General features: G+C 45.7%; 3 protein-coding genes across 7 annotated transcripts; all 3 read right to left on the bottom strand.

Annotated features, from left to right (window-relative positions):
- Nucleotides 1–62,722: 62,722 nt before the first annotated feature.
- SNAPC1 (small nuclear RNA activating complex polypeptide 1) lies at nucleotides 62,723–73,985 on the bottom strand. Of its 4 annotated transcripts, none has more exons than XM_075712768.1 (10): nucleotides 73,858–73,985; nucleotides 72,990–73,149; nucleotides 71,786–71,926; nucleotides 71,209–71,313; nucleotides 70,028–70,186; nucleotides 68,990–69,064; nucleotides 68,256–68,318; nucleotides 67,127–67,268; nucleotides 64,667–64,750; nucleotides 62,723–62,826 (listed from the first exon to the last, which is right to left on the bottom strand). In XM_075712768.1, exons 1-10 carry the CDS (start codon nucleotides 73,983–73,985, stop codon nucleotides 62,792–62,794), a joined length of 1,092 nt encoding a protein of 363 aa, XP_075568883.1. In that variant the 3' UTR covers nucleotides 62,723–62,791. The 4 variants fall into 4 exon arrangements, with proteins under 4 accessions (XP_075568883.1, XP_075568884.1, XP_075568885.1 ...); XM_075712769.1 differs by having other exon boundaries at nucleotides 62,723–62,823; XM_075712770.1 differs by lacking the exon at nucleotides 64,667–64,750.
- Nucleotides 73,986–79,976: 5,991 nt separating this feature from the next.
- HIF1A (hypoxia inducible factor 1 subunit alpha) lies at nucleotides 79,977–108,774 on the bottom strand. Of its 2 annotated transcripts, XM_075712525.1 has the most exons (15): nucleotides 108,674–108,774; nucleotides 98,795–98,985; nucleotides 97,680–97,825; nucleotides 97,494–97,578; nucleotides 93,898–94,010; nucleotides 92,579–92,781; nucleotides 90,809–90,915; nucleotides 90,478–90,625; nucleotides 89,315–89,535; nucleotides 88,848–89,128; nucleotides 87,723–87,845; nucleotides 87,094–87,488; nucleotides 86,136–86,244; nucleotides 83,223–83,349; nucleotides 79,977–83,059 (listed from the first exon to the last, which is right to left on the bottom strand). In XM_075712525.1, the coding sequence occupies exons 1-15, from the start codon at nucleotides 108,772–108,774 to the stop codon at nucleotides 82,908–82,910; spliced, it is 2,502 nt and encodes an 833-aa protein (XP_075568640.1). In that variant the 3' UTR covers nucleotides 79,977–82,907. The 2 variants fall into 2 exon arrangements, with proteins under 2 accessions (XP_075568640.1, XP_075568641.1); XM_075712526.1 differs by lacking the exon at nucleotides 108,674–108,774 and having other exon boundaries at nucleotides 98,795–98,964.
- A 51,683-nt stretch (nucleotides 108,775–160,457) lies between these two features.
- Nucleotides 160,458–279,752, bottom strand: PRKCH (protein kinase C eta). The gene is made up of 14 exons (XM_075711817.1): nucleotides 279,393–279,752; nucleotides 251,690–251,753; nucleotides 229,835–229,985; nucleotides 228,976–229,010; nucleotides 227,332–227,420; nucleotides 225,527–225,656; nucleotides 224,473–224,600; nucleotides 222,199–222,342; nucleotides 221,290–221,463; nucleotides 206,937–207,091; nucleotides 180,517–180,655; nucleotides 179,368–179,556; nucleotides 162,078–162,221; nucleotides 160,458–160,604 (listed from the first exon to the last, which is right to left on the bottom strand). The coding sequence occupies exons 1-14, from the start codon at nucleotides 279,750–279,752 to the stop codon at nucleotides 160,458–160,460; spliced, it is 2,049 nt and encodes a 682-aa protein (XP_075567932.1).
- Nucleotides 279,753–288,358: the final 8,606 nt, after the last annotated feature.

Raw genomic sequence — 288,358 nt, 5'->3', positions numbered from 1 at the left:
GTTATCAACCTTATTCTCAAACTAAATCCAAAACACAGCACTATGCCAGCTACTAGAAAGAAAATTAACTCCATCCCAGCCGAAACCAGGACAGTGGGTTACATGTTAAAGAACAGCAGAGTCTTTAGAATTAGAATCTCCTTGTAACGAACGCAGCTCACCAGAAGAATTTGAGAAGAGGAAAAATGAATGCTAACCAGTAAGTTACACATTACAAACGCTCCCATCTTGCTGCTTTTTGCCCAGCAAAGTCAGACCCCGAATTTGAAACAAACTCTTGCTTGTCAATACTCCTCCTGGGAGAGCTCCCTCACCAGGCAACTGCCATGCTAGAAACAGCCTTTCCTGGCTTCCCACCCAAGCTCAAGCTGCAGGTTTCTACATTCACCATATGACATGCTATGTTAGCCCAGGGTTTAATCTATTCTCTCATGCTGCTGTCCTTTAAAAGCATTAACATTTCCTACACGCTTATTCCATATTGGCCTTACAAGTATCAAAACGCTATGGTGAAATTTAAACTAAATATAGAGACAATATTTTTAAATAGCTCTTAGCTCCAATTTGCCGAGCTGATTTTGTTTGAACGGAAAGAGCAGGCTTTAAGCTTCCATTGTAATTAATGATTACAGCACATTCCTCTGCCGTATCAGATTTAGCACCTCATTAATGTGTGTGGTATTTTGCTTGTACGGCACAGCTGTAGTTAAAGTTGAATTAGTGTTTCCATTATAAACCCATGTTTTCAAAGGTTTATTACTCAGACACATAAGATTTAGTCTGAAATGAAAATTGCCATCGAGTGTGTCAGCTGGGAAGCAATTTTTTGTCCTTCAAAATTTGGAAGGAACAAAACACCAAAAAAAAAGCAAGCCTCCCTGTTTATTAATAATTCACATTTTATAAAGCATTGCAAATACATGTTTACATGATAGCCTGTGACAGCTCCACAGAATGTCAACGCCCACACACTCCTGGGAGATGTGTCATCTTAAAAACTGAAATAAACCCCACATCTTTACACCACTTGATGGGAGGCAAAGAAAAGGGAAGACAGACTTAAAAATAATATCAACAAACAAAACTTATTTAAAAAAACTCATAGTCTTTGTTTAGAAACATTAAAGTTAGGACTTTCAATGGAGAGGGGGATGGGTGGGAATAATTTCAAGTACCATTTGTACTTTCACCTTTTTAGTGCCTGTCCCTGGCTGACTAATGCATTTAGCAAGAAGCAGTCAGTCCCACTGACTCCCTGTCGCATGTGGCATCCAAGCCTTCAACTGTCCATAAATCCTGGACTCTTAAGGTACGACCAGATCACGCCCTTTGCAACAGGACTCAGTGCACAAGGCAAATCGTACAACAAAAAAACCTCCAGGTGCTCCATGCTTTGCGGTTGTGCCCTTCTACAATTACCTTTAAGACTGAACCACTGAGAAGCAGACCTTTTAATTGGGAGGCTTCTGAGGCCTCTTCTTGGCTGATTATTTCAATAATTATACACTTACGACATGCAAATTTACAAACAAATATATGATGAAATTACCAAATTCTCAGTTACTACCATTACCAGAATGGATGCATTTTTGATGGCCAAGAAACATTAAAATGTTATTTTCATAACACAGTAAAATTCCCAGTTATTTTGTCTTCAGGACTCATGGGTTTACCCAAGACATAATGTTTCCAGACAAGAACAAACACATGAAAGAGCGTGTAATAGCTACTACAAGAAAACCAGGACAGGCATATCCTTCATGAGCAGAAAGGCAGTATTGTTACTCGGAATTGCTCACATTTTGTTCTTCACTGGATTAACACTCCCACAACAGACAGAGAGTGGGGAGTGTCCTTTTTCCCCAGTGTTGCCCTCCATTTTTCAAGAGATTACTCAAGACAACAAAGATAATGGGAGCATGGTAGCAATTGCATATCCATTTGATCAAGTTTTGGAGGTTACTATAGTCTATCCAAAACCCTGCTGTTTTCCACACAAATAACCCAAGACACAGCGAATGGGTCTATCTCTGTCCTCCCAGCAATCAAAGCCTCAAGAAGATTCTGTACATCAAAGGCGGTGTAATACTGTGATACTTACTAAGGCCCTCGAGAACTCTGGACTTGACTTTGTAGTGTTTTCTTCTCCCTTGTTGTTCCAGGCATGGGAGCCCACCCTTTTCAAAGCAGAGCTTCTTGTTGATGAAGTGGAAGAGGACTGCAGGGAGGATAGTGAAGACTCCAACTGCAGGCGAAAACTCAACAGCCTCAGAAGGAACTAGGAACAGAAAGTCAGAAAAAAACAAAACAAAACATGAGTGCAAGTGGGAAAAACTGCCCAGAGAAAGATGTGGTTTAACCACACCTGTATCCATGGCTCTGCTTCCCCATCCCCTCCCCAGAAGAAACAGCAGTGAAATTCAGCAGAACTTGGACTTGCATTAAATGGATACCACATCCCTGATGGGCCAGCCTACTGAGGGCATTGACAACAGGGTACATTACACACCAAACTTGGTTCCAATTAAGGTCTTAATTTCTGTCACATGATGAACTCCAACACATGAAAGACTCTAACCAATTTTAATCAACTTTGGTATCTATGCAGAATTCCACTGGCTTCAAGAGAGACACTCTCAATCTATACTGCAACAAGGATCCAGCCAAGAAAGGGCAGTTGGTCATAAACCATTTCTGCACAGCTCACGGTAAATTCTTAGGGGAGGCTGCAGGGAGGATTAGCTTGGGGGGTGAAAGGCCCCACACCTCCTTTGCAATTTGTGTATTGTCTCTAAAACCATCAGATTACATCATAATGGCACTCACTAACTTCATTACATTTACTAAGAACCACATTAATGTACAGCCTATGATCCTCGTTCAACTGTTACTTTACCCTTAAGTAAGAAGTATATTACTATACTACATAATTACCATTCTTTGCTGCAAAAGACCAGCCTCCAGCTCAGGTAATTCAGTTTAGTTCCCTTGGTGTCAGGTTTGGCCACATGTAATGAGCACAGTGGTTTTGCACCAGCTGATGACCTAGTCCTATAGGTCAACATCCCTGTCAAACTGTAGGGAAACAGTCGTCTTTCAATTTATCATGTTCTGCCTGTACCACTGGGTCTGCAACAAACCACAGGCGCCAGCAAAAAGCTTTTAAAGCCATTTCACCTCTCTCACACATATCAAAATGCCAAAACAAAGGACAAACACTACATACATCATCCAATGCGGATGGCAAGGGCACACACGTCAAAAACTGTAAGTGCCATCTAAAAAAAAAAAAAAAAAAAAGTTGGCTTGTTATTCTGGTAATTACTTCACCAGTAAGGGGTGAAATTCAGTCATTCAATTCAAGTCAAAGACCCCATAAAAATGAAACATCAGCAGCATCAGCGGCACACCAGGGATGCCTGTGATTGCAAAGCTGCAGCTCACAGACAAGATGAGCAGGAGGAAAGGATGTAAACAGAGCCAGCCCTGCCTGTGAAACATCCCACTGGGAGTTTACAAGACTTGACTCGGCAAAAGACTTAGGCTAGAAGAGCTACACTGTCTCCAGTTACAGCCTTGATAATGCACAGTAGGACTATGATCTACAGGATTAAAAAACCCCTAAATTAGTACAAGCCAACATGCCACAGTTGGAAACAAAAAAAACCCAATGCATAGCAGCAGCCCACATACAAAACAGACAAGTGTTTGGGACTGAACCCAGAGGAATATGGATTACCCAAACGTCAGAGGTGGCTCTAACCTTGCTCACTCCAGCCTAAGGAAGGAACAGAAATATGCACTGAATTACGGCAGCTTAAATGACAACAAGATCAAGTCTACATTTCCATTGCTCCCCTTCTGCATGGGCACAGTCACTTCTCTGGCAATTACTTGTGTGTCCCCCTTGTGCCACACCAGCACTAAATAGGGTCCACGAAGACAGTGAGCCTCCCTGCCAGCACTGAAATTTGGTGCCACACCTTCCCTGGATAGTTTGGCAGGCACAAACCAGCCCTGTCTTCCCCTCACACCTCAAACCAGGGAGCAGGGCTGGGAATGTGAGAGTGGCTGAGTGATACATCTACTGTGGCTATTTTCAGCTGCTGAAGTCACCATTAAGTGGCTGCTGGAGCCAAGTATAAATCAAAGTAGCCATAACCCCAGAATATACATGACAGCCTGGCTGGGTCCCATCACCAACTACTTTTCTTGAGCACAGGATAGGCAGAAAGAAGGATTATGCTCTACCTTACATCCAAAACACTTGGGATCACCACATCTCAGCACACAAGTGCGTGTGTGTGTGCGCGCATATGCACAAGCTCACATGCATGCATGTGCGCATCTGTGAAGTTGGAGCAGGTATGTAGCAAACTGACAATCATGTTTTGAAGGCTCTATGTGAGTGATTTCATTGCACAGGGTGTGATGTAGAGGGGTGGCAAGGACACCACTGTTACTATTTATTAAGCCCTTTTATAAAATCTTATTTCTGACCCCAGGGAGATGCCAGGGTTTCCCCTTTTCAGACAGGGCACAAGCAAACCACCAATATTTTTAAACACAAATTGTCCAACACATGCTCCAATATGCTACATGACCCCCAGCTACAGAAATCCTCAAAGTGCCCCTTTCTCCAACAGACCTGCACAGGACCTTGCAAAATCCCAGAGGAAAAAGCAGACCCTTGACTAGACCAGGCACCCTGAAAGAAAGTTTGGAGACAAATTATCAGCTGCTATCCACTTGCTCTAAAGGATCTCAGACTGGCACAACAGCATTATTTCCCATATGTTCTTGTTTCCCAGTCAGCTACACAGGAACAAGAAAATAGTAGTGCAATGGCACAGGACTTGGGACAATGCTTCACGCTTCCCTGGCTCCTTGCAGCAGAGATATAAAAGGCAACTCCTGTCAGAGCTCACAAAAGGTTCAGCACCAACTTCTAGGAGGAAGCCTTCAAAGCCAAACACTAACAACCATGTCCACACAGAGGCAGAGGTTTGGGGAGCACAGGTAAGAAGGGATTGCACAGACCTCTCCCCATACATCCTGAACAGCAAAGACTATCAGCCAGCTACCAACGGGGGCTGAGATCCCTGCACCACCCCTCCCTTCACTGTAGGCACCAAGCAGAGAGGAAAGGTGCCCCAGAAGGACCACCACAGCTCTGGCAGGAACCGACACCTCCTGCACAGATGGCTCCCGCAGCAAACCACAGAGTCCCTCTCCTAAAGAGGGTCTGCCTGACTGCAAGGAGATGGCTGGGACTTCTGCAGCACAAGGCAAAGGAGCTCTTGCATCCTGTCCCATGGCTTTAAGTAGAAGTTTCCTCTTCTCTCCCCCATGTTATCCATGCTAGATACTAGAGGTTTGTGCCACAGAATCTCTGAGGGAGGCCTGTGATTTTGCACCTGAGCACTGTCTCACATACGTGGGTAGAAACATTACAGTCTGTGCACCTGGCTCAGCTGGAAGCTCATACCCCTCTGCGATGGGAGGCATATTGGCTCTCTGCTCTTCCATCATCAAGAGGAAAACATGCTGCACCTGCATACAGTCCTGACCATGTGGCTCAGCTCTCCTCTCAACCCTCAGCTGAAGGGCTTTCTCTGCAGACTTGAGACTCTAGGCTAAGACTACTCCTGGCAAATTATTGTAAAACTGATTTGGAGTAGAGCTCTGTTCTGGCTTGTGGTGGGATGTCTGGGTCTGGGAGGGTGTTGAGGAGGAAGAGCAGCAGAAACGTACACACATAGCTTGTGTTACAGTATTGCTGGATTGTGTCAGTTTCTCACACAAGTAAAATGTCCAGCCTTACAGCAACAGATGACAGACTGTGCCTGAGGGCAAGAAAAGGAGATGTTGAGGCATTCAACTGTTGGTTCAAACCCTGGGCACCCAAGTCCAGGGGAGGAGCTGGCCACCACGTGCTTTGGGACATGAACCATCCATTCAGCCAGGAGTCTCTCCCACTCACTTACCTGTTTTTAAGCTAAGAAATTAATGCCATAGGTGCCTTTGTGCAATGCCACAGTGGGTCCGCACATTCTGCTGCCCCAGGTGAGAGCGCAAGCCAAGAAACGGTGTTTGCGCCCCTGGCAAGTTGAGGGCATGCATAACTGCACACCCTCCTTTGCATACACTGCTTAAGAGCAAACAAGGTGCAGCGTGAAGGGCCCCAAGCTAGGAAAGAGGAGATCAGAGGTGGAAGTGAGATCAACAGAAGACACCTGACAGAGGACACAGGCAGCACAAGACATTACAATGCTGTTCCTGCCCCAACCTCTCCCTCAAAGCTACCTCCATACTACAAGATGACTTCAGGGGAGAGTCTGTCTGGAAGAGCAGGAGCGGGGTATTGGCCACACCATTAAATGCATTGAATCCAGCTGGGTATTTGCCTTGTAGCAGGTTTCACAGCAATTCTGCTAGCAGGTGTGGCCCCTCCAGACCAGGACCAGGAGAATGAATAGAAGAAGTGCCAAAATAGATTTACTCAGAGAGTCTGCAATTAACAACACCTTAATCCATTCAGCTTTGCAAGGGTTAAATTTTGCATAAAATCCTATTCCAGACAATAGCTCTTTAATTCCATTTGATACCAAGCTTCCTGCAAAAGAAATGTTTACTGGTACTTTTTAATTACGAAAAAACCCATAAATTGTCTGTTTTACTGTCTGTGCTAATTACATTTCATTATATATTTGGAGTAAGCTATGATTTTCCTGCTGGTTCCCATGACATTTTTCATTATCAACCACTAATTGTCTAGCATGCACACTGCATTGTGAACCCAAGTAGGCTGATGCGTGGGCAGAAGTTCTAGCAAAAGCTGCAAGGCAGTAAAAATGCACATTATTATTATTACTATTATGATATATTAGAAAGTTTCCACCTACTTGCATACCTACATATTCTCATCCCTATCAGCAGTGTCACAGTGCAGCAAAGCACAGGAGTCCGTCTGTAACAAGCCTCGTGCTCAGCAAGGCTCAGCAACTACTGAAGGGAAGTTATGTGGGGTGAAACAATGACAGCAGCCCCACTGCAACAGCAAGTTCCCTGCTGGGTGCAGCGGAAACACCAAGAAGATTTCTCAGTCATTTCCTCTACTCGGTGCCCAAAGCACATGGGTATCAGGATCCTGTCACTTTGCCCACTCACAAGCTGAGGCCAAGGTGATAAAGGAAAATAGTGTCACATGTGGATTCCTAAAGGAATAGGATAACTAATGGGATCTTTCTGAGAGAGCAAGACAGAAAAAAGGTAAAGGGTTTTCATGAGCCACAGCTAACACTGTTTCCATTATATCAAAACCTCTAACAAATCCATATCTATGCAAGCTCAGAAAGTGCCACAAAGGGTAAAGCTACTCTTTGCAGGCAGCATTTCATAAATTCAGACCAAGGGAAGCTGCAGGCACTGATTCTTCATACAGCAAACTGCTAGAATAAGGAGCGCATGACCACTGCTCTCCAGATCACCGTTATCAGCCTCGGACAGGTGGCAATTCTATTCATGTGCACCACACACACAATACACAAACACTTCAGAAATAAATGTGTGTTTTCACAGGATTGCAGCTCTCTCCTGATATCTATTTCAAAGGAGACAAAGCCCGACCCTTCCTAACAGCACTGTGAGGGAACAGTTGTATAACTCCTCCTCTTCTCCTCAAGGTGATCCACAAATACATTATCAGAAACGCAATCAGACCACATTCAGCACTGTAGCAGAAGGGTGAAATTCCCACCCAAGGCAGGAGGACTTGCCCTGCATCGAGGCTCAGTTTCACATGCTTTATTTTTATGTGCTGATTTACAGATAGCAAGAATGAGGAAGCTTTTCCAGTCCTTTTATATAAGGAATATGAAGGACTGAAAGACAATTTTGACCTGACTATACTTCTATTAGCTTTGACTGCAAAATTTTACTCATCAAAGGGTGGAAGCGTGGGTCCATTCATAGCTGTTGCTGATGTGTTTGCCTTTAAAGATTTAAGGTGCCCTAATAGCATATGACATAGGCATGTAATCTCAAAGGTCTCGGAGACAGCACAGCAATTTCATCTCCCTTTCTTCTACAACCCACATAATGCCAGTACCCGAATACCTTTCAGGTTTCAATGTGGTTGTCCCCCCAGCAACTCTGTGAAGCAGGGAAACACTTAGACAACTGCTCCACAGGAGGGGAGCCACAGCACAGACACAACCCAAAACAGTGGAAGTTAGGCCCAAAAGAACAATCCAGAAAAATCCCATCCATCTATACAGGGACTTCAGTGTCTAGAAATACCTCATTCTTCACCCCAAGGCTGAGGGTCCCAAACAGAACATTTACAAAGCCTTCCTACAGATGACACCACAGCAACAGCCATGGGTCTCCAGGCATATCCTCAGTCACCTCAATTCACCTGAAAGCCACAGGACTGGCATTTCTTCCCCCAAAGCTTGATTCTTCTTAAGGACGCAATCCAGTAGAGGTGCCCAACACCTCCTGGCAACACTGAGTTCAAGGGAAGGCACATCAGGCACAACAGGAGACACGGAGGCAGAGGCAGCAAGTGAGGGAACCCACCTAAGAAATGGAAGGCCTGAAGTTAATGCTCCCTTACACCCACATTTTCCTTTTCCCAGTACCATGTCCCTCCCATAGAGGAGGGCACCCTCTACACTTTAGGCTGAGCTTGGCTCACTGTGCAGCCCGTTTTGGGACCAGCACTGGTACACCTGATTTTTCCAGTCTGCTCACTAAGGTTCAAAAAGGGCAGACCCAGACTCGAGTTCTCAGGATGCTGTCTGGACTTCACTGAGTATGTGCTGTAGATAAATGACCAAGATGTAAACACTGGGAGGGCAAATCTGAGAGCATCCAGCAGCTCACCTGAGAAAGCCATAAGCCAGCAACGAGGAGACCCAAGTTCAAGGCTTTCCTCGAGACTAGATCTTCCACCTTACAAAGGCTGCTATGTATCTTGCTATATACAACCCTATGGCAGCACTGTTTTAGCAGCAGCAGAAATCTCACTCTGGCCTTGAGCAATGCTCCTGATGATGTTTGCAACCAAGCAGATACAGTTCTGTGAAACAATCTGCCTTCAACAAAAGGCATTTTCCAATTAGGAAAGATGAAGTATTAGTTTTGCTGGATGCGTTTCAAATGACTCTGGAGCACTAGTTCAAGTCAACAGCAAGTACAAGTACACAGTGTTTGCAAATGGCGATGCCTGATGTTCTGCATCCCAAAGAGTCCTGCCTCTCACCTCGTTCCTCCGTCTGTAAGCACACACACCACAAATATGGATGAAACAAGGGAACAGAGGAGTGTCCTAACAGACAAGGGAGCGTTCACGCTGTCTAACGGAGGTGATGCAAGTAACAACCTAGGCCTCTAAAGGGTAATTTAGAGACTAATTGTCAATCTTAGGAATAATCTTAGAAAAGGCTCCAATTCAGCACAGTATTTAAAATTCATTGAAGTTAATGGGGCCAGGGAGACTGAGAATTTGAGCAGCACAGCACTTGAATTGCCATTCACGAACTGAAAGCTGGTCCCCTCCACGTCAGCACCGAATATGTTTAATGGGGACAGCATGAGGAACCTTGTGGTACCCATCCATGCCTTGGCCCCCCTGTACCACCACCAGTCCCTGCCAGGATAGTTCTCAGAGGTGGACCAACAGCTGAGATAATCAAGGTGAAAACCACAGCCTTCACAACTGTTTGTCTCCATCCTTCTCCAGACCAGTGAAGAAAATTTAGAACCGGGCAGAATATTACTTTCCTAGTCCACAATCTATGAGAAACCCTTACACTCAAGTCTTTGCTCTGTCATTTCTTCTCTGTCTCAACACTCATCCTAATCTCTGAGCTATGCTCAAATTCTCAGTTTTACATGCTGGAACCCTATTTTCTATTGTAAAAACAGCCATCACATAAAACAATGAGAGGACTAACGTGGTGGTCAAAGCTTTCACCTAAGATGTAGGAAGGCAAGAAAAAGGCTGTAGTGATAACTATCTATACAATCTGGATTAGATCAAATGAGAGAAAGAAGCTAGTCTGTAAAAGCCAATCTCCTGCTGTTTAGGCTCTCATGTTAGAGATGAGACCTGTACTCAAATACAAGTCGGAATCAAGCAGGACAGACTTGAACTTGCCCCTTCCACGTGTCCTTTGACTGTCTGACCTCCAGAACACCTACTGCAATGGCAAGGGACAGCTGGTTTCTCTCACCATCACCATGCTCTGCTCAGAGAGGAATTCCATCCTGAATAAGGACACAACTTGCTAGAAAAGTTTTTTCAAGATGATGTATTTCTTAGAAAAAGTTATAGTTTAAACAGAATTTAATTGTCCGACAAAAGCACGTTTTCTCAGAAGATTCTCAGCCCGCTCTTACTGTAGTAGGTTTGTCTTTGATCATGTCCCAGGCTTGTTTTCAGTCACAGTACAACACAGAGTTCATAATCGGATACATTTTGTCATAGCTGGTAGAAAGGGAAGACTAGGGCTGTCAGTCTGCCACCTTTCTTGAACGCTGAAGTCACGCTTTTTTTTGTTTTTTCCTTTTCCTTAAAGACAACTTCTTTGTTGCCATGGTATCACTAATGCAGTATTTTGAGACAGGGAAAGAAGATAACCATGCATCATCACAGTGACACATCTATCAACTGCCATCCTCTCAAAAAGGGTAAATAAGTAAGGATGCCAATGTAGACTTTTAAAGGCTCTTCCACCCTTTTTAATTTCTCCCTCTCACGTACAAATTGCTGTCTACAAAGGCCATGCCTTGCTTTTATGACAGAGAAGGTCGGCACTTGTCTCTCAGCAAGCAGTGTCTAGGTTTATTTTTTAATTCCTTCTGTTCTCCCCATACTACATGACACCAGCTGAGGTACACACTCGCAAGAGACCAGGAGCACCTGCATGTTCAGGAAATGCCAGTCTGGCTCCCCATGTTAAACCATGCAGTGACTGCTTCATAATTCTTGTTTGTGAAATGATTTCTTCCTGAGCTAATAAGGTATCTACTGCTGAGCACAATCCACGTTTATCTCAACAGTAGGAGAAACCAAAAAGGGCACTCTGATGGTGTCTCCCATATACCACCTTCAGCTCACCAGGTATGGTCTTGTTAGCCTTGTAGCATGTCTTTCGCCACTAGAATTACTTTAGCGAGACCTTTACTAGCTTAGCAAATCAAGGCCTTGCACTCAGCGCAACGGCATTTCCCTCCCTGACAGTGCAAATGAGACCACTGCATCAGGTCCCTTCCAAAATTTCAGAGAAAGCTCTGTACACGGCTGGCATAACCTTGTTATCTCAGTAAAACCGGGGAACAGTCACAGTGAGAGACGCCCATGTCCCACCACACTCCCTGACTTTGAGTCCAGATCAATGAACAGGCAATGACAGATGCGATGACTTTCAGCACACCACCACTGCCACCATGGCGTTCGCAGTGGTGACATGATGAGCTTTTCATCTCTCAGGTAGTGCAAAAGAAGGAATAATATAATGAAATGAAAACTTATATAAACTGTATTTATCAAGGCTTCTGCAACAGAGGAGGGAGCAGAGAGCAACAAGCGAAGCAGTGGCAGAAGGTCAAATCGGAAGGATCTCTGGTACGGGTCAAGAATTCAACAGTGAACACAGAGTCCTCCACCAAACAAAAATAAGTATTTTACATTCGGGAGAGAGAGGAAAGGGGAGGAAAGGGGAGGAGAGGGAGGAGAAAGGAGGATCTCGGTTGCTGCTTCTCTCTTATTTGGGGCGATAACAAAGAATAAGTTGTCTCTACTCAGAACTGAAGTGCTCTCACCTCTTCAAAGAGGAATCTAATTGGGATCTTTATGCTCTCATGTACTTATTTTTCTCATCCACAAAACCTTGTTCTTAGTTCCACTGATTTGACCCAAGGCAGAATGACTCACCGCAGCAAAAGGCCGGACAGCAGCTTTTTTTTTTCAAAGGACCTAAATAAACCCTACTCCATCAATTGACCAAGGACGATGCAGCAGTAAACCTCTTGCTGAAGGCTGTGCGTTGCCTTGGCAACCTGTCTGATCTCCATTGCTCCAGGGACTGGAAATGTGCTGCCAATAGGAGATTTCAGCTAATCAAACCAAATCTCTTAATACATAGACGATTTCCCATCTGCGGAGAGCAGGCCACACGCCCGCAGAAAGCAGGGCACCCTCTGAACACAACCCTGGCTGCTCTTTGACCCGTTATTTGTTGGCTCCTTGTAGGGCACAAACATCTCCTGACAGCTACTAAAGATGATGAGGGGGCAGCAAGAGGCCACAACGTGCTTGCTATCTGCACAGCAGCTCCACGCCTGCGCTCAGCACATGCCTGGCAGGCTGCAGGGAGGACAGGCAGCGAGGAGACCGGTTGCCTGCTGAGAGCTGCCTGCGGGCAGCAGGACCTTCACAGGGTCCATGCTTCAACCCCTGACCTTTGAAAGAAAAATAAATTTTCCAATACTGGTAACATACACTCCCAACAGGCCTAGTGCTACATGTTTTGAGCCTTCAATCCACTCTGTCCCTTTTTCAGCTCCCATTAACGTAATAGCAGTGGCAAACTGCTGACCAAAAAGAAGAAGTGGGACAACCATCTCTTGACCTTCCTAGACTGGGGACTGCTGTCAAACTGCAGCACAGAACACCTGCTTTATTCTAAAACTTCTAATTGGCAATGCTAAAAGGGCAGCTTTGGTGGCCAATTTTGCCTTGAAAGCACAACCAGTAATTGATTTTTTTCTTTTTTTTTTAAAGCAGAAACAAGACCAACCTTTTTACAGCTTCACTAAAGGTTTCCGGCCCCTGCATTTAAGCCCAACCACAAAGACAGACGATCAGTCTGGCATTTAGCACAGCCAAGGGACCACAAAAAAAGGCATGAAGAGCAGACTGGAGAGGAATTTCCTACAGTCATGCTGCTGCTGAGACAAGAAATTCTGTTTGGTGGTGATGAGATTCATGCCTGTGAAAAGCCACCAATTACCATCTAACAACCCTCAGAACTACATCACCTAAGACGGCCCTGACTATGACCTTTCCACGCAATTGCCAAAGGGAATTGGGGCGTTTGAACAGCAGAGTCAACCCTGGCATTCAGGCTCTCCTTCCCCTCCTGGGTCATTCTTTACTGCATCTCAGAGGACACTAGCCCACCACTCTCTGAACATAAGAGCCACAGGCCCTACATTGAGTTTTATTCCACACACAGTTGTTTGCTGCCAGATTAACTCATGGTATTGCCGCCAATTGGTGCGGGGAACCCTTAGCTGCTTTTTGTCCTCGTGTGGAGGACATCTGCACAGGAGATGCTGCCCCACCACGCAGCTCCCTGGGACCTGGGCTAGCTACCAATCTCAGGCTCCAGCTCTTGAGGAACAGGATGGAGGAATTGTTGGTATTTAAAAGGGAGCCCTGAAGCAGAAGAAGGCTGTTCATAAAGCAGGGTGTGGTTTCAAAGAAAGAGCATACTGTGGAAGATTTCTAGGCCTCTGGTATCGACCAAGTGACCTACGCCCTGGGAAAATATGTTCTAACAATAACAAAAGCCATTAAAAGAAATGCTTGGGGAAAAAAATGCCAGTGGTTTCTAGAGTCATGTATTTAATAGAGTGAAGTGCTTAGCAAGTACAGCCACCTTCTCCCATGTCACCGTGAACATTTCTCTATCCACGTTAGTATAACAAACCAGTCGACTTGTCACTAGGGCTGCATGGAGAAGGGCGTGAACTGAAGTCATTGCTCAGCTAACCAAGGACTCTGTGATAAGGGAAAGGCAACGAAGTCCCACAGGCATAAGGAAGAGGGAACCAGAGCTGGTTTTAATGGCCAGGAGAACAGCTGGCTCCCTATGTGTGCTTTCCCACCTCCCTCTTTCCTCCATTATGCCTTCCTTCCATTCCAGGCACTCCTCAGCCTTGCTTAATCTCAGTTCAGCCAAACTGAATCAAAGATGGACCCTGGGACTTATGCCCAAAATATCTGTCTCTACAGGGCATGGAAAATCAAAAGCATGGAAATCAAAAGCAGAGTTGTCACCAATCTAATGAGGAGCAGGAATGATCTCAGAGAAAACAAGTGTTGATGATGCAAGACACCCTCCATAATTCCTTTGAAAAAGCAGCGTGCAAGGCAGGATGCCAGCACTACAAAACCTATGAGAAGGGCCCCCTCCAGATGAAAGCAACCACAATGCTGCCTTGGAGGATTCATTTGCGTTAACAAGTTTCAAAGCATCCGCCCAGAGTTTCTTTCAAGCAGAAGCTGTGATGTCAGACTGGTCTCAGGGATAAATGGAGAGCCATGCCACTTCAGAGCCAGAAGAGTGAGAAGGGGGGAGGCAGATAGAGGCGACTGTTAGCCAAAACAGATGCAATGGAAACAGACTAAAATAGATTCCATGTATTTCAAGGGTTTCTGCAGTTCTGATGCTCCAGTCCAGCCCACGTGAGCAAACATCCCCACACACATTCTGCAAAACACTTGACATAAAGGACCACAAGAATAAAGTGCAGCATGTTCCTTGGATGTTTTCAGACACACTGAGCGAAGCTATGGAGTCTACTCACTACTTTATTTGGCTCTCTTCAGCTATTTTCTCCCACAGCCATCATGCTACATTTAGGTCCTTTTTTTAACCTACCTCAGTCACAAATATATCCATGGCTTCCCTTGCACAGTGATCAGATGTGCCCTCTGCTTAACAGGAATGCAAATACTCTGCACTTGTGTTACTCATTATGGATCTAGAATTATGGTCTTACTACTGGTTTACAGTAAAATTGGAAATGACAGCAGGAAACAGCACAATGTCAAAGCAGCAAACAGAAGAAAAGGCTTAGTCCTATTTCACTACTTGCAATTTCCAAGACCTTTGTACTTCAAGAAAACCAAAGTAACAAGTCTTGGTAACACAGGATTTGCTTTTCAAACTGTAATTGTCAAAGTAACAAACTAGGAAAGCTATCCTCCCACCAAGAAATAGCCACAAATCATTCAAAACATTAAACTTACCTAATCGCACTTACATAAAGTAGCAAAACAAGCCAACCCAGTAATGAAATTTCCCAAGAACACTTTTCTCACAAATAACACGTTTCAAAGCTGTCTTCCTGCAACAGGTTGCTAAATCCTCGAGACCTACAGTGTTCGCACAAGCTGGGCAAAGCTGAAAAGAAGCACAGTCCGGAGTTTCAAAAACAGGAGTGGTGCTCGTGCTCTTTTCTCTGCATGTGCTTGTTGATTTAATATCCCAAGGAAGAAAGAAGGCTGCAGGTTGGTAAACATGTGACAGCCACCAAAGGAATGCTAGCCAGAGAAACAAGAGATAAAGCAGCCTATGCCGCTTCTGACGGGGTTTGTTTAAAAACTACTGCCTCACCTGTACCTTTCCTACTCTCTCACCTTATGAGTGCTAGTTCTTTATTCAAACAATTACCTTGCTGACAAATTTGCCTAAAAAAAAAAAAATTGCCATTCATTTATTGTGAAATTGTAAGGGATTTTTCTCTCCTGTACAGAGATGTAATTTATTAGTCAGCTTAAATTCACACTCTAGTTGTAAGTATTTTGGATCCACTTTAGAAACGTACCCTTTCCACACTGGAATCCCACAGATTTGCAGTGAAAAAATAAAGTAAGGATCACAGAAGGCATTCAGTCAAAACCAAAGTGTCTCATCTCCAGGGAGTAGCCCACCCCTTGCATTTGCCAGGCCTCAGCCAGTCATTACTTCCCTGAATGGCTCTGCCCACCCTCCAACCAGGACCTGCTCTCCACCGCTGTGGGCTCCTAGGCTGGAAGAGCAAAGCTGCATCAGCAGCTCTGTACTTGCTGATGGGGTTTGTATACACAGAGGTAAAAACTGTTCTTAGAGCAAAAGGTGTAAGCACAGCACTGATCCTAATGCATACCAGGTCATATACCTACTACACTACACACCCATGAACAGCTGGAGATTTCATCTCAGAGGCTCTTACAAAGTCCCACTTCATTGCCAAAAAAAAAAAAAAAAGGTAGAGAATGGACTTCAAATGCTGGGTTTAATTTTTTTAACCTTAATGTATATTTTAAGGAAGGCTCTGTGATACTTACTGTGAGATCACATCCTGTTTTCACTATCCACATAACTGCTGCTTTGAATGTGCATTTTGGATGTAGATTTGATTCCCAGTAGAAGGAGGGTTATTTTTCCCTAGCATTCAGGGCAAATCCATCCCTGCTGTCTCTGCCTGAAAAAGGTCTCTCCACAGTGAAACTGGAGCTCTTCCCAGCAATTTATTAATTAGTGCAAAATTTTGTTTCCGGCTCCTAGAATATCTGGTGCTCCTCCAAAACAGTATGGAAAGGCTGTAAAATAAAATCATGCATCTCAACCGAGCTACTCACAACACTCAAAACATGAGAGAGCATGGGGAAGGTGGGCAGAAAATGGGGGGAAGGAGGGGAGTACACTCCCCGCTCAGCAGGAGCTTGCAGACCTGGCTACTCACAACCAAAAGGGCTTCTAGCCCCATTGCCTGCAGCAATTTGTAAGTTGGGTCTAATCAGCTATCAGCAGTATCTTGCCTCTCTAAGGTAAACTGCTCCCTGAGGCAATTTTCTGCAGGTGTTCCTAATGCAACTCTTTTTTACCCCCCAAAAAGGCATTCTGATGGTCTTGTTTATAAAAGTTGCTTCCTGGCAGATCCCTGAAGAGTAATCCAGACTGGCATCTTCAGAATAAAAGCTACTTAGAAAGAGCTCAAGAGGGGGAGGAAAGTTCTTATTGAGCAGTCATCAAGCCCCTTGACTTACATGAGCCTTGCCACACCAGATTCCCCATGGACCGGGCAACTGAAGAGGGTGTCTGGTTCCCTGGGCTGCGTGATGGCTGCAGGCAAAAGGCACAGGATGGGCAGAGCCCTGGTGAAAGGCCACTGCTGGGGACACGTGCCTTTCAGCAGGGCTCTTTCCAGACTCACAGTCTCTCCCCTGTCTCCGTGATGCCAACATCAGGTGTGGCTGAGCGATCATGCTGATCAGCTGTACGAGGTCCCAGAGCAGGAGGCGGTGGCTGTGGCACTGTCCTAAAAATATGCAAGGGTGCAGCAGAGCAACAAGGGAAACACAAAGTCTAGTTATGTCAGACTAGTTACTGAAGCCAACTGATTGAGCAAGTTTCACCCGTTGCCCAGGAGACTTGCCTCATCTGCTAAGCCAGTGGGAAATTTCCCTGCTAGTTCAGAAGTGCGCACCAATCCCTTGAAGATTTGCAGAGACAGGCTACCAGGAAGGGGCCAGGGCAGTTCAGCACACAGGTCTGTGGGTGCATCATTCCCTGTATATACATTTAGTCCCAATGCTGCATGATTAAAAATAAATGTCCGAGTAGCAGCTCCAGAAGGGAAGTAGTGACATGAGCTGCAAAAGAGACAGGAAGGTCTCAGGTTCAACACAGCTTACTCAGCACCCAGAAAAACCACCCTCCATCCATGCCACTGCCACTGAATTAGTGTTCCCCCAGAGAAGTCGCTTACTCCAAACTCCTTCCCATTGATTATTCTGCTATTCCCTTACTTCTGAACTCCTCATTTCATAACTTTCACTGTAGCCCCTAACATCTTTTCTGTGGTAATATGATGTTTATTGACTTTTATTCAAATTTCTCCAGAATTCATCAGGACTCTCTTATTTATGAAGGAAATTGGGAAACCATTGGAGTCTTCCACTCTGACTCCCATGCACTCGGCTGCTTTCCTTGCTCTCCCACATTAAGTTCTTACTCTAAACTTTACTCTTGAATCCATCATTTATAAAGTTGTGATGGAAAAAGTAATCCAGAAATAATGCCACAATAATGTTAGGAGAATAAACTCTCATCCTTGTCAGCTCAACAGTGCCCTTTTTCAGGTTTTTTTTTTTTAGAACCATTGTGCTAAAAGAGCTAGAGCACAACTGGCAGAAATTCAAATATGTTTTCAGATGTAGCCAGTTTTTGTTATTATATTATTTGTCAACCACCAGATAAACTGTAGAAATACTCCCTTTATGTCCCACTAAATGTCAAGCCGGTATTTTTAAAACCTAGACAATGTATTTCACATAAACCTTTACACCATTATTTTAAAGATCAAACATCCTTTCACCGGAGAGCCACAGCACAGCCGGTTCCCCCAGCAATGTGACGTGCTTCCAGCTCGGCCGAGCAGCAAGAAAGATCCCTTTCAGGTGTCAGCTGCCAAACCGGCGCCCTGCCGGCCATGCTCTCCTTCAAAGCTCTACCGAAAGCCCTTTGCCAAGGCACCTCTGATAGAACCCCTCATAAACTGATTTCTAATTCTTCTTTTCCAAGGTGCACCAGGCTTACATCTCTCAGAGAGGGAGGGGAAAGGGTATTTCATGCGAGCTTTTTCATTGATGTGAATTTGCCTTTTTAATTTAAAGCCACACAAAGTCCTCGCCACCTTTGCGTGCCACGCTCTTCCTCCCCGGACAGGCAGCTGCTTGCCGCGCTGAGCCGAAACGAGACAAGCGTCGTTCAGAACCCCCTGCCCTGATGTGGATAATCCGGTTCGTTACGGGGTGACGTGCCTTGAGTAAGAACTAAGCCAGGACATGCCCAGGAGTCACCTCCCAGCCAGGGAATGTCATCTCTCCCTTTAATGAATTAATTTGGCTCACTATGGGCAAAGCCACCCCCCAGGGTGACACCTGCACTGACCCAGACTGGTTATCAAGTGGTGAGGGAAGGGGAGAGAGAAGGCTTTGCAAATTCTGGGAGGAGGAGGGAGCCAGGGGGTAGCCCAGGACTCCAGAGGTTTCCCGAGAGCCCGGCTCCTGCCGCTGGCTGCCCCCGCTGCCCTCACAGCCCCTCGCCCATCCCCAGGCCCTGCATCCCCACGTGCCTTGCTGGAGAGCAAAGGATGCAGGGGGACCCCGACAGTGTGAGTGCCCCGGGCCCGGGCGAGAGATCAACCCCGGCACGGCCCACTTAAGCCAAGAAAAAGAGTCTTCACATTGGTGTGGCTGATTTCATTCCTCCACAGAACAGCAGCCAGCAGATACCTGCCACGACACTCCACCACTATTTAACACGCACCACTATCATTTCAGTTCCTTTGCAAAACAATTATCACTGCACACAGCATCTGCTAGAGGTAAACTTGGCTGAACAAAGCCATTAATGTGCTGGAAAAGCAGGATAGCAATAAAACTGCACGCAAGCAGCAACTACTCATGCTTTCACTTTGTTCACTACATTAAGCCTTCCTCAACGTTGTCTAGACTTGCAAAAACAAATACATCTCCCACTTCTTGGGCTCAAAGTAAAATTACTCTTCCCCCTCTGCCCGAAGCCTTATTCAAAAGAAATATAAGACAAAACAGAGAGCTGCATACAACAGAGTCAGGCTTCTGAGTCAAAAGCCCCAAAACTGGAAAACCTTACGAAACAGGCTTCAGGTCAGTGCACTTCTCACTCCTCTTACCAAGGTATGAATATACCAGAGGAACAGCCCTGGCACGTCTCGCTGAACTCGCCCAGCATCTGCCTAGCACGCCACTCCTCTGGGCTAACAGAGTACAGCAGCAGACTGTATTGGAAGGAAGATGCCTGTGCTAGATAGGCACAAAGTCAGGAATATTTACACAACACATTTCTGCCTAAGTCATATTCACCTGCTGTTCGCTACAGGTATAGATGACAAGGTCCTGAACTCAAGAGGAGGAAACTGCCTCAGCAGAAGCAGTGTTTCAACTAACACGTGTCCGGACTCCACAGCATTTCCTCACAAAAATTTCTATGAAGTAGCACAGACCAAATGCACAGCCTTGTTCACCTGAAACCACACTTTAACTGAAATGAGACTGTAAGCCGTTACGTGCAAACAAAAAGGTTAACTTCACCTATAGTCCAAAATACCAACAAAATCCATGTGCCCGCTAAGCCTGTAGTAGAGAAATCTGACCTGGTTTACCAAAGTATGCAAAGAGAGAAATTGCGTCTGTTTAGATTATTAAGTCAGCAGTAATTTGATCAGTTTCCCTGTGGCTATTCTCCAGTATGCGCTGCTTGATGGCCGGGCTTGCTACAATCCTGTGTACCTGCACGCTTCACAGGTGGGTTTTCGGATCCAATCCTGACTTCGACCCCAAACCTGGGGCTTGCTCACTCCAGTGAAGAAGTTTCCCACTAATTTAATAGTATCTGAAGTGGATCTGAGAGGTCCGGTTCACAGAAATTTGCAGAAGTTTCAAGGGAACCCCAGGGTGTCTGGTGCCTGTTGCAACCCAAATTTCTTCTGCTGTGACAGTGACAGTGGGAGGAAAGAAAGCCTGGAGCAGCACTCAGGCTAGTGGGATGCCCAGCAAAGACAAGCTGGCAGGCAAATCAACCCTTAGAAACAAAGAAAGCAGACAGGCCAACTCAAACTCCACAAGAGGTGGTTTTCCAAAGAAAAAGTCTATGTACACAAGGGTGGTTCAAGTCTATTTAGAGACCCGAAAATCAATGGCAAGGATTTTCTCTTTCTAATTAAAGGTGGGTGGTTTTTTTTTTTTTTAAATAATATTCCAGCATTGAAAGAGAGTGTTGCCAGAAATACAACCAGAACCATTACAATTGCAGATGAGATGAAGGGAGGCTGGAATTCCCCAGAAAAGCGGCAGGTTTTGATCAGAAATCAAGAAACAGATGATCAGCGTTCTTCATCTTGCAACTGAGTCCACAGAGTACTTTGGAAGCATCAAACTAAATAGAGAGCTTGTGGGTTACACGAGTCCAGCTTGCAAGCAAGAGTATGGAGAAGAGCAGATCTAAATCTCCAAAAATGCAAGCAGAGAGCCGCAGGCAATGGCTCTGTCCGGGGAAGGGACCCAAACAAGAACGCAAATACCAAGTCAGCACATAGACTAAAGCAATGTAGCTGGACAGACAAGGCAAACAGACCTGGAATACAGGCAAAAGCAACCACTCCACCATGGAAAGTGATATGAGAGGCAGAGAGGAAAATACCCACCCTAGCAACTACCTTGACAGAGATGAGGGAGACAGATCCAAACACCCCAGGAAGAAAAAAAAAAAAACCAAACCAGCAAACAGCAACACGTGCACTGATTGAGAACACTGCCAAATAAGAGGAAGATGCCTCCAGAGCAGCTTTAGCTAATTCAAACACTTGCCATGTACAAACACTACAATCTAATCCCAGCTACACTGATAAGCAGCAGTATCAGACTGAAGGAAGGGGACCAGCTGCTCATGATACACAGTAAAACCATTTGGAGATGCATGAGTAAATGCAGGCAGCCAATAAGGAGCCCATAACACCAAGAATGTTATCACAAAACCTTCACAGTACTTGACACGCACAAGCACTGTCATCTGTCCATGCTCAGCGCAGGTGAATGACAGCCAGGGATCTGCCTGGAGCGCTCCACCACAAGCAGGGGAAAGGAGGACGCCAGGGCCATGCTGCCAGCCCAGCCCAGCTCCAGCCGTGCTCTGAAACAAAGATTTGTCTGAATGTAGATAGGAAGGGGGAAAAAAATGAATACTTTAACAACAGATATCAAAACAGTGGTCCTCAAAAACATTCAGTTACTTCGAAGAGAAACTCAAATGCATTGGGGAATGCCCGTGCCCCAGAACACGCAGGGAATCCACAGTTTAAACAGATCAACTATGCTTCCAGAGTCTGTGCAACTGCACTTGAATGCAATACAGTTACCTACCAGCAATGAAAAGAAAATCAAACAGTGAAAAGATAGCCATGAGACTAACAGTGCAGGCAAAATGTACAGGGGGGATTTGCCATCAGTAAAGACACAGTTGCAAGGATAGTCCAGCCCGGGATTTGACTGGAGGGCAAAAGAAGATTGTGCTTTCAGTGATAGCAACATGCTTTAGGTCACAGAAGTGACAAAAAGGACACCAAAGTCATTAAGAGAAAGCCAAGTGAAGCAGGCAGCTCCTACAATACAGGCACCAAGGACAAAAAACAACATAGAGATGAGTGTGTCTGGGCTGCACTTGTCAATCAGTTGTGGGAAGCAATGGAAAAAGTCAGTGGAGGACCTCCAGGGTTCAGGGTGGTGAGAACATGAACCAAAAGAAAGTTGTGGTGTGTTGAGAGACAGCCTGCATAATTGCCCATGACAATTTAGTTTATTTAATTAAGTGTATTAACACTGGTAAATCAGAGATTTGAACGTGTTACCAGAAAGGGAATAGATGTGATTCTCTGGAGCATCATAGCAAAACTCAGTATTAACAAAACAAGCAAAGTACAGTCTGCTTACCCCCTTCCTGCAGAAAAATGAAGTTAGAAGGGGGCTCAGAGGACCACCCAGGAGCTCGTACATAGGCCTGGCGGGGGGGGCGGGCACGGAGGGGGATGGAAAATGACACAAAAAAATCGTCCCTCATGTCATTCTAGATGAGGATGTCGGCAGTGGCTTGCTCCCCTTAGGACAGTGCCACAGGCTCCAACCAGATCCCTTTGCTGCCCTTTGCTTCAGCCCTGGCACAGACAGCACTAACATAAATGAGTTTGGCTGTGTGGGAAGACTACGTGTTATTCTGCTTTGTTTAATTTTATCTTATTTCACAGCGCATCTTCAATTTAAAACTCCTAATAGATGGCAGTTAACATCACTGAGTGATTATTAACTACTGCAGCTTAGTAAATGAGAACCTTAGCTCAAAAGTCAAGTTCTAGATTTCAGCAGTGTCAAACTTTAACTTAGGAAGCGATTTAGATAAAAACTAAGGCCTTTGACAAAAACTACTTTTAAACCCTAAAGAATAAGTTTAGACTGTATTGCTCAGCCAGCCAGTTTTCAAGGTATTTAATTTCAGGGAGAGATGACAGATTTCAGCTAAATTTTAATAGTGTGGTAAAACCACTGAGTGTAATTAGTTAAAGCATCTACAGAACTTAGTTTTTAAATTCCCACTTAAGGTAGCTAAGTAAAGTAACTTTTATTCCATTTCAGAGCTTATAATAATTAAAAGTTTACAGTAAATCCACAGAATTCAATAGAATTAACTGGTTATAAATCTCAGAGCATAAAACTGGTTTGCGGAGGTAGCACGTAAGTGATTCCCAGCCTTTCTGCAAGGTGCCAGCCATTGAGAGAGCTGATTAGTCAGTCTTTGATTAATTGCCTGCTGTGTAAGAGCCAGGGTCAATCTACTCAATTAGGTGAAGGTCTGGTGGTGATCAGAGATGTAAATCAAAACCTACAGCAAAAGCTTCGGCACAAGATGAGAACGTACCAGCGGTCTTTCTCCCCTGCAAGGACCCTGCTCTCCCAGGCAGCCTGCTTCTCCAACCACAGCCGTAAGTGGATGCCAAGGAAAGAGCAAGAGCAGGACACCCACATGTAGCCTTCCCAGCTCCAACCATGTCCATTTCTAAGGATTTTTTGAGCCTGGTATGGCTTCTTTTCTTCCAGGTACTTAACCAGCCTCACACTGAACCCAGGTGAACTTTTTGCACCCAACACACCCTTCAGAAGAGATCTCTGCAGATCTACCATGCACTGCATGAAGGTCCAACTCCTTCTGTTCCTCCTGAAGCCACCTCCCTTTCATACCCCTCAGGCCTTGCGAGGCAGTGAACAAGCACTCCCTGCCCACCTCTCCATCACTACTCACATAAGTCTGTATATCATATGATCCCCCAAAGTTAATCTCTTTTCCTGGTTTATGAGCCTTTGTCAATCAGTCATTCCCAGTACCAGAAACGTCCACACTGTTGACCTAGCTGCCTATGCAGGACTTCTTCCAGTTCTGCTACATCCTTTTGGAGATGAGGGGGCCAAAACCAAGCACAGTACTCAAGATAAACACTAAGTTTACACAGCGGCGCAGTGGCATTTCCTACAATAAAGGACAGATTGTTTACAAGATCAGGCGATTCCCCATCTTCAGAGACAAAACGTGCTGTGCCGAGGAGTGCAGAGACACGGGCTGCATCCACCACGGTCCCCAGGTGGTCACACCTCTCAGTGGGCAAGTCCCATGCTGCTGCAGGAGAGGAGGGATTCACACAAGGGGGTCAGAGCCAGATAAGGCTCAAGGGAAGACAAAACCCAGTGGGAAGCTGTAACTCCCCAAATACGAGAAGCAGGAAAACATCAGAGCGAGTGAGGCCAGTGGGGAAACAGTGCAACGCGTTAAAAAAAGCACGGATTAAGATTAGTTTAAAACCAACCAGATTATGACACTGTCCACAGAGCTACAGAAGACTGGGTACGTAGACAGAAAACAGGAATGATCTGAAACTACAGTTACCCCGCATAGACTGGGAAACTATCTTGACAGTGTAATAAAAACACTGTATCTTTAGACATTATAAGTAATTAGTTAAAAAGCTGTAATAGAAAAGCAGCTAGTCCCCAGGGACACACGAGAACGGCTATTCTTCAACACCCTATAGAAGAAAAAAAGCCCACAGAAATCTAAGCAATAAACTTGGATTTGAAAAAGGAGAACTACATAGAAATCAGCATAGCAGTAAAAGAAATAGCCGGAAAGATGGACATACTTCCAGGAGACTATGTATAGGTACTATAGGAAAGCATCAGGATACTTGTATCATCAATTCAAAATACTTTAAAAGGACAAAAAAAATCGATTTGTCGTTTGGGGTTGAACAGCAGATTAAGGCAATTACTGGCAGTAAAGACAAAAAGGGGAAAAAGAATATCATTCAGAATGTGCACATCATGTTGAGAGGAGAAAAAGAAAAAAAGATCGTGAACTTCTGGGAAGTTAAATGTGGAATCATAGGAGGGCAGACCAAAAAACAACTGTGGTAAGCAACTTCCTAACGGCATAAAAATTTAATTACAACTCTTTTTCAAGTGTTGCAGAAATAGGACGCCTTCCTGAGAGCTGGTGGGGTCAGAGATGATGAAGGTGTACAAGGAACACTCATGATGAGAGGTCTAGAGTAGGAAAGCCAAATTTTGCACCAGTGTTACCTGCAGAGAAGCTGAAGGATGTCTTTCAGCTATTTTCACTCAGAAGGATCTCGGTGACTGTCCAAATAGTTCTTTGAAAATAGCTCAGTGTTCAGTAACAAGGCAAATAAAGAAATATTACGAAAACTAGTGAGACCACAAAAACAGTATTACCACTACAAATCCATACTGCACCCCCTTTCTTCACTACAGTGCAGAAGTCTTGAAAAGGTTATAATAGAGCCACACTGAGACAGGCAACTTGCATAATGAGGGGTGTGAGATGGTTTATACTCAAGGAAAAAACTTGACTTTTTCAGATAGAGAAAGAGGTAATCAAGGGATCAGGGCAGGGATGGAGGGGTAATAAAATGGTAAGTAGTATGAAAGAGGCAAATAAGGAATGAATTGTAACTACTCCTTTCTAGAAAACAACTAGAGGACACAGAACAAAATGAGTAGGTATCAGGTACAAAACATAATACACAGAAATAATGTTTAATGCGACACAAGACTATGGAACTCACTGCTGCAGGACGTTGCAGGGGCTGGAAGCATAAATGGGTTCAAAAGGCAAACAGATAAATGGAGTACGGGTTCATCACGGGCAATCGAACATAAAAGCCATACTGAAACCAGTTTACTGTTAGAAAGCCCCCAAACCGCTGATTGCCAGAAGCTGGGAACAGATTCATTCAGGTTCATGCCAAACTCTGTTCATAAACATTCTCCCCAGGTACTTGCTACCAGCCAGCATCAGGGATCTTTGCTTTGACACAGCACAACCATTCTTCTGACAGTGCACCACAGATTGCTTTTTTTGTTTAACTTTTTAAATTATTTTTAAATTGCAAAATAACCTGAACCCATAAGATTGCAAGCTGTTAACAAAAAATGAAAAATTAACTGCTTGGTTTGCAGCTTTCACTCAGTAGATCAAACAAATAACCTGCTTCAGTAGCTTTACCTGTCAAATAAACTTTTCCGATCATTTGCTTTAAGCTCAGGGGCAGCAGTCCCAGCAGAAATGGTATCTGAAAACCAGTCACACTGCTAATCACCCAGCAACTAACAGCGCACCACAGCAGCCCAACTGGTGTACTATGTACACACCAGTCAATGGCAGTCCCCTGGTCCTGCAACTCAACTGTACAAAAGTATCGCAGATATTGCATAATCCAAGCTCTCCCCTAAAAAAGGGCTAGGCATTAATCTGGAGCCTTATCTTTATTCACGCTTGTTTTACTAAGGTGCTCTTGGTTCATGCCAAGCAGCAGAGGGAAAGGTCACCGCTCTGGTAACGCATCCTCTACCAGGCCATGATCTCCTCCAGCCTGGAGTCTCCTCTGCCACGAGGATAAACACTTACAAGCAGTAGTTCTCTTGGCCAGGTAACATCATCCCAGCAATGGCAAAACAGCATCCTTCTTTCAGCCTCAGCCATGTGCCTATAATCAGTGGGGTACTCACGAAACACTGATAGTTTCACGGACGGGCTTTGCTGCCTGATGGAGAGGTCTGGGAACCATTGCACAGAGCACCAGCCCAGCTCTGCCCTGATGGGCAAAGAAACCAGAGAAGCCTTAGCCCATCTGAGGCAGAAACCAGTCCAAGAATAACCATTACTTTGCAGGGGGAAGGGATACATCCAATTATTTTTTGAATGAAAAGCACTCCACTTGGAGAGGAAATCTTCGCATCAGCCTAGACTCCCTTGACCTTTCTGGCAGTTTTTACACAGCCAAGTAAGGAAAAAAAAGAGATGGGGAGGGAGAACGGAGATGGAAGGAAGAAGGGAGAGAAGGTAAAGTAGAAAAGGAAAAAGCAATACAAAAGGTCCCCCCCAACTGAGTGACAAAACAGTTCGGCTTCCAACTTTGAAAATGAGAATTTCTCCCAGAAACATGACAGTGTCTTTTTATTTACCTTTTCCTTTGATGCTGCCAAGCTCAGCTGCCAGGAAAATAAGATTTGAATAAAATGTTTTGACCAGCTTTGCCTGAAACACTCAACTAGTGGTGAAGGGCAGAGGAGGAATGGGGGGGAAAAAAGAAGATGCCAGCAGCTGGGCAGCAAACAAAGCCAGCCTGATGGAGAGAAGCTGGCAGCACCCAGGCCACCAAGCACCTGACAGATCTGTGTTCAAGCTAACACATCCAGTCCCTTTATCTCAAGCAAGGCTCATCCTTTGAAGGATGCCCTGTACCATCTTCTCCAGAGAACCCCACCAGGCCACCTGGGTCCCTCAGACCCTGCCAGCCAGCTCCCCCAGCAAGGTCTGCAGGGCCTCTCAGGTGCAACAGGAATGCCTGGCACTGAAAATAAGTCAGGAGGCTCGTTAGGAACCAGCCACCACAATGACAGTCACCAAGCTGGGTTAATATGACTCCAACCACACTTCATGCACTCCAGTAACTGCTCAAATATAGCTCACAGGCCAGTCTCAGTGCTCAGATTCACGCTCTTCCTTTCCATTTCCATTCTCTCTTTTATTAATATAGTACATCTCTCTGGCATCTCTATCTTAACACTCTACTTGTTGGCTGGCTGACAGGTCTCAAAAAAGCACATCTTTCCACTGCCAGCTCAATTCTGTTTAATCTTGTATGGAGAAGGTATATCACTTAAGTAACTTTTTCTCCCCCTCCTTTTCTGCAGGAAAAAGGAAAGAAGTTTGAAAAAAGAATGACAGCAATGTTTTAACCTAAACAGGAGCAATTTGTATGCAAATCAGATTTTTCAGCTGCTACAGAAGATGTGGGGCCCTATCAATGTGGAGGGAAGAAATAAAAAGAAGGGTGAATTTGACACAAACACTGTCAAGCGATGAAACCACAACTTTTAGTTTCTTCCCTAGGGCAAAGTGTCCTGGAGAGAGAGTCTCTTCTGTACTACCTACAGGTTTATTTTCATTCTCACTGACACGACCATTATAAGGCAAAGAACCTGTTTCTTCTTTCATTTATATACCTTCTGAAAGCCCCTTGCATGCAAGTCCTACAAATGCAGTCAATATGTGAGTAGGTGCAGCTGGATGTAAACCCAAGTGGGAAGTGCTTTCCTCACCGAACTGGATGAGAAAATGAGTTACACAATCAATAAAGTAGCACCAGACTGTAGAGGAAGAGAGAATCATATGATGTACTAAACAGCACCCAGATATTATCACCAATAAATCATGGTACTATCGGAGTTAGCAGAGGCACAACAGGGGTGCTAAAGCTGCTGAGAACAGAGGAGCTGCGAGCACCCCAGGGAAGACAGCAGTCTGCCACCAGCACTTCAGCTCAACCAGTTCCTCCTAACAGTATTTCTCCCAACAGTTAGCATTTGGGGAAAATGGGGAAAAAATCTTTACTGTCCAGAGCTGGCACTCCTTGTTGTAAGTAGGGTTATTTGCACCTCCCAGAGAAAGACCTTTCAGACAATGATTCCCACAGACATTTATGTTCTTCCAGCAGCACCGAAGTAATCTTTTTGGGAACCTGAGCACACCGAGCCCTGCAGCAGGGTATGCCACAGCATTCCACACTTAGGACCACTGCACCACACCACAGAGCAGCAATGTAGCCATGCAAACCAGATCCATAGCACTGCCACACACAGGCAGACAACATTTTGACAAGAGCCTCAACATCAAATTGTCCAGTTTTATCTTATACTTGAAAACTCAGAGAGAGAGCAACCAGAGGAAAACACCCTGCCTTTGTCTTCCAGGGGATTCTGCACAACAGGCCTGCCATACCAAAAGACAGTCTCCAGCAACCAGGTCAGCAAACAGGCTACAGCTGCCATTTACTAACACAAATGCACACCTGGTCTTGGAAAACCTGTACCAAGCACAAGTTTTGCAAGTATTCGCTTTTCTACTTTCTAGTTTAACATTCCCGATATACTAGTATAATTTACCACCACTGTTCTTGCAAAAGTGTTACACTCTTTCTAAAACAGGGCTATGTGACAGATCTAAAACAGCTAAATGCATCAGAGCAATTAGCGGTTCTGCTGCTTTTATGGCTCTGATTGGAATTCTGATCTCAAGCGAAAAACAGTTCTCCAGTGAGGAAATACAGTGGCTCTGCATACGGGCTCCATCTGCCGACACACCGCTCTCCCGGCTCTGCTCAGTATATAGTAAACTGAAACAAAACCTACACAGCCATCAATTACATTTTTCTTCTTGCAGCCTATGAATTTCAATAAATACACCATCTGTTCATCTTCTGTGTGGGAGTTCAGTCATCTTCTTGGCAGCAATATTATTCTAGAGCAATTACCTGTGTCTTTATCACCTATCATTGTGCTTCATCATCTTTTCATCATGTGTAAAAGCCAACCACTTTATTACTACAGTTTCTGTAGGCAGCCTGGTCCTGTTAGTTACCATGGAGATGATCTGTCAAAAGAAGTCTACATTTAAAGAAGTAAAAGCTGAGAAAAGGAGGAGGAGAGAAACACAAAGAGCCTGAAATGAACTTGTTTTTCCAAGTCAGAGTTTAAACACAAAAGGCGCATCTCGGGCAGCAACACTGAGATGCCACTAACAACCTAGTTAGGAATCCATCAACCTGCCAATACAGAGGATGAGTCAATGACTCACAAGCATTACAATACACTCAGAGGTCAGAGACTCAGCTTTAATCCCTCAGCCGAGTCCCATGACCTGCTCTTAGGAAGGCCAATTTCTTATTACTATAAATCAAAAGACAAAATAGGGGGAGGGAGGACAGGCTGGAACGGCAGTCTGGCGGCAACTGCAATTTTCCCCTATCTGGCGGTCACTAGCAAGACAGTGAATTTTACATCAGCTGCAGTGTAATTGACACCCATTCCTGAAAATCGCTTTGAATTAATCTCTTTCTCCCCCAACTTCACTCTGGTTTTGCTCCACTTTCTCTCACCCCTTCCATGGATTCTTGCCTAGCTCTGCTCTTTTGCTCCCTCCCTCACAAGCTGCACATTGCTCTCCTCTTTCCATAAAACATACACACACTTGCAGCTGTTCTACCTCTCTCTTTCCAAATTCCTATATATTTCAAAAGCAGCTATCAGTGCCAACTATTTACAGATGCTTGCTCCCTCACCCACCCACATACACCCCCTGCCTTCACTTCATGAAATCCTGTTTTCCTCTCTGAATTTTTTCATCTCCTCCAGCCTTCCAGCTCCCATCCTTCCAAGCTGTAATTGGTCTCATGTTACTGCAGGAAAAATATTAGCAAACTACAAAGGACTTGCTGATGCTCTGTGTTTCTAGGATGCGTCATTAGCAGCCTTGAGCTGAAACACGCCAGGCTGCAAACTGCTTTGGTTCAATTCATCCTTGTATCTCTGGAAGAAATAAGCAATTTCAGAGCTATCCAATTTGTTTAACATCAAGTACACATGCACTGAGTTTTAATGATGTGGATTGTCATTCTGAATTGCAAGAGTACAAAAACTGGCTACCTATTCACTATGTCCACAGCTACCTTCCATAGTAGAATTACCCCAATCTTGCAAATCATAAAAAGACAGCTAGGGAGGGAGGAAACATTTTCCAAAAGTTCTCCAGACTTAAAAGCACTTTCATTTCTGTCTGTCCACCTTGAGACACAAGGTACTCAATTTTCATAAGTGCTAAGTGCCCATATTTTCCATGGGTTTGTGCCCGCAGAAAACTTTCTATGTTAGGAAGTGGAGTGTAAAGAGCATCAAATCTAGGTACTGCAAATGAGACGGATGTCTAGAAATCTGGGACTAAGCAACTGCCAGGGTATTAAAAAAAGTCACTGTAGCAGAAATAATGCTTGGGTTCAGCAGTGACAAATTCCAGTGCTTAACTTCTGAGAAAAGAAGGAGAGGACATAAAATAGGAGGTGGGGATTAAAATAAAACAATCGGCAGGTGTGCTGGTTTAGGCTGGGATAGAGTTAATTTTCTTCACAGGAGCTAGCATGAGGCTACATTTTGGATTTGTGCTAAAAAAAGCATTGATAACACAGGGATGTTTTAGTCACTGCTGAGCAGTGCTTACACAGGGTCAAGGCCTTTTCTGCTCCTCACAAGAAGCACAAGAAGCTGGGAGGGGACCCAGCCAGGACAGCTGACCCCCCCTGACCCAAGGGATATCCCATGCCATATGATGTCATGCTCAGCACATAAAGTTGGGGGAAGAAGAAGGAAGGGGGGGACATTCGGAGTGATGGCGTTTGTCTTCCCAAGTCACGGTTATGTGTGCTGGAGCCCTGCTTTCCTGGAGATGGCTGAACACCTGCCTGCCCATGGGAAGTAGGGAATGAATTCCTTGTTTTGCTTTGCTTGTGTGCGCGGCTTTTGCTTTACCTATTAAACTGTCTTTATCTCAACCCACGAGTTTTCTCACTTTTACTCTCCTGATTCTCCTCCCCATCCCACTGGGGGGGAGTGAGCGAGCAGCTCTACGGGGCTTAGTTGCCAGCTAGGGTTAAACCACGACAGCAGGAAAGAAGAGAGAGTGATGAAAATTAAAAAATAAAAAACGCAAGGATATATCAGGAATGCACTGACATCAGTGTTCAAAGAAGAAATCTCATGGACAAAACCAAAAACATCAAATCTGAAAAAATCATCATTTGCTGAGAAAATATGAACTGAACAAGAAAAATCATAATCTCATCTCCCCTGAAAGTTTATTATGGAGCAAAAGTTCTTCCCAACTGTCCCCTTAGCAGAAGTACTATTGAAGAGAGACTGAAACCACAGATAGACCAGGCACTGCAACAGCTTCAGTTGCTGAGGAAATGGCACCCACGCACCCTTCTTTAAAGGTGCGGGCCCTGTGTTTCCTCTCTCTCTTTAGATACCTTTTGCAGTCAGGTTGAGCCATCAGGTTCCATATGGTGCTTTACCTTCTACAAGACAGGCCCAGGAAGAGTCACATCCTTGCTCTTTAGCATGGCTGGTTGCTGCACAGATTGGATGTAGATGGAGATGTGCCCAGGCTAAAAAGCAATTTCCAGCATCCTGGGCCAACTTGAGCCGCCACTTGGTAGGCATGCTGTAGAAACTTCTGCTAACCTCACTTCCTCCAGCCAAGCCTTCCAGACAGGCTCAGTGGATGCTGACTGCCTGCACAGGATCTCTGTGCCCTTCCAAGGCAGATGCCCATGACCAGCAGCATCTGTGCTGCCTCTGCCCTTGGCAGGCAGCCGGGGCAGATACTGGTTCTGCTTGCCTCCTCCCCTTTCCTGCCCTGCCTGCTGCTCCTGGGGCTGCGACACCCGGCAGTAGGACACCCCAGTGCATGCCACCACACACAGTCCACCACTAGGACTTGGATGTCAAGGTCCTCATCTGTCACTCCCATTCTCCCAAACCCTCAGCGGCTTTGCAAAAATTACTACTTCTGCTTATTCTTTGGCTTGAACAGATGTTCCCAGTCACTGCTGCGTGCTCGCACAGTGATTCTCCCTCTCTAGGGCTCTTTGCAAGGGCATCCAGGAGATGGAGAAGGGAAAGGACTACAGGGCTTGTGGTTTGTCCCAGCCTGGCGACCCAAAGCTTGCAAAAGACAGGAGGAGTGAGCAGCAGGTGATGACAGCCAGGCAAGAATAAAAATGGAGTACAGGATAAAGAAGGATTTCTTCTTCTCTTCAGAGTAAATCAAATACACACAAGGCAACCCAATGCACACACTGCTCCATAAAACGGCCAAAGCATCCACCAGGAACAGGCCTTCCAGCTCCCCTGGGGGGCAGAGGAGGGGGAACCAGTTTGTCCCCTCTCGCTCCCCTCCAGAAGGCCAAAAGCACATTTCCCCACTGGCACCCAGGAGCTGCTGCAGGGCGACACGCCAGATTACTGGTCAGATCAGGCATGAATTGTTCCCCAGGCCAGGGTGGCACAGCACAGGCAGGTTTTCCAAGGGGGAACAGTGGCACATACAGCAACTCCACTAACGTCAGCAGGCTCTGCACAAGGGTCAGCAGGCCTGCACCTTGCCAGAGCAGCCTATCACAGCCGGGAGCACTGCACAGCCCACACCACTCCTCCTGCTGAGGATATGTGCCTGGACGGGGGGCGGAAGGTATCTGCTCACCCCTTGGCAGCATCACACATCTACAGCTTTCCTAACAGTCAATATGACCTTCCAGCTGTGTGCGCAGCCATCACCTTCCCAGTCTTGAACTGGCTGGGACAGGAGTAGGGAGAACGTGGGGTTTGGCTGCTTTCAGATGACACCTGCAACCCATCTCCTCCATGGTCTTGTATGATCATCCCTTGGTATGATAAAATTAACATGCGGACTCAGCACAGATATTCATGAGCTGGGCTGGCATTCGGCAATCCAAGTGTAAAACAAGCAATGGTTAGACAGAGCAGGCTGGGATAGCACGTGGCATGCCAGATGCTCATCCAGCACAATGTCACCATTGTCTGATTTTACTTCAGCAGTGGCAACCACATGGTCAGACCACTTAAACTGTGCTTCGAACTGTCATAAATTTATTCCACCCAGTGACCCAGCATCACTTTTCCTCAAACCACAAGGTAGGGAGAGCAATGGGAAAGGCACAGGAAGAGAAGCAGCACTAAGGAGGGAGAAAAATAGATTTAATCACTTAACAAAAGGCATGATCAACTCTTTGTTCAGAATTGCTTTTTGTCAAAGAACCAAATAGAAGGCAACCTTGCATCTTTCATGGTTTTGCAGGTATAAACAAGTCAACACAGCTAATCCAGTCATCCTGTCTGCAGGAGTAATCCAGAAACCAGAGCTCCCACAACAGTACAGGCAGCACTTGGTGAGAAACAGGTAGCCAAAAAGCCAGGGTCCCTTGCAGACACAGAGGAGGCAGCCTGCCTTCTCACAGCCAGACTCGCTTCATTTAACTGGAGTTCTGTGACAAATTAATGCAAATACTTTAATAAACCAAATTTTGACAAAATGGTTACTTGCACTGCATTAGCACTTTCAAGATGTCAACCAAGACTGAGACTCCGCATACATATGGGAAGGTGCCCATATAGCACCCTCCTCTGCCTGTGTGCAGGAGAGCTTGTAGGCACGATGGGGAAGGGGTAAAACACAGACCACACACCAACATTGGTGGCAGGGACAGAAACCAGGACCTAATGCCCAAAATGCCAACCTGAAGGTTTAGGTTAATGACAAGGTATTATTAACACCTTTCACTCTTTCCTGTAACTCTGTAATACTTACATAGCCATACACAAAGCAATCCATATTTCTGTGATCAAAACAGTGTTAATTATTTCAGCTCACAGCATGTTTCTATCCTCCGTTCAGCGGTAGCCTTGACTTGTTCCTTAAAAACTTAACACTAAAAGTATTCCTGGCCTCACCCTAGGGCAGCAGTTTACTGGCAGCGCTAGATAAAGTGTACAGTCAGCACCACCCACACCAGTCTGCCTGGCAGAGGAGCTGGGCTGGACTGGATTCAAAGGCTGCTCATGGCTGGGGAGATGGTGAGGCACAAATCATCAATTCTGACAACAGCCAGGTGGAAAAACTGGAGCTCCCTCAGAGCTTTTGGGGAAAAAAGGTCAGAAGATCTCAGAAGATCACATCCCCTGTTGTCTCATGTCACTTCGGGAACACACACGCTTTTTTATTTTTCTGTATATATTACTGATTTATTGGTTGCTCCACAGGCTTTTTACAGCTTTTTCATTAAACAGCAATTAAAGCAGGCAGCCAAAGTCAAACTAGACCTGTGCGGTGAAGAGGCACAAAGTCCTGAGCAAACAGTTTTTCCTTCCCCAGTATAAGTTTGAGGAAGACAGAAAGAGACACTAGATCTAGGTGACATTTTACCTTGTGTCTGCAGGTAGCTGCATGCAATCATAGTGCAAATTCTTGAAAACATCGTTGATAATTCCCTTCAGATTATTTGCTGCCCTTGTTACTTACAGCTATTTCAAGAACAGAGTAAAGCTTTATGCTGCCTTTTACTAATATTGATGCACAATGCCAGTACAGTACTTCAGGGACATCCTGCTTTGTACCCCTCACACAACATCTGACTTCCAGCTAAACAGACCAGCAATCCACTTGCATACTTCATCACATGGGCTCCTGCACCAGTCAAATCCAGGATCTTTCAACCCTAAGTTGTCAATTTTTCTTCTACTTTAAAGCCCAAACTCAACTTGAGATTCTCAGGCAAGGGGTCACAAGTCCTCAGGAAGCTCAGAGCATTTATCCTCTCCATGGAACAGCTCATCACACAAGTTGCTGCAAGCAATGAAAGGCAGTTAGGATTTTCCCAAATAATATAAAAACCATTACAATTGTGTCACATTCTCCAGCCCTAGAGGAATCAATCTCTCTCATATGAAAAGAAGGTGGAAGTCAAAGGATCACCAAAAAAACCCAGATGAGCCCCAAGATGATCATACTTGCAAAAAGTGTGGGAAATTCTTGTGTAAAGTGAACACATTAGTCTTGGGGCAGTACTGGGAATCAAACACTCTACTCAGCAAAAGCCTTCAGCTGTGGCAGAGCTGTAGCAAGGCACCCCTGGCCTGACATGGAACGATCTCTGCAAAAGAGGATCAAGAGATTGGCTTGCTGTCTGTCTGCTTCGTACATGGCATTGCATTAAATGATGCAGCAGAGATTTCAGCTGGCTTCAAGCTAGTTTGCACAAGTAGTGGAGACAGTCTAGCCCTGGCCGAAATGCACAGCTAATTAAGCTTACCAAGGATTAGCTTGCAGGATAGACACAGAAAAGCCTGGAAGCTTCTCTGGGATCTAGCCCTTTCATCTGTAGAGAGTCCCCTACAACCACGGTGCACTTACAGCCAAGAGACACCAGTGCCATGTCCAGCTGACACCACTGGGCTCCACATTCTTGCTCTTCCACTGAGGTGAAATTTTACATAGGAGCATCCCATATGGTTGATTGCCTTTGCCTTTGGCAGTATGGAGCTTTGACCATCCCTGCATGAGGCACAAGAAGCAGTTCTTCCTCTTTTCTCAGTACTGCTGCATACTGAATCTAGTGTCTGGTAGCATACTGGGGGTAAAGAAAAGGACAATTTAAATGCTCGTTAAAAAAATATGAAAAAGAAATGTTGTGGAAAACATGACACACAAGGAGATATAAAGAAAGGGGGACCATTTAGGTTGAAAAGAGGAGGGGGGGCAATAAAAAAATCACTATGGATAGAAGGGGGGTTATCTGAATTCTGTATCTATTAGATACAATGCTTAAATTGCAGCAGGAAAACCTGTTAGGAGTGAGTTAGATACAGTTCATCTGGATGTGCAAGGGAATGGACCTGTGGTCCTTTCCAGCTTTGTTTTCAATGATTATCTGCGCTCCTCAGCACTCATGGGTCAAGACACCCTCCTGCTGATTAGTGTACAAAGCCAGCCAAAATAGGATTTGGTTCCGATTTTGTTCAAGGTAGGCTTTCCTCACGAAACAATAATGTCTCCATTTAGCCTCCGGTCCTAAACATCCAAACAAAAAAAGAGTAAAAAATAACCACAACTAAACAACGAAAAAGAGAGTAATTCTACAAAAAGAAAGTCAGTATTAAAATCCATTAGGCAGAGAAACACAGACTCTATTAAATTTATTGCTTGGTTTCAGGACTTGGGAAGAGTCTCTTCATTTCCTGTACCTCTTCAGTATTTACTATGTCCCCCATGAGCCAAGTCTTCCAGAGTCATTTTAATGTCATGTTCTAAGCACTTCTGCATTGTAAATCATCGATTTTTATCTCCTTCTCCCAATCAATGCAAAGATATTTATGCTGAACACATAAAAGCTCTTGACACTATAGAAAAACCAATTACACCCTGCAAGACGTTTGCTTTTGGTCATTGACATCATGGAATTATCCATTACACTTTGCACATGCCTGCCATTTACAGGAAAGCAGTGTGACCTTGCCTGCCTGAAGTTTGCATCTCTGCAACCTGGTGAAGCAACGCGGCAGGAGCCTGCAGCAGAAATAGCCATCCCTGGCTCAGGGAGTACCTGAACTGCAAATTGTGAAAGCTGGGAGAAATCATGAAAGTAGAAGCAGCTCTCGTGTCAGTCCCGCTCCTGTGCTCCTACCAGACATTGCCTGCTGTCAGAGATAAGATGCTGGCTAGACAGATCTTTCTTCTAACCACTGTAGTCATGCTTCCCTCCACAGCCCCAGGGGCAGAATGGAAAACTTCATTATCTCTCCGCATTTGACAGTGCTTCAAGGATGGGCCCTGCATCCACCCTCTGCCAGTGTGCCAGGCTGGTCCTTCTGTCTTTTCCCTCTCCTACACACTGGACTAGCAACAACTGTATTTAAACTCCAGGGCAGACACACACTGAAGCAAGCTCCTGTTATAGTAATTGCGTAGAGCACACCGTGATCCCTTTTCGCTTGGCCACTCTAGTTTCCTTCTCTTGAATAATGCTGCATCCTTCCTGGATGCAATCAAGACACTGGGAACAAAAATACAGAGCACGCTTGGATGGCTCCCCGACTCCACACTACTGGCAAGACAGGTTCACGGGATGAGCCAGGAACCAGCCCTTTTATCTTAGCAAAACTGCAACAGACTTGTGAAGCCTCCGAGTGGTTTATGTTCATGACGCCCACCAGTCCCTGTCTTGCACTTTCTTCTTCTAGCAGCAGCAATTCACAACTTCCTAGCAAAGCACCAATGAGTCTGTGCTCCCTGGAAAGGACCCACCATCCCAGGACCTCCCAGGAGGTGCAGTCTCCCCAGCCTCGGCATCACACTCTCTCTCTCCCATGTCACCCGCTCAGCAATGAAAAGGAGGTTTCCTGCCATGCTATGACTGACAAACGGATGTGCCGCACCGTCACACAACTTGATGCTTGCTGTCTCACATATTAGACAGGAAAGTGTTTCACTCAGCACTAAAACAGGCACCGGTATTTGAGGAACAAGTGTGTTGAACAAGACCATGCAGGAGAGTGCTGCACCTTCCCTAGCACTGCTGTCAACTTAGCCTTGCCATTTCAGGTGTTTGTTCAGATTTTATCTGAAGCTGACACACACCTGTAGCCCCAGCAGGTGAGGAACAGCCTTCGCAACTAGCTCAAGAGAACTGCATTTCATTTTAAAACCTTGGTAAGATCTTCCAGTGTAGAAGACTATTCCAGTGAAGTCAGGGAGCTGTGATGATTACATCAGATCCAGCCTGTAAGCCATGAGCACATCTTTAATAAGAGTATATAAAGAGAGAGAATATTAAACACCCAATGGTCATCATTCTCTCTGTTGGTTGCAGAGCAAGAATTGCTAGCAAGAACTGCGAGCAAGAATTACAAAAGCAGTGACACCGGCAGAAGCTTTAGGGCCCAGAGTCATCATGCTTAATTCTCGATCCTGACTGACCCAGCTGAGTGAGGCAGAAGTATCTCTCATTAGTAGAACAATTAACTTTTTGTATGTCCAGTAGATACAAGCTCCAGGCACTGCATGGGAGATTTATTCATTCATAGCCAAACTGCTCATACTGAATCTATTTTAAGTTTTTGAACTTTTCCTTAGAGGGAGTTGGGGTTTTTATCTCTTGTTGTCAAAACAGGCAGAACTCAGCCAAGTTCACTGCAGATCGCCCTCATTAACAGGAAACCAAATCACTTGGGTAAAAAGGGCAATAAAAAGCTCCACTGTGTTTAAAAACTGACAATCACACTTTGGCCCTCAAATTTTAGGAAAAAAATTATCCCCCCCTGCCCCGTTATTCATCCACTTCTGAACACCTGGAGCATCAGGCAGTCAAAGGCACAGTGTGAGAATGCCAAGCAGATACTGAGGGTAGAAGCAGGAATAGAGAAGAGGTCCCGTATTTTAAAGTGGTTGACAGAGACATGCACACAAAAGAAATGCTAAAGACAAGAACTTGCAGCATATCAGTTCAATGGCATTAAGCCCTTTGGCTATCTCTCTTCTTCAAAAATCAAAGCAGTCATATATAATAACAGCATAAAATTAAGCTGATTTCATGCTCTTTAATCTAAATCAAGTAAGACAGCACACATGGCTCAGTTTTAAACCATAGAGGAAATAACAACCTTCATTCAGAAGGAGACTGTAGACAGGGATTTGGCATCATTCTGTTAATCCACTTTACAGTCACACCTTAGTTAATTAGAAAAAACATAGGGAAATTAATTCGTACAAACATAAATTAACAGTGATCTCTATGTAATACCTATGCAACATTCATCAGGCAGTAGTCAATCAGATTCAGAAAGACTCCTACCAACAGGTCTCCTACCTGACAACGCTACATTTCAGTGTCTGAAAAACAGGGTGGTCTGACAAGCAGTTTGTTGAATTCACCTGGCCAGCTGAACAAACCAACACCACCACCAGCCAAAAAATGCTGTGCACTTTCTAGGGGGGGAAATCAATCAGACTGATGCATACCTGCTCTGTTGCAGTACTGCCCCTGACATCAGACTCAGGCAGACCTGGAATTTAAAGGAAGGAAACCCAGCGGGGAAAGTCCGCTGGGCTCAGAGACTGCCAAGGACAACATTTGAGGGGAAGAAAATGAAAGAAGGCCGTGCATTTGCAGTGGTCTGGTAGAAACCATATCAAACAAAAATGTAACCGTATTGCATGTACACTGACAAAGCAGAGGTACCTTCATTGCGCTCGCTGCAGCACAGCACATCCTTGGGGTCTCTGTGCTGTTCAGCCATCAGTCTGCAGTCATCCTTCCCAACCACAGCATCTTCCCTACAGGAGGCAGGGCAGGACACTCCTGCACTTCACAGCCAGGAGCTGACAGCCTGAACCACATCATACAGTGGCTGGAGCCGCTCGCTGCTGACGCTGCATGGCCCTATGGAGGGCAGAGGAGCAGGAAAGTCCCCTTAAATAGTCCATGATCCCTCCACCGTAACAGCCGCCTTTTGCAACAGGATGTTGTCTCCAACCTTAGGCCACTACTAGCTTCCAAAGACTGGAGAGAGGGTGGATAGGTATTGCTGCAACAAGAAATAAGACATGGCAGAAGTGTGGCATTTACAGGTCTCATATACCTTTTCTTTAAAGGCAGAACTGAAGAAAATTAAGTAAGCAGATAGGATTGAGAGGGAAAACACTACTTTTTTTAAATTACTATTCTGGAAGCATGTATAAGCAATTTTCCGTCACTCAGGTTGAAATGAGAGCATGTTGCACCTTATTTTTCAGCTCAGTCATGTAAAGTCCTGTCTCTGTTATCCACAGCTCTCCTTTTCCTATCATCATCTGTAATTTGCACAGATGAACAAGGTGCACTCTACTTAGAAAATAAACAAACAAATACGTATTTCAAAAGTATCAAAGACAGTTAAAAACATTTCGCACAGGGATGTGCGCTATGTGATTACCATAACATATATAAGGTAGCAACTGTATTTCATTACATTATTGGAAGAAAGAGTCCCTAAATGGCAATGATGTATGGCAAAGGAGAGTCAGTTGTTAAATGCTGAGTCCACACACAGATTTTTGCATGCACCCAGTGCAACTATTTAGGATAATCTTCTCTTTCCTGCTGTGAAAGACAGTCAATTTTAATTTGGAAGAAACATTGCTACTGTGAAAGTTAACAGAAATCTATCATCCACTGACTTACAGAGAGATGTTGGTAGCACGATCCTTGCTCAAGCACCTGTCTGTTGGATTTCAGCACTGACTCCTCAATGCCCAGCGCTGAAGGTACCTGCAACGTGAACGACACCCTGACTCTCTGCACATCCTCAATACATGCACTGGCATGAGCAGCGTGCAGGTGCCTATGGCACCTCCAGAAGGACCGTGAAGACAAAGCAACAACCCTTGCTGATGGCTATAAAACAGCAGATGTTACTGTATGTGCCTATTATTTGCTTCAGAGTTATCAGGGAAGAAGGTCATGTAAGCCAAGCATGCCCTCCAAAACATCCTCTGAGATAAGCACATGCACACATGTGCATGCATGTGCACCTTTCCAAAGAGAAGTGGAGGCATCTGAGTGTGATTCCCCAATTTAACTCGCAGCAAGCACATGCTCAGAGGAGGGCAGGCTTTGCAAATCTCGTGTGCTGCAAGATCTGCATTTCAGTTCACTTTGCAGAGACATATAAGGTCACAGGCTGGAGATGTGAACTGTCTCATAAAGCAAAAATCCACACCAAATGCTCATTAGATAATCAGCCAGCTGCACACAAACTGTTTATTGGCTAGCAAGGAGCTACGAACCCCTTCTGACAGCATAAGCAGCCTCTAGGTTGTGGCTCAACATCCTTAAGAGCAGCTTGACATACTAAATCAACACCCTGTCATTTTGAATGCAGCCTTGTAATATTATCTGTAGACGTGTGTATGGCACATCTGAGCTCCCACCTAAAATTAATCCAAAACCTTCCAGCACAGGGGAAATTTCGCTTCAAGCTGTGCTCTGCTGACACAATGATTTATTGATTTATCTCTCTACAAGGAAAACAGAGAGCATCTCTGTTCAAAGGATATGTTACATTATGAGACTGTCCTAGAGGAGCGGGAAAGCAGTGGGAAAACAAATAGTTCTTTTGTGGACTCTGCTAGATGCACAGGAAGGATGAGTTTTAGGTTGTTTGTTTCCTTAAATCATACACAAATATCCTACAAGCTTTTTCAAGTGATTAAAACCTTTTCAACATGAGTACAGCAAGTCTAATGCTCAAAGTTCCTCTAAAAAGAGGGTCAAGTCTTGTTGGTACAAAAATTTTCATTAATCAAAACTTTCTGTGAAATAATAAGAGCAAAAAATTTTACTTAATTCTGTATTATTTTTAACTATTTTAAGCAATCATCCTGCAGAATAAGAGTGCTATGAAAAAAAACCTGGAGGTACTCATATCACAGGGATGCTGCACTGCCCTCTAGAGCCTGTCACTTTCTCATTCCAGCATCTAGATGCAGATTCTTACAAAATTGGCTGTAAAGACATCACAGAGGGGAGTGCAGTCTACCAGATATGAAGCACGGCCAATAATTAAGACAAGAGTTCAGATTCAGACTCTCCAAGTGGTTCTCAGTGTTATTTTGCACAATGTCTCCCACGCCACCGCTATTTAGAAAGGCATATCTATAAAATAAGGCATTGCATTTTAGGAAGGACTTTCAGTATCAGTATCTCTATATCCTACAGAAATAAAGACACTAACAAAGGTAAAAACAAATATTGTATTTTTTCTTACTTGCTCCCTTCCCAAAAGCCACAACTGTTCCTGTAACTCAGATCACAGGACGAAGAATCTACCTGGCTCCTTCCAAGACGGAAAATTGCTGCACTCAGACCTGCTGCATTCAAACTCTGTGCAGTGCTACAGAAAGATGGATATTGCTCCTATGAGTGCTTTGTTTTGATTTTAAATTAGTTTCAGTTCCTTTCTCTCAAATTCATAATGGAAGATTCCCCGACACAGCTCACTACTATACATACATATCCATCTGCATGCAGCTAACCACCATCAATTTTTCTCCATTCATAAGCTGGCAAGGAGAGGACAAAACATACCTTAACCCTAGCATATCAAAACTACATCAAGTATGTTCCACTGATACCACGTCCTAACAACCACATGCACACATTTGCATCGCCCTTGTAGCAGGAGGTGGTCTAGATACATTTTGTCCTTCTGCACTGGGATTGGTAGAGCATCTTCTACACATCATTTCACACCTCTTGCTTCACCCCTACTAGTTATGCATCTGAGCAGCCTATATACTGTCCCAACAGGTGACATCTGCCTTTCTGTTTTGAAATACAAAAATATATTCTTCATACTTGAGCAGTGCTTAAAGGCTGTAGCTGATTTCCGGATTCCCTGATAAGCTCCCAGTAAGAGATGGCTTACACCATGAAAAGTACTTGGAGCCTAAAGAAGGAACAAAAAGAGGATGAAATAAGGACAGAACCCATTTTGTTTGATTTGTCACTGTCCACATCAAAGTGCAGAAATGCTGTGGGAGATGATTCCTTTCAATTATGCAACAGATACATGCCTGAAGGTAAACACACACAAAGTACCCCTGAGAGAACACAGAGACATGGCTGAGCCAGCCTCCTGCTGTCCATTATCAGCTGACCTGCTGACCTCAGCATCACAGCAGTAATAGTGAGTTCAGCTCTGGAGAAGAAGGTCTCAGCCTCATGAACCAGATGGGAGCAAGGGAGCAGTAGTAAGGAGCTCTGGGAAAAAAAGGAAAAAAAAAGAAAAGAAAAAAGAAAGACTGCCCAATTGCTAAAAGACATGCTGTGAATTACAAAACCAGGACTGTCAGGACCCCTCTCAAATTGCTTGGAGTTTATCTTAAGTCTTATGCAGCCATGGGAAATGAAGCATCGCTAGAAGATGGTCCTGGACACTGCCCAGACCAGCTGCTGGATGGCAGTGGGAACATCAAGGACTGCATTTTGTGTGTGCCATTTCTAGGCACAGAGGATAGGGGCACAGAACACAGCTCTTAGAGTTTTTCTGGCTACATGCCAGCATCTGGAAGAAGACTGAAGTCTCCAGGAGACATCACGATCCCTTAGTCTCCAGCAAACATCACAAAAGAGTCAGGAGGTTGGCCTTTGAAGGTTGTTCCACGAAGTTTGCCTGTTTTCCCAAGCTCCGTATCACCTCTGTCCTCTGAGGCTTGAGCTTTCATGGAAATTACAGCATATTAAACTCACTCCGTGGCCTAACTAAAGTAACTTGCATGACAACTGGGGCTGCCCAGGGGATCTTCTATCAACTTTTCTATTAAAGTCAGAAAAGATGACTCATCTGCTACAAGGCACACTATCCTGGATATCACAAACACAACCTTGAAGTCTTTAGCTTAGCAAGGCTTAGTGTAACCAAATTCCTGCTCCATCTCATGACACAGGGACTTCCCAAAGGCCAACTTACTCTAAAATTTACTCTCTCTGCCTCCCTCCTCCAGACTGGGTCCCCATGACTGCCTTTATCTGTCTCTTGGTTTGGGTTTGAACTCAGCTCGTTCTTCTGAAGCCTCTCAGATGGAAACGGGAAGGAGTTTGCTGTTTAGTAATGACGGCAAGGACCTCACTGTCAGGAACAAGATGTGAATGGACAAACGTGTCCTGGGGTTTTAAATGCTTCCCAATCCTTCTGAAAGCATTACGTTCTTTTGGCTTACCCATCTTCATCTGCCCCCTCTTTCCTGCCCCTCTGTCCTCAGGGATATCTGGACACGCTGAATTTTTCTTTCAGCAGCAGCTCCTTGGAGCTACAGGCACACAGCTACCATGTGGACGTTACAGCAAGGTGAGCCTCAGTTCAAAACGAAGACACCAAAACCCAGTCTCCTGTTGGTAGGTGCGCAGTGGGCATCCCAGCTTCCATCGCAGTCAGTGGATCGCCACTCAGTACAGCCCGGGGAGCTCAGAGGGCCACTCAGCCAAGCACTCACTGTGAGTCTACTTCAGAGTGAGCTGAATCACTCTCCAGTTTCATGGACTGTCCCGACTAGATCTCCATTAACTGTAATGGGAGCTCAGATGCCTACCACACACCTTCACGTGGCTTTTATCTCACACACTGAATCTCACCTCTGTTCTCAGACCCATCACAATGACACACAGGTGTGTGCTCTTTGGGAAGCCACACACCTCGCTTAACATGTTGTGTATGCAACATTACCATAATTAAAGCAGTGCAAGTTTTATGTCTGGACATGACTTAAGTATACATTCCCTGTTTGCATCGTTCTAGAAAAATGGAGGGGGGTGTTTTGTGGTTTTGCTTTGGGTTTTGTTTTTGTTTTTTTTTAACAAAAGATTATATTCTCTCCACTAATTCAGTAGCGTCCCCTCAATGTTTTGTTAGCCTTAGGCAATGTTTTTGGAAACTACTGAGCAAACTGCAAACACCGAGATACTGTTATCTCTGTCCAAGACAAAGTTGGAAAGCTTTTAAGTTGGCCAAATGTACATTGTATTGAATCACACTCAATTAACCTAATCAAGTATTTCTCTAATGAAAACATACGTTTCTGGGCTGGCAGTTTCTGACTCAGCCACAATTCATTCAATGTTAAGGAAAAAACATTAGAAAAACCATCTGTTCGCTTTAAATAGAGAAGCTATTTTTACCTTCGTGATGAGCCCAAGTAATTATAAAACAAGTAGAATAGGTTTCAGAAAGAAAAAGAAAAAGACAGGGCAAGACAGCTGCTCTCTTGTGATTATCACAGTACAAACATGTTGCTAACCGCGTGCAGTTTAGGCCTTACACTCCTCACCCTGCTATGTATCATGTAACCTATTGTCATCCCATTAGCCGAAGCTACACAGTATATGCTACAGGGAGGCATAGGGGTTAGAGTGCAAAAGAGTGAGATTTGGTGAATGAGTATTTACATACTAGAATTGAATGCCAACATAATCCCAAAGTTAAAGTTCTCAGAAAAGGGTTGATTCTCGAAAGAAATCAGTGACAAAGTCCCACACAAATGCTATTTTTAGGTGCCAGATTCAAAACTGCAGTTCTCAAAATCATCAGTCAGTTGACACCTAATCCCAGGGGATCTGACATTTTTTGCATTACAATTCCCCAGGCACCCACCTGCTCACAGAAACCGTGACAGCATTAACCAAATCAGCAGAACTCCTTCATACCTAATCCTTCCCATAACCCATAACACAGAAACTTCTACCTAGGTCTCCCAGTGAGCTTATCTATTATCAAAGAGATGAAGCACTGTATAAGATCAAATGGGCAGCACCTTCCCTTCAGCAGTTGCATGGCTATGGCTACAAGACAGGACAGTCCTGAGTGTAAGTCCTGGGTTTGCCTAGAAAGACCTGAACCCCAGCACCCACACTGCCCTAGCCCACTGAGTCCTCCTGGAGCACAGTAACTCTCAGTACACCCTGCTGCAGCCACTCCATTTAAATGCTCAATGGACCAGAGAGAAACACGAAAGGAGCACAACTCCATCGTGCAGCAGTGAGAGAGTTACCTGTCAGAAGGCAATCCTCGCTTCTTGCTTGTGCTCCAGTGATTGCTGATGCTAACTGCTGAGAACACGGACAACAGTTCAGGAGTCTAAGGCTCCTCTTTCTGAGCCTTAGCCTCCTCTTTCTAGTCTCAGAAAGGGGCACATCTCCACATGCTGCTCTGCATTTCGTACTGACTGACTTAAAGCGATTCACACTCAGGCTGCTGGTTGTGGGATTTCCCATGAAGACACCTGACTGACCACTGGATCTGTGTGACTATTCTGTTTATGGTCTGACGAGAGCTCATCATGGATCTCGCTGCAGCATCTAAGAAGGAAACATTCCTCCAGTGTCTCCAACTCATGAGCAAGTACACCAAGCACAACTCCTCATTTTCCACTGCCTCAGCTCTGGAACCACCTAGTCATGGATTTAATGCTCCAAATGAACGAGAGGTCCCAGACTGCGTATGACTGATCTACTGGTTTCAGCAAAGGACACTCACAAATGGTGCTCGGTGACTCCCAGCAGGCAAGGGCTGCTGAGCAACACCGCATGAGCAAGTGCTCCTTCTCCTTCCCAAGGGGCCAGCTCTACACAGCTCTCCTTCCCCTGGTCTCAAGGGAGAACAAAACATAAACCAAGGCAACAGCAGAAGCTCCCTCTGCCAGGCAGGAAACAGGGAAAGTTCGGGAGAGTAAAGAACTGAACCAGGAAGAAGCAAGAAAGTAACGGGAAAGCAAATAGGGCGAAGAAGACTGGCTCTGGATGTCTGTCCTTGTGCCTTCAGCAGGGCAAATGCATGACTATGTGTCCTGCACAGCTCTTGCTGAGGAAACACTGAAAACAAATGTGCTCACAAATCCACTCCTTTTCCCCGAAAAGAGGGACCTGCAGCTCTGTTGCCAGAGTTGCCATTAGATTTAAGTTATTTGGTGTTTTTCTTAACTCTGTAACACTTGGAACCATGTTATCACAAAAGAGAAACTCAGCTTTGTTTTACATTTGTGTTTCTAGCTCACATGTTTGCAGAAGAAATATCTGAAAACCAGAGGTAGGCAGACTAAAGGTCAAAGAGTCAGTCAAGACGTGTGCTCTTTTTGAGACTTGAAACTACTGATTTTTCAACATTAGCTTACAGGCTTAGGAGGCCTCGGTCATGGGTTTGGAGCATGAGGCAATACTGTCACCTTGGCCTCCTCACAGAGCCTGAAGGATATTGTTCAGACACACCTAAACCAATTTTCAGAGTGGCAGGGAACAGCACACCTCCTGACTCCTCTGCCCCTCCTAACCATTGCAGCTCACAGCACAGCATGCCCCAGTGATACAGAGGAAATCCATGACAAGCACCAAACCAGGACACGTTGAGTTTTATCAGCATAGCCGGTACAACCATCAGTTTGAGGACTCCTCCTTCAGGGTAGCACCTTCTGTTTGTCTTTACTAAATTACAACTCTTTGGTCATTTTGGAGCATCTTGTCATTTTGTACAGACCAGATCATGCAGCCAGCCATAAGGTTCCTGGGTAATCAAAAAGGTGGGAGCTTACCAGTATTTGGTAACCAGATCATCAGATACAAACAGTCAACACTCTGTAACCGAGCAGTGGGATCACTGTATTTTCCCACCCATGAAACATCCCTTATTATGGCTCACCACGACATTAGGTGCACATCATATGTTCTCAGTTGCATGAAAACGTTGACATGTGGCTCTTGGAGCCAGGCAGGTTGACCAGCCTTGATACACAGCACCATGAACAGCCTGCAGGCTGTCAGATCCCTCATCATGGACTGCCTTAAAAAATGTGGGAGAACTTCCCAACATAAATTAGAGCAAAAGGAATACACCTTACTTTGTTCACAGGCTGTCTTCTGACTTCAGCATCATGAAATGCGCCCTGCTTCCAGTGAAAAAGCCTATGATAGACCATATACAACCATATCAAATTCAAGTTAAGGGAGGGAATGCTTATTAATTTTATGCTGAAATTCAGGTAACAAATCAAGCAATTCAAACTGCAGAACAAAAACCAAAGCACTGCTGCAAAATGCTGTGAGGATTTGTACATCTCATCTATTACAGCTTCAGTAAAACCTTAACAAGCATTTACTTTGAAGTACAGCAACAGAACTGCCTGGACTCATTTCTCAGCAGGGCTCCCGGCACAGCTGTATCACCCACACGAGGACTGATGAATATAATTGCAGGGTCAAAGGTACAGAACTTCTCTAAAGTAATTTTTGCAACTGGAAAATAAAATAACTTGTAACTATACCCACGCTTCATGGAGCATGCACGTTTCTTTAAAGGACCGTTTATATGCAACTATCACAACTTCACTGACTAAACTCTAAGCCTTCATCAAACAATAATAGGTATTTTACCTAAATGTGTGGATCCTGAAGCAAATGATGAGCTGAGAATCTCAGCTGATAACAAATAACTTTCTAGTCCTTGTGGCAATGAAAACAAAAGCGTTCTTTCCTTTCATCTGCTGCTCTGTAAAGAAACTCAGAGGATTTCAACTGCTGCAAAACAAGAAAGAGGACAAAAACCTCCCACACATCAAACATTTTGTGCATGATTTTTACAGTGATTGCGTTGTTCTTCAGGGTTGACTCAAAGTTTTTAAGCACAAAGCGTAACCATAACATGTTATGCAAAACAGGCTTCAAGCAGCAAAGCTTCTTAAGTATTTTTAAGTATTTGCAACAAAAGTTATTGATAGAAAATGTTGGTTCCAAAGAGTCACTAGGAAACAAGAGAGAAGAAATACCCACTCTAGAACAGGCAGTGTTTCATTCCCCTTCTGCCATTGTCTGATAAAAAGTTTTAGGCTCATTTTGTCCAGTACAAAAGGGTACCAAAAAAAAAACCCCAACCAAAACCAAACCAAAACAAACAAACCCAGCCTCAATATAGGAAAACCACTACATCTTCTCAGAAATTTACTGGAAGCTCCTGGCATCGAGATACTCTACCCACAGTTCTGGTAAGTGCCAAAAATACTCCAACTAGCACTTGTCATCAAAAGACAAGCTTCCTTCAAACAGAAGTCCTGCACTAACATCTCCCAAATCAACTCGAGCAGTGCCTTTCCTACTGTGTGGGTATTTTTAAACTTTCCTGGGATGCTTCATGATGCCAGAGAATCCCACTCTTCAATTTTAAGGTTTGCCCCATCCTTGGGGAAAGTGTCATGACCAAGTCCTGAAATAATTCTCAGAAATGGAGCCAAGTGAGTTGTGCCATTTATTTACTACAACTCAAACATTAAACAACAGTTACTTGGTTTGGAGACACATGTGAAAATATAATGGAAAACCACATTTATAACCACACGTATTTTACTCCAGCCTATAGGCAGGACCCTCACCCTAATGCTTATCTTCTGACCAAATTCACAATACCAGCAGGAATCACCAGTGTGCAGATGCCCTCTATCTGCAGAAGCCCCCCACCTGAAGAGCTAATGCTTAGGAAAAGAGAAAGTACCACACCAAGGAACAACAAATTACTTTCAAAAGCTCTTTTCTTTCAATCACAGTGAGATACCACAAAGGGCTGAGTAGATCTGTGCAAAAATCACCAAGTTTTGGTTCAGTCACCAAACATTTTTGTTTCAACTGGGCAAGCACTTGGTTCTCAGGAGGATGTGATGGGAGATGTTTGGGTTTTTTTTTTTTTTTGGAACTTGTATACATTATCTAAACGTGCTCTCTAGACACTTCTGAGATGTAAACCATGTTCTGATTTTCCACATTCTCATAAGAAGCGCTTAAGTGTTTCAAAACTCTCTTTGTTGACCAAAGTAAGTAGTCTGGTATCTGCAAAACTCTATTTTTTAAAATAACAACCATCTGAAAACATGTCTGCCAGCTGGAGGAATAAGCACTTGCAAGTTCCCAGATGCTTTCAAACCCTATCAAAGCCAATGAAGGCTAATTAAGGCTGACCCCAACTCCTTGGAGGCACCCACTATCTTGTACATTTGAGTCACAAAAGCTCAATAATAATAATAATATACGTAATAATAATACCTAGCTTATATATAACACACTTCATTACAGAGCACTACAGAAACAGAAAAGGGAAATGGGTGCAGGGAGGGGAAGCAAAATGCCACGGTCTCTGAAGAGGTCAGCAGCAGAGCAAGGACTGATGCCCAACACAAGTCCCAGCCATGTCTCCTGCATGAAGCCAAGTGAGACATGAAAGGTACTTGCGAAACGGAGGGCTCAGAACGGTGAGAGGTACCCTAAGAAAGAAAATGAACCAGCTCCATTCCATCTTCGCCCTTCCCCAGTGCCACTCGGACCCCCTGCACTAGGAGCTTTCACCAGGGAGCATTGTACAATTTATTGCAAGCCAGAAATCAGGACTGTGTTAATGAAAGGATGCCATCCCAATGTTCCACGCGTGCACACAATGCAGCTGTGATGCCACAAGCACAGGAAGGAATAAGTGCGAGTTTGTGTTTGTATATGGAGAGTGATACCCTTCCTTGGCCAACACTCTGTGTACATCCTCCTCAACCTGTCAGTTGCTTCTGATGCAACCACACACTTTGTTCTTGAAATCATATCCTCTCTTGGCTTATGCAACCCTCCTTTCACACCTCCAACTGTCCCTTGCATGATCTTCCCATCCTCCTCTACGCCCTCCCCATCTCCCCGAGCTTCCCAGGAGATCTGTTCTTTCTTTTTCTCTTTTCCACCTTACTTCCAGTCTCGGCCTCTGTTGTTTGTTCATGACCCACAGCTCTGCCTCCACTCCAGGCTTACCTTTCCATCCACACCAGATCTTGGCACGCCTTTCCAGTGCTCTTGCTGTACATCTTGTGAATCAGCTGAAACTTCAACATGGCTAAAAGCACAGCTCCTAATGTTTTTTGGCCTAAAATCAGGACATCTTCTTGTCTCAGAACTTGCTCTGGGGTTTCACACAGAGGAAGCATCCTAGGTTTTGTACAATGTGTGTATGGTTATGCACTTTGCAAATTACCCATGCTCTTTCAACTCCCTTCCTAGTCTTTTCCATTTTGATTCCTGTGAGCTGCTCTTCTCGGGACTTCACAAATGGCATCTTGTCTTCCTCGTGCCCACTGAGAAGGCCTCAACAAAAGTGACTTTTCATTGCTTTAACTGAGTCCTGCAGCTGGCCACACTGCTGATGGATAACATTGCTGTTGGCAATTTTAACTGACTGTTTACCCACTCATTTAACCCTTCAACACAAAACCAGTCTATCTTACACATAAAAAGGAAGGTATCCAAGAATTCCCTTCTGGATAGCACAGCTAACATAGTATACATGACTGACTAAAACATGCCCAATTGGATTTGTTTACAGCACTGTAATAGGCCGAGTACATACATATCAGATAAATGGTTGATAACTATATCCTACTCTGAGTGGGAATTCTTCTCCCAAAACTACATGAAGAACAGTGAATGCAAAGTCTGAGTGCCTAAATAGCAACTAACAGCACCAGTATGTAGAGTTAGTGTCTTCCCAGCCCTGAGGCAGATTAGACTCAACCCCTTGCTGAATAATTGATCAAACTTTCTCAGTGCACAATCAGAGTAATCAGCAATAGATCACACAAATGGAAAGTGAACACAAGGTCTCCTTAATGACTACTTAACCCCACCAGTCATGACGTCAACCTATCTAAGGCACATAAGAGGCTGCTTTTCAAAATAAAGCCACCTGATGTTTTTAGATAACCTCCCCTGATAATTATGACTACTCCCATTTACATAAGAGTCATCTCTACAGCTGAGCAGCACCATGGAAGGACTTAACCAGGCCAGATGGTACACACTTGCTTTCCACGTGCACGGGAGCCAGAAGAACACTTCAAGAAAGTAGCGCGCAATAAACATTACTGCAGATGGGTCCCTCAGGAAGTGCTGGCATCATTACTTAGAGCAAAGACAAGCCACAGCGCTTCATTTTACCAACCCTGACACAGCTCACAGTGCTCACGCTGCCGCAGTGCTTCCAGCACGCGGCCCCAGCACATCCACAGACGCACCACCACACTCACAAGACTTCCTCTTTAATTGCCTGTCTGCACTGAACACAACCCATTTCACAGTGACCTAAGCATACTAAATCAGTGCTACAGCCATTATCAGCAAGGCTCTGGGGCCAGATTTGATTTAAGATGTCCTACATGCTCAAAAATGTTTGGTTTGGTACCTCATTTGCGTCTTCAAGCCTCTAAAAATATTTTTAGAAAGCCTGGCTCTAGGGTCCACAAGCACAGCGGCTCTTTATCTTTTATTTTGTCAAAGAAGGAACGCTGCCTACACCCCTGCAACTGCATCCCAGTTCTTCAGCTGAAGCACTCCCCGTCGTCTCCTAGAGCATATAAAGTTGCCTATCTTTGCGAATAATAATGCCCAAAACAAACTCTCCTCAGAGGCAGCGTCCCTGGAGAATACCCCCCACTTGAATCAAAACAGGAAGGAACCAGATTTAAAATGTTCTCCCATTTATTTTGCAAGCCATTTTGAAGTCTGACTATGTATTTGAATGTTTTCTCACAGGGACAGGTGCATAAACACAAATACAAGCTCTTTGTAAAAGTAACTGTGTTTCACATATTTAGAAAAGAACATACAATTGCAATCAATATTTTCCACAAAGCAGGCATTTTTCAAGACTTGCTTTCAACAGAGCCAGATGAGATGCAGGTCTATTATTAGCAAGAATTTAAGCAATGCTATGTCAAAATGAAACAAGAGAGGTAACACCAAAAAAAAAAAAAAAAAAAAAAAAAAAGAACTCTAACAGCTCTGATTATTTTCCAGTTGCAGGTTTTTCATACGCACTCACGTGGCAGTACTCAAGAAAGCCTTCCACAGTTATATACAATTCTACACTCAGGCATCAAGCATACAGGCGCAGGAGGCAATTTCCCAGGGCAACCGGCTCACAAGGGCAGCTGAGTCACGGCGTGAGGCGAGAGACCCTGACCACCACGGCTTATTGTCAGCACAACTCCTCCAGGCCCCTTCCTCCCTGAGCAACTCAGGACCACACATCACAGGAGACAGAGCTCACTCTGCTACAATGCCCTGAGAAAATGCAGTACTGAGGGATCATCCTTGCCACAAAATGGAGTTTCACCTGAGTTGCATTTACTTGCAGTTGCACCTGAGAGACGCTGAGCTGCAATAGGTACATGTCTTCCCAGACTGCACGTCAGGCATGCTAACTCCTTACCACCAGCATAAAAATTCAAGACCCACATCTTCATGCCATCCAGAAAGACATGGAAAGCTAATCTACAAGAGTCTGGATTGCTGTTGGCAATTTATTCACTTTTTTTTTTAAAGAATCATAGAACATTTAGGTCGGAAAAGACCTTTAAGATCATCCAGTCCAACCATTAACCTAACACTACCAAGTCCACCACTAAACCAATTAAGGGTAGAGTAGCAATTTCATGTTTCCTGGCTTGGTGGCTAGATTATTTTTTAATGAAAGTAAAAACTAGGAATCATTAAGGTTGGAAAGGATCTCTAAGATCATCAGTCCAACCATCAACCCAACACCACCATGCCCACTAAACCATGTCCCAAAGTGCCACATCTGCATGTTTTTTGAACAATTCCAGAGATGGAAGAAGCATCTACCAGTCTTCCCTGTATTTTCATATCAACAAGGATCTTAAGAGCCAAGAGAACAAGAGTATCCTCCTCTGGATTGCTATACCAGACCCGCATCCTCTTCCTAGCATCTTCTTTAAGGGGAATAATCCAATCAAGATTCAGTTACTGTGCCTGGGGTCTTATTACTGCACTAGTAAGTACTAGTGCCACATTACGTCACCGTGATACCCATGTACATGAAGTGATACAAATACATAGGTATAGATTGTTTAATTAAGAGCTTGTTAAAACGACCAACAGACCTTTAGCCAAGTGAAGTTGCCTTTGGGTGCAATACAGCCAACACACTCATCCAGACACAGGGTTGCTGATGCGAAATGTGGTTAAGCCCCGATGCCACAGGCCTGTGGTAGAGAACATGGGCATCCCCGTAACACTGCCGGTTTCTCTACACGTCCTAAACCAGGAAAAACAAAACCCAGATACAATGACATGAACTTTCAAATGAAAGCCAATATATTTCCAGTACTTAAAAACTCCTCTGAACAGTCACATGTATATCCACTCTTTTAAATATATTCTCTTGGGAGGTTTTTAATTTAAAAATATACAGAACATACTTAATACTGTGAGGATACCACATTTAATACCATTAGAAGTGTATTCAAATGATCCACAGTATTTTGTTCTCTTTAGCGCTGACCTGAACTGTGTCCAAGCTGTAGTCATTTCAAATTGGGTTGAAGCCAAAGTTACTGGAGACCAAACTTCCCTCACTTCTGGTCCTTCAGCCAGCAGGAACAATGAATTATTTAACAATAAAAATCAGAGCGGACTGCTGTAACATGTATCTCTGATCGGCTCAAGTCACCACCACCACCACCTCTTCTGGCAGCCCAGAATCACAGAAGAGAGACCCTCTGGCTGTTGTTCCCTTCTCTGAGGAACAGCTCAGATGGAAGGACAGAAGCTGACACTACCTGAGCTACCAGGATGCTCCTGCTCTTCCCAAAGCTCCATGATCAACAAGAACCCCCAGTTCTGCCGATGGTGCCACTGCTCCGTGCAAGTACAGGCAGGGTTGGCATCTGCTGAGGTGTCTGTTGGATATAAAGCTAAACGGAACAATCCAGATTTGCCCACTTCAATAAAAACCAGAGTTTATATCTGAGTGCAATCTAATACAAGTACACCAAGTCCAAGGAATGCCAGCTTATTCATTTTAATATTAGGCTTCCCTCAGGCCTTTTTTACTTCAGGTTGTTATTTCTCAATCAAAACATTTAATAATTTTCAAACAGATGAGGAATTAACTGTTAGATGCGCTTACCAAGATTAGATACCGCAAGCCACCAAGTCACTTAATGAACACAAAGCGCCCGGGTAGCCTTGAAAGCAGTACACCCCAGAGCAAGTATCTTGGCTGTAAAGGACAAGACGACTGAGGCTGAGATACAGTGCAGGGAGGAAAAAAAGACGTTGCCAGATCTGCACTGGCACACAAAACCACGGGCAGTGTGAGGTACTCCAGTGGCTCTGGACCAAGTCAGATGAGTTTAACAGGGTTTATTAGCTTGGGTCTCACTGCGGCACCGGCAAGAGGTGGTGGCAGCCCCAGGACAGCAACACATGGAAGGAACCCCAAGGAACAGCAACCAACGAAGCACAAACATTTCCAACTTTCTTAAGCAAAGCTCAGCTAAAAGCAGGTTGGGAAATGATGATCCACACCAAAGCTTCAGCAGCTGAACCATAAGACGATGTGTGTGTCTCCAGGCTGCCTTCTTACACTTAAAATCACTGTATCAACACTTCGCCATTGGCGTGATCAATGCACTGATCACACCGATCATGGCAAATCCCATCCCTCGTATTTGTTAGGCTTACAAGGAGTTAACTTACAGCATCGTAGGTAACTGCTTAATGTTCTGTTTGCTGCTCTCTTAGTTCCATCTCCTCATACCTTAACCAGTCGCTCACCAACTACCTCAGCCCAAAGACTGAGCCTACTACCAGAAGAGGAGGAACATTAAACAAATGATACCTCTTGTAAGTATTTGGAGGAGATGGTTGTTCTTGCTCAAGGAACAAAGCAGCAGCTCTGCTGGCTTTTGGGTCGGAAGGATATCTAATTTATTATTATATAATTATCCATTTCATATTTGTGCAGCAGGAACAGACATGAGAAGCCAACCCACAATGTTTTTATTAATTTGTAAAATGCTATAAAATATAAACTAATAATAATTCAATTACGTACTGAGCACTATCAGTGCCTTTGGATCTCCGCTTTGAAGATCTAACTAGTGAAGGGACAGATTCTGCTAGGTAAAGGCGTACCGTAACTCTGAGCAAACCAGGTCAGTTCCTAGTTCTCCTAAGGCCACCTTAAAGCACTGAATGACTCCGTGCCAGGTCAGCGTGGGCCTTGCCTGCGATGACCCTTCCGTAGGGACAGAGCCTCAAAAGAAAGCGCGGAACAGCAAACACAAACGAACATCACCAAATGACAAAAGGAAGAGAGAAATCAGATTCCCCATTAAGCCAAATCTTTTTGAAAAGTTCAAGCCTAGGATTTTGCACCTGAGAGCCTATAAACTGCCATGTGCCATCCAGACTTCTTTTAAAGGCTCATGCGATTATTTTTGCCCATCCTGGCAAAAGATACAGCAAAATCAACTCAGCGATCTTCGGTAAGTGTCAGTGTTGGTGCGTCTACAGTAAATCAGGAGGAGACCGCCAGAATTGTGGCTAACAGCAGGAACTCAGGTTTTAACTGAGTGATGCTGTGACTTAAACATTAAGAGAAATACCTGCCCTCCGTGCAGCAGCACCGCTACCGCAGCCAAGACCTGAGCCAGGGCGGTACATGCCATCGGGCAGGAACCTAATCAATCAAAGAACAGGCGGCAATCATCCCTAAAATCACCGGCATTATAGCGTGGTCAGAAAACCCAACAGCTCCGAGTCTCTCAGACACAGAGGAGTCTCCCATCGTTACAGGAACACCTGTTCTTCATTAGCATCTTAAAAGCAGGCTTTCCCACTCCTTTATTCTCCCTGAAATTCGTGTCCGTGTGCACCCACCTGCCCGTCTCTTCCCGTGTGGAGGGCGCAGGCGACACCCCCAGCCCCACCATCACCACACGAAGACCCCTGTGAACCCCGGCGGCGGGAGGAGGGGGCAGCGCCCGCAGCCGGCCCGCGAGGCCTCCTTGAGGAGGAGGAGGAGGAGGAGACCCCGCACCCCCCTTTTCCCGCCCAGCCGCCGCCCCGGCCCCCGCTGCGGAGGGTCCCCGCCGGTCCCGGGGGCAGCGCCGCCGGAGCGGGGCCCGGTTTCACGCCCCGGCCCTCAGCGCCCCGCTCCCCTCAGCCCGTCCGGCGGCGGGAGAGCCGCCCGCCCTCAGCCCCCGCCGGCGGCAGGTGCCGGAGCCCCGGCCCCGGGGAGGCCGCCCCCGCCCCGGGCGCCGCCCGCACTCACCCTCCGTCGCCATGGCCGCGGCGGCGGCCCGGCCTCCGCGCTCGCTGCCCGATGGCGGCGGCGGAGCCCCGCGGCGAGGCGGGGAGGCGGCCCGGGCCGCCGCCGCCAGCGGGGAGGGAGCGCGCTGACCCGCACGGCGCCTCCCCGCCGCGGCGCCGGGTGGCGGTGGGGGGGAGCCGGGCGGGCGGCGGGGCCCCCCGGGGCTGCGGGAAGGAGCGGCGCTGGCCTCGCCCCGCGGCGGGGCCGCCCCCGGGGCAGCAGCGGGTGCGGGGAGCGCTGGCCGGGGCGGGCCGGGGGGCGCGGGGAAAGGCGGCCCACGGCGGCGGCACCGCATCGCCCCCCGGCCCGTCAGCGCGGGTCGGGCACAGCGCAGGCGGGACGCCGCGAAATTTCGCGGAAAAATCCAGCTGGGGGGGGGGCGGGGGGGGTAAGCGGCTTCAGCCCGTCTCCCAAAATGTTGTGCCGTCTCTTTTCACGAGCCCTCGGGGCTCCCTTGACCTGCTAGTAGCGTGCATAAAATAGGACAGCCGCCTCCACCCCACTCAGGTGGGCTCTGTCAACACGCAGCCCTGTGTCAAAAACTGGAGATCAGTTTTCATAGAATCATAGAATCATCTAGGTTGGAAAAGACCTTTAAGATCATCCAGTCCAACCATTAACCTACACTACCAAGCCCACTCTAGACTAATCAAGGGTAGACCAGACTAAACCATATCCCGAAGTGCCACATCTACCCGTTTTTTAAACGCCTCCAGGGATGGGGACTCCACCACCTCTCTGGGCAGCCTGTTCCAATGCCTGACCACCCTTTCCGTAAAGAAATTTTTCCTAATTTCCAGTCTAAACCTCCCCTGGCGCAGCTTAAGCCCATTTCCTCTTGTCCTATCGCTAGCTACTTGGGAGAAGAGACCAATACCCACCTCACTACAACCTCCTTTCAGGTAGTTGTAGAGAGCGATAAGGTCTCCCCTCAGCCTCCTCTTCTCCAGGCTAAACAACCCCAGTTCCCTCAGCCGCTCCTCATAAGACTTGTTCTCCAGACCCTTCACCAGCTTCGTTGCCCGCCTCTGAACACGCTCCAGCACCTCAATGTCTTTCTTGTAGTGAGGTGCCCAAAACTGGACACAGTATTCCAGGTGCGGCCTCACCAGCGCCGAGTACAGTTTTTTACTTAATAAGATATTTTTGCAGTTAAGTAAACGGTTTGGCCTTATAATAAACAGCAGAATCACTTTTACTGTAGGAGTTCAAAACAGTGTTGGAAAAACGTTAGTCATGGTTGTCTAAGGTGGACCTAATCCTGCTTTGGAGGCGGACTAGAGGATACCTTGAGGTTTATTCTACTATTACATCTTTTACATAACAGGACCCCAACACATTTGCAGGTTGCACTGAGCCTGTCTCGAAGATTTAAATGCTACCTCACTTTTCATCACGCGTACAGAACTCTCTTCCAAAGAAACAAGTTACTCCCCATCTCTGGTAACCTTTAGTAGCTGATGGCTGGCCCTTATGCCCTTTATTTTCCATACCCTGGTTTACATTTCTAGACTAAAAAGGAAACAATCTGGTGTCTGTTGCAGAAAGTTCAAGTTGTTGCAAGATAATTTTGCTTTGCACATGTTTCTGTTGCAGCCAAACTACAGCGCAGCATGGAGAAGACTGACCCAAGCCCTAAAGTGCTAAGAGCAAGACAGAGTTTTAGCATGTTTCTCAACCCATTGGAGCTCATGAAGTTCTTGCAGTCCCATTTCCAAGTGTTGGGCTGTATACAGATGGCTAAGGGAAGTATTCGGTTACCAGGCTTAATCTGGTGCTCAGATTTGAGGACAAAGATGAAAATGCGGTAAGGAAGACAGGTCCACGCAGCCAGCTTTGTAAAATGTGAATGGACGACTCCAGAAGTAGAATGAACTTCAAACTGAAACATTCCAGAAAAGAAGGGATAAAACATTTGTGTTATTTGAAGAACTTGCTATGCATGCATGATGAGAGAATATAAACTCCCCACCTGGTGTTTGTAAAACATCTAATACTAGAATAAACCTCAAGGTATCCTCTAGTCCATCTCCCATCTCCAAAGCAGGATTAGGTCCACCTCAGATAACCATGACTAACGTTTTTCCAACACTGTTTTGAACTCCTACAGTAAAAGTGATTCTGCTGTTTGTTATAAGGCCAAACTGTTTACTTAACTGCAAAAATCTCTTATTAAGTAAATTCATGTTGCTGCAAATTGTATAGCTCTACTTCAATGAACATGGAGAACAATTAATCACCATTTGCATAAACACATATTACAAAGCTGTAAAGACTGTTACCAGGAAGACTGTTAGATTCACTCTCAAACCCTTTGTTTTCCAGACTAAACTCTCCTGCAGTCTGTTTGGTTTTGTTGCCCCTTTTTTTTTTTAGGATTCTTTAAGTATTCTAGAGGTGATGTCTACATACCCCCCAAATGTACACAACACAGATCACCACAGCCGCCCATGGCATTTGGAATTTTTCATATCACCCCCCTATTGCTGATCCACCTTCTGTTTGAGGGCTGCAAAAACCTCCAGATTGAGAACAGCTGCTTACACAAGCATTCCCGAGCTGCTATTTGCATTTAATCTGTCCTTCCAAGTGCAGCCTTTTACATCTACCTTCACTTAATTAGACCTTCTTGATTCCTCCCATTAACAAGAATAAAAATTATATTGGAAAATGTCTTCCACTTAAACAGTTTCTAAACTGATGTCATCTGTAAGTGTTCTAAGTTTATTCTGCTTTTCATCACACACATTATACCTGTAAATATTGCATAGCACTGGTTCAAACCTCCACTTTGAGGATCCTTTAGCCTTGCCAAAGAAACGGTGATTACTATTGTATGAATGTAGTTCTTCAGTCAGTTGTGTATCCGTCTTAGAGAAGTTTCAGCCAAACCATATTGCTCTAATTTATTTACAAAAACTGTAACAACATCCAGATACACACTGTCATGTTGCCTCACTCCTACCCACCAGGTCAGCTGGAAGTTAGACTGGTGTTACAGAGATGAAGTTTCCTTGCAGCCTTTGCCTACTGTATTAGCTGAGGCTATAACCAGGAGAGAAGTTAGATACTAGGACACAATATTCTTGCGATTTACCATTGTTGGCGGGTGGGGGGAAGTTGTTTTTTGTTTAATGACAGCTGCTCACTTCAATGAAGCATTTTAGGAAGTCCCTCTCCTGTTTTTAAAGCCTGTAATTGCCCATCAGACTGCAGCATGGGTTGGTTTTTTTTTTTTTTTTTAAAAGAGATTACACCAGCATTACAACTTCACTTACAGCTGCCTCTAAATTCTCAGGATTACTGCTTTAAAATATTACCACTGGATATAGTCAGCAGTTCTAAGTTCATCGGCAAGCATAACTTTCATTTTACATCTACATAATTTTATAAACAAATTAAAGAACACTTGTTTTCATAATTAAAATATTAGAATAACTGGTAGTTGAATGCACTCATCTTTGTGCCTAGTCAAGCCTTTACATGCTTCTGATGTTGATTTGCAAATCATTTTCAGATGCATGTGCAGGAAGACTCATGTCACTGAATATTGAAAAGTCTGAAAGATTCTCTTACTCAGCTTTTGGGATGGTTCAAAGACACAAGGAGAGGCAAACGAGATGGACATGTTATGAAAAAGTGCCACTGCAGGGAGTAGTATTACATATTCCTTAAATATGTTAAAATAAACATATTCCATATATACAGAATCATAATAATTTAGCTGAAAACAGCCTGTCAAGAAAGTAAAAAACAAGCTTTTGTAGCTGTTTAATCTTTAGCTTCCTAGAAAAAATAACTGCAGGCCAGAGGGAAACAGAAAAAGAGAAATCTCTTTCAAGTTTCTGTTCAAGAGAGGAACCCAATACCATGTAGCTGGAAGACCTAGCTTAACCTCGGTGCCTAGAAACAGCAGCAGAGGATCAGTGCTGTGAAGTTCATCCTTAAGCAACTTCTTAAGTGAAGAAACTCATAAGAAATGATGAATTTGAGGCTGTTTTCCCACTAACTGCTAGAAAGAACTCTCCTTCTTCATCTGTATCTTTCTTAGCCGTCCAGGGGTTTCCCAAGAACAGATTCAAGTGCTCCCACTGTACCTCATCTACAAATTGCCACCCTATCACACCTATACAATCCCCTGCAATGTGAAGATACCAGAAAGCTTCTCCATCAGCCTGCATACCCACACCCAAAGCAGCAGCCAGAATTGACAAAACTGACAAACGCAGTATTACCAACAGGATCCTAACTGCATTAAGATGAGCAGACAATTTTGACCAAAACACTCTGGTTACATTTTCCTTAGAGGTCTCTTTGTCTCTTGTATCTGCTCATCAAAAATAGGGAGCAGAAATGCAGAGGCAGAATGAGTTTACGCTGGTAACGGAATATACAATTGTTCGGTTTACTACACAGTAAGGTTTTGGCTTTATTGTAGCATTTCTTTTTTTCCCCCCCATTAACAAGGTTTTGAGCACAACACTGGTGCTTATTAAACCTGTTTGTCATTTAGGCCCATTCCTTTTTACCAACTAATGCATTTAATACAGGCCCATTTTATATTCAAATTATTTATATCTCCACTTAGTGTTTCTTCTTCTAGATAAGGGCACTTCAATTGCCTTGGCCTTAGAGAGTCATACTACCAAACTAATTCACTCAGTTTATGCCCCTTTTATATTCAAAATCTTTCAAATTTCTATTTTGTATTTCTTCTTGTAGGAGAAGACATCTCAACTCCTTTGGCCTTTCTTGACAGTACAGCTATAATCAGCTGGAGAAAATACCAAGGAGAATAACTATCCACATCATTCTTGAATTGTCGTGGTCAGAAGGGGGTATTTAAGGCTATAGCCTTACAGGGCTGAATGATGACACCAATTCTAGTGCTTGTTGTTTACAGAAAATACTCCAGCTTAGGATTCTCAGTCTGTTTGCTTTTTCTGCAGTACCGTTGCCTAGCAATCACTTCCCCATTCTGTACCTGTTCTCAGTACTGAACTTCACGTTTATTTCCACACCCACTTCTTCCACATCACCTCTCCACTTCATAACGATCATTTTGAATTCTAGTCCTGTCCTTGTACAGCTTAGGGTCATCTGCAGAATTAATAAATGCACATTATAATTCTTCATTTGAATATCCAATGATACCAGATCTGCTGGAGACAGAGTACAATAAAAGGCTTATCACCAAGTTCATTTCCCACATCTGTGGGATCAAACCATGATAACCATTGCTGAAATTGCACACTAGAAAATGGAGCAAGCAAACTGTGAAAAATAATTTATTGTACTAATTTTAAACGGTCAGTAACCTTAATTTTGTGTTCAGAGATAAACAATTCCAAACATGTCTCATACAGGCAAATATTTTGTGAGCTGTTTTTTTAACAGCCTCAGCTAAAAACATCGTTGCAGATCAACATGAGTGCCAAGTGATAACTCACATTGTACAAACTAAATACAACAAGCAACCATCTTCTCTTTCCATCTCAAACTTTGTCTCCCACAAGAAGCATTCACCAGGTAAAGGCAGGCACCAGGTGCTGTACCATGAGACAGCTAAGGTATACCAGTCACTACCAGTATTCCAGTGTCACCTGTAGTTCCGGTCCCAGACACTTCTTGACGTTCAAAGGCATCCAAAACATTGATTTTACGTCTGACATTTACATTTTGTCATTAAAATTAACATTAGTGCTTCTCCAACTGGATCCTCTAGCATCTTCTTTTTCTCTTGGGGAGAGATACTTCTGAAAGGAAATAAAGAGATTTTTCTGACAAGCTTTTCAATCTACCTTCCCTCATGGGAATAATTAAAGTAGAATTAATTCTGCCCAGGAAAGGAAATTAATTAGATGAGCTCTTGAGATCCCCTCCCAATCTCTCTCCCCATGGCTTTAAATATGAAAAAAAATCTTTCTAGATTTTACAGCACACTATCATTCCAAATATCAACTAAAATTCCATTGATGAACAAAATACTGTCCTTCAAAACTTATTCAATCTTGAGAGCTTCCTGCTCCTCATGAACACCTTTAAGATTTCATTGCAAATTTGACAAATTGGATACTCACAAAATTAAGCACAAAATACCTGAAGAGATTGCTTATAGTTATTTTTAATGCTTCAGAATTTGCTGGCAAATTCTGAGAAATGGAGAATATTCCTGATATAGAATGAAACTTTTTGTCCACAACAATTTGAAGGACAAGTAAGTAAATTAAGTACAATATTAAAACACAGCATTGTGCCTTCAATCTGATCATTTAATTCACATTGTCTACAACTAAGGTGATCAGAGAATGTAATCTCATTTCAGTACTACAAGATGCTCTTTTGCTTTTAAAAAGAGCAAATATAAATGTGCTACCTCACTACAAATGTATTTTAATAGTTATTATGCTCCCTTGTATGAAATATCCTTCCATTACATACAATTTTGGATAGTAAATTAACTTCAAAAGATACACTCCTCACACTCATCTATGTCCTTTAAAGCCTTCCAGAAGCTGCACTTAACCCTTTGCTCCCCCTTTAAGCAACCTAATTAAATCCTATTCTTTCAGGTTAAGAACCAGTACCTCTGGTCTATCAAGTCTGCCTTCTACTACATAAGCAAGACCCATCAGTCTTAGACTAGCTAAAACTGCCAGTGGAAATCACACCTGGCCAGCTCCTCTCCCAGGAACACCACTCGTGTTCGAGCCATGGCAGCAAAGCAGTACCCTCAAGATAAAGACAACGCAATTTGCTTTGTACAGTGTCTGTTCCATGGTGCTTATATTCTCTTCAAGAAATACTGAGAACAGACCCTGGAGTTTCTGAGTTGCAGACCAGTTCAAGATCATCTAACATCTCAATTTGTACTACATGCATTTGATGCTTCCGTAGAGCAACTCCACCACCAGCTTTAAGAAACCTGCTTTAGCGTTGCTTCCAAATAAAAATTACATTATTTCCAGTAACATGAGTGATAGCAAAGTCATCCACTCTGGTGCTGTGGTTCCCAGAATCCTACCCCACCTATGTCAGACAACTTCTAATATAGCAAAGGACACTATTACTGTACACGTATACCGGAACTCAGTCCTTGAAGCACTGCCTAGCTGAAAGTAAGGCTATAGGGGAAACCGCTATGTCCCCTCACTTCCACAAAGGTGAAGGCACCAAGGGCAATTCTGACCTCCAGCACAGGTTACGTAAGTTCCCAGAACTACGAGAACAGGTATCTTCTGTAAGTTGGGAAATGACTGAAAAATCACTTTTCCCTATACACTGGAGCTCTTCAAGCCAGATTTGCATTAGAGAAGAGCAAGTCTCCTTTAAACTGAACCAATTTTAACTCTGAACACACTATAATGAAATCTACCTAGAAAAAAACATGACTTGCAGGACTTTGCCACAAGGTATGTGCTTGAAACTTCATTACAGAGCAAAGCCTCAATTTTCTTGCAACTATTTACAGGCTAAAAACTAACCTAGCTTTTGCAAGGCAGCAACACATGGTCCAAAATATGAGCTTTAGTTTCAGAAAAATACAGTGTAGTAGAAAAACAAGTCACTGGTTTGTTAGAATCTCAATCATTGTACCTTGTTCATCCGAGTTATCTTCCTCTGTGATTATAGGCATCCCAATATGCCGAGTAACAGTTTCCTTTGCCACTTGCATTTCACCTGCAGATAGATATTTTAGGAAAAACTGTCAGCTTTTTTTTTTGCTTCTACATCTCAGGTCCAGCAGTTAAAAGATTGTTCACTTGCTAGTCAAAGGCTGTGGAGAAACACCTCCATTTCACACTACCTTCATATGGCTCACTAAAGAAACCTGCAATAACAAGTAATTAACACTACACATTTAAAGCATACTAATCACCAACTCAGCCCAGAGACAATTCAAAATGCCCTTATTCCTCTCCAACACTTCATCTACTGTTTGAAAGTGAAGCAGAGGCAACATCACCTAATGCCCCCCTCTGAAGAGGGTTGAATTTTCTCAGTAACTTCTTTTCTAGCAGCAGCCAAGTAAGTCAGAAAACAGAGTTTGGAACTTTGAAATGAAATCCCTGTCTTTCAACTAAAGTTCATTCAAAACTATTTTGTTGTTCAATTTAATTTAACCTTTAATAAGTAAATTAAAACTTAAACTTTTAAACTTGTATCAGTTTAAAAGTTGGATATCAGAAAGACGATTTCCTTCAGAGAAGTAATTTCCCATGTTTTCAGAACAGGGAGACAAAGACATCTAAAGAAAGTCCTGGAAGACAAAAAAAAAGATGGATAAGCAGGGATGTGCAAATACCTAGAAAGTAGAACTGCACCAATCCAGATGACATAAATGCCATGATAGTAAAATAACTAAATCAATCACTGGTCAGTTCAGATATACCAAAGATCAGCAACACCAGATAGGATCTCTCCAACAGAGACCTGAAATAGATAGCTGATCTCCCTCTCCTTCCTCACCTTCTCTTTTGATCTAACGAAGACCCTCACACCAGGTCTTATACTTCTCTCACATCAAAATGAGTCAGTCCTCAAGTTCTGAGACTTGATCTCTTTCAGAATATATTAACATAAAGGATGACACCATGCAACAAGAACCCACATAAGTGGCTAATCCTTCAAGTTCTTGGCCTCAGCATCATACTTTCAACAAACTTCACAAATAACAGAAATGAAAAAGATATTAATTTAGCAGCTTTGGATCAGGTAAGTAAATTTTTTTGAAAAAGTTCTGGCCTGAGGCAGAAAGGAGTTCCCAGTCCAATTTTCTTACTTTTAAAAAGATTCTCCATATCCTTGCTTACTCCATTACATTCTGTTTGTATTTATTCTCTCTATAGGCATTTTCACTCTGTAGGCAGCCATTCTTGTCACCCACAAAATTCTATCCTCTCCACAGCATTCAAGGGGAGATTTAATATTCCATAGTATTTCTTGTTAAAAGTCTGAATCTTTTTCTGACTACATTAAGCAAGGGCCTTCACTGAGCACATACAGGGACATCCCAATGCTTCTTATATCAGCATAGATAAACCAGAACGATATCAAGTACGAGCAGTTAAAAGTATTTCCTCCCAGGGTGTGTTTCAAAATAAGAAAAAAGGTCCCAAAGATTGAACGTAAGTACTCTGTACCTGTTTTAAAAAAGTTTGCTCCTTAAAATCAGTTTTATTCCTAGCTAAAATTATAATGGTCAGGAGAAAGAAAATAGAATTACAGAACAGAACCACAAAAACCGAGTCACAGGTGTATAAAAAAAACCTCTATAAACTAAACAAATCTAGGACTGTTATAATGTACTAATTGCAATACTGAGATTAAGGAAACAATTTGATAAGAGTTTTGAAACTACGTCAGTTGTTGACAAAAGATTTGAATTCACATGGAAGTACTAAAAATTTCAGTAACAAAAGATAAAATAAATAACAAGTTATCAGATGGAAGGAAAATGACTGAAGTGATAGTGCAGGTACTAGTCTTACAAAGCAATCATCGTCATTAAGATATCAGCATCATTTTCTCTTCGGAAATATTAGAGGATATTCCCTCAAGAGCTCAGGAACAGAATAGAAACAAGCAAGGTTTATTTTGGATTTCATGAAGATAGTATGAACTATTAGAATTATGATAGGCTGATTTTCATCAAAAAGATAGCTTCAAAAGTAGAAGCCATCTGTCAGAAGAAGAAACAGTTAGACACATATCTTAATCTCCAGGATGTTTGTTATATGGCAATAGGAGAAATTAAGACACTGCTACACAGGGCATGCTTTTCCAAGATCATGCCTTTCCAGAGAAAAATTAGCAGGACTATGTATGAGACTTCAGATTAACAATAAACTGCATGAATTCACGTTGTCTTGCTACCTGACGAGAGTGTGGAAAACAGACAGAAAGGTTCAGTTACAATAGGGGTATCACAAAACATTTCTTTAACCTTCTATCTCCACTGATCAACAGTGAAATTTAACCCAGCTGCCTCAGCTAGCAAAGCAACGGATAAACTTCTGCAGTCTCTCCAGGTTCACAAATGCAATAGAGAAGTACCTTTGATTTCCAAAGAATCTCTCCTCCTTGCTGGCTGTGGTCTCCTACTGTTTTTTTTACTTCGGTTTGGAGATTTCCCATAATTCAATCCTGATTCAGAAGATTCTAATTTTACTTGACGATGCCTTCTGGATTTGGAAGCCTAGAACCCAAACATACATATGAACAATACAAAAAAGCTAAACTTCTACAGCCAGATATTACTGTATGTCACGCAGTACTTTACAAGTCAGCAAGGACCAAAGCACCAAGTTCCATGTCAGGGTGGAGAAGGGATGGAAGGAGCGGGAGGGATGGAAGCGGAGGATTCCCACTAGTTACTGTTCTTCAGTTTTAACAGGACAATGCCCTTCTATGATTTAATGGGTGTTATCACTTAAAATTCAGGTAATGAAACATTCATTTATTTTCAAACCATTCTCTCTTGGCATCAACCTACACCATGTTGCACACTGCTGTGTGCAAGCAAAAGCAACGCTTCCAGAAACTGCTGCACCATAAAGCCTCCTTACTGTCATATTTTGCTTAGGGGCCTAGAAAACAGTATTACTGCATATTCACAAGTCTGAACTATTGTACATTCCAGAGCTCTGTTTCATTTAATAATGCATTTTTCAATAAGAGATTTTAATAAACAAGGAAAGTTGTGATGTTTCTCATAGGCCTGCTATAAAAAAGACAAATCAAAAATATTTTTAAAGTAGCAGTTATTGACACAATGTTTCCCAGAACTTCCAACTGACTTTAAACCCCCAAGTTCCATTTTCGCAAGCATCTTCAGAGACTGCAATATCTAAGCTTCAAGGAATTTGAGCAATTAAACTCACGAGTATTTTTATTCCACCTATTTAAAATTCCATCTACTTAAACAGAGCGTAGACACTGAAAGATACCTTGTAAATTAAAATCCCCCAAGCATAGAGTATATCTGCAATGTTTCCATAAATCTAACAGGAATAATAAGAGCTTCAGGTTTCCCCAATGTGTTAGGAAAACTAGAACATTCAACGGCTGAATTACACAGTGCAATTTTGACTCATTCCTTTCTGACTCAGCATTTACGTTAAACTGGTACTTAAAACTGTTCTTTAAAAATAAATACATCCCTATCATCAAATTTTGTACCTACCTCGACAACTGCAGAGTAAGACCTGTATTTGATTCTAGCCAATGCATTTGCTCTTTCAGAACCCTGCAAAGAAACAAAGAGATCAGTCAGAAAAAGTTTTCATGTTCTATTATAGCAGTATTGAAATGAAGTATCACATCAGACAATCACTTGAGTAATATCTCACTACAGCTGTAATTCTATAATTATAATTAGTTCTATATAATTAGAATGCCGCCAAACTGTTGCTTAAAGAAAAAAAAAGTTCGAATTTCGTTAAAAAGGCAGACTATAATTCTGGTTGCCTTCACTGTTACAAAGCCCAGGAGGAGAAAATCAAATTTGAAACTTCACATCTTACTCAAATTCAAAGTTGAAATAAGCAGGTAAGTACAATATGAGATAATTTTGTAGCATAAAAAATGGATATTGCATTTAGTTGAAACTCCAGGAGGAACCATAAAGGAGTCTGGCCAAGAAAATATAGCTCTTTCCCCTCCTTACCTGAAAGAGACTTTTTATTATGAGCATCCAAAAGCTATCACCCCAGTGAATGCTCACAGCTTAAGAGAAAACAATGAAATTTAAAACCAAACCAAAACAAAAAAACCCAACCCAACCAGCCCCACCAGCTATTCCTGTAACTTACTTTGACACTATCAAGCCTTGACACACACTGCTTAGCCTGTGATCCAAAGTCAAAAAACTACTGGATTTGGCCTGCACAACATAGCAAACTAGTTCATTTTTCTTACCTCTGATTCTAGCAAAGTCCCTTCTTCCTTTTTGTTTGATATTTCATCAGTTTCTTTAGCATTTAGGAATAATTTCTGAAAAAAACAAACCCACGCACAAAATAATTTTCTAAAATGTCTGTCATATACAAGTCAGCTCAAATCCAAGAACTGTGAAAAACAAAACAAGAATTTACATATATGCCCATTTTCTTCATCGATTTTACACTATGGCCTTTCCTTGATCCAAGAATAAGTGTCACTGAGGTGCTGGAGCGTGTTCAGAGAAGGGCAACAAGGCTGGTGAAGGGTCTGGAGCACAGGTCTTATGAGGAGCGGCTGAGGGAACTGGGGTTGTTTAGCCTGGAGAAGAGGAGGCTGAGGGGAGACCTTACTGCTCTCTACAACTACCTGAAAGGAGGTTGTAGTGAGGTGGGTGTTGGTCTCTTCTCCTATGTGGTTAGTGATAAGACAAGAGGAAATGGGCTCAAGCTGCGCCAGGGGAGGTTTAGGTTGGAAATTAGGAAAAATTTCTTTACAGAAAGGGTGGTAAATAATTGGAACAGGCTGCCCAGAGAGGTGGTAGAGTCACCATCCCTGGAAGTGTTCAAAAAACGGGTAGATGTGGCACTTTGGGACATGATTTAGTCCAGTCTACCCTTGATTGGCTTAGAGTAGACTTGGTAGTGTAGGTTAATGGTTGGACTGGATGATCTTAAAGGTCTTTTCCAACCTAAACGATTCTATGATTCTATGATTCTATAAGACAAGAATAAGTATTTCATATGGTCATTCTAATACTGCCCCTAAGTCGCATCTTCCAGGGCCTACCTCTCAGCAATCACTTATGTTATCATAGAGGCGGTACCAGATACAAGTCTATGTCCTTCTCCCCATACCATAACTCCACCTAGGGTTTTACTCATTCCATGTCTTCAGTGTTACAGTTCCCTCTACTTAAGTCTGAGGTTTATGAAGTATGCACAGAGGTAATTACACCGAGACAGTTCTTACATGTTCACACAATCTGTTAAGTTGCCACAGCACAGTATTACCTACCATTCTGTTCTGCTGCCATTTCTGATGTTCCAAGGTTATGTCTTTAAGAGTAACTACAAATTCATCTTTTATCAAGCTCAGGGCCTTGTCTGGCTGGGATTTGTCAGCTGAAATGACACACTTCATTTTCTGATAGTGGTCATGAATATTCATCAGTTCCTAAAATAAAAAACAGAGAAGACTCTCAGGAAAAAAAGATCCCAGCAGTAAAGCAGTATTAGTCCTCGGTGAACAAAACCAGGGTTATACAAACCATTCTAAGGAGACCACTGAACTAGCAGGAGTGTTAGGAACAGATGCTGTTTGTATCAGTTCAGTTCTAGGGAGTCTAGCAATACTGCTACCTAGCACTGTCTCATCAGTCCATCAAATAAGCAAAAAAAGAAAGAGTATCTTTCATTTTTTAAACTAAGAAAGAAGCCTCAGTGATATTCAGGATCAGTGTTCACAGAGGTTTCATTCTGATATGGTGGTCTATTTCCATCTCTTTGGAGGAAGCATTTTAATTCCTCCTTTTGAGGAAGGTCTTCTCACCCTGTCATTTCACGGATTACTGATTTTTGTATCACTGTAGTGAACGTTACTGATGATACATATTTGCTAGCATCCACTGGAAAAACCTGTAAACAAAGATCTATTACTGAGAGACAATGAGCAATATAAGAACATACACTTGGCTTGAACTACTCCATTTTTTAAAAAATGTATCACATATTAAACAAAACCAAGTTTTAAAAGGAGAAATAAAGGTTAGAGAAGGCTATAAACTTGCAGATGAGTAAATTTATATCACTGCAAGTATCAAGCCTCCAGCTGCAACCTGCAGACGTATCAAAACAACCATGCTTCCCCCCACCCGCTGTTTTCCATTTTTCTCTGCCTAAGTGAGAGCTGACCATTTATACCCTTCCCCTTTTACATCTTACTGAGGCAAAACCATAAAACATTAGAGCATATTTCAGTATTGAAAAAGGTACCACAATCCTTCCAAAATAAATGCTGTGTTTCTAAGTGTTCAGTAAAATTGCTGGCACAGACTATTACCCTAGTCTGCATTCCATAAGAAGACTTACAAAGGACAAGACCATGCTAATTGGAGAAGTTATAGCTCTTGGACAACAGAAGAAGACAAAACAAAGAAAACCCTCAGTGATTAAGCTGTAGTTTAAAAGCTCCTGTACCTCCAATACGTCATTAGTGATGAGGCTGTTTACTCTGTTACTTGGGTCCTTAAATTCCTCTTTAAATTCGTTTTCCTGAATCTTCTTCTTAGTTCTGTAGTTTAACTAAAGGAAGAGACAATGCTTTGTAACTTAAACAGCAAACTTAAAATGGCACCTCCTCTTGAAAATTCCTACTGCATATCCAACCATCAAGAGATGCTGAAAGGCACAAAACCATCTCATCAGCAATAGCACGCAGCTTTACTGTCAAGTGCTCAGTCAGCATTTTTCAAAAATTATTCCCTAGTCAGGAATTGAGTCCAGCACCCAGACTCAGGAATTTGACACTTCCACAACTTATAAGACATTTCAAATCTAATAAGAACATCAGATACTGAAAAAAATATTTTCAGGTGAGAAGCATGCTACGTTCAAACGTCCTCTAAGCTTTATGTCACATACTTAGCTACATAAAGCAAGACATATTACATCACAGCATCAAAGCTAAACTAAACACGAGTGCCGCTGAACTGTCAGCCATCGAAAGCTGAAGATATTTTATTAAAAATGGTAATTCATTAATGTAATAACTCACTAGCTTTGGCATTGCTGTGAAATGGAACGCTCTGGCAAGTCGCAGTGTCCTAAAGATGTAGGCTGCATCGTAATGCTGGGAGTCTATCAGATCCTGTTGAAATCTCTGGATTTCAGGCCAATCCTTGAGTGCAATTCTGATCTGCAACAAAACAGTTGTATACTGTCATACCTACCTGCAGATTTCAACAAATAAAAGTCATGTTAAATATTCTCACTGCAGCTGCTTGCTTTGACAGTGACATGGACCACAAGTCCTCTTCGACATTTGAAAAAGTTAACTCTTCACATTCCAAGATGCCTGAAACAATACACACCCTGGAGACTCTCACTCACTAGATGATTAGGAAATACTACTTGTGCCATGATTTGCTGCCAGTGAAATGCTCATAAAAGTATCCCTATCTTCTTGCTTGCCTTCCTCTCCTGTGTACTCTGCCCACTTCATTTTCCCTCTACCTAAGTTAGGTTCTTTGATAATTCCTGGACTTTCTAACAGTTGCTATATAGCAGTGGTTTTTAAATTCCCTGAATTCATCTCCATAAAAGGTATTGAGTTCTTTGAAGTTAAGATATGAGATGTAATGGCACCATTGTAGAATACTCAAACTTCAGTTTCTTATTTAAAGATTTTGGACTCAATTGTGCATATGCACACAACATACATCACACAGTTTCCAAGTAAACCACTTCTCCTTGCACTGAGTTTCCAGCTCCTTCATATACCGGTCTCCTGTCGCAGAAGCAGCAAGGAGACATGTCATTCAGGCATTCACCCTTTCAACCCATTTACAAATCCCACTTCTGGTTAACAGGAACTGGAAATAATTCAGTCAGTCTTCACTCTGTTGAAATTCTAAGGAATAATAGACTTCTCCACAGAGCTGATGAGCACATTCTCTGTTCCCATTTTGAAAGCTCATCTTCCTCATTTTTGAACAGAGATTTTCCTATCTGGCAAACAAGATTTCTGAGATCACAGCTACAATTTAGGAGGTATATGCAGTATTTTAGTCACCACCATGTAAGTCCTCAAACCCAAAGGTGTCTGAAAGGCTACCTTTTCCAAAGGCACCATCTGGTTCTAAATATTTTAAGAAAGTGAGAGAAAATGGCCTATCCATTTATGATGGCAAAGTAGACAGAGTTCTAGCATATATCTTACTTCTAGTATCTCCTGAGAATAAAACCTCAAGAACAATTACCGTCTGTTTTGGCTGGCAAAGCTGTGTATTGTAGAGCCCATACAAAAGGTACAGAGCACCAACTCGAATCTGGAAAGCATACGGGGGCAAGAAGTACTGCTGTGCCAGTTCTAAAGTCTTCTTTGTGAGCTTATTCCTCTCCAAAGCTCTTATTCTACCACTAAAGTAAAGAAAAAGGAAGCATGTTAAAGCAAGTAACTGTGAAAGGGCAGGCTTTAGAAAATCCATAACGCAGAAACAAGTTTTTTTAGGTTTTTTAAAACATATTACCATATGGCTCATGTTCTGGGAAGTCTTCAAAGATGGCCAGACCTTAAGCTCTCACACAACACTGCATGAAATTCCTTGTATCAAATTAGGTGTAAAGTGAAAAATGAAATACCCTCCAACTGTATTTTTTAATCTCACGTTATGAGCATTGCATCGAACTCCCTGAAGCATCAGCGTTCAAGTCACATGCGTTACTAATGTACAAAATAAACTGAACTAATAACTGCTTTTCAGCATTACACAGGGATCGATGCTTTATTGCCATTTACCTACGCACCAGCCGGGCAAACCTTTTCCAAAAACTATGCCTGCAGGGAAACACGGCTCGTCAACACCCTCCCTTAAGGCCCCCCCGCACTACCAAGGGGCAAGCTCAGCAGCGGGGAGCCCCCGCTGTGGGTTTTGGGAGGGGGAGGACAGACTCCGGGGCAAGGCTCAGCCGCCCGGCACCGCGCAGAGAGACGCGAGAGGGCGGCCGGACCCGGTATCTTTCGAGCCGGCGCCGCGCAGGGCGGCTCGCAGCGGCCAGGCCGCTGAGGCGGCCCGGAGGGCAGCGCGGGCCCGGCGGCGGGCGGGCCGGCCGGGGCCCCTCACTCACTGGAAGATGGTGTGGAAGCGGCGCTCCCGCCACAGCTCGGCGAAGCGCTCGAACCGGACGGTGTCGGCCTCCTGGAAGGCGCCGAGCAGCTCCTCGCAGTCCGCCTGCAGCCCCGGCACCGCGCTCATGGCCCCGGCGCCGCGCTCGCCCCGCCGCCGGCCCGCACCCCCCCCCCCACCCGGGCGCCTGCGCAGCCTCCCCGCGCATGCGCGCTGCCCGCGGCCGGGCGGTGCCGCTGCGGGCCCCCGGGTGCGGGGGAGCGGCCCCCTCAGCGGGCCGGGCCCCGGGGGCGGCTGTGCCCGCTGCCCCGCGCACCCCTCGGCCGGCCCCGGGGCGCCGTCGGGAGGAGGGGGCTTGGGCGGGAAGGAGCGGCCGGCGGGTTCGGCCAGGCAGCCGCCGCCGCACGGCAGCCCCGGGGAGCCTGGGCGTGCCGGTAGGGGCTTCGCCGCTCCCCGCACCTGTCCCCGCAGCAGCCCGCCGGCCGGCAGCCCCGGGCGCGGCGGGGTCTTCTGAGGGAGAGCGGGGCCCGGCCGTGCCGCGCCGCGCCGCCACGCTGCGGGCCGGAGGCGCCCCGCGAAGGGCTCCTGCCGGGCCCCTGCGCTGCCGGGGGCCGGTTCGGCGGCCGAGCCCCCCCCGCCCAGCGCTGCTCGCCGGCGGCGGGGAGCAGGCCCGGCCGGCGGGGCACGGCGGCCGCGGGCAGCCCCGTTTCCGCCTGAGCGAGCGCGGCGGGCGGGGGATCAGCCGGCGGCCGCCCCCTTCGAGCCGAGGGGCGGCGTGCCGCCCGCGCCCCGCATGCACGGCCACACGTAGGCGGCCGGGGCGAGCGGGGCGGGCGGGGAGGGGGCCGTGGCTGCCGAGCCGCACGTAGGGTGGGTGGGCGCGGCCTCGCCGGCGCGGAGCCGGGCGGCGGGGGCTCTTCTGCCCAGCGCCCGTCGGGGCGAGCGGCTCCCGCGGCGGCTGGGGAGAGGAGCGCAGGCAGCGGAGAGCCCCGCGCCCCGGGTGAGTACGGACCCGCGGCGGCGGGGGGAGGCGGGCGAGCGGCGGCTCGGGGCGCTCGCCAGGTGTTTTTTGGGGGAGTGGGTTCTGGCGCCGTCTTCTCCGGGGAGCCCCGCGGCGCTTCCCGGGAGGGTTTAAGGACGGGGCTCCCCGGCTGCAGGGCGCCCTTGCCGCGATCGGCGCCCGCGGGCGGAGTCGCCGCCGGGGCTTGGCCGGAGGCGGTCTGCGGGCAGCCTGCGGGAGCGGGGCCCCGGCCCCGGCCTCGGCGGGGAGCGCGGCCCCGGCCTCGGCGGGGAGCGCCCGGGTGCTGCCGCAGCCGCGGGCCGAGCGCTGGGCGGGGGGGGGGGGTTTGCCCCCGCGCTCGGGAAAGCGTCGCGGGTGGGGAAGGGCGCGTAGGAAAAGCAGCGAAGCCGCACGGGAGGGTGCGGAGACCTGCGGGAGTTTCGCACCGTGACCGGGCTAAGGATTGACGTTTCGCTTTCTCAAATAATCATGCGCTGCAAAACGAATTCTAAAACTGCTGGGGCTGTGATGTTCTCCAGTTCACCGTTAGCATCAACCAATTGATCTAAAGGTCGCTCCTTCAAGCTATCAGCTCCCACAATGACAGCAGCTTCCACAACGCTTCAGGCGCGAAAGCATCCTGCCGTATCTATTACATTTCCCAAAGGGTTCCTTTTAGTTGCCTGTACGGATGAGCAGGAAATGAATGGCCATCAGCTAAACAGCTGATGTCCTTAAGCACCGCTCGTTGCCACTTTCACGGATTGTAGGAACAGCAGCATTAGCAGAGCATATACATATGAACTGGGCAGGTTTTAGCAGCCGCAGGGGGAAAGCCGCACCTGCTGGGTTTTGGTTTGGCTTTTTTTTCTTCTTCTTCTTTTCTGAAAAGACATTTTCATCTATCATTTGGATTCGTGTTTAGGGACATAGGGCAGTGACCCCGCTCATCCCGTATGTGACCCTGTCTTCAACAGATTGTAGCGATTTTGAAACAGAACGCCAGCACTGTTGGGAAAACAGTTATAATGTAATCTCCCCAATGTACTCAAGGATTCAAAGTACAAGCAAGTTAATAATTGACACATCATGGAGCCAGTTCATCGTTACTTACAGGTCAAGCCAAGCCCTACTTAGTTACAGGAGTTATCCCTTCATTTAAAAGGAGCGGAAGAACTTGGCTCTGGAGTGATGCAGCATTTGTAAAGCTTGAGTGTGTTTTCTGGTTTTTGTATTTTGAGCGTGCAGCGAGTGTTGTAATTTCTCAGAGATGGTCTTTCAAGAAACGCTAGATGGAATTTTTTTTTTCCCCCTAAGGCAGATGGGGCTGCATATCATGATGCTTTCATTGTGCAAGATGATGTAAGATGTAGTGAGGATGAGACTGTTGTGCCCATATGTTAACGTGTGCTAAGTCTTTCCTTGCAGAAAGTTTGGCTAGAGTGTAAAGAATGAAAATGCAGAGGAATAAAAAAAAGCAAGTGTATCTTTGTAGAATTCTCCTTCTGTGGTGTATACAATGAAATACAGTGTCAATTTTTAGGCTAATTCCTACTCCAATCTTCTTGGCAAATTGTGTGTTTTCATCTAGTGCTCCTTCAGATTTTTCATTAGTACATTTTAATTCTTAATAGACTGCCTTCCAAACTAAAAAAAAGAAAAAAAAATTAAAAAATTAGGTGATGTAAGGAAGAGTGTGCTGGTTACTCCGTCTTCTTCATATTCTTGTTTAACTCCTAAACAAAAGGATGAAGTCCTGTTTGCCCTATTAATTCCTAGCTTGTAAGTTACAAGTTAAAAAGCCATTTATCCTGCATAGAAATAAATAACAGGGGGTTCTCCAGTTGCACATGGCACAAGACAACTTTTTTTTTTTAAATACCTTGTACGATTGTAGCAGAATGTGTTTTCAATTTGAAAACGTGAACATCAATCATGTTTTCATGGATTTTTATGAAAATAAATGATGGATATATTTTATTAGTGTATTCAAACTTCCATATGTACAAATATATCACTAATACCAAATAACAAGATCATATTCTACTGTGACAGCACTTGTACAAGCCTTCTGCTTTCAGACTTCCCAAGAAAGCAAAACATTGCAAAATATTTTTAATTTGTGCAACAGGAAGTGGTATTGATTTAACAAGACAGCAAGAGTCACAAGATCCTGTCAAGTTATTTGCATGTACTGAGAGCAACTGAAATCACCTGGAGCGGTCACCTGGGATTCAAGCTAGTTTCTGTTTTGTTACTAAGGGCATTCTTGATGTGATTACTCGAAGAGGTTTCATGAATGTTCTCTGTCCCTCTGGCTCCACAGCTGTTGCTGTCCTCTCTTTAGCTTCCTACAGGAAAACCTACATAGTCCCTAATGTCTGACTTGTTAAGTTGTATGTGCTTAACCTCTTTTGTTCATGCATGAGGTCTACTTAATCCATGTGGGATAACCACTGTGTCTGAGGTGAACAGGATTCAGCTGTAAGGGCAAGACAGAATTTATAAACACTTTTGGAAAATAGACCACATGTATGCTTAGTGTCAAAGTTTGACTTCAGTAGTAGTTAAGTCAGACCTCAAACATGCAAGGAGTTTTAGTTATGCTGCACAGTGATTATTTAGTTCACTTTAAAAAGTGGTTTTGCCACCTCCATCTTTTAGAATGGGGATGTTGTGGTTTAGCTCCTGTTGGCAACCGAGCCCCACAGAGCCGCTCGCTCACCCTCCTCCCCCAGTGGGATGGGGGAGAGAATCAGAAGGGCAGAAGTAAGAAAACTTGTGGGTTGAGATAAGAACAGTTTAATAATGGAAATAATAGTAATAAAAATTGTGATGAAAAGGAGAATGAGAGAGAGAAACAAAACCCGGGGAGGGGGGGAAGTGATGCAACCGCTCACCACCCACCGACCGATGCCCAGCCAGGCCCTGAGCAGCGATTGCTGCCCCGCAGTTTCTATACTGCCCATGACACCGTATGGTAGGGAACAGCCCTTCGGGCAGTTTGGGTCAGCTGTCCTGGCTGTGTCCCCTCCCAGCTTCTTGTGCACTTGGCAGAGCATGGGAAGCTGAAAAGTCCTTGACTGGCATAAGCACTACCTAGCAACAACTAAACCATCAGTGTGTTATCATTATTATTCTCATACTAAATCTAAAACACAGCACTATGCCAGCTACAAGGGAGAAAATTAACTCTGTCCTCCCCTGTCCTGGTTTCGGCTGGAACGGGTGAAGAGAAAGATCACAAATGTCACAAATTAGAAACAAACCCTCTCTTTTATTGAATTTTATACTGTTACACAATCAAAAAGAAATACAGTCACAAGTATGTCAAAATGTTTCAAGAGAAATATCAATTGCAATACGTTTTACTTGGTTCCAAAAAAGAATTCCATTAAAATATACCACTTCTTCGTGAGAGAATACTGCTATTATTCACAAAATCTACCATACTGTATAAATCCAGTAGCAAACTCTCAAACTTTTTGGTAACTTGGCAAGCCTTGTTCAAGGTAAACAGGGAAGCAGAAGGAAAATGACAACTCATTTCTAGAATTTGGATCAAAAAAATCACAGTTCTCCAGAATGGAGCTTTCCAGGGATTCAAGTGCCTAATTGCTAATGGTGTTGTTAATGAAAGCTGGATACCCAACTGACATGAAGTTCTATGAAAATGGTCTTCCTGGGAAGTACTCCTGGCCTGTGGAATGTTTGTTTTCATGCTGGACAAGTGCAGTTTGAATCATGTGCGTAAGTGCAGTGACATTTGAGTGAGATGTGTGTTCTGTTCGTTAGCAGCTAATCAGCAGGGATGGGAACAGATGCTTGACCTCGGGCACGTCCAGCTATAGCCTGGTTCACAGTGCTTGGGAACTCCCCACTTCCACAGCGCTCTTCAAAGGAAACAGTTCATTCAGCAGTGTAACAGTGGAGAAAGCTTGCCAACAGATACTGTTGAAACAGCCCACATTTCTGCCTTTAGCTACCATTGTTTAGCTGTTTAATTAAACAGCTTTTTAAATAATGAAAAATTACTATTAAATGTGCAGTAGTTTAACCTGATTCCTATGTTGTATTTCATTGCAAGCAGAGCCGACCAATTAATCCAAAATAAGCTTTGAAGTCTTTAAATTGTCACTAGGGTTACATGTAAAGTTTTAATTGTCCTTTCTGGCCTTAATCTGTGATTCTTTTATTCAGTAATTACTTAGGGAGAGTTTAATGTGTGTACACAGACACACAGGAAAGGAAACTGAGTAGCAAGTTGTTTCCATTTCACCCAAAGGTTTTCAAAGATCAACATACAGACCAAACCTGTCTCACTACATGGGAGGAAGGTATGTTAGAAAGGTGTACTTTGGACTCCAGGCTGCCTTAATTTACTCAGTATATTACACCTGAGATCAAGTTACTGGATTGCAGACTTAAGTGACTTCTTGGGAGCTACAGCTATAATCATAACTACTTTCAGGTAAAGGAAGGAATGATGTTGTCATAAATACTACTTTAAAAATTCCTTTCCCTTTTAACAAAACCATCACTGTTGTTGATAAAAACATCAATTAGAATCCATACGTAAAAATAATAATTGTGCTACACCATGAAGAAGGCATAGTTTGGCTACTGCTGTAGTCACAATAACCTTCTGGAAGCTAACTTTGTTATTCTCCTCAGTTTATCTTTCCACATAATCTAGCATGTTTCATATGCAGAAGGAAACCCTATATCTACCTACAGTTTCTTCTTTACTACTGGTGAAGAATAAATGCTCTAATGTAGTGCTTCAACATTTTAAAAGGCAGAAAGTCAAAGAAATTATTCAAAATCACTAAGAAAAGCTTCTAGAATACATTAATTTCTAAATGTTGTCCTCCAAAGTAGGTTTAGAATCATGCTGTGTATTCCTAGAGTCTAAGAAAAAAAAAAAAAAAAAACCCAAACCAACCAACCAAACAAAAAAAGCAGGTAAAAGGTGTACTTCTAGATATTGCAAACTCACATCTGCATTAGGCAAAGCTCTAACAAGGCCAGAGCAATTGTACTGTTATTTTTCCATGCTTTCTTCAATGTCTCTAGGTGGTTTGGTTTTTGTTTGGTTTTTTGTTGGTTTTTTTTGTTTGTTTTTCCTAAACCAATACAGCTACTGCAGTTCATTCCATTAATTGCTTGAGTCACTTTTACCAGGACAGTAAGCAAAATGCTATGCCTTGTTATTATGCATAATAAAAATGTGATAGTTGGGAAGATTCTTAAATGAAACATGGCTCATTTAAATCCACAGCTGCTGTCATTAAGACCGGAGATGATTCCAGCAGGCTCATAATCATAAATCATGTGGGTCACTTAAGTTTTCCTCCTCTTCTTAACATGGATTTTTCTCTATGAAAATTTACTGACCTCTTAAACTACACTGAAGAGGAACTGACAGATCCAAACAGGTCAGGCTCCTCCAAAATAAGGTCAAGAGAGTAGCAGAACAACATCAAGCAGGAAGGTATGAAGTTTCTCTTGGGAGATGAAAAGGGATAACCCACCAGGCCAGCTCAAAGCTTGCCAGGGCAGTAAGAAAAGCAGAACCCACTTGTACCTTTCACATGTCTACAAGACTCTCCTCACTGTCTCACAGAAGCATCACATCAGTCCATGCAGAGCTAAGCATAAGGGATGACCCTACCAGCTGGTGCTTTACCCGGGCCTTTAGCAACTTCACTATTAAACCTTTTAACTGCTGACAGAGATGCCATGGAAAGAATGCCATCCAAGAAACTCTCACGCAGAAGGTACACAGTAGCTCTGCTGCTTTTATCCAGAGAACTTTAAGCTTTGTACACTTAAAGGCTGCATTAAAAATCTTTCGTATTCAAAATGTTCTCTGCACAAAGCTTCAACTCTAGCTTAGTGGACCTATGTTTCCTCCTCTCTTTGTGCAACTTCTGCTCAAACTGTACGAAGTATGCAACCATCTTCTGCTACCAGTGCCTTATCTTTTTTCAGTTGGTAGCTAATAGTCTCCATTAAGTTTAATTAACACAGTTGTGTCACTTTGAAAAGTGCTCATTTCAGTGAAACAGTTAACAGTAATTTTAGAGAACAGGTTAAGCTTATGTACCATTACACTGATTTCAGAATAGTCCAATGAAACCAAAGTTTCCAAAATAAACCCAAAATAATTATTGTGACACTCCACATCTGATTTCTTACACTGAGATAAGGGTTTTTTTAAAATAGTTTGAAGAATGCACACAATATCTTGACCATATTTACATATTACAAGGTTGTATCAGTAGCATCATGTTTTATGACAGCGAATGAGAAAAGTCACCTAGTCAAAGTTACTGAGTCAACAGCACAAGAATGTAGAACAAGCTTTATGATTAAGTACCAGCTTAATTTTTTAATCATGCAGTTTTGTGATAAAAATCCATCTTTAATCGACAACTCCTGTGAATTTTACTTTTTCCTGCTTTCCAGCGTTACCTTGATAAAGCTTCCAGAGACAAGCCTTTAAGCTGTTCATAAGGAAGAATCTTTTCCACTCTAAAGTAACATAAATACACTGTCTCCTCACTTTTGAGTTTGCTAACTGGTGTGATAACAGATTTAGAAGTTTAACATCTTTGGCGAGCGGTAGTACAACACTGTCTAGGAGACCTCAGTACTGAATAGGCTCAAATAGTTAACATGGAGATGTTACAATCAAAATAAGGAAGCAGTGATTTCCAATCAACTCTAAGTTAAAAAGGGAACACGGATGAACAATAACCACTAACAAAAATATAAATTATCTCATTTCTCTCAGATAACACACTCCCCAAGGGGGCCTGGTCCACATATAGTTTATTGATGTAAGAAAACAATACAGTTAGTGTTAGATCCAACCACAAAGAGCAAAAGAATGAGTGATGAAGGTTTTGTACAGTACATATAGGAAAATAAGATGTTTGTGACAGCTATATTTCTAAATAAAAAGGCTTCTAAATATATTCAAGTTACTGAAATCTACATGAAAACATATGGTTGTTAATAGCAACAAGGTGCATAAAACCCAAAACATCAAAATATTGAGCAACTCAATGAAGTACTAGATAAAACTTTGCTAACAATGCAAGATGTTTTACAATCTACTTGAAATATCACCTATACCACACAGGGTAAGCTGAACATTTAGATTTAAGATCATACACAATATTAGCATTAACTTCAACAACTACAGGCAGGGAATTTTTTTTTTTTTTTTAAGCTGGCAAAGTGACTACTTTAAGAACATCAAACTCTCTAAATTGAGAACGTATCCAAATAAAATGCTGCTAGCCCTTTCCAGATAAAGCCTTTCCTTTGACTAACCACACTTATTTAAGTCAAAAGCATAAGACAGCATTTAAGAACAATTTATATTACAACGTGACTAAAATAATGACATAATCCAGGTTTAAACACTATTTCATAGGCAAACAAAAGAAGATTCTTCTTAAAAACTATTTTTTATAAATGCAGAATATATTGCATGAGGAACTGCTGGTATTTTTTTAAGAAAATATATTGTGCGATTGTGGCTACAATGCACTGCTGCAAAGCATTGTTGCTTCTTATAAAAACTATTAAAATAAAAAACTTATTTCAACATAAAGAGTAAGAGAGCATGAGTCTTCCAACTACATATGAAGAGCAGGATGGAAGTATTGCCAGTTTTTCCTGTGTTGACATTTAACTAATGATAAGTTTTGGTGACCAACTCCCCAGCCAAAAAATAAATATTTTTTTAAAATCAGGTGCATATTTCAAAGCTGCTGTTGCAAGTGTGTTTTAAATGTAATGGACTTAAAAGTGTATGTACCAAAGAATTATAAAAATGCACTATAGTTTGAGTTATTGTTACATAAAGAACATATTAAAAAGACTGTCAAAATAAGTAGAAAGGGGATCAAAACTGAACTAACTGAATTAGTGCAGTACTGTAGCCAGGCTTCTAAAATCAGATATAGAAAATATAAATAGACTGCTTTAGGTGATGATTCACCAGTGTCCAAAAAAGGAGCAAGTATTGTGAAAGCTCAGTTAACTTGATCCAGAGCTCTGAGCAGTTCTTCACCCTGTAGCAGGTTTCTGTTGCCTTGTATGGGAGCATTTACTTCGCAATCGTAACTTGTGAGTTGGGGTAGTCCACTTTCATCCATCGACTGCCCTAGAAGTTTACTTGCTATGTCTAAATAGGGAGGGGAAGGAGAAAAAGTGCACTTTATTCGCCATGCTTAACCTTTCCTCCAAAATTGTTCATAAAGGAGGTAAAATTGGATATGTTTTTGTCACTCAGTTCTTTCACACAGCCCCCCTCCAGCCCCCTCTATATACTGAAAGAAGCTACTAACCAGTTGATAGTAGAATGATTGTCTTTTGCTCCACTCCATTATGGCCATTTGTTTTGCATCCCTTTACACGTTTCCAAGCAAGTGATGCATTTCCTCCACGGTCACCTGTCTGCTGGAATAAAGACCCCTAGAAAGAAATAAAATAAATCTTCTTTATTGAATACTATATCTTTCTAGCCTTCCACGTCCCTCTTCCAAACTAACAGTTCCTGACACTAATTACTAGTGTAGGCATTGTTTTAAAGTGGACTTCATTCAGAACTTGGGGAGAAATACATTTCCAAGTACACTGGCCTTGAAAATTATTTAAAAGAAAACTGAATCAGATTTCAAGACCTTACTTCCCTTAGAGAAAACAATTACTAAATCCTGGTTATCATCAGTTACCATGCTCAAGATTAGCATGTACATGTACATATACACACCCATTTAATTACCACTGCTCTTGTGTGAGTAAGCATCAGGTTTTCACTGAAGTCTCTAATGGTTTTCTGCATGGGAATTAATAGCATAGACAGGAGATTCAGGAACCTCGGTAGGTCGATTCTATCTAAATTTAAGATGTAAATTCTGCTTGCACTCCAGTTACTGCCACCAAGCCATCTGACCCAAGTCTTGTGGGGAATGCAGTCCTAAGCCATTCTATTGCAGACATGGCTCCTTAGCATATTGTTTTGACAGCAGCATAGAAGATATGGAGATTAGAAAGCTTTTAAGGGCTCCATATAATTAGGATAAGTAAGAAGAAGCTGCCACTGAAACAGATGGGATGGGAGGAAAAAATGCCATCTTAGTATCAAGTTTGCTAGCGAAAGTAGTTGGATCTGCACAGTGTTGTCTTGTTAGTAGTACTGACTGGTGCAAAAAGAGGAAAAGGTATTTCAGAATGCTGCCATTATCCTGAACACTTAAAATAGTAAAGAACATAGGTTTTCAGGCTATAAAACATCCATGCAAAGTCAAAAGGACAGTTGTATAATAGAAGTTATAGTTAAACAACTCGGACTTAAAAGCTGCATTTCGTAGTAAGGTCAGTCACCTACATTGTTGCTGGTTTGTTTTTTTTACTGTGAATGCAATACAGCCCTTCATATTAAGACAGACACAGCTTGTATCTTTTTCAATGTAATGATTTAGATCATTATTTCATAATCTTACTAGAATACAACTTGCCCGTGTCTAATTCTCCTGTTTTCTAGAAAACTAAGGTAGTATTTTACTTTGGTCTTCACTTATTTTCACTCTTTGCAAAGTAAGTCCCACTTCCTTACAGCTAAGAAGTTGTGGCAAGTTTTTGCACAATCCCAGAATACCATGTATCATAAGCCTGGACTTAACATCATTTTTCTTCTGTGCGTGTGCAAGGCCTAGTTCATCCTCTCAGAAATCCATTGTGGAGAAAGAAGCCAAACAACAAAAGCACTTGCTTGAAATAACGTCAGTAAGACCCAGCTACATGGGAAGTTCAGCTTCTGACTGTGCAGAAACCATCAAAATATTTGTAACACTTTTGTCAGATACAGAAAAAAGAAAAAGGTTTAGCAAAGGATGACGTTTGAACCTGTAAGCATTAAAAAGGCAATAAGCATAGAAGCCTGAACACTATTACAGCAGTTAATACAGAACTGCTTGTGTTCTGTGTATTTAATGACAACCCATGCTACTTTGAATATTTTGTCAGCAATACTATATGACAGCCGTAGCACCGTCACATGAGAAAAAGGCAATGGAAGGCAATAAAATTTCTTGCAGAGCTGTGAATTCTTACAGGGCTACTGGAAGCAACAGAACAACATGCATGAAAGTGCAAAGCATTTAGCAAATGAAAACAATGGCATAAGTATGATTATTTGTTTTTTAAATAAAGTCTGCTTGTCTCATAGAAAAAAATGGACATATTAAAGCTCTCTCAGCTCTTCTAGAGGAGAGCAATGATAAAGAGAGTATACAGTGATTTGTCTCATGTCCAAACCAGAATGCTAATACAGGAACAAATTCATAGTTCAGAAGAAAAATAATCCTGCACTGTAAGACATGATGGATGGCTACACCTAGGAGATGGACCACGAGGGAAACAAAGAAACTCAGAGGCTACATTGCAGTAGAGGATCTAAGAATTAACTGTGCAAAACTTAAGTGGGAATTGGCAATGAAGGCAAGAAGAGAGATAACAGTATATAATGGCAAAGCTCAAGATTTCAAAATACAAAGAACTGACAGTAAGAGCCAAAGATTATGGAGACAAAATACCCTTGCAGAAAATAACAAGGTGGATAGCCCCAATTAAGTGACACAAATCTAAGCATACCTAAAAAGTTTCTTTTGAATAGCTAGGACAGATGCTGATGAGCTACTCACAGTCGCACACACTAATACCAGAAAGAGTGTGCATGAAATTAAAATGGTAGTAATATACATTTGCTAGGTTATATGAATTTTATTCCCTTATGGTTCAGATGGTCTTGTGATTTGATCAAATAAAGGAATCTCAGACTCGATGGGAAAATGAAAGCACAGAAAGAAACATAAGAACACTACCTCCGGTACTGACAAATATGGAAATTGAGTTTGAATTCAAAAGTGAAATAAATATGGCAATTATAAATTTAAATGTGATGTCTTCCATTTATGCATATTCTACTGAAGAATATGTAATGTTCACAAAAGAGGATCTTCTACCTAATCAAGAAGTGTGCTTGGGTATAGAGGGCACTTTTGAAACAGCTGACAGTAAAAGAGAACTAAAATCAGAGCATCTGCATATGTATGGGAATTTCACTATCGAACAATTACATCTGATCCCAAGATTCCACTGCATACCAACAGCTAAACTCAGGAGTCTGCACTGATGCCTCATTTCAGAAATTGCAAGGTTAAAAGTGAATATTTTAAAATGGTAAAAACAAAACTCACAATTCCAACTGCCTGAAAAAGTGAACCATCATGTTCCATTTTTCGTTTTCTCTGAGCATTATGCAAAGCTAGCATCTTTGGATTTAGTTCTTCATCCATTGCAGTAGATCTAAGAAAAATTGATTCAGGCTGTTAAGACGTTTCTACTATCCTCAAGCCATTCTTCTGTTGTGGACACTTATATACAATATCACAGAACTGAATTTATGAACTATACTACTTTTCTTTCATAATTGAGTCATTTCAACAATCATTGTCAATGAGCATAGCAAATGTTAGCTTTTAATCTTGCTGTGAAGCTCGGAATGAGTTATAACAAAAATTTTAAAGTCTTTGCAGAAAAAAAAAACCAAAGCATAAAAGTTCAGCAATTCACTTCCAACAGAAAGAAGGGAGGGAAGGGTGAGGAAAAGTCTATTCTGAATATTTCTATGTACAGATAAAGCTTCTATGTATCAAAGGTCTGATGATTGACTTTGTAGGATTTTCTATCATGACAAATATCTGCTACAAATGCCACAGTCCATCAATCCGAAATACGACTCACTTTAAAAGCAATACATGTAGCACACAGACTGCAGTCACCTCTTACCTCATAACGAAGCAGACAAGGAAAGCACCAGAAATATTGTGTGGGTATAACTACTTGTAAATAGCCTACTGCCTTCTTTTAAAAAGGCTGCATGTCAGATACAAGAGCAGAACAGAATTATGAACACGGTTTGCATATAGCAGCTGCCTATTACATAAGACATTTATGTAAAAGCTACTGTGAAATTAACTTAAGGGAAGCTTACTACATCAAAAAGATTTGTTTGAAATGTCCAAATTTAAACATATGAATTTCTACTTTAAGTAGAATGCTGAAGACAACATACAACAGTTAGCAGTATTTAAAAGCATATTATATCTAATTTCTTTGACAGATAATAGGCCTTAAGCTTCACTTCTAAAATACCTTTTATTCAGAGTGACTGTTAGCAAACTGGGCACTCCTGGACAAGATTTTTCCGTCTGATCCAATGTTCCTTTTCCTGCTCTGATCGGAGATGCAGTTCGACTCCTGTTCCCACCGTAAGGCGACGCTGGAGCACTACTCGTTTCACTGATTATGTGGACAGGAGATGAAGGAACAATTAGCGTCTTCACATCATCCACACGTTCTGCCACCGGTTTTATTTCATCAGCAGTACTTGATGGTGTCTGAGTCTGCTGAAATATAGTAATGGTGGCTGCATTTTGAGAGCCGGAAGAACTGCTTTCCAGCGGAGATAGCTGATCAAAGGATCGCAACTGGAAGTCATCATCCATTGGGATGTAAGGAGCCAACATCTCCAAATCTAAATCAGTTTCCTGGAAAACACAAGAGGTAAAAATTATAAATATGTCAGAACATGTCAGCTATGACTTCATGGCTTCATTAAGGCTCTTCCTTTTACCAAATCCTTACGAGACTTTTTGTAATATTTTTATTAAAATAAATTGCATAAAAGAGGAAGGAGGTTCCTGAAGACATTCTAAGAGACAGAGAAGCACATTGAGGATACATATTAAGATGACAGAGAATTTTAGATTAATGGACATTACCTGAGTAGAGAATGGATTTTTCGCTTCTGTATCTATCGCAAAGAGTTTCTCCACTAATTCCAGTTTGAATTCATTAGCCATATCATTATCCACATCAAAGCAGTAGTCGTTGGGACTACTGGGCTGTGAAAACAGTTTGAGTGCAGTTTTAAGTTTCTGTCATTACATCATTTTGCATTGCATCTACAGATTCTCTGAAAAACGTTCTAATGTAAAAACTAATTCCAAGCTATAGTTGCACAAAATTAAAGTGGGAAAGGAAAACACTTGAATGCACACCGATAAATGTAAATTTACCCCACTTGGGAAGCACACGATTAGTTGCAACCTGGTGTGAGGGTCAAAACAGCTGAACGTTTGTCTCAAAGCTTGCCCACATGAAGCGAACAGAATCTTGCAGGAAATGGTGCAAGATGTCACCTGCTCACACAACCACCAGGACGGCAGCAAGGCCATAGTAACATCACCCACCACCAAAGACCCCAGAAGCACGGACCCCCGGGACGCCGCGGATCCATGGTGGTGACTATTTGCACTCTTCTATCCTGAACGCTTGCTTAATTTTCCATCTTGCCTTCCTTTCTTTTCTATCGCTCTTTCTCTTTCCTCTGAGTGGTTAATAAACGGGTGGACTTAGGACATCTGACCTCGTTTGTGTCTGAATCTCGCTTGAAGGGATCAAACCTGAAATGAGAGGTTGGTCTAGCCGCCCCTAGCCTCCCAGATTCGTCTGAGGTCGGTTAGAATGCAAGGGGGCCTTCCTCTCATCCAGATCGGATCCTAACACCTGGAAGTAGCCTCTACAGTAATTTATTGCAACTAATTTGCTGTTTACAGAAGTTGTCTCTGAACCATTCTTTTCTAGAAGGACCAATCCCAAGCTGCTCTTATTTGTATCGGATGTTATTGCATGCATTTGCAAGACTTACTTTCATGAAAAGGTAGTTCTCAGTATGAAAATTTTTTGAAAATCTTTTTCCACAGATCATGGTGCAAGCTTAACTAAGTCACAACTTAAAAATAGTTTTAAATTCCTGTCTTGGCTACATCCTTAACCAGATTTGCTCCACAAGTCCCAACAGCACATACATGTTAATGACAGTGTATCCAAATTACGTAACTAACCTCAGGTGAACTTTGGCTGGTACTTGCATCAGAAGGGCTGGTTGGTTGCTCTTGCACCTGAGGCATGGTAAAAGAAAGTTCGAGTGGCTCTGTGTTTGGCTCCAGCTTTGATACAACTTCTCTATTGAGTGCAGGATCAGCATTGCTACGAAGTGGCTTTGTGGTTTCAGAGGCAGGTAGTGGGGACATTGCCATATTTATATTCTGCAATTTCTCACTGGATGAGGGGAGCATTACATCGTTATACAAAGGAACTTCATCACATTGTTGTTCATCAGACTCTATAAAAATTAAAAGAAACCATCAACCTAAGTAACAATACTGAGTGTGTCTACGGACCTCATTAAATTTAAACAGTGGCTGAAATACCACGAGGCAAGTGATATTGGGAGGTTATTTTTTCAAAATATACTGTAAAATACTAACTTTACTAATTAGCATACTCTCCAATTTAAACACACACCCACCATTATTGCTGAAATCTAGAGAGATAATTGTGTCTCCAGCAGCTGGGGCCAGCACAGTTAAAGCATCTGGTTCCTGTTTAAGTTTTTCAAAAAGGCTGTTGGTATCATCCAGGTCATCTTTGCTGAATATTTTGGTCATTTTCATATCAGGAGACTCCACTGGTTTCAGCATACACTCAGTTTGTCCAAGGGAAAATATCAAGTCCTTCTGAACAATTCCACTGTCAGACAGAGAGGAAGATAACTGTTAGAGAATAGCTAAAAGGAATTAATTTGGGCTTAACAGTTTTGTAAGTTACAAAGTGATTTAAAAAAAAAAAAAAAAACAACCCAAAAAAACCCCAACACAACACACCAGAAAACCACCACACACCACAACACAAAATTACCACAATGGGAGCTTTAAGAATTCTTTTTTTCCTTACTCATTCTTTCCTCAAATGTAATAGACAAAGTAAGCACTAATTGTGGTGCCACCAAAAAAAGTAATAAAAATAAATATGCTTTTCTGAACACATAGAGAAAGAAAGAAAAAATGTATTTCCTAAAACACTTCTCTTTGTTTTAAATGAATGTACAGTATGTTGATAGACTGATACTGGTACATTCACTAAAGTTTTGAAAAACTAATTTAGGACTGTTACACAGTTGCAGAAAAAAAGTCAACAAGTCTGCCTTCAGTTGAAGCTTGCAATTAAAAGAGGAATTCTAAGGAAGAAAAAGATAAATGGGATTAACAAAGACACCCTTACTGCTCCTCTGACTCCATGACTAAAAGTCATCAGTGAAATTAACTGCTCCAGACTGCAGACAAAGATTAGAGAGCTGTCTAGAATGCACACAGATTCTGAAATGCTTCCACCACAACAGTCCAGAAGAGGCTGGCCCTAGACTCATTTGCCTGCAAGAGATCTTCCCACTGACATCACTAGATCAAAAAAGTGTTTTGTTTTCAAATACAATTCCTAATCCTAGGATCGGCAGTATTCTAAGCAAAAAATTCACTGGTAGGAAAAATAGTAACATCATAACATATTCAACAGGGGACCAGATTCTCATTTGGGGGAAAAAAAAAAAAAAAAAAAAGACATCATGCCATCAGTATCTGACTTCATCTTCAATAAAAAATGATGACAAAGAACAGCAACATCCACTCAACTTACCTCAACACATAGTTTACGCACACTATACACTGTGGCTGAGAATTCTTAGTGTTGTATATAACAGTTGCTTGAGTTTCAACCCAGACATAGCCACCTTGTTTAGCAAGCATTCTGTACTGTCCTGTTGTCACCTGCCCTTTTGTGAACACTAAAAGCAGAAAGGACACCAGCTTTAATTACAGGCAGAAAAAAAGGAAACCGTTTAAGATAAGTATTCACTGCAGATTCATATCTGCAATTAAAAGAAAGCCCTCGTTCTGCTGCTGCTTTCCCCTGGTGCTGTATCTCATCTCTTATAGTTGGAGGGCTTTAAATACATCTTTTCACTTACTATCATGGTGTGTTTTGGTCAGATGATCAGAATCCAGCGCATGATAGTACTCATAGATTGAGCGACCCAGGAGTTCCTCTGGCTCATACCCCATCAACTCTGTAATTCTTTAAAACACGGGAAAAAAATTGCTAAGTAAAAGCAGACATGGAGTAGCACAAATACTAGAGCATTTAGGATTTTTTTGATGTACAAGCATCCAAGAGTCACTTCCATACACGTTAGCAGCAATTTTGGTTTACTGGGAGTTTTCATCTTGAAAGAAATTGCTATTTTTTATGCTTCTTTAAAAGAGAAATTTCAGCAGGCATAGGATTTTACTTCTCATTGAATATTTATAAATCATGTTCTGTGGTGGACAGGATTAAGTAAATCTCTGCTTTCTAGACTTTTTTTTTTTTTTTTTTTTTTTTGCTTAAAGGTAGACCAGCTACTTATGGACTAGCATATCCAGCTTACAGAAATATGATAATTTAATAAAAGACATGTTCAACTGTTTTAAACCGGCAACTAAGAGAAATTAGGAAGCAGATTTATTCTTCCCACTGTCAACCACTGCCAGATTTAAAAAAAAACCAACCAAAAAAACACCACAACAAAACAGTATTTTTTTCAACCCCCAGAGGGCAGTGCTAACCAGGGGAATGCATTTCTTTTGCCCTATTCTACATGCAGAATGTGACCAAGTAAGTACCCTTTATGGGACACCATCAATCCTAGAAAGCTAAAGTTACTGCAGAGGACAGAAAATAACCTGCACTAACATCTCTCTGCATCTAAACTGCAGCAACTAATTAGAAGTTCATTTTTGTTATAAAGAAAAGGAAACAGGCAGTAATAAGTAATACCCAATTAAAAACACAAAAAAAAGCCAAACCAACCAACCAAAAAATACCAAACAACAAAAAAAATCCTCAGGCCAATGATTTCCTTCACGTTTTTCACATTTGTCAAGCTCAGTTTCCAGAGGATAGTAAGAGCAGTCTTATCACAGAATGGTTTGGGCTGGAAGGGACCTTAAGGATCATGTAGGTCCAACCCCCCTGCCATGGGCAGGGACACCTTCCACCAGACCAGGTTGCTCAAAGCCCCATCCAACCTGGCCTTGGACACTTCCAGGGATCGGGCATCCACGACTTCTCTGGGCAACCTGTTCCAGTGCTGCACCACCCTCATAGGAAAGAATTTCTTCCTTATATCTAATCTTATGTATTTGACTGCATCCATGATTTGTACCAGAACACAAAATCTCATTTTCGACAGATGTATTGTATTAAAAGTACAGCTGAACTTTTGGGGGGGGTTTTGGACTAGCGAAAGCAGACACTGACCTCCTGAGGAAGGGAGAGGGGGGAAGCAGTAGCAATAAAATGTACCTGACAAATATTACACACACACACACTCTTTTCAGTCACCAAAATGCACCACCATCTTTGACAAGCCTAAAATTCTTCCTGTTTTTTCAGTGTCCAGAGGTATCTTCATTTCAATTTAATTGCTGTCACTACACTAAGACCAGTTGAAAAAGGCAGTTAACTGCAGGCAATGGATTTATTCCAAAGTAATAACCCTGCACCCTCCTTAGATTTAAAAATCTGGCTTTTAAATAAGACATCCTCATCAGTTAGTAAAAGCCAAAGCATCCCAGCGATGATTCCATTGCACAGATGAATCAAGTTAACAAGACTACCTAGATGTATAAGGCCAACATGTACCAACCCTGCAAATCCTTCAAATGAATTAATTTGTTAAGTACGAAATATCTATTACCTTTCATCACAATAGGAAAATTTCATATCGAGACTGTGACGACTGAGGAACGTTTTACTGTCCAAGGGGACCTCAATGTTTGATGGATGAGGAATAGGTTCACAGATCAACACCAGACACGTCATGGGAGGCTTTTTGTAGCCACAGTGAGTTTGATTACCACATGTGTCATATACACGAATGTGTCCAGTGCAGTGCAGTACCTATGGGAAAGTTGAAAGTTAAAAAGAGACCAGGTTCTTGTCTGTCAGACAACATAACCATATTTCCACTAGCACACCCGGAGTGAAGTCCTTCCCCTCCCCACCCCTCGATGCGATAGCAACAACAGGAAGGCAGCAGTGCTTTCAAATGGATGGCTAAAGGAGAGCGGCAGTTCTCACACTACGAAGACTGCGATGAGCACACAGGCTGCCAACTCTTTCCTCTCAGGCACTGGCTGAAGCAACGCTAGACATGTCTGCATTTCTGTGAACTGTTCTTCTTTGAAAGCTACATTAATGATGACACTGATGAGTAATTGCCCCAGCAAAAGGTGTCTTACTATTTAAATTTGAAAGTTACAGTAATAGTAGCAACTTCCATTTTAGATCTGCAGAACTGATGTTAGAGAACAAATATATACTTCAAGAGACAAGAAGTTTTGCATTTTGGGTTTGGTTTGGGTTTTGTTTTTTTTTTTAACCATTCTGAAGTAGAAACTGTTCACAGACAGCAGCAAAGAAGAAATAAGTTGTTTCATCCAGAATAACTAAATTTAAGTAATAGGAGAGAATTGTGAGCCTAATACCACTCGATACAGTAAAAGGTTACTTTTTGCCCAGAGGAGAAAATGCATTCACTGCAGAAAGTTATCAGGCTGGGCTCTTTTTGTTCCAACTGTTACAAAAGGGATAGCCAGCAGCTTCAGCAAGAGTGGTATTGAAGTCCTTCAGAGAGACCTCAACTGTCACGTTTACAGTGTCAAATCAAAAGAAATCAGGTATCAGCATAAGTGGTATCAAGTATTTTTTTCTCAGAGGAGAAGGCTTTATGCAAACATATTTAGTAATTATAATTTCTAGTAAGCAAATTACCTCTAATTTAAAATGGAGAATTCATTAAAAGAGTTTTGAAAAACTAATTTTAAAACATTGTTTCAGTTACCTCCATGATGTATTCAGCATTAAAATTCAGCATATTGAAGCACAATCATTAAATTATTTGAGTACTTAGTGAAACTCAAGCTTGTTACATGAAGCAGAAATGTTTCAACATACTGTTATGACATCTGAAGAGGAAGCTGCCAAACTACGTAAATATTCCTTTGCATTAGTTACCTTCCATGTAGCAGACTTTATATTCACTGTTCTTCCCCTGCTAGTCAGCGTACACTTCATTCTGAGAAAAAAGCTGCGCTCCGTGTTTTGCTCTTTGCCCTTTTTCACAGGACCTAGCAAAAGCAAACAGTAAACCAATTCTTAAGCTCTTGGATCATCTTCCAAAGGCATAAAAAAATCCCCACATGTTGTAGAACTGTAAGACTAGGAGAAGATCCAAAAAAGGAATTAGAAATATTGATAAACCTAACAACACTTTTCAGAATGAGTCTTACTGTGAGGTAGGCAAAAAACTGAAGTTTCAATGTTTTAAGATCAGTATCGTATTTGTAGCCAACTCCACACTCCCAGATTTCATGAAAAAGGGTGGGGAGAAAGAGAGACTGTTTGAAAATTTAATGTATTTTAAAATTGTGACAGAGGACAGGAAAAGCACATGCAGAATGAGAAGTACTGTTGAGTTGGTTTCCACTGAAATGCATCAGTCACTCACTGCAGGAAGGATCAAATCAAACACGTTGTGGGCCCATAGCTCTGCAGGACTGCAGCATTTTAAGTTTATCAGTTCAGAATTAACAACTCTGCTGTTTACATGCATCTGAATATTTCCACAGTGACTTACACTCTTAGAGTAAACAGGGACCAAGTTTTTAAACATATTATTAGCATTCTTGGGGGGGGGGAGTCAATAAATCCTAATACCAATTAATATTAGCAGCACTAATTTTTTAGCCTTACTTGCTAACAGCAGGTTATCAGTTAAGTTTTTGCCTTTAAAGGGGAGAACCTTTCAGAGTCTGTTACTAGCTAGGCTATTCGGGGAGGGGCAGGCAAGTTGATCCTATCAAGAGAGCTGCAAGCAGCTGGCTGTGTGTGGAAGAAGGAAATAAAGCACCTAGGATAAGGAGCAGTGGAAGAGCGAGTTTGCCGAGGCGTGCAAAGGAGTGAGGACCAAATCATGGCAGAGGGTGGAAGTTTGGAACATGTGAGCCTACTTCTGATACAAGTGAATACAATGAAATAATTTGCTCTCATCCTCCACAGACTATGAAATTCTTCATGGTGGCTTGCACTGCAGCTATTAGTTTGACAAAATTCATTAGAAAAATGTTAAAGCCCTTACGCTACATCGTCCATTGCTTCTAGCACAAGCAAAGACCAACAGGGACAAGCCTCTTTTATGCCACATCAAAATATCCTTATATATAAATGGGGGGGAACAGAGTTCAGAGAAGCAGCCAAAACTTATTTAATTCAGTATGTTTTTAAAAGTTAAACCAGTCTAGAAATTCATAGTTGAAGATCACACAACATTACTGTTACCAAGTCCTGATGCTTAAGGCTCTGCTTTAAGCAGCAACTGTAAAAGATGGAGCAACTTCCTCAAGTCTGATTCAGCACTGGACATTATTTTTAAAATCGCCAGCTTTTAAAGTTTAAAAAGCAACTTCATAAAATCAGAACACAGTTCATTTTCTGCCAATCACATATTTATTCATTTGCACCTGTACAATCCCAAAGGGGAGTATTTAATAATCAATTCAAAACCAAAATAATTCCACTGATGTAAGAGGTGCAGTAGAATGCAACCTGGGAATACTAATAAATATAAAAACGTACTATTATTACCGTAATTTAGACTTTTGTCTGCCAACTGCATTTGCAAAACAGATTTTGTAATAATGCTTTCCAGACATCTTATTGCAGTCTGGTCAATTTAGACATGCATGAGGCTCAGTAATGTGACATTTTTAAGAATAAGCTTTTGCGACAAGACCAGTTTTTACACTGCCTTAGTGAAGTTGTGTGTCCCGACCCCCCCCCCCCCCCCCCCAAATAAAGATCGGGGCTTTTAACATGGCGATCACCGGCTTTTTGCGCCTCACTGTCCCGCTCTTCTGCGCCGGCACGTGCGCACCTTGGCCAGTGCCGCGCCGCCCCTCGGCCAACAGACAGGGCCCGCAGCCGGCCAGGCACCTTGGCTCCGAGAAGCTTCTGGATGATGACCAATTACGACCACAGCTCGGAGCCGACCCAAGGTATAAATGGGGCGGTGCTGGAGACCCCCTTTGAGCGGTCTGCTCAGAGCAGCGGGTCTGTGTTCGGAACCTCTCCCCTTGCGTTGGGACACCGCCCAAGGAAACTTCCCAGGGCTCAGTGCCCTCACCTCCTTTTGGTGGGGGGCTTCTGGACATATCCTTGAGTGAGCCCTTGCCCCTTCCCCCCAGGTGAGCGATTACATCTTCCGGGTACCCACGAGAGAGTTTCCCCTCGTGAGCGAGCGTGTGCATGCATTTTGGATCATCGCTCCTTCCTCTGTGTGCTGACATGTAGTAACAATATCCCGACTGACACCTCGAACCCATTACGTGTTAAATGTTATCAGGGTGTTGATTGATTTCAGTTTACCCCTGTTTCTCACTGGTTTCTGTCATGTGGTTTTGGCTGTTTTGTGGAATAAAGTTGTTTGAGCTGGTCCTTCGTTTGGGTTAGTTTTAGTGTACCTCTGGGACACCCCCCCAGATGCGTTACTGTATTTCACAGCAGGGGGAGGGGGGAGAACTCTAATCTAGCCTTAGAAACATACTTCAATACGAAGGGCAGACAAGTTTAGAAAATGCTTCCAAAAATCAAAGTCGACGCCCTTAACGCCATGATATCTTATCAGGTCTCTTCCACTGAATTAAATAGAATGACAACATAAAAGACTTCTGATTTACAGTGCTACATAAAAACAGAGGTCAGGCTTGGTAATTATCACTATCTAGATTCAGAGTCCATATAACCCTTGTTTGATGAAACAGGAATTAGGTCAGATTTTAGGCTTCGAACAACTGAGTAAAGCAGATTTGTTTAGAGGCACGCAGGCTGCCAAGCCTTTATAGTCATTAACAAACTTTTAGAAGACATAAAAGCAGTAATTCACGGGCATTTGTTAAATTCAAAAGCATACAGAGTATGTGAACATGATGTTCTCCCTCAGATGGAGAAAAGAAGAGCCAGAAGTCTGTGAAAAGGTACCAGTTTCATGTACCAATTAAAAGGTGCAGAGGAGCATCAATCCCAAAGCCCTTTTGGGGGCCATCCAAGTATTCCCTGATTAGTTTTTCGGGGTCCTAAATATAGTATCTTTTTTGTGCCTTACGTATACCACCACAGATTTCTGGGAGAAAGCATTTGCTTTTAAGTTGTCCTGTAAGGGCAAGCCCAGACCAAGACAAATGCACCAATTTAACTTCTCCATATCCTTCTATAGCAATTGCTTAAGATCATTCTCATTCAGCCTACCTCTAATTTTATTCCTGTAGGCATGCTAATTCTTTCCACCCTCAATAACTCAGTTTTAGTAATTAATTTTGTTACAGATTAAAGAGTGCTAATGAAGTCTCATCTCTCCTACAATTAGGCTATTGCCAAAACATTCTGGTTATTTCTGTTGTTAGTATCTCTGAACAAGGTTTATTTTGAGATTGAAGCAGCAAAACATACTAGTTTGTTCTCTCAACACCTTTTTCTGGCAGATATCCAACTGTACTAATGCCAAGAGGAACTATCTACAAGTAAATTAAATTGATTTTGTTTTTCTTTCTTCTCACCATTTCTGTGTGTAAGCATTTCTCTCAGCTCTTCGTGGTCACACGGATGAGTGAAATCAAATACACTGTGCCCCGTCAACTCAAACTGCAAAAAATAAGACGTATACAGGTGTCTAACTTTACATATAGAAAAATGTAACAACTTTTCCTAAGAATGTTTCAAATCTGTAAATGTCAGTATTTCACCTGAGTGAGTCCCATACACTTGTTCACGTTTTCAGACATGTAAATCATGTCCCCATCTTCGGACAGAACCATGACAAATCCATCAAGGGCTTTCAAGTAGAAACAGTTCAGTTCCTTCTCCATTTTGGCTTCTGTCTCCAGCTCACCTACAAGCAGCCACACATTTTCGTTTGAGTAAACATCAGCCATTCTTCACTTACCATCAGGAATGACTTCTGGCACCCGTCTGCAAGGAGTTAATCTTGCAGGACTGTTCAAAACCAGTATAATTCACTTAGATAAATGATCAATTCTTCAAGCTCTAGCAATGGCATCACAAATCACAGAAAAAGCAGAGTGAGGTTAAACCTCTGTGTTTTTATGCATAAACTGATAAAACTTCCACCTTAAGGAACAAGTCTAGGTGGCAAAAATACTACCATTTATCTCAAAAAGGCATTACAAACATTTCTCAGGGCCTTCCTAGGAGGCATTTCAGAATACGGCTACCAAAGTTACTCCTCCATACAGTATAGGTAGGCATGCATGAGTACAAATAACCAGTACAGCATCCACGGCATGCTATACAGACACTGGTTCATAAGCTAGCTCAGATACTCCTGTAGTTGCACTGGAAGGTGTACTGCAGAGACAGACATGTCCTCAGCTAAATTCACCTTCAGTGGAGTACAAATTACCAAAAAATTCCTCACAGTTTGTATTGAAGGAGAAACACCTACAGGTAGCTAAGCCAGCCTTGCACCAACCACCTATTGTTTAGTAAAGCACAGTTGTAGCAAACAACTCTAGGGGGGGAAAAAGAGGGTTAAATGAAAGAAATTAACTATGGGAGAAGGGTCAAATAGCTGAGCCTGAAAATGGCACTATGGCTGTGATGACCCAGCTGGGATCACCAGAACAGAGAGGGGAAAAACAAAGTCCATTGAACAGTGGCCATGTTTTTAACTGTGCCATCACCAGTAGCCTATTTCTACTGTAAGGTCTTCTGCTTTTCCATAGAAAGGATGCAACTATTAATGTATTTATTTATTTAACTGCTGATAGGCTTGAGAAACAGCTTCTTCCTCAGTACACCTCCAGCCCCTTTTCCAGATTCTGTTACATTACTCGCTTACCAGCATCTAGCAGCTTTCTCATGCGCAAGTAGCTGATGGTCAGTCTCATAATGGATGCCTTGTCCAGGTGTGCGCTCACAGTGTGGGGCAGGGGCAGCTGATGAGCAAGCTCGTAGAATACTTCCGACTCCTTGCTCCTTCGGCACCGGGCTGCGTCTCTTGACTTCTCTTTCCTGCGTTCCGAGCTAATCCTATATAAACAAAGTTTGGGGTTAATATAGAGTTCTATGTGCAAGTTAAATTTGAAACTAAGCTGCCCAGTAGCCAATTAACCAGTTATCAAAGTTGAACAATTTAAAACCTCAGTTTAAAAGTGTATATGTAATTCTGTGTATAGAGTTCTGCTGCTCTGCCAGAACTAAATTGAAACCCGCAGAGTCTTCCATCAAGATCAGTTCTTCAAACAGATGTGTACGTACTCAGAAACATTCCTGAAGTGCGTATCTTGTACCTTGATTGCTGCCTCACTAGCCTCCAAATCCTGTTTCCTTCCTAACTCCTTAAGTCCATTCAAAATACTACAGCATAAGTTACTTCCAGTTCAATGCTCGAGTAGTATCGTATATACTTTCCAAGTTCTTCCCTTTTTACCATCCTTACAAAGCCCACCTAACAGGTCAGATAATCCAGGATATTGATTTAGCATGAGGTCTCCTGCTTTTCAAGTGATCCAAAAAGTCCCTTTCCCAGCTCTCTTTCTCCAGTACAGCTCCTTCCATAGTCTCCCTTACACTGGAAAACTCCAGCTGTTCAGAAGTTGCCTCATTCTCCTTCCATTGCCCCTGTTAGACTCACCTCCCCCAGGATGTGTGAAGTAAAGGACAGCTCACTAAGAGCAAGCACCAAAACAACTAAGACTCTCCACCAGTTGGTAACATGGATAATTCTCCCTTTTCCCAGTACCCACACTGGTTCACGTTTGTCTCATGCATGTCACATGAGTTTTGAACTAAGCATTTTGAGACAAGAACTCCAAATCTTTTTTCTTACATTTGACCAAGAACTCAATGCTGCTGTGGTCCCCGAGGAAATTATGCCACTGCAGTTAAATGTGCCTTTATTTTTAAATGGATGATACAAAAGCATACGGTATTGTCCATTTTTCTTTTTATACATTTATGTCTTCTGAAGGTACCCTATCTTCATTTTGCATATACCTGAGATACAAAAGGCAGTTGCACTAATCTGTAGGATCCCCTTTTTTCCATTGACTTAGATGAAAGCAGTAAGATTAAACACATGCTTATAAACACTGCATTTATAATTCAAAGTTGCATGCCATTTAATGTTATCATAAAGAGATTAACTGTCACTAGTTGAAAAAGACAGAAAAATAAACCACTGCATTATTTACTGCCAACAGTTCAGGAATTACTTTTTTCAAATTTCGCTACACTTAAAAGTCACATACTACCACTGCCAAATTCGTGTTGCTAAGTCTGCAGATCTGTGCAAACACGCTTTTTAATAGCACACATCTTGTGAGAGGTACCACAAATGATAGAGGAAAGCTATTCACAGGCTGATATTGCCTGGGAAGTAATGACCCAGTTTCAAAGTAAGCAGTCGAATACATACCCAAAGAAACACATTTTCAGTCATTTACCTGATGTGCTACCCACAATAGCCAAAAACCTGCTTAGTTTGTGCAGAAACACGCAAGTGACAATACTATTAAGACTGACATTGAAAGCCTGAATGCCTTGAAACACAAAATAAGTTTACTAAGCCCTGAAAAAGACAAAGTAAGCCATCAGAATTTCTGTGATTACCTTAATTTTTTTCCAACTTCATAACACTGTACAGCATCCCTCATCCACCCCACTCCCACCATCCTCTCCCTGACCCCGTGCCACTACCAGCAGAAGAATATGCTAGAAGCTTGATTTTCAGAGTCGTAATTATCAGAACTAAGAATAGGAGCATGTTTTCTCCTTTGGTTGCAAAATAAGGCTACTAGATCATAGAAATACTATTTCTATGTAATGAGAAACATTAATAAATCACCATAATATTAATGGAGATCTTTGGAAAACTAACTTACAGCTATTACAGTAGTAAAAATTCTGGACATAAAATAGTTCTATCTGTTTCTGTGAATATAAGTTTGTGTTCCTCAGAAGGGCAGCCTAAAATATCTGATAGTATTTCCCATCTTGCAGATTTTTTCACATTCAATTTCCCCGTGACAACAGATGTTCCTGCTCTAGTCATGGATTCCTTGGTCTGAGAAGCTTGAGGCTCCCGACATACAGGTATATCTGGAAACAGCCATTATGAGAAGTCTGACCTTTAACAATACTGAAAGAATTATTTTAACTATATAACCTGATTGATTAAACATGTCTTACTGAAGACAGGCCTCAAGTATCTTTTCTCTTGGTGGAAAACTAAGAGTGGAGGTGAAAAACCAGCTGGATTCTCTTTGCCCTCTTTCTTGGACCACAGATTTCACTGACAAAGGTAAAACAAGTAATTATGCTATCTTAGACAGATTCACCTTTATACCTCTGATTTTTCTTTGTTAGCCACTCATTCAAGATCCCTTCACCTGCAGAAATTTCCTCCTACAATAGAAACTCAAGGGAGAATTACTAGAAGTAATTGGTTTCCATCTGCCTAGATGCCTGCAGTTTTGTCACGGCTTCCTTTTCAACGGCAGACGCTCTTAAGTTAAAAACCCAACCTTTGGCAATAATGCTGTGCTCTTCAAGAGATGAAAATAGACACTAACCTCACAAGGTGCGATGTCAGCCCTTTCCTTTGTATTTTCATTCTGAAAGCTTAATGTTCATGAAAATATTTCAGCTAGTTTCTAGATTTTTGCCAGGTTTTAGCGTGCTTAGCAGCAGACTCCAACATAAACAGCCAAAACTTCTCACAACCGTTGAATTATTAATTACCGACTGAAACGCTGCTCAAATCAAGCTCATAGCGCTTCCGTTAAAAATTATTCCTGGAGTAAAAGAATCAAGTGCTGCCTGCTGGAGCGCTGCCTGACTGTGGGATGGACAAAACTCAAGAAGTGCAATGTTGGTACCAGCCGGTGCTGTGCGAGTGGCAGTCTCCTCTCCCTCTTACTAGGTATTTCCTTTCTAGAAAGGCTACTACTGTAGATAGATAGTGAAACTGTACAGCACAACAGTTCGCTATTTTTAGCTGCTGTTTAAAACTAAGCTGTAACCAATCTAAGCAAAACCCAGCAATTTAAATAGGAAGATTAACTACCAGCTCCAAAGAGTGTTTCTTTAATGGATCAAATTAATAGGGAAAAGGTCTTTCGCAAATGAGGTTTAATTACCAAGTGAAGTCAGAGTTGCCTCAACATGGGATGCCACCAAACAATAATAATAAAAAAAAGCCAAAAAAATTAAAATCCTTTACTGTTGCAACTACTTTAAGCTTTGTTACTTACAGTTGCATAAAGTAAATTAAAAAACACACAATCAGCATGTGTAGCTGCCCACAAATTTCTGTGTAGTCAATTAAAGGATGTTGAATTCCTGTAAAGAAAGTAGACTTCCTAAGTGAGCTCGCTCTCAACTGGGGGCAGGGGGGAGCTCAAGGAAGAGGACTTTAAACAGCAAGATGCAAACTGCCACAAAGTCAGCTTAAACATATCACATCATTTAAGAGATATTTTCAGAACTGCCCATGTGTAAGACTCATGGTCTTCACAACAGAAATACCATTATGTAGAGACAACAGGAACCCGAGCTCCATTTAAAACAAACCACAAACTTAAGAGCTGTATTGCAACCTGCTGCTATCAGTCTTGCACGAAAGAAAAACACCTAAAGACTCAGAAGAAAATCTCAGCCGAAGAGTGGATTATATGTGCCGGTGCTAGACAGGAAATTGCATGCTTTTTCAGGTATGATGTTTCCTGCACAATTTCAGTGCCAGACATTAATTTCCATTTTGTATTTCTGCCACCAGAATACAGAAGCAGAGAGCAATCCAAAGCAGGTTATGCATCATAGCTCACAGAAAGCAGTGTTTCACTGACAGTTTTAAACCCAATACTAGGCACTTTTTATACGTAAGAGATGTTTATATGCAATAGCTGAATAAACATCTGAGTTCCAAAAGATACTCAAGTTAGAGACCCAGAGCAAAAAGGTATTTCACCACCAGGATTCACCGCAGCTGAACTGAGAGCTCGGCTGAAGGGTATTACCCAGACTCCCACTCACTGCCTCAAATCAAAAAGGCTTTAAAATGCAGCAAGGTGAATATAAACAAAGTTTTAGAGCAAGCAAGAATTGGCCCAACAGCCTTCAGAACAAAGCACACCAGCAGCAATCCCATGCACACCAGTGACAGATGTTAACACGGCCTCTCTACTCAAATGTGCAACTCCTGTCATTATGGTCATATAAACCATTTGGGGCAGAGCATCTCTCAAACAATATATTGTTCCCCATACCATCCCAAAGACCCCGCCACCCACCGTTGCGTATTTCTACAATTGTCTAAATACAGCCCACAGTTTTCATCTCCTTGAGTGTAAAACTAATCAATGGCCCCATTTAAAGCTGACTTGTTCCTGTTTATTTACCACTGGCAAGTAAGACTAAAAAGAACCCAGAAAATACCATCAGTAACTGATAAATTTAAATTAAAAATAACTAGATTAAAAATCGTCAATGGACAGATTTTTAAACGTGTAGTATGTCAACTTTGTCTCCTCCTAGCTTTTTAAATCACCCAGTGTTAAGGAAAATTTTACATTGTGTACACAATATTACATTAACACAAGAAATCAGGGGTTTCCCTGTATGTTGCTTTACTGCTGTTACCTGTGTTCCAGCCTTTCTCCCATTCTAACTTACTGGTTCTCCAATCAGGTAGATTTTGCCTTACACGTGTTTTCAACTCCCATGTAAAACAGCTGTTGTGCATGTATTAATTAATCCAGGCTCATCTTTCTTGATTCAGGTTTTGAGAACATTCTAAAAAAAAGTTATAAGCATCTTCTGATAACAATTCACATTTTTCTCTTTAGAATTGTTTTCTACAATCGAGTGGCTTTGTATTTATAGTGGTATCTGTTCTTTAACAGTTTCATACAAGCATACCATGTGGAAATGATATAATCCAAATTAATAATATGCCTCAAATCTGGTAACATCTCATTACTGAACTTTGAATAGTTTTCAGTTCTGCTGTTAATTCCCACAATTTGTCAGTACAAGATTCACACTCAATACTTCAATATTGGATGCAACCTCTCCTCAGACTGTAAAACTAGTATGGGAAATACCTGGCTTAGAAATGGAGTCACAAAGACCATATCCACTATAACACAGCTTCAATTTTTCTTCATTACACAAAAAAAGATGCAGCTATTACAATACAATAATACATCAACAGTGTATGTCACCATGATGGTATTGGAACTTAGAAAGCAGACTGTAAGTGGCCTCCTATTTAGCTTTTAATGTTGAAGTCACCAGCGGTTGGTCCAAAACTTGAGTTGTCTTTTCATGCCTAGCCTAAACCAGATACCTCTGCCAGCACAGCTGTGTGGGACAGAGGGGCAGCTCCCAGTTTGCAGCCGTACCCCAGCAGAACACCCTAGCGCCGGTACCATTACACCAGCATAACTAGCTGTGTTCACGTGGGCCGTCTGAAGAGCTCAACCCTAGGCACGGCCATGCCGGCCACTCTCACCCAGAGCACAAGAGCACACCAAGAAAATACCAACCAGATACGAGCTCACTTAAAAGGCACAGACTGCCAGAGAGTGTGTTACAACAGAGCTCTACTCCTTTGACTGTGCTGAACATGCAGCCATTTGTTTTTATGCACTGTTTGTTAGATCTTTATTTTGTCCAGAGTTGCTAGCCACAGTACTTCCTAATTATTCTTCCATGGAAAGAAGTCCCAGGCAAGCCCAGCACTTAGCACGGAGAGACTAAAACAGTGAAACTCAACTTCCCTGAAGACAACTTAATATGAAAAACGGGTTTATAATGCACGAGAACACTGCTCAAATCCAGTTATTTAAATATATGGTGAGCTAATGATGCAAGTATTCTTCCAAAGAAAAACAAAACCAAAACAACCCACCCAAAAAGCAAAAGCCCCTCATCTTCCACCTGGCATAGATGGAGAACATGCCAGTTAGTCCCCTAACCCCCTTAAAAAGATTTTCTAATTGAAGTTGATCAACTTCAACTAGGGGCGACAGGGCTGTAGTGTTAACACTGCCGAGCCTTGAGAGGGACCCGCACAAGCATTGCCCAGAGCCGCAGGCAGCCCTGACGCCCCACTCCCCCTCGCCTCCCAGCCAGCAGTAACGCAGCTGCCTGGCCTCACCACAGCCGAGATGCAGCAGCCCAGACCGTTCATCGCGCAGCAGGCCAACAAAATAGAATCATAGAATGCTTTAGGTTGGAAGGGACCTTGAGAGATCATCGAGCCCAACCCCCCTTGGGGGTGAACTTGGCATTATTAGCACCATGCTCTAACCAACTGAGCTAACCCGGCTGGTAAAATAGGTTACAAGTAGGGGCAGCTGGGTCCCCTAGAGTCAGTCTGGCCAGGCAGCCCCCATCTTTGCTGTTTCAAGATGAGAAAACGCAGGCAATGGGGTGGGAGGAAATGGGCCAGAGGACCAGCTTTCAGCTCGCGTGCCAGCTTACGGGGCTACTTGTTCCTGGTGTCCAAACACTCCTCCCAGTGGTGGGGGAAAAGACATTTCAGACTGTGCTCTCAAACACTTATTGCAAAGTCCGAATTTTCAGTTGAATAGGCAGGCTTTCTGGGAACTGTAATATATCTGCAAATTCACTATAAATTTTAACTTTTTCCAAACTGGTTAGGAGGGGTGCTCCTTCCTTCTGTAACTGCATTACAGAATTAGTGCAGTCTCTCAGCTACCAGTTCACAATGAACTCTGAGTTACAGCTTTGCCTCTTCTTGCTTTGACATGATTTTCTTTTTAAGTATTACTGCTTTTGCCATTATGGCCAATTCTGTTTACCAGTTCTCCTTATTTTATAGTCTGCGTAGAGAGTTCTTGTGAGGAAAATACCAAACAAACAAAAAACCCCACACCCGAATCTCATGTCTAATCACAAGCAATCACAATGTAATCACAAGCATGTGATTTTCTAGAAGAAAGTCTTGCTCATTATGAATTAATGAACATTACAGCCCAGTAATCCAACTCAGGAAAAGAAATCGGAAATTCCTTACATACAGTAAGAAAGATTTAAAAGACATTTAACTGCAAAAACTAACATAACATCCAAGCAAAGACAACACCTTTGTATGTTAACTATTAAAATTCATTCCTTTGTGTATTGCCTTCTAACATAGCAATTTAAACCATTTTCTTCACATGACAGTAGTTACAGGCATTTACCATAACTTGACTACCACAAAAAGAAAAAAAAAAAAACCAACTGAAAAAAACCCTAACAAATTAAGAGAGCAAGCAGGCAGTTCAGACTGATTTAGCTACAGCAGCACAAATGTTCTGAGTGAACACTGAAATCCATTGCCGTTTGCAAAATGATTGTGGGGAGAGGCAGCAAGAAGAGAGTTCACCGAGCTACACATTAACTTACAAAGTCTTACTATCAAGACCATGAAGTCTATATAAACAGCCATTTTACAGACTGGTAAATTATGGCACATAAGAGCCGGCAGCAGAGCCCAAAACTCCTGAAGCCAGCACAGGACCACACTGCCAAGATTATCCATCACCTGGATTTGGCCTTGAACTGACCTGAAACCCCAACTACCTCCCTGCTTAGAAAGTGTGAGTAAGAAGGTAAAAGCTTCCCAAATTAGTATTTCTAATTCAGAACGTGAAGTCATTCTGCTGTGTCTTACTACACAATGTGACCCACTGATATTTTACCTTTGCATAGTAATTTACTGCTTTAAAATAACCACATGGCATACAGTAGTTGTCTGTAAGAAAACTCTTAGTTTTTTTCAACTAGGTTATTTGGCTTTTCCCTAGAATACAGCATTTTTTTTTTCTTTTAATTAGCTGCGCTCTGCCATTCAGGATGAAAGATACATAGTAGTTAAATTGTGTTTATTATTACAGAAAAACCACAGCTATTCAAAGCGATATCTAGACATGGGCTTGACAGCACTAGCCACTAAGCGCTCCCCTCCCTTCAGCCCTCCTGCTTTTCCTTCTACCAAGCTCACAAAAAAGATACAAAATACATCCCTGAGATACCTGTCAGGCTCTTGGTTAACATTTTATCTACGAACTGGTCTATGTTCAGACAGATGCAGACTCCTGAAAAAGTAACTAATTTTAGTGTAAATCACGGCTTGAAAATATATCATTTATTTTACGTCATTGCATTCAGGTTTTCCAAACTGGAGGTTGGACGTTTTCCCCTCACTGCTTCCATCCAAATTCTCATCCCTTCGCCTCGCATTCCTCAGCTTCTTTCAGTTAACAGGGTATTTTGTGATGAAAGGTTTCAAGAAGTAAAGGAAAACAGAAGGAAGAGATATAAAATTTTATTTTTCTGTATGAATATAGAGCAAACAGATCCACTCAGCAGTCAAAAAAATGACGTACAACAATAGCTAGGACAAAGAGCCTGCAGCAATGTCAGCTTAACATCCAGTAGATGGAATAGGGTGCAAGGAAAACGTCCTTTCTGAAGTACTGAGCACCAAATATTCCCGTCCCCAGCTAAACCACGTAGAGCTTCTCATTTCTTTAGCTTAGCTGGTAGAGGCTACAGCCTTTACATTTCATGTGGATTACTTCAAGTGTTCTGTTCCTTGGAGCATATTCCCAGCTCTTCCAGTGGATGTGAGCAGGGGGGTGAATGTAAGGAGGTAAGCCTCTGGTAACTCCCTTTCTAGGTAACAGTCCATTTACTATTCTCACTTGCGAGCAGCATTAAATAACTTTACAAAAACAGGAACCTTGGCCTCAAATTCTTTTGCTTCTTGAAATGCAAGAATTTTCATAAAGTAATACCAATCTGGCTTTGGTTTAGGATTGACAGTGAAATGACTCATTCTGGTAAACAAAATGGGTGATCTATTTCAAGTAACACTTCCAGGATTATTACAAATTGAGTTGAAAAGGTTATTAAATAAAGTTACTTGGAAAAACCTTCCACTGTTGTAAATCTAATAGCACAGTTCAGTGCTGCTGATTCTGTTTCCTCAATTCTTGACTTGAACTTCAGGGTCTATTTTAATGTAGTGAGTTACAACATCTGTTCTAACATTTTTCCTCAAAACACTTAACAAGCATTCATTCACACCACACCAAATTAAACAGAAGCTGCACAGTGTCTCTCCTAACACACACAAAGTTTATTATGTATTGGGTATCTTTATGGAACAACTAAGGGATCATCGTGAAGCACCAGTTCTTCAGCGCCAGCAGAGCCATTTCAAATGTCCTGGTACTAAAATATCTCAATGTTTCAAATGGCTACATTTTTGTTCAAGTCCCAGTATTATCAGGCTTCAACAGAAAGAAATGACAGATTATGCATATGATAAAACTCCTCTTTATCAATGCACTTACTCTGAGATCTTGGACCAAACCCCCGGGCTGGTATGAACAGGTATAGCTTCAATGAACCTGAAGCTAATTTACATCAACTGAAGCTGTGGCTCCACATCAAAGAACCCTAAAGTGTTCCTCACCTACATAAACTGTATTTTAAAAAATATATACGCTGGCATGCATTCACTTGATTTCATGTTCATGTTTCTAATAATTTCAGAACTTAATTTTCATAGAGACTTTTACTCTAAGCAAAATAGCAGAGATCTCAGTAGAGGAAAACCTTAATAGCCTTATATCCAATGGTAATTTGGAACCTGTGTCTTTCCTGAATTTTCAGTCATTAAAGTAAAAAGGCTCACCTTCTCTGCTGGGCCATTTTTGTAGTTCCCAATGTCATAAAACCCCCAAGCGTTGCCCATTTTGGAGCAGTACTCAGTGGAAAACTCAGATTCTCCTGCATGCTCCTCCGCCTGCTCTAATACAAAGGAGGTTTCTCAAAAGAGCCTCAAAATGCTCAAACTTTCTTGAATTCAAAAGGGAAAGGGCTGTTACAACATGAAAAGATGATTAAGTCCAAGTTTTTTCCATGCATTACCTAGGTGGTTTTTTTGAGGCATGCAAACACCTGCCTATATAACTGTGTATGTGAAGATAAAAGGAGCATTTGAGCTGATGACTTGTAATCTGGAACATTCCTTCCTTTTGGACATCAGCTTGCTAGAAATGGGTTACCACGCCTTCTTGCCAAGGTTTTTGCAAGATTTGTTTTTGTTTTGAAGCTGTTTGTTTTTAAAGAACACATCTTGTAATTGGATCGGTATTTGCATCTCCTTGAAAGAGCAGTATCATCAGGAAAATCTAGATGCTCTCGTATACCACCACTGAACTTCCCCCTGGGTTTACTTAACAATGCATACTCTACAATCATACAAGAATTATTTTGTTGGCACATCATAAGACCAAGCGCTTCAAGAATAAATTGAGATAATACTGCCAAATTCTCTTGCAGTACAAAAAAATGAATACTCAAAAAAGCAGCGGTTTCTGTCATTCAGTCTCCTCTTTAATATCAAAAACCTCTCATGATCCTACTTGTAGTCCAGGCTTCTAATGTAAACTGGTGCAATACTACTGTCAAACAACATGAACACACTCAAGAATCCATTGTGTTATGTAGGCTCAGCAAGAGTCTTCAAGGCATTCAGGTCAGAAGCACACCAAGGTGAGCATGCGCACTCTTAAGAACCTCAGAAGGGTTTGGGCTTACACCGCAACACTGCTGACATTTGCTAGTGTTACTAATATTTCTTGACTTTTTTTCTCCACTTCACCATCAGCGATCAGAGTCCTGGGAACAGCCTTATAAAATCCACTCATTACAGTTCAAGGCTAGGGAGGAACAAAGGTCTATGGTTGCCTTCCCAACATGCAGAGGAGGAAGCAAGCACCCCTAAGTAAACGCATGTCGTTACATTGCTGAGTGAAGCCTTACATGACAGCAGGATGGTCTCCTCTGACCTCTCTTCTGGTGGCAGTAGAAACACAGCACACAACTGTGCTCAGCTTCTCCAGGCTTACAAAGGACGTACTTCAGCACAATCTGAGCCTAACCTAAATAAGCCCTCGATGGACATTTCTGAGAAGAGAGAAACCAACCAGAAAACAAAGACGGCAATTAAATGAGGGAGTAAGATGGATTATCCACTTCGCACCTCCACCTTTAAACCAATAGTTAATTGCCAGACTTAAGTTGCTGATAACAGTATGCAGCTACATTTGTTCCCTCACCCCCAAATGGCTCAGGATGTGCCTTCAGAGATACCAGATAGGAAAAGTATTTATACAGAAGACAGAGTTGCTAAAAAAGCTTGAAAGTACTTGAAATAAAGACCACCTGACAACCTGGACCATCTGATCACATCTACACTAGACCTCTCTGCTAAGTGTGGATGGGTTGTTGGTATTTCAGGCATGCCAACCAAGTAGACCCTGACTGCAGACTGGAGACACTATGTTTTAAAAGGGCAAAGCAAGTATGACTAAACAAAACCCAGAAAACCCTCCCGCTCTTTCCATCAACGTACTGCCAAATACTCAGACCTTCACTGATAAAAGGAAACCAAAGCACCAACAGTGCAAAAGTGTGGAAAATATCTGCAGTAGGCAAATCCTCCACAGCTATTCTTTTTAGTGCCTTGATAACGAGGAGGAAGGGTGGTAGTGCTACATTGCCGCCTTCATCTTTAGTGGGCACTGGAAAGTAATTTCTGAACACTTTCATTGAAGGAATTCAAAATTGTTACATGTGCGAGGAAATGGCAAAGAACAGACAAGACAGGCACTACCACCAGGTAAGCCCTATGGCAAGGCAAACGATCCAGAAAAATCCAGAAAGCAGTAAAACCACCGTTCTGTAAGCCAGAAACCACTCTGCCCTCCCAGTGTCTGCGGGGAGACTCTACAGAAGATTTACTGAAAGACTTCTCTTTTTACAACAGGTAGAGAAATACAGTTGGAGTATATACAAAAGGTTTTTGTATTCGCTTTTGACTCTAGTAATGGTGGCTCGATTCCACCAGCATTGAAAGAAATTAACAAAAAGCAATGGCATGTACAATCCTAAAGACCTCACACAGGTTTAAGAAAAACCAGCAGTAGCCACTGCCCCTCATAGCCAGCAGCACAGGAGCTGGGCTTCCCGACCAGATTTTGGAGCTGGACCTCGGTGGCAGAGATCCAGCGGCAAAACCCTGGTCTTTCAAATCATCCTCTTAGACACTAGATGTTAAGTTTCAAGTCCCAACCCTGAGAAACTGAAAAGCTGAAGTTTTTCTGCAAGACGCTCAAGTCAGGATGTTAAATTCCACTGGTTTACATCATCTTAAGATTCAGACTGAGCACTCAATAACTTCTTAAATCCTTCCGCTTCTTGTTTTTATTTAGCACCCATACCATTAAAAAAAGATTCATTTTATACCATAAATAAGGACTTAAAACAATCCAAGATTCATTTTTCTAGTGTATATACCAGCTGCAAGCCACTACCAGAGTAACCAGTAACCCTAAATGGCTCATTTACTTAAGATGGTGCAAGAATTACTCTGCTAATAGTGAAGTGTCACACCACGGACCTGGGGAAAAGCTTTTCATAGTATCAGCCATCTGCGCACTAGAGTTTGTTAAAAGAATATTGAGAAAAATCAGCATAGTTCTCAGCAAAAGCCTTAAATTTGAATCAAATGAAAGTCACTAAGCAGCAAAGCTCCCAAGAGCGCTGTTCTACCTGCACTATGCGCCGAGATAAACTTGCTACTTGTAGCACATGGGGGAAACCCCAGGAGCACATGAAAATGATACAGCTACTGATGAACAGCTAAAACCCAAATACCTCAGTACCTGATCATGTTGCTGATACTTGGTTTCTTATGGAATCTTGACCCCTGTATGTATCTGAGAAGCTCAGGACTACATCAAAGGACAGATTGAATAAACCAGTAAATTGAATCCACACTTCCAGTTACTATTATGACAGAATTTCATTTATCTAAGACTGAGACACACACTGGGTCAAATTCTATCATTTCTGCATCTCACAGCACATAATTAAGCAAAGAACAAGCTTCACTTTAACTACCAAGAGCTAAACACTATCCAAATACAGGCACAGGGAGGGCCAAGGAATAAAAGGATCTTAACACATGCCAAAGTTGAGGTACACTACGTACGCAATCAGCCAAAATTTTATCATCAAAGAACAGGAACTAGAAGGTCTTCTCCCTTAAAGGTGTTCTGAACATGGACACCATCAAACCTAAACCCTTCTAAGACAACCCAGGTTCTTGAGAAATGCTTGAGATTCTCAATAAGTTCTCTGGTGAGCTCATATCCTTCCTTTTTTGCTTAGCCATCTTTGCTCAACTGCGCATTCAGAGCCCCCAGGATGAGCATACCGTAGATACAGCTTTATGTTTTCGATTAAAACGTACCCTACGACAGAATTAAACTGAATATTCCTTACTGTTTTATCAGAAACATCCCCAACTTTGAACTCTGTCTACAGGAAACAGAAAACAACAAATTCTCTTTCTTAAGCTCTGCCTTTAGGAAGGAAGGATAAGCTTTGCATACCGATTCTTAAATTCTGAAGAAAGCAGATTATATCCAGGATAAGGAAATTGCAAAAAAAAGTACCCAAGTGGGACAGAATGGTAAGTAAGAAAATAATAAATCCTCAAGGGCGCGGGGGTGGGGCGGACCAGCAACAGAGAACAACTCAAGTCTCAAACCCCCTTTCTAGACCTGCCACTAAATTAGGGCAGCAGAGCAAAGCACAGAATAATCATTTCTGTTGGAACATTTTTTCCCAGGCTTCTCAATAGCCATTAGCTTTGAGTAGAAAAACCAAAGGTTACAGAATGGGTGCCAGCCCCAGGTGCCTCACGGTACGGATTTCATTAGCCTAAAAGCTGGTTCTCCCCCAACCCACCCCCCGCGCCGCTGTAACAGCTCCAAATTGCCACGGAGATGATGCTGTCCTGGAGGCGAAGCGCTCCCTGCTCACAAGCCCAGCACCCTGCGCTCCCAGCCCGGCACAAAGCTCACCATCCATTTTAAAAGCCAGCCAGTCTCCTTTCCGACACAACTTACACGCTGTAATACTTATCACGTTTAACCTACTCGGATGACCCTTTGATACAAGAGCAGAGAAAAAGCCATATTAAGGAAAAAAAAGGAAAAGGTATCGATATCAATATAAACAAACGGCGTCTTCTGCAGATGGCGATGACGGCGATTAATCCCTCCACAAAGCACGCCGGTGGAGCACCAACGCAGAAATCTGGTCACCCAAATACTCCAACTCCCTAACTTCACCCTGTAACAAAGGCTTTTAAAGGCTTTTATTTCCCCCTCCTAATTTGAGCTAACAATCCTTGGTGAATTATTCATACTCAACTCACATTGTCCAGCCGCCACCCCCACCCCCCCCGCGGGTTTTGGGGGTTCTTTTTGTTTTGCTTTTAAGCTTAATATTTCCAGATTTCAAACCGGCCCTTTTCTGCACAAAACCTGACCACCGCAGGCTCGGTGGCCGCCCGGAGGAAAGCACCATCAACCCCTGCCCGCTCATTCCCAGAAGCGAAGGCAGCCCCCGGGGTCGCTCCCCGCGACCGCGGGGCCGTGCAGGGCGCACCCCGGCACTGCTGCAGCTCGGCCCCGGCCAGGCGCTTCCCCCCGCCCCGGGCTCCCCTCCCGCCCCCCGCCGGCACCCCCGGCCCGGCCCGCCCGTCTGGCTGCCGGCGCGCAGGCCGCCCGGGCGCGACGGCCGATGGCGCGGGGAGCGGGGCCCACGCCCGCCCCACGGCCGCGCCGGGAGAAAACACGCCAGGCGCTCCCACCCGCGGACCCGGGCGGCGGGGCAGGCCGGCCCGGCGGGACAGCTCCCGCCGCGGGAGAGGCGCCGCACCAACGCGCAGCCCCCGCCGGCGGCGGGGCCCCGGCCCGCTCCCCCCGCCGACAAAATGGCGACGTGGACGGCGGGGAAGAGGAGGAGGAATGAAAGAGCGAAGCGCTCCGCGGGGCTGGGGGAGCGCGGGGAGGGCAAGCGGGGGGGGGGGGGGGACACGGAGGACGGGGAGGGGGCGGCGATAACAAAGCGGGGGGCGGCGGGGTGCCCGGGGGACGGCGCCGGCAGCCCCGCCGGGGCGGGGGGGGGGGGGGGGGGGCGGGAAGCAGCCCCCCGGGCCGGGCGGCGAGCGGGCAGCGCGCTGCCGGCGGGGGCCGAGCCCCGGCACCGCGGGCGGGCAGCTCGGGAGGCCGCGGCGTCGGCCGGCGGTACCTCTTCTTGTCGGTGACGCCGCCGGGGCTCTCCATGGCGGCGGGCTGGCTTCTCCTCCCGCCGGCTCCCTGGATGCGAGGCGAGCGGCTCCAATGGCCGCCACGGGGCGCAGGGAGATGGCGGCGCGGCCGGGAAGGGGCCGGGTCTGGGGCCGCGTGGGCTCAGCGCATCGGGGCAGGCTGCGGGGAGGTGCGGGCGGCGAAGGGCGCAGCGGCGGCGGTGGGCGGCGCGGGGCTGGGCGCGGACGGGGGGGGCGGCGGCGGGGGCGGGCGCGGCCGGCCCGGGCCCCGCGCTGCGCCAGTGAGGAGCGGCGGCGCGGCCCGGCCCCTCGGGCGGCGGGGTCAGCTGAGCGCTCAGCTGGGAGGGGGCCGGCGCCTCGCCCGCGGCGCCGTGTGCGGGGCGGGACCGCCGCCACCCTGCCCCGGCCGGCTCCGGGGCTCCGAGCCCCCCCTCCGCCAGGGCCGGGAGCCCCCCGCGCCCCGCTGAGCCGGCCGGGGGGCTCGCCCGAGCCGGGGTCCCCGCCTTTCACGCCAAGCAAGGAAGTGCGGATGGTTAAAAAAATCGCCCCAAACCAGACCGCCGCCTCCGGCAGCCCGCCGGCGCGGCTGCACATTTATGGGCATATCGTGTATTTTTATTTTCTTTTTCTTGTAAGGAACTTTTTTTTTTCCCAGTGCTTGACTCCCTTCCCTTTCCCAAACGTTTCGTAGTCCTGAACGCGGGACGTTGCCGGTTAAGGAGCTCAGACCCCCGCGTTAACCCACGGCGACAGACCGCCGCACCGCCGGGCGGGCAGGAGGACGGCGCGCAGAGCCGAGCGCGTTTCCAGCGACCCTGACAACTGCAAAACCCCGACGCCCGAAGGCAGAGCCGGCAGGCCGGACGGGGGCTGCGCGGAGGCCCCGCGCCCCCGCTGCCTTCCCTCCCACCCAGGCAGGCCCGAACCCCGCCGGCCAAGCACCGGTTCAGGCTCTCTCCGCCCGCAGCACCGCAGCCTCCGCCGGGGCGCGGGGAGGGGGGGAGCGTCCCGGTCCCCCGCCGTGCCCCGGGGGGGCGGGCGGCGCTAGGACCAGCGCGGCCCCGCGGCGGTGTTGCCCCGCGCTGCCCCTGCTCCAGCCGCGACCGCCGGGGGGCGCCAGAGAGCGGCCCCGCTCCCGCTCCCGGGGCCGGGGGTGGCGGGGCCGGGCTGCGCCCCACGGCCCCCAACGGCCCCGCAAGCGCGGCCCCGGGCACCGCTCCCCCGAGGGCTCCGCGGCCTCCCCCAAACCTTTGGCTGGCCCCGGAGGCTGCTCACGAGCGGCTGTACAGGGGACGGGGCCTGCGCCGGCCCAGGCCTAGCCGGCAGGCCTGGCGCTGGCGCGCAGGAGTGGCCCCCTCGGATCGGGAGCCAGGCCGCGGGCGCGGGGCCGCAGAGAGAGGAGGATTGGGGCCAGAGCCCACCTATTTAAAACGAAAGGCTCCACAGTGGCCTTAGCTATGTACCCTTAGTCACGCGTGTCAAGCGCTGTGGGGAGGCAGGGAAGGCACCGCTGCGGCTGGAGGGACTCCACAGAGCTCAGCCGTTCCTTTACGCCTGGTAGGCTTCCTCCAGCAAGGACTTTAAGAATCGTATGGAGCTGAACCTTACGAGACTCCTCGATTCGCGGCTCACAGGTGATGATACCTTTCAAAAAAGCAGCTTTGACAGGCATAAGTAACGTCCTTGCGCCGCTGTGTGCACATGTGATGTTGTAAGAAACACCTGCAGGGCAAAGCGATGTCGTTTCAGTACCGCGCCTTCCTAACACTTCTGCAGTGGGTTCCGAACTTCCACGTAATGAGCAGTCGTTTTTGCATACAGCCATGGGTGGTTTGTGTGTTGTTTTTTTAAAAAAAAAATCTGTTGAAGAAAAAGCAGTGACCGTGACATTTAATAGAAATCACAAGCAGTTTCTGTATGAAATGAATTGCTACTGCCCACAGCAGTCAGATATACAGAAGAGGCACAGGTGCTATAGGCTCCTTTTATTCCTTTAAGGTTTGTCATCCAAATGCTGACAAAGCCCAGCTTTACTTCACTTATGAGATGTGACAACACGATAGCCCATGGCAGTGTGGCTGTGGACTACCGATATTTCTGTTGTTCTACACTCGCTGGAGCCTCGAGAAGAGAAATAATCAAAGCAAGGCTTAAACTCGGGACTCTTGCGTAAGTACCAAGAGCTTGTGGACAACTTCATCTTTCAAAATGAGGCATAGGCAGTTTAAACATAGGGACAAATTCACTCATGCACAGGCAGCCGTGCACTATTTTAGTACAGTCACAGAGTCACCGTAACAGCCCCTGAGGAATTTCCAGGGCGAAATGGGGGGGATCTCCTGGCAGGTGCAGAAATGACATACCCAGCTCAGTGCCACCTTTCACGTCGGAGCCCTGCCACAGGGAATACATCAGGGGAGTTTTGGTAGTGAAGTGGTGCTACCAAAGGTACTTCCCATGCCTTAGAGGAGGCTGGTGCATCTCAGAACAGCCATTGCAGCTTCTTCAATCTGAGTGTGAGGATGAAGTGGTTCCTGGTGAGCTGGCCAGGCTCAGAAGTGAAAGCTTCTATTACACTTTGATTGCAATCTCAGTGCTCACACTCCCTTCAAAGACCAGGTAGCACTGATGTGGTCCAGACCGGGGACTACCTAGCTGTAACACTGCACAACTCGGCTTATCTTACCCAGTAAGCCCTTATTTTTAACCCTACAGCTGTCACTCCTTTGAATGACAATTTTGGTGCCCATAAGCATGGATGTCTTGGGATCCACTTGTGCACCTTTATTACCATTATCCAAATTCACATACCATGCAATACATCGAAAGGGTTCCTCGCTGATGATTCTCACACAAGGTTCTGGTCATTTTAAATCATTCAGGCACAAAGGCTCAAAGCATGTTAGCAATCCCTGAGTAAAAGACACTGCAGAAAAATCTCAGTCTACAAATTACTAACACTGCTCAAGTTAATTGTTCAAAGATGTCAGACTTCCCAGCATGAACTGGCTGAGGAGCTGTGAGTAAGTGTTGTGGTCTCCTTACTAGACACATTTCTCTCATGCCAAGCATGCTTACCCCAAACTCATAATAAAGAATACTGCATCAAAACCCAACTCTGTTTCAGGAGGATGTTAGTGGAAAGTTGTTGAGCAATTAAGCATTTCATACTATAGCAACTCTAGAGAGATGTTAAGCAAATGCTCTCCCCCACACACACATCCTCCCCCTTATTAAACTTTTGCATCACTCCACTAAAATTCTGCATAGACATTTTCTTTCCCGCTTTGCCAGAGGCTGATAACAGAAACTTATTGCAGTATATAATGCCTTAGTCACTTTTCTTGACCTTTACTGCTGTGTTAAGTTCATACTCCAGCTTAAGTTAAGAGAACTTCCTGAATAAAATAGTGTTTGCATATGACTAATTAGGGCAAATGCACAAGCTGATGAGTCAGCAAACGGCTTGGTGAGGACAGTGGCAGGGATTCAGTAGCAGAACAAATCAACATGAAGATAGGAGATACGCTCCTGTCTGTGGCTTCGGATCTGTCTGCTGATGGGTCAGATCTCATCATGATGGGCTCTGTATGCATTAACTCTCAGGACCCAGATGCATCCCTATCAATATTGATTGGCAAAACTTCTGCTGACTTCAGTGGGAAGAAGATCAGGGGCTTAATTTTCTGAGGCATCTTCCCTCTGAAGAACACTCACCATTTCTAAGCATGGACTCACCAGGTGGAGGGTGTTAAAGAGAAGTAAGGGCTCCTTCCCTCGCTGGAGCTGGCAACTCATACCACATGGGATGCCACTGTAACACCTGCCCCTCCCCAGCACTGGCTTTCCTGGGTTTTTGCTTCATAGTATAGCCCCTTACATTTAGGGAATTAATCTTCATTGATTCAGTAAACAGGCACAGTGCTACAAGGAAAGGCACATACGAGTCTATGGATAAGTGACTAGAAAACCACCCTTACCCACAGCACCCCTGTGGGAGCCTTTACTTGAAAGAGAAGTGCCACAAGGTTTGTAAGGCTGTGGCTCCGCTACAGAGGCTGTCAATGATCTAATGCTCGTTACTATGACTTACTGCGCTTAACAGTGCAAGAACCTGAGATCGCTGGTGGTCAACTCATTTCACAACAGAAAAGTGAGTTGAAATTTGAATCAAATCAAACTAAACAATTGGTACTGACAGCCTAATGCTGCTGTTTCTCAAATATGAAATATTGTCTGAAACGAGTATGTGATGGGAGACACAATCCCTCTCTCTTGGGCAACTGTTATTTCCACTGGTCTTTTCTAAGCTTAGCACTTCCTCTCTCCTTCTTGTGCCAGGATCTTATTTATTTTTCTTTTTGCATTTGCACAATCCACATTTTTTAAACTATGACCACCTCTTAAAGCCTGCTTGACTCAATGCACATTTAGGCATTTGGAAATACTCTCTTGACTGTGATTTCTGCACAGAGATATACACCAATGTGGGTAAGAAATTCTGCAGTATAATAAAAACACTATGTCCAATTCAGTGTAATTAGATTTGGGGGAAAGATTTTCTACCCATGAAAGGAATTTTCCAGATGAAAGCATAAGGCAAGCAGGCGCTCAGCAGGCTATGCTGTACAGTTTCACCAGTTGGCTGCATCCTGCCAACCCCAGGCCACTCCTGAGCCGATATTGCCAATTGTACGGTGGTTTTCCTGATGTGGACAAAAAGCGGGATGGAATTTTAAAATTGTCCTTACAGAAAAGATGGGTTTGCGGTCCAAGCCCTGAACGAAGTCTTGGGGAGCTGAGGTTCAGTTCCAGGCTTCCTGTGGGACACTACACAAATCTCTTCGAGAAAGGCTTTCGGATTTCAGTGCTGCAACGCCTTGCCACAGTGCCGAGTGGAGGAGTTCACTGCACGCCGGGCATGGAGTCTGGCTTTCCATGCAGCGCACTGGGAGGTCCAGGACCTGCACAGGAGCCTCAGAAACCAGCTGAGGAGGAAGTGACTGAGATGACAAGACCCATGGCCTTGCCAAGGCCAGGTCCAGTTTTTGGCTTTCAAGATACTTCTCTGTGCTCCGGATCCTCAGCTGGTAGCTCTGCCCTGCAGCTAGGCACAGCAGTGGGACTTGGAAAGAGTAGCCAAAGTCTTGGGGATAAAGCACTGCCTTGGAGGTCAGAGATGCTTGTTCAATCTCTGTCCTGTCCAGCTCAGACCAGGGTTTGGTACCCACATGGGCAACACCTCACTTCTTCTCTTATCTGGGAGCTGTTTTACTTTAGCCCCTGAACTGCTGTGCGCAGAGAGGCAGCTGGGGACATGGGGGAGCCGGGTATAAATCCTTGCTCTAAGTCAGGCAAAAGAGAGATTTGGGCACAAATTTGCCCCACTCAGCATTTGGAGGGTGCAGGGGTGCCTAAACAGTGTTTTTGGTGCTCCTCAGCTCAGTCCCGAGTACACTTGAGCATAGCAAGCACTATTTTCATGGCCATTGATCTAACTGTGTAAGATAGAGACACAAACACTTCCTCCCCCCGGGTCCTTGCCTCTGCTCACACACTCCGAGCACGACTTTCTCATGAGGCCACGGTGACCAGCACAGCACGGTCTGTCGTCACACCGGTAAGCAGGGCACCGGCTGGTTTTGCTTGTGACCAACAAAGTGTTTTTAACCTACATCTCTGGAGCTAGCAAGACACTCCCAATATGCCAATCAGCCCGTAACACCTCATACTTACCAGGCTAGTTTTACTTTCTTCTTTGCCCAGCTTCCCTTTTGAAGGTACTATAAACACAAGTGAAATGCTTTGAGGACACGTAAGGGAAACCAGACGAGCAGTCAGCAGATGCAGCGTGAACTGTGCGACAGTCTTTGCATAAGCTATAAGCTAGAGCAGAGGGAAAATGTGTTTCTCAGGAGACGTGGTTTCAATTTCATGCAGATTTCTGGCTCCTACAGCTAGTTATGATCCGCAGGAACATTCTGAAAGAGGTTTCTTTTTCCTTTTTTTGATCCTTTTCATTCCTTCTACCAAGCCCTTTGTTATTTTACAGCCTGGACGGCAAGGTTCTCACACGGAGCAAGAGAGATTCAGAAATAAATTGAAAGATGAAATTGAATGGGCTTCGCTTGTAATTAAAATGTGAAGGGGACCGAACTATTTTACCTGATCCAAAATTGAGAACTGTTTAAAATTCTGGTTTTTTTCCTGTTTTGGCATTAAACCACACCTTCTTTTCAATGATACAGTTTCTTAAGTGTTTCTACTTAACGTTTCCCCAACTTGGATCTAGCTAAAACACAAAGGGCTTGAGGTTTTATTTGTTTGTTTGTTTGTTTTCCCACAACACATTAGAAAATGCAGTGCAAGCTTTAATGACTATGTCTGTTTTAACATGCCTTTTGGAGGACTGTAGGCATTTATGGGGGAATGAGGTAATTAATATATTACTTAGGCATGCAAAGGCAAGTTGGAAGCAGCTGTCTTTCTTCTCTTGATACGGCAACACAATCATTAAAACAAGGGCTTCTTATATCTTTTTTTTTTCCTCTCTGTCTTCGCAGACTACTCAAGTGGCTTGTTTAAGTCAAAGCTTTAAGAGCTCACCATATTTGCAGGACTAGTAATTTCTCTCTCAGACACACTGTCCTCACTTATTTGAAGTAGCAAAATGAAAATCAATGTTGCAATCCCTTTAAGGAAACGTTGGTATTCAAGTAAACTCAAGAGCTCCCATGTTCTCATTTCAGCCTCTAAAAAATTACTTTTACAGTACATCCATTTCTCTTCCAGACTCATTTTTTCCACCTATTAAGCTTCCACCACAGCCTTCACAGATGCAGTGAGAAGATGTGAGTTTAGCTGATCCAGCCAGCTGCAAGAGGTCAGTCTGGGATCCACAAGCAGATGAAGGAAGGACTGGGTCGCGTTGCTTCCTGCCTTGCAGAAAGTCAGGTTGGTAGGTGAGGGGAGATGCCTAAACCAGTGTTTCTACATTGCAGGGTCAAGGAACCGATCGTTGCTCTAGGCAGAAATAAGCACTTTGCCAGCTTGATAACAACAGAGCTGAGACACAGATTACAGTTCCTTTAATTTTCTTCCAGTTAATTAAATGATCAATTGCAGTATTGGCTTTCAGCCATGGCAATGCCAGCTGAAATGAGCTCTCCGGTTTATGAGAGGCTAATCAATAGGCATCATTTGCAGCAGTGGTATGGGTTTTTATTTTAAAGCCAAATATCAAAATGCAGAGGCAAAATACTGCTGTTATTCACAGCAAATAGAGATCTTCTCCTGCCCCCAAAAAATCCCAGTGAAGAGAAGAATGGCACAAGTAGTTACAGCTTTAGCTTGGGTTGTGTTTTCACTTCTCTGCTTACCATAGACTTCCTGCTTGACCACAGACAAAACACTTAGGTCCAGATACGCAAAGATACTCAGGCAACTGAGATAAAAATCAGTTGGACTTGGATACATAAATAGTTTGTGGATCTGGTCCTTTGGAAGGGAGACTGAGTTCTCCACTTACGAATGGGGTAATAGGTACTTTCCAGCAGAACTGCAACAACTCCCATCAGGGAAGACAAAGGCCAAGTAAGAGCTGAGGAAACACGGCGACTGAACAGCTCCAGGGTATTTGACCACAAAGCAGCATCTGAGCACTCTGCCTGGTGTCTTCTCCTTAGTGCTACCCACCTCAGCCAGCAGTAACAGAGACCGACCTCCCCTTTGATCACTTTCCAGCTGTTTCTTGGTTCAAACTCTTCTTTCCCAAAGACTTTAGCTGGAGACACTGTGGAGTGCAGGAAAGGTGAAGTGCAGGGCGGTGAAACAAGGATCACCAGTGCTGGGTTGTCAGGGCACTTTGGCAGGTGTGAAAATTAAAAAAAAAAAAAAAAAACTAGTTGAGGCATAGAATGGGCTGGGAGCATTTCTATGTTGTTAATGAAGAATTCGGCAATCCTGGCAGGTTATGGTAGGAGCTAATAAGCACAGCATTTCAGACACCAGGAAAACCCTGGGTTCATATGTCAAAAGATGTCAACACAGGATGGAAGGAGTTTGCCAGGGAACTGAGTAAGCAAAATGCAGAACCATAATGACAAAGTTGGTGCTTCAAACCTATCTTTGCTGTTTGAGATCATACGTTAAGTAATGAAATTGTTTATCAATAAGAGGCAACTAATGAGCGTGGGAAACAAACATCTCGTAGGAACTGGATCTAGATAAGAATGACCACAGACCTCACCGTTTTCAGAACCAAATGAAAATTTGTTTGTGCTACCAGCTTTTGCAGTACATAGAGGTATTCATGCACCCAACAGAGAGAGATACACACAAGCTCATCAAGTTTTCTTTTTCCTATTGTCTTGGAAAGGAGGAAAAAAGTTAGTTCATGGGTGTAATTTTCATTTTTAGACAGTTGAGAAACTCTCAGTTCATCATGAACAAAATACCTCACCAAAAAACTAGACAGCAAGGTCAGAAACCAGTTAAATGTCATCACTATTTCATGGCTGCTGCCTTTATTAAAAAAAAATAATGCAAGAGGAGCATAGCAATAGCATCTCCACTACTCCTTTATATTACTAGAATGGTTACACAAAACAGAGAAGACAGTACTGCCTGCAATCTCCCCCAGGTAAAAGCAAGCATAGGCCTGAGTACAGCAGCTCGTGGATTATTGATAGGACTAGCAGCTGAACATTAAACCATCTTCTCCCAAAGCAGCAGCAAAAGAAATCTAATTGGTGGAGTAGAGCATGGCTTCTGGAAAAGGAAGAATCCATTCTGGTGTAACTTTTGCAGGGTTTTAAATTGATTTAAGCTTGAAAACAAACAAACAAACAAAAAACAACCATTAGGTACCAAGATCCATAGGAGACATCGTTGGGGTGAACTGGGCCAGGAATTCACAAGCCAAAGAGTCTCAGTAGCTGTTAGAGGCGTCATGTATCACTATAGCTCATTTATTGGGCAGGAATGCACAGTCTGACATGTCCAGAGCACCGCACCCTCACTCATCTGCCAAGCGTCCCTAAGGCTCAGGCAGACAGAAGAAGGCCTGAAAGTGGTAGAGTTAGGGGGAAAGAAACACCTCAGTGACACCTCCTGTATAGCCGGCCTCCCTGACTGAGCAATGCCTCTTACATTGCCTCTCGGCGTGATCTTGCTTCCCCAGCGGTACGCGCAGAGGAGGGGGCAGAGGAGAGCCCGTGCGAGGTGCCCTGCATCAGGCTGCAGGAAAGGCAGGGACAGGCTGGCTGCTCCGACTGTGTGGCTTCTCAGTGGAAAATCAGAAATGTAGAAACGTAGCCACAACAGTAAAACCCAGCAGAAAACATGCCCTCCTCCCTCAAAATATGGACACGCAGACTTGGCTCAACCCAAAGGTCAGCTCATTGTCAGTCCATCGACTTCTTCAAGATCACGTAGGCAGTCAGTCAGCTTCTCAGGGATACATCCCAAGTTTCCAAATTCACAGATCTGTGTGGTAACCGCTAAACTACCTGGCAGGGATTCTTTACAGACAAAAAGTCCCTTATATGTTTTTACCCCATTAAGAAAAGACAAGTAGCTTGCATCATACAGCTTTTATTATTTTTCCCTGCAAAGCAAACTTGTCTTAAAAAATGGGCTGAAAATGAGTTAAACGAGCTGAAAACTACCCAGGAGCAATGTTTATTTTGCAAAACATAGTTATCTCATGTCCAGGAGCCCTCATTAATTTGAAAAGTTTCCACATGACCTCAGAGTTTCTGTAGCATGTGAGCGTCCTGCAGCCTCTGCTGCATACGATGGTAAAGAAATTGCTACTGCAGCCCCGTGGAAAGAGCCATAAAGTTCTGCCTATCATGTCTGAGACAGCACAACCAGTTTATTTTTTGAAATAAATTCTAAAACTGCATATCTCAGTGCAAGTACTTAATTGGTGCATATGCATGCTCACCGAAAAAAATGCTGCTAAGCAGAGGTAGCTGCTGGTCACAGGGTTATGGCCTGTGTCAGGCACAAGTATGCTTCCTGAGATTGGATGTGGCCAGCTTTGAAGTGCTGGGTGTCAGTGAAATCAGGCCGAGCTGTTGCAGGCTCATAGGAGGAGTATGAGGAAAATGTAATTTCCTGGAGTTAGCTAACACATCTGACCAGAGAAAGTCAATCATCTCACCGATTAGTATCTCTTCTTCTGTTGGCCCTCTCTAATCTCTACTGCCTGGGCAACTCCTCCCAAACGCCTCATTGCTAAATAGCAATTAAAGCATAAATACGTTAGCAACTCCGTATTATAAAGTCGCTCGCAAGCCACATGGTGCTGCCAAGCCTGGCCATGACAGTGGGACTCTGCCTCATCGCTGGCCACTTTCCCATGCCAGGAATATCGATCAGTCACTCTGAAACATCGGAGTTCACATCCGTTATAACACGATTTTGACCTGTACAAAGTGACTGCAGCCTCTGCGGGGTGTGCGGTGTTAAACGGGGCTGGGTTCAGGTCACTGTCCCTGTTCCCTGCTCCCAGGCAGCTCCTGCCTCAGCAACCGCTTTCTTCTCTGCTTGAGCGGGCAAGAAGTTGTCCTTTCTCCTTTCAGATGGCAGGAAGCACTCGTAGTCCATCACACACATGATGGCATATTGCAACTCTCCGGTTAGCGCTCGCTGCAGCACCCGTGCCGACACTCGACGTGGTGCCCGCAGAGCCTGGTGGGGCAGGGAAACCCAGGGCTTTCCCCTTCAATATTCAGCTTATCTCCAGGAATATAGGGACCAGCCATGGAAACCTGTGGCTCCATTTACCTCGCTGGGTGTGCAGCAGTTTGGAGCGGGGTTTTTGTGAAGCTGAGGCACAGGGGTTTTGATGGGAAACCATCATCTGCGGTGCCTGGGGAGGGAACCAGGTACAATAACCCCTGCAGAGCAGGGACTCTCTCGCTGCCGAGTTGAGGGGATGCGCATGGAATAGTGGAGGACAGGCAGTGAGGAGGTGCTGACTCTGTAATCCCTCCTGTACACACATAATCTCTGCTCTCCCGAGTCACCTCTGTGAGGTTTTGCTGTGGCAGGTCATAAGCAGCAGTTCCCCTGGCATGAAACGGGACACTTCTCCAAAGCACATTGAGTTTGACTCAGTTCACCAACGTTGCGGAGTGCATGAGCTTCCAGGCCAGCCGCTCCCCCTTTGCTGCTCCATTTCTTCTGCATATCAGCATGGCCAAGTTCATTTCCCCTGTGGTGAAATGAGATAAAAGAGTTATTTTAAAGTCCTGGAGACTTGTGTGAGAGCAGGGTGAAGGCCTCTTTGCTTGTTTACACACCGTTTTGGTGGAAAAATGAAGAGGTGAGTGTGGGAGGAGGGAGTCTTTCCCAGGGCATCCTCCTGAGCTGTCCTTGGAGGTCCCCGAGCTCCTAAACCACACAGGGGACGGGTAAAAGGATGGAGGTGGCCGGAGAGCACAGGGATGGTAAACACATGACTCAGGCGTGAAGTGGTTTCAGCAGAGGGATGGTAATGCACAAGCAATAAAATGGGAGCTACCAGCACAACATTTCCTGTTAACCACATACCAGACTCGCTCGGCTTTCCAAGGAGAAGACACCAGGGAGAGGAAGGAGAGATCTGCCGAGGAGCCATGTCTCGGTCTGTGCCAAAATGTTACCCTGGAGGTAAAAGATGAGAAACTCCTGTCACAACCCAGAGGGGTCCGGGTATGCGTGAGAGCTGCAGCAGGCAATAAGAAATAAATGAGGGGCAGAAACAGGGTTAGCGCTGGAGAGAGCGAGGTGAAAGCCCGCAGCCCGGCAGACGGCTGGGCAGCACTGGGGAAGCGCAGCCGCCCAGCTGGGGCTCTGCGTGCGACTGGCAGGCTGGCTCCCTGGGACGCACGATGCGGGGCTTTCCTGGGTGGGCTCCGCTTGTTTTTCCTTTCTAGAAAAGAGAATTTGTGTTGGGGCAGGTATCCAGAGCCGCTCGCTCTGTGCTGCCGGTTTTGGAGCTGCGCTGCCATCAGGAAAGCTGGCGTTGTGTGTTGCTTTAATAAATGCTTTCTGCAAGCAGCTTCTTAATGGGATCTTTTGCCACTGGAGGATGTGACGTGTGGTAACAGTCTGTCTGCAGAAACACTTGCCTGTCTGTCTGCAGAAATAGGCCAAACACGGAGTTTTCTCCTCACTCACCCACACAAAAAAACCCGTGTTTTTTTTAACTTAAAAACTCACGTGCTTTCGCAGAGCGCGGACACGGCGCTGTCAGCCGCGCGGGGAGAGTTTTTCTCTCCGTCACACGCAGTGGGATCTGCTGCCAGGCTGCTGTATAGTAGCCGCTCTGAGTGCCTCTGTTTATACTCGTGGAATATATTTCATGCTTCCCAGTGCCTGGATTTACTGAAGTCTGGCACTTATGGAAAGCCACCGGATATGAAAAAAAGGCACTACGATTAAAACCATAAAAATGTACAATATTAACAGCAGCACTGATTTTTAGAAGAGTTAACATACGTAGAAAATATAGCTGACTGCATTTCATAAATGTTTAAAGGATGAATGGTAGTTTGTGGCAAAATACTGCTCTCTGTAACAGGTGGGGAGAGAGCATCTGGGGCAGAGGGACTCAATGACATAAATCTGTCTTCCTGTGTATTTTGGAACATGATTTATTTGTGTTCATTGAAATGACAGCTTTTCTGGTAATTTCTTCCTTTCCCAGCAAAGAAACCTTAATCTCCTTACTGGAAATTGTACTATTTATGCAGAAAATCCTGCCTCTGAGATTGCTTGAGATCACGTTATGTAACCCAAACAGATGGAGATGGAACTTTTTTTTTAATGTCAGTTCATATTATAATCCCAACAGGCTGCAATCATTTATCAGCTCATTTGCAGCACACAAAAATTAGACTGAGGATTTTAAATGTGCATTTAATATACACTTACATAGGTACACTTATGCCAGTGACAAGACTGTCGCTAAATGCCAATAATAGTAATAACGCTTATTAAGGATTTTCCTCATTCTTATGAACAGAAGGACTCTGTGTGATACACATAATAATATGTACATGGTATTATGACCGTCACCCCGCGAAGACATGTATATAGTTGTATTTACACGTTGGATAGATGTGGTTATCTGCAGTGCTGCTATGAAGTTAAATCTGAGAGTACCTGGGAGATCAAACTGGTGAATAAGCGAGAAGGAGGAGCTAGAGGAGAGCTGGAGAGGAGCAGGCCAGGGCAGGGCAATCAGTGTGAAGGACCTGATTAATGCTGCCAGTTCAACTCTTGAGCAATATTAAGTCTTGCAATGATGAATCATCCATCCGGCTCCCAGCTGATCACGTGCACACGCTGTAGAAGCCAATATATAATATACAATACCTAGGTTTAAAATTCACATTAGCTTAATAGTCCATCTGCTAACATGATCAGGCAGATAAAATCCTAAAAGGCTCAATTACTCTTGCCGAGCTTTTATCCTTTTCTGTTACTAATGTGGCCGTTCTTATTTCATGTGAATTTAAGCTAAAGTGAATCCAGACCACAGGCAAAAGAGGATGAAAAGGGATGGGAAGGAAAGGTAGCAAGCAAAGGTTATTCCAAAATAAAATTAATGTAAATGGAGTATCTGTGGAGTATCTAAACTGAAGGGGGCTTGATCAGATGAATTTGGGAGGAAGAACAGAAAGAAAGAATAATTTGAACCCAAATCTAATTTTCTATTAAGCTGAAGCACAACCAGAGCTCAAAAAGGCCACCAAATTTAAATATGGTTTTAGTCCAACCACATTATATACTTTTATTCCGTTCTGTGGGAATTCCCCATGTGACATACTTGCATATTTGGGTCCAAACTGTAATCTAAAGTTCAAAACACAGCAAGGAGCTTTGCTAGAGAAGAGCTTTCAAGAAAACCTCAGGAAGCTGAAGCAGAGCTCCTGGTATAATGCAGTACTTTCTGCAAAAGCAAAACCAAACCAGAAGCACGACGCAGCCACCAAGGCTGGGTTCAGGGGTCTGTGCACGGAGCTTGACCCCCGTGGACCCGGCTGCGTGTTGCATTTAGCTGTTACCGCACAACCACTGCTTCGTTCCAGCACACTCCCTTATTATGCTGGGGTTTGCCAGCAAGGGGTGTAAGGTGGCTGAAACAGGCTCTGGTCCAGGGAATGCAACAGACCCCGAGATCTGGTCTGTCTCCAGCGCCCTCTGCTACCCTTCTACACATTCATGGTAACAGTTTCTCCTCTTTTTTGGGACTATTGTGGTGTTTGCTGGCTGGGTTGTCATTCCTGAGGGCACGCCTGAGTGGGATGCTGTGAGCCAGAGCTCACCTCTGTGCTGCAACCGGGGATGCCCGGGCCAGGCCCAGGCCCTGTTGCAAGACAAAACCTTACCTTTTGATCCCATCTTTCATTTTGCTAAAACCTGAACACTTCCTCTGGTGAATGCTTTTAGGGGACCAAGCTAGAAAATTGAACCTAAGAGCTGCTTGCAGCCAGGCGCTGCACCATCAGCTGTTTTCAGGTCTCACCATTGACAATAGATCTTCCACTAAGAATATTTCTAAGCGGGACAATAAAAACCAAGTCAGCAGGAGTTAAGTGTTTAAATCCAGATGTGGTTATGGCCTCTATATTCCTTCATCCCCCACAAAGTCCAATTTTTTTCCTCTCATATTTAAGACTACAGAGAGAACAACAGATTTTAATGAAACATTAAGTGATGGAGGTTGTTAAAAGATGGTCTGACGGTAAAAGGAATTACAACATTTCAAAGATGGACCCAATTTTAGCCACGGACTTGCCATTTCTTACATGCAATGCTATGCAAACCTTGACCTCCTTTCTTCTGGGTGGGGGGCTTTACCTACTTGGTACTACTAACATGAGAAAAATTATAATGGGTTTTTAATTGATTCTGGATCTTGGCCGGTGATTAATTTAATCGGATGCTTTTCTATTAGCCAAAACTTCAAAGATCTCTTTTGTTTTTTTTGTCACAAGGAAAGAAATGAACTTCTGCTCCTGCTTGTAAATATATGTAAATGTTTAACTGAGCAGGATTTTGCTCAGGCTTACAAAGTGTGCTTTCTTTAGAATAGCTTTTCCCTGGGTGATGTAATTTACTTGACTGGGTATTTTCTACTCTTGCACAACTGTGTTAGTCGATCTAAGCAGATTAATCTAAGCACCAACCTGGCACTCGCTTTGTTGAACAGTTACTTATTCAGTGCCCTGCAAAAAAGGATTGTTATTTTAGGGAGGCAAAAGGATCACTTCTCCATGCCCAAGATGACTTTCAGATGGATGTTAGTCTGTTTGTGTGTAAATAGGTCTAAAAGCCCCAAGGACCGACGGCCTGGACGAGCCAGATACGGTACGAGCGGTTACGTAACAGAAGCATCACTAAGAGGAGAAAAAAAATGCTGGTTTTTCCCCATTGTTACAACAACAGTCCAGAGTCAGATGATGTAAAGGACATGGGGATGATCTTAAGGGGACCATCCACAGCACTGGCTATGCTTACAAGTCCCTTCCTTAATCTTTACCCCCAAAAGCTTTTGATATTAGAGCCTGGGTTTGCACGGGACAGGGGAAAAAAGAGGGAGAGAAGAAATAAGGAGGTTGATTTTTAGTAGAAAAGACTCTCAGACAGGGGAAAGGTGATCGACTGATAGCTTTCAGGAAACATTTTGTTTAAATCTAAAGCACAGACTGTGGGAAGGAGATTCAAGTCATCACCATAACACGCTCCAAAATGCTTCAACATCACTGGGTCAGTCTGCCCTTAAGGGTGAGATAATTACGGCTGTGCTGTCTGAATGAGGGATTGTTTGGCTCACTGATCAAAAATTTATTTTAAATCACCTTGAAACGAAAATTTCACTCATTTTGTTAGGGGTTTGGGGAGGGTGACATTTTCCCTCTTTTCACTGAAAATTATTAATGTAATTCACATAATATTCAATAAAACACAATTTTTCATTAGGACTAAGGAGATTTTAGGAGGAAAAAAACCACCATGAATATTTTTGCCATTGTAAAATTATTTCCTAAATTCAACTCGGGTACTTGGTCACTCCAAAACTGCAGGATCATGGGGGAAATTTCTTCCTGGGCTTCTAGCGATCTCTGAACTAATATTCAATTCCTCGATATCTCTGCATATTAAAGATATAGGTTTGGTACATCCAATCACATCTCCCTCTTGTGGCTACTTCCCAGGGCTAAAACAACCTGCTATTTACTCGGCATTAGATGGGATTATATAGGTTGCTTCTTTTCCAGCCTGAAGCCCTGGTGATGACAGTACATGGGTGTTCGAGAGGCTACACCACCATTTCTTGCCTTGTGGTTCCCAACAAGATGCCACCAACCACATCTCTGGGCCTGGGGACACCGATGTCAGACTGGAGGGTCTGGCCAGCCCCACGCCAACCAGCTCATCCTTTAGACAAGCCGAGAGAGATGTTAGCAAAGAAAACGCTTCTGTATCTGCAGGATGGGCAGCTGAATAAACCCACTAACTAGCCAATCCTGATGAACCATGGGCTTTATAAGACGTCATCTCCAGAGCCCTTGTGGAGATTTCCCCCCTAAGTTACAGCATTTTGCTGCTCCCCACTTGGGTTTTACAAATAGCTGCTTTTATAACTACATTTATCCTCCTGCTAACGGTTTCACAGCAAATGATATTTCATTTTGATGAGAAAGCTTTTGAGCAGAAGCCAAATCGCTCCAGGCAAAGCAGATTTTGTTTTCCTACAGTTTAATCAGTAGGAAATTAAGCAGCCAATATTGTGCTGCCACAGACACAGAGGAGAGCAGCCGCCTTTGCTCGGGCGAGGTTTGCCTCTCCCTCACTCCCTGGGACATAACCAGGAGTCAAAAGTCACTCTGTCTGACATAAATCCGACAGTCCCAATCCTCAGCCCATGTAAATCAGCATCGCTCCATCAGGTGAACTGCAGATTTCCAGCCTTCGTCAGTCAGGCAGGTATACAGCATTCACCACAGAATAGTCCCCGATCAGCCAACCTCTCTAATTTGTTAAAAAGTCTATTTTACCTTTTAAGAGGAAATCAAGGACGTAATTCAAATTCGTCTTTGTGTCCTTGCCTCAAGAGGAAGGCAGCTCCTAAGCAGCTTCTGGCAGCTGGTCAGACAGTATGAAAAGCCACTGAAATTATATATATAAGTTTTGGGGGTTATTTATGTTGTCTGAAAGGGTCAAGGCTGGCTGCTCTGAGGGACGGTGTTTCTAGGCAAACATTAATGTGACACTCTGTTTGAAGGGGTGACTCAGCCACAGAAATATGTGCCTTTTTTCACACATTTCAAACTCTGTAAAAAACAAGTTTAGGGGACGTCAGTCTGCTTATTCCATGACAGAATTCAGCTCAAATTCTCCATTCAAAAGATGTTTATGTCACAGGTTTTAGCTAATGTCAAACTGTATAGACTAAATGCTTTCCAAGGGGTATGTACTTTATGTATGAAATACAATACCTGTGCTACTTTAAAAAGGACCCAGCACCGTTATCTCAGTGATGGTTTTCCAGCACATGCCTCACCGATGACGAAAGACCTGCAAATCCTGCAAAGATTTGTCCCCATAAAGTCTCACTTTACAGCAAAAGACTTATCATACATCCAGTGCCCCATCCTTCGGGAGTGAGAACTCGTTGCTGGGACCCCAGGCTCTTTCTGGAGGAGTTTTAGGCGGGTCGGTACGGAGGATGCTGCCAGCAGCCGCCGGTCCCTGCAGCCGGCAGAGCTTTGGTGCTTGGCCTTTTACCTGGGGTTATCTGAGGTTAAGAGCAGGGTGGGGGCATTGGCTTAGGCTCCTCCTGCCCTCTTCTAATCAGGATCAAACCGAACTTCATTTCAGTGCTGGGCCTGGCCCCCCTGCTTCAGCCCAGGGAGGGGATTTCCCACCTGCTTCACCGGGTTTTTAAGGGGAGACATCTGCAAACTCCAGCTCTCAGCTCTGCTCTCCGTATGGAGCGTGTTGGAGCAGTCTCAGCTGCCTGACACCCAGCAGGCTGGAGCCAGGAGTGACCGGAGCAGCCTGGAGATGCCCGTGCTGGCCGGGCACAGGTCAGATGCGAATAAACCCTGTTGAGATGAAGGGGCCGTGCTGCGGCACTAAGCAAACCCAGCTGAGCTGCCTCCGACCCCAAACGGGCCAGCCCTGTGCTGCCAAGGGTCCCCTTTGCAGCACCCAGAGCCCGGGGGGGGACGATCAGTGCATTTGACAGGGAAGGAGCTTCTTCCAGCACTGCCTCAGCGTTAAGCAGCTTTCCTGGGAAGGCAGCCGCTGACAGCTGGTTGTAGGAGAGGGAAGGGGAGGGCGGTGGCACGGAAAACCCTGTCACCTTTCTCCAGGTTTCCTCATCTCGCGAGTCAGCACTTTATCATATCGCTGGCGGAAACTTTTTAAAGGCTCCTTAATTAGCCTCTGGTCTCAGTTCCTGTGCTGACTGCTAGATGGGTCTGAGTGATACCACAGGGTTTGTTTTGTCAGATGAAAAAAGTTTTCATGTAAACCACGGTTAAACCCGTGTGTTTGCCTGACTACCAGGCGGGCTGGGGGGGCGGTGAGCGGAGGTGCGAGGGGGCAGGCATGTCAGACAGGATTTGTTTGTGCGATGTCCTGATAGGAAGCGACAGGCTCTAGATGAGCTGGATTTCGGCAGGTCTCACCTCTGAAGCACTTCTCTGCTCTCAACTCCCGGCGCCTTGTGCCAAGGCTGGTGGGAGGAGGATGAGAATTGCTTCTTGGAGAAAAGTCGCTGAGCATCTGAAACAACTATTCTGTGTTTTGCCCACCACATCCTGCCACATAGCTCATGGCCAGGGTAGCTGGGGTTTTTCTCTTTTTTTTTGACCTAAAGTCTCATGAAAGTCTTTTTTTGTAGGACCTCCCCCACCATGAGCCGTGCCTTGGGTACCACCACCGCAGCAGCTCCACCTCACCCCCCTGCCTGCATGGGGGCTCCTGGCCACGGCGCTGGGGACCGAGGGTCGGAAAAGGACCTTTCATCCATCTCATGCCAATAGTAGAGACTGAGTTAAAGCTTTTAATCACTTGCTGAAATTATTGTTAAATTAGGTAGTTAACTCAGCTGTTAGCTCAGCTGAGAAACCTGCTTTTCAGCTCGGACACCTAGCTGCTTGCCCCCATGTTTGGGCCAAACACCAAGCAAAGCCAAGCTACAGTTTCTGAATTAGAAGGGGATCCAAAATCAGAGGATTGGAGACTTCTCCTCCCTGCCCCCACTCCTCAGGGGTGTGCCCCCCATTCCTTATTCAATCCCCCCCCATCTGTTGCCCTCCGTAGGGATGGCTCCCAGAGCTGGCTGATGCTGCCTGTAGCAGGGCTCCCACCTCCTCCCTCTCATAGCCCCCAGCACACCTCCCTCCCACCCCCCCCAAAACCCATCAGCTGGCTCAAATATGTACCATGCAGCTTGGGGCTTTTCCTTATGCACAGGGGTGCCCCTGAGCATACATCTACGTCTGCTGTTACACATACAAAAAGCAGCTGTGTAGCAGTATGTGCACGCATGTGAATATAGTCATATATTACAGGGAAATGTTTCTCTCACAAGTGTCCAGAAAAGAGTGATCTGGGACTGCCTGTTGCTGATTTTTTCTCATCTTTACTCCCACACATGCAGCAGAGGCTTTCACAGGCAATAACAACTGGAAATAGATTTCTGAAGAAGTTTAAGTTAAGAATATTTTCCTCTGCTTAGGCAGGCATTTGACAGTGTAATTCTTAAATATACTTATTGCTATTAAATTTAATACCCGTGGAGGATTACATATCTGCTTCATTGCAAGTCTGGCAGGATTAGAAGAGTAGTGTCTGCTTAGTGTTTTTAAAACATCAAACACTAACAAAGCCCCGAGCAAGAAACCCTTTCTAAGGGCTGCAAAATGCCAAGGGTCCAGGGAATTGCACCATGCCAGGAAATCTGATGGTGTGCCCTTTGAGGAGCTCCACATTTCAGCTGCTGAAGCACGCGGTGACAGAGATGCAGCTGCTGCAGAAATCCCCTCTGCACCCAAATACTCCAAATTCTGCTCCCCGGCAGCGTAAGACCACCGGCTTCAACCCAGGCAGCCGGCTGCGGGAGTGGGAGCTCTCACCCCTTCTCTGCGGGATGAAAAATTCTAGGATTTGGAATTTAAATAGTATTGGCAATATTCACATTGCAAGTAATTGTTCATAGTTTTGTTGCATTGTTTGTAATGATATCCCTCTTCCTCAGATATATATGGAAAGAAAGTCAGTTCCCCTAGTCCTGAAACTACGGATTTGTAGCGGGGATGTTAAATCCTCATTAGTGCAGGAGGTGCAGCCCAGGATGGGATGAGCCAGGCTGGCTCAGACCTTCCTGGCATGGCGAGGAGATTGGCACGAGGCCCTTTGAGGGATCTGTCTCTTTAAAATAATCCTCAGTTTCTCAAAAGAGGCTGAAAGTCAATATTGTTTGCTCTAATTAATGGCCTCTCCAGCTCAGGCACCAGCCTTAGGCAAATCCACCCCAAAAATCCCCTGGAATAAACACCTCTACTTTGATGATAGCATATGAGGTGACTTGCCTTGCGTTAGAGTAAATTGGCATGTGGGAAGAGCAAACCAGCCTCACCGCTTCCCCGCTCCCTCCGGAAAGCTCCCGGAAAGCTCCTGTGCAGGCGTGGGATCCTCCGCCCTCCGTCTTCAAGGAAACTGGGGCTGTGCCCTGCGAGTCGGAGCCAGTCATTGCCAGGCTCTGAAGGGCCCATTAGCACTACGTATAGGTACAAAGCAGGGGCAGGGAAGCCTAGTTTTGATTCAGCTGCTATTAGGCTGACTCTGGCATCTATAAAGAGGAATTAGTGCTGGTTATTTCCAGGTATAAGGGTTTGGTGCTGGAGCCCAACGAAAAAACACTTGAGCTACAGCAATGTTTTTTTTCTATTATTATTATTATTATTATTATTATTATTATTATTATTATTATTATTATTATTATTTTTGTGTTTTCTTTTTTCCAGCTAATGAGTATTTGCCCCCGGGGAAAGGAGCACACGCGGTAGGAAGGCTGCGTGTGCTGGAGGCAAAGCTGATCTGCAGAAGATGAACAACAGCAAAGCGGCACCTTCTGATAGGTACCGGATGAACACAGAGAGGATTCGCCCATCTCTGGCAAAATGCGATGGCCAGGAATCCCCAGAAAGCTCATTTTCCGCTACAAAGGGAAAAGAAGAGATCAGAAATGAAAAATCACTCTAAGAGTTGTCTTTAAAACTCTGGCAATAGATTTAAATGTAATCTCCAATTATTTCCTCAGCTCCACAGCTCAGCTTAAATTCCTTATAACTGTTTCCTTTACATAAAAGACACAGAAACTTGGAAAAAAGCATAATCAAAGCAGCTAACAAATCATGAAGGAAAAAGGGCTTCTTAAAGCAGCGAGCCTTCATTTGCCTAAGGAGAGCCCAAAGACAGAGCCTTGCAGTTGCTTAGTAAAAGACGGGGTCATATGGGAAGGCTCTTGGCTAAATCGGCTGCACCAGAACCCACAGCTAGGCTCAGGCGAGCCTGGTTTAAAGCCGTGCTTCCAACCTGAGCTGCTTGCGCTGGAAAAAAGCTGGGGGCACAGGAGAAATGCTGGCCAGCCCCGGAGGCAGCAGGGCAGGGCGTTTGTCAGGGGCTGGGAAAGGGGTCAGAGACCTCACCAGGGGCTCCCAGTGGCCAAACCTCACCCACAATTACCCAGCCCTAATTAGCCTGATGGGAGACATGATTTTTTTACGAACAAAGTCCAGGGTGGGGGGGTGTCACCGTATCAGCGATAGCTGGTTTGAATCATCAGCTCGAAATGAGATAGTAGCATCAGCCAAGAATAAATATTTCCATCCTTGGCTCAGATTTGTTGCCATCGGAGGCTGATGCGAGCATGGGAGGACCCCCGGGCACCCAATATGGGCCACAGCAGCTTTTTCACAGAGTTACACTCAGAATTTGTGGGTAATTCATTATCCAGCCCGCAGTAGTAAATGCCACACAGTGTATACATGCCCAACACAAGACTGATTGCTCTGGCAGTAACCGGTGCACTCCTGGGAAGTTTCCTTTGCATTAAGTGCTTTTGACACTAATGTTGGTGCCTAAGCAAACACACTAGGATGACTAAAACACCCAGACTGCTAGGAATCACAGAGCACACATGCTGGAAATGCAGCGGCAGACCCAGCGCAAGAGAAAAGCAACACGCTTTTGTTTTTAAGGCTGGCCCTTGGTCTCACCTGTCCTTGTTGTAAGTTGGGTTTGGTAAGGTGCCTGTGGGTGAGGCAATACTTCCTTGCGACACTTCAGTGCTATTTATGAAGCAGGCCTAAATATTCTGCATTAAAAAGTCGCATGCATGGATTATGCTGCTGTGAAGAGTAATTGGAGTTGATTGTGCTCTTTACAGATACGGGAAGTAAACCCGCAGCCTGCACTCGGTAGAATTACAATGTTGTAAGGACAGATGAAATGAGAAGACATTCAGATTCATTGCCCATATTATTTGGTGCTGCTGCACAGCACTCAAGTTTTTGTTGCACAAATCTGCAGCCCAGATATTCTCATTTGGAAGAACCTGAGATTTAGGGGATTATAAAGGATGCGTGGGAGTATTAGGCAGTTCTCCATGATGAAGATGAAAAAGACTCTCATAGAAATACCTAATGGCCTTTGAAACAAGAATAAAGCACGCAGGATATTTTTAGAAGCCCGCCTGCACTTGCCAACACCTGCATCTGCTGATGGCAGAGGCTCCCGAGTGTCGACACCCAGCACCTCCCATTGCCACACCGCTCCAGATTTATACAAGATTATCTGCTGCAGCCACAAGAAAATGGGGAGTGTGAAATGCACGTGCTTGGCTGAAGCAGGGAGTTAAAGCATCCCTGAAAAGTCACCTCTGAAAAACTTCAAGGACCTCGGTTCCCATTCTGCAAACTGAGACTATGGTTGTGCTTCTAAGATGCCATCCTGCAGCACCGGGGGTTGCATGGTGGGAATATCCCGTAGTGCACAAGGAGGACTGAGGTGGGACTTGACCAGCAAGACTTTGACAGCTCCCTTCTTTGCCCATCTCTTCTCTTGGTTAAGGACATGGTATCTCCAACTAGGTCGTCTGTTTTGGACTTCTTTCTGGAAAGCCAAGTGGTGGCTGCCACCCAAAGACACGGGCACTAGTCAGTTATGGAAATGCTGAAGTGATGCGAGTTAAAATTTCTTTGGAACTCACACTTCAAAGCACCGTAAAAATACAGAGCAGTTCAGTGTTTTGCATGTTTACCTACCACTCCAAAGAATGGTTAGAAGCAGGTTGATAAGTGGGGGGTTGTAATTATCCTGTGTGTTTTTCCTTTCACCTCATTTGCCATTGGTCTCCTTAAAAATAGACACACACACTGAAAGAAGCATTTTCCCATGAAAGGCTACCAATGCCAGATAGTACAAGTTCTTAGGAAATTACTTGTTATTACTTGTTTGGTTTTTGATATTAAAAATTTGTAGTGTCTGAATTTTCCAGTAAGAGAAACTTAATCTTATTGTATAAGAATTATCCCAGGCCAGTAATAACATTTCTGAAGGAACCAGTCATGGAAAACGTGTTTCTCAGAGCTGTTCTCAGGACAAGAAATTTCCTAGGAAAAACTAAAACTTGAAAAAGAATGAAAATTGAAACCAAGGGACTCAGGATAGAGCTGGAACTTCTGTGCAAGGGTGGTACATGGGAATTTAGCATGTTGCTGTGGCTAATGAGAGGGGGTTTCTCCTTCACCATCAGGGCTAACTGTTGTGCTTTAGATGACAAAGGGCCATCTCACATGGGAATAACATCAGTTTATAGGGGTTGTGCCATAGAAAGCCACACACCCCTATCCATCACCCCCTTGGGCTCGGTGTGAAAGTCCAGGATGGCTTTCTCTTTGCATGGTCTCCTCTCTAGCCCTGAGCAGGCCTTTGGAGGAGAAACCACCTCTTCATCTGCTCTACTCTGCTCTGGTGAGACCTCACCTGGAGTGCTGCATCCAGCTCTGGAGCCCTCAGCCCAAGAAGGGCATGGACCTGTTGGAGCGGGTCCAGAGGAGGGCCACAAAAATGATCCAAGGGCTGGAGCCCCTCTCCTGCGAGGACAGGCTGAGGGAGTTGGGGTTGTTCAGCCTGGAGAGGAGAAGGCTGCGGGGAGACCTTATGGCGGCCTTTCAGTACTGAAAGGGGGCCTATAGGAAGGATGGGGCAATCTTTTTAGCAAGGCCTGTTGTGACAGGACAAGGAATAATGGATTTAAACTAAAGAAGAATAGATTTAGACTGGATATAATAAAGAAATTTTTTACAATGAGGGTGTTGAGGCACTGGCACAGGTTGCCCAGAGAGGTGGTGGAGGCCCCATCCCTGGCAACATTCCCAGTCAGGTTGGACGGGGCTGTGAGCAACCTGATCTGGTTAAAGCTGTCCCTGCTCGCTGCAGGGGGCCTGGGCTAGGTGACCTCTAAAGGTCCCTTCCAGCCCAAAGCATTCTGTTATTCTATGATTCTATCCCCGTGCCTTCTTCTCCAGCCAGGTGGGCAGAGGTGTCCCAGCCAGTGGGCCAGCAGCGCAGGCATCTCTCCAGAAAGCTAACGGGACATGTCATCAGCTTAGCCCTTAGGGGTGCTCTGGTTTTCGGGGTACAGCCAGGCACCTCCCTTGACATCCAGCCCCCGTGCAGGCTGGCTGGCTGCTCCCTGCTGCGGGGGCCGTGAACCCGGGCTCCTGTCGCCAGGACCTCCCCTTGATTGCTAAGCATAGCTGCAGGGATGGGCTCTTTGCCTACCCAGAGCCATACAAGGAAAATATATTTTGCTGACAGCGTCATATCTGTCAATTCTCCTATTAAAAGAGGAGACATGAGTTTTGTCTCTGCTAAGACTTGTATGTGCAGTAAAAGCCCTTCTGTCAACAGAGGCACCAAGGAAATGAGCTGGCTAAAAACCAACTAAACTGTACAAGATCTTATCTATCACCTCACAGTCTGTTGGATTATTGCCTGCTTGCACTGAGGGCGTTCAGCTGGAGCAGGGTCTGGGACCGGGGTTCAGGGGAGCAAGGACCCCCGCCGCCCTTGAGCCCTCTTCTGGGATTGCCTTTGCATCTGCCATCCTGCCGTGCTTGGTACTCGCTGGGCTCCTTTCCGTGGAGGGAGGGCATCCCTCCTTTCTATCAGGCCATCCTCACTCTGCGCCCTGCAGATCCAGAGAAAGTTTGGAAAAAGGTTAGAAAGGGAGGAGAAAAAGAAGAAAAAAGGCTATTTCAGCCCTACCAAGGGCTGTAAGGAGCAGCATCATCTTGATAAATGCTGTTCACTAGTAGAAGTAATTATTTGTTTGGGAAACAATAACTTGGAGCCAGTCTGACACAGATCTTTCTTTTCCCCTGTATTTATTGTTACCGCTCGGAGTCTTTCGCTGTGATCTAAGGGCATGTTGCAGAGCTGAGCACTGCAATAAGCATGGTAGTCTTGGATTATTCACTTACCGAGCCAACGGGGAGGATCTTTGTAACAGGAGGCCAAGGGCAATTCCAATCTCATTCTGAAAAGCTGCATTTCATTCAGGCATCCTTTGAGGATCAGAGCTCCTCCATCATCTGAAGCTATTGCCTTAATCTAAATTGTTGGTTGAATTGCTTTCCATGAATATAGCACTTAAAGGAATTAGGAGAAAAAAGCTCTAATTTTCCTTCTGACCTTTTAACATCATCAGATGAAAGCTGGGACATCAGCAAAGGAATTTTAAGTCAATAATTGTTTTGTAGTGACTGTATGTTTGTGAGCCAAACGCTGCCCCTGCTCTGTATGGAGCAAAGTCATCTACCGTAGTCTTCTGGGTTTGGCTTTACATCGGCCTCACCAGCAGGACAGAACTTGCCAGCAAGGCAAGAAAGCAGTGATCTAAATAAAAATCAGAGAGACGAGGCTGCTCTGCTTGAGCCCTAGCAAGTTCTCAAAATGGGCTGTTGCTGAAATCCTGACCTTGTTTGCTCTTGGGCTGCCTGAGCTGCTGCCTACCCTGTAGCCAAGATTAACTAATTCTTGTACTGATGTGTCAAGCAACTGCCATGAAATCATAAAACAAGCAGAAAGCTGTTGGCATCCTGTAAAACTTGAGGAGGAGACAGGGAACCAACACGCAGGGATTCACAGTGCAGCGTACAGCGTACAGCGCTAGCGCAGCTATAATCTCAGGATGTGTTGCCTAAAAAGAGGCAGATCAGGTACCTCATTCTGCTCTGTATTACCCTGGGCAGTTAGTGGACTTACATGGCATAAAGCACATGCAAACCAAGGGAGAATACCCAAGGAGGCCAGATCCTTATTCCTTTGATGTTTCATCTCTTACACCAGGTAAGAAGCTGGACTGTGACATCCAGTTTTTGCAGACAGGTTTAGTTACAGCGTTGAGCTGTAGGTTTAGATTTCCTTTTGGCCCTCAGACCACATCTTTGTCTCCTCCCTGGTCCTGTGTTGGCTCCCCTTGTTGTCACTTCATACAGTTGCGGGCGACACTGCTGGAGTTAGAAAAACTATTTTAGAGTGTGGTTCATGCTCATGGAGGGGAAAGCTAAGCAGTTGTGCAAGCCTTTAGTGGCTGCAAGAAACAGCAAGGCTGGAAGGAGAGCTGGAAGGAGGCATAGCCCGTGGCAGGAGCCTCTCATCACCATCCCCTCGAAGGAGAAGGTCCGCAGGTCGCTTGGGCAGCACACGGTGGTGCTGGGGCACGTGGGGTTGGGGCAGATGGCTCGTGCCACAGCGGGTCTGTAGGGCTGGAGTGGGGATCCGGAGCCACAGCAGCATCGATCTGCAGCAGGCTGCACACCGGGCTAACTCCATTCCTCTTTTGCAGGTCTTTTCTCTTAGATGCTGCCTCCTTGGGAGGGAACCGTCTCTTGCAAAATCTCTGCATTTTCTAGCACAATGAGCCCCTGTCAGGATCCTTCATTTACTCCAGTACTGAAGTACAGGGGAACCACAAACAAGAACTGTAGTGTTGCAACACCCTTGTGCTGTCACAAGCCATCTCAGCTAAAAATAAACTGCCGGGATAGACTGGCAGCCTAAACAAGCATCAGGCTTTCTTTCACCACGTGCTGTAAGGAAGACACCCATCAAGAGCACTAACTCAGACAGGGCACGAATACCTTCAAATACTGAGATGAGTTTCATTTCTTGCCTCTCTTCTGAGTGTAAGTCCCCCCTACCCCTCTCCTGCTCCTCTGTCCTGAGCAAGCAGCCTGGACTCTCTGGGCTTTCTCCAGAAACTCTTCAGTTTGAAGATTTTTTTCCCCCTCTCATCACTTTAGAGTATTTCATGTAGCCCCGGGAAGGTAAATCCCCTTGCAGGGAAAGGAACAACCCTCACCTTTGCTTTAAGCTGAGTTCAAGTGACCTGTGAGCTCTGGTTCTTAGCTCACCTCTTCATGTTTTGCCGTGATATGCAAGTTTTGCACAACTTTACAGGGACCCAGGGAACCAGCCTTGCGGAAAACCGCCCGCAGACAGACAAAGGCCGGCAACAAAGCCCAGCGAGCTGTTTTGTCTGAGCCCGGACTGCTCCATCTCCGGCTTTTGCCAGGACTGCCAGCAGTCAAAAGCCAGGCTAGTTTTCTCAGCTGATCTTGCTTTAGTCTTACCAGGTTATCTGCAGTTCAGCTCTCCCCGCCTGCCCCTGTGTGAGCTGAAAGGAGTGTGAGATCTGCCCTGAAGCACAGTTGTGCCAGGCTGCCCACGGCACACCGACCTGTTGCTTGTGAAAAGCCATGCTAGGCAGGTTCCTATCAGCTCCTCGCCTTTTAAGACGAGCTGGAGAGAGTAAAGATGTCCTGTGACACTACTTGAGGACACTTCTGTAAAGCTGCCCAGCATGCGTCAGACCCAGTCCCACTGCAACCAGCAGCTTCCCACGAGACCAAGACAACAGCTCCCAGTTTCAGAGGCCATGCTGTGTGTCTCACTTACACAAGATTTTTCTTCCCTCTCCCCACACTTTCCTTTCAGTGTTTCCCAGCTCTGAGAGAGCCTAACAGGCTGGAAACAGAAAGCTGGATGGTTTTCCCTCCCTCTCCCCCAAATGCAGAGGTGGGGTGCAGCCTTGCAAGGCTCGCTGGCTTCTCCATGACGCTGCCGCTGGGCTCAGCGGGAAACCTGCCATCCGCCTTTGGTTCTTCCATGGTCCTGCCGTCCTACAGAGCTGGACATCGGGATGTGGTCCAGAAAGTTTTTGGATTTCACCAATCTAAAATTGATGAAGGGGACTGGCACAGCCCCCACACCAGCCCTGGCTCCAGTGCATCCCCATGAACCCCATCGATGGCAGCAGAGACATCCCCAGTCCCCCTTACTGGGCCCAGGCATATGTGGCCATGTCACCAAAAGGAGCCATCCCTTTACCACTCGCTTTGTCTGCTTTGTGTCCAAAATAGCCACACTTGGGCACTCAATGGATGGTCACCAAGCCATGCCCAGGAGGAAATCCCCCAGTCTTTAGCCTCCTGCTTTGCCTTTTGGCCTTTTAAAAAGACTTGGACCAAGTAAGGGGACAGGATGCCGGCAAGCAGAGATAAGAGCAGGCTGCAGGTGGCAAGGAACAATACTTTTTCCTCTAGTATCAAGCAGGCACAGAGCTGCTCAGGCAGGTCAGGCTGCCTTCCCATGCCTCCTGGACACGAGCAGGGGGAGGTGATGTTCAGTCCCCAGCCGGTCCCCATGGCAGGCACTGTGGACACCTTGTCCTCAAGGCCGGCTGCAAAATTATGGTCTGGCTTGTGCTGATATGGCACGCAGAGAGCTGGAAGAGAAAATGCACACTGGCTGTTCATCTGCCCTCAGGCAGTGTGTCTCCTTTACCAATGCAAAGCAACAGTGGGAGATGCAGTGGTGGGAGATGCCCATGGTACAGCATGGGCACCCAGTTGTTAGGAAAATTTACACAATGTGCCCAATTTCAAGTGGGACCAAGTTCTGCAAAGGTTTTGATTCAGAAATGCCAAACCACTTCCAAGTTAAAGCAAATGTATCTTTGATGCTCCCTCATTCAAGGGTTAAATTTTTAGCTTCGCTCCCCATGGCACCTCACTTGGACACCACTGAGTGAGGGCAAAGTGGTTTTTGGTGCACAGAGCTCTGCTGCAGGGCTTTGGAGCTGCAGGTGGGATCATTTGCAGCTTTGCCGAAACAGTTCATCACCAGAATCCCTCTCGGGGCTGCTTGGCAGGAGGTAACACCAGGCCAGGGAGCGTTGGGTGCAGGGAACGGGGCCAGACCACCTCCAAACACTGCTCCCACCCAAATCACAGTCGGAGCAGGCACAGGCATGAGCTGAGCCAACGTTAACCAAACAAAAAAGAGTTTTGACTGAGGCCAGTGAATGGCAAGTGAGGGATGCACTTCAGCTCCTTGTAACAAACCATTGCAGCTTCAACCCCATGGAAAGGTTTGCTCTTGCAGAAATTGCTGAAAAAAACAAGGCACAGAAATTCATGGGCTGGTCTATCTGTGACCAGCGTGCTTGGAGTCTCATTTCTTCAAGGTACTAGCAGATATAATAATAATCATCTTAAAAATCCCTCAGTCCTCTGGGGGATTTGGGAGTGAAACCATGCCCTGGCTGGATCAGACCCTGAGAAAGGCAGAGGCGGCGAGGGTGCAGGAGCGGGCTCCTGCCTCCCTGTGCATGGCTGCCGAGCTGCAGCCAGCCCGAAAGGCAGAGCAGAAGACTATAAAGCCACACGCAGCTGATTATGCCTTTCACTCGCCTTCATTTGCTGATTGCAAGGCCGGGAAGGAGGGAGGCAGACAGTACAATTAAAGTAGCTAAAGGTTGTTGTCAGAGATGCAAAGCAGAGATGCAGTTCCCCAACCTCCCGGCTGGCCTGTTTTCCCCCAGTCCTCCGAGACCTCTGGGGACAGACTGAAAACCACAGCCTGATGGTGCTGGGCAGCATCGAGTGCTTGGTCCCTACAAGATAACAGAGACCGGGATGTGCCCTTTAAAATGAGCCTGGAAGGAAACAAAGCAAGAGCTGGTGCTGGTGCTGGCGCTGGAGCTGCAGCCCCCTGCCACGGGATGAGTTATGCCTTGCTAGAGAGGGGCCAGTGCTCACGGAGTGTTAATTCACACTAACAGGGATTTGGCCCCGTGTATTCGAAACCGCTGTACCGAATCCCTCGCCGTTGGCTGCAGATGTCGCGGCGGTGCATCGGCACCGAGGGGTGAAGCAGGGTCCTGGCCTGGGGCAAAGCTCCTTCAGCGTCCGGGAGAGGAATCGGCTCTGGTTTGAGCAGGGCTCAGCACCTCCCAGATTGCCTACAGAAACACGGCAGTACTGCAAACGCTCCTTGGGTTTCTGTATCTTTTCAATCAGCAAACAGCTCAGACTGACTTTTCCCTCTTTCTGCATAAACACTTAAAATTCTCCTGAAATGGCCTTTTAAAAGTTTCCATTTTAAAGGGTGGGGGGGGGGGGGAAAGCTGCCTGTAGCCAAGACAGACAATATTGGCTGGCTATAGGATTTATGCTGCATCATTGTTATATTTGGCTCTTCCTAATGTCAATAACTATTGTACTTTTAAGGCTGCATTAAAAAAGATAAAAAAGGAACCAGCCAAGGACAGTTCAGGCCAAACTTCGGTACCGTTGAATTAGTCGAATATACAAAGCAGCTGCTTTAAAGTCCAGAATCAATATTTTCACATCAGAGCGCTGCACAAAACACAGACCAGAGAAATTGGGGAGGTTTTGACAGGCTTTTCTTTGGAAAGTCCTGGCTGGGCTCAGGCAGCTCTGGAGGCTGGGCTGGCGAGGAGTCAAGGCTGCAGGAAGCCTTTACAGGAGCTTTGGGCCGGGAAACATCCAAGTGTGTTACGGCTCCGCAGCTGTATGGGCCGAAGTGGAATTTGCTGGGCTACAACTATTTTCCACTGGATCTACTGGGAGCTGTAGCTGCTACTCTGTGGGATAAATTTGGTCCTGTGGTGACTTGTATTTCCTCACATGAAGAAAAACATTTCCCCATTAGTTTATGTGTCCTAAAATATACCAAGAAGAGGAAAGTCAAGCCAGATGGTGCAGAGCAGATAGGAACCCCATCGCTTGCACCTTGCTTTATCCTCTCAGCTGACTGTTCTGCTGAATAAACGGTGCTGCGGGGAGGAAAAGTTGTTACACCGCTGCTTGAAGAGTAAATTACTGCTTTGTGAGCAAAAGCAGCAAGGTTGGTTCGTCAGATATAACTTGTTTCTGTTAGGAGGGGAAAACTCAAGCCAAGGAGCTTCTCTCCACAAAAGCAAAATTTGTAAAGTAATTCATGCCAGCAAGTTATTACTTTTCTGATCAAAGTAGTTTAAGATTAACAGAGAATCTCCCCATATACAACATGTATATGCACATGAATGCCATGTCTCAACCGCTCTCTAGCTCCAGGAGATAGGTAGGTGGGGCAGCAGTAAGAAAAGCTGGATTCATCCTGATGGAAGCCAGCACAGCACACAGACAGCTGACTTCTGAGAAGAAAAGAAAGAAAAATCCAAATATAACCAAGATCCAAAAGAAAAAAGGCCCTGACATGCGAGAGGGATGCTCAGTGCCCTGGTGCCAGGCTGGGTTTGCCTTTCCTTGTTTGAGATTATCTTTTACTAGTTTACTATTACAATTTGAGAAGAAGTCCTTGAAAATAAAATCGGAGTGAAATCTTAAACTCTAAGAGCAAAGCCCATGCTTTGGCCGTGGTTTTCCAGGGTCTGCTTTTGCCTGGACACCTACACGAGGAGGGCCAGGCTCTCCGGAGGCTTCAAGCATCCTTGCCAGGGAGGGAAGACACTGCTAAGTCAGGGACACAAAAAAGCCCTCAGGTCCAGTGCTGACCACCACGAACCGCTACTGGTGATCACCGTCCCATGAAGGTGACCCAGGGGCTCAGGCTGGGTACGAGGCAGTGTGGGAAAGGCAAAAGCAAGCCCCAAATACACCCCCAGATACTCTCCGGCAAGGTCGAGCAGCTCCTCTCCCCAGCCTGCGACACCCCAGCACCTCCTATTTATACACCCTGCACCCCGTAATTGCCTCGCTCGGTGCTTTAATCAGCTGCAGCATAAATACACAGGCGCAGTAAAGCGGCGCCAGCAGGGAGGCAGCCTCCCCTTGCTCAGGCTCCCTGATGGCGGCGGGGGAGAAAGGGGCCATGTAGGGTGGCCAACACTACGGTGTGGGGCAGGGGGGAAAGAGTTGTTCTTTCCCCATCAGACCCAGGCTCTTGGATGCTGCAGGGGCGCGACTGCAGCTCTCGAAACATCTGCACTGCACGCCAGCCTCACCAGCATACAGCAATGGCTGTACCCACCTGCCACCCCCAAGGGCGGCTGGAAACTCCCTGTGTGATTTCACCTGGGTTAGGGCCATGTCCAAAATTCAGGCACGCTCCTGCTGGGACGGCCCATGAGCTGGCTGAGGACCTCCACCCCGAGGAGGACAGACTTGATTTGTGCTCCTGAGGACCCCATCCCTCTCACCCTGCGGAGGGGAGTTAAACAAGACACCGGGCATGTCCACGTGCATGGTGTTTGGGCCCACTTCAGGGTGGTTTGAGCCTCTGGGACACCCTCCCCGCACGCCCCAGACACATTTTGCGAGCAGAGCATGCTGGGGAGCATCCACGATGCTGTGGAGGGCAGAGATGTCCCAGGAGAGATTAAACTGGGCAAAACCTGTATATTCTGCAGTCTCCCGTCTGGACCCATCCCTGGCTTCTTGGGCAACTCTAGTTGCCCGATTTGCCCTATTGCTGTTCCAAAATGGCGGGGACTGATTTGCCAGTGCAGGCTGACAGGGGTGCTGGGGAGGCTGGGCTGACTCAGCGGTGCAGCGGGCTGTGACTCACACCCGAGGGTGGATTTCACCCGCGCCCTTGCTGCCTCGCTGCCTGCCCGCCGCCATGCCAAAGGCGCTGGCTCTGCGGTGGGCAGCCGCCGCTCGGCTGCCGGCCTTCCCGTCGGCAAGGCGACGGCATGGGGATCAGCAGCGCTTTGCAGTAATAACCTGGATCTGCAAACCAGGGGCAAGAAGGAGCAGAACACCATGGCAGCGGCAATGCCAGCGCGCAGGGTGGGTGGACAGGAGCCAGGAACGCTCTGGGTGCTGTGGTTAAATCCCCCCTGGGACAGTGGTTAGTCAGCTCTGACGCACGCCTCGGAAGGCGGTGGGGATGCCGAGCCTGCCTGGCTAACAGGGCTGGGATGGAAACCCCGGCGGTTTGCAAACAGAGCTTGGAAACACCCAGCGGGTCAGGAGATGAGCCATGGTGTGCCGGGAAGTGGGAAATGGAGGGGCAAAGTAGCAAAAAGCTCTGCTAAGAAAGGCCCTGTAATCAGAACAAATATTGAGTGATTCAGCAGCAGCTGATCAAGGAAGGAGTAAAGTATACTTCTTGCAATGTTTAACTTGCAGGCTGCGATGCGCGACAGCCTCAGACGAGGGGAAGTGGCAAATGCATCGAGTAGGTGGCTCCCCCCATTGCTGTGGCTTCTGCTCGGCTTCTGCAGCAGGGACCCCAAAAAACTGGCCTCCGGGCTTCCTTCAGATAAAAATGATGCCTCCTCCTGCAGCGAGCGGGGGTGTCCGTCCCGCAGGGATGGCAGGGGCACTCGGCACCGGCCGCCGGGCAGGAGGCCAGGACAAACAGCTGGGATATTTGCTGTGTGTCCCGGTAGACAAATACTGCTGGCAACCCATGTTACCTCACTGGCGGATGCTGCAAGAAATGCGATTGCCTCCTAGCCAAGCCTTGTAACAGGGGCAAACAGCCAAGCGGCAACTGATTGTCCCGACAGCCTGCGTTATTTGCTCACACAGGGCAGGTCTGCCTTTAGCCCTCATTTCAGTGCCGGGATGCGGTCCCCACGATGCTCACACCACCTTGGCTCTGGGCTCGGCAGCTGGGTCAGTGCCTGGCACGGCTATTGCCTTTTATTTTCCCCCAAATCCCTGCAGCAGGTAGTTAGGAGAGGGCTCGCTTGCTCTTTTCCCTGGGGAGGCACCGTAATGGTCCACATAGGGCTTTGCTGGGCTCAGGCTTTGAAAAGCGGATGGCGCTTCAGATCACAAGTGGGCTTTCTATCACCATTGCCAGGAATACAGGCTTGGAGCCCAGGCTAAGCACCCCCCTTCAGAAATTCAGACCTCTTGAATGAGACCTAGAGCTGCAATGGAAGAAAGCAAACAGAGAAAAAACCCAACCCAACCTGAGCAACTTCCCAAAACCATGACCCAAATTTGCTTCTGAAAATCCAGGCTCTCAACCCATATATGAGACACACACGCGCTTCCTGCTGGCTCTACCTTCTCGCTCATGGTACCGCCGCTGTTTCACAATACTCAGCTGGCAAAGAAATTGTCTTTCTGAGCAGAGACAGACGTGAGCTTGGGGGTCTCTGATGTGCAGGACCCCCACACCTTCCTCCCCTTTGCTCTTGGCTATCGCAGATGGGACATGGCTCAGAGGAAGGCTGGTGGGACACCTCTGGTGCCTATGGAAAACCGGCAAAGTTCAGTGGGGAAAAGAGCCAAAATGGCAACAAAAAATGGTGGTGGATCATATGGATGCCTGCACCATGACAGGGTGGAGGTCAAGAAGGTTGCTTGATTGCACAGGTCTTTCCATGCTCCCCACACCCTTCCCACCCATTGTGCCAGTGTGGGCGGCTGGCAGAGCCCAGCGGAGAGGTGCTGTGGAGCTGAAAGCTGCTCTGGCTGGAAGAGTGGGAATAATTCCTTGTGCTGAGCACCTGTCTCCTTTCATGGGGAAAGGTGAGCATCTCCAGTCCCACTATGGTGCTGAGCGAGGGGCAGCACCCACCCCTCCTGCTGGTGGCAGAGGGGGCTCCTGGCCACGCCATCACCAAAGCTGGCATTTCAAAACCACGGCAACACTCTGCTCACACAACGTGGACCCACAGCAGACACATCCCTACCCAGATGGGCAGAGCTGTGGTTATTTACGCCAGCTTCAAGCTCTGACTGAGCACAGGAGTAGCTTGGCAAGCTGGGTAAATGAAAAAACAACCCTCTCCAAAACAAAACACAGGCACAAATGGTGATAAAATCAACTTTTCAGAGATCAGATTTATACTTTCTCCTTGGTGCAACACTGCTCCTCCAAAACAGGGGGCTGAAATGCCACCGGAGGATCACAGATGGGCAAAAACACGAAAGGAGAGGGAGGAGGATACACGAGACAATATGAAGATCATGTAGGTACCGAGCGCGGCATGTCTATGGGCTGGCACAACTTAACATGGATTTGCAAAGACCTGTCCAGTGATTGACCAGCCTGCGAGTGCCAAGACGGAGCTGACCCTGACCTGCTAACCAGATTAGTGGGAGATGGAAAGTCCCTACAAGACCTGTGGTCACTGGCTAAGAGGTAGGGGGAAAAAAAACATCAAGCAGAGGAATTTACCCCCTTGAAGAGCACAGCTCATGGGACAAAAATGCATGGCCTCGCTGTTGCCTGACTGAGCTTCCCCAGCAGCTTAAGTCAAATATCATTGGAGTTATGGCAACTACCCCCGACTGCGGTTCCTGCAGCTGGTGCTGCACAGTGCTGCTTTGCGGCTGGGGGTTGTCACTGCTGCTCCAGCCCCACGCTTCCCACCCCACTGTACCTCCCCAGCCACCCTCAGCAGCTTTGCCAGCGAAAAGGGAGAGCAGTAAGTGGGGCACGGTGCAAGTTTGGGGACGTGTTACCAACGCACTGGTCAGCATGTGGGGAAAACACTAAATGTTTGTCACGGGCTTCTTGCCACGGGCACTTGCTGCTAAATTGACTTTGCATTGAGATTTTGTGCTCCATCTACGGAGTCCATGGGAAAGCAGGTAGTGAAACACTGGGGACCTGCCAAAAAAGCTGATAGCTCTGGTAAACCCCCCGGAGCCCGGTGACGAGCTGCTCCTGTGCCACGCATCACCCTGAGACCGCCCAGCGCCTGCTCTGGCCACTGTGGCCACTTTCCCTGCCTGTGCCCTGGCCCCAACCGGCCGCCCGGGCTCCTTGGTGGTGCAAGAGCTGCGGCCCATTGCATCATCCTCGCTCCACCTCCCCGGGGCAGGTCTTCATCAGCCCCAAACCTGGCAGCTTCCCCTGGGGGAACTTCGCCACCCAGCCCCAGCTGGCCAAGAGGAGCTGGGGCAATGCTTGCCCTGTGCCCCAGAAAAAATCCAACGTGTCAAATCATTTCGTGGTCCCAGGTCATGCCAAATCCAAGACCTTTCCCAGTTCCTCATGAGCAGCACCAGTTCCTGGCGATCTCCTGAGACAGAGAGGGAGCACCCTCCTCCAAGACCTCCGTGCCAGCTCCTGCCTGCTTGCGAAGACTTGCCACAGAGGGACAGGGTTGATGGGTTTTCAAGTGCCTGGAAAGGGTTGTTACAGGCACATATTCAGATTTACCCATTAGAAGCAAGATGATTTTACTCAGATTCCTGGGAGACTAGAAATGAGGACAGAAGTGGAGCAATTAGCCTCGAGGAAGGGATGGAGAGGTGAAGGTTTGAGAGCAGGGTGGCTGTTTCTCAGCAAAGTGGGGCCCAGGTGCTGCCACGAATGCCTCGGTAATACTGTGAGAGAGGAACTGATCCAAAAATGTAGCTCCCCTTGGGCTGGAGAGCACCCGGAGATGCTGCATCTCCTTCTCCACGGCCTTTCTGCCAGGCTGGGAGGCATTGCAAAGCTCTCTGTTCTCCTGGCCACCTGCAGCGGGGTGGCCTGTGGCTCTGCTCCCAGCCCGACACAGCAGAGTCTTAAAAGCAGATGCAAACCCCATTCACATAAAAATAAAGTTATCAAGGGCTTTTGGCCTGAGGGAGTCCATGAACTCCAGTGGATCAATGGGCTGGCACCAGAGCCAGCTGAGGACCCTGGGGCACCCAGCTGCATCTCAAGGGGTGCAGCGGGGGCAGCTAAGTCATCACTGGGCATCTCTGTATCACACCCACAATTTTTTTTTAGGCCTTCCATTGTGGGCTTTTCTATTTTTGACCTTCCACCTAATCACATAAGCCGCTTTCCAGAGGAACTACAGCATTTGCAGCTTTCATTGACTTCCTCCAAAAATGAGAGCAAGGCTTGCCAGGAGGGAGATGCCAGAACTGCGCTCGCTTTGACATGGATGGTCCACGGGCTTCAAGAAATGCCAGGCAGGCAGGCAGCAGGGTGAGCGAAGGGCTAGCAGTGCCTGGCTGGCATCTGCCACTGCTTATTTTTGCTGGCGACTAAGAAGCAAAGTACCCGATAAAGAGAGAGAGCTGTCTGTTTACAACTCTCTCCACGCAGCAGAGGCTGAACTAGAAAGCCAAATCACTCTCCACTCCACAATAAACAGTGGGTGTTGGGTTTTAAAGAGCATCTCACCGTGACCTCAATGGCCCACTTTATGCGTGGTGGCATGGAAAGGAGCCCAAAGGTGAAAAGGCTTAATTAGTAATACTTCAAGCTGATTACTACGGCCCATATATAGGGTGACCTGCATCTACTATCACTTAGCATGGTAATGACTAAGTACAGCATGTGGTTTAAATATCTCCCTAATGCTAAAGCTAAATGCATCTATAGCCCTAACCCTCTAATTGACTGATTCTAAATATGATAGATTAGCTTTCCATCTCATTATATGTATCTAATCAGGGGATGAGGGTGTGTATACCCTTGGACCCATGGTTTTTCATTTCTACTGCCCTACACCAGCAATTAAAAGAAAATTACTTGTCTACTCGGATTTGTTGCAGGCTTATCTTATACCCCATCTCAGAAAGCTGCCGGATTCACTTTATGAGAGTAATAAAAATAAGCTGCCAAATCCTGCTTCTATGTGGACACCAAAGTTTAGAAACATAGGTGTTGCCTGTGTGACCTTTGCCTGATGACCCTAAATCGGCACGGGGCTCTTGCTGCCTGTGGTCATTGCCCTGTAAACAACCGGCTCACGGGCAGCAGTGCCCAGCGGGAAAGGCTGGGAGCAAGAAGCAGGGGAGGGTCTTGGCACAAACAACAGCTTAGGCTTCAACTGCCGATTCTCAACAAGGATGCTCATTTAGTTATTGTCTAAAAGAAGTTTCCAGCAACCAGCTGTACGGGCTGCCTTCTCCTGTGGTCACCATGCCCATCTGCAAGGTCCTGCACATCAGGCAGGCTCCGCTCCCCTAGGAGCTGCTCATCATGGCCCCAGCCTGAGGACACAGGTGGGTGGAGGACTAAGGTGAAGTCCCTGGGTGACCTCATGTGCATCTTCCAGCCCAGCAGAGCACTAATAAGCTTGCTGCATTTAGGCTTTCACTCCAGGTCTGGGTAGCTCCAGGCACCTCCTCGCTCATGCCTTGTCTCTGCCTAGGAACCAGTCTCCAAAGCAGGATGCCATGGGCCAACAGTCCTGTGTTGAACTGCAGCTGCTGCTGGGGGCTCCTAAGCCATTTGTTAGTGCTCGGGAGTCCCCAGGATACACTTGTGCTCCACCAAAACTGAGAGACAGCTACATGAGGTCATCTTCAAAATTTGGCTACCATCAACAGGCCCCCTGGAGACCTCCCTCTGGCCCAGGAGGCACGTCTCTTCCTGCTGGGAGATGAGAACATCCATCCGTCCCTCTCAGCCCCACTGCCTGGGCCTGGCTAAATGGGATGGAAGAGGAGGTCACCGGCTTCTTGCCCGAGATGCTTTCAGAGGAACCGAGGATCACCCACGTCTAACAAACCACTGTTGTTAGCGTGGCTGTGGGTGCTTTGCTTTCTCTATGTTGAACCTCATATAGAGGCTACAGAGCCAAAACAAAAGCCCAGAGTATCTTTATGGTCGCGCTGGATGGTCCAGACCAACGTCAATAGGTCTACATGCAGACATGGAGTAATTCACCACGGGGAGATGAGCCATGTTATAATTTTGTCATTTTCCACTCAAGTGTCCCATGCACTGATTGCAGTTTGGGGATTTTCCATCTCAAATTACCGGGCTCCACCAAAGCAGCTGAGAGACAACCCCATTTTTGGTTACAGCTTCACCAGATCAGCACCAGCAGAGCTCCCCTCTGCATGTGTGAGGGAAATACCTGCCATGGGCAGGAGACTCAGGGCCATAATTGTTGCAGTGCAAGGAAAATTAAAGGAGTCAGGGTAACAGATTAGAGAAGGCATCCCAAGCTGGCAGGGGAATTCTTGCTCATTTGAAGCAAAAACAAAAGACAGCCTCCAATTGCCAGGGTGTAATTTAGACCCAGGCTCTACATGGCAATTTTCATGGCTCTGCAGGGAACCCCGGTGAAACTCGGTGATGAAGGTTCCCACAAGTGGAAGGATTTTGCTAAAGTCCAGGCCTAGCTGAGCAGGTTTAAAGGTCACACTTGCCTTTCTTCCCCCCAGTTAAAACTGAGTTTTAAGCTACTGAGATTAGCATTTGAAAGGGAACATTATCCTGTGACATACGGCTCACTTGACCAGTTTCCTTAGGCAGTGGGAGGCAAGTTTTCTCCAGTGTCCAGGGAAGTGGCAGAAGCACAGAGCTGAACAAAACCACCACCCTGCCTTCCCCTTGGAGAAAGGGTTAGTGACAAGTGAAAATAAAGGGCCTGAAAAGTGGGAAACAGAAAAGTTGCCCGAAGGGGAACAACATGTTCAGATATGTCTATCAGATAACAATACTCAAGCTCAAGCTCCAGAGTGTGTTCACAGAGCTTAAAAATAATGGTGACTCAGCTCTAGGTGAAATACTGACTCACCTGTAATACTGCCCTCCTGCCTCAAGTCAGAAGGTTTGAGCTACCCATGGTGCTGCCTTCACTCCAAGTGTGGGAGACACCAACATCCCAGAACCTAGAGGAGACATTGGCCAGAGTCTTCTTGGCATTTACAAACCCAATGGCCCAGTGCTTGGGGTGAACATGACACTGTCTCAGTTCAGAAGAAATCTGTGGTTAGCAACGAACTCTAATAGAGGTTCTTAATGTCCTCTTTCTTCTAGACTCTGCATTTGGGAAAAGAAAGACTGACTTCCATGCAGAAGGTATCTCTGGGCAGTAGATAGGCCTGTAATGACTAGGAGGCCTGGAACTGTTTCCCATCTGGGTCTAGAAGCAGATATGATGAAGATACATAAAATTGCCTCTCACTCCCATTCCAACCACAGCACACCTTGGCTAGTCCCTGAATATGGTTTTATTGACGACTCCTGCAATATTCTTATATCTTGGCATGTGTGGTGGCTACAGTAGTGGTCTTGCTGTTGTTGCAGTGGCTTAAAGATCTTGAGATCTTGTTCCTGGAATCAAGTGAGATGAAGGTGAAATGGGTTTCATTTAAGAAGAAACACAGTTTTAGTTCTCACTGTTGTAGAAAAACTGAGGCTCTGACCCCAGTTCACATTAAACGTTTGGAAATGAGAAACCAGGTTATGAATAAACCTCTCTTTTGAAGGAGGGGGGAAGGAAGCACTGGAGGAACTGAGTCACTAGTTTTGAGCAATCCTGAACTCACTGCTAAAATCTCTCATCTCCACTTTTATAAGACTTGTTGCCAACAACAGCCGTGGGAGCTCAGAGCTGGAGCAGGAGAGCTGACACCACAGGCAAGTTAGAACTGTTTCAGGGCTAAAACCTTCACACTGACATATTACCTGTGGGAGCCCACACAGCGAAGCCTCTGTCTCGGTCTGACCCAAGCTCATTTCAAGCTCCCTTCTTGGGATGAAAGGGTTTGAGGATGTTCCTCGGCAATTCTGCCTGGCAGCGTTTTGCCACAATGGCTTCTAGCTCCCACCGTCCCCAAGACCTGTGGTCCCCAAGTCTCCTTGATCAAACTGCCCTCATTGGGGCAAAGACATCTGCCTCCCCAGGGTGGATGGGGACAGAGATGAAAGGGCGACTTTCTCGCATGTCTTCACTAATTGCCTACAAGTGTCCTTAGGTACTCCTAAAATATACTCCGCCTTCTTGGTCACAGCTCAGAGTTGTGACCCCATTTTTTAGAGGACACCCTCCTGTCCTCTCTCTTTCCTAGTTTCTAATACAAGGTGTGAGAGGGGAGATAGCCTGGCCTTCTCCCACAGCTTCCAGTGATATATGGACATCGCTGGGACACTGACTATACCAGAGTCCCCACCGCCTTGTTCAGGACCAGAAGACACCCAGGTAGCCAACCACCAACACAACTTATCATTCCTCCACACTTTTTAACCTCCTGTTTTTCCTACGGGCCCGGCTCCACCAGCAGGACACTTCCAGCCGATGATGGCCCGAGGAGCGATGCAGAGTGCTGTGCCCAGGGGAAGGCAAGACGGGCAGCGGGGTGGGTAGGGAACGGCAGCATGGGCCGCAGGAGGCAAAAGATGACTCGCTTCTGCAAGGACTGATGCACAAGTTCAGAAATGCTGCTGAACAAGCCCTGTGCACAGCAACTATACAGCATGTAAACGCCTTCCCCAGGCTTCCTTTTCTCTTTTTTCACTCCTGTGCCTCCTGTATGCTGCATGCCCTGTTACGTGGGTTTTGAGACAGGGAGGCAAGGGACTGCATTGTGGTGACTATACATGAAGAATAGGAAGAGGCAGAAAAAATACATAAAACCCATGCCCTCTGTTCTCACAGTTTTATCACCCATCTCTTGGTGTTTGGCATTTTCCTCCAAGCTCCAATGTCTGGCTTCACATCAATTCGTGGACCCCAGCTTTCATCTAAAAGAATTATAATTACATGACATTCCAGCTACTATTGATGTGGAGAAGTGCAAGTCAGAATCCAAAATATTCATAATCCAGATGTTAAAAGAAGAAAAAAAAAAAAGGCTTTGACATTTATTCTTTTGGAAAGCTCTTGATTTCTGAGTGAGCCATGATTTTAAGACAACCTGACTCATCATTTTTGAATGCTTCGGTTTGGCAGCCCTGTATATATTTAGTAATACAAACCCTGACTTGCAGCTTCCAATGAGAATCCTAATAGCATGATAAGACAGATTTTCATCTCATTCACGTCATTTCCAAATATCAGGAAATTTACTTAACAGCAAGAGTTGTAAAAGCTGTGAAATGGTCTCCCTGGGGAGGAGCAGAAACCTCCTGACCACACACTTGAACAGCTGAACAAACCAACAGAGAGCAGGCAGCAGCGAACGGCTCTTTACTTTCTGGCCAAGGGACAGAGCAGATGATCCCAGACACGTTTTCCTCTTCATTTCTCCTGGCTCTGGGTATGGCTAATCAAGTCCTCATACCACAGCCACTGGAGCCTCTCTCATATCCAACTGGAGAAACAGCAACTTCTGCAGCAGGAGCACACAGCTTCAAGGGAAAACACTGTTGCAAACCATTTAGGACTTCACAGGGAGTAAGGAACCTGTGCCAGTCTTTGAGAATGCATTCAAAGCATCTTCATCCAGCAGTCAGAATTGCATTTTTAACATTAAAATCCCTTAGGCAGTTGGAGTCTGTGAGACTTATCAAGCAGCAGTATTAAAAATGATGTCTTTGGCAGCGCAGCACAGCCAGCCTGAGTAGATGTGAGATGATTTTCATCTATTCATTCTAGACCATCTGCTTCTTACCCTCAACTTTCAAAGGCCTTGAATGAGATGTAGGCCACTGAATTTTATAGCTAAATTTCATGAACCTCTTTGAAAATGAAAGGATTGCACAAAACACAAATTTAGAGACATCAAAGGGACCTTCCCTTTTCATGCAAGCACTAAAAGCAGTGCAAAGGGAACTAATTATAATTTGCTCTATTGCCAGTTTTTACACTGGAGCAAATACAAGCACTTTATGCTTTAAATGTTACAAACCCATGGCTGCCAGCTTAATATACTCCTAAAGCCAGGACCAAATTAATAGACTAAAACGATCTTGCATCCACTCAGGCAAGCAATGAAGCCAAAACAGCTGGCAGGCTAGCTCATGGAAAAACTCTTTTTTTTGTATCCCTGCTTTGTTTTTAAAAAAAAAAAAATCAATATTTCTTTACATATTCAATGGCAGCGTAAACACTAATTCAGCTTTTTCAAAAGCAAAGCTATTGCATAGACACTTTTTATTGAGCTGATCATCATCCATACTGCCGACAGAGTCTAGAAGGAACACGATTGAAATGGCAGCTCCTCGTAATAATTATGGGAGAGTTCAGGGATCCCAGCCAAACATGGCTGACTCAGGATCTGCTGACTCGAGTGGCTGAAATCATTACATAGACATGTAAGTTCCAGGCAGGCAATGGAGGGGAAGAGCTGCCCTAAATTAGGAAAGCAAGATCTAGGTGAAGTTGTGAAAATCAAGGAAATTACTTTGTAGCAGAACATTAGGCTTCTAGTCCAAACACAGATCTGCACATATGCTTTGCAGTGAGGGTGACAGCAGGGTGAAGTGACCCTGATGCCACTTGAAATCAATGAAAAGTGAAGCTGGGGAAGAATCTCCCTTTGATATTTGGTCCCTGGCCCGTGAAGCCAATAAGTCCTGGGCCCAAGCAGGTACTGGCTGGCCAGGGCATGAGCTTTTCCTGCTCCCCAGGTTGGCCTTAGACGCCATTTCACATCTTCCAGAGGTCTACAAGCTTTCCGATTTACAGTTCACAAAAATCCTAATGGAGCACCTACAGAGGTGTCTTAGTTTCCATTCCCCAAGCTTTCAGGACACAGATTGGGGTGGGTATTGCTACACCAATATAAGACTCCAAAAGTGAATATTCCACATTCTTCATACTGTCAGTGGTGTAAGCAAAGCTGCTCAGATCCTGAGGCCATGGAGACAGGATTGTGTTTTGATGTTGAAGACAACCGGAATCAGCCCAGAAGGTCTCCAGAGCCCCAAGGAATAACACAACCAGTGAAACCCTGGGATGATACCAACATGCTGGCAAAAAAGTGTTATCACTTACTGTTCTTCCGCACTGATCTCCAGGGAAGGAGAGGTCGTTCATAATCCTCAACAGTGGGAGAGTCAAAAAGCTGTCAACACAAAATTCATAGAAAGTTTTGGTGCTCTCACTCTCGGTAGCCATCTTAGCTGCACTTCGCCTTGCCAAATGAGCACTGCTGCAGTCATAACGCTGGGAAACTGAGTGGAAAACTGAGTAAGGAGTTGCCTAGGGTCATGCCTGCACCAGACAGGTGAACACTATGCTTAATTCACACGTGAATAAGATGCCACAGTGACCTCCTCATACAAATGCACTCATCCCCGTACCATTTCTTCCTTTATGGGAGAACAATTCAAGCTAGCCTGCATGACTGGTTCTTGGATCATTTTTCTGGATATCCACTCTTCCTTCTCCCACTTACACTATACAACCTGACTTTCCTCCTCTCTTGCCCCACTTTGAAGGAGATGGGTATCTATAAACCAGCAAAGGGATGACAGGCTGGCTGGCTGGCTGCAATGTGGCCAGAAGATATCAATGGAAGGGAGGGAAGACCAGAGGATGAAGCTGCGCTTACGTGAAAGAGAAGATGCAAGAAAAGAAAGAGGGAGAACTGGTATAGCACACAAACACAAAGGCAAGAAGAGTCTGTGGGTAACTGAACCTCTGCCCCACCTGTCAAACAGTTCAGCAGGTGGTTCAGGGGTAGAAGTAAAAGAGACTCAGTTAAGTAGAGAGGGCTTGGGTGGGAAGGGGGAACACTTGTATGTAGAGCTCAGCTTTGACTTCTTTATTTCTAACTTGGTCTCACAGCAGGTGAGCACGTACATACTGGTGGGTCTGTGCTGTAACGGGGGTTGTACCCATGTAATTTCCTTGACAAAGGCTTCTGCTCCCCTACGTCATCTCCACAGTTGCAGCGGTGCAAAGTCTGTGCAGAAGTGTCCCTCTCTGCTGCACCTACCCTTCTCTCAAGTTAAAGCATATGACCAGCCCTACACAAACATGATCAGTTTTGCAAGAGGTTAGAAAACCTTCTCCAGTAGTTCATATCTGCCCAAGGAAGCGGCTGTAATCCTGACATACAGCTTCAAGCCCAGCAAGGAGTGCAAAGATGTGCCAAGGAGCTACAGAAAAATCATCCAACTTCCAGAAGAGCAGGGAAAGCACAGAACCATCTCCTAGACTGTCTGGTTTCTACAAACTGCACTGAAAAATTGTCTCAGTCTGCCTGTAGTAGAGGCTTGAGGCTGCAACTGATAAGAAGTGCCCTGTGAGTAGTAAGCCCTTAAATCCAAACCAAACCAAGTCACCCAGTTTCTTAGATAAGGTTTATCGTTCTCATGAGAGAAAGTTATCCTTTTGTGTTACCTGTTGGTCGATGACTCTGCTTTCATGCAGTTTGCCAGCTCTGCGGCTGCCATCACAATAATGCTACAAATAATTTAAGTGCTACCACTTTGGATCAAAATTTTAATGAGGCACTAAACCCACAAAAGGGGCTCTGTATAGCATAATTAAATAGAATGGGCCTAAATAAACAGTAAGGTTTTACAAGTTACATTATGTTTGAAAACAGCTAGGAGGCAAAGAAAGGAGCATTGAAGATGCATGATGTAAAAAGGCATTTCACAGAATGCAAACACTAAAACTTTTCATATGGCACAAACAGTAAAACACTACGAGCACATGACTTCCCTTTGATTTGGAAGAATCTGTGTGGGGCACAGGGCATTTGGTTTTTTCCTTCTGCTAGTCAGCACAATGAAATATTTCACACGGAAACCCAAACAATGGCAAAGAGAGTCATTTGTCCTTTGGAAAGAAATAAATACTGCAGGAACAGGTAAAGTCAGTAGGAACATCTGGTTCAGTCAGGCCATGGGATGCTGGATCATGGCTCCAAAATGCCGGACAGTGCTGGGACTCCTCAAAATAGTCTTGCAAACAATCAGAATTGTAACAAGGCTGTTTGGCTCAGAGCTGCAAGACACTTGTTTCATGCTCACGCCGACTCCTCGAATCCACTGCAAGCGGTGGCATTCAGGCTGAGCCAACTAGCTCAGCATTCAATTCTCTGTCTGCATCAGCTATTTACAATATCACGTTTGTTCCACCCCTGTCAATATTTGATCCAAGAGCTGCATAAACCCTACAAACACAGGAAGGTTTCAATTTCACATTAAGGTAAAGTTGACAGTGGTGCTGCTGTATCGCATAAAGTCAGTGCACTGTTACTCCTTGAGAATGAAATTTCTGGTAAACTTGGTTTTCATTTCGTTTCCCCCCAGTCCTCTCAGCAGCCCTTCCCCAGAGCCACAGCTATTGCTGCAGTTCTGGGCTTGTGAAGGAAAAGTTTCTAAATTCATCTTGGTTTATCATCGGAAGAATTCCTTCTTCAATGGGAGTCAGGATGGGCTCCTCTTTTATAAAATCTGGATCAAAGTTGCTCACGTCATCTTTGGATTTCTGTCAAATGGAAAAGACAAAGGAAAGAGATGTCAAAAATACATATCATCTGCTTGATACTCGCTCTACATCTTTATTCTGGTCTTGAGTGCAATGAACCACCACTTCCATAACCCCACCTGAGCTTACTGAAAGTTTTTTCTGTGGTTGCACTGGGAGCAGCTGAGTGCCCCACAGAGCCTCTTACAGCACAAAACCTCCTAGAGCCTCTGCAGGCTTCTGACAGGGAAACCCCTCTCTGATTTAACTGACTCCACCTCTGACGGGTTGCCTGCCCGGACATGGCAGGGCAGGGCAGGGCAGGGCACACAAATCAGTTCGTTTCCTCAAGTGGCAGCACAGACCCAGCCATTTGAAGCTGTTATCAGCCGTGTTTCCAATTAGCTGACTCCACACAGTCCCTCCTTATCTGCAGAGCGTCTCAGCTGGGGGGGGGGTACACTCCTCTATGTGCGAGCCATTAAACTTGCACAATAATGAATTACCCGGCCGTGGGAAGACAAATGACTTGCCTCCAGGTGCTGGATTCCTTGCTGTGCACCACAAAGTGGGACTGTTTACAACGTACACACACAAACTGGGTTTGTGGCATATTTTGACAAGGCGTGTGTTTTTCCTGCATCCAGAACACGATGTTTTAATGACATTGAAGTCTAATGTTCCCAGATCCTGTCCAGCTCATGGCAGACTGAGTAGGCTCCCTTAGACTTTGATTCAGGTCAAGAAACTACTCAAGAGCCTAATCATGAGCTGCCACAGCTCCCCTGAGTGCCTGATCCCGCACCCAGTGATCTTCATGGAGCAGGACTGGGTTGACCATTGCCACTAAGAGCTTGCAGAGTGACCACAGCATGGGACAAAGCAACTCCAGGCAACAGTTTCAAAGGCAAGTCACAGACACAACCTTGGAAAGGCTCTCCATGGAGAGCAGCACTCTTGTATCACAGAGCATCCTTAGGGCTGTGTGGCACCACTGGGCAAAGGCGCAGCACCGTGTCCTCTGCAGCCTGTCTGCCATTTGAACCACTCGGCTGCCAGTGGCCTGAACAGGGAACACTGTGCTGGGTGCTGTACAGACAGAGAGAGACAAGAGAGAGACAGCCCAGTTGTGAGTGGGTAGGTGGAGCGGGCAGGATGAGGATTACTCACCCTGTTTTATATTTGGGGCAAGACAAAGTGTAGTTAGGTGCCTAATCTGCTGCAGCTGATTTTACAAACCTGCATCTTTCAGCTGAGCTGTCTTTGAAAATCTGGCATGGAGGGGGGAAGCGACCTGTACAACATCAGGTGGCCAACCAGCAGCCAAGCCAAGACCAGAGACCTCACCTCCCGGCTCCTGGGCCAGGGCTTTTGTGTCAAGGTTGCCCTTCCTCCACCTCTTTTCCTGTCTCATGGGAATAAACCTGCTTATAGAGCCCAGAAGAGAAAAAAAAACAGGGATCCCCACCCCCCCGCACCATCCTTCCCACATACAATTCGCGGCCTGAACGGTGGCTCCATCTGACGCTGGTTCAGCAGGTCCCAGTCCAGATCTTTGAAGTAGGGGTGCCGCAGAATCGCGCTCTCGCCGCCCAGCCCAGTGCTGCCCAGCCGCATGTTGGGGTTTTTCGTCATGAACTGCAAAACAAAAAGGACTGTTTGCTTCCTCCCATCCGGCCGAGCCACGGGAGAGGGACCTATTAGCAGTCGCACAAAAGCTTGTCCTCAGCTTTCCTGTTGAACCCAGTTGCTGGCCAGACTTCTCAATTTCATTGTACTGGAACCGCATGGAAGGAACCTGACTCATTCTCTAGAAGAAGAAGTCGGGGTGTATTTCTTCTTGGTCCCTTTTCTTTTGGTCAAATCCTTGGTTACCACAATAAGAAAAGAAAGTTGAATTGTATCATTTGCAACATTACAAATGTTGCACAGTGGTTTTGGTGGCTATTTATTTCTGTATTAACTTCTCAGGAGAACAAGCTCGCTCGCAAATGCTGCTCACCAGCCAGCCAGGCTTTGGACTGGAGTCAGTCCTGAGCTGTGTCTTTTTCCTAAACCTCAGCCTGCTGAAGCACAGCCAGAAGCCTACGCTTTCCTTCCTGTCATCTCAGGAAACAGAGGAAAATGAGCAGGGTGCTGGTTTTTAGAGCTGCCCCAAACCCTGAGCAGATGAGAGCAGATAGGTGACCATCTTCTCTCTCGATGGTGACTCTAAAAGAGGATTTCTTTTTGTAACATTTTTACTCTGCTACCAGTGGAAAGAAATCCCAAACCTCAGCCAAAGTGCCCTGATTTGCCAGGGAGCGATGAGAAAAGCCGTACATCATGCACACAGCGTGTGATGGCCCTGGCGGGTGCCCTTTAGGTCCCGACAAGAATGATGAAGTGTGAGTGCTGCAGATAGTTCTTAAGGGGAAGGGAAATATTGGGGGAGGAGGGGAATCGTTTCCCCAGGCAGGAAAAGATCTAGTTGGCTTGTTAATTTAGGATTATAGTTCTTAAAAATTCAGTGAAAACTAATCTTCTCCCTCCCGTCAAGTATTTCTAATTCATTAGAGAAATCAGGTTATGTTTAAACTGGGAAAATAGCAGCTTTTATTTGCCTATTGAAACAGCAGCATAAAGCAAGCTCCACTCTGGTGGAGGTGTCCAGACGATTTCCTAGAAGATGAAAGAGCATTATGTTTAGCAAACAGCTGAACCAGCCAAACCAGACAATCAGTCACTGTTTCGGGAATGACCAAGTCTGCTGCATCTCGGCAATGGGGGAATGAAAGGAAGGGGAGGTGCAGTGAGAGACCAACTTCATTCTGACTGTAGGAGCTTTTCAGAAGGTACAAATTCTCCTAGGATGAGCAGATAAAATATCTAGTCATTCCCTACCTAGAGAGAAGATGGGGAGAAGAAAGACGACCACCAGATTTATTTTAGAAGTCTCCCCAATACCCCATCCTGAGGGGGCTTCAGAGCCAAAGTAGATGGGACATCTGCAGCTGAGACCTTGCAGGACCCCAGACTCCACTGACATGAGCACAAGAACCTCAGCTCCAGCCTGACCTCCTGAGCCCTTCAAGGACGTGTGCTGCCACGGGATTCCCTACTGCAGAACTGTTTTCCACCATCCCACCCCAAAACATCAGTGGAAAATGCTGCTGAGTGCACGCAGATTTATAAGAGCAGCCACCAGGACAGGAGCAAAGCCAACGCGGCTCTCTGCAGCTGGGGTCTTCCCATGCTCTCTCTGGATTCTTCAGCCTTTGGTTATGCAGCATTTCCATGGTCAGGCCCAAGGATATGCACAACTTCTCCTTCTCCCCAACCCTTTCAACCTGTTTTTCTCCCTTTCTACCAGTAGAACCCAAGCACTATTTGTTTCCCAAGAGACTCTGCCCCAAAATTTCTGTGGGATACTGATCTCCAGACAACAGCTTGGTTTCCAAACCAGAAATGGGTCAAGCCAAAAGCTCTCAGAGACCTGGTTCAGACAAGCCTTTGCAAGTCTTAAACTAAACTTCTTTGGTTTGCAAAACAGGCCAGAAACCTCCTGGCAGCCCCATCTTTCTCTATAAATTCCCTGCCCAGCTTCTTTGTCCCCACAGATGGATATCTGCACCTCACTAGCTCTTATTTGCATTGCTGGAACACCTAGAAAGCTCAAACAAGATCAGAGCTCGCTGGTGCTGGAAGTGGTATAGACCAAAACAGTCCAAAAAGGCAAGACAAAGAAGAGAGAAGGAGAGCTGGGAATAAGTCCCATGTTTCCTGGCTCTTGACCTACCACCGCCTCCATTACACCAGGAAGCTTCTGCTAAATCTGGAAGGGGAAAAAAAATCATGAAAGCAGATAATGTCTGAAAAGGGCTGGTAACATGCTTTGGTTGGGTTCCCATTCATGCTCAACCATATAAGACCAAAACCTACACTGGACCGCCCATTCCCAGACCAGTTCAGAGCCCTGGGATATAAAAGTGTGTTTACATTCCTGTTTGCTTGCTTTATTCCACATGATGCCAAAATTGCACCAAGCAAAGGCATCCAATGCAACAAGCCGAGAGCCAATGTAAATGCATTCCTGGCTGCTTAAAACACCCTTTTTGTTAGGACAATGAGGATTAGCCAAGGGCCATCCCTTGAGGTGGGCTGTTTTGAGCTCTGAAAAACCAAAACATAACATTCAAAACAAAATGACTGTTCAAATTTGACCGACCAGCTCCGATTTGTGCATTGCACCCGCGGATTGAGAAACTTCAGTTGGGTAACTCTAAGCCCCATGTTGGGTGCTCAGAGGAGGCAGGAGGAGAGCGAAGGCTTCAAATTCACCCACTGCTGGAACATGTCCCCCTGTCTGGCTTCTGAGAGCAATGCCGGGCTGCCACAAAACCCCTCTGAATTAATCCTTGCCTCTGACAGGAGTGAGCTGACCTATGAGACACCGGATCAAACAGCACCTTCCCCAGCTGTCAGGCATGAGCTCAGTGCTGCTGCCTCTTGCTCTGTAAAAACAGTGCTTTGAAGCACAAGCGTACCAATGGCTGGAGTGATCCACCAGCAAAACCACTCTGGACAGGTTTCTCTAAGCTTGTTTCCCAGATACTGCAACCCCCTAACACAGGCTAGCAGGTCCTTGAAAGTGAATGTAAGTCATGCACTCTAAAAAGAATATCAACGCAGCGTGAAGAGGCCTCCCTTTCATGGCAGTCAAACTCATACTGATCTGCTCCAACAAAAGGGTGGGATATCATTTCAAAGGACAGTCAGTCTGTTATTAACTTACAACCCCGATAAATGTATTGTACGCTGTGCTGAGACCTCTCAATTGCATCTGTGCATGGGAACCGGCACTGAAAATGTTTTCTTTAAACATCATCACGCCGTACATGAAATACGTTCCTGTATTCTGGGCAGCCGCAGCATCCCTGCAGGTTACTCAGCCTGTGGATGTACACATACCTCCACACCTGGGGTCTGTGACAGAAAATGAGAGATTGGCCATTACTGTTCTTCCCTTACATAAAATCTCCTAGTGAATTTTGGAAACGACTGGTCCGTCATGGCCTGGTGAAGGTGGGGTGTCTACTCTGAGGAGGATCTCCAGTCTTTATCTGACAATTGGGCTGAAAAGCAGGTATGCGAACCGTGACTCCAGCAGAGACAGTACTGATGCTTTGCACCAGAACAGAGTTACCAGCCTTACTGTAAGAGGTATATAAAATTAAAGGATGAAAATTTTGAAGCCGGTTTCCACTAAAATGAATAACTAACCCCTCTCAAACACTATTTGAACTCACCAGAAAGTAATGCACTGACAAAGAAGCAAATGAAGTTTTACTTTGTGCTTTCCAGTATGTCAGGAAAAAACAGAAGACTATAATGACCTCTCAAAGGCTCAACAGCCCATGAATCTTTCCCTTTCTCTCTCTCTGCCTTAGGCAGTACTGGTATTTCCCTGCTGCAATAGGGTAGCATCTGACAGCCAGTCTCATGCTGCCTCTGCTATCTGTTGGCTCTTCTCGCAAAGCAAACAAAGAACCTGAGATTTCTAAGGAATTTCATAAGAAGTCCGGCCTTCATCTCTGAAATAAGCAGCTGGAGCCCACACCCATGTCTCTGACCATGTAAGTAGCACTTCTGAACCAAACAGCATCAGGAGGGGCAAGGCTGCGTGCCCAGAGCACGCAGGCACTGCCCTCTGCACACACGCAGGCTGCGCAGGGGAAAGGTTTGTGGAAGTGCAGCTAATCTTTCACCTGATGCCTTCGGCTGCATTCAGAAACAGCTGGAAAATGCCTTACAAAGCGTTGGCTGTTCCTGGCATCCATGGGAATTTGTCTCCCAGCAAAACCAATAGCAAGACTATTGATCTTAAACCTGAACCAGGCTGTCAAGCCCTCACTCTGTGATCACAACCAACCATGGGGAATTATCCCATTCCTGGTGTAAGAGCCCCTTTGGAGCACCCTCAGACTGGGTCCCTTTGGGCTACACCAGTTTGCTGAGCAGCAAACCCGAGCAAGGCTCTCGGTGACCTCAGCTAACCCTCTCACCAGCATCGCAGCCAAAACCAGCAGCTGGAATGAGCCAAAAACATGACTTCACAAGATCATTTGAAAACATTTACTGAAAGAAAATGCAGCAAGCCATGACAAGAAACGAAAAGCTGAAGATTAGTCCATGGAGGGCCCGTGAAGTTACAAGGAAAAAATGCAGACATAGCAGTGCCAACCATTAGGAAAAATCTGCGTCAGCCCTGGGAGCTCAGCCCATGAGCAGGTGAAGGAGAGCAGGGGACCCGTGCTGGTCCTCCCCTTCACTCACTACGTGGCTCAAACCATGCTGGGAAGAGCTCCAGGTTTCCCAGTCTGCTGAGCAAGGCTGTAGTGGACTTCTCTGGTGCTGCTCACATGCAGCATTGCAACCTCTGTCTCAAGAGGCTGAGTTTGCAAATCAGTCTAACAGCCTGGAAGTCAGTGAATGGATGTTTGCGCAAAACAGATGTTTCCAAGCATTAATTTCCTTGAATTTACAAGTTCCCTTTCTCAATACTGGAATCCCTGATAGGTTTTTACGTAAGTCATGTATGTGCTATTTGCATCAGCATAATTGATTTAATGAGTAATATCACAGTCACTAGATTACATGAGATTGTGTCACCTTCTAGGAATACACTAACAAGTCCAGACCCCTTCACAGGGTAATGCACTTCAGGAAGGGGAATACAACTTTCTGCTCAGCCATTCCCTTCACACTGACAGCCATCAGGACGAGGAAGAAATCGATATTTCTTGTATTAAAGAAAGTCTTAGACGCACCAGCTCCCAACAGGACTCTGTTGCCCTGGGCAGGGCGCATTTACCTTGTGAGAGAAAGCCCATGTCCCTGAGCAGCTCATCTTTCAAATGCAAGCGCATGACAGAGATGGAGGCTCTCCCCCATCTTACAGGCAGGAAACAGAGGCCCAGAGAAATTTATCATTTTATTTTGCCAGGAGCTCAAGGGCAGCCCCTTGCAAATATGATGGCAGACCCTCAGTCCCACCTCCTCTCCAACACAGCTTCCACGTGCCTCAATGGGCCCCTATTCAGGACTGTGCAAATGCAATAGTCAACCCCAAGCCCTTCCATTAAAGGAAAGAAAGATTTCCCTGTTCATGATATTAACATTTCCCGCCTGTTGGTGTTTCTCCCATGTTGCTACCAAAGTGAAAAGCAGCAGCAGCACAGGAGATTAACGTCCCACAGTCTCCCCTCTAGTAACGAGGGAGAGCGGGGAGATCAGGAGATACCCAACACGCTCATCTTCATTAAGATTCATGAGCTAAACTAACAGGGCAGAAATTAACTCGAAAGGAAATAAGATTTCTCAAAGATCTATTTGATCTCAGACAAAAGGGAATCGTTATATAAATAGAGCAATTACTCTAATTAAGGCTTCCCTCCATGAATCTCTCGACTGAATGCTGCAGTTGCTGAAAACAATTTGGCTGCCTATTATGTAAGGCAAACAAACCCACAGTCTGAAGTTTCATTAGCCTTCATCCACCCCTAAAAAAGGAGAAGAAAGATGGCTCTATGGCTCCATGTGTTTTGTCTGTATTATTTTTAATGATTGGAAGCCAGGATGCGTTAGCATAGCAGAGAGACTTTTTTTTCCCTTTCTTTCTTTTTTAAAATAAAAAGCGTTCTTCTGAGCCAGTCTTATCTTTTGCTCTCTTGGGCAAGGCTCCTATCACCCTCTATCACAGTCCTGCTGGGGCGATGCTCGCAAGTGCATCTCGCTTCCTCATACAAAAGCAAACCAGGGCTCAGCCACGCAAGTGGGTTACGGGGAGCGAGGCAGTCAGCACAGCTTTCACTAAGTGGTGTCAGCTGAAGCTCCACGGCCCTGGGAGCAGGGTGGTCGGAGAGCTCTCCCATGGAAGTCCTTGTACTTACGGCAGGTCAGCTGGTGCCTGGTAACTTAAACTGCAGCAATTCGGCTGTGGGTGCGAGCCAGGCACTTGGGAGCGCAAGTCCTACTGACCTTCAGTGAGGATTGTGATGCTGAGAATGGGACTTGGAGTCATCACGGCTCTCTTGAGTGCTACCTCTATTTTACACTGTGGATTTGCTTCAACTGCTGCCATTAGAGGCCATGTGGCATTTTGACTTCCTACCCTACACACAGCAGGATTGATGGCTAAAAGCCCTGATTCGTACCAGCGCAATTCATCGTGGTGCTGAGCCAGAATATGACCCATGCATGCACAGGGTGTTTCTACCCCCATGCTGGGGTCCTGGCTATAGAAAACTCTGAGCAGGTGAAATCCTTCAGTACAGAGAAGGTCCAGTGAGTGCAGTGCCAGGGCTCAGAAGTACAAGACTGCCCTGAGAGCATTTTAAGGAGGTGGGGGAGGAAGAGAGATCTCAGTTATTTCCTTTTCCAGATAAAAAAGGAATGGGAAGGGAGGTAGAAACCAGCCTTCAGCCCTGCTCCTAAAAGCCAGAAGACTGTAACACTAAGCATGACAGCACTCACATGTTTAATGCGTCAGCCGCAGGCAAGAAGGACAAAATGTCAGTGCAGTGGATATTAAGCAGATAAATTTGATCTCGCTTTCCCCTAGTGTAGCAACGCTGCTCGATGCTGTCCAGTCAAAGCTCGAGGGAACAAGAAGGATTAACTGTGTTGCAAACAGTACTGAGCAAGAGAGACTAGCAAAATAAACCAAGGTAGACAGGGCAACTCACGTGTGGGATAGACACATCTGGCTCCAAATCTCCTGGTGGTGTAAGCTGATGTAACTTTGCTGACTATCACCAGGAGAGAACTTGGCGCAATATTTGGGAATTAAATGTTGTCTGAATAGCTACAAACTTCCTTGCTGTGCTGAAATCTACCTGTTTCCCTGCCTCTCCCCACCCATCAACAAATAACTCATCAACGCTAATGCAGAATGAAAAGGCCACAAGTATCAAATGCATATTGGCTTCCGACGATAGCTAGTGATTTTCAACGCTTCTGCCTTTGGTACTCCTGTAATAAATAATAATAAACAGAAATTAACTTTAGTCATTATATATATGGAATATTTAACATATGTTTTGGTCAAGATGTCATTCCAGAAATCTGTGTTTTCAGAACTGATGAGTCAACCCCAGTTCCCATGTGGGTCACCAGCTGCATGGGCTGCTCAGACAGTATCAAACTCCGGCTGCTGTTTTTAAATTACCCCAACTGGACTACAGGTACAGCATAGGGATATGCAGGTCAATTACTAAATCAATATATCAATCAATCAGAGTAACACAAACATAGAGGGAGAATGAGCATCGCACTTGTTAACAGACTGGGGGCATGATCCCACTCTTGTTTTAAGCAGTGGTAAAATCTCCCTAGGGTTGCACGGGAAAACAATTAATCCTTTTCTGATAGTCTTGTCAAGAGGAACCGGGAATCTATTACACAACCCTGGGTGGCCTATTTACGTAGGGTCAAGTACAAAGGAGACTAAAGCGCCCCAGACAAACCTGTAAAGGCCAATTAAGAAAGGGGGAAAAAAAAAAAAAATCTCAGGAAAATACTTCAAAGGAGCTTTTTTTGTGGTCTTGGTTATATTTCGATTCTCTTCATTTTAAAGCTCCTGAAAAGACACAGCAGGTCAGAAAGTTCAAAGCTGGAAGGACGAGTAAGACTTACAGCCCTGAACAGCTCGGACAGTCGGAGATTTGTTATCCCTATAGAGGTGCTGAGACCTCCCAGCTAGATGGGCTGGCCCCCTCCGCTGGCGGCTGCACAGCAAGACCTGGTCCCATCATTCAGCAATCATTCCCATCTCCAGGTCGGTCCCAGGTTCTCAAGGGAATCCTTGGGCCTTCCCCCGAGATTGGATTTTAATGGACTTCACCAAAATGCCTTTGAGGGTCTATAATTGCACTGTTTAACTGTGGCAGTGCTGAGAAGGGGGCCCAGGCCACAAGTCTTAGGCTCAGCCATGGGAATCGCTTCTTCCCGAGCACTAGGAGCAAGCAGAAAAAGAGGAGGGGGAAGACAAAGTTGGCACAATGAATGCTCCTTCACTTTTTTTCCCATCCCTGGCAGGAAAGAGGAGGATGAGTCACACCTGACATTACAATAGGCAGGGTTAGAAGCTTTTGTTATGAAGCAAATCTGAGCCTGCACGCCACGGACTTAAACAAGAAGCTAATTTCAGCCTATTGGAAAGGGAAAGGTAAAAAACCTAATGACTACTTCAGGATGAATTTGACCTTGGCAAGCTATATAGAGACAGCTTTAGTTTCCTTTCACAGTGAATTATTCAGAAGCATGGGACTATTACTGTGGGGAAGAGGAGCACATCAGAAAGGGGTGTGATCGATCGACAGAAGAGATTAAGATCACTGGGGAAAGCTGTTTGCTGTTTGAGAAGTAGGAGGCAAAGAGTAAGAGACAGCATGTTACAGAGGTGGATATGCACGCTCAGGCAAAAGAGGTAAGAAGGCAACCTGTGGTGGACCACAGCTGTGTCACTTCGCCACAGTGTGTGTTTATGGAAAAAAATGGTATAGATGAGACATCATTTAAAACTGCAGAACTCCTTCACAGTTGGGAAACGACAGGCCCCAGAGTCCTGCTTTTGCTGCAGAGGCTCTGGAGCCAACCAGGAAATGCAAGATGAAAGCATTTCTAAAACACAAAATAAAGAAAAAAACGTTTACACAGATCCAGCATGGAGTTTCACAGAGAGATTCAAATATTGGCCTGACTCTGACAGCCAAAGTTTAATCAGACTGTGCAAGAGGATTTATGGAGCCTGCCAACTCTGAAGAGATGCCAAGGAGAGTAATTTATTGGCATATTTGAAGGCACTTTTAATATCTGCCTTTGTTAGCAGGCTCCTCAGCTCTGAGGATAAAGCAATGAGCTCACCTAGCTCCCTCTTTGATTTCAGTGGGTCCACCATTGTGGTGTTCCTTTTCCTTTTAATCTTTGTCTAAAAAAAATACTCCCGGCATCTGGTTCATTCAGAAACAAGTTCATTCTGGCTGTTCCAGCACTGCACGTGAAACAGATTATCTGTCTTTTTCTGTCTGTTGGAAAGAAAGAACCTGGCCCGGATCTGTAGGATGCAAGTGCAAAGGACATATGCCTTGTGCAGCGTGACGTAAAGGAAACGTAGGCAACCTTGCACCATCAGCACCTGGCTGCCTCGTTTCACACCTTGTAAGTGTTCAGGAGAGGCCTGGGGAGCACGAACAGGGGGGTTTGGTCTAGCTCACACCGTGGCCAAACTGACCGCCCAGGACTGCGGGAAAAGGCGAGGCACAAAGGCAGCAGGAAGCAGATAGGCAGTGCACTTGGATGTGCCAAGCGAAGCAGAGCCCAGGTATTCTGAGTCATGTGCTGCTTGCTGCAGCATGCAGGGAGGATGCAGACACCCACCACGGTATCTGAGCTGATGGCAGCTAGTTCTGACCTCCCAGTATCCAGGAGTGCTGGAACCTGAGCAAGTGCAGAGTATGAAAAGAATAAACTTAACCAAAAAACAGTTCAGAAGATCTCGCCCTCCGTGCTGATGTCCAGGGTGAGCAGCGGCAGCGAGCAGGCAGCTTGGACCATCCACATCTCTCCTGAACTTAGACATCCTTGCCAGCAGTCCCAAACCAGCCCCTTCCCCTCCACTCCTCTGTCACAGCAGACTGTTCACTTTGATTACATTAAAAAAATCTGCCTCTAAGTCTTTCTGCCGCAAAAACCCTGGCCTCTGCCTTCTCTCCTCATTAATGGCATTTTCAAGTTGCTTACAGCTGTGGGGCCAGTCTGGTTCAGCACAGAGCACTCACCGTCCAGAAAGCCTTTCTGAAAATAAGCCACAGCACACGCAAAAGGGGTCCTGACCGAGGGTTTGGGCAATCATGGTGGCATCCCCTTAGGATGGGTAGTTTACTCCTCCCACAGCACAGCTCAGTGTTCATTTTATTTTCTCTCCTTCAGCTGGGCCTGGGTGGAGTACCCTAGGGAAATTTATTTTCTGTATCTCTCCAATCTTCTTTCTTCTGAGCCCGTTATTGTAAGTGCATGCAGCACAGCCTGAGTCTCCAAGGGCTCTGCTGGGGCTGTTACCCTGCACCCAGCCAGACTGGACTGCCCTGTGCTCTGACCACATGGGCTATTAGAAATTCATCAGAATTTCTTTGAAATGACAAGAAATAACCACTGAACGCTATACTCCCCAGGGAGTGCTGGATTTAACTCACATACACACACACACAAACATAATAATCAAATTTATCTCTCATTAGGAGGCATCACACAGAATTCCTGAAAAATGATGAGCTCGTTTTCACCGGAAGGAGAGGCAGACATTTAGTTTTTCCTCATCTAGTATCACCTGGAAATTTAGGGAAGAAGAAAACCCTAACACACAGACACACACACTTTCCCAACTGCTACCTAATTTATTTCTACGTCTGCTTATGGATACACAAAGCATTTCTACAATTCACTATCGGTGCCCTCTAACTTTACCTCTTGTTTTAAGGTAGAATTTGGCCACATTTTGAAATAATATCCACAAGCTTCCCCCCACCAACTCAAGAGCAATTGCTGGTGGAGCAGTACATCTCTCATTACAGTACCTTGTGGGGAAGTCTCTTGTGTCCGATGGTTACCCGAGTGACTGAGGGACCTACGGCGGCCTCATATTCACTCTTCTGGGCAGCAAAGGAATGACAAACTTCTGTAGAAAGTTTTGAGTGGCTTTTTTAATTAACAAGACGAAAATTGGCCGAGCTATTGCGGAAGGGCCCCCATACCTCTCTCCCACTGAAGATGAAGTGGCTGGTTACTGTCTGCACTGCAACATTCCTGAGCGCTTTTCCTTCTCTGCAGAAAAACCTGTGTGTGCTGCCTCCTAGCAAAGGGGGATAAGTTAATGCTGCTGGTGAGCCCTCGGTATTGAATACTGCTGTGTGTGCTAGCTGTACAAGCAAGCCAAAAAACCTAAGGAACTAACTGAAAAGCCTTAGTTTCTGGGTTTCAGTCTGTGACATGGGCTCACAGGAATAGAAAAAGAGGCTTTTCCTTTCTAGATCAGGGCTTTTTTGACTTCTTGATCGGGCTTCAAGGCTGTCTGGAGGCAAAGGGGTTGGATTTAAACCGTGGCACATTTAACCATTCCCCCTCCCGCTGCTCCCAAGAGCCATGCAAGCTCCCTCCTGGCTGCTGGCAGAAGCCGGGAAGAAAATCCCAACTCCCTCACCTTGTGCACTTACAGCCAAAAATGAGTCCATAAAGCACAGGTCGTCAGAGCAGGACCTGGCTCCTGCTGACCCACAGAGCATCATTATTGCTGTGGCTGAGTTTGAAGCACTAATTCACAAACACAACAGCCCCTTGATGTTAACGTGGCAGAGCAAAGGGGATTTTAAGCAAGTCTGAAGACCAAAGTCTAAAGGAGGTTGGGGAGGGGGTGGTTGTGTGTGTGTTAGACCTTAGTGGTGCTTTGGAGTGCAGAAAGTGCCAGGGTATCTGGAGGGGGAAATGAACTCAGTCACATGAAGGGGCAGAGAGGGCACTAAACCCAAGTATTTGCCTTTTGAGTCAGCATCACTTCCAAGCTATTGTTCTCTAGAAAAACAGATCAACTTCAATTTTTTCTTTTGTGTCCTTGGCACCATATTACTGACATCATTGTTCTCCGAGATACGGGACATGTTTGCTCTCAGCTGAGCTCCCTCACCTTTCAATCCCTCTCACTCTTCCCATTAATCCACCAGCATTTGGATGCCCCCATGCTGTTCCACCTGCACTGGGCAGGAGTGCAGGCTGTTAGAACCACAGCCAATTTCCTCTGCACCTTCCCCTTTTCTTGCCTGATGTTTATTTTTCACGAGAAAACCACTTGGAGGGGGACATAACCATTTTTGCTCAGTCTCTTAACTCCAGTAGTGTTTTCTTCAAAATGCATGGTTTTAACCAGCTGGGGCAAAACCAGGCTTTAGTCTCATTTGCGTCCCCAAAATATACAGCCAGAGGCAAGGCTGCCCAAGCCTCACTTTTGGAACGAGCATTTTAGCTAGGCAAGAAGTGTTTCAGAGCTCACATTAAGACTGGAGGTTGGCACACAAATGCCAAGAGAAACCCTCAGCTTTAGCAGACTCAGCTGTGACAGGAGTCCAGAAATCCAGGGTGCAGAAGGCAGAGCAATGCTAACACTTCCCTGGGGAGATGCTGCTTTCTAGCCCCTGCTGTTACCTGGCTCTGAGAGTGAAAACTTCTAAGCTGCAATTGCTCATCCAAGTCTCCAAGCCTTCGGGTCAACCGCTGCTACTTCAGATCATCAGTCCATGGAGCGACTCAATAGGCTTAGCCCTTCTCTCCTCATCTGAAACCAGACTTGGAAAGGAAAATCCCTGCAGCTTTCCCTGTGAATTTGCTTCCCATTACGCCATCGACTTTTGAGACCCGATTTTCACTGTGTCCCTTCATTCTCCCCTCCAGCTAAGCCTGACTATTAGCAAGACAGCGTGATTGAATTGCATTCAAGGAAGTCATACGTGAAGCGAGTGAAACACGCTGCCAAAATACCACCCTGCTTATGGGAAATGAGAGGATTGTATTTCATGTTGCAGTTCACTCAGCTGAATCCCAAAGCCTCTGGCTGCCTGAAAAGCCAGCCTCTTTGCTCAAGTACTTTTTGCTAGTGACAATTTACAAATTCAGAACACTGACATGCTGTAACAAAGCAAAACTCCAGCTGCACTCTCACCGTAAAAGATACGGTGTGGCAGTCTCTGCTCTCTGCACACTCACAAAGTTTTTCTTTCACAGTCTCTTTGTCATCAGACACCGGTGACTACTCTGTCAGCTGATGGCAAAGACTATTTGAAAGAATTTCTTTTACAGACACAAACCCAATAGCTCCTCTGGCATAAACTCCTTGTGACTGCTGTCAGGTAGGGCTACGGAGAAACCTTCTTTGGGGGGAATCAAAATCAAAGCAAAACTTACATTTAGAATGAGCTGAAGTGGTCTGAATCCATTCACCAGCAATTTTCCTTTTCTGCACTTTTTTTTACTCCCACAAGCAAATCCATGCCCAGTTCGACTTGCTCACACAAGCAGTGGAGACCTCAGGTTGAGTCCTCTCCACCTGGCTTGAACCATCAATACCTAAATTCCTCAGTGACACTCTCAGATGGGGCAGGGTACACGAGTGAGGTTTTCTACTTCCCCCCTCTGGGAGTATTGACTCCAGCAAAATCCTGCTGATTTACACTGATTTAGCTCTGCCCTACTCTTTCCCCAGCTCTTGAGGGAAAATATCAAGGACAAAAAAAACATTAAAAAGGGAAATAGATAAAAACTTCTTTTCCTAGAGCACAAATATTTCTGTTTTCAATTCTAAACAAGGTCCCAGGGCATTAAGGTTGTTTTTGTTTTCCTTGGTACCAGTGCTCAAAAACACACCAGGAACACCCAGTGACCTAAATGAGGTCCTAAGGACATATTTTGGTTATTATCTGGAAACTGCAAAGATGAACAGGATGCAACCTTCAGAAATCGGGTGGTTTTTGATGGGGGGAAATTGATGAAGCACACTTATGGTAAACGAAAGTAAACCAAAGTAACACCATCCGTGAAATGGGTCCTAAAAACCTATTATCCTTGTTTACAGCGAAGCTCTTCATAAAGGCAAATGGATCAAGTGCTTTCTAAACCTAGATATATCCATTTGCAGAGCATCTCTAAGCAGCTACACCTAATTGCATCTTCCTGGCAGAAGGATTTGATTTTCGTTTCAGAGCTTTGTACCACTCAAGACTAAGCAAATTCTCACTCGTCCTGTTCAAGGTTAGAGGCCAGAACTTTTAGTGAGGGGGTAATCCAGTTATTAAGGCTATTAAGGCCTTAGCCTGCAACACAAGAGACCCCAGGTTTAATTCCCTGGTCTTCCATAGGCTTCCTATGCCATGCAATTACTTATAATCATTTATGCCACTGCACTAGTTGAGTGCTCTGATTTTCCAGAGCTCTTAATATCATGGGTTAGAAAGCACTGTCACAGCTGTAAATCAGGGAGCTCGAGTTCACTTTTGTTGGAGGTAAACACAGTAGCAATTAGAAGATGCTCACATAGTAACAATGCTGTATCTAAGAGAAATAATATTAACATCAGATGTCTGCAAGAAAAAAAAAAATCTATGTATTTAGCAGCTAGAGAATCTACTGTCTTCCTTCATAAAATAGCCACAAGGGACCAAAAAAGCCAGGTTCACCACTCTGTTATACTGACACCTAAAAATACTGACCAAACATTATCAGTACACTGCAAATATAATACCTCAGCAGTGATCACATTTGTTACCATTCAAAAGGAATCCAAGTGTGTGGGTTTTTTCCATTTCAGTCTAGAGCCCCAGACAATCTCATGACAGGATGTTTCCTTCCCGTTAAAGCCAACATGCTCTGATGCCTCTAGAAACTCAGCATAAGAAAGGGAGGGGGAAATGAAGAGCTCTTCTAGTGAACAGCTCTTGATCCCAAAAGCAGCTACTGTGAAGTTGAAGAAATTCAGGCTGTAGCCAACTATCATCAGTGCTGTAAAATAAGATGCAAAAGTCACCTCCAGGTAGCAGCCACCCAGGGAACAGAAACACGGAAGGAACTGAAGGTCCAGCACAAATTTCAGTTGCAACTTACCACTAGTTAATCACAAGGCTCCTGCTTAATCCCCTAAATTTCAGCCTTTATCCCAAAGCAGACATAGCGTAGCGCTTCTCCCGAGCAACACATATGCATTTCAGAGAGGCAGTTTTGCTTTCATTTGGGTTTCACCAGCAACACGTGATACAGCAGACAAGCGGAGCAGTGGAGAGGAGACCTTTTTCAGGCAAGTAACCAGCAATTGAAGCTGACTGTGCAGTTTTGGAGATGCTCGGTCGATCTCTATTTAAATTCTTAGCTCCCTCCTCAATGCTGGCCCTCTTTCTCCAGTGCCTCTCATCATGCTGCTTGCCTGTTAATCACAGAAGGGACCCACTGTTAAAAGCTGGGCTCTGAACATGGGCTAGAGCAGCCTGGGGTGACTGCAGCTTGCGCTGGCTGTTTCCATGAGGTTCCTATCAGAATCAGGAAAATAAGCATTTCATCAAGAGGCTAAAACACAATTCATATTTTGTTATGCCCTGAAATTCCTGTTATGATGAGCGTCTATCTGACCACATTTTACCTCCATCTCATACTTATGCAAGATACCTACATCAAATCCACTCTGCTATTACTTGTCACTGCAGAAGAGGAATTGGCTAAGGCATTTAGGAGTCCCAGTCCAACAACCTGAACGCTGCTCCAGAAGCTGCAATGAGCCTGAACTTCACTTTTTTTTAAATTTTAAGTATGTTGCAGGTTATTTCCAAAACCCAAGAGGGCCTTCAGCATGACAAACGATCACTCCTGAGCGCAACCTATGATTTCAAAGCACAACCTTTTGCCTCCTCAGGAAGTGGATTTTATTCTCACTTGATTTCTGTGGAATTTAATAGATGCATTTTCAGCCACAGAAAGTAGTCGCTCAGTTCATATACAACAGAAACCTTTCAGCAGAAAACTTCCAGATTGTCATTACTAAAGATCTGATCAAAACAAACTCTCCTCTTTCCTTTAAATGGTCCCATCATTCATTACGCCATTTCTTTAGTGCTCCACAATTTCTATTAATTAGTATCTTATCCAACTATTTCTTAGATCTTCTATTACCACAATATTTAGTAGTATCCAGTCTTAAATGCATCTTTGTTCATAGTGTTTTTGCAAGGAAAAGGAATACTCTGATCCTTCTCTCTCCAAAAGGGTACTTGGAGATATTAAGCGATTTGATCAGGGGCAGGAAGAAGTCAGTAGCAGAACAGCCAAGTTAGGTCTCCTGATTCATAGGTTAACACCCTCATAATTTAGTCACCTTTTGATTCATTACAGTAAAGGCAGGCAGTTCCAGTGCACTAGGTACTGTTTGTACACGCGCAGCCTGAAATCTTAAAAAGCTTCATTCCCATGTCACAGGCAAAGATGTGAGGCACAGGGATAAAAGAGCTCCTGGGAAAATTCAGGAACACATGGTAGAACAAGGACTAAGTGTAACCAGCAACAGCTCTCCTCAAACTGTTTGCTGTACTGATACATCAGGGTCTGTTTTCAATCATGCTAGACAAGGAGTCACATTGTTCAATATATGTGTCTCAGCAGATAACTAAAACTATCTGAGTCAGGTATTGTCAGAGGTTTATCCCTCTCAGTACAGCCCCATTTTTTTCCTCCCAAACACATAAAAATCAAAAACCTGTCTTTGTATGCAGGTACACAGCAATCCCTGGGGGTTGGCTGGTATTACCAACAGCCAGAACGAAGGATTATCATGAGGACCACACTTCTTTGCCACTCCAGTCACGTGGAAATCATACGGTCACTACTGATTAAATACTGTGTATACCTGCTTCTTCTGCTCCGGAAGATGACCGTACATTGTAAGTCATTAAGTCAGCAGGGGAATGCCCAGACACACAGACATGCACACACTTTGATTGCCAAGTTGGCTGCTGAATGGTATAAAGGACATAACTATGCAAACACACCTAAGTGTGGCAGGATTTTTTCTTTTTTGTTTACCCTTCAATCCAAGACAAAGAAAGGGTCAGGGTCAGGGTAACTGAGATTTCTGAGTGCCCATATCCCAGCCCTGTTTTCTTTTGCTAGATTTAGGCTGAAGAAAGCCAGGACAGAGAGCGCACAAACGGCCAAAGGAACTCACTGCTTTGAGGATTGCCACTGCGTCCTGCTGGAGCCACGTTGGGTAGACGACTTCGTCATTCAGAATGGCCTCGAAGAGGTCGTCCTCGTTCTCCGCCTCGAAGGGTGCGTGGCCACACAGCATCTCATACAGCAGCACGCCCATGGCCCACCAGTCTACGTCAGGGCCATACAGCATCTCCTGCAGGATCTGAAGATGGGATAGGAAAGAAATACCAACCTGAAGATTCTTAAACCGAGCAGGGGAGGAAAAAGGATTTGAAAACATTAACACAGAAGTTCTTGCTATGTCCTAACAGCGCTCTCTGCTAGGCTGGCTGTATGTCCAGGAATATACAGGTGCTCTCAAGCTGGGAGCCCCCAGATCAGCACAAAGGTACATCAGATGCTTTAAACAAGGGCTGAACTAGCTCGGCTGCTCGCAGGGTCACATGGGAAACAAGCCCTTAGAAATGATGCTAGGTCTTAGCAAGAGGAGAAGGGGCATTTCAGCACAACTGGCTGAGCCTCAGAAGCGGCAGCGCAGCCATGTGTGTGGGATGACATCGCCTTTTCCTTGCCCCTGGGAAGGAAATGCTTACCCGGCTCCAACGGCAAGGCTTTCAACTGGAGAGGGGAAGGAGCACAAGTGTGTGAGAAAGGCACAAACACCAACCACAGACAAAAATTCAATTGTGTTGAAGAAGGATCTGAAACCCTGCGAGAACATCTGGCAGCATCTGGAGGGCAGCTGTTCCTTAAAGAGGTGTTTATTAATTTTGTAGTGAGATTGCAGAATGACAGGGAATGGGAGGAGGTAGAAAAAGGAACTGGGAAATGAGGGAGAATTCAATCTCCTTTCAGATCAAACTGGGTCAGTATCTGTATGTGCCTCTCAAGATTTTTGCAGCTGTGCCTCCATTTTTCACCTCACATTTCCAAAAGAAAAATATAGGCTTATCTTGGTGCCTACAGCAGCCTGAAGGTTTACTCATGCTTTGCTCACACAAGGGACTGATAATACAAGCATACATCCAGGAGGAAACCTTGCACCCGGCAGTCAGATAAGGTGTAGCTGAAGATACCAGCGAGTACACTTGCTGTTCCAAAGCTAACCTATGCTTTTCATATTGAAACCAAGTTTTCCTGGCCAAAGAAAGGTTTCCTATACCTCTGGAGCGATGTAGTCTGGTGTACCACAGAAGGTGGCTGTGGTAATGCCATCATGAATGCCCTCTTTGCACATTCCAAAGTCTGCCAGCTTGCAGTGACCCTCGTAGTCCAGCAGCACGTTGTCCAGCTTCAAGTCCCTGCAACGAGAATTGTTCACCGAGTCGCTACGTGCTTCGAGCAGCCCCAGCACAAATGGAGGCAGCGTCCCAGGCCTCAGAAGCTTAACCTGTAAACTGGACAAGCCTCATCATCATAAAAAAATAAACAGAAGTCATGCAGGAGGGGTTTTCTTTTGCTTCATCTCTTGCAAAAGGGAGGGAGGAACAAACATCATTCTTCCAAACTGCATTTAATATGGGCAGGTGCTATACAAGTTCGCCCACATGGCTTTCCAAACACACCACAAGCCTGGCTGGCAGAGCTCCCGCTCATTTAGCTCTGGGACTCACTGGAGCAGAGGTTGCCAGAGCTGTCAAATTGCGTAACGATGTTATGATGCAGCAAAACGCACCGCACGGGACGTGCTCTGATTCAGCAAAGCACCGCGCTGGGAGCACACAGCTGAAGCCGGGGAGGCGTGCAAGGCTGCTTCAGAAGGGCAGCAGATCCCCTCTTCTCCTGAGGTGTGGGGGGTTAAGTCCCGGACTTCCCTGTATCGGGGCAAGCCTGACTGATAAACCCCACCTGGAGTGTTATCCAAGCTGAGAAGAAAAGAAACTCCCTGCTGACACCACACCACATGGGCAGGGGGAATCTTCGGCCAGCATGGATGCCTCCATCATAAGGCAAAGTCTTAAAGTCCTCCCAGATGTGTTGATTCCAGCAGGACTGCACTAACGTAAGAAATGAATGTCCCCCATAGTGCTCACTGGGGTGGGGACCTCCTTGTCACTGTCACAAGAAATCTGCAGCCAAACAAGATGCAGAAAGGAACGTTTTCCAATACGTCACCTCTAACAGCCTGGGAGCTCCTCAACAAAAGCAGAGCTGCCAAAATGACAGAGCCCTAACAAAGCTTATCAGCTTGCCTGACCTTGAGATTGCTTGAGGGAATAACCTGCAGTCAGAAGTACCGTCAGGAACATAATCAGAAAGCACAGGGTCATCTGCAGACTTAGACAATGCCTTCCTAAAAATACATACCAGCTTGTAGCACCTCTGCTTTTCAGCTGCCAGACAAGCTCTAGGCACCATCACAGATGGAGGAAAGGAGCTCTGATGGGAGCTCTGTGCAGTACAAATAGGTCACAGTTCATTTTTTGAACTTAGATATTGGCCCAAGAGTTGCACAGAACCCTCACAGCAGCTCTGAGGCAGGGAAGTGTTATCATTGCCATTTTACTGAGATGGAAGACACCTTGTAGACCTAGACAAAGCCACTTTCAAAGTCATTCAGATGCCTAGATAAGGATCAAATAACTAAACACATTTGAGGGTCTTGGGGCCCCTTCATGAAAGCCAGGCTGGAACTTGATCCATTTTGCCCTCTGGTTGGACATCTATTTCCCTGGGAAGGGGGAGCACTGGGGAGGGTGGTAACACAGGTGGTGGCATCCCCATATCAATATGAAAACCTATGAGTGAGCTGAAATCTGAGTCTAGCTTAATCCTGTTCATTCTCCATCTATGATCTAAAAGTGATAATCAGGTGGTCGATTGCTCTGTTGTGCATTGGCATTTCTACAGCCCACACCACCACTGCATGCCTCTCTGGAGCTGGAGACAGCTCTCCCTCAACTTCATTGTTGCAGTGGAAAGATCAATGACGCATTGTGCTAGACAATCAGAGACACAACCTGTTCTAAAGAGATAAGAAAAAGTATTATTAGCCCCTTTTGAATGGATGGGAAAGCGAGGGGTAGAGGTTAAGAAATTTGCCCATGTCCCCCAGGGCCAAGACTGAACACCAGCTTCCTGAATTCCAGCTCCGGATCTTAATCACAAGATCATACATCCTATCTCTTCAACTTTAACACGGCATGGCAACACAAGCCAGCAAAAAGCCCTCTGCAATGATGCTGCCCTTCCCAGCAGGCCTACCAGCCATCCGGTGGCCAGCAAAATTTGGATGCCGAGGACAGTGCCCACGCCTGTCTTAAGCTGCAGTGTTTGTTCTGGGTGGGATGCTCAGCAGAAGAGACTTATTTTTCCCCTTCTGAGAATCAAAAATGGCTGCTAAGGCATGTGGGCAAAGGCTTGCCCTGGAAAGGCTTTAGGCGAGCACAGTGAGAGGTATTGTACGTGCTCACCCATGACAGTACGCCTTCAGCAGCAGTTTACAGCCAAAGCTCTTGTTGCTCTTCCCTGTGGTTCCTGGCAGAGCAGGGAAGCCCTCCAAGCATGAAGGCAGGCCTTGTTTCCAGGAATCTGCAATGGTGTGGTTGAAATGCGCAGTTTATTCTTGGCTCGGTTTTAAATGCAGCAAACACCTTTTCGGTTCTGGGCAGGCCTGACTGTTGGGGGTACCCCTAAAGGTGCGACTGGAAGGGGAATTTTGGTGAACCTGCTTGGAGATCCCCATTCCAAACCTCCCCTCACTCCCCAAAACATCCGCCACGTCCTAGCATGCTTTGGGAATACCTCAAAATACACCTTCCTTATATCCAAGCCAGCAGAAGCACGGTCACATACATTGACTAAGCGAGCAGGTTACAGTCCCTCATGGAGAGCCTGAGCTGCAGAGGCAGGACAAGCTGCGAGGCAGGGCCAGCTCTGCAGATCAGATCACCGGCCACTCTGCCACTTCTCAGCCTCTGCCCCACAGGACGTGCTGCAGAAAGCCCGAAATCCCTGCTAGCTGTATAAGGCATGATGCTCATCATCAAGATGGCAGGAGCTTCTGCAGATGCAAGAGCATACTGCACTTGCTGCGTCCTCCCAGAGAGTCTCTATATATGTAATAGCCATTAAATTTAAACTGTCTGCCTCTTGCTGAGCGGGTACAGTTTTAACCACCCAAGGCAAACCTCCAGCCCTTTGGCTTCTCTACATTGCACACTGAACCCATTAAGAGCGCCTGTTGTCTCCTTCTGCAGCTGGGATACTGGCTTCTCCTGACTTCTTTCCAGCAACGTGAAATCCAAAACTTGCATTTTCTATTTTTACATAACCTGTAACATGACATTAATCTGCTCTCACTTGCTCAGGCACTCTGGCTACATGCCATTTTAGAAGAGGACCTCCCGTGACCAAACAAGACTTCTCAATTCTCTTCACTTGGCAAGGCCACAGAAGATGGCCCCACGCGTCCCCCTCAGAGCAGGTCTCATGGGCCAGCACAGCAGCAGGCTCAGCCACGTGGCTCCTCTCCGGCAGCCCCATAGGATAATTCTCTGGGAAAGTCATGGTTTGGTCTCATATTTGAGCATTTGTCTCAAGCCATCGCAGCAGTCGTAAGCTCTGTACTCGCTGCTTAACGTTGACAGGTCTCCCCACGCATTATACCCCATGAACCAGCGCAGCCACATGAGAGGAAAAACACTGACAGGTTTCTGAGATTTACAAGGAGCTCTTCATTTTCACAGCAAGGATTCTGGGAAGCTGATGAAACTGGAAGTCATCCAGCTCCGAAAGCCCAAATCTACCTCATTTCCTTAATACTTGCATTTTCCATTCAATATTTTTAGCAGTTAGATGAAGCAATAACGGCGGAGAGGTTTTCTGAGGGCTGCATTTCTAAGGTCCTGCTGAGGTTCTGCCTTTCACTGGCAAACCTCCGCTGGAAAACAGGCTTCATCCCAACTCAGAAAGGCAGCCTTTGTCCTCGCAGGCAGCTATGGCACATCGGCTTAACGGCCTCCGTTTAGTCTAGACCCAGAAGAAATGACAAAATGAGCTGCTTCAGCGTCACTCGCTAGAAGAGGTGTTCTTTATACATCTGCCGCTTGAGTTTAACATTTGTAAAAAAAATGAAATTACAGTTGCAGATGATCCGGTCCTTTTCTGAAGCATCTGTCTGATGCAATTTCCCTGCACCAGGGAGTTTTGCCAGTGAATGGGTGTTTCACACGTACCTGCCACTCGTGCTGCTCAGATCATCTCACTCATGATGTAGAAACTATATTTGAAAGGATGAGGTTTGGGGTTTTTTTTTTCCTCTTTCAGTTTCACCACCCCGTGTTGTAAGGGCTGTGCGTATAGTAAGGATCTTCTTTGCAGGAGTAGTGGTGGCAGAAACTAGCTTCCAGTTTCAATGCCTTGGTTCGAGGTTCTCCCAGGTCTGGTAATTCCAAAGGTCCAGTTTAAAGCTGATAAAAGCCTGCTGTTCCCATCTCAATGCAAATCATTTAGTCATGAAAGAAGCAGGTACAGAGCAGTGGGAGCTAGCCACAAACATAGGTGCGACTAGTGTAATAATCCAGCCAAATGTTTAAAAAAAAATTTAAAAATACACAACTAAAAATAAACTCCCCAAACCTGAAATTAGCTAAATTAATAATTTCGGCATTTCTGAAAGGGAAAATTTTGCTTTTTCAAGTCTTCAGCATGCAAGGCCATTTAGACACGCTTTTGGAAACACATTTGGGGTGAGCAAATGTGCATTCAAATGCCATTTGCAAGCAGGCAATAGGTTTTGACTTTTCTCCACCTCTTCTGCTGAAGTCATTTGACTTCATAGAAATACTGAAATCTCCATCACAATGTGAAAAATGTGTTTCTGTTGCCTGCTCTGGTAGTCAAAGCAATACACATTTCCAACTCCTGCTCCAGTGAAACTGTAATTATTTTTTGCAAAATGAAGCAACTTCAACAGAGGAGAATGAAAGACATACAACCTGCGGAATAGCACAGTTGATAAGATACTTATTGAAGAGGGAGGGTTTTTCAAGTTGGAGGGCTTGCTCCAAACACAGTGGACAACAGATTTAAACCAGTATTTTTATTAAATAAGGAGGAGGACAGATGGAGGTCTCAGTTTCATGTAAAAACCCTAAATACTCATGTGAAGCTAGTATTGTTTCCCATTTTCCTTTGCATTCATTAATAACACCCAAAGCAAAATATTTTATTTCACTTGAAACAAACACTCTCTTGAGTTGCAAAAAAAAAATACTGTTGCTTTAAAAAAGCCCTAAGAATTATTTTGGGCCCACAAAATGTGAAACAATTTTCTATCTTTCTTTCCACACCAAATTTTGGAGACTCGGTTACCAAATTCTAAGCAAATAATTATTTTCACAATTCCATTCCCACCGGCTTTGGACTAGGGACATCCATGTTTTGTTCCCAAGATTTCATACCACTTTGGGAATTAAGGCTATTTCCAGTCCCATGTGCCTTGGGTTGTAGAGAACTCACTTAAAAATTCTTTCACAGAAAATGGTTCACATGCCCCACATTTTTCTAATAACAACCAAACCTCATTTATTTTTACGGTCAAGTAAGTTTTTATAACCAGAAACTCATATTCTCACAGCATCAAGGAAGAGTTAAGCAAATTTCCTAAGCAGTGGTAAAGCAGAGCGTCAGCAGGCAGCAGTAAATACAGGCTAAAGAAGACACCTGCAATATATTCTACCAGAGCTAAGACATAAAAACCCAGGCTGAGCTGCTGATATTTGTTTAGTTGCTACCAAATCTTTAGGGTAGGGGGAAATATTGAAATCACAAATGGAAAGCCAGGTTACGGGCCTTTGAAAAAGGAAGCCACAAAGCAGAGATCAGAAAAAGATTGAGCTGCACCGAGCTGGAGAAAAAAGTTTGAAATCCAGGAGTTTTGCTGCCAAATTAGTCTAGTCTACCCTTGATTGGCTTAGAGCAGACTTGGTAGTGTAGGTTAATGGTTGGACTGGATGATCTTAAAGGTCTTTTCCAACCTAAACGATTCCATGATTCTATGAAATAAGAGGACGAGCTGTTGTTCCCGTCCAGCCTCGGAGGCTTCCTCTAATTCCGACTCGTGTCGTACTTTAAAGGGGAAAATCAGGACAGCTGGAGCTTACAGAGGGCAGCCTCTTGGGCCAGAACCTGGCGAAGAACCAGAGGTCAGACTCAGCGCTGCTGCCCGGCACATAACCAGCGCGTAGCCGCTTACACCACTACTTGGGGCTGACAGGCTAAGACGGAAAGCGCTGCTTTATGCGCCCGCAGCTTCACAACGCGACCCCTGAGCCCTGTGGGATTTCAGTCCACGCGCTCTGTCCTTCCAGGCACTGCACGAAGTAACGTCGAAATACAGCGCGTGGACTGCAAAACATAACTTCAACTCCTTGTTTTCTTGAAAAACATTCTCCTGGGTAAAGAAAACCTTCCTTCTAGTTTCCAGTCAGCTTCTGAGGTGCAAACCCGTTCAGACCACAGCATGCATGCAGACAGCCCGACGTGGCAGGCATACTGCAATTTGCAGTCAAACGTAACGGGACAGAAATGAAGATCTCTCCAGATATTTGTAATTCATAATTACCGGAAAGTAGGAATGAAACATAGCAAGGCGCCCTTCTGCACTGTCCTAACAACCAGAAGTTGTTTTCAAAAGCTGACCATGCTTAAATGTTTAGGGACAGTAAATACAGACACAACAGCTCCAGACTGAACTTCTGCATTTCTCAGAAACAAACCAAAAGCGGAAATGTGACATAACCATACAAGAATCCAACCCAGGATAAGTGGTATGAGCGAGTGAAACGCCACTCACTGCTGGGCCATACAAGAGGAGACAGCCGCCTGCCCTTGCCGGCTGCTTTGTGCAGCCATGGGAGGCAGAGGAGCCTCACGGGGAAGGTTTATCCCACAGGCACCTCAGTACCTGAGCAGCTCTCCAGCCAGGAGCCCAGCACCATTCCTGGGGATTCTACATCCTCATCCCACCACAGCACATCCTACGGACTCCGCAGAGGGCTGCGGAGGGGGAACGTGGCAGAATATAACAGAGCCTCGTGGCTTTTCTCTGCTTCACCTAATCCACCCACACGGACACGCAGAGCACAAACCTTTTGAAATGCTCTGCACCTGTGTGTTAGGATGAGGCATGATGGATTACGGCCACACAGCCTCCAAAGCAGGCTCCACCTCTCTTGCAGACACCAGCATGGTACAGAGTGATGCAATATGGACTCGTGTCCGGGGTCAGATAGAACGCCAGAACGCACGGCTGAACTTCTCTGAAAACTCACACTAGAGCACAAGGCCAAGAACCGCTCTGGAGGGCAAGGTCACGGGTGTTTGAATTTGTGCAAGACAGAGGGAGATCCTCACACCCACCTGCATCTGTGCTCTTCAGTACATCCAAAGGCACTCTGTATCAGTCTTAGGCACTCACAGGGGTAAGTCTGACTAAACTTTAAAATACATTCTTGCTCTTTTACATGGGCTTCAGACTAAACTCTGATCGGCAAGCACTTGTATCCAGAAGCACTCTGTTATTACATTTTAATGTTAAAGTCAAGCAGCCCTTCAAGCATAAGGACAAGTTTCTGCAAGCCATCTGCCCGGGTTAAGGCAGCACCATGGGTTTTTTGGTGGAGATGGGCTGCAACCCGGCGCTGCCGGCTCCCCATCTGCCTGACCCCTTCCTGCTGGCGGGGTGTCTCTGGAAGCCAGTTACCCAGACCACATCAGAGCATCGGTCCCCTCCCGGCACTCCCCAGATGCCACTCCAGAGATGAAGCAGTGCCCAAGGCGTTGACTTCTCTTACGGCAAAGGAGCTGGCATTTGCCCAGGATCCAAGACCTCTCTGACGGTTTGAAGCACCGGCAGTCCCACCTCCCCTCCCTCTGGGCACTTCAGAAAAGCATCTGTGGAAGGTAACACAATTACCGACATGATTTCATTGCTATTGAGATGAACAAGCATGATTCATCCTCCAGTTAAATTAGAGCGGTAGGCTAAAGTATGCAGGCATAGACTAAAAAAACCCTCAGCATACCACAACAGATAATCACAAAGCTTCCACATTCGTGGGTCTGAACCTGAGTGGTACACATCCAGTGGGACCCCACGGGTGCCCTGAGTCCTTTCAGGGTCAGGCACACCTATAAGCTTTCCCTTTATTATACGCACGGCAGCTGTAAGAGAGCTAATGATAGTTTCCAAAGGCAACTTTACAAGGGCGAAAAGAGACTCTTGTGAAATGGGGCAGGCGAGAGCCGAAGCCATTACTGCTGAAACACAGACGCGCTGGAGATTGCTATGTTGGAGTAATCCCAAAGATGGCGCAATCCATATGTATTTATATGTCCACATTTGTGTACATACTTTTTTTTTATATATATGTACATATAATATATATATTATTTGCTACACTTTTATGTGGGACTCTAGTCAGGAAGGAGGAGTTACACTTGAGGTATTTCCCTGAATCCCAGAGCAAACGTCCTCCCATATACTGCAGGAAGGCAAGAGGTGGACAGAAAAAGGCTTCGTGTCCAGCTCTTGGTATGCACACCACGCACTCCCTCTCCGGATGAGCCGCCAGCCTAGTCCTGTGATAGACTCCTTGGTCCCACTGGGCAGCGACACTGGAATTTGTTGGCCCTGAAACATCACTTGCTGCGTTGCTCCCAACAGAGCTTCTATTCTACCCTTGCCAGAAAAAGAGGGAAAGAGAAAAAAAAACCCAAACCACAATGCTTCTTTCTGTGAGTCCCCTTGCCTGAAGTCTTCAGAGGAGGCGTACAACGGGCTCGAGACCCAAATGCATGAACAAGACTCAGGTGTGGTCTTATGACTGATGGTGCCGAGGTTAAAAAGCATAAGACTGTTATGTCACCTTGACAAAAATAGACCAACATTGATTCGAAGCCTAATACAGAAGTTAAAATGAAATCAGGCTTGTGCCTGCAGTACAACATGGTCTCAACACTTCAAGATGGAGTGAAAGAGTTACCCAAGATTAACCATCACCAACTGCACACAACCCACCGTATTGCTGCTCAAAGGCCCCGTCCCAGCTCTGAGCTGTGCTGGTAGGATCAGGGCAGGACTGCATTGCTGAAAGGCTTCTCCTTCCACAGGCACAGAGTGACATGTCCCCATTTCACCACTGCGTGCCACTAAGCCTGCCCTGGGGGAATTAGCCAGTAGCTCACACCAAAGCAACTCTCCTGTGCTCTCACTGCTATCTCACAGCTGCCGTGAAATCCACCCTCCCCACACTTGGAGGAGGAGTGTTTTACTCCAGAAAATATCAAGGGAAAAAAAAATAAAGGTGGACCTATCCATCACAATCACATGTGCAGACTGCCTCTGGCAACAGCTCGGGCAGCAAACCAACCTGTGCTAGTATTGGTAATGCCAGCAGGGCTTTGTGGGGAAGAAGACGCTCCTGCATTGAACCTGTATGTCTAGTCAGGCAGACTTCTCCATATTCATCCGATATGGATAAGATTCACTTTACTCTGGGCCTGCGCCTGAATCCAGGCAAATCAGCCAAAAAAGTCCTGTCAGGTTCAGTCAACTTTGGATTAGGCCCTTAGGAAAAAAAAAAAGAAAAATTACTTAACCTTATTAAGGCTCTGAATTACAGATCCAGATTTATAAAGCTAAGGCTATAGGCGCTAATCTCCTTTCTATAATGGAATGAACAAAGCTGAAGGCAAAAGTACTGTATTTTTAGACGGGATTTTTAAAAGCACTTTGCTTTAACCTGTAGATTTCCACTGCCAAATTTACTATTAACTTTTGAAGGAGCAACAATGGGCCAGCATGGATACTTTTGAAAATCGCACCATCTGCACTGAATTTTTATGCACACTGAGAAAGAGCAGTCTCCATGCTAGTGACACATTGTGGGCACAGAGCACACAGGCATCCCAGTGCTGCGCAGGAGGGGATACTGCCAGCCCCCCTTGGAATACAGTTTAAATATATTTCCTAGGAGATGCTAGGAGGATTTCCTAGGAGATCCAGTCTTGAGAGTTGTTTCTTAAAAAAACTGAGACCATCACTGATATCACTGATTCTCTTTTTTCCAATCAGGCAAACCTGCGGGCAAACAAAGTGCTTTCCTGACTGCTCTGATCTCTCTGCTTCTCACCACAACAATCACTTAAATAGCAGCAGTGAAATCAGATGGAAGAGGTATTTGTAGGAGCCTAGCAAATGGGTCATTATCCCAAGATTTAGTTTCTCATTTCATGTGGATTACTGTTGCTATTCACTCATTACAGGTGATTCACTGAGGGCTTTGTGAAGCCCCAGTATCCTGGATAAGCAGGGTAGAGCCAGGTGAAATTCCTGGCTGGGCATGCCGAGCTCTCTGCAATCCCACTCCCACTTCTGGGGACTCCTCCCAAGCCGCCTGTGCGCAGGAACCAGCGACACGGAGCTCTGTGCCAGGCCAACAGGGACAGAACAGATCCTGTGTGCCACCCCAAAAGCCATATGGGCAGCAAACAGACCCCAAACTGCCTGTGAACAATGCTGGCCATATTGTCCCTGTGTCACGTCAGGTATTTAATCCATGAGTCTCTTTGGTCAGGGCTCCCTCTCCAGCTAGCAGAGGTAGACAGGTGCTTTCCCAAGGCAGTTCAGCCCCTCTAAAATGTGACTCACCAGCTGGCAAGGCTATCTAAGTTCCCAGATTAGGTGCCTTAGCTAGTTGCCCAATTGCAAGCAAAGCACAAGTAACTTAGAGCAGGAGTCAATCAATGCTCAGCTGACATGGCTACCATGCGCGGAAAGCTGCCACTCCTTTGTTCCTGTAATATACGAAACAAATGAATTAGAAAATGAAAATAAGCCCTGTCTTAACTGACCCCATCTAGAAAAAGCATAGAAATGGGACTAATGAGGAAGGTCTCCGGTTATACTGCTCACCTCTTGAGTTTTCAGCTCACAGACCTGTCAAGTCCCTGCATGAGATTCACTGCAACCCAACTGGCATCACCCCAGTCTGCAGTAGAGCACTTTGGACCACGGAGAAGGATACCCAGTGGTAGCGTGTGTCTCTGGGAATACACGTCCTGGCATGACTCAGCTTTCTGTAGCACCACACTGAAAGACTGCTTTCGAGCCCAAATATTACAGTCCTTCCCCCGGTAAACAAGCCAGCCCCTCCATGGGCACCTAACAGTCACATCCTTGCAACATGAAGAATCAGCGCCCTCTCCTTTCATCACCCAATACAGAGAGTATCAACTCCAGGGACGGAATGGGGAAGTTTGTGTAAGGGAAGCAAAGGGGCATTTTAAGGACAGGAATGAGCATAATGACTAACTTCAGCGTGCAGCAAGCTCCAGCTAAGATGGAAATTTGGGGGTGTTACCTATGAGTAGCATGTGCCTTTCAGTTGGCTGATTCAGTGTCAATTCATGCCATGACTCTGTGCGTTCACCCTTCTTTCCAGCACCAGGACACCTTGCTTACTGGAAGGCAGCTGCGACAACTGTTCTTAACTCGCCCTTTTTCAGGCCAACACCACAGACTACAGGACTCTCAGATTTGACTATTTTGACTGGGGAAGATCTGAAGCTGTCGGGTCCCTCTCGCTTACACAGGCCTTGACTATATCCTTAAGTATAAATCACTTGATTATAAATCCCTTTCTGCAGGAAGAAGACACCACAATCCTCACTGAAACTTATTTTTAATCTAGGGAGACAAGAAACAACAGGCAAACCAGACAGAGATCTTTGCTGAGAGATGTGATGACACCACACCAGATCAAAACAAAGAATTAAAGATTTTGTATCTAAACCTCCCATGTTTACACAGGCCAGAATTGCACAACAATACACATTTTCTATCACAATACAAGTTAGTCAACTTGAAGGAAAGATGTTTTTCAAAAAACTCCTTGTCTGCGCTTGCTAAAGGTATGCTCAGATGACATGTAAAACGCGTTGGTTTTTAGCTCACGTCCTCATCAAAGTTTAGCATACTCCACCTACAAGGCTATATTTTTATTTTGTGGCAGGAAAGCAGTTGTTAACGTTATTGACAAATCCAGTGGGTTCAGTCATCAAGCACTTCAAACTCATCTACACAGTCAAGTGCCGCTACTCTTAGACTGGACTGCTGTTTTCAGATACTCTCCCCATGAATAAATAATTGATGGAGAACTAATGGAAGACCATAGGGGCCCAGGGGAAGCAGAACAACACTTTACTGCCCTGAGAAAAAGGAACAAAAAGTGAATTATTTTAGTTTTAACATGCTGAAATGCGTCACCCACAAAAGATACATTAAAGCTAATGAATTCCTGGAACTGTTCTAGACAGGTTATGCAGACAAGGAGCAATAGATGACCTGTGTCCTCTCTGCACTTTGGGGACACCACACACATGTGGTTTACCTGTCCCCCATTTCTGTTCTCAAGCAGACTTCACAGTGCTTTGCTTTACAAATGGTCTGCAAACCTCTTCATGATTTTGCATGAGAAAAGATTTCACGGTAGGGTTGCGAGAGCAGAGAAGGCTGCGTGGAGGATGGTGGTGCAGGTGCTGCGGCATTCTCGTGCTAGACTGTAACAGGAAAGCAACCACACCATGATATAGCAGCCACTTTCACATCAAGATTATGTCCACGTGCATTGGGAATCAACTTTTAAATATAGGGTTTCTTTCACTTCTCACCCCACATTGTCCCTGCGGTGACTTGGGAAGCACCACAGTGATACGAACGCAAACCCAGCTTGCTTCCTCTCCAGTTAATTCCTTAATTTTGTACTACTGGTTTTGAATCTCTGCGTTTCTATCGTGCATGCTTATGTCTCCACAGCCACCACTCCTACCTGGAACTCAACCCTTGGGCATGGTTCTCTGCCCCCAGACCAAGCACTTGCTGTCACTCCTGGCACCACTGGCAACCTTCACCATGGCTGGAATGACTCAAAAAAGGAAACGCCCAACAAGAAGACAACCCTTATCAACAGCCTTTCATTCCCCCCCAGCAACCAAAGCATACTCCCAGAGCAGCTCTGCCCAGACAGGGAGTGGGTGCCGCTGTCACCCAGTATGATGTTGGGATGCAGCAGGCTCTGCCCCAGAGCTAATCCAAGCTTCAGGGATCAGGGCAGAAACACTTTCCACTGCGCATCCCCAGACAAGCCTGTATGGCAGATTTCTTCACCAAGTGCTTCTTCACCCCAGCTTTCTATCTCAAGGTGAAGTGCTCCACAGCCCGACGGCTCTGGTGCCCACACGGCACCTTCATACCACAGACGTCAGAGCTCTGGCACTAGTGACGCATTACTCAAACACGCGGTGACTTGCTGTTAAACCCAGCAGCCGAGCAAGCAGAGCTCCCCTTTGTCCTCGGTTGCCCTGGGCAGCTGGAGCTTTTTCTGGCATCTGACTAGCAACCCTGTGGCTTTTACCTCATGTGCAGAAATGAGACAGAACGTGGATTCAGGCTTAGCTTCTTCCTGCGTCTTTAAAGGAAAGTGTTTGGGTTTAGCACTGGCCAGCCGCTCAGGTGCCACCAGGGCTGCTTTTTAGAAGCTAAAGACGGCAAGATCCCACTTTCTGGTGATTCAAACCTTCTCCTTCAGGAGCATGGCCACATAGCTTTCCTGCCTGAACCTGCCCTTCCATGCCCTGTCCCATCTGTGCTTTTTGGGGCAGCAAGGGTGCTGTGTGCCGGGTAGGCATGGTGCCCTGCAGGGAGATGCAGCGATGGTGGGAGAATCCAGCGCTTCCCCACATGCTACAACCAACCTCAGCAGCCAGAGGAAGGCCCTGTGCGTGGCACAGCTGCAGGCTTCGCCCTCGGCAGAGGACAGCACTTCGCGTTACTCATGTTGCAAGCAGTTATAGGAATTGAGGTTGCTCAGTTATAGGAACTGAGCCCCAGGTTGCTCTGGCCAAGCTGCATTGTGGCTCTCTGCGGTGCTACCACGGGACTTCAGCTGCCCCCCGTCCTCCCTGTTGCACCCCCTGCTTTTTGCCAAACTCCAATGCGTTTGCTCGCATCACGCAGTCCCCTGCTCCGCAGCGCTGTCCCCTTACACAGGCTGAACCGTTCCTCGGATCGAGCACCGCTCAGATGAGCAAGACTGGAAAAATCTCCCCCCTCTCCGTGTGAGTCCTATATTGGCCTGTTGTTGGTATAAACCGCAGATTACTTCATGACTTTCTGGCACCCACAATCTACATCATCAGCCGGTGAGTGGGATGGGTCATATACGCATGAGAGTGCCTGGGTGAAACCACAGAAGGGTTAACCCTGCAGCGGGTTGAGGGAAAACGCAACAGTACAGAGGGCTCTCGGAGCAGCCAGAAGCTGTGACTCACCGGGAAGGGCTGCGCAAAAGCACGGCTTTCAGCGAGCCCCACAGGAATTTCTTTAGGAAAATTCTTCCCCCAGAGACAGGCAAGGGAAGGTGCCTCACCTTTCCCATCACGGAGCGGATCCGGTGACTGCCCTGTCAGGATGGGAATCGCTATTGTCCGGCCAATTGTTTCCAGTCTGGCTAAAAACGGGATGACAAGAGACTAATTGCTTCACTGGAGAAGAAGAAAGAAAAAAAACAAACCAGTCTGGAGTGACCGAATTATTTTGTAGACTGTTGTTGTTTGGGTTTGTTTCCATCCTGGCTTAACGAGCATTAATGACTTCAGTTGCAGGAGGATGGGGGGAGGAAAGCCATTAGGGTGAGAACATGACCCACACAGACATCCCTCGCCCAGCACACACTTCTGCCCCAGACAACCTCGGCAGCCCCGCTGGCAACAGGGCATTGCACCCGTCCATCCATCCGTCCGTCCGTCTCTCCTTCCTCCGGTTCATCAGAATGAAGAAGGTGGCTGAGAGCAAAGGGAAACGTTAAATTTTCCTCTTTAATCTGTCTGACTAGAAGTGCCAGCCTTCCCGCAGCTCAAATACTTCAGCATGTTAGCTATGCTCAGCAGCGTCTCCAGAAAAACTGCTGTCCCTTCTCAGTGGCAGAGAAACAAAGGGAAAACATCCTAAAAGAGCGGATGCTCCAGGAGAAAGCAGTAGAGCCCAAAGCCTGTACATGAAGTTTGTTTGTTTTGTTTGCAGAAGCCACACTGAATCTTCCGAGACTACTTCTGGTGTCCGGAGAGACAGAATGACACCTAAAGCCAAGACATGTAATTAATGTTGAAAGCCTCCCTTACATAACAGTGCCTGGGACACAGCCATTCACTTGGCCAATGCTGCGAATGGCCCTGCAAACACAGGCCAAGAAAAAGCCTGCGAGCGAGTGAGCGAGCGATGCCTGTTACACACAGTGGCTACAGGCATCCTTGCATACTCAGTATGGCCTTCAGGAATTAGGGATCAGGATCATATGGGAATTACGTGCTCACATCTGTAAGCCAAATCTATTGAGGGACAGCCATCTTCTAACTGGACACGGCCCCCAGGGAACAGGAGAACAGCTTGAACCACCCCAAACCACAGCAAGGTCTCCACAAGCAGAGCAAAGACTTGGAAATAGTAGGAGCTTCCCTGGAGAAGAGGTGGAGAATTTCAGCATGAGTCTGCTTGGAAGAAAGTGAAGAGAAAGTAGGGAAGACTCTCCGTCGGTCTAACAGCGACTTCAATTAACCTGTCTTAGACATGACAGAACATGGAGCTACTTCATACTCCATGCCACATTTAACTCATGCAGAGGCAACAGCTAGGCCTCCAGAAACAGTCATTTGACATCCCGTCCCTTTCACATGTCCCCAGGCCAATGTCAGCTTACTGGTTCATGGCAATAGTTGGAATTTGTTGTCTTGCTTCCTGGCCAGCGGGGACCAAGAGATGCCACCAGCTGATGCTGGGAAGCAGCATCCAACAGCTCTGGCAGAAACTTCTCCTGACTGCCCTGTGGCTTGGGGAAAGCCATCAGTCCTGAAGGACCCCAAAGGCAGCTGTGACTAAAGATGATGAGGTGCAGTAAACAGGGCAGGCTGCAAGACAGTTCTCCATTAATTTTATTACACAAAATGTCTTTCCCCCTGGGGCTATCCCTGTCAGGGTAGTCACCAATTTGAGTAGAGCAGGGCAATTTTGCTAGATCAAAATAGCGTAGGGGGACACGCATCACAGAGACTCTCCACTCATGAATCAGACTTCAGCCCACTCGAGCTGCAGACGCCTTGTGGCTTTAGAAGTTTGAAAGTCAGTCTCACTTTGCTCTTACACCTTTCCAAAACATCATGATTTCCAACAAGCAGCACAGGTTACTATTGCCTTTCTGAAAGCAGACAGGAAAGTATGTTTCAAGTGGCTCAGTCAGAGATAAAAGCTGTGACTTAACAGCTATGGTGCAATAAAGGCTTATTTGGGCATTTTCTCTTTGTGCAGGGATAGGGAAAAAAATTCAGGTATGTTACACTAGTCTCATCTCAAACCTACCACCAGCAGATTGGCTGCCATCGATCAGCCATCACAGCTTTGAAATTAACTCTGCAGTTCAAGGTGTGAATTGGACTGGCTGAATCTTCGCTGACTTGCTGCATCCCAAACAACACAAAGGAGACTGAGAGCTGCAACGCTCCCACAGGGATTGGCCCTGGCCCCAAAGAGACCCCAGCAGGACTGGCAGGACCAGCTCTTGCTCCATGCTCCGTGCCGATGCAAGGGTAGAGCAGCCGGGCAGCGCCACGCTCTGACCTTTGCAGTGGGTGGGCTGTCTCTTTGGGAGCTTAGCCAGCTGGCAAAAGTCAGAACAGCTCCTTGGCTTTCTCATTTATCAAGGCTGGGCAAAGAAGCAAGAAGCAGCAGCCAGCTGCCAAGATTTCTGCTCCCTTCTGTATTCAACAGTGGCTGAAGGTAGAAATTCTGGCTGTAAAGCTGCTGTTTGGGCACGAGATTTCAAATTAGTTATATGAGAAGTACTGAAATAGGGAGCTCCAGCTAGGAAGAATGGTTATAAAAGAAGAGGGAAAACTTAAGAGAAGGTGCAGGCAATGGCAAAAGCTAAATTAAGTCGATAAGATTGTGTCAAAATCCCCAAAACATAGAGAAGCATATAATTCCTCAACTTAAGGTCAAGACATACTGACAAGCAGAAATACGAAGTACTCTAATTCAGCTTTTAGGCACAAGTCAAAAAGGACACAGGACCTTGCTACATTTTCATACTCAGGTGAATGTCAAAAGGAACGTAACCAGATCCAGAGAAGGGAGGAGAAAACCCAAAGCCCGCTTGCTAAATGTCACACACCAGCTCAGCCTCGAACACGGGTACCACAGAGCCTGCACGCTGAAACGTGCTGCAGCCTCGCTACAACGGCACACGCAGGCTTACTTGAAAGCCCATGAAGAGTTTGAAGGGATCGCTTCCTACCGCCCCTCCCACCATACAGGTTTGCACATGGAATTTCCCCCTGCTACCGTGCACAGCTAACCCTGCTTTTCCTAATTTCCGCCCCCTCCCCTCTTCCAGCCCCCTTCCTTTTCCAACACAATAAACAAAAAGGTCATGACCCGCTTTGGCAAGGCACTATGACACTGCTGCCTTCCCCGAAAATGCGTAGATCAGAAGTGGTTCAGATGCAAACGTTCACATCCTTATTGGATGGACTTTGCCACGGCAGCATGCCTGGATCAGACACTTAACTAGTAAATAACCTCTTCTAGCTGCAAGTAATCTTCCCTATTCAGGAGCACTCCTCTACTATGCTGCTGAGAGATTTGTGAAAGCGGCTCTAGATGTTAATAATAAATCATGCTTGTGAAACTTTAATCAATTCAGAAGAAATCAGCTCAGAGCGTGGAGGATCTCTGTCATTTTGAATATATCGCACCTTGTACATGGTTGAGACTTGAAGGCTTGCTCCCATTTCCATTGTTGTCAGCTGGAATACCGCCACCTGCTTTAGTGGTATAATAATCGGGTAATACAATTCCAAGACTAAATTGTGCCTTTAGGCACAGCCTCATAAAATGGGAGGTTCTCGATCCTATTAACAGCAAAGGTGTTATGACTCAGAGGCCAAATGATGAGTAATGCTTTCTCCTTGCTCCATGGGAATAGGCTTTGCAATGGGCATCCTAGCCCGCACCAGCAGCTAACCACAAGCCCTGGCACCAGCTCGGCTGGCGCGCAGAGGGCAGAAGCAAAGCCGTGCCCGGCGTCCTGCCCAGGGTACCGCTGGCAGATGATGACGTTTTCTCCCACAGAAATTTTGAATTGTAAAATAGACAACTATTACTGCCGTGTTGCCATGTAATAGTTGAAATTTTCTACTGCCTTATTATTTTTAGTTTCTTTCTGTATCATTACAGGCAGCTGATGACTCTGAACTAGAATCTAAAGATAAGGTGGTACAATTGCAACACTGATACTAGAAGTTGCTGGGTGACCTTACAAAATTCCTCGGTTTGCATAAAACCAGAGTACCTGCATGCTCACTGGCATAACGAACAAAATCTAAGCATTGGGATTACTGACCAAGGAAACGTCAGGCACTGATCTTGCTACAGCTAAAAGAGTAAGTCACATTCTCCCTGGATAGCTATGGCAGTTGCTGCAGGCCAAGTATGTCAACAGTACAGATTTTCTCATTGTCTCCCTTACATATATAGTAGCTTCACCCACTACAACACATCATGGTGCAAGAAATCTTCCATTTCAGCAAGTCAGAAGGAGCAAATGCAACAGCATTTTGTTGGCATAATCTTTGTTTTAAAAAACTGTACAAAGCATTTATTAAGGTTGACAGAGACCTTTTCCTCAGCTATATATATCAGCCTCCCTAATGCTAACTCAGGGGTCATATTCTCTGACATTAATATTGAAAGCTTCCTCGGTTTGAGGTGGGTACAAAAATCAACAAAATGATTGGATTAATGCTGGGCAATTCTGGAGATCTCAGAGCAAAGTTTTCAAAATCAGGTCCTTAAAATCATAGGCCTGAATGCCCTTGATATCAGGGAACACATAAGAAGTCAGATAAGCAGTTCTGGCTAAAAAGGTAGTAATAATATTTCGGGGCAGTTTTTAAGAACAGATTTTATATAACATCTTAAAATTTACTTCAATTTTTATTTTTTCTCCTTCTCATGACCTTCACACCTTAAAAAAAGAATGAAGAGGGCAGGGAAGGCAGAAAAACGGTCTTTTTGTAGAAAAGACTGTTTCTTAGTTTCAGAAGTTCTAATTCCCAGGTGCTCTGGGACTTAAAGATTGAGTCTAATTCTGGGCTCCTTTCTTTAAGGATTTGGCTGTAATCATTACACGTAGCTATTTCTTAAATTGCATCTGCATGCTTTTGAATTGTGAAATGCCTTCATAAGGATGTATTAGTCACAAAAAGAATGACAGAAAACAAGTCACATCTAATCACTTATCCCCTCCATGGATGAGCAGTATTGCTTATTTTTATTGCACCAGTACCAGAATTCCCAACTAACACCGAGTTATTATTTCAAACATTCAGTAAATGAGACTCCATGCCTGTAAGACTGTAGTACACAAGTTATTACATGCAAATGTAACAACTCCACCAAAGGAGAAGAAGAGTGAAGAACGAGGGACTTGCATTTAGGTTAAGGTTCTCCAGCCTTGGGGCAGGTGGATGAACTAGACAAACTCCTGAGGCCCCTTCAAGCTCTGGTTTTTAATGATTTATACAAACTCATTATGTGCAGGGTTTGCAGGTTTCAAATCAATCCCTTTAAATAACCATAAAGGAAAAGTAGACACTAGCAGAGCCAATAACTTCTGTAGGCTATTCAGTAGTCCTTAGTCATGTGGAAAGTTGCATTAAAGTTCACAGACTATATACAGTGGAGTCAATGGGGCACAGAGATCTGATAAGTGGATCTCAAAACAGGACTGCTCTTCGTAAGCATAACTGTAAATCAGGACTAAACTGTCCCGCACAGTGACTGATTAAACATGACATGGAAACGTGAGAGGCTGGGTTTTTTTTCTCTGCACTTTCCATTTGATCAAGTGCAGAGAAACAACACTTTAAACACTGCATTGCCAGAGGCTGTAAAAGAGCCCAGCTTGCAAGCATGCAACAACCACATTTGAGTGGAAAGCAATGTGGAAGAGGCACTGTCTAGAAGCACAAATCAGTCTACACGAGCTGCTGACTGTCAGATAAGACAGCCACAGACATTACTACACTCCTGACCCTAAGAGACATTCCTTTATATTTTCTAAAGCTGAATGAAGCGCTTCCAGAGACAACGCTTCCAGCACGAAGATTTCTCTTCTGCACTAAGCAGTTGTAGGGACGGGGCTGTTGGAATGCTATTCTGTGCCAATTTGCAGCTTTTAGCTGATTTGCTTCACTTGTTCACCATAAAATCAGCTTATATTTTCTTTCCGCTGTTTTCATGACATAGCGCATCCTTCATGTTGTCTTGCTTATATATATCTACTTTTGTCTTCAGGGCCCCAATCCAGGAAAGCGCCGAGTCTAGGAGCTCTCCTGAGTCGAGGTCTCGAAGCGATAGGGACCAGATCCCACAGCTGAGGTTATGGTGTTCCACAGAGTAGAGACTCACACCGGTTTTGGCACTGGCTGAGCCGTTTCCCACCCGATCCTCTCGGATGCAAACAATATGCCTCTACCTGCGTGCAGCCAAACCAGAGCGGGGAAGAAGGAGGCAAAGACTACCTACAGATGCATCTACTGTAGCACATTCAAGCAAAAACTTTCAGAAAAGCTTAAAAACACCTCATTAAACAGAAGATTTATCTTCATTTGCTAAGAAAACAAAGCTATGCATAGCACCTAAGCAAACCAATGGTAATCCCTGGATAGCCCCCCAGCCAGCCAGTTTGCCTTGCAGGGCACTGCTCCTATCAGTCACAGATCCAGTTCAACTGCTAATTTACCTCCCTGGTGAAAGCCCCTTGACCTCAGGGTAAACAAGATCTGGCTCCAGATGTGAAAAAGGGCATGAGATGAGAATAAACAAAATCACCAGTTGCCAAAAAAAAAAACAAACCAACCCAAAAAACAACACAGAGAGAACATGAGCAATCCCATGTCTACAATGTCTTGACCCATGGAAAAAGCAAACAGCACACTAGGAAGAGTTGCTTTGTTAACAGTGGCTCTATGTAATTAGGAAAGGCATTCAGCTCCTGTTTTCAGCATGTAATTTTTAATTGATTTTGCTGAAAGAAGCTTTAGTGTTGGTTCAGTTAATAAGAGTCTTTCCAGCAAAACTGGTCTCTGTAAAAGGCTTATGTAAACCCTCCTCCAAGTGTCACAGGCTTATTGTTTGAATTGGCAGGGAATTAACCTGTTGCAAAAAACTCATTCCCTATAAAAGCTAACAGTCATGAGACATACAGCTGCAGAGCTGATGAGTCTCCTACACTAAGGAAAGATGATTTCAGAGACCTGGCCAGTATCCAGCTACCTTCCCAGATCCCAGAGGAGACGGAGCTTTTCCCTGTCATAAGGAGCAGCACACATACAAAGGTGATGCTTTCAGATAACGCACAGAAAAGTAAACACTTGCTGTTAATGAGCCCATCATATTTTCCCCAAGAGCTAGTGTTCAGCCCCAAGGTAATACCATGTTCTTATCTGGATAATTGCATAATTATCTTTTGTCTTCTCAAGGGACCATGCATCCTATTGAACACAGCCAAGTCACCAAGTCACGGGACCTACTTAATGGTTTGCTGCCTTTTATCTCAGTGGCTGGTGTCACATCAGAGCACAGGGACTCTATGCACACCATCCCACATTCAGAGGCATAGCAGAGCACAAGCAGACCCCGAGATCTCCGGAAGGGCCAGCTGCATTAGAAATATCAATACAGACACAAAGACAGTGGAATAAGCTACCTAGCATTAGCCCTCAGGATAAAACCAAGATTCTTCAGCCAGCCAACAACCAGTCCTTCTCCCAAGCTCTCAAGCCCAGCCTTTTAGCTCCTCTTTGATCAAGAGATCAGCTACATTACCTACATGCTATGCCACTGATACCCTTAACGATATCTGCCACTGTGCTGCACCAAGCAGTGGGCTGGGTCATGTATCTCTCTCTACTATGCAATTCCATACCCAGGGCTGGCAAAACCAGCATTGAAGTGCAGGGTGCAAAGGTGACACTGCCTCTGCTTCCAGATATAGCTAACCCAAGGCCAGTTCAGGCATGTCACCATGCACTGCATGCTGTATCACCTCTGCAGGTAGTAGAGACATGCTCTGAAAAGTGACCATCTCATCACCCGTACATCCCCCGAGTGAGACACATTTGCAGAGGGAGAGAAAGAAGGTTTGTCATAAAAATCAAGACCATGCCACTAGGTTGGGTTGATTGCTCTATGTTGCCTGTAAAAAGGCTGTTATCCTTCTGAAATTGAAGAAGTCTGCAGGGCAAACCCCTAAGCCCCCTCCTCCAAAAAACCCCTTACAACAACCAAGTTTAAGAAAACATTTGCATTTGCCCTCAATATGCAGGTATGATGCTTCTATTGAGGGACACCATGTAGGTGACCCTGGCAAGTGGACCACCAGCAAAGCTGTACACCAACCTATGCAAAGGTTTGAATTTGAGGGCGGCAGGGCAGACCAGCCATTCTTACAGTAATGCTACATGGAAGGAAAAGTCCTGCTTTTAAAATAAACCCTTACAATCATTTACTATTTCTTTGCTTTTTAGAAGACTATGAGTGGACTAGCTCACTTGCATTGAGTAAGCCACTGTGCAATCTAATACTGCTCAGATGTGCATGCTGTTTTGTTTTGTTTCTGGCACGCACGGAAGCCAAAATATGCTTCCCCTACCCTGGGAACTGCTGAACTGGAAAGTGAAAGTCGGGAAGAGCTGCCTCAAGAAAAATAGCACATACAGTCTTTAGATAAAAATCACAAACCAACCTACCTACCTGCAGCAGGACCCAGCATACTATTTTCCTTTAGAAGGGAGCTTAAAGAAAGCAGCAGTGCAAGAATACTGCCCTGTGAGCAAAGATTTTATCTACAATAGCTTTGATTATCACCTAACCTTTTCCTGGCAACATACAGCAGGAGCTGATCCCAAATATGTCTTTGTCCTGCTCCTCTGTGGGGTGCGTAATATACTATGATTTGACATGTTGAAAAGCTTGCTTTCGTGCCTGGATTCATTCTACTCCAACCCCCTGTATGATGGGATAAGGAACCACACTGTACTTGTCTATTTTTTTCAGGAAGCAACTATAAATAGGCACTGAGGAGTTGACAGCTAAACCTCAGCTTAGGGCAAGACAGAGATGTTTCCTTGACAAGGCCAGAAAGCCATCTCTCCTTTGCAGTGTTGCAAATGAAAAATAAAAAGGAAAAAAAAAAATCTGTGAAACTGAAACCTCTCTTTCAGAAAACCCCAAATACACACACGCACATTTATGTGACTTCTATTCTGGCCAGGGCTTAGTAGCAGAAAGCAGACTTTCCTCAAAGTGAGAAGAAACTTACTGAAAATTTCAGTTATGTCATGAAAACCGTCCTATAAGAGCACCAATCCAGCAGTAAGCCTGGTTTTCATGTTAAAAAGTCACATATAACCAAAATACACCATCTGCCTCAGGAACCCCATTCTCATGGACTCACAGTAGCAACTGCAGAAACACTGCACTATGGCTATTTCAAACTGCGTATGTGTAGCCGGAAAAGGAATCAACAAACACCTGATTTTAGCTATTACCAGCATTGTCACCCCAGGCCAAAGTGACAAATTTCAGCTACTTCCTGATGAACTTTCAGTGCTGGCTCTCAAGCCTCTCTGGCATTTCGAAGGAGAGAAGACCCAGCTTTTGGCAGCACTCGTGGCAAAAGCAACTTGACTTTGTGTTGGTAAACGAAGACTCTCTCCTGAACTGCTTAATCTTGAAGGGCCCAAGGAAAAATACAGTATTATTATGTTTAAGTTTAGCCCAGAAGAAAAAAAAATGACCCAGGGTATTCTAGGCAACTTGCTTACTCCATTGACCCTAGGAATCCAGAAATAAGAGGCACATTGAACAGCTTGTGGCAAACACTTTCTGGTCAGGCTTCTCCCGGTGTCTCTCTCCCCTGCTCCCAGCTTCCTAAGCAAGCACGCACATTCTGATCATAAAATCTCCAAACTTTCTTACACAAGTGCACTGATTCCCTTCTGAGTATCTCCTTCCATCCTGCAGACTCCTTCCTGGAGCCCGGTGTTCGTGACCTGACAGAAGCAATCTCAGGTCAGCACAGCCGCAGCCAGCAGCTCTCTCCTCTTACATCTTCCAGAACGGAGTCACCCCGACTAATTTTAAAAAACCAAGTCATCCCCGTGCAAATCTGCCCCACACAGCTGAAGCTACCTGACTCCATGGTTCAACCAGTTTCTCAGCGAGATCAAAGCCCGTGCAGTTGTTCAAGGAGCTTTTCAATTACTCCTCCAGTTTCTATCATGAATTACGGCAGCACTTGAAGAGTGCCAAAACCCAGAGGGATCGATTACTCCTGCCCTGTGACAGGCAGTAGGCTGGGGCGGGGGCACAGGACAAGCTGTAAGCACAGTGGCATTACATTATGCACAGACAGTTTTGCTGCCGAATGATTGACAATAACTACTGGATGTCACTATTTTAAGGATAATGTCATTTGCGTAATTATCTGGCAGGGTCTCTCCTCAGCGGCTGGTATTATTCACAAGGGAAGAATTAGGCTGAAATCCAGTTGTACAGTAAGCAGATTTGCTATTCTATGCAGACAATCACAGTGCTTGAGAAGCTTGATATATATGGTATATATCACTAGTAATCTTCATACTCTCAGGACCTGGAGAATACTAAAATGCCACTCCTTCTCTATTTCACTGTGCCACATATATCATATGATTTCATACTTAAAAATAATTTAATATTCTCTGTCCTCACCTGACCATCTGTTTCTTACTGGAGCTCAAGCTAGGAAGAGAAAGAGAAGTTGCTTTTACTTGATTTATCCTATCATCTCACCATCAGATAGGAGAGTTTTCCCCGCACAGCCCCCGGCCCTTTGGCCACTTTAGCCTTCAGCTATTCTGGTTTTAGTGTGTTCCAACTGGGGTTTATCTGATATGGGAGGACGCACTACTAAACACAGGACTGCATCGCCTGGGTTAAACAATGCAAATCCCCAAACCAAATGGCATTTGACCCAGCCCACAGTCTGAAATGGTACGAACAGCCCGACTGGGATTGGAACTGGTCCCGTCCTGGACCCCGTTGTGGGTCCCAGCTGTACAACTGTAACCAAGCAGCAGAAAGAGAGAGCTGACGTTACTCTTTGCAGCGCTGGCATGCCACAAGTGGGAATGAGCAGGGCTAGAGCAGACCATACCCAAATATGCATGCTTTGCTACTGAGCCCCAGGTAAGAGTATCCAAAGAAAACAACTGACTGTTCCTCTTTTCCAGCGCTCTGGGCAAGAGGATGTCAGAGGTGTCCTGCAAAGCATGTCAGAAAGAAACCTTTCTGTATAACCAGGCTGTCTCAGTGCTGACATCTCCCTGCTCTAGCTGTCCTGTTCCACCCCAGAAGAGGTCTTGCTCTGCCCCTGGCTTACAAGGGAGGATGCTGGTCGAGTGGTCATCTTGGTCAGGGAGGCCTCTGCAAAGCAGACTGCCTGCCTGATCCATGCCGGCTGGTCCATGCCTTGATGCCTGAGCTGACGGCGAAGCACTTTGGCAGTACAGAAGGGAACAAATATAACCAAACTGCCCCCCAAGTACAGGGAAATGACAAAAAAAAGTGTGCTGCGTATGGGAAGCGGCTTCCTGAGAACAGCCTTGAGACCTGGGAGCGGAGGCTGATGCTGGGAGGCAATGATGCTCCAATCCTGTTGCAAACACAAAGGTACCAGACATGGAAAAAGGAAAAACTCCTGCTGTAGGATCATGGCAGGAATTAAAAGACTTTTAGCAGCTGAGCTAGAAGCACTGGATAGGTATGTCAAATAGATATGGTTTAAACACAGGCCCGGAGCTAATGCCAGGAAGCAAAGAGGCTTGGGTGTAACCAGCACATATTAGCCTTTAAATAACAAGCCACTCAGTGGCAAAAGCAACAGCTCCCTGCATTTACCTCCCAGAAAATCTAGGAATGTTTCACTTAATGCCTCTCCCTTTGTCATCAGTTTGACGTGTGCTCTACAGCGGCAGGACAGGCCCAGAGCAGCACGGCGGAGGCTTGGGCTGGTCAGCAGCTAACGCCCAGCAGCCACGCAGGCACCTGAGGTGCAGACAAGGGGCAGTTCTGGGGCCGATACAAACCAGCTGCCTCTGCAGAGCAACGTGCATTGACACCAACACAAAATCTAGCCCCTGCGCCTCGGAAGGAAAACCTGTTTTTCTGCGTGCTCACACACACGTCATAGGAAGACCCTCCCTGTAGTCAATACTGCAGCCAGAAATTTCACTCCTTCCTGGAAGCTGGTGCACCCTGGACAACGTGCGGGGGGAAAGTGGCCGTACTGTTATCCCAGCTGACAACTGGTTCCTGGTGGGCAGCAAGTGACAGTTATTTATTCAAGCGGAAAACTCAAGCTATTTTCTCAGCTGTGGGGTTCAGACAAAGAGAACGAATGAATGAATGAATGCAGAGCTCACCGATAAATGATGCCTCTTTCATGGAGAAACATAAGGGCTGAAATAATTTCTGCAGCATAGAACCGGGCCCGATCTTCATCGAAGCGACGTGACTTCTGAATATGGAACATCAAGTCACCGCCATTTACGAACTCCATCACAAAGAACAGGCGATCCTTCACACACGCAAACACAACAGATATGAACAGCATTAATCATATCCTCTGTCAGGCTTAGAAAATTCTAAGTAAAACTATTATCTCCCAAACAAAAACAGATTAAGCACCCATGAGACGTTGGGGGGGAAAAAAAAAAAATCCTGATTTTTTCAGGAAAGATTCAGTCAATACCAGGAAGATCTGTTAGTACCTCCTTGCCCTGCACTCCTCCCAAAAATTTTGCCCCCAGCCACGAAATGAGTTCCTGTTCACATGTGGATTGGGCATATCAGTAGGTGTGTGCTCACCACTAACCAGCTCCCATTGGGTTTCTCTGAACAGTCCTTAGCCTGAATCAGCAGAGGATGATACCCCTTCAGCAGCACTCTCTGAGCCAAGTGGGCACAAGAGAAATCTGCAGAAAGTCACTTGTTCCCTATTAAACACCTCAGATCTCTGGGGGGAGATGCTCCATAATATAATGTCCATAACCAGACTGCTCACAGACTGCAGCTTTGCCACAACAGCACCAGGGCTCAGGAAAAGCAATGACAATGTTGTCTCGAGGGTATCTCGACACTATTTCTGGGGAATGCGTGACGTTTTCCACAATGGGTTTCCTGCCATACACTTGACTGGCAGCTGCTTTTTGGGCCCTCAGATTTCAGCTTTCCTTATAGCTCTGATTAACCTGCAGAGACCTCTGGGTGATGAAGGAACTGATAAGGACGAAGTACAAACCAAAGTTTCTGCTGGGCAGAAAAGCAACCTGTTCAATAAAGTTCAGCTCATTAACCACAGCTGCTGGTCTCTCAGGTTTCTTTTTTGGCTTTGTTCTGGTTTTTGCAAGAGTCTACAGATAGGGAGGCACTTGCTTAAGCTGCATGCCCAACAGTCTGGATACGGGTTTAGTGCGCGCAAAAGGGGTGCTCGCTTAATTGTGAGAGGAAGGACGCACAGTGACTTGTCACAAAACTAAACCCTAGAACTGTTGCAGTCTGGTTCAGAAATTTCCCCTAGTAAGTGTTTCAGGACGCTCAGTATTGATTGTTTCAGTTTTACTCTGAATATCAGGAACAAGAGAACCGGAAGAAAGAGGCATACAATTCAGATGAGACCAGTCAGCCTTTTAATGGTACTATTTGCCCTTCTTTCCCCACAAGCTCCTTCCCAGGTCTGATGTTAATCATCTACGAGCTAGTTTTAAACCCTCTCTACGTTTAAGAGGATAAGCATTGTTATGCTCCACTTTCTGGCAGCCAGCCAGCTTGAAATGACTATTGGTATTAACATCTTGAGACGCACACAGCACAAGAAAAGAAATGAGGAAACCTTTCATTCCTCTCTGAACACAAGCAGGAAAGCAAACAGCTCTTGACAGATGCGGACAGCTCGCTTCTTGTCACCATCCTGGGCTCTGCTCAACAGCTCCTTCTGGGCTCCTTCCAGAAGCTAAGATAGGTGTGTTCCCGGCAATCTCACAATACTACTGCGTGTAGCACCAAGGCTACGTGTTAAGTGCTATCTCCAGTCCATATAAACAACAATGCTTCATTGTTTTGCTCTGCCTTTATTATAGGGCTGCTGAAAGACACTCAGGCTGGCCCATCTACAGTAGCAGTCTAAGCCAGAGCAGCACAAACCGTGCAAACCATCAACCTTGGCTCTGAAGCCCACATCAGATCTCTAATGCCACGTCTTCGCTGCGGTTGGTTAAACTGAGTCTGGCTATACTGTGCCTACCTGTTCAGCAACCCTTCCTCCAGCTGCAGCACAGATATCGCCTCTGCCTTGCCTGTTGGGTCAGCTTTTACATTTCCTTGTTATTTTTTCCTGCCTCCTTCCTTGCTGATCTCCCCACACGCCACATGCTTATCTAGCCCAGCTTGTCCAGGCATCTCTTCAAGCCTGTACTTAAAAAAGAAATCCCTCTTGCCAGATCTGCAACAGGAAGTAATTTAATTTACCAGCAACCTGACAAGGGGGGGTGTGTGTGTGTGTGTATTTATGTAAGTAATATATATGCTTGTATAAACACGCATACAGTTAGGTGAACATGCATATATTTTCTACTCTTTCCTTAAAGGTGAGCTTCAGGGAAACAAAGTTAACTCTTCCTATCTTAAAACATACACATCCTGCTTCTCTAGTGATGGCAAAACTCCACGGCCCATCTGGATGTACTCGTCTGTACTATGATGCTTTCTCAAATATTCAGGTGAGGACAGAAAGAGCCGTTTTTAAAATTCACATCAGTGCTGACATGGAATTAGCATCTTTTTGTTACAAACAGTTCTTGCTTCAGACTAACTACAAACCTGAGCAAGTATCATTACATGTGTTAGATGGTGCTTACAAGTGTAACAGCTAACGCCTCACCTCCACCCATGGTCCCATTTCACAGGTCAAGCATAAATATGGATTATTTAATTACTGAAGCTCTCCCATTTAGGCCTAACAAAATTGTGGACTACACAGTTTTACTTTTTTTTTTTTTTTTTAAAAAAGAGGTCCAGCTAATTGTCTGTCCAGTTTTCTAACACACAGAAAGCCCATGAGGTCACTGAAGAAGAGGGCAGGATGGATATTACAACCTGTTTATAATACAAGATTTGTGCATTGGCCTGCTATGTACCTGGCAACAATATCAGAAAAACCAGCACTAATGACCACCCTTTGGGGACCAGGATCCAAGAGCCAAGCAACGTCTTCCATTTTTACTCTTAAGCAAGGCCATCAGCTTGCCAAACTGCAAAGACCAACCACTCTCCAAGGAGTCATTGAGAAATAAAATAAACAGTGGTATTTTATGGAAAAACAAACAAACAAAAAGAAAGGGCAATTCGCAGCAGGCAGAGTAAGAGTGAATAAATAGCTTAAACAGGGGCCAAGAAAAGGAAATCTTAAACCAGCAGATAGTTCAGATACTTGCAAATTTGACCTGACTTAGAGTTATGTGCCTCCCTTCTTGGGGTTTACCAGGGGGAATTAGGAGGAGTTGAAAGCTGGAGTGTTTTTTGACAGGGTTTAATGCTGAAATCCTCGCATTTCTATTTTTCTGTTTTGCATTGCTCAGAAGTCTTCCCTGATCTGCTACCTCTGTTTGATGTCGGCAAAAGTAAGAAAAGAGCATTTGAGTCAACAGGAAACAGTGACGCGAAAGCCTTCGCAGCAGCGGCAGCCACATGAGGAAATTGTGTTGCACCATTTCTGGACTGGGATTCAGATGAATAAAGCCTCAGAGCAATTGTTACTGTAAATTAAAGAAACACTTGGAGGAAACGAATAAAGTCCGTGGGATCAGGTGGGTTCATTTCAAGGCTGGGCTACATCTAGAGATAGCCCTGCCAATTTCAGTGCAAGAGAGCTGTTTGGGTGGGTTTTTATTTGTTTAAATTTCAGTTTGCCATCTGTATTTGTTCGCCTATTAGCGGGCCAAGGGCTGCTGAGAGCACATACTATGTCCTAAGAACGGAGTTTGATAGCCATTACATATACCCGCTTTATTTGTTTGTTGTCTTAGTGGGGTGTTAGTGGGGCTTGAAGAGAGCCCCTGATTGCAAAAGCCACTGGCTGGGAGAATGAACATACTGGTTACTGCCCCTTGCAAACACAAGCACCCACTGAAATCCAACTCAAACATCACTTTAGCCCTGTGTCCTCACCAGTTCTACTAGAAAGCTGGTTTGAACCCTCATACCTTTCCTCTTCATCATCACGGGGGGGGGGGTGGGGGTGGGTGGAATCCAGATTTTATTAAAAGAGCATCCTTTCCCTCCCCATGCCCAAAAAAGGCCAGTGTGATGGCTAACTTCCACCCCTTTCCAGTTAAGAGTCATAGCTGACATCTATGTACAACCCACACAAGATCAAAGACCTCTGAAAGACAGCTAGGGTGAGAGGCTTATCTCCAACCACAGGCTTTCACGTGAAATAAATCGGGCAGGGCAACACCACTGCCCTGGTTCAGGCAGTGCAGAGGGAGCAGATGGGGAAAGACGAGCTTTTTCTACATGCAGACACGGAAGAAAATAATAGCAAAGCTGCCGCCTCTGCCACCCTACAAGTGCTGCTGTGCCAAGGGCAGCGTGGAGGCCAGAGGGGACTTCTCTCAAGACAGTCATGGGTGGAGGTTGAGGAGACCCACTGGAAAACACCAACAGGGCCTCTCCAGCCTGCAGAGCCACCAGGAATAGGCTTGGACGAGCTCCGCACACCCTCACTGCAGCAGAGCTCTCCCAGCCGCTGCTTCTGCCCACGCTGGTTCCTCTGCAGGACAAGGGGCTGAGCCGCCCCCCCAGGACACTTCCCAGCAGTAATTTCACCCAAGCCTCCCCTTCACCTGACAGATGCCACATAAGACAGCATCTGGAGGATATGCAGACCTAGTTAAATGCTGTTTAGAGCAATGGTCCAGTTCTCCCCCTTCCCCCTGCCGCCCCCCCCAAAAAAAATCAGCCTGGCTCAGGAATTCTGCTAAGTTTGCATTTCATCTTTTTGGAAATAATTCATGCACACAGCTCCTTAGAAATGAGCTTTGGGCTCAATCTGAGTTCACTGAAGCCAAAGGGCTTCCCCAACAAAACAGTCGTTTTTCACTGTTTTGGCAGTTTATGCTTTGCAGAGCAGAAGGCAGGCTTTCAAAATTATCGCCATACAGAGACAGCTGTGTCACTGCTTCCCAGCGAAAGTTTATTGTTTCCAAAAAGAGCAGCAGGGCTTAGGGAGCTTGCAAGCAAATTATTGCAAGATAATTACGAGAGCTGGCAGGCTCCTTCAGCGCTCCCAATGTTCCTGTTCTCCCTTCGTGGTCCACAACCCCCACACAAAGCAATCTGCCTCAGGTCTCGCCGGGAGCGCGCAAATAAACCGTGCTGTCTCCGTACCGGGCTTTGGAAAGCCACCTGTCCAACTCCCCCAGCAGTGCGAGTGGCCATCCGTATCTGGGTCAAGTCACGCCAAAGCACAGGACCCAGAGGAGGGATAATAAGCAGGTTTGTTTCTCAATATTTATCTTCATTGGATTAACACAACCATGAACCACGCTCAGACACGGCTCTGCACCGAAATGCCTCCCCTCCGTACCCGGCCCTTTGACAAGCTGCTCCCAGCTAAGAGGCTTACAGGAGGGCAGGCTGTTCAGGGGCGTTATACATGGCAGTGTTTCAAAACCAGAGAGGATCGCAGGTGTCATCAGAACAGCCTCACCAAGAAGGAATTGCCAAGACAAACTTTGGACACACACGTGTGTGCGCAAGAGCTGAAGCAGATGTAATGAGCTCAGCCCCAAATTTCCGGACAGTATCAAAGCCGCACTCACCTGACTGTGATGGAGCAAGACAACGACATGCTAGGCGAAGATTTGGTCCCTTGATTTCACATCAGAATAACTACATTAAGCAGAGGAGAAGGCGCTATGCTCGCTCAGCCAGAATTATTTGCACACAGCGATGCTTCTTAAACACGGGCGCAGCGATGACTGCCGTGGCGCCTGCCACCGCTCTGCTCGCCGCCGTGGCCCAAGACTCCCAGATGAACACGGCGGCGGCAGAAAGGCGGCAGGTTTTACAGCCATCTGCTAGCTGATTTTTGGTGCTCTGTTAGCCGTTTTACCTTTCTGCTTCAGTGACTGCAGAAGTACGCACCAGCCTCAGGAACCACTTCTGCCTAGGAGAAATCAAGCCACGGCAAGGGAGCGTGCCACACATGGCACATACAGCCCGGGGCTGTCATAGAATCATAGAATCGTAGAATCATTTAGGTTGGAAAAGACCTTTAAGATCATCCAGTCCAACCATTAACCTACACTACCAAGTCTACTCTAAGCCAATCAAGGGTAGACTGGACTAAACCCTGTCGTGACAGGGGAGACGACTGTGCGCTGTGCCGCATCCGAAAGGCTAAGAAAGGGAAGATTTCTTTCTTGCGCTGTTTTTGGGGTGTTTTTTAGCCAGAAGGAGGTGCAGTGAAAATTCGGCAAACTCAGAAAGGAAGCAAGGCACGTGCAGCGTCTCTGCCAGGCTGGGCAGCTGGTGAGCGCAATTCTGAGAAGCGCAGGCTGCTTCCCTACATCGGCCTCATTTTTAGCTCCTTTAAAGAGCCACGGGCGTCATTGTCACAGCTACGGGAACGGGGCAGTTAGCAGCAGTTATCCCTTTAAAACCGCGCTCTGCTATCTGACGCTGCTGATAGCGGGCACAACGCGGGCTTTCCTACATCGCAGCTGCGAGGGACGTAAACGTCACCTAGAGAATAACAAATTGGCTCTTGCCATTTGCCTAAATAAACTCTGCGGGGTCCCTGGGGGTAAAGGCTGCCTCCCACGCACATGTGTGCACAGCACAGTATTAATGCTGAGCTCATTCCAGAAGAGCTGAACAACGGCAACCACAACCCAGGGTGAGCTGATGGGAGTTGTGGGTTCCCACCTGCCCTGGGAAAAAAAAAAAAAAAAAAAAAAAAAAAAAAAAATCACAAATCTAACTACACCCTCAAAATTTTTGCCTGTTTTCTTAGCTGCCTGACTGAAATTTCAAGCTCACACGCTGGAGAGTTTTTGTAACACATGAATTCAGTCATTGCTCTGGAACAACGCATCCTTTGGCATACACAAGTGAACCATATGCGCATCCCTCCTCCTCATCCCCTCCCCTCAAGACGGTTTAATTCACAGCAGGATTACATCTTTCGACTAGAAACTTTTACTCAACATACACCCAAAAGGATGATTTTTATCACTCTTGTTCATCTATTCCATTACAAAAAACCCAAAAACCCCAACTAGGGAAAAAAAAAAAATCTCAGACACTAGGTCAACCAATTAAAATCATGTACAAGAAAATGCCTGTGTAATCCCAATTAAAAAAAAAAAAAAAAAAGCCAGCTTGGCCACCATTAAAACAAAATAGCCAAAAAATACAAAACAAATTGAAAGAAGAAATACAGTTAAATCTTCCCCTCCAGACCTTTTAAAATGGCATAGAAAACTACATAAACATTCCTTTCCACCTGAAAGATCAAAAAACAAAGGGCTGGCTGAACTTAGAGGGGAATAAATTGAGGAATAAGGAACTAGAATGCATCAGGCTATAGACATCACCTGTTAATCAAAGATTTATAGGACATCGGCACCCCTCAGCTGGCTGCTGGTATCACGGTGTCTCAGAAGAGAGTAGCTCTGTAAGGATCATGCTCTTTTTACAGCCCGCAGTTCAGAAAAAAAGCTACTGGAGTTGGTGTTTCCAGTTTGGAGTGACCAACCTGAGACAGCTCTGGCCTGTTTTTAAAAATACTGCACTCTGCAATATCTGCTGGCCTCAAACTGTGCTGGGGAAGCCTAGAGACCTCTACAAGCTCAGCCAAAGGTCTTCAGGAAATTTAAGAGTGCCGACACACCCAAAGGCCACTTGGAAACAGCTTGCTACCAGGGCTTTGTGGATCCATCCTCTCTCTTTAAACATCACCCAGAAAGCAATACGGATTCAAAGAGACTGAAACCTAAAGCACCGCTGGGTCACACCTCAGTTAATTACCTCTTCTCTGACCTTCGACTGCCTTTTTCCCGTCCCCTGCGCCCTCCTCCTCAATACTGACTGGCACCTGCTCCCTCAGGCTGCTTGCAAGTTGCTTCCATTTTGATCCCTTTTTATGCCACACCTTTCTTGATTTTAAGGCCAAAGAAAAATATTAGTTTCACATACTGTGGCTAACCATAGGCAACAGCATCTCCTTCAGCTACCCTTGCACTAAGCTTGATAATTTGTCTAAGTGACAATCTTTCCCATAAGCCACTGCAGATGGAGACAGGCATTTTCTCAGCTTCATAGAAATGCAAGTATCCAAAGCCCTCAACAACCAGGGGTGGGAAAGTTACACTCAGGAGCTACAACATGATGATGGCAGCTAACCCTTCTAGTTCATGTTTTCACTTCAGCTCGTATCACCTCAATGTGCAGCCTAAGTGTGGACACCCAGCAAAGTTCACAGATAAAATCAGAAATGTCAGTTTGATCTCATTTTGTCTTCTGCAAGCAAAACCACTCTGCCTACAAAAAAAAAAAACCCAACCCCGGATGTTCCTGCAACAAAGAGACCACTGCAAGGGGTTACTGTGCACATCAGAGAAAGCCAAGCCTTTCAGACCAGGCTTTGGAGGCCTCACATATCCGGTTTACCAGCAACTTGGGCTAGCATGCCGAAGATGTCATGGGTTTTTAGTAGATGTGAACACTGTAAAACCACAGGAAGACACAGTTTTGACCAGTCTGCCTTTATTCGGTGCTAGTCAGGACAGGAGCCAGAGAAAGGCAGAAACCGACTGCCTCTCCCGTGGTCACAAAGCCAACGTGAAGGCACTGCAGCACACACACCCACAGAAGCTGCACTGGAGAGCAAAGGTGGAGAGATGAAATTCCCCTGTACCTCCCTGTCCAACAGCCCCCCAAAAAAATGAACTTGCTGCCCCAGGGCCCCAGGTAAAGCTCCTTCAACTCAAGCTCCTTCAAGCTTGACGTCAGAAGCACTCTGCAGCAAGCCCCCAGCGGGGTGCCTCCCTTCCTTGCCTGTGTTTACGGCATGTGAGGCCGTACCAAGCCTTTTGGAAAACGCCAGGCCTATGAACAGGATGTCCCCATCACCATCTTTACTTGATTTTGGCTGGCAGCAACAAAACTGAAGCATGCGCTGGTCTTCCAGCACACCAGCTTGGGGCTAGCAACAGTCTCAGTGCACAAGAACAGGGGAAAAAGTCTCAATGCTTGCAGAAAAGCATCCAAGAAGTGCACTTGGCTGTCAGGTGTATGCACATATCAAGTTGTGCCTCCTTGACATGCCAGAGAGAGAAGGCTGGGGGTTTAGAGCCTGGGAGATGATCAAAGCTGTCCTCTCTGCTCCCAACAGGCTCCCTCTCAGCATCTTTCAAAGAGAACATCAAAGAGGCCTCACTGCTTCCTTACCACCCACCAGCATGCTCCAAGGCCTGTCAGGATGCCTGTTCATCTAACCAGAGCCCCAGGAAGGCTGTTGCTGCCCTTCCAGGCTTCCTCACCTCCACCATGCCAGGATCTGCCCCAGGGCTGCCCTGTGCTCTACCCACTTGGTGACAGTGGAGTGGCTGGTGGACAACCAGGCTGATGCTGGAGATCCCCTGCAGGGACCATGACCCAAGGGACTCCCCCGGTGGGACCATGACTGAAGGACTCCAAAGACATACAAGGGCACCTAGACCTCTCCTGTGGCATCCAGGGACCAACGGGTGGGTGAGCAGCCAGCCAGGTGCCACTGCTCAGTTCCACCGCTTTTGCTGGTGGGCCCTCACTTGAAAATTATACCCCTGTCAAAGGCTCCACGTTAGCTCTAACACTTCTAGGAGGCTCATCTCTCTAAACACCTGGGTGATCCATGACACAATGCCCACACTGATCCTGGGAGAAATGTTTGAGCATGCTGGGAGCCAGTGGAGACACAGAGAAACCTTCCCCTTCCATGTCAAGAGCATGACATCAGCCCACAGCTTGTAAAGGGGGCGGAAAGCTGCGTGCCGGACAGCAGGCTGCCCTCGTAAAATGGGACCAGTTCAATGATTAGCTGCCCTGGAGTCCCTGGGCCCGTCCCTACTGGCTTCAATAGCACCCCTGCTAGCTATTATCTCAGAAGGACGCTCATTATAGGAAACCACATCCCTCTGCCAAGTTCTCGTGTCTCACTATTTTTGGAACGACAGGGGCAGGCTCTGTGCCTCGGCAACTGTCAGCAGAGCCACACAGAGAGCAAATCCATATAATGATCAGGCTAGCAGGGACAGTGCCCGGAACAGCATCGCCTGGGGGACCGTCCCCTGGAAGCACCCTGCGGTCATGAGAAAAGGGATAAGGGCAATAAACATAAAACCCAGAAGCTATTTGACACTATTTGCATGGGAAGCCGATCTCCCCCAGCCCTTTTCATTCTCATGCATATGAGTGGAGACAAAGGGATTTAAAAGCAAACCACCTGTGCAGGAAGGATGGTTCCTAAACCCCGAAGAAGACAAGACCTACTTACTGCAAACTCATTTTAATTAAAACATTCCAGGATCTGCATTCCCCCAGATTAAATTACTGACCAAGCTATTTATACATATAGCCTCTTTCACTCATTCTAGGACAGTATTGTTGAGGTGTTGGATGACACCAGTGGCAGGTAAACGGAAACGAGCATTTTTTGGTGCTTGTGACCCCTAACGCAGAATCCACAATTATCCACAGGTCAGCCCCAGCACCTGTCAGCAACTCAGATTACTGCAGCGGGAGCATAATCCTCTCTGACACTAAAGGATGATTCTAAGGCCCTAGAAAAAGCAGAGGTAGATGGCTTAGGCAAGGTGGAAAGTTCCCAAGGCAAGGCTTTCAATTTAAAAAAAATTAAAAAATAAAAAAACCCAGAGATGTGGTGAGCTTGGAAGACCTCACACAGATGCAGCTGGAGCAGGACTTAAACTGTTCCTGCTGCAAGGGACCAGGAGTTCTCCTTCCTTGCCTTTCACAGGAAAGGAATCTGGAGGTGCAAGTCCAAAACTGCCCAGCCCAGCACCGGGCACACAGAGGGTCATGGCCAACCTCTGCCAGCCTGCTGTGCAGCTAATATTTCCTCTTTAGGCTCTGAAAACTGCGACCTATACCAGGCAGAGACAACACTTGCAGCTCCTACCACCTAGTGGCTGCAATATTTCTCTGTGACAGAGCAAGGAGGCTGTTTGGAGGTCAGGCAGCCCCAGCCTGGGCAAATAAAGCAGCCCTTGCTAGCGGGTATCACTTATGCTGCAGCTGAGACTAAATTAGGACCACACTGAGCACAGAGGCAGCACAAGAGAACAGAAAACCTTTCTGAAAACCATCAGCAGCTAATGTAAGCACAGAAAAACCTCAGCTAGCTCTAAAACAGGTGAGCAAAAGTAGCAGCAACATAGATGAACTCAGGCAACGCATTGCTGTTTCTGGTACTTGTGCCAGCTGAGCTAATGCTACATTACGAGCACTACATGACATCGCACAGACATGCCCCAGGCCGTTCAAGTCAGCCCTAGGCTGCGTAAGTCAGAAGAGTTTGCTGGTTTGGGTGGAATAATACAAGAGTCAGAATTCAAACGGCTCTAGATCCAGCCAAACCCTCAAACCCTTTGAGCCCTCTGTCCTCAAACGGCTGCAGCATTTCAGGCACTTCCAAGGTCCTTCCTTTCTAGTTTCCACAATTACCTTCTGAACTGGGAGGGGCGGCCATAACTGGACACCCCTATTCTAGGTGCAACCTCACCAGCGCCAAGCAGAGGGGAGAACGACTTTCCCTGAGCTCCTGAAGCAGCCCAGTACATAATTTAACTTAGGCGCAATGAGACTGCACTGCTGGCTCGTACTGAACTTGGCATCTACCATAAGCTCCAGGTACCTTCCAGCCGGGCTACTACCCAGCCAGTTAGTCCCAGCCTGTCTTGATGCATCTTATGGGATCAGGCTCTGACTTTGCTTTGACAAATGGTAAGAAGCCTCAAAATGGCTAGTTCTTGAAAAATTCCTAAAGGCAGGCCCAGTAGGTCATTATTTATCCACGATCTCCATGGCAGACTGGAGTCGTGCTTTGGTTTTTGTAACATGAACAGTTAATACCACATTTTCAGAGTCTGGGCTGTAAGTGCGATACATGTGATGTGGTTTCCATGTAATTGCAAATGAAACTAGGGATTGTTTTGTCTAACCCTCCCCCCAATTCCAAACACAAGAAAGTGCTTGGTATTTTTAAATATGGCTGCAGGCCGACATTTTGAATAAGTGGTTACTGGTTTATTTTTTTATATATATATATATATATTTATTTTATTTTCTGCCAGGTTGTGTTAATGGAGGGGCTAACCCAATGCCATGTAAAGAACAAGCAGAAACCCTAAGTACTGTATCAGCATGGGTAAGCCCTCCTGGAAGAACTCTGTCCCATTGCTGTTGCAATCATTATTATAGCAAAGGGATTTAATTATGCTTTTATAAGCAATTTACATCTGGTTATTCTGGATTGAGGTGGGTGTCACTGAGTGCAGAACACAGACAAAAGATGCAATGAACCACATCAGTCTGAAATATTTTTTCTTTTGTAAACACTTCTCTTTTTTTGGTTTTGTTTATTATTGGAGGGAAGTGGTTGTCTGTTACTGACAATCCAGATAATGAAGCAAAGGTTGATACAAGTAAAAGAGGCACCTGGGAAAGACTGGAAATAGCAGGGTCCTGCTACGACAAGCACCACTCCCTTGGCACCCTTTCACAGACTGACCAGCTCTGCGTTCAGGACAGCAAGGGCTGAGGGGTTCTTCCCTCCGCTCCTCTGATGAGAAGCTGGTCCAGCAATTCCTGCTCCAGGCTGCTCTACTGTTTAGCAACCTCCTTTTCATTTTCAGTCTAAGTGTATCCATGGCCAGTCTAGACTCATTTAATCTTAGCCAGCATCCTGACAGCTTTGTTTCCCTCCTCAGTGTTCGACATCTGCAGACATCAATCAGATCCTCTTTTTGCTTTCAATTTGCTAGTCTAAACAGGCTGAGTTCTTCCCTTTTTTATCCCTTGCAAAAGACTCTGCAATTACTTCATCAGCCCAGAAGACCTTGTCTGCACCCACAGCAGATTGCATTCATTTTTTGAACATGACGGATGGTACTAGCACAGTGACCTTAAATCTTCCCTAAGCTCATGGGAAATACTCTACACAGCCCAGGAGCACACTTGCTATTTTCACATCCACATTGCAATTCAGTAAGCAAAGCCATAGCAAAGAGCACAGCAATGAGTGGCAAAAACCACTGCTATCCCACATCTGACCTCAAACAGCACACATCAATACTTTTCTGATATTTTACATGAGAACTTCAGGAAAGCCATTAAAATTTGGGCCCTGTGTCTTCATATTATGAAATAAAAGCAGAGGTTCCTTGGTTACTAGTGACAACAGTGAGCTTTAAGTTTTTGTTTCTGCAATACAGCACAGCTGCTCTGTGAACCACTTAAGCTGTATATATTTAAAAAAAAAACAAAACAAAACAAAAAACCCCAACAAACCACCTCATTTCTATTATGTGAGTCAAGGGCTCCACCCTAAACAAGCACAACTCTTAAACTCCATAGCTGCCTGTTGCATCACCCCAGTGAGAAGAGAAATGGGTGGGTGGCAGGATGCATTTGTCTGCCTTTTTTTTTCTCTTGGGGTTTTTTTTTTTTTTAGTATTTTGGGTTTATGTAGGAGGAGTGAAGCCACAATTAAAAGGGCAAGTTTCTCCTGCCTCTTCTAAGAGGAAAACAAGCTCTATTACCATTTAGCAATGGACAAAAAGCAACTGGAAAAGAGCCAGGCAGTTTGAAAGAGCTACGCTGTAGAAAATGCTTTGGTCCTAATAACTGCTTAGCTCAGGGACTCCCAAACTTACCTTGCTGGGACACAGCTGCGGCCACTGCCTCCATCACAGCCACTCCTCCCTCCACCACCCACATCAGCAACAAGCTCCCACCCACCGGCACACACCAGAGGAGGCTCTAAGCTGGACAGGCAGCGCATGTGCAGTCCTCTGCTGAGGTATACATACCACAACTGACAGCAATGCTATCATTTGTCTTATCTACACGAGAAGAAATACACACTGTATATGGACCTGATTCAGTGTCCACCCGTGTCAGTAAGATCCCTTCCAGTAACCCCAGATGGATCTTTCATTCAGTTCTGAGCAGTATACAAAGGCTGGTAGATACAGGAGGCTACCCCTGCTTCTGAGTACAATTCATTGACTTTGCAGGTAATTCAATGCAAATACAATCCTGTTAAAATTCACGTAGCAAGACAGCAGAGCCTGAGATCCCACAGCAACTGGAGGACACTGCAGGTCTGTAGACATTTGTGCATATGCATTTGGAAACATTCAATGGCACAGACGAGTTTCTAGGGAAGACACAAAGAAAGGCTTCCCTGTTATTACCATTTTGTTAAGGAGCCTAGAACAGGCCAGGAATTTGTTTGCCAAATGCCCAGCAGATATTAGAGGTGGAATATAGCAGAGTGCTCTGTTCACTCTTGAGCACAGTTTTCTCCTGGATCTAAGGTGGGCAATTATAAAAGACCAGGGATCAAATACACAGGAGAGTGCCTCTGTCCTGAACGTGCCAGCCAGTGTCAGGAGGAAGGCTGTCCACTGCCCGGGCTATACTTACAGGAGTCTGGAAGCAACAGTAGAGCTTGGTGAGGAATGGGTGGTTCCTTGCTAAGGAAAGGATGCGTTTCTCGGTCATGGTGCATTCAACATCGTCATCTTGGAGAATGACGTCCTTCTTCAACACCTTCACTGCGTAGAGCTGCCCACTCTCTTTCATCTTGGCAAGCATCACCTAAACCAAAGGGGAGGGTGAATCGCAAGGGCTGAGCCCTCAGTCTCTATGAGCAACACAGAGCCTCTCGCACCTTCTCACGGTAGAAAGGTCAGTTATCTCATGACCAGGCTTGTGGATGCAAGTGAGTCAGCCTGTTAGTATGGGCATCAGTGTACAATCAATGACACATATGCTACTGTCTGCAGAAGGCTTCTCTGGCTAGAAATGCCTACACGTGTTGCTCCAATGTCTGGCACAGGGCTAGCTGGTTGAAGCTCATCCACTGTGCCAGGGCAAACCCCCTGAGTGGTGCCACCCATCCCTCTTCCCTCGTCAGTTATCAGATGAAAATGCGCCATTTCACATTGGTTTTGGGGCAAAGCAGAGAAACGAAACCCCCATTTCACTGCATTTGAAACCACTGCCTTGTTGCCTTTAAAGGAGAAGTCTGTATATGCTCCAAGAAATGCTGCCCAAATGAGTGCTAATGCACACAGTTGCAATTTCTGGTATGGGCACACAGCTGTTCCTTGGGTTGCTAATTTTTTTCTTTTTTGCAATATCCAATTCTTCACTTTGCTGTCAGCTTGCTTTCTCTTCCCTCTCCTCCCTGCTCTCTGTAACCAGCCTTGTTGCACAAAGCATACTCCACTGGACAGTCTGTGTGCCACATTATGAAATAACTTCATCTACCTTGGAGCTTCTTAAATAAGGAACGTGGGTTTCCCCAGAAGAGCCACAAATAACTCTCACCTTTCCAAAACTTCCCTTTCCCAATACACGAAGGAAGGTTAAGTCTTCGATCCCAAGTTTGCTCGCTGAACTGTCACTAACGTTGTTGCCATCTTTCACGCTGCCTTTTCCCTGATGTCTCAAAGTAGATCTTGAGACCAGTTTCTGCGGAGGAAAGTAAATAAGTATCAGTCTGCACAGAAATTGTACTTTTGCCTCAGAGGTGTGCACAGGTAGCCAATAGGACCTGTTCAGACGCACCGTATGGCCGCTGGAGCAGAGAGCACGTTGGTACCACCACCCGCGTAGCTGTTACGTGTGACCGGCCGCCCTCGGCTGTGCGCAGAGCTGCGCCGAGATGTCAACACTGGTTCCTGACCTGGGCATTTTAAGTTGTAAACCCGCTGCCCAGGAGATCCAAGAGGCAAGTCTGCCTCTCTCCATCCTCACTCCCCAGAAAAATAAGACAATGAGTGTGGAAATCCAAGTCTCCTAGCTAACATCAGAGCGAGGAGGACTGCATAATTTCTGCAATATCGAAGTGCTGGCGAGATCTAGAACCTGAGCAGAATTTCATCTGAATCTCTTAGGTTTCTACCTGATTTTAAGACTCTTACTCAAAGCCCAGTTCAGTGGGACCCAAACTTCAAAATATTTTTCCTTCCCCCGGCTGGACTGCTGGCTTCCTCCGCTGCTGTAAATTCGATGGAAGGCTGTTCACTCCCATGCCAGCAGTGAGGTGTCTGCATTTTCAGGAGTTGTAATGGTATTAGCACACATTTCTAGAGATTCTGTTCTTGCAGTATACGAAGATCAAGTCAACCTCCATTGCCCTCTGTTCACAGCTCTCCAGGTATGAGTACGCATATAAACCACAAGCACTTTTATTCAGTTTATTAGCTGGAACAGTCACACGGACTTCTTGAGCTCCACCTTGTGACTACTTTGGCGTAAAGCAAAATTCTTCCTGCACAGAAGACTTGTCTCAGTGCCACAGAAATGGCAACCCCAGCCATGGGGAAAGAACCAAGAGCATTCAGGACAGCACCCAGCAAAACTCCCAACAGATTTAAGCTTACAGCACAGTCTGAACACTTACCTCGAGCCTTTAGCTCACAAATAATGAGAAGAGATTGTTAAACACCAAACACAGATTTTTATTTTCCTGGTTTCAGCTCCTTTTGATGTGCAGATCATGCAAACAACAAATACTAACAAGTGCTGATTTTTACAGAACTGAGAAGGGAGTGTGGGACTTGTGTTTCCCTGTAACTCCCAGGATAACTGTCCCCCTGAACTGCTACAGCATGAAGAGTGAAGATAAGAAAGTCTCATTTGCTACAAAACAACTGAAACCAAAAGGGCCAGTACAGCCTAATGAGAAGGCTAGGCTGATACCATATCATGGTCAACCAATGTAGCTGACGAACTGTATGACAAGATTTACCAGGTCTGGCAAGTATGTTTTGGGCTTTAGTATTTTCTTTTTGGTCAAATAAAAATAAATAGAGTGACATTTTATTATGGGTTATTGTGGTTTCAAGCAAACTAACTTTTCAAAAGAGCTAGCAAAGGAAACATGATGAAAACTTGTTATCAAATGACAGCTCTGATTTCCATTAACTTTATGGGCATTTTCACTCAAGCTCTTACAGTGTGTTTTAAACTCTCTGAGTAGACCCAGATATACAACAGCTAGATTTTTAGGATGCCTCAAGTACTGACAAACAGAAATTGTACACATATGTCCCAACCCTGGCAACAAGCTCACTAGGACCCTGGCTTGGACAGCAAAGACCAGAGATGAGGTTGTGGAAACTGTAGTGGAGAGTGAAACAGTTTCCCCAAAAATGACTCAGAAAAACAGTGACAAAGCAGGGAAGAGAACCTAGGCTTCTTGCTGAGCTCTTCCTATGCTCTATTCCAAGCCACATAAGCAAACAGTACATTTGTGTTTGCGGGAAAGGTAAAAAAAGGTATGGCATTAATTATATTGACTGTTAATTAGTTTGGGGTCTTATTCTCCTCCATTCATGCCAAACAGATAAAAGAGTCAATGGAGCCACACCACTGTGAAACATAAGCAGACAACAGAGCAACACCTATAGACTAAAGCCTCCATCAGGGTAAACCTGGATGTAAGACATCCATTTTCCAGGTAAAGCCTTTGCCACAAGCCACAGACAATAACACCCTACTCATGCCATCCACCACCCAACACCATCTACCATAACTCAGCTGTAAATGTATTAAATAGAGGAGGAAAAAAAAAAAAAGAAAAAGAAAAAGACTCACCGAATTTGGGGAAATGCTTCCTGGTTGCAGACCCATGCACGCCAAGGTTTTAGCAAGCTCTGCTGAGTTCACCCCACAGTTCGGAGCAACGTTTGCTTGGCATCGGATGTGGACATTCATTTTACACACTGACAGGGGCGATGGTAGGAATGGAAAGTAAAAGCAAAGGAACAATTAAAATAACTTGGAGGGATTTATTGCTGAAAAATAATTTAGCAATTCTGCTTCAGGAAATATACCTATCTGGATCTACACTGTGTCTTTAAACTAAAAGGATTTTTGCCACTTATCTCAGCAGAAATAAGATTAGGACTCTCATAACAGAATAAACTCCTGAAAATCAGGAATATATCCCAAACTCTCCAAGTAGGATGCCACATTGCCTGAAGCTATTCATAAGCACACGTTTGTCAGACATATATATGCTAGTGCAGCTATGCCTGCAGGTAAAATTAGGATTCATAATGCCACAGAATTCACAAAAAACTTCCCCTGCATTTGCAGGTATCTAATTTTAAAGATATATTGTTCAGTGGGAAACTAAAATCTTTCTTGCTCTCGCACGTGGACACACATACACCCTCTTGTGGGAGATGAAGGCAAATGGAAACTTGTTTGTTACCCATATGATTTTACAGTCTGCATCACTGAAACAAAACCATAGCACCAGGACATGCTTTGTCATCAATTAACAGTGTGACAGACAGGGCAGTCGACCTAAAGCAATGACCTTTTTTTCCCCTTGGATGCCTTTTGTTTGCTTTATCTCATTAGCTGAGGAAAAGCCTTCAGGTAAAGGGAAAAATGAATGCAGGAAGCAGCGATACCCAAGAATGTTTTCAATAATTCCAGTTAAACAAAGCTGTGCTGAGACTGCAAAGTAGAGTCCTGCTGGAAGCCTGAGCTTAAAAAGTAGATCAGCGTTTTTGTTAACTCTTGCAAAGATGAATATTCATTGCTCGGCTTTCTCTTAAAGGTTGCGCAAATGAAGCCGACATCGAGAGTCTAAAAATATATGTGTTTTGTGAAAAGGCTACAGTAAGAAGCTGCTCACTTTTACACTGTAGGCCCTGTCGCATGATTCCCCAGAGCAAGGAACCGCAGTGGTCACAGAAAGTTGGGACTTTGTAGTTGTGGACGCTGAACTTATGAGGAATGTTGATTCCAAACCTCTGTTCAGTCACCTGAGGCACCAAAAGAAAAGCACAGATTTAAAATTCAAATACGTATGTATAAGCTGAAGTTCATTTACATACAGGCATTTAAGTGCAAAACTATGAAAATAATTCCAGCTCAGAAAAGTCCCAATCCATCACCTCACTGAGGTTTACTGCAAGTGAACAGTGAGTGACCAACCTCACCCACTGCGAGCCTGCTCTGGTTTATTTGCTGGTCAGGCTGGACTACCTGACAAAGCAGATTTTAAAAAGCGCTGCCTAGCCAATTTTAAATTCTTAAAACCAAGTTAAAATTAGAAGTGTGAATTAACTTATCACAAACCTATCACACTGACGTGCCACATACAAATTATGTTAGCTACAGCATTTTCGAACTAACCAGTTTTCAAATTATTAACTTGCATACTACGTGCAAATGTAACTTTAGGTCAAACTGTTGAGTTTATTAAATTTAATATAGAATAGTTTTCCCAGCTCCTTCTAAAACTCTCATTCCTCTTCTCACTCTCCTTGTTATTAACAGTCTTTCATTTCAGGCCCACCTTTCACTTTATCGCTTGTTCTCATCTCCTTTTTAACCTTGCTCTTTTCCAACTGTGAATCATGCAGATCTCAAAGACACCTTAGAAAATGTTAGATCGGCTGAAGAAACCCATCCCCATTGAACCTATTCATTACTTTCCATTTTGTGTCTCAACATGCAGATCCTGGAAGACTGAGGGGCAACCCACAGCTTCACAAAGAGAAGTCAGGGGTGCGACTGAAACGACGAGTTGAAAGTGAGCGGTGCCTCCTCACCTCTGTCTTCTTTTAATGTAGCTTAGAGGCGTTATAAACCCTTCACAATCTTAAAAGAGGGGTGAGGAGACTCAGCATTTAACTTGCACTTTAGCCTTAAGCATTTTAACTTATTTTCATCTGGTTTGGCAAGGGGTCGTTTTAAGTCTAGCTCAGCAGTTCAGAGGCAAGAAATAACGAGCAAAGGCAATTGCTTATCTGCACTGCAAAGAAGGTTTCTGCATGGCACACAATACAGAGCTACATCCAGATTAAAAATATTTCAACTGAATTTTCCTCAAACAGTTATTAAACAATTTCCAGTTACAGAAATGAGACATGCAATCTACAGGGCAGTTTTATGTGGGGAAGTTACTCCTGTCAAACACAGCCAAAACTAGCAAGAAAGAAAACCTTCAGAAACACAAGGTATGCAAGGGTTCTTTGTTACAGAAATAATTTCATAGAGTAAAGGCGTGGAGCATTGACTAAATGAGCACTTTAAATTACCAGAAAAGACAGGCATATCAAAAAAACATGGTTAAATTTTAAAGCCAGAGAAATCCACATTAAGAACTGGGCACCAAATTTTGATGGCAACACAGTTAATAATGAAAGACAATTACCACAGAAAACAGTGGATTTGCTATTTCTTGATGTCTTCCAATGAAGACACCATGCCTTCCTAAACTCTGTGCTCATCCTACTAGTTACTGGAATTAACAGAAGAACAACCAGATGATATTGCATGGCCTTTATGCATGTCCCTATCACTCTTCCACACTTTAAAATCTATGAATAAAGATAACACAGAGCAAATTCTGTTATAGGACAACCCCCAGCAACCCAGAAAACCTCAGGATTCACAAATGATGATGACCCAAAATAACCACCATGACTTTACCTTGAGATCGGTCTTGTTAGTATTGTTTTGGCACGTGCAAGCTGTAACAATTAGATGATGGCAGCGCTTGTGTACAACACAGGTGCATACTAGGAAATAAAAGAGGCATGCTGAAAAGAACTGTTGAAAGACTCAGAACACATCAACCCAGCAGCTGGGTTCTTTAAGGCTCAGCTGTATCATCAGGACACAGTAAAGATCTGAAAAATAATCAGTGGCTTGGGATTTCCAAAATCTCGTAACAAATCTGGAGATGTATCTCCAACCCATCGCAACAGAAATTCTGCACTGGATCATTCATACAGCCTAGAAAACAGCTGCCTATATAAAATATGGGTGATGCCCACAGAAATAACAGTGTAGCTTCACAAATGAACTAAAAAAATGCTGTTGAAATTATACAGCGGAGAGTACTTCTCAGAACATACACAAACAACATTAGAGAACACAGGTCTGAGATATCAAAAGCCATCCCTACATCTCAGTAGCATAGCATCTCTTACACCAGATACCCGAGTGAGTCCTGCCCAGGTTAGTTTGTCATTAAGGCTCAGTGCAATACTTGGACCTGGGGAGCTGGATAACTGCAGCAGAATGGTGCTGTGTCTGGGCTAATTAGCTAGTCCCCATCAAGAGGGTTAATCAGCCCTAAAGCAGAGTTGGGTTCTCTCCAGGTCTGAAGGTGGCTTGGCTGGAATGAACTTGGATTCCTCCACTCCATAACCCAGCGTGCACTGTAGGCACCACCAAGGGCCGTAGCTACTGTCTACATAAGGAGATTTTTCTAACAGAAACTGTACGTTGCAGATGTGTTGCAGGGTCCCACGCTATTCTGTTTGTTGCCGGCTCAAGGTTGCACTCATAGGTCTACCGATAACATTCACCTTCACCCAGAAATTTTATGCAGGATATCCATTTTGTTTACATGCAGCTTCCTTTCATATGAGTACACCAGTGCCCTATTATATTGTGCAAGAAACAGGCTGTGTTAGAAGGCTATACTGAGTGACCACATACCTGTGAGGGAAGTAATAAAAATAAAATTAAAAAAAAAAATCTTACCATAGAAAAAGGGAAAGGAAGAACAATAATTAAGTGCAAACAAGCACCACATACATCTCCACAGCCATTCAGCCAAAACATGCATTCAGCCAAAAGTGCTGCGCCAGCCCACAAGGCTGCCCTCTGAAGTCACATTCCTAGTTTCACTTTGTTGAACTACATAGGTGGAGGAAGGAAGAGGGTGGCCATTCCAGTAGGATACTTTGTCTCCCAATACCGGCTGTCGTGGTTTAGCCCCAGCCAGGACACCAGCTGAACACTGTCCTGAAGGGACCCTGGATCTCTCAAGCCTAGCTGGATGTTGCATGTACTCAGCAACTTGGTGGATCTGCACAGGAGGAAAACTGTGGGTGAAACACAGCAACTGGACCCCTAGGTGTTTGCATGAATGTAGGTGGTTGCTCCTGCGTGCATGCAAGCCGTCAGCCCGACACCTGCTCAAATGCAGTTTTGGCTGGCTGGGGAGGAAGAGGAGGGGTGACTTAGAGAAGTTTGTAACCACAAGGTGTCCCAGCAGCACAGGAGAGTGCTCCTGAGCCAGCACATCCTACACACACACCGTGCAGGAGCAGAGCACCTTACCTTGGCACTGGTATCCCTGCTTCCCAAACACGCCCCTGTTCAAAACAAAGTATGAACATAATTTAGCGTCAGAAAGCCAGTCTTCTTGCAGATTGTTTACAGAAGAGAGAGCCAAAATGCAAGAGGATCCCAAACAACCAGATCCCTGGGGCAAAACTGCCCCGCAATAATGGTGCAATTCAGCGCAGGGGTGTGAGAGCGTAGCAAAGCACCGCGAGGGCCGTAGCTTACAGGACAGGCTGTCAACATGCGTGTTATTCCCCATATTCCCCCTCACTCTAGTTTCTGAAATACCTCACTTTATTACAACACACCACACTTCTTAGACCGATCCCAGCAGCCCACACCCTGTTATTATCTCTCCCACTCTGTGCTCTTTTGAGACATATCTAACTTTTTCTCTCTGCTCTGCCCACTCCCCACATGTATCACCCCACACCTCCGATAGTTTTTCTGTTCTCAGGCATTTTCTCTAGTCTTTCAAGCAACTGTTTTTTCTCAGTGTAATCTCAAAGCTCCACTCAAGTTAATATCTGGGGTCTGTCTTCAGATTGCTTGGGCTACTTTTTCCACCTCCCTTGAAATATTATCTACCCTCACAAGTGAGGAACACTGCCCCATCCCCACACCCTCTCAGTTTGCTTCCAGCATCCCAGATACACATCACCTTTGGCCTCTCTGCAGTAGACTCCAGTTTGCAGCATAAATGTACCCTGCTAAACTTGATGGCCAAAGGAAGTCACATTGGCGGCCCTTGGTAAAGTACCAGGTGACTCCTTCAGGATGGGGGGTGGCATGTCAGTCGCCAAAACACGAAGGGACGGGAAGCTCCACACCGCCGCGTTTGAGCCGTTCTTACCAGATGAACTCCCTGCAGTGTGAGCAGTACGTAGGCTGTCGCAGGTAGGTAGCCATGAATTTGTGTCCGTTCACCTGATGCACTCGCCTTCGCATCGCCCGCTGGCGTTTCCGAGTGAGGTTCTTAAAAATTCGATCCCTCTGGAGGGTCCCTGTGCAGAGGAAAAAAGAAAAAAAAAAGTTTTTTACATGATCATGCACAGTTACTACTTCTGGTTTTGCTATGGCACAAAATGCTTTCAAAGACCACAATTAGATCCCTGGTTTAGAAGTCAGGGGACCACGCTCTAGAACAAGGAAAGCATCCGGGACAGGCAACAGAGGAAGTTAATTGCAAAGCCCCCTTTAGCTCAAAATTACATTCTTCATCTAGAAATAGCTGCCTCTTCCCATCTTCCTCTCACTCCTCTCCCATGTTGAGACATGTCACTAACCCATTAGTTCACAAGCTGTAAACAGACCAGAAGCCCAAGGCTAATGAGTTACTATAACTCACAGCTTTTTGGGCAATAACTCCTGAAAACATGACTGCGTGCAACCAACTGACCAGCCCCGCAGGGCAGTGCCCCACTTGCCAAGCCGAAGCGTTGCCTTGCTCGGAGAACGGCATTTAGCCACTTTCTCGTGCTACGCTTCAGTATCGCCATTTGTAGTGATTTTGCTTCCTGTATTGCATAAAAAGGCACAGCCTAATTTTTCCAAGGACTGTTAGCTGTTTGATATGTGCCACTCTCAGCTTTCCTTAAAGGGCTCATTTTCCAAAGGGTAGATAATATTTTAAAGTTCTGGGAAGCAGGGACCCAGGAACTGCTGGCATTCAAATCTGAATTGTCCCCAATTTTTTTTGTTTTTTTTTTACTGGGTTTAGTTCAGCCATATAACCATTTCCTAGCAAAGCTCAGTTTACAAAAACAAGTCACTTTTAAAAGGCAGAACTGAGCTCTAGATCAAGAAAGCCATTCCCACAGAGCAGCAGCCATCTGACTTGCAAATCACAGCCAGCTGGTCTCTGGGATCCTTGCACAGAGCAGGTCAGGCTCAGCTGAGCTTCCCAGATCAAAGCCTCATCTGGGGCACACTCAGAAGAAAGAAATGAAATTTGCAGTTTTGAAGTTAGTTGCTTTCTGAAGGATAGGATCAGGCCCTGCTAACAAGTGCATTTTGGGGACACAATGGAGTCTGCCAGAGGTGATTGCGCGCCGACGTACACAGAATCACAGAATCGTACATACTCAGGACTCTTGTTCTGAGCATGGACTGGATGCAAGACAAACACCAGCTATTGCCAAACCCTCTGCACGGATGTAATGACACAGGAAAGGACAGGCAGTCAGCAAACTTCCCACCCATCAGATCATCCCGGAACAGTGGATCAGCAGCAGTACCCAAACACAGCTGTTACCCTACCACTTCATTTACCCATAAAAAGGGTTCAGAGCATTTCCCTGCTTTCAACTAGCTTTTGTTGATTAACCGCTAGAGGAAGAAAAAAAAGGGAAAAGCTGTCAACCTGATCAAGGCTTGAAATGTAAGAGCCCCACATCACAGGCGTATTTCCCGGTCCTCTTTGTAGGAGCAGAGATAAGGGAAGCCATCCTGTCAGTACTGAACCCAGCCACTTCAAAGGGCTGTGAGCCACACGATGTATTCCTCTCAGTACTCTTGCCATACAGGTTTAGAAGCAAAGCCGGCTTGAGCTAAAGCTCAAGGGTTTTTTTCTGCTGTGTTCTCCCAGCCTTTTGTGCATGCGTCCCCTCCACAGGCACTAATGGAAACCTCCTACCCGATGGCATAACTGTGACATGGAGCAAGGCTTGACTTTAAGACAGCTTGGATTTATTTTTAAAATGGAAGTGCGCACTATAAATTAGGATTTTGCCATTAAAAAACAAAAAAGGATGTGGTAGGGCTGATCCAAGCACTTAACAGAAACCTGCTTTCTCCACTGAGAGCTTCAAGCAGCTGGGCAGAGAGACTGGCGCAGAAAAGCCTGCCTTTCTAGGGAAGCGCTTAAACACGTGTTTAATTCTCACTGAAGTCAACAGGGCCCCGGGGACCACAGGAATTGCCAGACTGAATCAGAACATTGGTCCATCTAGTTCAGCATCCTGCCTCTGTCAGTGGGCAACCAGAAACACATGACAGCAAGATGGAGGAACCCTGCAGCTGGGAGATAATTTGCCTCTTTCCCACACACAAGATGTCATTTTGATCTCCAGAAGTGAGAGCTGATGTGCAGAGGTTTAATATCCCTTCCAAACATTCAATCATCATTGCACAATTTCAATAGCCTTGTTACCCACCATAGGAAACATGGCTGAGAAGAACTTCAAGAGGTCAGCCAGTTCATCCCTCTTCCCCAAAAGAAAGACCAAGAGCCAGCTGCTTTGCTGAGCCCAAGCATCCTGCAGCTTCATGTGAAAATCACCAGGAAAAAAAAAAAAAAAAACCCCACCAAAAAAACCCAAAACCCCAAACAACCCTTATTACAGAATTTGCGCACCTTTAAATTCCACAGAACATCTCCTTGATCTAGGTTTAAGCATACACTTCAGTGTTTTCCTGGATCGGGGCCAAACACCCCAACTGGCGAAGTATCCTGTCTCAGCATTCAGCACGTACAGGAGAACTTCCAAGGCACGGAAAGGGAAGAGCAGGGTTTGTAAGTGGGTGGTGAGCATGTAAGTAAATCACCTAAAGAAGCAGTCCCGTTACCAGCTTGCTTCATACCAGCTGCTCCATTAGAAACCCAACAGCTGATGCCCTTTAAGTTTATGCACTCCCATTTACCAGAGTTTAAGAGAATATGTTCCCAATTTAGCTCATGTAGTTTCTGGTTTTGTTACAGTTCCCCTCAAGGATCAGCATGGGGTAATGGCCCCCCCCGGTGCTCTCCCGTGCAGCAAGAAGCCCACACACAGCCAAGAGCAAACCAGCCCTTTGCACCAGGAATAGGAGACACTTGGCCCGCAAAGCCACCGCGTGGGACGCTGCTCTGTGTCCCTGTGGCTTGCCTGCCTTCAGGGAGACTGCAATTTTGAAATGGTTCAGGAAGTCCAAATAATGACGGATGTTCGCTTTTTCATGGGTGGTAGGGGAAGTCTCCATGCTTCCTGCACTGGTAGATGACATCCTTGGCCAGCCTTGAGCCTTCTCCTCTGAGCTGTACTTGGCCTCCATCTCCTGTTCTCCAGCCACCAGTATCTCCTTATGCAGTGCAACAGGTTCCATCTTACAGACCCACTTTTCATTAAAACACATGCCACAAGTTGTCTTTTTTTTTTCCTTTTTAAAAGCATAATTCATATTTAAAACATTCCTCAAATCTCACATTTTCCCACACTATTTTGCTGCGCTACCCTGCCAATTTCACCAGATGCTGCATGTCTTCCAGGTGATCCTCACCCATGCTTATATTCACCACACATTACATTATAACAAATCTAAGTGTTACTAAGCAGGAGACTGACTTCAGCAAGGCCTGGATTGCCTTTCATACACAATCAGCTCTTTTGGGTACTGCTCTTCCCATTTCCTGATGCCATCTCGAGCGAAAAGAAGAGGGAGAGCACAGCACAACTTCAGCCACACCTTGGGCCCAGGCGTAGCTGCAGGAGACCGATCTAGTGGATCTACGTATACAACTACATCCCACAGAATAAATCCTTCTTTCAGAGGGCTTGGGCGCTCACCCATCCCACGCACCACACCACGGAGCAGGCAAGTTCAACCCTCCAACGAGGCGCAAGTGATTTTGAAATGGTGGAACACATCGCTACCAAAACCACCTTCCTCCTAACGAGCAGCCTCCCCACCCACCAAGATGGCAGGTCCTCAGCTCACACCCATCATATCTGCTAAACGGCTCCCAGCGCCGCTGGGCGAGAGGTTGCGTGCAGAAGCCGTCGGCGCAGCGCTGAAGTCTACCAGTGGACAGGGTGGCCAATGCAGCAGCCCCTCGTGCCTCTCACCTTTAGCGTCAGAGGATGTAAAGTCATCACACTTTCCCCGCTCATGTTCTGCGTTCTGGCCAGTTTCCTACAGAATACACATTTTCCTTCTGCATGCGGAGAGCATTTTACAAAACAAAGCAGCTGTAGACCACTTTAGGAGACCCAGACTTTTAAAAGCCTCTAATCTCTGGTAAAGCAACAACCACCATGAATGGTTCAAATGTCCAAATGCTGCTATAAAAACAGGCAAGTAATTGCTCAGTGAAGGGAGTTGTCCACGTCCACGGTTAAATTTGGACGTCTGTAACTATGGGGTATTTGCTGTGCCTGACTATGTGCAAAAGTAACTACAAAGTTAAATACTAAAAAGCCTCTTCCCCTTTCCTCCTCTCCACTCATGCCTAACACGTGTTTATGGCAGTGGAAATTACGCACGCGGAGGGAGAGGAGAATAAATAACCCACCAAGTCATCTGAGGACATCTGCATGCACTAGCACACTGCTCACCCACTCAGCAGCCTCGCCACGCCGCCCTGCCTGCCCCGAGCTTACCTGATCCTGCCCTTCCCGGCCAGAGATTCCCCCCTTTCTCTCCCTCCCCATTTTTTATTCTGGGGGTAACTTCAGTTAAGTCCTTACAGCGGTGGGGTAACTACAGCAGTAAGACAAGAGGAAGAGCTGCAGGATGAAGCGCTGTGTGTGTAACTGTTTGCCTCAGGTAGTTAAAGCCTGTCAGGTCTGATCTATCGGAAATCAATCTCACCGCCGTGCTACCAACCGCTGCTGTAACACCAGCACGACAAAGGTCGTTCGGGTGCATCCCAATGCATGACATTTCCTACTCTTATACTCCTGTATACATCAATGGAATTTTCCTTTGAAAGAAATATATTCAAAAAGCAATGTAAAAAGCCTTAAAGCAATAATGCTAACAGACCAAAACGTAATTAAGGCTTTTTTTTATTAGTAGCAGTAACAATATACCCGTTTTCCTATGCTCCCCTGGGAGCACTGCAAGCAAGATCCCATCGCACTGAGTGATAACGAGCGCGGAGCAGAGACCAACCACTGAACTTACTCGACCGTGAAAAGCAAGATAGCGGATTGACAGACCCCTCACCTCTCACAAGCACTGCAGCACCGAACAACCAGTTCGGATCAGGCCAAACGCTCAGCTAGCCCATGCCCTTACAGTGACTTGTAATGGGTGCTTTAGGAAAAGAATATAAAAAACAAATCAAGTAAATGAGGGGGAATGAATACACACACCCACCCCTTCTAGCCATCAGTATGGAGGTGTTCTGTCAATATTTACCTAACAGCGGGCTTCCTCACATCTACTGAATATAAACAGAGGCTAAACCAAAATGAACCAAGATGTTTATTTTCCAAGCCGGAAAACACATACCTTACAACAAAAATCCCTTACAAAGGCTTGGTATCTTTAAACCAGGAGCTTTATCACCATAATCCCATGGATGGTCAAAACCACAGGAAGCCTTACTAATTAAAATGTTATAAACACAACATATAGTGTTGAAGAAGAGCCTGACTCTGGAAAGGGAAAAGGATTTAAAGGTTATGACCCAAAGAGGTATTTCCATTGCTGACTGTTCTGCTTCCCTAGTATTAGTGCTGCAGAGTGAAAACCTTTCTGTTCCTAACTATTGCGAAGTTTTCTCTTCAGTTCCCCTCAAAAGCCACTTGGACGCATGAATCGGCCAGCTGGAAAACAGCCACATCCGCAGAGATCGTGTTAACCACACGGGGTTTCTCCTCCGCCTCATGTCCACCAAAGTTTCTGTCCTTCTGCTGCTTCTGCCAGTCTCTGCACGAAACCAGATTGGTTCAAATCCCCAGAGAGGCTCATTGCAAAGCAGACATGTGGCACATCAAACACAGGCTGGGACGTAACGTCTGATCCAGCTGCCATTTTTCCCCCCTGAAACTGAGTAAAGTTTTGTATGAAGACCACAGAAAGAGCCAGCTAATGCTGGCAGGACCAGATCGTCTTCTATTAGGACTTGACAGAAAACACATGTTAATGGGCAGTTCATGTTTTAAGATGCCAACCCATCAATGGAACACGAACAACGTTGCTCTGACTCCAAAAAAAATACAAGTTTTCCCACTCATGAGTATGAAACAGCATTATCAGCAGTCTTGGAAATGCAAAAACATGTAATCATCCCTGCATTAAATCACACAGAACTTTGCACTCGAGGCAAGGTCTCTGTTTCTCGTCCAAGTGCTGAAGTAGGGCAGATACATCTGCCCTGTTTTCCTGCCAGGGCTAGGACGTAAATTCACCTCAGCTCTCAGTGATTAGCAGCGTTTGAGTACTGAGGCTGAATGATGATGTTTCAGTGCGGCAGCAGTGAGAACAGGATCAATGAAGTTCACACAACAGTATCAGTGAGCTTGACAGTGCCCAGCTGTTGCTACAAAAGCCCATCACAGGCTTATTTCTAGAATTACACAGTGACGCCAAAGCTCTGGAGGCACCCGTAGGTGAGATAGCAAAGCTGAGAGGACACGTCTCCATCTTTCCCAGGCTTAGCAGCTACAGCTCTGCTCCATCCATCACTGCAAACCTCACTGTTCACCTCACCAGTGTGGAACTGGGGTCCAGGACCTTTTGGGGGTTCAGTTTTCTTCATTCGCAGTCTCTTGCACTTGGATGTAGCAGCGCCAGGGACAGCAGGACAGCTCTGCAGAGCTGGAGTGATGAGTACATGGCTGCTGGGAGCCATCCACATGTGCCCGAGGGGAGAGGGACGCAAAGCGGAAGGTAGAACCTGGTACCAGGGCTGAAGGAGGAATAGCTGCTTTTTATCTGTTTGCATAAGGTCTGTGAGAACAAGAGAGGAGGAAGAAGGTGAGTTGAGAAACTCTTAAAACAAGTATTCTGCTGCCGCTTTGAGTCTACCAACCAGTTATGAATACCACACAGGTTATTTTGCATAGAGTTTTAATCATGATTGCCACACAGGTTTTCAGACATGCACAAGGCAGCTCAAAAATATTATTCTCCACATCTGCTTTTACAAGTTATTTCTGGGAAAATTTTTTTAGACAGCTGCTTGTGGATGTTGACAGATATGAAGTGAGGCACTGCAGCATGTTGCGCAAGGCTGAAAAATATGAATGGAAAAGCCTTTCCGTTCATTTCTGTAGTGAGTAACAATGAACTGAGCAAATGGGATACTGAGGACAACAAAAGATTTCGGCGAACATGAGCAACCCCATGCCATAAGAGACCAGGTTCTCAGAGATTGTTGCATGTCAGCCCATTTGTGCTTTCCAGGCCACAGGCTGCAGAAATGCTGCTGGCTGCTGAGGAGGACCGGTCTGAAGGCAACAGCCGCTCCCTGCACTTCCATCTCCCTTCTCTTTACAGCCACACCACTGTGAGAGAAGGGACAGCCCCATTTTTCACCCTGTGCTTGTTTCTCTGCCAAGAGCAAGAAAGGTTTTACCTGCGCTCCATTCTATCATTCCATCTCTGCAGGTTTTTGCATTTGGTTGGAGATGGTAACCTCATGATGCTTCTGTTTGCAAGAGAGACCAGGCTGGGGTGATGATGGCGGAGAACTGTCTCAGCTTGCATAAAGAGAAGATGCCAGGAGAGAAGGATTTTATTCAAAATTAGAGGAGGGACTTGAGGGAGACAGCAGAAACCTGAGCACCGAACTGAGCCCTTCAGAGCCCCAGACTGGCACTGTATCTGGAAGGGCACCTCGTATCTGCCCCATACCCCGCAGGAGACACGCGATACCGATGCAGTTTGGAAAAGCAAGATAAATTAGTCAGGTCGTATCCAGTGAGATACCAGAAACGTGCTTCCCTCTTGCTATAGCTGAACATGGTCTTCCAGCAGCAGTAGAGGTCCAAAAAGACACCCCAGCCCCACTGCTCCCTCCTCACGATACAGTCCCCTCCCTACCGTCTCAGACCTGCCGGCATGACTCCATCTGCAACTGCTCCATAACCCACTCCTGTCACATTGATCTGGGGTAAGAACAGGCAACAAAATAAACCCAGAAAACCCCTGTTATTAAAAATTTAAGCTGACGCACACAAACAGTGAGAAACAGGCATTAATAACCACTTTCCCTCCTCAGCTGCAGGCAGAACGGCACATCTGCTTGCAGTCTCAATTTTATCATAAGATGGGGACAATTCTTCTGCTTACTTTAAGATGTGCAAATAATACTAGTACCTCGTACTTCTTACTGCATTGCTCATTAAAGCCTTAACGAACTGATTCCTCTCCCTCCTCCCCTCGCCAATTATAATCATTATTATTTCCTTGTGCTTAGGCAAGTGAATTTCCATTGTAAAACCTCCCGTTTTACAGTCCTTCCCACCTATTAAACTCAAGAGAAAAATGTTGAGATGTGATTTATTAGGGAAGGAAACCATTTAAATACATTATTCATTAAAAACAGGAAAATAAAACTAACAAAGCAACTTTGATCTTTTCCATGATTAATTCATGCACCAGAAACCCTCTGCACCGTAAGTTTTAGAAGATTTGAAACTACGTTGGCTATAGAGCAGAAGTAGCACTAAGGGAGTGACAGCATTTATAGGTCAAAGCTACCAGCACTTGTGCAAAATCCTTGAGAAAAAGAGAATTGGCAGGCTGGGCAAACAGCAGGGAGATCCTGAACCTTCCCCTGCTCCCGACGCCTCGGGGCTCGTGCGTGTTGTAACCACCAGCAACTCGCATGCTCGTAGGTGGCTGTGTAGTAGGTATCACAACATGCTATTAGGAGGCCCTACCCACACAGGGAAGCACGAGTTCCAAGTTAAACCTATTTTTAACCAGATGCAGTTTAAAGCTATTTTTAAGTAGATGCGCTGGGGACATCCTTCTTTGGGGCTATGTGGCCAGCTTCAGAATTACAATCATCCGCTTTGGTATTGAAACAAGAGTGCCACACAAGGTTTGACAATCAGCTAAATAGGCTTAAAATTCACGCCTTTAAGTTTAAGCAGTGCAACTTTTCCAGCGACACAGGCTTAATGTCTGTCTCAAAGAAGGAGCACCAGGAAAATATTCTTTATGTAACATGAGACAAAATGCACAAAGAAACCAGGATCAACAGCCGGTTGAAATGGGACTATCAAGCAGCTTGTATCCAGAAGGACCCACAGTTTTGCTGCAATTCCGCAAATGGGAACCACACTCCTCAACATGGCAGCCATCCCTAGGACAAAACCTCAAGCCTTCCTCATCAGGGGCACTGCACCTTTCAGTGGGAAAGCAAATTGTAACGCAAAGCGCAACTGGAATCTAGTCAGGAACAAATTAATTGGGAGAGCTAATTAGGTAGGACAAGTTAAACGCTCCCCTTTTTTTGCTGTCGGGGCCTTCGACTGCTGTTGTGCGACGCCTCAGCCCTTCCCCGGTGCCTGCAGGCGCACTGGCCTTGTGCTCACCTGGGAGGATGAGCAACGCCTGCATCACCTCCCTGCAACACCTGGATTCTCCCGGTCGACTGGTCACCCAGCAGCTGCACAGACCCAGCCCAAGTGGTCCTGCCGCATACTCCGCTCTGATTACACAGCCGATCCCCAGTACTCTTTGAGATCTCCATGTGGCAGCTTGCTAATACGTTCTCTAATTGCAACAGCCTTAAAAAGCAGGTTGTTTACCATGTCGCTCTCCCACGCAGATTCCCACACACCATGGGCTGAGCAAGATGCTGCCGCAGCAAAGCATCTGTCAAAAAAAATACATTCGGCCTCTTGTATTCCAAGCATATTGCTACCATGAAGGTATCTGCCAAAAAGCAGCACCTCTTCTCATCAAGACAGTCCCCACCTTGGCAACGCAGCAAGGAAGTACTCAGTCCTCAAGTGCTCGGGCTGGCAATCGCGCTTGGCTTCATTGCACAGCCGTCCTAAAATCCTTCCGCAGATGGCACGGACCATTACTGCTCTGCCACACACCGCACCCCTCCTAGTGCCGGCAGATTATTATTATTTCCCAGAGGGATTTCCCAAGGGCTGCAGGCCAGGAGGCGGCGCATTCAGAAAACACAGCTGTCCCTGACAGCTTCCCATGCAGCTAACACAGCTAGACATGATCTATCCCCCTTCCCCATCTCTTCCCCAGCAGGGTTTTCACTCTGCAATACATATTTCTTCATTTTTAAGATACATTTCTGAGATTTCAAAAGCAGATGTCCCAAAACCATACAAATACAGCTTTAAAAACGCTGGGTGCCACACGGAGAGGGCGTTGCTTGCCTTGGCTCAGCATCTCTTTATACGGAGAGAGGGAAGGGCCCCGCCGGTTTCACCAGCTCCGTGACGGCCACCGGCACCACCAACCAATTTTATTCTTGCAAATGGGTGGCCCTTTCCACCAGGTATAAGAGCAGCAGTAATAAGTAGGTATTCTGCCTCCCCACGGGCTCTCCCATCTCACTCCTCTCGATTAACGAACAAGCAGGGGTGGGCGAGCTGGAAGAAAGTCACCTTCTCCAACAGCTCGTGAAAGACACTTAAAACCTGCACCTCTCTCCATTTTTCTTCCCAGTCCCTCGATGGGGAAGGAACACACAGGGAGGGAATTTGCTTAAGACCAAATGACAGGAGATGAAAGCCAGCCTGCAGTTTGATGCTCGCAACAGCCCTTACACGGATTTAAGCCGTTCTCCCCCCCCATACAGCACCCTGCCTGCCTTCCAGCACTCCCTTCCACATAGTCATTTTCCAGCCGGATCAGCTCCCAAATCTGATTTGCCATGCACCCCACAAACAGCTGCGTTGGCACGATGTGGCGTGTGAAAGCAATCTGGGGAGGAAAATCAGCCGGACTTCGTTGTGCCTTCTGCAGGGTCCGTCAATCTGGGGAGGAAAACCAGCCGGACTTCGTTGTGCCTTCTGCAGGGTCCGTCAATCTGGGGAGGAAAATCAGCCAGACTTCGTTGTGCCTTCTGCAGTGTCCAGGCTCTGCGCTCCTCCTTACAGCACAGCCGAAGCCGTGCGCGCTGCTGGACTCAGCCCTGCGTGCCCACCGCACGGCACACAGGCTGCCTCTATAGCTAAGCTGCGCCGCGAGTTACCATCAGCCCTTTTGGATGCAACATCCGAGCCTTTCTCCAAGGACTTGTTTTTCTCACCTTACCTCACATTCACAAGTGAAATACAGGACCAGAAACAATGCAGGTAAAAATATGTGTAGGACCAGACTGAGGCCCCAGATTCCTCACCCACCACCTAGGTACTCTGAGCTGGGCAGGCTGGAGAAGAAACATCTTTCTGCCTTTGTTCTTGCTGATCTGCAAGTGCGATCTGCAAGTCTGTATCGTGAACATATAGGAAGGACAAATTTTAGACACAAAAATTCAGCATTTCCTGACTTCTGAGAGTTTGGTTTTCTAACATTAGTGATATCCTTCAAATGAAAAGGTTTCTGTTTTTAAGACCATTTCCTAAGTTTTCTAAACAAAGAAAACTATTATTGGAAATAAGTTCATTCAGTGGAACTGGAGCAGCCTTGCCCCTTCACGGTCCTGGTTCACCGGCACGGCTGTAGTCTCAAACACACAGCTCCAGGGAGAGAGAACAGCACTAACAGGGGAATAGTTCACAGAAGAGGACTCTGCTCTGCAGTGCAGATCCAGCACTAGCGACGGACGGACACACTTGCTCAACAAGTCTGACAGCTAGACGGCAGAAAAGAGCTGAGATTCTGGGATTAAAAACTTGGTTCCAGATCCTAGCAAGAAATGGGCTTTGCTGGTCACAACTCTTCTGCTGCAGCCTTTCCTCATCCTCTGCAGCTCCTCTACCATCCATCTGTCCATATTCTCCCCTCCCCACCTTTTGAGCTTCTTTAAGCCTCTTCTTCCTCACAGCTCCTGCCCATACCCACCCATCACCACTCCCCAGACCAGTCTCCTACTTCCTTCTGTCTCTCCTTATATATCTTTGCTGTCCTTCTTCCGGACTCTTAGGGCTCTATTCCTTCTCTGAGTGACTTTTCCCAGTGTTTCCACTGTTCGCTGTCCTTGCCCCCTGTCCCAGCAGACGGGACACGGAGAGTGGGACACATGCTCAGCCAGACCCCCTGCCTTCCTCCCTCCTCTGTGCCACCACCGGGGATCCCCCGCCCGCCCCGCCGCAGCACCCCGGGCCAGCGCTGAGCTCAACCAGAGGACAGATCTGGCCCAAAACCAACCCACGCCCCTGCTCCAGATTTGCTCAGCTCCCCCACTCCAGCCAGTGGTGCAGAACTGGCCCCATGCGAGGCCAGCCCAAGGGAAACCCGAGAGCATCCTTTTCAGATTTACCCTCAATTATGAAACTGCCTCAGTCCTGCATCTGCAACTACCAGCAGTGTCGGCTTTGCCAGGAGGAACAGACACCATGGCGAGAACCTGCTCCGTGCAGGTGGTGTCCACAGCCCTCAAAGCCACGCTGATCTCATGCAGCGTCTCCCAGAAGATCACAAATGGGTAGATTTTCCCAAAGACAGCAGAAGGCAGACAGGGACAGCGGAAGCTCTCCGCCCTCCCACTCTCTCCTCCGCCAAGCTTGAGGTCACCCTAGCAAAACAACATCAGGATCTCTTCGCTCAAAGCTCTGTTTTGATTCAGCATCTCATTCTGGAAGGTAACTGAATCATTTCTGCTGAAGCAGTCCAGAAACAAAAAAACAGCTGGCACTGTGGAGCAGGAAACTCAGCATTTTATGCTGGGCACACTCAGGAACAACCCAAAACAGGGGCGTATAAATTGCAAGCATGAGCATTCGCCTCCAAAAGCATCACTAGAGTACAAGCTCTGCTTCCTACAGCTCCATGCCAGCTTGCCTAAGGCTGAAGACCCCGTTCTGCTTGGCTATGAGTGAGATCTTGCCCCGCTCCAGTGAGGTGCAGGAGTCGACTGCCACAGCATCCACAACACGCAGCAGACTGATGCTGCTGGTCCTTGTGTCTGCAGGGCCAGACCTTTAAGATCATCAAGTCCAACGATTAACCTCACACTACCAAGTCTACCACTAAACCAATTAAGGGTAGAATCTTGTTACCTCGTGCGTCCTCTCACGCCAGCAGGCCCAGCAGATCCGCTCGCACACCGAGCCCAGCACTGCCCCACACCACAGCCAGGTGACAGGGACTTCTGGACACCTGACAGACTGGGCTGCCAGACACCCCGACACAAGGAAAACCCTTGCTTGTGGTGATACCACCTAAATTAGGAGTCTCCTCCAGCAGCCAGAGTTGACAGACCTGGCTATTAAATGGGACACAGCCTAATTTAGTAGTCAGTGGAGGTGAGGTTAAAAAGCAACGGTATGGTTTTGTTAGTATTTTTTTCCTCCAGTTTCTGCTACAGATTTACAGCATGACCCTAAGTAAATTACTGGGGCTTTTGGACAGCCATTCACCTATTTCATCAGTCAGGCACCTTCCAAATTGTGGGCCTGAATTCTGAAGGTACCTGACTGATGAAATGTGTGCTGGTGTGTGGGGCACCCCCCCTTCATCCCAGTCCAGGGCATCGTCCAGGTGGCCCTTGACCGCAATGGGCGCAGAGGGAGATGGCCATGAAACAGCATCCCCCAGCCCAGGGCACAGCAGCCGGGGTACAGGGCTGCTGCCATCATCCCTGGCCACAGGATCACAGCCCCGACCTCCAGCGGCTTCGTGCTCTGCTCCTGCCAGCCCACATTTGCCACCCGGCTTCGCCGCAGCACAACCACCCGCTCCAGCACAGCGCTGTCCTCAAAGGCCAAGTAGATGGATTTAAGCTCCTCTGGGAACCACCGTCGCTTCTTCCAGGAATCACATTAAAGCAAAATTCTCTGTTCCTAGTTACAGCCAGGAACACCGAAATCTCAGAGCAGATTGCAAGTTTGCATATTTATATCTAGGTTTCAGAGCCCAGACAAAACACAGCCCACTGAGGAAGTAAAGTTAACCCTGATATTGCTGTTTGTTGCATGTCTAGATATCTAAGCAGTTGGCAGATTTTGGCAAGTCATGAATTACTGCCGAAAACCTCTTAGCGTTAGACATACTGCAATAGCTGTGGAGCTCAAATGGATCATTTTCCAAGAAATAAAGGTGGTCTTGTGGATATGCAGCAAGCTAGGGTGCTGTTCACCTCCTGGCATTAGAGCCCTTCCATAATGCTGAGCAAAGCACATCATTTCCCCGGGCCTAGATCTTTCAGCTATCAGGAATAAACAGTTTTGGGGTGGGTTTTTTCCCCTGTTGAAATCCTTTTTTCATGTGAAAATTCAGAATTTACCAAACTTGCTTTTTTTTTTTAAATGGAGGAGAGGCATATGTGATATATAATAGTGCCACGGTGCAAAAATACTTGGGTTCTCTCTTCAATATTTAAATGTGAAATGCAATAAGTAAATTTTGAAGGCTTCACTTTAAAAAAAATTGTTCACGCTATCCTCCCACCATAAACAGTAATAATTATTCATTATCCCCAGGTTCATCCACTTCGTCTAATTTCCAAGGCTGGGCTGTCTCTCATTACAGTGACCCCTTCTCATGCTACTGTCATCTTGAACAGGACAAGTGAAAGGCAGCGCTTGGGAAGATGCAGTACAGCCCCTTCTCCTAATGGCAACTCGTAGCCCAAAGGACATTTCTCAGAATGCCCAAAGGCTCCTCCCTGTGAAAAGGATCTCCAAGACATTCTTCACGGTCTCTCTGACTTTGAAATTCTCTCCTGAGATCTTCAGTGTTGCCGAGAAGGTTTGACATCCTTGTGCTTAACTCACAGAAGCTTCGTGACAAGGATAGAGCTGCTCTTGCTCCTGCTGACTTGGCTGACATCTCCGCTGGAGTGCAGGGTTGCAGAGTCTGACCTCCAGGAGAGCAATACATGCTCAGGACTTCAAGACAGGCCTCTGGAATTGCCTTTTACTTTTTAACCCGATCAACATCTTCCAGCAAAGTTGGGGATCCACTGAAGTTCACCTGCCTCCCACACAGAGATGTGCAGCATCTGTGGACGACATTCCTGGTCTCTGCAAGGGCCCAGTCTTCTCCAGAGTGTACTTAGGCTGGATTTTCTCACCCATGGGACTCGACATTGTTCTGACCCAGTTCCATCTCAAAATGCAGAGTTGAACCAACATGGAGTGCACCTGGAAATCCCTTGACTGCAGCATGCACATATGTGACAAGCGTCAAACACTGGAAAAAGTGTAGACATTGGAAAAAAATACAGGGATATAGAAAAAGACATGTCCTGCTGCTCTCTGCCACATAAGACTTTGGGCTAGACATTAAAGACCTCCATATTCTCAGACTGTGAGCAAAAGATAGCAAAATTTTCTTTATCCTGTTCTGCATTGATATGCCTATTTAGATCAGGAGGTTCTCTGGACAGTGTCTACTACATGTCTAACTGGACTCCGGGCAGCGTCTACCACAAAACTCTCCTGCTTGGGCTTGTAACCCGAAACAGAGAGCCCAACTAGCCAGGGGCTGAGAACAGGGCATTTTTCATTCCTGGGTCCTAGTTTCCAATAGTCATTCCCTTGACGTTAAAAAAAATGGGCTGAAAACAATCACTATTGCAGTTTACAGAGGACCGGTAAACATTTTTCTCCCTCTTCTGCAAGAAACTAATAATGTACCTGCAACAGAGGTTTTGAGGGGCTGAGGAGCTACATCACAGTACAGAGCAAGGACCTTCTGAGCACAATGCCTGTGTACTATTTGAGACTTTAAGGCTGCAGATCTTTACTGGTGCCTCTCTGAGGAAAAGTATTTCGTAAGACAAAAACCACTTCATGTTAGAAAAATGTATTCTAAGAAAAACGACAGCAAAAGACTAAGAGTCTTTGTGCTTGAGAACAAACCATCTCAGACACGTGATGTGACAGTTGCGAACTAAAGAACCATTTCCTGCTCTAGAGGCAGGTTCAAGCTTCCTTGCTGCTGCAAAGCCTACCAACATTAAATATTTAGCAGTAGGTGCTATATCTGCTCTACCAAGTCACTTGGCTTTTCAATATTCTCATTGTTCTATTTCTTGCCCAGAACTCAAATTTGTCTTTCCTGACACTAACAGAAAAGAAACAACCATTACTTACCTCACAACGAGGAAATTAAAATTGAGCTTCAAGCCAGAATTATCACTTTGAGTGACAACGTAAAAAAAAAAAAAAAAAAAGGCAAATTGCAAGAGTTCGAAGCACTAAAATAGAAGCACTTTATTTTCCTACAGGGCTTGCTTCATTCATTAACTCAGTCAAATAATTACTTTGTATTAATTTCATTAGCTTTGCTCAAAATTAAAAAGAGCAAATAGCAAGAGAGGTGGCAAACTGAGGGCACAGCAACACACCTTGCATGCAAAGCTGCAAGGGGACTCAGCTTGCTCTGGACTCTAGTATTGCAAGGGGGAGACGTTCATGCCATCCTTCAGGCGCATACCTGGGGCCTCCTGGTGTCCAGTCTGGCCTTGCTGCAGCGAAACTCCCTGACCCATGCACAGTCACCTGCTCTTGAGTATCTCTACTAACTTCCCATAGGTGTCCAGAAGCACCGACAACACAAGTAATTCACCTACACTCATTGCAAGGCTTTTTATTTCAAATCAATCACCCCTTGCCTAAGAAGAAAGTAATTTGTGGCTTGCCCTTTCACAGCTGAAACCAGCATTCAGTAGCAAAGAGAGACAAGCAGTGGAGATCAGGTCTGAATTCATGCCACCAACACTGACTGTGCAACACCCAACGGGGCACTCTAATTGCATCAGAGTCACTTGCTACGAACAACGCAAGCCCCAAAGACAGAGCCTCCTCAGAGGCACCAGGTCACCTTCAACCAGAGCCAGGAGGACCTAGATGACACCCCAGGAGAGCACGGAGAAACTGTGCTCGGGCACACCGCACTGGAGAACCGCAACAGCCCCCAGTCAATGGCGTCTTCCTGCAAGGGTGCTCCCAGGTGCTTTCCAGGAGGGGGGAGGAACAAGTCCCTACTCAGAAGCTGCCCACCTGGAAATGGTTATGGCCAAGGTTAGGAGAAGAGGAACAACATTAGGGACCCTTACGCCCTAAGCAGCACTACGTGTTTTAGAGAGCAATAAAGCAGAAATTTTCCTTTAAAGGAGGCTTAAAACAGAGTTGAGATCTTGTGGATTATCTCAGAGATCCTGGCACACACATGGGTCGTCACAGGGAGGGAAGCAGGACACTAACGTGGTCCTTGGGGCTGGGCAGAGCTGAACTGCCTTCTGAAGGCTACAGCTTTGCTTGGTCCCACGCACAGCACGCTGTGCCCTGCTCCCATCCCCAGCTCCTCAGCTGACAACGTGCCTCACGCCCATGGATGAGGCAAGTCCATGGCAAAGCCAGAGCTCTCAGAGAAGCCACTTTCGTTATTTTAAAAGGAGAAAGGGGCAAGGAGACACAAAGAGAGAGACCTAAGAAATGTTAATGACACCATCAGAGGGAAAAGAAAAAAAAAAAAAATAGCCAGAGTAAAAAGAATAAGGAAATTTAAAAACAAATCATAATTTTGATGACTTGAAAAAAAAATCCCATTATCAGGCAGGTTAAATAAAGAAACCCCAGGAATGATTAAATAAAATTCTTCAAGGGAGGGAGGTGGGGGGGGGGGGGGGGGGGAATCAATTCCTAAGCAATGCCTGAAGTTTGGCAGGCAGAAGTCAGTCCTCACCTTCTCTATAAAACAGCCTGGAGTGAAACAGGGCTTGGGTGAGTGAGGGAGACGGCTGGAGGAGAGGGTGCTTCCCCCACCCCAGCCGGGTGCCGGGGCCACCAGGACCCAGCAGAGACACGGTCATGCTTGGAGAGGTAATCTCCTCCTGAGGTAAGGAGATTTTCATTTTAATTTTGCACTGGTCACTTTACACAGGAAATGTCAGCTGAATGAAGGGAGTTAATATAATCAGATACAGCTTAGCACAGCAACAAATACATCCAGCAGAGAAAATAGAGATAGACAGGGATAATTTCACTAGACCTCCCTCGCTTCCTATTGCTCTGTTCCTTTCTCTTCCTGAAAAATTACACGTTTTTTTAACACATGAAACAGGCATATTTCCCTGCCTCAAAACAGCCGGTTAACACTGATGGACAGAAGAGCCCTGTGGGAACCTACAAAGGACTAACCTCCTTCCAGCTGTGTTTTCCATACTGCCCTCATCCCGATGGAACACGAACGCTTCTGCTGGACATGCTGCGCCCCTCGCAGCAGTGCCACCCTTCTTCCCCATCGCCACCATAGGTGAAGCAGAACCAAATTAAACTTTTGATCAAAAGAACTTTTGATCAAACAAAAAAAAACCCCAAACCCAAAACCCAACCGCTCCTGAAGCTAAAGAAAGTACATGCTGCCAACACCACCAGGACTGCCTATTTTGGGTAAGCTTTCTAGGACAACAAAATAATTCAGTCTCAGGTGGACCTAACATCCCAGGCTTCTTTGTTTGCTTGGTTTTCGGGGTCTTTTTTCCTTCTTCTCCCCATCTCCCCTCTCTTTAGCCACTTTTTGGGCTTTTACTTTACTGGAGTTAGACGATTGTGGCTGAGACCCTGAATTTGGCTGTTTCCATAAACAAAACAACTAGCTTGGCATAAAACCTCTCTGAGATGAATCACGTGTCGGCAGCATGAGGACCAGCAGTAGGCACTGACTCTTGCTTAGTGGAGCTCTCAGAGGCTTTTCAAGGGAAGATGCTCCCCACAGTTCAGACTGACTCCACTACATTATCCTTTTGTCCCCATGGCCTACTGAAAATGGTGAGGCAAGAGCTGCTAAAAAAAACTTGTGGGTGGCTTGAGTTGGTCTACAGACACTGCCGTGTTTCTCTTTTCACCTGCTAGAGTCTGGCTTGTTTTGCAGCACCGCGTCACCATTGCTGGATCCTTTTCAGAGCAGGAAACGCATCGAGTTGCACACTTAACCATTTATAAGTCACAAGAAAATGATCAAAAGTACTAAACATCATATTGCTTGAAACTCCACACGGGCCTACGTTCTACCCTGACAGGGTCTAATGCGAACTAACATTGGGTTTTCTGTGTACCCATAGATACCACAGCCTTCGAGCGGTCTCTGACACGTTAGCCATAACTAGCAGTGAGGATGGGGTAGCGGCTGCCCTCCAGATGAGGGCAAACAAGTGGGAAGCCCCTTTTTGTGTTTCAAGTTGTGAGTTATTCTCAGACTTCTTTCCAAAAACTTAGATTTCAGATACAATTCTGAGCCTTCGCATTTCCAGGAAAAAAATGAGAGGGAAAAATAGAATAAAACATGATGTTATGAGAAAGATCTCACCATTTTTCAGAAGGAAACCCCTCCCTGACAGATGCCTCCACTATGCAACGATTAGCCCTGGATTATGCCTATTCTTGGAAACTCCAGATGTGACCACATATGGGACTAACCAGTCAAGAAAAGCCCCAAGAGCCACCTTTGACCTTCCCATTCTGTAAGCCCACACATCCTCAGTAATGACAGAGGAAAGAGAAGTAAACTATTTCCAACATTTCCCATTTTCCTCAGAAAGCAGTAGCGGTACAAACATTTGAGTTCTCCATCTCTCGTCTTCGAGACCTTGTTAGCAACATGCTTTAATAGCTTGGCCACCAGCATGAGTTTGAACCACACTTTGGATTTCTGCTCAAGCCCACCATCCCTGTTCAACCCTGCTTTAAATGGCCAAACGTGACAGGCTTGTGTGTGGATACAAACTGGTGCGCTGGTCAGCAAAAGCCCTCTAGTTTCTTGATCTCAATACAACTCTCTCTCCCTCATCGGTTGTATCATAGGCAATTAAAGCCAATTTCTAATGTTCTTTTCACCCCTATTTCTGCCTAAGAGCCATTGCCTTGGACCTGCAAAGAAGTCCTCCACATCTCCCTAGCATACCTTTGCATTCTCCGTGTTCTCTGGTTACAAACAGAAAGCTTTTCCCAAATTAACTGGAAAAAGTAATCTTTGTGTCTCCCTGTCAAAGCACAGTTGCAGGGAGCATCTCCCTAGAGGAGAAAGGGTAAATAATCTGTTAACATTTTATGCACGGATAAATGTGACAGCAGTTCCCAGACCCCAGAGTCAAGACCTGGGCAGAGTCAAACATGCATTGCTACTTGACAGATAAAGAACTGAAAGTTGCAGTGACGCTATGTGGCCTGCCCAGCTTTACATGGAAAGTGAACTTCACTGGAAAAGTGAATTCTGGTCCTCTGACCTGTTGCAGTGCCAGGGTGTGATACTCCTCATCTTCTCCATCACTCCAAGACCATACACTTCCTTAGGATTCAAAGCCAGCCAGGCTTTCTATTCATGTCTCCCTCCTAACACACCTCCTGCAAGCAGGATTACACCCTGCCCACGGTCCCCAGGAGTAAGAGCAGCCCCAGCTGCAACTGGGAAGGATGTCTGCAAACCCTGCCACCGCTTCCACGCCACAGGGCTAGGGGTCCAGAGGAGGAGGAGGAGGAGGAGGACACCGTCTCCCTGCAAACCCTTGCTGGGCCCTCAGGTGTGGCTCAGCCGATTACAGACTGGATTGGGCTCAAAGGCCACAGTTATCCTGCCAGGAGCGGAGCGTTCCTGGGGTATAAACCACCCAAAGAAAACCAAAAGCTTCACCAGCTCCTCTGATGCAGCAGCTCCCCATCAAGCAGCTGCCCGGGCCCCAGCACACATCAGGCTGCCGGCTCAGAGCAAGACAGCTCCCCAAAACCCTCCAAGCAAAGTACAAGCTTGCATTCAAACCTGCATTTGAAAAACAAAGGCAGAGGCTTTGGCAGGCCTGGGCACCCAGCCCAAGGTGTGAGCTGGGGGAACTGCTAGGCAGAAGAGCAGAGCTCCCGCGTAATCCTCGAAGCAAGCACCCTTCCAGCTTGCACCCTCCTCGCATCCAAGACGGAGCGTGGCGGGGTGGGCTGCCCGTGCCGCAGCCCCCAGCACAGACTTCGTGCTGAGCAATCAGTTTCTGGGGCAGAACAAGAGAAAGCATTAAAAATCCAGCTCTCCCAGGCTGCAGGTAACAGACAGCAGAGCAGTTCCTGCCTTGATTCTTGGCTTCTGTACAGAAAACACTCCCAAACAAATGCAGTTTGGTGTCACAGCTAAAACAAATAAGAACCATGGTGTAGGCCTGAAGAAAATAACCTTTTTCTGAACTCCATCCCAGATTTCCTGGGTTCCTCCAGCAGAGCTGACATCCACACTCAAACAAAAGCAGTTTGGTGTCACAGCTAAAACAAATAAGAACCATGGTGTAGGTCTGAAGAAAATAACCTTTTTCTGAACCCCATCCCAGATTTCCTGGGTTCCTCCAGCAGAGCTGACATCCACACTCACAGCTGGTATCACAGTAAATAATAGGGAAATTAAAAACATCATACTATAAGAGATCGTTACAGAAAAAAATCTGCCCGATACCTTTTCAGGGCAGCTGTCGCACTAAACAACTCCTAAGTTTCCTGTGCAAAGTGAACTCGGAAAACAGAAATGCACATGAAGTAGATGGGAATCACTACGGAATAAAAAATCACCCAGATGTTTTAAACATGTTCTACATGCTCCTGAGCTTGCCCTTCAAGAGGCACCCAGGTGAAAAGTACGAGTGACAAAAACAACCTGTTCAAAGGACAACTTCAGATAAATAAACCAGATCAAGCACAAATCGGCTCCCTGGGTCCGAGATCAGACGAGCAGCAGAGCAGAGGGCACGCACAGTGTAACCCGTTACGAAGAGCCCCTTCCAGATTCCTCCCATCGCTCAAGAAATCTCCAGCGCACAACAGCACGTGGCCCGTGTGAAGAATGTCACCCGCTTATATACTGCTTGGTAACTGATGGCAAGAGCATATACCAGAGTCCAGCTCTTAACGGAAACAAGCCAAAATAATTCCCTTACCTTCCGTGAAGCTGCCTGTAAGAGTTATGACGACAAACACTTTGCCTTCTGGCTCCAAATCCACCTGAAAAAGTAAAGGAAACGTCAGAAGATTGTTCTTCAAGGCAAAGACTCTTCTCAGGATTTTGCATGATAAATCTTGCCAACATTTGGTAATATTTGAAGCTCTCTATATATTCTCATGCACACCCTTAATTTTACAAAAAAAACAAGCATCCATGGCTCAAATTGTTCAACATTCAGGGCTCCATAAAAAAATAAGGAACTTGATTCATTCTTTTTCCTAGAAGTGCTGAACAATCTCCACCTTGCTAGAGGAAACAGAGATTAAAGAAAAAAAATATATATGTGGTTAATAATGTTCCAATTGTAGGATAAATGAAGCGGGAGTAACACTAAACACATGCAGTTCTCTGAAAAGAACCATGCATATCTGTTTGGTGAATTATATGGATATTTCCTCCCTATTACATCTTACCCCATTGAAATTGTTTCAGTCTCTCAAAATACCATCAGTGCTGGGGTAAATGCTGATTTTTTACATAAATCACCTTTTGGCCTTAAACCAGAGAAAATAGGAAACTGTTAGTGCTGTTACCTAAGGACTTATTGTTGTTTAGTCTTAATTAGATAGAGATACAGAATATAATTTTAGGGATCAGAGATTCAATCCAAGTATCAGTCAACCTGTATTTATTTTTTGGTGAGTAGATTTTTCATTTTTAGTTACATTTTTGAATAAGGTCTTGCTTTTTTTTTTTTTTTTTTTTGTTCACCAGCTAGTTTATAGCAAAAATCATAGCTAAGGATCCCTGAAGTTCAAATCAGGCTGTCACACAGAAATCTCATTTTAAAAAAAAAAAAAAAAAAAGGCCCGCACCCCCCCAAATTGCAAGGGTAAAATTAGCAAAGCGGAGCTTAACACCTCATGGGTATCGACAATTTGTGCAGAATAGAAATTCTGAAAATAGAGCGCTCTGGAGGAATGGCTAAACGTGACTGTTCAAACCCTCTCTGCTCTTGCACAGCCACCTTTCCTCGGTCTGGCAGAAATAGAAGCAAGTCTTCTACGTCAGCAGCACCAAGTTTAATCACAGAGGTGCCCAGAATTTAATACACCCTGGTGTGCACACCGTGGAGCAGAAAAATATTTCCCAGTCCTGCAAGAAAGGATGATGAGCCCAGGCTCCCTCTTTTTTCTCGGGTACCACACGATGCATCCTGCCAACACTTTGATTCCTCTCCAGCGTTAACACATATCACATCATTCAAATAAACCTCTAACCATAAGCCTAAGCTCCCAGAGCAATGGTGCATGGACCACCAGTAATCCAGACAACACTTGCCCGTGGTTGCAAAACCCTGCCATACACCAACTGGTCCTTTTAATGGAATAGCATTAAGATATAGGTAAAGGAGAAAGTTGAACTTTAGGTATCCAACAGAGGAGCCAACCAGCCATGCTGCAAATGGACAGAAAGTATCTGCATGGCTATACATGGGGGAAGAATGTGTCTAAGACAGACTGACTCTGCAGTGTTGAGGTATAGCTGCGCTTTCTGCTGGCACCTCCGCTCCTAGGGATGCTACCTGCAGCTTCACTAACACGAGCCAAGAGAAAACAATCTTCTGGGGTAAGTGAGGGGGAAGCAGAGACAGCACACACCATCACCGTATGTTTCCCCAGCCTACAATTTGTTGCAGAAGTAGGGAAATTGTTTTTTAAACTATTGGGAATTTGTTAGGATCAGCAAATATTTTCAGAGAAAAGACGGGAGAACGTCCTATTCACACGACTCCAGCTACAGTCCAGAAGCGACACATCTCTATCAATGGGATACAAAACAGGGAAGCTAGAACTGCTTGGGAAAATCCTATCAAAATGTTGATTTTACGGACATTGTATTTTCGACTTTTAAAAAAAAATATCAATCTCACAGGGAAAATTTAAATTAAATATTTAGCTTGGACTCAATATTAATTTTCATGTTTGCTTGGGCTTCTTATTACACTGGCTTTAGGAAGCTGTTTCAATAGCCCTCTGTCTTCGTTAATATCATAGAATCATAGAATCCTTTGGGTTGGAAGGGACCTTGAGAGATCATCGAGCCCAACCCCCCTGCAGTAAGCAGGGATTGAACCTGTGTGGCCTTGGCGTTATTAGCACCATGTTCTAACCAACTGAGCTAACCCGGCTGGTCATGGAAGACATTCCCCAAATAAACTTCAACTCCAGCAATATCATGTGTCATTTTTGCCTAAATTTCAGTTCACTGGAGAGCAGCTTTGTAAAGAAATGTTTTTTTCAAAAATATATAATATCTGTAAGAGATATACGTATACAGTCACCTAGACTGATTTACGGGATATCAAGAATTCCGATTTTATGGGAAAATTCTTACTTACTTAGCTTTCCAAAATTACTCTTCAGTGCTTGTAATTTTACTGCCAGTGTCCATATACAGCAGTATGACAGACTCCTGCTTTCACATTCACAAAGAGGATCCTTCTTCCCTTCTTCTGACATACATGGTCTCCAGTGGGATACGGAGCAAATCCTGCACTCCTTGTTTAGTCTTAAAAGCAAAGGCTTGTCAAGACACAAGCAGCTGGGCTGAGACCAGGAGATGCAACAAAAGCATCATCCACCTTCAACACAGGGCACAAACAAAAATTGGTCCAAACTCCGTGGCACACCTTGCTCTTCATCACTGCAAATGGGATTCCTCCGTCCAGGGTAGCAGAGTCTTACAAGACAGCAACAAAATAATTCTGAAAGTAATAGCAGGGGATTTATGAGAGTTATAAGCCAATCTCTCTCCCCTCCAGACTCCAAGATCAAAGACCAGTCAAATTCCCTACACTGACGAAGCAGCCGTGCTCGTACTATACCGCAGTTCAAGAGCACTCAGCAAAGAGGATCTAGCTACACTCAAGATCTTCTCACGGCACACGTTAGCAGGATCTAATGAAAAATTACAGCTGAAAGGCTCCAATATGAGGACTGAAGCCCCAGCATGCCACGAGCTGCCGAAACTTTGGCACACCGGCACCCCACTGGATGCAGGACCGACAGTGAAATCTTGTGCCATACAAGAGGTTAAACCAGACAGTCTTAAGAGTTTCTCTGGTCTTAAATTGATAGCAACAGCAACAACAAAAGATAAGACACAATGAAATTAAATAATTAAAATTAAGCGACCACTGGTGAAACTCTCATTTCTGGACCTGCTGTGATCTCCTTTAAAGATGAAATTTGACCAGCTAAGTAGCAGCCAACACAGCATCTGAGATCAACTCCCAGATACGCGGAACACGCCTAAAACAGAAAATAATCTCCAGCCTAGAAAACTGAAATGAAAACGTCTGGCCGCAGGCCTGCCCTCCCATGAGCCTGCCCGAGACCGGACGACCGAGCAGCTCCCGGGAGCAGCTCCCACCCGAGGGGACACCCTTCCTCTCGCCATCGCGCAGACCCCCCGTAGCACGGCCACGCGGCGTGGCGGGGCCCCGTGCTGGCAGCAGGTAACTCCCGTGAGCTCCTCACGCGTGCTGGACCACAACCCGCGATGCCCACGGCTAGCGGCTTGCTAGGGCCCAGGCCCCGGGGCTAACCTTTGCCCATCCTTGCAGCATGGTTCCCCATGTTCCTGCCCCTGCTTTACGCCTTCATTACTGCCTTCACGCTTTGCGGTGCGGGTACAGAAATAGCGCACGCTTCGGGGTAACTTTATTGACCCAGCAAGCAACTGCAGACACATTTGGGCATGCAGAAATACGCCCATAACTGTCTGAAACCAGATGCCCACAAATGAGGCGTGTGGTACCCTACTTCTCCCCCAAAAGGAGGAACTCCTAATATAAGCCCTCCTTCAATCTCCTCAGTCACTAAAGAACTTCTGTCACTAGCACCTACTTTCACAGACCGAGAGGACTTCTCACTGTGCTCTGTTATTTAATAAGACTCGAGCACTTCAAAAGGAAGCAGCTGCCAAAGGACCGGCCCTCCAGCCATGGAAGGGATAACCCTATCTAGCGACGGCTGGCTGGCGGCCCAGGCGCTGACTGCGCGCCGGCAGGGCTCCGGCGATGTCGGTACCTCCCAGCGCTGGTCAACACCCTTGGGTCCGGCCTCGCAACAGCAGTGTGGGTGTAACACAAGCACCACACATACGCCAAGTTTTGCTTCTCACTTCTTTGCTTTCTTTTCTTCCCAGCACTGACCGTGGCTGCTTAAAGGCAAAAAACTATGTTTTTATAGAGAAGCAGGGGCCACGGTATCACTCCTGACAGAATTATTAAAGTCCAAAGCAGACCATGCCATCAGTTTGGGTCAACAGTGCAGCTGATGCTGATCTTCTTTCTCCAACAAAGCAGGAGAGGCTTGGAGAAACGCAACAGCCTGAAGGCAGCACAGATGATGCTCAGGGGGAACTCCTATATCGTAATACAGGAGATAAGGGATACAGGAATGTAACCATCTGTATGTATTCAACAACAGTATTCAAAGAGTAATAAGTACAGAGTAAAGTTTCCTAATGCCAACATCGATTTGGCACAGGATAAGTTCTTTTAGGGAATCGCAGAATTCTGCCTGGAAGGTTTAGTATCAAAGCAGGAGATGCACAGCAGTGGGAAAAGCCCTGTTGTATTGGGAGAAGCAAAGGAGAAGTCTGAATTTTTATGCATGCATGATATTGCGAATGCTTTGTGAGGTACACTGATCTCCGAATAAATCAAACTAAACTGGTGGCGTGCGGCATCACACCATTGGCATGCATAGCCGTAAACAGTAATCACCCTCCTCTCTCTCCGGTGCTTTCATGCTCAGCCTGGTCCCCCAGAAAACAACTTGGAGGAAAAACATTGACTTTCTGGCTGTTTTGGAGGTAACCGGGAGAGGAAAGTGTGCTTATCAGTGTAGTAAAGCCTTTAATCGCCGCTCTCTTCTAGTTCAAGGAAATGGAAGACAGCACGTTCCTCCACAGCACAAAGGGTGGATAAGATCGACTGCGGGAGCTCAGGAACCCCCTCTGTGTCTGCAAGAACAACACACGATTTTGGCCCAGAGCTAGGCATACACTTTTAACTTCTGCTGAACTTCACAGCCATACCTAAGAGAGAACAAGCGCTGGAGGATTTTGGCAAGCGAGCTGGAAATGAGCAGGTAAGGACTGACGAGTTCACCTGCGGTTTCATTACGCTTCCATCGTGCGACGCAACACTTTGGCAACGAGGCTGAACACAGGACTGAGGAGGACTTCACTCCTAATTCAAACCACTCACACGGTGCCCCATGCCTGAACTTGCTGAGATCGCGCAGCTCCACGTGACTTCAAAGGGAGCTGCAAGGGATCGGTTTCCCACAAGGAGGGGCCCCAGTCAACCATCTCACACACCTTCTCCAGAAAAGGACTGTACTAAGGTTGTTCCCGACAACTAGGCAGGTGTTATTTACGCCCCTTCTCTGCGTTACAACAAAAAAAAAAAAAAAAAAGCTAGTTCGGGAGTGAACAGATGCAGGGAGACCGAAACAGGACTCCTTAATCATATGCCTTCACACATATAATAAAAACTGGTCACGCGTGATTCATCAATGGAAGAGGTTTGGAAAACAAATTCAGAAGGAGGGTAATCTCTCAGGCAACATATCAACACCCAGCCGAAGCATCCACTGAACTCGAAGAGCAGGTATAGTCAGTCAGCCTCCGAGAGAGCCTGGCATGCCTCCGTGAAAAACTCACCGCGGATGGGAAGAGGCAGATCCGAAGGGTGGGTGGCTGCCTGCCTGCGAGTCGCTCCCTCTCCAAAATGGAGACAAGGTCGACCTCCAGGATGAAGAGACATCTTCAACACTGCATCTGGCACGAGCATTAATTCTTGCAAACACAAGATCAGAGTATTTTTTTCCTCCCCTTCCCACAACAGATAGCCCGCTCTGGGAAGACGGATCTGAAGTACACTGAAATCAGTGGGAATCTTTTTACTGCCTTTGGATCAGACACAAAAGACGACTGCATTTACCCTGGAGCCCAGAACATCCTTTCTCCCATTGCTGCTCCGTCCTTTCTTCCCCACAGGCACAATTAGTAAATATCCTAGAAGTACAACCTTTTTCTAAGCCATGTCAATGCTGACGTGGCTTCAAAAACAGAACAAGCCAGACACTTGCAGTGAATAAAGCAAATATAAAAGCTACCTGGGGACTTAATTAGCTTAATTAAACAAGTAGCTGTATCTTTTGACTTCCTACACAATTTTTAAATTTAATTAACAGAACTGCATATATAATCAGTCATCTGTAGAGGCAATTCCCAAGGCTCTGTTCAGCCAAAAGAGTTGAAAGTCTGGGTTAGGCTAAAGCTGGTTTTTCACATGCCTCTAGTTATTTCTTTTAATTTTTCTTCTTTAAGCTCCTAACAGATCATGCTTATGGAATGTCAGATCTTTCTGTATTTTAATAAGGTAGCGCCTCCACCTGAGCATGCCTTTGTTGGACAGGTCAAGTAGCAATTTTCTCAGCCAAATACACAGTGTCTGGATTAATCAGTCCCTCTTGTACGTTTCGAGGCTGACAGACACCTGTCTATCAAGTCAAGCGCCTTTGAAAAATCCTTAGGGCTCTCTAGTACAAAGGGGATTTTGCATTTCCAGACCAACAGATTAAAGTATTTTTCCTACAAATGCACAGCACTCAATTGTTAAGATTCAAATCAGTGTGCCAAAAAAAAAAAAAAAGGGGGGGGGCGGTGCCAAGTATCTTCTCATTCCTGCAAAGGCTGGCAAGTGCTTAGGGCAGTGATTTCCACTGCAGGTGCCAAGGGCAGACGCGGACAATTTCTCAACGACCCATGGCAAGCTCCGTGCAGGGGAAGCCCTAGGAGATGCCATTTGGTGAACGGCAGCAACCCCAGCTCTTGTTCCACCCGAGCTCTGAATCTGGTGCTGCCAAACAGCAGCATCTCCCTGCTCCCACCAAGATTTGACGCCAGGTCTCAAAACAAAGAGCGAGCGCGGGGTGACACAGCGCTGCAGAAAGGCTGCCCGTCCCACCTCTAACTGGTAGGTCCACCCACCGCGCTGAATTCACAGAGCGTCGAAGCCCTCGCAGCTCACCAATTCCAGCTCCAGCAGATGTACTATTAGACCTAGAGATGAAACCTGGTCCCTTGGGGGTCAGCCTGGCCATCCCCTGGGAGGGGATGAAGGCTCAAAACTTCTGCCTCCTGCAAGTGACGGTAACCGTAAAAGTTTCAGGGGATAAAAGAAACCTTTCCAACAACTATTACTGCTGCATGTTTAATGCTCTGGATGTAAACCCACAAATGGGTGGAAAGTTAGTCTCTCTCGTAACTCCTATAACCAGTTATTCCAGCTATTACTGTAATATTGTCATTCTAATTTTTTGTTCCAGGACAGCTGTTTAAAATATTACTTTTGTTTTCAGTCAAGCTGCATAATTATAAGCTGTGCACCAGCCATGAACAATCATGCATAACTTATGACTCTTAGCCAATCCTGGACTCTTTAATCAATTTTAGTCTGGCTTCATCCAAGAGATTACCCACCTCAAGAGGAGATTTGCTCAGGTAGGAAGAACAAGGGCTGCAACAAGATTTATCTATCCCGTGAAAAATCCTGCCAAGAAAGCCTGCTTGAAGGGCTACAAATAAAATATAGATAAAAAGGAGGTTTCAAATCTTAAAAAAAATAAAATTTCCAAAAGCACGAGCCAAAGCCTGCTCCTACTGGAGTTACACCAACTTACACTGCTTTTGAGAAATCCCACCTCTAAAACAATGAATGATTTACAAGTAATAGTTGCAGGTAGCTGCTCTTTAGTATATTTGAAAAAAAAAAAAAAAAAACAAACTGTAGTTTTAAAAAAAAAAAGTTAAAAAGAGAGAGACGCAGACACAGTTGGTCCAGGGACTATTATATTTTTGTTCTCCTTATATTTTTAAAGAAAAATAACAACTGATCCTTGGAGGAAAACCTGATCTGTTTTTCCTGAGCTATGTGGCAAGGGGAGAGAATCCAATCACCTGTTCATCAGTGCCACAGTACTGAAGTTTCTCGAAGCCCAGACAGTGACCCCAACCGTACCACCACTGAGCAAGAACCCGTTCCTTCAGAAATTTAAGTGAAACCGAAAATGAAATGGGGGGCAGGGGAGACTCTAAGAGTCCCATGCACACACTGGAGTCTGCAACAGAGGATGGCTTCCGTCCCCAACCCCAAGATAAGTGTGGGGCTAGAAATGACTAGGGTGCTAAACAGGCCAAGAAGAAAACAGGAAAGGCGAGCAGACCCTAGCAGCGAGGGTCCAACTTCCGAGGGCACAGAACACGCCGCGCGTGGGGCGACTCCGCAAACTGCCCACAAACAGCAAAGCAGGCACTGAAACTCCCACCTCGGAGCCTTCCCCCTCGATGCAACGGGGCGGTTTGTTGGCAGCCCTCCCCAGCCAGGCCTGTGGGTCCGGGGAGGAGGGTGGTCTCCCACGCTGCTGCCAGGTTGCCGTCAGCAGCTCTCGAAGCGGCACGCACGGCCCCAGCTTACCGCAGGCAGCTCTGCAATCGCCGGGGCGCAGCCACACTGCAGCGTGCGGCTTCCTGTCCTACGCAGCTCCTGCAGCGAGCCGCCGCTGCCGCAGAGCTCCCGTACAGCAAGATGGGGCAAGCTGGTAGAGCAGCGCTACTGGGACGCAGAGCCCTGGAAGGTCAAGGTCTCCCCTTTCGCGCGAAGCCTTGCGGAACGGATAGGAGCAAGGCGGCAAAAAGCCTATTCTGAACGAACCTCCTACGCGGGAGACATCAAGTCGCTGGCAACTCTGCCCCGCTTTCCCAGCTGGCCAACAAATGGCACGTGGTTTGCTCTAGTGACTGTCCGCCGTGGCCGGGGGAGAGGCGAGGCAGAGAGCAAAGGCTGCTCCGTGCCTCCCGGAACAGCCTCCGCAGCCCAGCCGACTGCTGAGCAGGGGCAGGGCACCGCTTCCCGGGGGGCTCTCAACACCTTCGTGCCGCCTCGCCCAGCTCCCTCCCACCGCCTGTACGACCACAGCCCATGAGAAACCAAAATCGTGCGGGCAGGACACGTTCTGCCTTTCCCTACCGCTTGCACGTACAAGCAGAGCTCTAGCTTTAGCTCTGCTGCGCACAAATTATTAAACATACATCTTGCTTTGTAACACCGTGCCAAATACCACCATGTCCAGTCCATCACTGGATTTTCCTCCCAACTCCTCTTGTCTTCCTCCTACAGCTTTTTTTTTTTTTCCTTTTTTCTTTTTTTCTCTTTTTTAAGTGATCACAGATTACTTTAATTTCCTAACAGGCAGATACTGACATCAATGCAGGACCACTAAATTAAAGGATGGCAACTGCAGGGCTTCATTTTCAGCTGTTTGAACGCTTGATTACAGCAAATACACCCATGCACACATTTGGTAGCTGGCATCAGGCTATCGGCTTTGCACATGCAACGTATGGACATCTGCCTGTGAACACTTATATATGCAGTTGCAGGCGAAAGAGGCTGAAAGTGGGACAGGGTCTCTGCTCCTGAGGGGACTTAGGAGCTTTGACAAACAAACAAACAAAAATCTTCCATTTCCATTCAATGAACAGTAACAAGTCAATAAACCTCAACAACCATTATTACCAACAAAACAAAAATCTTTCAACAGCTATAGAGCCCTGGGACACCACTTTAGCTATTACACTCCGGACACATGAGTTGCGAAGGGATGATGCTGACAGCTCACATTTTAAGTCTTTCACCAAGTACACAATGCAGGAAATGCCATTTGCGCTCTCCAAGTTCTGGAGATGATTGACAAACATATTTTCCATCACATATATTAACTCAACATAACTTGGCAGAAAAAACAGGAAGTTGTGCCAGTTTTGCTGTTTACAGTAATAAAGAAATAAATCACTGGCGGGTGCCAACAGGCGAGTTGGTGGCACTTCCCGTTTGGAAATGCTCCAAGGGCCATAGCAATGAGTTGGTGAGCAGAATTTCCTCAAAGTAAAACACTGACATAGCTGAGCTTAGCACCGATACAATGTCCCCTGACAAGGAAAGGGCAGGTGAGTGCTAGCAAGGGAGCGAGACCAGGTAGCCCATGGACCAGCCAGCACACACCAGAGACCTGGGTTTTGCCCGGAGAGGAACAGAACAGGCACCAGGTGGAAATACAAAAGGAGAAACAAAAAGATTGGGCAGAGAAGCAATAACAATGCTCTGGGTCTTGAGGAGAAGTCTTCCAAGGCACGGCACTCACCTCCAGTTTTAATTAACCTTATTAACAAATCTAGGCAGCTTATGACTCATTCACGACTTTACATTAAGCAGCAAAGTCTGCATCATAGTCTGAGTTTCTGTGTTCAAGACACTCTTGTTGGTCACCCAAGGTTCATCACTGCACAGCTACAGCAGAAGAGTGCTGTGTAACTTAGGGGAAATCCACTGGGTTGTACAATGTCAGACAAGGCCCCCAATATCCTCTTCATGGATCCAACCCAAGGAATTGTGGACCAATGTCAGAGAAGGCCCCCAATATCCTCTTCATGGATCCAACCCAAGGAATTGTGGACCCCTAAACAGCTGCAACACTCTGCAAAGAACCTCCCTGCAGTTGTCTCCCCAGCACCTTGCTCATTTACATACTTGTGTTGTTCTCCAGTATTCAGTGCTGGAAAATATTTTCTTGTTATTCATAGGTTTTATGGCATAATCTTAAACTTCTGTGGAATTCTTCTCATTTGAGTCTCCATTAGGTCTGTCACTATTTCTAAAATATCTTCCTACTACATATAATCAATTTGGTGTACTGCTGCTTTTCCATTTTTGTCCAATAGCTTTCTCCTTTATAAAACCAGGCCACAGCTGATGAGATCATGAACCATTAAAATCCATTAGTCCTCCAGATATAATCCATCAAATTTCTCAACACCCCAGGTAGAAAGGGGAAAGGTCACAACCTTCTGCTACTCTAACCATTTCTGCCAGAGACTTGCTTTTGAAGAGCCAAATTCTGTCTTTTTAATAACAGTTAAAAAGTTAAGTCCTGGTGGTATAGCAAAAGGCATTCTGCTGGAAAAGTCCAGCTATTTATGGTGCTTGATCACTACTAATGGGTGCTGTAAAATAAAAAAGAAAAAGGGTCCCAGAGTGAGATGCGATATGCATCTTGATGCCTGCAGCCTGATGGCAGGAAGGTGGGGTTCCGTGATATTGAGATTCAAATGCAAACTAAAAACTCTGCAGAGGGCTTGATTTGCAGGCACTTACCCTCTTCTTCCCTTCAACACAGAGTGCCAAAAAGATCTGTACTAGTAGAGGGCCTTGCAATGCCCAACACTATACTGTTCGGTTGGCAAATGTTTGCTGCATGAGGGGCCTGTCCTGATCATCGCTCACCTATCTCAGCCTGACTTCCAGAGCTGTTGTAGCACTACTCTAGGGATAGCCTCACCATCCACGTTTTGGGGTTCCAGCTAAGGGAACCTCCATGCCACCTAGGTCCACAGTGCTCACTTTCCCCCAGGGAAGCTTCCCACGCAGGCTGCCATCCCCTTGTTGGAACCCTGGTATCGCATTCCTACAGCGGTGTTGCTGTCTCTCTCCTAAAGGCAACAAGGCGTATGAAAGGAGCTGCACATACGGGATCATACACATCTCTGCCTTTTCAACCAAAGGATGCAAAGCCCCTTGGGGTGCTGAGGGAAACCCTACACCACCAATTTTATAGACAAGGAAAGCAACATACAGGGATGGCAGGAGCAGAGCTAGAAACAGTGCTTGTGGTCTTCAAAAGCCTGACCTAGCAGACTGCACGGCAGGCACAGTGCCTTGCAGAAGTGCAAGGAAGCCTCTGCAGCACCCACGAAAGCAATGTGTGCCTGGACTGCCCAGCGGTTCAGGCATCAAGAAGAGTCAATTGCTCCATGGCACCAGAACCCATCGTTCTTTTCAGTGACTATAAGGCCTTGCTCTAAGTGCATTAGGGTGGGGGGGACAGGACATGGGACACCACCACCACCACTTCTGTCAGTATCACAGTGAATTAATTTATGTGCAAAATGAAGTTATCAGGAAGATTTCTGACAAAAAGTGCAGTTTCAAATGCCATGTCTCAGTGGCATTCCAGTCTTTAGAGCTGCAGCTCCCATCACAGGTATCTCCATTTAAAGCCATAAATCCATTACTCATCCTTAGTGAGGACACAGAAAGGAGGGATTAATTCCAGCAACTTATGAAACCTGGAACCCGGCATGGACTGTAACACCATGGAGAAGCACAACCACCTATGCTCTGACCATTCGTTCCAGATCTTTAATTAATCACAGTGACTTCTCCCTTACTCCTCTCGCATCCTCACCTGGCAGTTTCCTAACACTGAAACGATTAAGGACGAACATTTATATCCAGCTAGCATTAATCCACCTCTCGCGCTCCATGTTGCAAGATGATCTGTTGAGTGATTTGAGATGGAAGGATGAAAAGCAAACTATCAAACATGGGTGGTGTCTCACAGGAGAGAACCTGCTTGGCACACCAGGAAAGATGGAGAGGAAGGTTAAAAGTACTTTACCCTCCACACTAACCCCTCTCCTATTCCCTGCTAACAGCTGATGGGATTGTTTAACATCCCTGGTACACGCATCCCAGAATGTCATGTAAAAGCAGTAGCAGTTTCTGGCCACGTAGCCAATTAGATGTTTCTGAAGGTACAAAGAAAAAGAGCACCAGGGCATACACTCCCCCAGCATTCCTGAAGGTATGATGCTTGCTCCTGGTGTCCAGATGTTACCGCTCACGTCTGAGCTCTAATTCCACGAGGTCCAGCACTGAGAGTCACAGTCAAGTCTTCACGCAGCAAAAAGAATGTAGATTGGGATCCAGTACACAGCTGATACGCAGCTGACAACACCCAGAAAGGACATGCCATTGCCAACATTTGCTTTGCCAAGTTAGATCATTTGTATAGTGGTTTTTGGTTTTGGGTTTGTTTTTCTATTTGGTTTTCTTTGCAGGGGGGTAAGTACCACAAAAATATTTCTGTAAAACAGCAGTGTAAAAAAGGGTGCGTAGATGAGGTTCTTCATAGTAAAGGACCCTGGGTTGTATATTTGTACTGCAAGGATTGTGAAGGGGAAAAAAAAAGTCACGAAATGCTGAAGCCAAGCACTGCAATGAGACAGACTGTCCACGACCAAGCAATTTTTAGTCCCATCAAGTCTGTGATTACAGTTTTCCTCATCTACCTCATGAGAGAGATGATTTCACCATGCACTTGTGACCATACAGTCATAGCTGTGACTCCAGCAATTGAGTTGAGATGGGAAGGAGCTGAAAAGCATCGGCCTCCAGCCCCCTCCAGGCCGCCGGATGGGTGACGAGGTGCCGTGTCACTGGGCTATGCTGTTCAGCTGACCCAGCCATCTGCCTCCATCCGAAGGAGGAGGCACTTCTGGGGCTTGCGTGCAACTGCAAGCTGACAGGCAGTTTGCTGGCATCTACCAACAGCATGCTGTCACGTATTTCCCCTTTTTAATACTTCTTTTTCCCTTTCCAAAGCATCTTTATCTAAGTCGCCGTTTTGATCAGTTTTGTCTAATCGCTTTGTTAATCACTGATGACTGAGTGCTATTAAAATATCACAATCAAATCTTGTGATTTGTCACAAGTAAATTCTAAAGTGTTACTAAATCAAACTGTGTAAAGTCACTCATTCACGATAAACTAACATAATCAGCAGGATTCACAAACCTGCACTGGCGACACCCTTGCTGAGGGGGGAACATACTACCTTAATTCCCAAAGCAAAATTTTATTCACTCCAAGAAAAGTGACATCAATTTTAGTCTTATAACCTTAACCAGAGAGCTTTCACCGGCTGAGGACAGAAACCCCTTGGACAGCATTTATCTTATTTGAAAATAAAATCAAATAACTTCCTTTCTTTATATTACAGGGCTCGGTAAACCTTAAAGCCGAGAAGCCAGTCAAACAGTTCCTCTCCTCTGTACGAGCAGGATGCTCAGTAATGACCTTGGGGGGAAGACAATGAAAGAGAGACAGTCCCTCTAATAACCGCCATACATCCCACGAAGTGAACCATTACAAACGCAGTCCCCTAAGAAAGGTCATAAAACACCTAACGCTGTTCAACTCCTAATATGCATGATATCGAAAGAGCCCTAGATAAGATTACAGACGTGAAGACTTAGATCCTAAACTAGCTGCACCGGAGCTGCTGACTAGATCCTTACCACCGCTGCACCATGAGTTTCGGCTTTTTATGAATCTAAAAGATTCCTCTTGCAGCCCAGCAGCGCTTGAAAGGCTTCTGGGACACTACCACACACAGTAATATGAAGCACTGGGGTGGTTTCAGATACTGACATAGAAAGTCTGAACAAGTAATGACCCACTGGAAAATCCATAGCGAGAGATGGAAAGATCCGGTACTCTTCAAACACCTACACGTTCCGACTGTGGCTTTGAAGCAAGCCACAACACTATCTATTGTAAAGAGCACCGTTCCTGTGGAAACAGTTGCTTAATATTGTTAGAGATGGAGTAAGAATAAATACTACAGGTGTACAGAATTTTGCAACTACCCATTCACTGGCTAAAAATATATGTATTTAAAAGCAAAAATAAAAAAAAGCTCCTGTTCTTATCATGACAGTGAAAAAAATTATCAGGCATGGTTAAAGAGTATTTTTGTGCAGCTGAAGCAATTAAAAAAAACAAACCCACATTTCTCTGCAAATAAAATTTCATATGCCCAGGACTCTTAACATAAGGAGACTGTTTAGTCAACCTAGAAATGAACCACAAAACTTATACTGAGAAAGTGTTGATGAGCTTTTTTGGGGTCAGGAAGATTCTTTCGGAACAATCTTTCAGGAGCCAAGCACAGGGGCACCGAAGGTTGTTTAAAGCCAGCAAGCCTCAGTTACTCTTTTCTCACCTAATGTTCGTGTTCAAAACAGGAACATGTACTTCCAAAATGTTACTAAAATAAGAAGTGGCATTGCTTAAAAACAATGAGTACTGCATATCCACTGCTGAGGCAAGTGTCTTTGCAGTAAGCTTATTTATATATAGAAATAAATCCACTGACCTCGTATTAATCACAAACACCGCTTTCTCTATGACAAAGGGAAATGACAAACTTTCAAGGACACATCAGAAACCTTCTGAGATTGCATCCACAGAAGCCAAAACATGTGACAACTTGAATGATCATTGCTACTCCTTGAAAAAATCCACCCAGACCCTACAATTTTGTTCTTGACAAAATCAGAACAGTGCAATTCTAAAATGAACCACCCGACGCTTTTGGATATAGCTTCAATTCTCCGTTCTAAGGTTCTTCTAAATTCTGTAGTTCTGAAGTTCCTAATTCTAAGAGTTTTACCCACCAAAGCAGTAACCAGAGGGAACACAACCTGTCAAAGGGATTTCCCCTCGTTACACACAGCGCTAAGCGAGAGCTGAAATGAATGTGCGTTGTGTCCTGTCTGCCCCACAACACGCACGTGTTTCTACACCACGAGCATTAACGCCCGGCGCTCCTGCAGCGGTGCAGCCACACGCAGCAACTGCTCACCCAGGACAAGCTAAAAGACATGGCTTTCAACACCTCTTCGGTGGAGCTTAGGTAACATCAGCGTGGGGTTTTGTACATGTCCAACGGTGGTTGTAGTTAACTGCTGGGAAGAGCATAGGTTTGCTTATGAACTGATAAATCATTAACCAAGTTCTTCAGTGGATACAAAATAAAGGGAAAAGCCGTCCTGGTATCAAGCTTTGATCACAAGGAGATTACTGTCCCCAGCCCGCCCAAAGCTTCCCCCCCTTTTCTTCCAACCGTCATCACTCCAGCGCAAAGGCAGCAGAATGGACGCTGCTTTCGCACGACTCTAAAACCACAGTTCACAGCACACCACATTAACTCCTTCGGGCTTTGACCGATGTTTTATTTAGTGAGCTCAGCTGTGAAACAGGGCAGGCAAGAAGCAAAGACACAAGTAGGAAGCACTCTACCTCTCCTGCTGCACAGCAATGGCTCATGGGGCAGAGGAGGACAAAAACCTGCTGGGTATCCTCCCAGATCTGCCCTGCACAAACTGCCAGAGCTCACAAGTCACAAGCCTGCTGAAAAAGGGCTCCATCGTGGTGAAACACAAAACGCATTCCTAGTCTGGATGACTTTGTGCACTTTCACCCAAATGACAAGGGTCTCATCCACACGAGCACATGACCGTATTTTGTCTACAAGGGGCTGAAAACCATTCTGTGAGGATGTCCAGCGTAGCCTGAATTTTGGATGCTTTATTCCTGAGCCTGCCAGACAGATTCAAGAGTTTGCTCTCCGTTTCAACACCATCACTCCAAGACAAGGACAAGCCTAAGGATTTGGATACAGCGAGTCCTGACCTGCAGAGACAGCACTGTAACAGTAAACGCAAGGGTCCCACTGCCCTCCAGCTAGAGCTAGAGATCTTAGCCCCAGCCTATACAGATCTGGAACATGCAAGAGAAACTGTATCTGCTTCTGTAACATCGCTGCCCATTTCTTTGGTCTGCATCATACCCCTTTTGTCCTTCAAAGGGAAAGGATAGAGCCCTACTGTCTGGGCTCACTAGCGCAGCTCTGGAACTTGCTCCTTTCTTCGACACGAGCGCAATGAACTCGATACTCTTCTAGGCTTACGCCAAAAACCATCAGCAAGATTCTGCAAAGGAAAGTGAAACATGTTCCTTCCTAGAATCAAGAAGACTGAGAAAAACTTTATCATCTGTATTGGCAAGACAGGCTAAATGTTAGTTGAGCTAATTACTTGAAAAGGCGGTCAAAATGAGTTACTATCATTAAGCACTGATGGGGTTATTATAATAGGGGCTAATTTTTGAGAGGAAGATGGTTTACCCTAGTGCAGCTAGGTTTCTACCCAGTTTTGCTCCACACCAAACCAAGAACATCTTAGTTGCTCATATAGTAGCTACTAAACCACCACAATTATGTCCCACTACATTAAGGAAGACTTACACCAGCATGTTTCATTAGCGTAGGTCTGTAAGCTGCCGCATCACAAGTCCCTCGCAGAAACAAGAGGCTGAAACTTCTAAGAAAGCAAACTGACTGTAGGATCATTTCCAACAATCTCCAATAATTCGCCCTCCCTCACAAGCCAGACTTGTGAGCAATTCCTGTGGGAGTACCCAAAGCCCCCACACTGGACTTTTTACTGTTATTAAGTAAACAGATAATGAAGTGATAGGTGTGGGGCTCCATCTTGCAAACTGACTATCAACAGCAGTACTCCCACAAAGCCCTATTAGGAGATGGAGGATCACCCTACACATTTGACACCACTGTAGCTTTTGTATTAAATAGTGTGTTCCAACCGAGTAGCTTTGACAAGAAATCCCACCATGGATTTGGACTGCACAGGAACATTTTCCTCCCATGGTTATATTTTTCTTCCAGGCTCGGGAGCAAAGTGCCTTACAGAATAAATTTTCATTGAACATATTAATGTTAGATGCTTCAGTCTGTGAATGACCTAGATAATAAACTCACTGCACAGAAGCCAATTCCTTCCTCTGCCTCAGAGCTCCATGAGCGCTCACTGTGCTCAATAAATAATGTACAACCCAGCCATCATTATAAACCCTTGTTGCATGCAAGAAGGAGGAAAGAGGTGTGTCCAGTTCTTCTCCCAATTAGACCAGTGCAAAGCTGGCAGCTTAACTCCATTGATGCTACTGGGAATCCACCGATGCAAACCTGGCAAGCAAAAGCAGAGGCAAACGCTGGCCTCCTATTCTGCTGCAATCTCACAGAAGAAGACACAGGCAAACTTTTTAGAGAGTGACATTTTGCAAGTAGTAAGAAAGGAGAAAGATGACTTCCATGTTGATGCTATTAAAAATAGATGCCAGAAAGAAGTGAGGTATGGAGAACAGCTTCTCATGGAATGTGCCAGGGTTTACGTGTGAGGGAAGGGTAAGAATTGGGCCCCACTGCATGAAAGGTTTCTCCCTCCTTTCTTCAGATTTAAAGCACTTAAATTCTAGAAGAATTAAAGGATATGAGATAGAAGAAAACATTCAGTAAATCAATCCCCAGATTTCACCACTTAGAACAACGTATTTTTCCTCCACTCTTCAATTCTGGGAACAAAACCAACAAGCTATATGGCCTTGTTTACCAAGGAAAATAAATGCAGGACAAAGTAGGAATTCAAACAGGATAAGCTAGTCTTTCATTAGTTGTTCTTGATCTAGAAGACCTTCGTTATTCTGAAGGAATTTAGCCCAGAATTGAATACATTTAGTACAGGATGAGCACGCTGACCAGTCTAGGTGGAGAGAATCACTCTAGAGACGCACTCACACGTAGACAAGCCAACTCCAATGCTATCAGAGACATCATTTATTTGCAACTATTTTGTCAGATAAAAGCGCTTAAGAGTACAGACATCCCATGCTGATCTTTACTGTCATAGTAAAACTGTCACCCTCTTTCCTATCCAGGCCATAGAGCGAGCCAGCTCCGGCGAACTGACGCAACCCTGAATGATCTTTCTGACCGCGCACGTCTCTCTCTGACTCGCACCTACAGCACTCGGCATAGTTATGACTGGTCCCTGCTTGAACCTACTACAGCATCTATAAAACTGTGAATGATGGCAAATATTTTCTATCCAAAAGCAATAAAATGATTCCCAAACTAAGACCCCATTGCTGCCACAGGAGGTTTAAGATACTAAAGCAAGTGGAGATGTATAGAAGACTTTAATTTACAAGTGTATAGAAGACTTAAATTTACAAGTGATGTCTTGCTTACATGACAGAGTAAAATTAAATTTACTCAAGAGAAAAACACAAAATACAGTACTTTGCTAAAATGGAGACTAATGACAAAGACCCAAGAAAAAAAATAAGAAACACGCAAAGGAAAAACAGAAACCACAGAGCAGGCCAGAGAGAGGGCTAGAAACCAGAAGTGCTGTAGGGAGGTATGAGCTGCTTTTTCAGACCAAATCAGACCAGCTGACAAGTCAAAATCCCACCTCTAAGGATGGCTAATACTAAACATGAGACAAAGGCAGGAAAAACATCTCAGTGTTCTGATATGGAATTACCATCTCAAATCCCCCTTCAGCTCCTAGATGCATATTGTCAGACTATCTGTCAGTATAAGTCTTACTATTAGGTGCAATGTCCTGGGACAGCACAGATACCCAGCCTGTTTCTCACATCCGCTCCCTCACTCGCCTCCATCTGAGAGGTTACAGGGCTCTGATCTGTCAAGTGTTTTCACACTGCAAATGATTTTATCAATTTGGTTTTTTTTTTAAATGTACAGCAGATGTGTAATAATCACACACCAAATCACACATTTAGAAATACGTCCTGCATGAACATATTCTCCTCCTCTCCTCCTTTTGACAGAAGCATTTGTATTGCAATAAAAAGTTAAAAAAATTCCACTAAGGCCTACACAGCATTGTCATGTTGGTTAAAAAAACAGAATAAATACTCTATCACCCATCTCAAAAGCTGAAGTCACCTACCAAAGCTGCCCAACTGTCGTTCCTGCACCAGTACTTCATCTCCTGTCTGTTCAACAGCAAGGACACCTCTCCTGGAAGGAGTCTGGAAAGCTGCCACCGTATCACTGATACAAATACAATCAACTCACTCATGAAACTCAATACTTATGAAACTTGGCAGGTGAACACCAAGAAAAAGTCCTTATGTAACGTGATCTACAGGTTCACACTCCCCTCCCTCCTCCCCTGCCAACATTTTTTTGCATTGGCAAAGCTCGTGGGTAACTACAGTCATAGCAGCACGCTCTTATTCCAGTGCAAGCTGCACCGACACGAAGGGCAGGTCTACACCGTCTAATGGAGCACAGAAATTCCCATCCAGCAACAAGGAGGGCCAGCGGACAAGCTGAAATCTTAGCCCAGACCTGAAGTCCCAAACGCCCTGTGTCTGTGCAGTCTGGGCTGCTATCCTTCCCAGGCTGGGCTTCATTGGTTTGCAAGGTGCCACTCAGAGGAGACAACCCTGGATGTGACATCCACCTGTCACACAGACAGGACACCGGCAACCCTTGTCTGCGGCGGATGCACCTCTCTTGTTTGAGAGCTGCATCCCTCCATCAGGACACGGATCACAGGTGGGCTAGAGAGCATGAGGCTTTCTGGAGATGCAGTGGGTCCCTCAAGGAAGACAGTGGCCGAAAACACACTGGAGGCTGCCAGAGCAACCCTTCTGCCTGCAACCTGCCCCCTGCCCCACATCTGAGGAGCCCCAGGAAAGAGCAAAGCAGGGAGCGGGTCGTCAGCCGGTAAAACAGCTCTGGCAGGCCTGTGCGATAGATCTGGTCATTGATTAGATGCCTCTGGTCTAGCGTAACAAGGGCGCAAGGGCACACAAGGCCTCGCAGGGGCAGTGAAAAAGCAAATTTTTCCATCACCTTGGGCCCAGCACAGACGCTGAGGTTTTAGCGCTGAATATCAATAGTGCCAGAATTGCTAAGGAACGCTTGCTCTCGCACAGCATCGCACTAACGCAACGAAACCTGGCTTACATCTGTTCGTGACGCTGGCTTTCAAAATAAAGCATTATGTTTTCCTCAGCAACTGACTTCCCTGAGCAATGAGAACATCTCATGATGTCAAAGAATAAAAAATGTCAATTGGCATTGCAGAAATTTAAGTCGTTTGTCTGGCCTACAATAAGTGGCTTAGCAACATTAATTGGAAGCTTCAGGATGCACTTTGTTTTAGACATACATTTGCTATCTTTGATGTAATTGCAAAGCAAATCTTTCCCTCGCAACCAGCCAGGGCTTCTTGTACCAGCACAACGGAGGGCATGGCTCGGGAGAGGAACGACCGCCTGGTGAGCTCCACCAGGACACGCCGCCAGGTTAGTTATCCAGGACTCCAGCCTGGTTCACTCCACGGCCCCACAAATAACGCAGGGGTGGAATAAGTGATCAGAACAAAGATTGCTCACTGTCTCCAGAAGAAATTAAGTCTGCAGCATGGTTTGAGATGTATTAACTGCGTGCCTAAATAAGCTGAGATTCGGGAGGCAAGAAGGCGCGATGCCTGATCCAGAACCCTTTACAGAAGCTGCCAGCAACTCATTTCACTTGATGACTCTTCTGCTCGTCTTTTTCTCCATGGTTACACAAAAGATCCCCAATTTCTTGATTGTATTAGCAAAGCACAATAGCTACAATGGAGCCTAAAACATCAAAGGAGCTTTAATAGTTTGCAAAGAAAGGGTGGGAGTCTTATTCAGTTCAGTAAGGGATATGCTTTCATATTGAATTACACTGTAAATCAGCAGACTTTCTAATGGCATTTCAATAGCTTAAACGGCCCCCTTGACAATCTTTTCTGCGGGGTTTATTGCTTATAAGCTCAAAATGGCCAGAAACCAAATCGTTACTCGGAGAATACTCCAAACAGAAAGCCTCGGATGGCCTGGATGAAATGCATTTTTACAGAAAGACCTGTGGTAAAAGCTAGATATAAAACGTGAACAGAGTGAGGCAAGGCCCGCGGGGTGCAGAGCGCAGGGCTGGGTCAGAGCTTTCTGGGGTGCTGGGCTCACTTGCGCTGCGTCACCCCGCTGGCTCCCTCCTCCTCCTCCTCCGCACGCAGCCTCTCTGGAAAGGGCAACCCCAGGGCCGGGGGCACGGGTCTGCAAACACCCTCAGGAGCTGCTTCTGCCATGACTAACGCCGCTGAAGGAGACGCGGGCACCAGCCCTTGGGCTGCCCCTCTCCCTCTAACCGGGGCTTGCAGGTAATCTGGTGGCAACACCACCAGCTGAGCAACAGGCAGCAGCAGGAACAGCAAGCTGACCCCGGCGCCAAAGTCAACCCCACACCTCAGCAACCACATTAGCAAGGGCTTTGACAAACAGCTCTAGAAAACCTCGTGTGACGTGTGAGCTGGGGCCTTTCTCAGCCGCCTGCTCCACCCCATGCCGAGAAGCTGCCCCCAAGCCGGAGAGCCGAAGCGCCGGTGCGTGGGCTGGCAGGCAAAGGCAGCGCGGGCTGAGATGCAAACTGCGTAGGGAGCGGACCGGGCTCTGGCTGGAAACCTGTGTGCCCACCACGCCGCTGAGCCAGAGGGCCTGGGTACCTTTCAGTGGGGTTTGGGTTGAGCTTTCGGCTCGGTGGCTGCTCGCGGCCGGGGAAGGCGACGCGGTGATACTCGCACAGCCTACCCCAGCCAAACTGCACTGGGTGGGAAAGCGTGCTCCTCTCCCGCACACCTCTCCGCCGTTCCCAGAGCCCCTCCCAACTCCAACAGCATCAAAGCAACAGTCCTCAAGACGTAGCTGTGGAAAAACACACTAAGGAATACACTAGAGAGCCAGCACCGCAGCAGGACCAGGCACCCAGCTGCATGAAGGACAGCCAACCTCACACCCTGCTGCGCCCGGTTCGAAGCCAGGGGACGAACTCCAGCCCCACAGACCCCTAACTGGCATCCCAGTAGCTCCGACCACTGGAAACTGGCTCTTCTCATGCTTTGACCAAATCTTTCCAGCCTAACGCACTCTCACGCAAAACGCCTGCGCTCTCCAAGGACGCTCACAGCTGCCAGACAGGCTGTTTATCAGGGAGTTGCTCGTGGATGAGTGAGAAATAGGACTCCTAACCAGCTCAACTTCTGATGCTGAAACAGGGCAGCAAGCGTGCAGCTCTTTGTGACACAGTCAGCTCCAGTCGTTCTCATCTGCCTTGATCAGTAAAACTGTTATCAGCATCACACGCCCCAGGATTATTTAATACCTGACAAATAGCAACAATTTCTCCTTTACTTATTTATTACAGCCTTTGTTTTAGGCTGCAGGGCACTCTTGGGTAGCCTTGGTGCACAGGACTCTGCTGGGATTTTGAAGGGTTTGTTTGTAGGGCTAAAGGAAAGAAACAGAAGCTGAAATTCTGGTAGCTTTCAAAAACCATCTTACCTTCCGCAGTAGTAAAATGCTCCACTCTCTCCACTATTCCCATTCAACATAATAACTGCATATCAGTAATAACAATTACAGAAACAACTTAAAACTTATCAAGAAATAAGGAAGGAGCTTAGTTTACTCAAGCCTAGCGTGCAATTAATGTGCAGCATGGCTTTCACACTGTCATAGTTCTGCACTATGTACATGGTTGTCATGTGCACGGAAGCAGAAATCGTATGGACAGACTACTATTGCTCTTTATCTCAGCCTGCTACTGACCTATGGAAGGAGACGCCATTTACTCCCGCTCGACAAGCTGCACTCCATCTCGACAGGTGGGCACAGGCTGATGCAGACACAAACTACTGCATCGCAAAAATCCTCTGTCAACAGCTATAAAGTATTTTTGGCTTCCTGATGCAAGTTTTGCCCACCTGGAGAGCACTCTGCAGCGAAGCGGGAGTTAAAACAAGAAGCAACCATATCATATTTGACCTGCAGCACCCTGGCTCTCTGCCAAGGTCACGATGCTCTGGGCAAGAAGTTGCATTCTCCTTTAACTCTTCCATTTAACATTCAATAAATACAACTGCATATGAACACGGGGAAAACACAATTCTTTTTGCCTCAAGAAGGAAAAAAATCATAGGAAAGGATGCAGGCAAAAGAGCTCAACTTAAGGAGTGCATGAGAATTATTTGTCTTAATCTCTTCCTGCACACATGAGCAAATGGTAACAAACTCATCAGGAAGTTGTGATCGGCTCATTAATCTTATAGTGCATCTGTTGTCTAATTTCCTTCAGTATACTCTGATAATTTGCTACTTCAAGATCAAGGTTTAATTTTAACTCCTTGTTAAAGTCCTAGAAATTATGACATCTCTACCCAGGGACTAATAATTTTTACAATTGTAATTAAATAATTCCCTAGTAACAATGCAATTCAGTATCTGTAAATGGTGTTTCCCCAAGCTTAAAAATTACTGCAGCCACTACATAAAACTCATAGGAATAATCCTATGTATAGTAAACATCTCCCCTTCCAGTTACAACTTAGTACTCCAAATTATTTATGTTGTTTCACTGAGATAGGACTCCTTCCTATACTGCACTCATATACAGTTAAAGAGAAGATACTACCTTTTAAAGATGCATATGCCAAATAAAAACATCTTAGCACACACTAGTGCAAAATTAAATGTTTTAAAAGACAAGTTTCAACCCTGATACAAATCGTAACGTAACAGCTTTCGGATAGCAGCCAGCTTAATTCTCTACTGCCTTGCACCTGGCAGGGTCATGCGCACCCGTGTAAAATGCTACCAGTCAGGTTTGCACAATTTCACACCCACACAGGAAAATGCCTACCAGAAAGAACATGGTACCGGAAAGATCGCTCCCAGTTTTAACTGCATTAAAGCATGTTGAAGGCAAGATGGCATTTAATTGACAATATTAATAAAAACTGCTGCTCTGCAACTTGACAAGTAAATATGAGAAATGGGAAACGGAAGGATCTTGAAATTAATAAGCTCCAACAGATTTGATCTGCCTCAAGTTGCTCAAATGTGTTTAACAACTAACACACAAACTAAAAAATATCTAGACTGTGCTAACGTGTTTACTAGAAAGACTTCAGAAAACAATCAAAAAAGGTTACAGGAAAAAGGGTCATTTTAAAGAGCCTCTGGAACATGGATTTTAATGCAAACCATGAACCCATTCCCTAACTCTGTTCCAGTACCCAGTGGGATGACTCAGGTGTATAAGCATTACTGATGAGACAGTTCATGTCCATACACTTACTCACCTGCGTAAGTGTTTGGGGTCATAATTGCAGTGATGTACCTGCAAGTCATCTGGGAAGCACCAATGCTTACACACCAACTGCTCCTACCTGCCTCTCGCTGACACTTCCTACAGTTGTCACAAGAGCTGGCGGCCAATGTTGTAACTAATCACTTTTTTTTTTTCCCCCAGCAGGAGAAAAATCCACGTTTATAAACAGAGCAGCACAAGCCTGAGAGCTCACGCCAAAACTTTCAGACCGGCACGTGAGCTGAGGGACTGTTCCAGGTAATCCCCGGCAGCTCGGCTCTCCAGAGGAGAGCTCAGGGAGCAGGGGCAGCAGCAGCCCTGCCCTGTTTGGCCGTTATCAATCCAAGCATTGGACTGATACCAGCCGGAGCATTTGGAGTTTACCAATATATTGTTGTCCTTGTCTCTGAAAAGTGAACATAAAAATTCTATTTCAAATCAAAATGAAAAATCTTGCACAGCCAGGTAAGTGTAAGCCAGGTTAAACTTTGAGGATTCACCAATTTTCTCCTCGCTCCATTCAATCCTTCCTTGCCTATATGTGCTTTTGCTTTGGGGATGGAAAAAGGGCAGTATGAAGGATTTCAGAGTGGAGGTGTTGCGAGTCATCTACAAATCCCTTGTGGTGTCTTGTATTGTGCCAGCAGTTCGTGGACCTTGGGTAAGTACAAACCAGCATTTCCTATCCTTCTGATTACACAAAACCCCTTGACAGCCTTGCTGGATTTATCAAGACATATTAAATTATCAGGGCAAGATGCTGTTCCCTGTCATCATGTGATCCTGGCTGCACGCTACACGAGATGCTAATGAAGCAAGTCAAACGGGAGGGGAGAGGAGAAAGGGAACAGAAGATGAACACTTGCTCACTCCCCACTAAATCCAGCCCAGCTGTAATTTTTAGACATTAATGGAAAAGGAGAGCAGCAGCTCTTAGCCTCTGTCTATGTGCCCAGATATAACATCAGTTCACATCAGTCTAGTTAAAAAACCTCACTGATTGCCCACCCCACTGCACGCATCAACTCACAGGTACAGGAGTTCATAAAACAAGTGCCTATACAGCAGGGATAAGAAACTTTTCCCTCACAAAGGCCAAACAAGCACTTCAGGCCACAGACTGCATCTGTCCTAAAAACCAGCACTGCAGCATGGATGAAATGAAAGAAACAGTGGGCCCCTAGACACGCACCCATCCACACCAGAGGCGATATTATTATGGATGTTTTAGTAAATACGGCCACCGCCTTTGCAACAGAGCAGTCCGACGCCACGTGCAGCCAGACCCGGTGTGACCGGGACGCCAGCCTCCCGAGGGGATGGGGCCGCTCTCAACAGCGAAGAGGAAACACCCCCAGAAAATCAAACACGAAGCAAGCCCTCAAAACCACAGCTCTCTGTCCTGACCTTACTCCTTTGCCCTGGCCCGTATGGGTCCGTTCTGTATTTAAAATCTGTTTTAGCACGGGTCCCAGGAGCAGTTTCTCTCCAGCAGCACAACTAGCCTGGGAAGCCGCGTCCGCACCCACCGAGCAAACCCCCGTGAACTCTGCTCTGGCTGGGCTGTCAGGGGCAATACCTGAGCTAACTCGTTTGAGGCTAGCTTGGATCCCTCTGCCCTACACGAAATCACATCAGTGACTGTCTCAGGGAGACCACCTTTAGTGCATGAACTGCAAGCCTATCCATAGGGTACCTAAGTACAGCCCAAGAATTAAAAAAAAAAAAAAAAAGTACCAATATACACCTACTGATCAATCCTGCAACTGGTATTTCCCTGTAAGCACCCCAGAGGTCTACAGCTCAGCATCACACCTCAGTCACAGACACCGGCTGAGAACAGAAAGCACCAGCATTCTCCCCAGCGATATGATCGAGATGCCTATCTGTTCTCTACAGTGTCAGCTCTCTTTCCTCCACGTCTGATTTTATTGTGGTGGTTACCTGACCACGCGTGCTGAACTTCCTGGCCTCATAAAGTTAATACCTATCTTAACCTCGGAAATTCTCAGCTCCTCTGCACCTTCTCTACCCAGAAGAAATGCCCTTTTTTTTTTTTTTTTTTTTTTTTTTCTTTTTTAACCTAACACTTACAAGTAAACTACTGTCTGGATCAATACAGTCGCTTCCTCCTCCTTTACAGTACTGGAAGCAAAGGCACAACTTCAGAGCCTGCACTATTCCTTTCACCTACCATTAGGACTAAGACACAAATGAGGTTCTCTGGGCCGGATGCAAGTGACATCTACTTGGAAATAACCTAGAATTAGCTGCAAGTGAAACTGTGTTCAACCAGCCCGGTGGTGTACATAATAGAAACAAGACTAGTCCTGCCATTCTGTTAAGAAGTCAAAGAAATTTGCATGCACACATCAAACAATTGTGCAGGCATGTGTAGATTTGAGCAGATCTAGGATCCGGGTATCCAAGTACGTCTCTGTGTGCTAAGTAAAAGAGGGAAGGTACGTGATCCTGTGAGCCTGCTGTGTGCTTTGCTGGTTATGTATTACAAGCCTCTTCTCTGGTAGTCTACAAAGAGGAGAGACTTCAGAGCGCTCGGCTACGGGGTCCTGACCCTCAAGCTATGACAGCTGAGACTTTTTGTTCTTAGGGTCCCCAAAATGCATCAGCTGAAACAGCAGTCTAAATAGCGTTCTAGGCACAGGTAAAGCACAGAAGCAGGGACAGAGGCACGAAGGTACACCTGTGTGAGCGCGGACACACACGCCAGGCTGCGTGCATCTGCAGCACAGGCGTGCGAGGACAAGCCCCAGCTCTGCACGTCCCCTTCGAGCGCCTTCATTCATTCGGAGCGGAGGACGGCTCCAGCTCCTCCTGGAGATGGCTACTCACCCAGCCCTCGAAGCTGTCGCTGGGGCCCGCGGAGCGCAAGAGGTCCTGGAAGTGCAAGGTGCAGTTGGCCACAAAGTCATCGTAGCCGATGGGGGTGTCGTGGAAGACCGACAGCTCGATCTGATGGCCGTCGGTGACCGTGGCAGAGAACTCCTCGTTGTAGGTAGGTTTGTTGGTCTTCTGCTTGGTGCTGGTCTGCCCGACGCGCACCTGGTCCACGCTGACGGTGACATAGGGGTCCAGGAGCTGGTAGCCCTTGCGGAAGAGCGAGTGCCGGAGGGACCAGCGGGTGGGCTGCAGGCCCACCGCCTCCCCGATCCGCACCTTCAGGTACCCGTTGAACTTCATGGCTCCGGACATGGCCGCGCCCCCGGGGCGCCCGGCAGCCCGGAGGATTGCCAGAGCCCTCTCACGCCGAGCCGGGCCGGCAGCCAGCCCCGCCGCGCCTCCTCCTCCTCCTCCTCCTCCTCCTCCTCAGGGGGCCGGGCGGCGGCGGCGCGCCCGCCCCCGGGCCATGCCGGGACCCCGGAACCCCCCCGCGCACCGCCCACCTCCCGCGGCCGCGGGCAGCCGCTCCGCCGCCCAGCCCCACACCGCCGCAGCGCCCGGCCCGGGCCTCTCCTGCCGAGGGGGAGCGGCGCGGCGGGGGACACCTGGGGCGTGGGACGGCGCCGGGCGGGGAGGAGCCGCGAACCCGCGCCGCGGGGGCGGGCCCGGGGCGGGGCGGGGCGGGACGGCCGCTGGCTCGGCCCGGCCCGGTCCCGTCGCGGCGGTGCCGGGCGCGGCGCCCCCCGCCCTCAGCGCGGGTGCGGCCGCAGCAGCCCGGCGCCCGGCCGAGAGGCGGAGAGCGAGGGGCGGCCGCCCGCCGAGCCCCGGGAAGGGCGGCGGGGAGAAAAACCCCGGCGGCGCCCGGTTGCGGGGCGGGCGGGCTGCCCCGGCGCTGCGCGGGGAGGCGGCCCGCCCTGCCCCGCCCTGCCCCGCCCTGCCCCGCCCTGCCAGATCGGGGCGCGGCCCCCGCCCGCCCCGCTCGGCTCCGCTCGGCTCCGCTCGGCTCCGCACTGCCGGGGGAGCGGGGGCTGCCCCCGGGCCCCCCTGGGCCGCCTCGGCGGGGCCGCCCGGGCTGCCTCGCACCGCCGCTCTTGCAGCAGGCGCCTTGCAGCCGGGGGTGCCGGAGCGGGGCCTGCATGGCGAGAACGTGGAGGGAGAAGGCGAGGAGAGGTTGCTTTTGCCAGGAAAAGTTCATTGTCGCGACTCTGCCGTTGGGGATTAATCGCGCGTCGTTAACCTTCGTGGCGCTCGGCGGGCAGGGTTTGTTTTGGGGTGGATTTCTTTGGGGTTTTTTTATTGCACTTAATAAAAGTCAGGATTTAAATACTTCTAATTACTTTCCGAAGTTCACAGCGAAATGGTGTGGACTGGGTAGGGCAACAATGAAATCCCTCCCGGTGATACTGTTTGGCCGGTGTTGTCCGAATTGGGCTGCAGTCCCCGCAGCCGAAGAAGATGTGGTCATCTGAATGTCCCCGCCGCAGCTGGAGGGTGCCGAGGCTGACTGAGAGCGTGCAGCCTCTTTTGTGTGTGTGTGTCTTTCATTTTTTCCCTTTCTTTTACTTTTCCGGCCTGTTCCTCACCCCTCAGCCCTTCATCTTGCCCATTCTGCCCCTTCCCCAGCAGACTGCCCCTGGTTTCCCACCCCCTTTCCTTCCCACACCCTTCTCTCCCTCTAGACGCTCCACATTTTGCAAGAGCACCAAGCCAAGGCTCCTTCCCATCTCAGACAGAGCAGGGCTCCTGTTGCCTTCTCAGGAGAGAGCAGGCACAACAGGTTCAGTTAAACATGATCATTCCTCACATGGAAGCAACGGTTCTGCCAGAAAAACTTGTAGACCCTTAAATCAGACTTTTGACAGGTCTCCTTGAAGACTTCTAAGTTCTTTGATCTGCCACTACTAGCTAGAGAAAAGAAGTGTTTAAAAATTTTTTGAGCTTGGTTAGGACAGTTCATCCTGGGGAGGAATCTCAGAAATTGCCAAACTGCACAAAATCCAGCCACCACAGAGTCCAGGATCTTGTCTCCAGGAGTGACCACCGCCAGGTCTTTTAACAGAAGGTATGGCCGAGCAAACACAGAGTAGTCTGTTCCCATAAAAGACTTAAAGATTTAGGGCTTTTTTTGTTGGATTGATGTTCCTTCTGAAATGCATTTTAGCATTAGCTATGATCATTCTGGGTAGTTTTCCCTACAGATACCCTGTTTTTAATCTTGGATTCCTCTGTCCCACAGCAGTGAGCTGGTCAGAAATAAACATTCCTTTTTATCAGCTGTATATCTGCTATCACTTTAATTGCATTAATTTTAATGTAATGGCTGCAGACAAGACTTAAAGACAGCCTAAATTTTAGAGCACCCAGCGTGAATGTCCACAGGTATGAGGCTGAAGGCCTTGTAAAGGCTGTAGCGCTCACTCTCCAAACTCCAAATTATCAAACATAGATTTTACTTTGCTTAGAGGCCTTCAAATTGCTCAGCGCAGTAGCAGTGAAGACTGTTGATTTTAAAAGAATAAATTTTGGCTTAGTGCAGCATGTCCAGTTTGCTTCTAAGTTTCTTGTGCTGGATCTGTTTGCCTTATGAAAATTAAAACCTCTGTAGGCTTTTTAGAAGTCTGAATATCAGCTTAGATTCACAAGAGCCCTTGGAGGTTGGAGACTATAGTTCACAGATTAACATGAATTACAACTGCAAACTGTTATAATACTGTCAAAATTTTTCTCCTTACCTTGTCCTCAGTTTTCTGATGAAGCAGAGATGAAAGCCTTCCCAAGCAACATGTTAGAAGTAATGACTGGCTCACATATTTACTGGCACAAACAGGGAGAAGACAAAAATCTGCTAAAGGTCGAGATGGTGCCATTTCCTCTGCTTAATCACACAAATTGAAGTGCTTTGCTACACTGGAGTTTCATATATAATAGCAATAGGAAAGGGGACTTAAAGAACTTTTTCTCTATGGTGGTTCATTGGAGTCTCATGCGATAACATGATTCGTCTACCTGGGCCTTTAAAAAAACCAGCAAGGACTGTAAAACTTGTGGAAAAAACAGATGAGCTATAGTTATAAATATTTCTGATGAGCAGCAGTACCCATTGCTAGCCAGTTTTCCATTGGAGGAAAAAATCGATCCTGTGGACTCATATGATGTGAATCTAATTAATTTTGTTTATCCACTTGAACCAGGCTGGAACAGATCATCTCAAACAGCATCTGAACACACCCCTATTCTGAACTCCCAGCCAAAGCCCAAATGTCCTGTTCTCAAAGAGAACTGAGTACTGACATGAAGTCAGAACATACCCTGCCTACTCTCCAGACATCCAAGCAGCGGAAAAACATCCCCGCTTCAGCATTTTCTTCCAAGAATCAAAACATCCCTGCACACAGTGACCTTGCAAGGCTGCATGCAGCAGCACCATCTGGTGATGGCTGCACCGAACCTGCCTCGCACCGCTCTCGGTGCCAGGCAGGTCTGCAGGAGCATGGCTTCTCTTCCCTTCCCCAGCAGGAGCTCGGAGACCGGCTCCAGACATGGCAACTTGATTCATTTTGTGCCCTCAAGTGCTCAGGGAGGCTGAGCTAGTCCAAGCACTTCCTGCCAAGCTGCATGGTTTCCTGAGCAGTCGGCCGATGACACATAGTTCAAGAAATCGACTGAGAAGAATGAACAGATCTCCTGATGCTGTGCCTGAGCAGCAGCACGGTGGATGGCATGCAATGGCAACAGATACGAAACAAAGCACAATGAGGCAATACAGTCTGAATTATAGGTAAATTACAGGATAAACAAACAGGTAATAGGCAATCTTACTAACCTTCTACCACCCTAGGAGAAGATTTTAGTGTAGTGGTGGAGAACCGCCTGGAAAAAACAGCTTAGTGCTCACCGACTATCAAAAAGACAAGGAGACTATTAGCAATTATTAGAAACAGAACTGAGCAAAGCCAAAACTGTCACGCAGGCACTGTATAAATGATACACCCATACCATTTATATTGTGTGCAAGACTGCCCCTCCCTCCATCTCCAAAAATGCAGAGTGGAACTAGAAAAGGCACAGAACAAGATGACAAAGGTGATCAAAGGCACGAAACGTGGTTGTGAAGGGAGAGAGACTGCCTAGCTTAAGATTTCTGGGTCCGGGAAAGAATGGTCGAAGAGGAAAATGTGAGTGAGATCTGTACAGTCATAAACCATATGACTGGATGAATGGGAAAGGATTTTCATTCTTTCCCAGACAAGACCTAAAGGGCACTTGCTAAAATTTTGAGCTAGCGGGTTTAAAACATACAGAAGCAAACACCTTTTCACAGAATGCATAGTTATAATGTAGAATTCATTGCCAAAAACAGAGGCCAGAAATATAAATAGCCTCATAAAGGGCTAGATATTTATGGAGGATAGACTTACTAGTGGCTACTGACCATTAGATAAACCCTGGTCCAGGAACTTCTTAAACCACAAATTGCCAGCTGAGAGGATTCAACAGAGGAAGGACCACTTTGTGTTTCTCTTATTTCTTATCCTTTTCTGCTTTAGCATCTTATTTCTTACTCTGAAGCCTCAGTTACTGGCCACTCTTTGGAACAGCATGGCTGAGGTATGATGAATCTAGGAGGGACCTAGTGTGCCCATTATGTTCCTCTGGATTGCAATTTCCATAACTAAGAAAACTCAGAAGTCACAGCTCTTTAGGCTGGCTTAGGCACCATTCCCTGCAGGGGGGTGAATGGCCAAAGATGGGAGCAACTCTCCAAGTTTACTCTTGCATTCTTCCTTCAGGTCACAGTAACCTTAAGGATAAGTTTATGCAAGTTCTCTCTTATATTTTTGGGAGTCTATCTGGAAAACTTGCAGTTCGGCTCCACAAACAAAACCAAAGAGCTTGGCTAAGCCCTGTTGTAAGCTTATGATTTAAGCCTGGCCTCATCTCACACTACAGCTATACACAAATTAGAGCCCATTCATGCACCATGTAAAAACCTCCACTTCTTTTTCCTACCAAAGTGTGCATTATTCCCTTCACCAGTAACCTATAATTCTGTAATAATTTAGTATCATCCCCATTTGGCAAGTTAAGGGCAACTGCTGAAATTGCTCCACTTTAAATTTCTACCAAACACTGGTTACATTCAGAAGTGAGTCTGTAAAGCGATGGAAAAACTTTGGCTTTCACAACTACCATTGCAAAAATGCTACTGACATTTCTTGTAAATGGCACTGTAGTTAAATGCACTTTAAAAATACAAAAATTAAAAGAGCTGTAGAGGCTAGTGAAGCAGGAACTAACTCTATTTGGTTCCTCTATTAATTTTAGTCTATTTATACAACTTCCCTTTTATAGTTCTTTCCATAAGAGTGCTTGTTAAACCTCTAAATAATGACAGCTGCTAAAAACTGAATATCCCATGTGTGGAATCATTTGCGGTCTGGGGGCAGGGAGAGGGGAAGAAAAAAGATCAAATTCCTCTCTAATGATAATAATTATGGGATCAATCCAAAACTCACTGAAGTCCAAAGCAAAGCTGCCACTGATTTAAGGTATAGTAGAATGAGTTTGTATGTCTGCTGTTGCTCCTGATTTATTCCAGTGCAAACTAGAAAAAAAGATTTTGCCTAATATCAGCTATTCTTAGTTAGCATGCATACTTATTTTCCACTACTAAATTGGAGCTCACCTGATCCTTATTAATTTTTATTTTTTGGAAAACACCAGGTCATTTTATAAAGTGCTGGTATTATAAACTGCAGAATATAGTTTATAAGAGCACTAACTCCTACAAGCCAACCATTAATACAGCTAATGGCCTGTTTGTTGTATTAAACTGCTCTCATTTGTCTGGGTCCATTAACAAATGCAGTGGTCATTAACTGTTAACAGCAACTCAGTTATTAGATTTTATTACTTGTACAGGAAACACTGGAGAACAAACTGATTGTTTTGGTTTACTGGGGTTTATTTCTTTCCCAGCAGTCTTGCCCTATTATTTATAATTTAGCTCCTCACTTATTCCCAAACATGACTGACACACTCAGAAATGGGTTCAAGCCATCCATGCAGACAGACAGTTCACGTGCCAGCCCCACCCAGCCCAACAAACCTTGCCTTTGAACCAGAGAGCTCCGAGGCACCAGGCATCTGGAGTGGTCTCTGCTTTTCTGAGTTTTCTGTATCTTCTTGTTGGTAGCAGCTTCCACCCACATATATATTATCATGGGATTTAAGTAAGAGATATGTTAATATGCACCTAGGTGGCTGTAAAATCTTCTGCTTCATTCATGGGTCTCTCTCACAAATTCACTGAAATCCAACATTCAAATTTAAAAATACCTTTTACTTCCTCTTCGTTGGGACTGATGCATAAGCTAAGGGTGATCTCTTTCTGTCTTGCAGAAACATTTAGTCCAGATAATTGTAGACGTCTCTTCTGGTCTTGTGGTTTACAAATAAGATTAGAGCCACAATCTTGCAAATGCTTGTATGTGAGGAATATTACCCAGTATTATCAAGATGTGACAGACATTCTGAATGCTGAAGAGCCCTGATGCATGCCTTACTTGCTCTGCTTTCTTCACCCTGGTTCAGTTCAAAGCAATGGAAAAACAATACCAGTGTCAAATCGTCATGAAGGACCGGCAACGGCTTGTCATGGAAGTGGCTTTCATCAAGCAGTCTGAGCAGTTTTCTTCAACCTGCAGTGCCATGGTACACAAACGAGGGAGGAGACACCCAGAAATGCATTGTTAGTGCTCTTTGGAAACAGGATCTTCCAGCCTCCCACCAATCGGTGTTAGACCTGACCGGTGTTGCAAGACAACTATCAGTACTTCAGAGGTGGAGATGTGTGACATGACTGTGGTTCACCTGCTGTGGGGATGGATATATTTAATGAGACTGAAATAACTCAATTTCTGACCTGTTGGTCTTTTTCTACTGCACTGCAGTTATTAATGGTACTTGCAAGTTCTTCTCTCCTCCTACAAAGGCACAAGCGTACACCTGGTATAATTGGTCCTACCTGTTCACTAAAGGCTTGGGTCAATCGGAAAGATCGGGCCACAACCAGCACAGTGGCACACGTGGTGCTTAACTCTGAAGAAGAAAGGCCACATTCCTCCAAATAAAGTGATTCACAATGCGGTATCTGAACATGTTGCATTGGAGATGCCCCACCAATCCTTTTCTCATTTGGCTTGTGAAATAGGGTCTTATCATTGTTTGGTTACACACGAAGTGGTCAGAGGATGGTCACGGGGTGCAAATTTGGCCCCATTATATCAGCCCAGTGCTATCTGCAAACCCTTTTGGATGCTATGGCAGCCAATGGATCCAATGCAGCATCAACAGAAAAAAGGTGAGAGGTTTTGCTAAGAACAGGCTCAAGACACTGCTAGTTTGCACGACCAGCCCAGGTGATTAGAAAGTGCTTCTATTAGTCCTGGGGCAGAGGTTAAAGCCTCTCCTGTATGCCCATGCCTACGTCTCACGTGGTATGTGCATGGGGATGTGCAGTGTTGTGGTGCTGGGGACTGAAAGGTATGTCAGCTTATCTGCTCCTGCCTATAAACAAGGTACTTCTGATACGACTTCCCTCCTATCAGCTTCTTATAACAACTTCCTTCCTACCCTCTTTCCCAAGCTAGCACGTGCTAACATTGTGCAACAAAACCAGTCAGACAAGAAGTGTAAAAAGTATTTAAGAAGCCCAAGGATGTGCACATTATGCCATTAAGAAGCTGACCTCAGCGGAGTCTTGCTAAGAATGGCCCCAGATCATCGGGCATGTATGCATTCTCCTCACCTTGCAGTGACAGGGTGGAATAAAAAGAGCATCTCTGCCTCATTCAGCTCCTGGTACAGCTCAGAACATCCTAAATCCCAGGATTTTCCATGAACAGCAGGACTGTTGAAACACAGAGGAGACCCCACAGTCCTTGCTTTACATACAGAAAGTAGGTGCCAGAGCTGTGATTTAGACCCTTGCTACAAAAAGGCTGAGTGCCCCAGTCCCTGCTCTTGCGTGAGGTACGGTGCCATTGTACCAACCTCCCTCTCCTGTTTCCTCTCCTCCCTTGAGCTCCTCTTGCAGAAATGGGTCTTTCTAACAAAGTCACTGTGCACCTTGTCAGCATGTTATTCCTTCTTTTTGCTCCCACTGGATCATTTTTCTTCGTCCAAGGACCTGGGTGTCCGCTCAGCAAAGGAAGAGAAAGGTCAAGGGAGGCGATTCTGCCCCTCTACTCTGCTCTGGTGAGACCTCACCTGGAGCCCTGCGTCCAGCTCTGGAGCCCTCAGCACAAGAAGGACATGGACCTGTTGGAGCGGGTCCAGAGGAGGGCCACCAAAATGATCCGAGGGCTGGAGCCCCTCTCCTACGAGGCCAGGCTGGGGGAGTTGGGGTTGTTCAGCCTGGAGAGGAGAAGGCTGCGGGGAGACCTTAGTGCGGCCTTTCAGTACTGAAAGGGGGCCTATAGGAAGGATGGGGACAACCTTTTTAGCAAGGCCTGTTGTGACAGGACAAGGAATAATGGATTTAAACTAAAGAAGAATAGATTTAGACTAGACATAAGAAAGAAATTTTTTACAATGAGGGTGTTGAGGCACTGGCACAGGTTGCCCAGAGAGGTGGTGGAGGCCCCATCCCTGGCAACATTCCCGGTCAGGTTGGACGGGGCTCTGAGCACCCTGGTCTGGTTAAAGCTGTCCCTGCTCGCTGCAGGGGGTTGGGCTGGATGACCTCTAAAGGTCCCTTCCAACCCAAAGCATTCTATAATTCTATGATCCTGCCACAGCAACTGAAGAGCACAGTATGGTTTGCCAGCGTACCCAGCCACAGCACACCAGCCAGCTGATCCTTCCATGTGTGAGATACCTTTGTCTATACTCTCCATACTGCTCTGGTCAGGAGC

The sequence above is a fragment of the Pelecanus crispus genome, chromosome 6 (genome assembly GCF_030463565.1).
Source record: "Pelecanus crispus isolate bPelCri1 chromosome 6, bPelCri1.pri, whole genome shotgun sequence".
NCBI classification, from domain to species: domain Eukaryota; kingdom Metazoa; phylum Chordata; class Aves; order Pelecaniformes; family Pelecanidae; genus Pelecanus; species Pelecanus crispus.
Note: the sequence above shows the minus strand (reverse complement) of the source record. Positions and strands in the feature narration are given on the sequence as shown.

What these genes read in the sequence shown, in the direction of transcription:
- SNAPC1 (XM_075712768.1), bottom strand. Translation starts at nt 73,985, where the DNA reads ATGAGCGCGGTGCCGGGGCTGCAGGCGGACTGCGAGGAGCTGCTCGGC. An exon ending in TCACTAATGACGTATTGGAG is followed by an intron (nt 70,187 to 71,208) that starts GTACAGGAGCTT and finishes TTTTTATTTTAG; the next exon opens with GAACTGATGAATATTCATGA. An exon ending in AGATTCTTTGGAAATCAAAG is followed by an intron (nt 64,751 to 67,126) that starts GTACTTCTCTAT and finishes ATCTATCTGCAG; the next exon opens with GTGAAATGCAAGTGGCAAAG.
- HIF1A (XM_075712525.1), bottom strand. Translation starts at nt 108,774, where the DNA reads ATGCAGGAGAATCTGAGTTTTCCACTGAGTACTGCTCCAAAATGGGCA. An exon ending in GACCAAAACACACCATGATA is followed by an intron (nt 90,626 to 90,808) that starts GTAAGTGAAAAG and finishes TTCTGCTTTTAG; the next exon opens with TGTTCACAAAAGGGCAGGTG. An exon ending in TTTTTCAGGCAGTTGGAATT is followed by an intron (nt 83,350 to 86,135) that starts GTGAGTTTTGTT and finishes ATTTCTTTCTAG; the next exon opens with GGGTCTTTATTCCAGCAGAC.
- PRKCH (XM_075711817.1), bottom strand. Translation starts at nt 279,752, where the DNA reads ATGTCCGGAGCCATGAAGTTCAACGGGTACCTGAAGGTGCGGATCGGG. An exon ending in GAAAGGGAAGTTTTGGAAAG is followed by an intron (nt 221,464 to 222,198) that starts GTGAGAGTTATT and finishes CCTTTGGTTTAG; the next exon opens with GTGATGCTTGCCAAGATGAA. An exon ending in ACTGTTGCTTCCAGACTCCT is followed by an intron (nt 207,092 to 221,289) that starts GTAAGTATAGCC and finishes GCGTGTGTGAAG; the next exon opens with GATCGCCTGTTCTTTGTGAT.